Source organism: Chaetomium fimeti, assembly GCF_033439085.1.
Source record: "Chaetomium fimeti strain CBS 168.71 chromosome Unknown B0H64scaffold_3, whole genome shotgun sequence".
In the NCBI taxonomy this organism is placed as follows: domain Eukaryota; kingdom Fungi; phylum Ascomycota; class Sordariomycetes; order Sordariales; family Chaetomiaceae; genus Chaetomium; species Chaetomium fimeti.
In genome coordinates, this window is record NW_026944331.1 from 3,887 (window position 1) to 223,328 (window position 219,442).

Genomic DNA, 219,442 nt, shown 5'->3' on the forward strand with positions numbered 1-219,442 from the left:
CCTCTTCGTTCCAAAGAAGGATGGGAAACTCAGGATGTGTGTGGACTACCGACAGTTGAACGGCGAAACGGTGAAGAACCGCTACCCACTGCCACTGATCTCAAGGCTTCGAGACCAGCTGTCAGGGGCACAATACTTCACGCGTCTCGACCTTCCGACAGCGTACGCCCACATCCGCATCAAGGAAGGAGACGAATGGAAGACGGCTTTTCGGACACCCTACGGGCACTACGAGTACCTCGTCATGCCGTTTGGGTTGACCAACGCACCAGCGACATTTCAAGCCGCTATCGACCACGCAATACGACATTGCCTCGATAAATTTGCAGTCTGTTACCTGGATGACATTCTCATCTACTCCAAGACACTCGAAGAGCACAAAAAACACGTGCGGCAGGTGCTGGATGCACTGCACGAGCACAAGTTGTCAGTCAACAAAGACAAGAGCGAGTTTCATGTCAAAAAGACAGTATTTCTGGGTTACGAGATCTCCCCAGGATGGGTCAAGATCGAACCCGAGAAACTGGAAGCTGTCAGGACGTGGCCAACACCGACGAACGCCACAGAGGTCAGAGGATTCATCGGATTCGCCAACTTTGTCAGGATGTTCATCAAGAACTTTGGCAACATCGCGAGACCCCTACACGAACTCACGAAGAAGGATGCCACATTCCAGTGGAAGCAGGAGCACGAGCAAGCTTTCCAGCGGATCCGCGATGCGATCATCGCCGACCCGGTGCTCATGCTGCCTGATCCAAGCACACCTTTCGAAGTCGAGGCTGATGCTTCGGACTTCGCGATCGGAGGACAACTTGGTCAGAGGGACAAGGACGGCAAGCTTCACCCAGTTGCGTTCTGCTCCAAGAAACTCGAAGGACCAAGGCTTAACTACCCGATCCACGACAAGGAGCTTCTCGCAATCATCGAAGCATTTCAGGAATGGAGACCATACCTCAGCGGCACGACACACGAAGTCCAGGTGTACACGGACCACAAGAACTTACGATACTTCACCACCACCAAGGTGCTGAACGGACGACAGACTCGATGGGCAGAATTTCTGTCCGAATTCAACTTCACGATCCACTACAAGAAAGGCTCAGAGAACGCACGAGCGGACGCCTTGAGTAGGAGAGCGGATCACCACGACAACACATCCGAAGTCTCACCACCATTGCTACATCAACAGACAGACGGATCGCTACGGCACGCTTCCCAACCGACTGAAGACTACGAGATCGCAGCACTTCAGCAACAGTCGGAAGATCCCGAAGCCAGGCCTCTGCAACCGTTTGTAGAATGCTGTGCGACCTTCAGAGAACAGAGACTGGAACGAGACTTCCAGGGAATCATCGCGGACGACAAGCGCGATGCATGGCAGGAAGAGCCAGAATCCAAGATCGCAGGGTTGCGACTTGAAGGGACGAGGCTCTGGTACCACGACAAGGCCTACGTCAGGCTTGGTGACCAAAAGGAGCTCATTCAGAAGATCCACGAGTCAAGACTCGGGGGACACATGGGAATCGGCAAGACAATCGCGAAAGTCAAGCAGAACTACGACTTCCCAGGAATCAAACAGGCGACAGAAGCAGTCCTAGCAGAGTGCGACCGCTGCGGACGAAGCAAACCAGGACGACACAAACCATATGGGCTGTTGCAACCATTGCCAGTCGCAGAACGACCATGGAGTTCGGTGACGATGGACTTCGTCACCAAACTACCAGTCTCCCAGGACTCAGTAACGGGAGTGGAATACGACAGCATCCTCACAATGGTGGACAGACTCACCAAATGGAGCTACTTCCTCCCTTACAAGGAAACATGGTCGGCAGAACAACTCGCAGATGTGATCTACCGCAACATCACCTCGGTCCACGGATGGCCGGAGGAATGGATCACAGACAGGGACACCAAGTTCGCATCAAAATTTTGGCAGGCTCTGATGACAAGATTGGGTACGAAGAGTAAGCTTTCAACCGCTTACCACCCACAGACGGATGGACAGACGGAACGACTCAACCAGGTCGTCGAGCAATACCTACGGTTGTACGTCAATTTCCAGCAGGATGACTGGGTCGAGCTGTTGCCAACGGCACAACTCGCCTACAACACCACCGTCACGGAGACCACGAAGGTCACGCCATTCTTCGCGAATTACGGCTACGAAGCAGATTTGCGACAAGGGCCCGAGGTTTCGGTGCCCAGAGCGGCAGTCAAAGCCGACAAGATGAGCTCGCTGCACGCGATGCTCAAGGAGGAACTCGAGTTCGTACGAACCAGGATGAAGAAGTTCTACGACAGAAACAGGCTCGAGGGACCTCGCCTAGAAGAGGGGGGCAAAGTTTACCTCATTTCTCGAAATCTTCGCACAAAACGACCAAGCAGGAAGCTCGACTTCCGCAAAATCGGGCCGTTCAAAATCGACAAAAAGATTTCGGAGAACAATTACGCACTCGCGTTACCCTCGACAATGCGACTACGGACCAACGTTTTCCACATCTCGCTTCTGGAACCAGCGCCCAAGGGCGCACGACTCGACAAGGACGCCGAGGCAGAAGATGAAGAGGAGGAATGGGACGTTGAGGAAGTCCTAGACTCACGCATCATGAAAGGACAGTTGGAGTATTTGGTCAAGTGGCTGGACTTTGGTCCAGAAGACAATTCATGGCAACCAGCTACGAATCTCAACTGCCCCGAGAAACTCCAGGAGTTCCACCAGAGGAACCCGGATCGACCAAAGGAGGCGTCAAGGACCAGTCGAAGTCGGCAGGGAAGTCGGCGAAGGAAGCACTAAGCAACGGTTAGGAACCAACGCCACGCAACACGGCAAACACGAACCTCGGAACCCAGGAAGGGTCGGACAAAGCCTCCTCAGGAACAGGCTCCACTGTTGACTGAGCAGCAGCATTCTCAGCCTCTCGTCGCTTCGACTCTTCTGTTTCCTGCCGCTCCAGTTCTTCCAAATCCTCGATGGTAGTGACACCACGGGATAAGGCACGAGACATCTTCTCAGACCACCTTTTCTTCGAGAGACGAAGACGATTTATCTTCGCGTCCAGTTCAGCCCGTTGGCGCTCGGCTTCTTCCATTTCAGCGTCCAACTTGTCGTACTGGCTAGTGATACGACGCAGTTGCTGCAGAGTAACGCCTTGAGCGTCACAGTGAGGCTCATGGTGAGAGACGCACTCATAACAACTCGCGGAGTCGGAGGGAGACGCCTTGCACGTGTAACCCCGAGATTCACAGAAGGAACAGGAACGCTTCATGGTGATGGCGTTTCGGAGGATGGCTTCAAGAAGGGCGTCGCGTTGTTCAGCTTTCTTTTCAGCGGTCAACGACCTGGTGGGTTTCTCCACGCGATTCCCCATGATGATCAGCAGGGTAAGGGGGTAAAGGAAGAAGAGTACCCACCTGGGATTCGGGCTGTTGGCGCTACTTAAGGGATGGGGAGGTTGGCAAGTCTTTCGGGACGCAAGACCTGGAGGAGGGGCATCGTGTCACGGTCATGGTCGCATGCAGGGCTATGTGGGGGCTGCGCGGGAAGCGCCCCAAGCCAATCATTAAGAATGGGCCTCCGGCCAATCAGCAGAGGAACGGAGGGAACGACTACCGTTCCTCAGGTGCCATAAGGAACGAAGGGAACGGCTACCGTTCCCTATGTTCCCAGGAAAAGTACGAAGGTACCTATGGACTTAGATAGTATATAGTCACTCGTTCTGGAGAGCTCTGGGAGTTCTCCAGTTAGCAATCACAACTACAGTTCGCTACAAGCTCGAGAGCCTACTGTTGAGACAAATCTTTGTTGTGCACCCTTTGGCTGCACCGAACCTAAGCACCCTTGAGAGAATACCTTCGACCGATACTGAACCCTAACAGGACGGGTCCAGAGACAGGTTCGTCACATATAGATACGAGTATCCTTAGCTTAGTATTTAATATATAGTAGAGTATATTGTAGATGCTTGTATCCTCGAGCCGTTGATTTTAAGTATAGGGGAGTACGCTGTAGATACGAGTATCCTCGGCTTCGGGTTAAGGTTATATAGTGTAGGGGATTAATTATAGAGTAGGGGGTAGGGTAGGGCAATAATTATAGAGTAGGGGGTGGGGTAGAGTATTAATTATAGAGCAGGGGGTGGGGTAGGGCATTAATTATAGAGTAGGGGGTGGAGAATCCCCTGCGTTGCCCTTTTTATATTTGTAACTTAAGAAACAATCTCCTGCGTTGCGGTTATAGGCGACAGGATAGTTCCCTAGGTTTTGTGACGAACCTGTCTCTGGACCCGTCCTGTTAGGGTTCAGTATCGGTCGAAGGTATTCTCTCAAGGGTGCTTAGGTTCGGTGCAGCCAAAGGGTGCACAACAAAGACTTGTCTCAACAGTAGGCTCTCGAGCTTGTAGCGAACTGTAGTTGTGATTGCTAACTGGAGAACTCCCAGAGCTCTCCAGAACGAGTGACTATATACTATCTAATCCTGTTGCTCATTATGCTCACGAGTCTTGGCTCTGAGCACATTGAGCACCTGGTGCTCATGGTGCTCACGAGTCTTGGCTCTGAGCACATTGAGCACCATGGCTCTCGCTTCTTACTGGCTGAGTGCCTCGTCGGGTGATTGGTCCGGGGTTACTGCCATCATACCCCGCCGGCCGGCTGCATGCGGCCATATCCGTGACACGATGCCCCTCCCCTGAGGTCGACGCCCCGACGACTTGTTCCCTTTGCCAACTTCCTTGAAGTAGAGCCAACAGCCCTAAAATTTCTTGGTAAGTGCATCGCTTCTTCCTTCCGTCATCGACAATCATGCCCCCTAACCGTGTGCGCAAGAATCGTTTTCAGAAGTCCAGCACCGATCGCCGTCGTACTCGGGCCGACATTCTCAGTGCTGTGGCCCTTAAGATGGTGCGCTGCACCCGTTGCAAAGAAAAGCAAATTCCTGATTGTCGTGTCCCTCCCGGGGACGATACCTGCGTCTCTTGTTCTCGTGTTGGGAATGCGTCGTGCGATTCCTTTGGTTACGACGATTCTGCGGTCCGTATTTTGGTTGAGCGGAAACGCCGTCTGGACGCCGAAGAGGCGGAGGCCAACGAAGCGATTCGTTCTGCGAATCAGGCGCTCGTGGCTGCCTTAGCGACGGCGGAGCGCCTCCGCGCCCAGCGCCTTGCCCTGGACAAAAAGGCCCTGGCGATGTTTGAGCAGGAGGGGGAAGTTCTGGCAGAGCAGGAACGTCAAGAGGCCGCTGTCGCGCAACCGACCTCGTCGGGTTCTGCTGGTGCCTTTCCTTTCGATCCCTCCTGGGCCCAGGGGTGCGTCCCTGTCCCGCCTCCCCTTATTCCTGGGTCCCTGCTGATCGTGCTAGTTTTTCTTCGGACGACCCCTTCCTCGCCGGGGTCGATCTGTCCGTGGGGTTTCCTTTGGTCGGTCCGGGTTCCTCTGGTGGAACTCCTGAAGTTTCTCGGGGCAGTTGAGATTCGTAGCTGGTTGCCATGAATTGTCTTCTGGGCCAAAGTCTAGCCATTTGACCAAGTATTCCAACTGTCCTTTCGTGATGCGTGAGTCTAGGACTTCCTCAACGTCCCATTCCTCCTCTTCATCTTCTGCCTCGACGTCCCTGCCGAGTCGTACGTTCTTGGGCGCTGGTTCCAGAAGTGAGATGTGGAAAACGTTGGTCCGTAGTCGCATTGTCGAGGGTAACGCGAGTGCGTAATTGTTCTCCGAAATCTTTTTGTCGATCTTGAACGGTCCGATCTTGCGGAAGTCGAGCTTCCTGCTTGGTCGTTTTGTGCGAAGGTTTCGAGAGACGAGGTAAACTTTATCCCCCTCCTCCAGGCGAGGTCCCTCGAGCCTGGTTCTGTCGTAGAACTTCTTCATCCTTGTTCGTACGAATTCGAGTTCTTCCTTGAGCATCGCGTGCAGCGAGCTCATTTTGTCGGCTTTGACTGCTGCTCTGGGCACCAAGACTTCGGGCCCTTGTCGCAAATCTGCTTCGTAGCCGTAATTCGCGAAGAATGGCGTAACCTTTGTGGTTTCCGTGACGGTGGTGTTGTAGGCGAGTTGTGCCGTTGGCAGCAGCTCGACCCAATCGTCCTGCTGGAAGTTGACATACAACCGTAGGTATTGTTCGACAACCTGGTTGAGTCGTTCCGTCTGTCCGTCCGTTTGTGGGTGGTAAGCGGTCGAAAGCTTACTCTTCGTACCCAGCTTCGTCATCAAAGCTTGCCAAAACTTTGATGCGAACTTTGTGTCTCTGTCCGTGATCCATTCCTCCGGCCATCCGTGGACTGAGGTGATGTTGCGGTAGATCACATCTGCGAGTTGTTCTGCTGACCATGTCTCCTTGTAAGGGAGGAAGTAACTCCACTTGGTGAGTCTGTCCACCATCGTGAGGATGCTGTCGTATTCTACTCCCGTTACTGAGTCCTTGGAGGCTGGTAGTTTGGTGATGAAGTCCATCGTCACCGAACTCCATGGTCGTTCTGCAACTGGCAATGGCTGTAGTAGCCCGTACGGCTTGTGTCGTCCTGGCTTGCTCCGCTTGCAGAGGTCGCATTCCGCCCGGACCTCTTCTGCCGTCTGCTTGATTCCTGGGAAGTCGTAGTTCTGCTTGACTTTCGCAATTGTCTTGCTGATTCCCATGTGTCCTCCGAGTCTCGACTCGTGGATCTTTCGAATGAGCTCCTTTTGGTCACCCAGCCTGACATAGGCCTTGTCGTGGTACCAGAGTCTCGTTCCTTCAAGTCGCAATCCCGCGATCTTGGATTCTGGCTCTTCTTGCCATGCATCGCGTTCGTCGTCCGCGATGATTCCTTGGAAGTCTTGTTCCAATCTTTGTTCTCTGAAGGCCGCACAGCATTCTACAAACGGTTGCAGAGGCCTGGCTTCGGGATCTTCCGACTGCTGCTGAAGTGCTGCGATCTCGCAGTCTTCAGTCGGTTGGGAAGCGTGCCGTAGCGATCCGTCTGTCTGTTGATGTAGCAATGGTGGTGAGGCTTCAGACGTGTTGTCGTGGTGATCCGCTCTCCTACTCAAGGCATCCGCTCGTGCGTTTTCTGAGCCTTTCTTGTAGTGGATCGTGAAGTTGAATTCGGACAGAAATTCTGCCCACCGAGTTTGTCGTCCGTTCAGCACCTTGGTGGTGGTGAAGTACCGTAAGTTCTTGTGGTCCGTGTACACCTGGACTTCGTGTGTCGTGCCGCTGAGGTATGGTCTCCATTCCTGAAATGCTTCGATGATTGCGAGAAGCTCCTTGTCGTGGATCGGGTAGTTAAGCCTTGGTCCTTCGAGTTTCTTGGAGAAGAACGCAACTGGGTGAAGCTTGCCGTCCTTGTCCCTCTGACCAAGTTGTCCTCCGATCGCGAAGTCCGAAGCATCAGCCTCGACTTCGAAAGGTGTGCTTGGATCAGGCAGCATGAGCACCGGGTCGGCGATGATCGCATCGCGGATCCGCTGGAAAGCCTGCTCGTGCTCCTGCTTCCACTGGAATGTGGCATCCTTTTTGGTAAGTTCGTGCAGAGGTCTCGCGAAGTCGCCAAAATTCTTGATGAACATTCTGACGAAGTTGGCGAATCCGATAAATCCTCTGACCTCCGTGGCGTTCGTCGGTGTCGGCCACGTCTTAACAGCTTCCAGTTTCTCGGGTTCGATCTTGACCCATCCCGGGGAGATTTCGTAACCCAGAAACACTGTTTTCTTGACATGAAACTCGCTCTTGTCCTTGTTGACTGACAATTTGTGCTCGTGCAGTGCGTCCAGCACCTGCCGCACGTGTCTCTTGTGTTCTTCGAGTGTTTTGGAGTAGATGAGAATGTCATCCAAGTAACAGACTGCAAATTTATCGAGGCAATGTCGAATTGCGTGGTCGATAGCGGCTTGAAATGTCGCTGGTGCGTTGGTCAACCCGAACGGCATGACGCGGTACTCGTAGTGCCCGTAGGGTGTCCGAAAAGCCGTCTTCCATTCGTCTCCTTCCTTGATGCGGATGTGGGCGTACGCTGTCGGAAGGTCGAGACGCGTGAAGTATTGTGCCCCTGACAGCTGGTCTCGAAGCCTTGAGATCAGTGGCAGTGGGTAGCGGTTCTTCACCGTTTCGCCGTTCAACTGTCGGTAGTCCACACACATCCTGAGTTTCCCATCCTTCTTTGGAACGAAGAGGACTGGGTAGCCCGCTGGAGATGTCGATGGTCTGATGTGTCCTATCTCGAGGTTCTTTTCGAGATAGCTCCTCAACTCTGCATCTTGCTTCTCGTTGGTGTGGTACACCTTGAAAAACTTCAACTGGGCTCCTTCCTTGAGTTTGATCTCGTGATCCCAAGGTCCGTGGTCTGGTAGCCCTGCAAGATGTTTTGCCGTGAACGCCGGGTGCCCCTTGTAGTCGTCTGGGATCTGCCCCGTCTTTGCGCTCTTCGCCGTACCTTCGTAGTACGCGAACTTGTTGTTCCCAGGCTCGATGCTTGCTGCTTCGAGTTCCCTGACTTCCTCTGCTGCCAGCTCGATGCTTGCCGCTTCGAGCTGATTGACCCATTGTTCGTGTTTGAGCATTCCGTGCTCGTCGACTGAGACGACGGCGATGGTTCGTTCCTCCCGTGTCTGCTTCTTTCGTCGTGTGCCGCTTCTTCCGGACTCCAGAGTGCGTGGTTCTGCACTGGCTGCTTCCTGCGGTGGGCCCGTAGAGGGGGTTCGTTCTGACCCGCTGCTCTCCCGTGGCTCCTGTTCTGCGCGTTCTCCCATCGAGTTGGTCGGATGCTCCCGCTGTTCCCGCGGTCGCAGATGGCCATCTCCCTTCCAACTGATGTCTGGGTCGTAATCCTCATGCCATGGGCGTCCGAGAATCATGTCTTTCTCTGGTCCCATGTTCACGATGTCAAATACCACTTGGGTGGTTTTTCCCTCCACCTCGATGTCGAGTGGTTCTGTTTCTCGTCGTACCCATTGCGTGTCGAATGGTCCTTTGACGACGTGTGGTTGCTTCTTGATCCTCCATGGGATTCTGAGTTGATTCACAAATGCGGGCGAGATGAGATCCATCTGCGCTCCTCCATCCACTAACGCGAGGGCTTCGATCTTCCCCCATCGCGCTGTGATCCAGAGCCTGTTGTCTGGCTTGGTGCTTCGTACAGCAGCTACTTCGTGTTCGTCTGCTGGGAGGTCGTTGTAAGGCTTCTGCTTGCGCCAGTTCTTCCTGTACTGCGCAGCCTGTCTTCGTTGTTGTGGAGTTAAAGATTTCCGGGCCCCTCGGAGGGCCCTGAGCCGTTTCCCAAGCTCTCGTGGTGTTTCAAGGCGTCCCTGTCCGCACCTTGGCTTGCGGCGTCAATCGTCTGGTGTTCTTGGAGCCATTGGGCCGCCCATGCCTCAACTGGGCGCCTCTCGTTCCTTCGGGACGCTCTCGTCCTCTGGTGTGGCTTCCTCTGGGATTGCTGTTCCATGTATCCCCAGATTTTCTCGTCGGCGTGTGGTAGGCAGTCTGCGCTTCGGCATTCGTTGACTCCTACGCCCGCCATACAGCGTCGGGGCCAGGCTGCCTTGGGTTTAACCCTCAGCCTGCCCTCGTGAGTGCGTTGGGTGTCCCACAACATGCCTGCGGGAGCGTCGCCGCTGTCGTATACCCATCTGATGGGTAGGGGTTGCATTCCTTTTTCTTCCCTCGTGGGCCAGAAACTGTTGCGAAATTTGTCCTGGAAGTGGTACCGACATTCGTGCGCGATGCACTGGAACCAGGGCAGGTAGATGTGACTTTCTTTTCGTGGGTTCACCCGCTCGTGGTCTTCTGGCAACAACTGGAATCCCTCCGTGTTGTTCTCGCCCCGGAAACCCCACCATTCAAGGTCGGAGGTTTGTCGCCCGGTGCGCACGATGTGCTGATGTCGAGCCCAGTATTCTTCCCAGTTCTGTTGTTTCCTTCCTTTCGCCGCATTCTGCTCCTGTGCGTAGTCAAAAAGTTGCTCGGGATATCGCACTCCGTTTTCGTATTCCTCCGCCTCTTCGGTGGGTCCATCCCACGGTGTGTGATGCGGAAGTGCCTGGCGGATGTCGTCCTGCAAGGCCTGTGCCTCTCTTAATGTCTTTTCGACGTGATCCCCGGCCCTGTTGTTGGCCTCGGTGATCTCTTGGACTCGTTCTCTGGCGAAATCGAGTTCCGCGCAAAGTTGTCCATACTGGTCGTTCCTTGCTTGGAGAAGCTGCTCGAGTTCTTCTTTCTCTCTCGACAACTCCTCGATCCTTTGCCGTTGGCTTAGGACCCTCTGCTGTAGGAAGGTGAGGTTCGGGCTGACTCCTCCTTCACCCTCGTGGGTTCGCCATTGCCCGTCCTCTTGCTGAACCAGGGTGATGCCCCAGTCCTCAGCGACTTGTCGGATGTACCGCGGGGGAGCCAGTTCTCCCTCGTCATCCGTTTCGATGAAAGCGTGATGGGCGGTGTCATTTCCCTCCTGGTGGTTGCTGCTCCTCAAGTCTTCTTGATCCGAGTCGGTGAGTTCATCGTCCTGCTCGATGACTCGGTCAATGTCGATTTCGAGGTCGTCCTGCGTGTAGCTGGCGGCTGCGACCTCCAGAAACCGGGTTCTTCTTCCGACCGTGTCTTGGTCGATGGTGGCAGCTTCCTTCCCTGGAACCGGTCTCCACTCTTTCTTGCTGCGGCAGTCACGTTTGAAGTGACCCTTCCTCCCGCAGTTGTAACAGGTGATGCCTGATTTGTCCTTGGCACCATCTCTCTTTCCTGCCCACTGTGCCTGGGCAGCGCTGACGTCCATGGGTCCCGAGTGCGTGCCGTATGACGTGCTCTGGTGCTGGCGTTTCTTTTTGTCGTTGGGCTTGTGGTAGCCTGCGGATCGCTGTACCTCGCTGCCCTTCTTCTGTTGTTTGCGGGCGAACTGTCGGTCGTCAATCTTGACAGCCATGGCGATGTACTCGTCGAGTGTGTCGGGTCGGCTCTCCTTGTAGAGCTCGTCCTTGACCTCCTCCTTCAGCCCTCCGTAGAACAGGTGCATCAGCCCCTCGTCGTCTATCTCTGCCTTCATGGAGTCTTGTCGGAAAATCGTGGCGTAGGCGGTGGCTGACCTAGTCTGCTTCAGCCGTCCTAGCCGTTCCTGGGCGTGCAGCTTCTCGTCCTTGTCACCGAACACCTTCTGAATCTCACTCTCGAACTCGGAGTAGTTCTCGAAGACTTTTTTGGTGAAGGGTTTGTGGATTGCTCCGCCGAGGAAATCACTCAGTGTTCCCGTGAACCACTTGAGGGCCTTGTCCTTGAGTCGGGTGGCGGCGTATCTGGTCTTGGATTCCTCAGTGGCGAACTGGTGCGAGTTGTGGTCGAGATAGTTCCGCATCTCCGTGATCCAACCTGGCAAGGCTTCCTGGTCGCCCCCGTACTTCTCGGGTTGCTCCAATTTGACCTTTGTCTTGGCCGGGTCCTTGGTGTGGACCTCGGTCGCCGCAAGTCGGGCTGCCAATGCCGCGTTGCTGGCCTTGGTCTTCGCAAGCTCTTCTTCAGTTTCATCGAGTCGTTCGGTGACTCTCTGAAGCGCGGCCGTGATCTGGCCCGGCGTCGGTTGAGTTGCCATGTCGTTTTACCTTCGAGCCTGAACTGTAACAGATCAAAGGGAGTTAGCAACGTGTGACGAACCTGTCTCTGGACCCGTCCTGTTAGGGTTCAGTATCGGTCGAAGGTATTCTCTCAAGGGTGCTTAGGTTCGGTGCAGCCAAAGGGTGCACAACAAAGACTTGTCTCAACAGTAGGCTCTCGAGCTTGTAGCGAACTGTAGTTGTGATTGCTAACTGGAGAACTCCCAGAGCTCTCCAGAACGAGTGACTATATACTATCTAATCCTGTTGCTCATTATGCTCACGAGTCTTGGCTCTGAGCACATTGAGCACCATGGCTCTCGCTTCTTACTGGCTGAGTGCCTCGTCGGGTGATTGGTCCGGGGTTACTGCCATCATACCCCGCCGGCCGGCTGCATGCGGCCATATCCGTGACAGGTTTCAACCTCGAAGCCTTCCCTGTGCCGCAAGTTAAGAAGACATTTCTGTTCTACCAGCACTAGGGGATCTGGTCGGTTATGTGTGTTAAACGGCAGCCGGACTAGGTTATCGTATTTAACGGCACCTCGAAGAAATCTAGTAACTGCTTTTACAAGAACCGGCATAGAGGCATTCAACTACAGCGTTTACATTATGCCGTTAATGACCAGCTTGCTTGGCTGGGTATACCTGATGCGGTCTATATATACCAGCACCGAGTTATTAGGGCGCTCTTTACAATAGCGTTGTTTTACTATTTCGAACGAAGCTTCTACAATAATTATAACTAACGCGCACCTAAAAAATGGGTCTGTGATAACCATCGGCATGTCCCTTCATCCGAATGCAGTAGAGGCCGGCACTGGGTGGTCGATCGGCTGTACCTGTAGTGGTTGATCGCGGGAACCGCGGTAGGATTCGCGGTAGGACTCGAGGTGGGATCACCCGCGGGCCTTTCCGCCAGCCGCATCCATCCCGCGCAAGTCGACCGGAGTAGAACCCAGTAGTACATTGAAATTAACATACGGAAACGGAAGGGATATAATTGGCCTCCACACCGACGGACTTTACACCGGCCGGCTACGGATAAGTACTATGCTTTAGCATCTCTGTAATGAAGCCGAGGTTAGGAATTGACATGCTTCTTGTGTGCTGATTAATCTCAGGCACCTACCTATCTGATACGCAATTAGGTCTAGACTGCCGTATCTAACCTAGCGCCCTGCCCCTTTACAGCTGAGCTACTACCCAATGAAGGTGTTGTAGAATGAGGGATAATGGAACCTATAGGAATGGAGCTAATCGATCCGTCTCCGCAGGATGTGGGCCTGCAGCCCGCATCCAAGGGCAATGTTACGACGAAAACCAAGCTGGGAGTTAATGTGTGCTTGAGCGGAAGTTACCTGTCGGGCTTCCTGAATTGACGATCCGACTAATACCTACCAAGGCAGCTATCGTGGTTGGTCCTCCTATATAACCCCTTAGGTTGAGCATCGGGTTGGAAAATAAAAATGGGCATTTGCTGTGCCACTCCTGTATCGAGGTGGAGAGCCTGAGCTCTAGGAGATGCTAAGTTACGGCGATCGACCTAAGAGCTTCTTTTCCACTTGGTTAAGCGAGTTGTTGTGTGTGATTGGGCATCAAGTATTGTCACTCGCATATGTAATTCGCTTGGTATGTATGTATAATAGTTTCTTTGAAGTAATAGGTAGGCTGGCTAGCTTAGTAACGAACGAATTAAGAAAACAAATAACTCGAAACCTAATGTCGATTACTTCCCCTATACGGACGCTTAGAACGAGATGATTTTGTAGTCCCTATCGAAGTGGCTGTCAAACTTGATCTTGAGATCGAGATGAACCTAAAGCTCGTTCCCGTTCTTCAGGTAGAACTTGATCGCCCCTGAGGCAACAAAGAGGTCGACGTTGATACCGACACCTTCCTTCAGATTTCCATACACGGTACCGAGGTTGATTCCTACGACGCTGACGCTAACACCAAGGCCGAAGTTAGATGTATCGATGTAGCTTGAAACCTGTTTAGTAACTGTAAGCGATGCTCCGATCCCTTGTTAGAAAGAAGGACCAGGTTAGGTAGTTACCTTGACGGGGCCAAACCCCTATTCGAACGGAATATGGCCCGGAGTGTTACTGGGCGGTAGGTTGCGGGCGACCTCGATTTGGCTGGCGGTCCAGGTTCCATCATCTCCCGGAGAGAGCCTGATAACAGTGCCTAAATGTCGTTCTGTAAGTACAAGTACAATCCCGGAGTAACTGGACCCGGAGACCTACCGAGGTTGGTCTCAGCTATTTTCTTCCGAAGACGGGTTCTAAGCTGGAAAGAGGCATAAGGTAAGTGTGTAGGATGGGAATAGGAAAAGAGAGCTTGATGGGAGAGCTTGATGGGAGAGCTTGATGGGATTGAATTCTGCTGCTTAAGAAACGGGAATGCTGTACCCTTTATAAATGTGTCTGGAGGCATCCTGTGCCGCGCTTCCCGATATTGAAGCCGAGCAAAGTCCTGGTTCCGGTTATCGGCCTGTAGAGTGAGATACCTAATTACGAATGTGTCCTGAAGTACGAGTGAGGGTACGAGTTACTGGCGACCATTACTCCTTGAGCGGGTAGACATATATACGCACTAGAATCTTCATTGGGAATGATCCTGCTGCTCAGCTAGACAACTCATGGCCGATCCTTCCTCATACGTCAGCCGCTCCTCTTTTTCATCGAGCGGCATGTATCTTAGATTGGCGTTGATGGCGGTTGGGGCGTGGATGGCGGCTACCGCGCTGTCAAATTCCTCGCAACTGCTGTTTCCATTTCTCCAGCCAGAGGGAGTGGAATACAAGAGAAGGAGGGGACATGTGTCACATCTCCCTCCACATACAGCAAGACCGGGAAGGTAGGAGAGCTGCATGTTTCCCCCTCAGAGCTATTAATGGCGGCTGGTGCGTTGCCAAATTCTCTGCGGCCGCTGTTTCCATTTCTCCAGCCGGAGGAAGTGGAACAGAAGAAACGGGGAACACATATCAAATCTCTATCTACATGTAGCAGGCTAGAAGAGGTAGGAGCTCTGTGTGTTGTCTCGCCTAGCCTAAGCTCGGAGCTATACCTGATCTTAAGTGGTGGCGAGTGTTTAATATGGAGTAAAATTGGGTAATAATTAAGGGTCTCCGATTTTCGGTATATTAGCGAGTGACTTTTATGGGAATCTGGTCTCCCTTTGATTAAAACAGTAGGTAAAATACTGTGCCCCTTCTTTTTGAAATTCCGATACACTCATATCCTACCATAACTAACTTGTGCACTTCCCCTTCTTCGTATCCATTAACAATGACCGATAAAATTCCATACTACTGTACTGCCGACTTCGTAGGCCTCCTACAGAGCCGGGATGCTGTCCTGAGCAACTTAACTAGAGGAGAAGGGGCCCCTCTGGACCTCGCTCTCAATCCCAAGTTGTTCTGGGGAGACGGCGAAAGACTTAGGGTCCGGTTTCTCAACGGCTCCGCCGCCCTCCAGGACACGGTCCGCCAGTATGCCAAAGAGTGGGAAAGACACGCCAACATTGACTTCGTCTTCGTCAACGATGGTGACGCCCCAATCCGTGTGGCCTTTAACTGGAAGAATATGGACAACTCTAACTGGTCCCACGTCGGAACTTCGGCAACCAAGTTTGTCCTGGACCCGAACAAACCCACAATGAACCTCGGTTCCCTTAACGACAACAGTCGGGACGACGAAATCTGCCGCGTAGTCCTGCACGAGTTTGGCCACGCACTTGGGTGCGTCCACGAGCACCAGAGCCTAGCCGCCGACATCCATTGGGATGAGGAGAAGGTGATCGCCGATGCGAAGAGACTATACCATTGGGACGAGGACAAGACGCGCACCCAAATCTTTGGCAAGGAGCTCGATGCCACAATGCACTCCGCCTTCGATCCCTCCTCGATCATGTGCTACATGATCCCGCCCGAGTGGACCAAGGATGGGCGCGGCATCAACGAAAACCTGGCGCTGTCCGAGACCGACATCAGCTTCATTCGCAAAGCCTACCCGTTCCGAACGCGTAACACCGGCCGTCTGAGCGTGAGCCCCGACATCCGCCAGCCTTACCCACCCCTAGCGCTCAACTCAAAGATCATTGAGTTCGACCCGCCCTATCCCCTGCCGCCGCGGATTATACTCGGCCTCACCTTGCTCGACGCAGCTAAGACGGCCAACATCCGCGTTCGCGTACACACGCTATCCCAGAGCCAGCGGAGCAACAAGAGTTTTACGCTCAACCTGGACGCCTGGGCAGATACGGAGCTGTATAACGCTGCGGCCACGTGGCTCGAGTTTGCTAGGAGCGAGGTCAACTTCGAAGGTACGAGGTTTTGCAAACTGTCCAGACCTTTCTTCGTTTGTTTTTATTTCGTGCTTTTACTTACCAGAGTGGCAGTGGGCCAGTTCGACACGACCGACAACCGCTCCTTTGAGGACCGGCAGCCCAGCGCCGAAGGCAATTTCCGGCGTGACATGCAACATGTTGACTTCCCGCCTGGCAAGTATGCCGAGGCGCCCAATGTGACGGTTTGGTTGAACGCTCTGGACTTGAGCAAGGACTTCAATTGTACGTAACCATGGTGTCGAAATGTCTCTAAGCTGTACCCTCAAACCCTCTATATACAGGAAACTATCCGGCTGACATTGTGATGTAGGGCGGATCCGCGCTGCAGCGCGCAACGTAACGACCTCTGGGTTTGACGTTGTTATCGAGTCGTGGGACAATACAGTTGTCTACAGCGCGTCGGCGGCCTGGGTAGCCTGCCCTAGAAACCATCCAGGCGTTGCCAGCGGCACCGTTAGCTCGAGCGCCCACCGCAAGTGGTTCCCCCCGCGCCTTGCAAATGGTGGTCGTGTGAAGTTTGACATCCCGTTCGACCGCACTGAGCCCAAGGTGTTTATCGCACTCAATGAGCTTGACATGGACAACTCGCGTAATTTCCGTGTCAAGGTCTCTGCCGATAAGATCGATGATAAAGGATTTAATTGGCATGGTGATGCATGGGCAGATAGTATTCTCTACACTGTTGGCGCAGATTGGATTGCCTTTGGCTAGTAGACCAAGGCTAGGCACCCTTAACTTGTCAAATCAGTTAATAGTGTCAATACCAGCAACCAGCAAATGAGAGTTGGCCGCAATCAAGTGCCCCCGGCGGTGACATCCTTTTCGCAGGCCTAGAGGCACAACCAACAGAACTCAATTCTTCAAACGGGGATAGAGGAGGCGCGCAGTCGAACACCAAGCCGGCGGAGAATGCCAAGTTCGAGAAAACCATTGAACTGGGGCGTCAGCCTCTCGGTGACCAGGGGGCGTGGGTTTTCGACTTTTGTTTCTTCGTTGTGTTCTTCCGCCTTGCGCGTCCTTGCATTTAGTGAAAGGCTCCAGGCCTCTCAGGGGTCAAGAGGGCAAGCAATTTCATTTCCTTTCCCCACACTTGCAGAAGTGACCCTTATGTCTGCCGCGGGAACTGCGACCGCGGTCCTCTGACCAGAGGGCCACTCGCGAAGGCGCATCGCCACTACGATCGTAGGATCTGTAGGATCGAAAATTAGGTATTCCTTGAGCCATCTCCTCCTTTATGCTACATTGGCATCACAACGGGTGTAGCAGGTGCCGAGTGTGGGTGGTGTGTGTGTTTGTGAGGTATCACCACTTCACTATAATGTGGTTCCTGTCATTCTCTTCCCAAACGTCACAGACTGTACCAGACAAAGCAAGTAGACGAAGAGCCGTTCCAGCGGAAAGCGTAAAAAGACTTCTTTGAGCCATGTTCCCGACACCGAAGCTCTAGTTATTCGGCTTTCCGAGGCCTTGTCTCTGTTGCCGAGACGTTCAAGCAAAGCGGTAACCTACAGAGAATCGCCGAGATCAAACAATATATACATGTAAAGACCGTAGCATAGGTAGGTAAGTGCTATATGCTATGCTCTCTGCGGCTTCCCATTCCGGGCCATTCACTGAGTTGACAAATATACCAGGCAGTCCTCCTTTTCGCGGATGCTTATAAGTAGGTCATCTCCTCTATCTTGGCCGTATCAAACAACCTCCCCATGGCGCCCGCACATGCAGCACATGTCACGAAGCCTCAAACGCAGCCGAGGCCGGTGGGCGGAGACGCATCGTCGCCCGAGCCAAGTCCGGGGCTAACCAAGCAGGTTCCTCCTCTCCTTCCCTCTTAATCACGTGCCTAGACTGACAACCTTGGGTAAGGCGGCACGGAAAGTGCGAATATAAGGTCTGAGATGCCACGTGCAGCGACACCCAGACGGCCTTGAAAAGAACCAGACGCTTGGCCACAAGAATTTGCCTCCCATCCAGGAACGCTACGAGAGAAAAGGAGGTGGTTTCAGGCACCGCGGGCGGTGTTGTTAAAGTTAGGTCAACTTGGGAGAGCAATGATATATCATAGTACGGCAATGAATAGAAAGACACTGTGTAGCGAGGTCAGTTGCCTCAAAATACATAGTCAGCACCCTTAACACCCCCCTCCGGCCTGCTCCAGTTCAGCGGCACCTGCTGTCTTCCATGCTATGCGAGAAGCCTTCAACAGTATGGCCCCCCCAACGAACCCTTCAGATGCATCATGCTCTTACAAACAGCGACTAAGAATCCCTTTCCCAATGGTGGTGTAGCAACTAACCGCGCTGCCTAACTCGGTAGGTACCTACCTACCCTAACTTCAGTCAGGGGCAAAGTAATACACCCTGGAGCAATTGTGCGTCGCCGGCCCGGCCCCCTGCAATTCATCGCCTCGAAAGGCAGCAAATCCCTGAGAGTCGACATCCTCACCTATTCTAGACATGCGTCATTAGTTTCGCATGCCTAATTTGTCCGTACTTCTAAACGTGAAAAAGAGGAAAGGGAGGAAGGGATGGGAACGAAAAAGTAACACCATCCAGGGTCCCAGCGACAAAGAAAAAGACGACAGAAGAGGAAGGGGAAAAAACACTCACCCAACCTCTGTAGCAGGCGGAAACAGCCGCGCAAACCTGCTAATCGCCCAACTGAATACCCCCCTTTCGGCAAAGTAACAGTGCTGCCAGTCGCTGTTCTCCCATTTGTGGTAATCAAGCGCTATGTCGCTCGTCTTCATGGCACAGATGTCTTGCGCTTCGGGGAAGTGGTCAATGTTGTTGCAGTCGGTGCCGTCAGGGCAGTACTGCACGGGATAGGCGTATAAGATTAACGTTCAGTTCGGTGAATTTCTTATTTGGGATGTATGTGTGTGCTTTAGCGGAGGAAGGCCGACTGAGAACTTGCGTACAATTACGAGTGACATCCAGCTCTGTGTCGAGTTCGTTGGTGCCTCTTCTAATGGGTGGCAGTCGACAAGGTGGATGAAGCCTGCTTCGTCGAACGATCGGTCGTCGATCCGACTCACTGTTTGCGTTGTCTCAAGAGGGACAAGCGGTGAGGCATAAATGCTGTGAGAAGAGGCCAGGGCCACGAGACCAAAGCGTGTTAGGGACGGCATTTTGTAGTGGTGGCAATGTTGGACGGGGTGCCCGGCCGTGGAGGTTGAGAGGGGAAGAGGGAGAAGTGAGGTCAGGATGATACCCTGGCTAAATAGGTACGGAACCTGACTAACCATGTGCCAATGCCGATCGCAAAGCGGAATCGAACACTGCCGCTCCGGGTTTGGGTTTAGACTCATCCAATTTACAGACCTAGGTATCGATGGTCGCATTTCAACAACTTACCCGTCGTCAGGTTTGCGCCCTCCCAAGGCCTCATGCCACTCGCTGACCCGGTAAGGAGGTAGGGGGTAAGAGGAAGGAAGGCGAGGGGGGGTTGACTGGTAAATGTATCCAGTCGAGCAGGTACATAAATTTGGTATCCTCTTACCAAGCTTCAACCGGGCACGGCTAATCACATGAAGTCGGAACGCGAAAGGCCTATTCTTGACAGTGATTATAGACGTTGCTGTGTATATTCAAGTTCCAAGGTCGCCAGCCAAGTAACTGTCTACCTAGGTTTGCTCTCGTACGTCACCCGTCTATCGCCAGCGGCCCTCAAACTCCAAATGCCTCGCAGCGCCGGACATCTCCAAGCATGCCGCATCCCAAATGAGAAACGACAAGCATAGTTAGCCCAAGTAACGAAACAAGTTGTACTTTCAGTCCTTTGGGATGAAACTATAGCCTTTGAGTTTAAGTCCTCGCGTTTATTAGCATGAGTTAAAAGCTGCGAACGTGTGGTGGGGAGCGTTAGATAATAGGGGCAGATCAAGCTTTTCTCGAGGCACTTGAGTACGACGCACTCGAGCCAAACCGCGTCTCGTGGGTGTGTAGAATACCAAGACAAAAACATTAATATAATGTAAGTACATATAACTACCTACCTAACTACCAGCGGCTACTATGTATTTCCGGCGAGATAACAAGCGGATGAACATCAAGTTTATTTCATCCCAAACTTTCAACACTGCTCAGCCAGACTAACACCTATAATGTGACGTTGCCTACACACGGTCTCTGTAGTAGGCATCGAGCAGCCTCCGATAAAACGGCCTTGACCTCGCTTCGACCCTCGCCCGATCCTCAGCAGGCCGTTCCGGTACATCGACCCTCTCGCCGTCGAGACCCAAGTTGGTGACAGCGTTCTGCTGAGTGCCCAGGTAGAAGTCAGGCATGAAGAAGGTGGCGAATAGCGGTACAGCAGCCATGATGAGGGCGGTAATGGCGATGTGGCCGTTGACAAAAGCATACGCGCGGATTGCACCCTGCCTGATGGGATCGGTGAAGTCGTAAGTTGTACGGAGCGTCCTGATATTTCCGTAGAGCTTCAAGATGGTCGCCTCGTCAACCCCGGGCATCTCCTGGCGCATTTGATTGAGCATTTCATTCGTCCAGATGGCCGACGAGACGGCACTGCCGATGGATGAGCCCAAGGTGGACCACAGCGTGAGCAGAGCGATGATCGAGGCCATGTCCTCATGTGGCACCGAGGCCTGACTGCCTACGCGGGCGCCGACAACATTGAAGGAACCCAGACAGTAGATCAGCTGCGCAACAATCAAACGGGCCGTGTCTTGTATCATGTTGCCGTTGCTTTGTACCAGTAGGCCGTAGCTGATCAGTCTCGCCGCAGCGCCAAAGACCATCATGGACTTGTAGCGGTGTGTTTTTCTCTGGATGAGACCGACGATGGGCCCCATCAGGCTGAGTCCCATGGTTGTAATACCCAAGAAGATGGTCCACTCGTAAGTCGTCCACTCTTTGATAATGTAAACGTACGAGGACATGTAGGTGTTTCGGGTTGCCGAGGCCATCTGGTTGAAGGCGTAGATGGTGACCGAAGCGAGGAAGGTGCGGTTCTTGATGATGCGTTTCGTCATGAGCGGCTTCGAGGCAAGGTACACTTCGAAAAGCACAAAGACAGCGAGCAGGACGAAGCCGACGACGAGCATGGCAATCACGCTCCCGTTAGCCCAACCGCCATCAGCGTCCTCTGCGAGGGTGAAGGGCAGCAGGATGAGTGAAAAGGATATACCGAGGATGACGAGGCCGATGATGTCAATGTCTACCAGGCCCTGGTAAAGGGATTTGATCCAGGAGGCGGAACCCTTCGAGTTCGTCGGCTCCTCAGAGGCCTCCACACCCTCCCCGGTCCTCAGGCGCTTTGAAGCGGCCATCGTGACCATGCCCATTTTCTCTCCTCGCCGCTGCATCGAATACAACGTGAAGATGGCCGGCAGGAGCAGGACAGGCACGAGGATAGCAAACATGCCCAAACCCCAGCGCCAGTTGTCAACAAAGGCCTCAGCAATAAACCCGTTGACGGGCACGGTGATGACGAAGGGAATAGACAGGGCGGCACCGAAAAAGCCTCGCCACTGGAGCGGTGTCAAATCACCAACGATGATGTCGCTCAACAGGTCGAGTCCGGATTTGCCGACAGAGGTGAAGCAGATTCCCACGGTGTAGGCCGCAAAGGTGCTCGCGCTGGCCGCGACGGCGAAGCCGACGACGTAGAAGACGAGGATGACGACGTAGGTAGTGGGACGCGAGGTGATGTCAGCCAGCTTGCCGATGAAAGGCTTGCTGATAGCTCGGATGATCTGGCTGGCCGTACTGACGGCGGCGAGCGAGCTGTGCTGCCCGAACGTGGAACTGGCCATGGTGGTGAAGATGCTGTAGGTGATGCCCTGGTCGAGGGCATAAGCAAACATGGTCAGGCCGATGGAGACGCCCAGCAGCCACAGCAAGATCTTGCCAGATTTGCCCGACTGGTACAGGACTTTGTTGAAGGCCTCGACCCTGCTGACGCCGATCTCAGTGTGGCCCCCATCTGCGGTGATGGCATCGACACCAGAGCCTATGGGGACCGAGTCTCGCCGCGAAAGAACAGTCTTGGAGTGGTCATCCGCCTCTCCGATGCCATCAACCGTTTCGTGGCTCCTCCGGGACGAGGATGGTACAAGATCGTCATTGTTGGTTTCCCGGTTCGGCTGGCCAGCGTGAGAGGCTGCAGTCGGCGTCGACATGTCGCCTTGGGTCGGGCGGTTTCGGAGTACGCGCCTGATAATAATAAAGACCGAATGGAGGAATGGAGGAACGGAGGGCCGAATGGAAGCGTGGCAATTAAAGTTGCATGGACTCAGATGCCGGAGTTGTGTGAAACCAGACTCGGGACACGAAGGATGGTGCAAGGTCAAAGTGCAAAACGACCGACACGTGGGAGCAGTGGTGGGGTTGCAGTGGCCCTTGTATATTCATTTGCTTATCTTTCCTTCTTTCCTTTTTAGTAACCAATATCCGCCCGAGCCCGGCCAGGGCTCCTATTTTTACGACGGTGTGAACGTTAGGTAAATTGTTGTTGGTGCTGAACGAGCACCCCAAACCAAGGTGGCTGGCGGCCATTACGAAGGACGCTCTGCAACCCACACACCCCCCCCCCCCCCCCCTCTCGTCCTCCCGCCCCCCCACACTTGGCAACACGCCATGCGATGTTACACTGCATGTTGCGCAGAATCTGATAAAAAGTCTTGTCCAGGGTTGCCCGCCGACATCGGCTTTTGACGACCCAATTCTCGGTGTGCCAAAAACCGCCGCGGGAGCAAGCCACCATTGGTTCACGAACCGGAAGCCACCGACGGATTGCAGCTTGCACCTTTGCGCGAAATCATTGCAAAGCACTGAAAGTTGAAAAGCCCGGACATACGCTAGGCCGCTAGACGCAGACCAGCGGGCTGACAGCCAAGCAACCTGTGACTGCTGCAACCTGCACCATTCCTTTTGGCGTCAAGTTGGAACGAGAAAAAAAGCAAGGTGCTGTCGTGGCTGAACTAGTTATTAATATTAGGTACTGAGATAATCTGCCGCCCGGGCTGATCCGTTTAATTACATCAGCTCAGTTAAGGGGGTTCTGGATCAGTAGGTTCATACTGGTCATCGCTGCTGTGCTAACATTTTGCCCCCCCAACAGTGGTTTTGGAAGCCTCGCAGAGCGCCCGGAATAGACTGTCCGGCCTGGAGTAGAGGTCTGATATGGAACCGAATTCGGCGACCCGGCCATTGTCCATCACAACAACTTTTTCACATGTGGCAACGATAGTATCCAGTCGATGAGCGACGGTCAGAACTGTAGCGTCCCCGACCACCTCGTTCAACATCACCTGAATCTCCGCGTCAGCCCTTCCATCGATGGACGCCGTGGCCTCATCTAGGATGAGGATCCTGGACCGCCTCACAAGGGCACGGGCGATGGATATCAAAGAGCGTTGGCCATTGGAGAGATTGGCGCCGCCCTCCTTGACTTCCGAGTCTAACGTCAGGCCCCTGCTGCCGCTGTTGGGCTCGAAGTCCTGGCTCTTCTCTAATTCGCATGAACCAGCCCCGATTTCGTTGTCTTGCCCACTTGAACTTGTTGCATCAGTGTCTGGTTGGCTACCGGCAAGTCCAACTCTTCGCAAACACTGGTGCAGCCAGCCGTCATCATACTGCTGAAACGGGTCCAAGTTGTACCGGATGGTTCCGGCGAGGAGGACGGCGTCTTGGCTGATGACAGACAAGCTTGACCGCAGCAAATGCAAACCAATCGTGTGAATATCGACTCCGTCAATAAAGATTTTGCCGTTTGTGGGTTCTATCACCCTCAGCAGGGCGGATATCACTGATACATGGTGAGCTAATGCATGACGAAAATGGAGTCTGGGGGGTTCGGAAGAAGTGACTGGATTGGGTGCTTACACGTAGTCTTCCCAGCGCCAGTACGCCCGACAACACCGACCTTTTCACCAGGCTTTATGTCTAGCGTTACGTCACTGAGTGCCGGTTTCAGGCCGGGACGATGGCTGAGCGTCAGTGATTCAAACTGCACACGACCAGCCCGCGGCCATCCACTGGCCCTGAGCGTTTTGTCCACGCTGTCGACCTCGTGTGCAGGTTCCTGTTCGATGTTGTAGGCATAGTGAAGCATCCTTTCGACCGAGTTCATGTTGTTCTCGATCTCGGCGCTCTGGCGAATCATGTTTCCAAACACGGCCTGCGCCGTGACGACGTACGACAGGACCACACCCCCGGACGATGGGTTGATGGTGTCTCGGAGTCCCACGACGAGCAGTGCCGTGGCGAAGACGAGCATCGACCCGCAGAGGTCCAAACGGAGATTGAGCCAGCGCTGACACCCCACGGATAGCCAATAAGCGGCAGTCTCGGCGTTGATATTGCGGGCGTTGTCATCGACGAAGCGCGACACGGCGCCGAAGGCTTTGAGGGTGGGCAGGCCGGACATGGATTCGCCAAAGTGTTCGTAGATGCGGCTGCGGAGCAGATTGTTCAGGCGGCGCAGCTCGCGTGAGGAGGGCCTGTAGTAGATCCCAGTCCAGATGTAAACGAGGAGAAGAGCAGCAGCGATGGCTACAAACGCCGGTACCACGATGGTTACCACAATGATGGTTCCCATGACCTGCACGGCTGTCGAGATGAAAAGCCGCAGTGTCTCGCCCACCACGTTGTCCACGGCGTCGACGTCCTTGCTGAACCGGTGCGTGATGCGACCTTGCGGCGTGGTGTCAAAGAATGCCACGGGCGCGTGCAGCACCTTCGATATGGCTGCGTGGTGAAGCCTGTTCGAGCACCAGAAGCAGAACAAGGCAAAGGTTGCGCTCATGCAGAACAGGCCGACTGACTGCCCGATACCAAACGCCGCGTAGCCTCCCATGTATGCGTCCTCCGAGATGGATGTGTATTTGTTGTCTTGCCACCAGCTCAGCCATAGTGGCGAGACAATGCTCGTTCCCTGGTATGTGATGATGGCCGTGATGAAGAGCGGCACGGTAAGCCGGGCGTTGCCCATCTGCACGTAGCGGGCGTAAGTCTTGCCACTGACAGAACCAACAAGTCTCTCTTCTTTCTGCATGATCTCTTTGCCTCGGTCCTCTCGCTTCCCCTCTGACTTTTGGGCGACGATCCCTTGATCCTGGTCCTGCTTTTGCACCTCCTTTGCGTTATCCTCTGGATGTTGGGGTTGCGGAACGTCGCTACTATGACGAGTTGATTCCGAGTCCAAGTCTGCTCCTGATGAGGACCCCACAAAGAGGGAAAAGGGACCCCCACCGCCAGCCAGACTGTCGTAGGAGCCCTGTTCCACAATGCGGCCGTTCTCCATATAGACAAGGTGATCCGCCTGCCTAGCGAAAACCATCGAATGTGTCACCAGCACAACCGTGGCCTCCTTGTTACTCCGCGCTCGGTTGACGACCATGTCAAAGACGTGAGCACCGACATGAGCGTCCAGGGCGGAGAAGCAGTCGTCGAGAAAGAGCAGTGGGCTCTTGCCGTAGATGGCCCGGGCGAGACTGATGCGCTGCTTCTGGCCACCTGACAAGGACACTCCCAGCTCGCCAACGACCGTCATATCACCCTCAGGCAGCCGCTCCAAGTCCGGGTGCAAACAGCACCGGGTGAGCACCTCGTCGTACCATGCCAGATCCAGCGCCCTGCCGAAAACGATATTCTCCCGCACGGTCTCGCTGAGCAGCCAGGCTGTCTGCGGGGCAAATGCGAGCCGGGATGAGGACAACGAGTTCCCGTGGTCCAGACGGCATGAGCGTGCTTGAACAAGTTGCATGTCTCCCAACAGCGCCCTAAACACCGACGATTTACCCGATGCCACGGGTCCCACGATGCAGACGAGTTTGTTCCTCTTCACCACGAGAGAATCGAGGTACAGTCTCTGGCTCTGGCTCGCAGACACCTTGCTTTGAGATACGGTTGGGTGCGGCATCTTCAATTCCTGGGCTTCAGCGTTGACGTCGTCAGTCATCAGCTCAACGTCATCGTGATAGGCAAAGGTAGCATCCTCGATCCGAACTACCACGTCATCTGAAGACTCATCGCCTGTATTCATGCCAGGCTCTGGGTGTAGTTCAGCATTACCGGCAGGCCCCGCGTCCGATGCAAGCATAAAGACTGCTAAGCGCTCGAGTGCTGCGCGAGCATCAGCGATGGCGGAAAGCGCAGTAGGCAGGGCCTGCAACGGCGTCCTAAGCAGCAGGAAAAAGGCTAGGGCGGAGAAGACGACACCGGCGTCCATGCCGTTCTCGTTCGTCGCTCCATAGCAGACGATGCTGGCCACGGCGGCCAGAGTGGGAGCAGTGTACGAAACGGCGGTGTTGAGAGCCCTGAGAAGCATCCTCTTGCGGATGTAGACGACCTCGTCCGACCTCAGATTTCGGATCTTTTCGAGCACGCTCTTCTCGTACGCGTTGGCCTTGACGAGCCGGATAGTCGACACGGCCTCCACCACGGCCTTAACCCGGGCGTCGGTAAAGGGCATGCTGGCCCGGCGCAGACGCAGTAACCGTCGTACCATGAAGGTCTGCAGGGGATACAGCAGCGCCAGCAAGCCGAACCCAGGCAGGGCGCTGTAGCCCAGCGACCATGCCGTCAGGGCAAAGCAAAGGAGTATCTGGAGGATACTAGTCCATGCGGCGTGGAAGAAGCCGCAGCAGAAGTCGACGCGCGTCACGTCCGCACTCATCAAACTCATCAGCTTGCCAGTACCGAGGCCGTGTTTCAGCTTGGCCTTCTCGGTGAGCTGCACAGTCACCCTGCGATAAATGGCATGCATGAGGGCGCCTCTCAAGAGGATACCAGTCGTATACGACCGGTAGAAGCCGTGGACGTTGGACGTGACGGAGAAGACGAGCAGCAAGAACAGGCCCGCAGCGTAGCCGAAGCCTGCGCGCAGGGCTTGCTGGGACGGGTCGGACAGTGTGTTGATGAGGAACCTAATGAGCAGTGGCGAGAGTATTTGTGACAAGTCCCCGCTCAGCTTGAACAGACCCCCTATCCAGAACCACTGGAAGCAGACACGGTTGAGAGCAAGGGTCAAGACTGTAGCGTCGGTTGTGCGCCTCGCCCAGAAAGGCCTCCATGCCATGAGCCCGGACGAAGCCACTCGATTCCTATTTTTCTCCAGGCTCTCCGACCAGAACCTTTCGAGTCGATCCGCATGGCCCTCCACCAGCCTGGTGCTCGGCATGCTGTACAGATCGTCGACTTGAAGAGGTCTGGTGTAGCCCGTCCCTATCACCGGACTCAGCCAGGCGAACGTCAAGATGGACAGCCAGTTCGCTGTGGACTCTGGCAACGTAAGTTTCTCCCCAGTCGCAGTGACACCACCACTCTCATTCCCCACGTCGACCGGGCCCGAAGTCGAATTCACGTTCCGTACCGCCAGTCGCTTCTTGATCGGTTTCGTGGATACGAACGGCACTCTTCTGTACCATTTCCGGGGAGGGAAGGATTCCCCGCCAGGACTCGCCATGTTGGTGGCTTACACTGGCTGTCGTCACGGGCGAATTGGGAGTCGGGTCCTGTTGCTGTTCGAGGAATGTCAAGTTGGTATGGAACCAGAGGCACGTGTTTTGGGATTCTTCCCGTGGGTATCTCGGCCAGAGGATTGCCTCGCACATCCGTCCATCCCACTGGACGAAAGAAACACCAATCCTTGGGCTTTTGGCGAGGCTGAAAATCCTTCCGATGACGGACCTCCCGCGTTCGGTGCGGCAATTGTCTCCGGGCCAAGATCGTGATCTGCGCTTCCTTTTCCGTTGTGGGACTTCACCCATGTTCTGACCAAGCTTCTCCTGGATCTTGGCCCTCGGCTCTTAGCTGCCAAGGTGGTGGATCAGCAATCAGATGATCTGATTATCTGTCTGCTCGAGTCATCGCCGTTCCACTGAAGGCATTTCCGCTTTCCCCGACCACTCAATACCAACCACGATCCTTGACGCCCCACACATCCGAATGCAACGCGAAAAGATTCTCAAATTGCCTTGGCTGTAAATTTTTATTTTTTATTTTTTCCCGCTTGATGATGCGCAGCTCGTCTTCCTCAATGAAGACTAACGACGCGAGCGCGATCTCCTGACAATCTTCCCTGTTAGGTAACCAGTACGACGTCTGGGTGCCTTGAGTGAGGCCTGTTTGGACAACATACTTAGGTACTGTGTAAGAGATGGGTGGTTTTTGTTACATGCATTTAACAAAACGGGATCCTCGTCACCCTACCCACCATTCCGTTCTTTGAGTTGAGCGTTATATTTAGGATCCCTGACGACGAGACAGCTGGCAGAACGTGATAGCAAGTCTACCAAGTTACACCGTTTTTGTTACATACTTTGTCGCCCCAATTATTCTCACTACGTTGACATCAAATCTTTGACTTTTTCCGAAGCCACCTTCATCTGTGATCTGACAACAAGCGCGGGATCGACACACCTATGTAAGCGCATTCCTCATCTAACCATAAGCTTTTCGTTGGATTATTTCTACGTAGAACTTGGGTATCGTTGACTGGAAACTGATCCAAGTAGAGGTAATCCATCCTCATCAAAAATGGGTCGTTTTCTCGGTATTGATACGCCGCCCGACGACGAAATTCCGCTGAGCATGGAAAGCATGACACGCTTCAAACTACCGGACGGCGAGACGGAAGTGTGGATCGCTTGCACAAATGATGGCCCCGGCAAGGACTATGTCGTCGGATCTGGTAGCGCAGCGCTGGCTCGGTGGACGAATCTTGGAACGCAGGCCAGGCTCTCCCTACCCATGGTCAACGACGACATTGCGCAGTTCGGCGACGTCATCCGACTCCAGCTTCTGGGCTTGGATGTGGTTAGCTCTAGCTCGCCTTTTGGTTCTGACAAGCAGCATCATGACCTCGCGCTGGCATGGGCCTCGGTGTATGCCTTGTGGCTGCATCCTGACCACCGAGAAGAGGACGTGATTGCTGTCTCGGTGGACAGCGAACGGGTGGGCGAGTACTTGCGATGCACCGGCCTGGGAGTGTTATCGCCATTCTCGACTAGCGCAAAGACATCAGAAGCGGAAGATAGCATTTACTGGGTCTCCCGTGAAGCGTTCTGGCAGGGCGCCGGGGCCCCAGACTCACAGCATTGGCTCCGTGCCCGGCCTGAAGTGACCAGCTTCCCGGGCTTTAACGGGACGCTGGGTGTTTTCCCTAGCCAGCTGGGGTTTACGCGCAAGGGCAACGTCTGCACTGTCCACCCAGTGCGGCCGCCCAAGCCCAAGCCCGGCACGGCCATCTACTCTCGATTTATCGTCGAGCTCGGGCAGCAGCTCCGGATCCTACACATGGACGCCGAGAATCCGGCACACTTCGAGGCGTACAAACGGTGGCAGAATTCGGACCGCGTCAACGCCGCGTGGAAGGAGCGCGGGCCGGACGAGCACCACCGAGAGTACCTGGCGGGGCAGCTGGCAGACCCGCACAGCATGTCGTGTTTGTTTGAGTGGGACGGCGAGCTGGCCGGGTACACGGAGCTGGGGTGGGTCAAAGAAGATAACGCGGCGTGCTTCTTCGGCTCCAACTGCGGCATTGTGGTGGGCGAGCACGACCAAAACTCACACATCCTGGTGGGCGAGGAGCATTTCCGGGGCGGCAAGAGGTACCAAGCCGTGGCAACGTCCATCAAGCACTGCTGCTTTCTCCGAGAGCCTCGAACCAAGCAAGTGATTGCAGAGCCGCAGTTCGACCTGGCTCACGTTCATATTCAGAACAAGTACCTTCCGCAGGAGAAGAAGAAGCGCTTCCACTTGCCGCACAAGACGGCGACTCTCTTCGCCCTTCAACGGGATCGCTTCTTTCAGGAGGCACATTTCGTATAGACAGGAAGATAGAACACACTTTGATGGATACCTCAAATTCTGGAAGCGGTGATACTCCTCTTGTATTAGGTCAATGCAACACTGTAAGATAGTTACAATATGGTTTAGCAGCAATTTGCCATTTTGCACAGCGGCGGCACCACCCGCTCTTCACTGAGTCCACTTCAGGTACCCGGGTGGGCTGAAAGGGGACATCAAACACGAATAATCTTATCCGATCATCTGATTGTAGACCACTCTTGGCAGACTCGGAGCGAACGCAGGGCGGGGCATGGACCGACCCAGCCCGCCCAAGCTTTGCTGGATGATCAAGATGATCAGATAATGCAGGGGCAGGCCTTACCGACTCCGCTTTTGTTCTGCTTTTGTACGTAATGGGCGGGGGGACGCGGGAGGGGGCACGTAACGGAGCCGGGGGGAAAACAAGAACCCCGGTGGGCGAAGCGAGACTCGAGGGGGGAGGGATGGTTGCATCTTTGACAGCGGGTTTGTGGTAATTTGGGCGTGGCTCTGCTGTCTGAGGTTGCGGCTATTCTCGGTCGGTTCTGTAATGGTCACCTCACATACTTGACATATGCACATAAGGGGGGTAAGCCGCGGATGAGCGGGTGGGTTGTGAACGAGAAAATCCCTCACATTTCTCCGAGGTTTCGCTGAGAGCGTGTGAGATGGGGACTAAATGGAGTCTAATTATACGCACACACCTCTGGGGCCGGTGGAGTGTTTTGTCTGTCCCACTGCCGGAGCGATAGCGGGAGGCATGTGGCTGTAGGGGCCGAATAGGGTACATACGTCCCAGCAACCTGGAATATAACCCATTTTAGCTGACAGTCACGCCTCCCTCTCAAGATTCATACAAGGTACCTTGGGTATACCGAAAGAACTGTGGTGACCCGGAGCCAAGACAATACCCAGCTGTCCAGTGAGTTCACGACAACATGGAGGACACAGCGCCGAAGCTACGGCCACCCATCACGCAACTCCGCCCGCTGCATTCCCTTCAACAGCCTTTGAATCAGGAGCTGGCAGTACCACGGCTGGGAGTACAAGGCTATCTTCAAGACGGCGTTCAATTGCTACACTGGTCGAGCCCCCTTGAACTCAAACCTGATAGGGATACAGTCATCAAAGCATTTGTCAAGCTTGTCGCCCGGCTGGTGATCCTGGAACCTGGCGAGGCGTACTGTATCCAAGACGCCGAACGCGGTGGTTTTATATTGGCTCGTTCCGCCGGTCCAGTCCCCGAAGACGGGGACAAGGACGAGGAGGGAGTCGTTGGCTTCATTGAACATCTGGATCGTCATGACATCCCAACGGACTTTTCGATTGGCGAGGGAAAGGTGCGTCAATATGAGGAAGCCAGCGGGCCACCGTGCAAAGCCACAAGGTGTCGCGGTTCATGTGGCTAACACCCAATCCAGGCATTGCAACTTCATGTGGATGCGGCAACGAGACAGGTACGGCTGACCGCGCAGGCCAATGCCGTGCCTACCGCTGCTCTCGAGGCTCTGGGTCAGATGCTAGACGACCTTATTCTCGGTCTACAGCAAGGCCGAAGTGAAGCCACTCGATGGACGCAGCCTTCTGTGCTCAACTTTCCACCTAAGCAAAGGCCCCTCGCTTTGTTTCCCAGGGAGCCAATCTGCTCAGACAGCCAGCGCGATGAGGAGTCTGGGAGTGATGGAGATGGGCCGGCGCTGCTTCACCGGTGGTTCGAGCAACGTGTGGCGGAAACCCCCGACAGAACAGCCGTGGACTTCCTTTCCGACCTCGAAAGCGGCAAGCGGATCCAGTATACATACCAGAACGTCGAAAATGCCGCCAACGCGCTGGCGGCTGAACTAGTTCGCACCTGCGCGCAACCACAATCACGGTCACAGCAGTCTGTCAAGGCTGTCGGTGTGCTGATGGGGCCTTGCCCCGAGCTCTATACCAGCTACCTAGCTGTTCTGAAGGCCGGCATGGCCTTTTGTCCCATTCCGGTGGACGCCCCCAGGGAGAGACAGGAGGCGCTGATAGCAGATCTGAGGCCAGCTGCTCTCCTCGTGGCCACATCATCGCAGCGGGACTCCCAGTTGTCGTCGCCACAGTCTACCCTTACTGCCACGATCAACGTGGCTCCGTATCTGGCAGCATGCGACACAAGAGCGGAGAGGCAGCCAGTGCGATCATCATTAACCATCGCCGAGACTGATACGGCCTACATTCTATACACGTCAGGAACCACTGGCATGCCGAAAGGCGTAGCTATCAGTCACATTTCCGCGGCATGTACCATCTCCGCCTTGAGCGCCCACTACCGACTTGTCCCGCCAACATCATCATCCAGCAAGCCCATCAGATGGTATCAAGGCGCGGCGCCGACCTTCGACATTTCCCTCTTTGAAATCTTCTGGACGCTCAGCACCGGTTCAACGCTGTGCTGTGCTCCGCGCGAGTGCACCTTACAAGACATTGACAAGGTCGTCAGGGTCATGGAGGCCGACATGACCAATATTACCCCGAGCTTTGCCAGCCTGCTGGACCCGTCATCGATACGCGCTCTGATGGTCGGTGGCGAGACGCTGAATACGCGCCTGCTGCAGGACTTCGCTCGTTACAACCCCACCGCAAATCACGGCGATCTTGGGCATAAACCCAGCGGTATCTACAATGGATACGGCCCGACAGAAACGGCCATTTATTGCATCGCCCAGGCCCATGTCCCGGCAGCGCAGCGAGGTTCCGTTTTAGGAACGCCTCTTGCAACATGCGGCTGCCTCATCGTCGACGAGAGGGTTCAGAGTCAAGCCCAGACGGCAAACTTGGAGCCCGTTCCAATGGGGGCCGTAGGAGAGCTCGTCATTATCGGCCCGCAGGTGAGCAGAGCGGGCTATCTGAATCGTTCCGATGAGACAGCGGCCGCCTTTCTCGACGATGCGGAATGGGGCAGAGCGTACAAGACCGGCGACCGAGCCAGGGTTGTATGGGGCCCCCGCGGCGAACCTATGGTCGAGTTCCTGGGCAGAATGTCCGACGATCAGGTCAAGCTGAGCGGGAGACGCGTGGAGCTGGGCGAGATCGAGAGTGTGCTGGCGAGCCGAGTGGACGGCGTACGAGAGACAATGTCTTGTGTTTGGAAAAGCCAGACGTCTGAGACCGGCTCGGAGAGGGTTGTGAGTCTTGTTGTACCTGAGACACATGCCGGCTTGGAGTTTGAGCTTGCCCACAAAAGGTGTCTGGAAATTGCGCAACGGTACCTGCCAGACTACATGAGGCCCTTTAAGATTCTTCAGGTCGACGCTCTCCCGAGGACTGTCTCTGGGAAGCTCGATCGCAAAGCAGCTTCGGCGTATGTGCAGGAGGCTCTGAAAGACAACAGTCTGGGGGGGAGACTAGAAGCTGTGCCACACAAAACCTTTGAGCATGTCGAACGCCTATTTGACCCCGAAGATGCTAAGCTGGAAGAAGAGCTCACCGACATCGTGTCCGGAATCCTAAGTGATGGTAACTCCTCCATTACCACGGCCACGGTCACGGCCACCACGCCACTCGCCCAGGCTGGTATGGACAGTCTCCGCGCAATGAGACTTTTGCGGGACATACGGAAGCGATGGCCCAATTCCGGATCAACAGACTATCAACCTCGCCATGCGCGTCTGCAGCCGTCGCTGGCTCTTCTGCTTGACTCAGAAGCCACCATCCGCTCTGTCTTCTTCCCTTCAGCTCGATACGTTGATGTCTCGGCCAAATTAGGAGCCAAAAAAGCCGACACCCAACGCCAACTCGCCAACTTTTCCTCCAGATACGTGCCAGAGGTACTCGACAAACTCAATCTCGTCGACGCGGCGGACATCGAGATGGTTCTGCCTACAACATGCACGCAAAGCCAATTGGCCGTGAGTTTCGCTATTGATAGACGCAACTACATCAGCCATTCTGTCTTGAAACTGCGGCCGGACGTCTCTGCTGAGAGGCTAAAAGAAGCCGTCGAGAGGGTCGTCTCCGAACAGGCCATCTATCGCTGCGCCATCCTTCCATGTGACGATTCTCTGTCACCTTTTGCCCAGGTCATCCTGGCGCCCGAGGCATGGCGTCGATTCACCAACAACTCGAGCCGGGTGGTGCATAGGAGATCAAATGCAAGTCAACTCGCTGGTGATGTGAAGCCATGGCTCGAATTGGCCGAGAAGAGCATATCTCTTGATCTACAGACGCTGTACCATATACAGATTATTGAGCCGGACTCGGATTCTGGGCCAGCCTCTGTTAAAACTGGGCTTTTGGCCATCAGCATGGCTCACTGCATTTGCGATGGTGCGTCACTCGAGGTGCTCATGAGCGACGTGGCTAGGCAGTATGCTGGCCTGGAGCCCGTCCAGCGGCAGGGCATTTACGACGTTGTGTTCGAATGGGCATCGAATGTGGAACCCGAAACGGACCAGCTCTGGCGAGAGTCGCTAAAAGCCTGGGAGACTGAGAGTTTTGGTTCATTAAGCGGTGATAATACCAACCCCTCTGCCGCCGACACAAACCTCCGCCATGGGATGGTCGAATACGCGAGTGACTTGCCGTGGCAAGTCCTAGAAGGCAAGAGTAGGGTTCTGGGCGCGTCCCCGTTGTCAATCTTGCAAGCGTCTTGGTCCCTTCTCCTGAGTTTGTTCTCCGAGTCAGACACGGGAGACATTGTGTTTGGCAGCATTATCTCAGGCTATCATCTCCCCGCCCACGCGCCCACTTTCTCCGTGGTGCCCTGCCGGGTAGTCCTACCCGAGGCCCAAACGATCAGTGAGCTTGTCGGCAGTCTCGCAACTCAGTCAAGATTTGCGCAGAGCCACCAGCACACATCCTTTGGCATCTTCAAGACACGACCATACAACACTGCGTTGGCCCTGCAAGCTTACCCTCCGGTGGATTCCACGCCCGAAGAGACTGTTCCTATGCTGTGGACTGAAATCCAGAATCCGGCCATATGTTACGACTTCTCGGTGTTTGTCGAGGCTTTCCCGACAAATCCTCATTCCCCCAACCGCAACGGGCAGGTCGAGAATATGGCCTTCAAGCTCACGTACAGAGAAGATGCCCTCTCAGAGCTTTCAGCAACCTTCATCGTCAAGCAACTTGCAGCACTGATAGAAATCATGGTTGATTCATCTCGGGACGACCTAGCGCAGTGGCTGCCAGCACGTCTACCCAGGCACTTGCTGTCTACAGAAGGGACGATTCCCGCTCCAGCTGAAATCACACAACAAAACGATCGGCAGAGCCAGGGCCGGTTTGAGCTCCTCCATTCCCAGTTTGAGGACCAAGCCGCCTTAACCCCTGAGCTTCTCGCCTTGAGCTTTTACTCTTCGCTAGACTCACCTCCCATTGAGTTGAGCTATGCAGAACTTGATGCTAGGGCCAACGGTCTGGCAAACACCCTGCGCAAAGAGGACGTTGAGGTCATCCCCATTTGTCTCCAGCGGAGCGTCGAGCTTTACGTTGCTATCCTGGCCATCTTGAAAGCGGGTTCTGCCTGGTGTCCTATCGACGAGACATCACCCGTGCAAAGACGGACCTCACTGATCGCCAGAACACAGAGCAAGGTATTGCTGACAACCACGGAGTCGCTCCATCTGGTCGAGCCCTGCCTTGCACATCAGAGCCTGGAAGGCGTACGCGTCATTCTTCTCGACAAGTACGCAGATCAGAAGTCATCCGTAAGAGCTTCTCCCCGCGATGGCGTCTTATCCTCCCACCATCTCAGTGGGCAGGATTTGGCCTACCTGCTGTGGACCTCGGGCACCACAGGTGAGCCAAAAGGCGTCATGATCCAACACAACGCCGCGGCACAGGCCATGCGAGACCTGCAGATCCAAGTTGAACACGACGAAAAGGCCGGACAGGTGCGAACACTGCAGCTGTCAGCCTACAGCTTTGACGTCTTTGTCCAGGACCTCTTTTACACCTGGGGCATTGCAGGGAGCGTCGTCAGCGGCACAAGAGAACTGGTGTTGGGCACGTTTGTCGAGTTCATCTGGAAGTCCAGCCCCACACATGCCCACCTCACGCCGTCGTTTGGCGCGAGCATCCATGTCGAGGAGCTCAGAGGGTCAACGTTGCAGTATGTGACCTTCATAGGGGAGAAGCTTACAGAAAACGTCGCTGAAGCCTGGGCGGCGCCTGAAATCACCACCCGCGCGTACAACACATACGGGCCGGCCGAGAATGCGGTCGTGTCCACGATGAGGCGATTCTACGGCAGGAGCAGAGATCGGGCCAAGGCTGCCAACGTGGGCTTCCCCCTGGCCCACTGCACAGCTTACGTTGTCCGCGAAGTTGAGGTACCGCAAACCAAGCAGAAGCGCTGGGAGCTCGTCCCGCGGTACGGTATCGGCGAGCTGGCCCTGGGTGGCGCGCAGGTAGCCAAGGGTTATCTCAGCAACAAGACTAAAACGGCCAAGGCTTTCATCCAGGGAGTCGCCGGCATCGATGAGCGCATCTACCTAACGGGAGATGTGGCGCGTCTCAACGACCACGGCTTCGAGTTTCTCGGCCGCAACGACGACTTGGTCAAAATCACCGGCATTCGCATCGAGCTGAGTGAAATTAGCGCCGCGTGTGCGAGTGTCAAGGACGATCATGCGGCCGTCGAGCATGTTGAGACACTACATCTCCCCCGCCCAGGGGCAGTCACGGACAGCAGCAACAAAGTTGTCGTCACGTTTGTCTCTGTCAAAAAAGCCGGTGTTGACGCCGGGATGATAAGGGGACAGGTATTCCAGAAGGCCAGGGACCTGCTACCTATGTATATGGTCCCCGGACACGTGGTTGTGCTGGACACGACGATGCCGAGGACCGCGTCCAACAAGGTCGATCGCAAAGCCCTGCAGGCAATCTACCAGAGCTCGGATCTGAACGTTTTGGCTGGAAGAGAGGGCAGCTGCGAGCAATCCGCAGGCGATGGTCATCAAACGAAACTACAATGGACCGAGGACCAGTTTTCTGTGCTCCGCATCGTCGCCGACGACTTCAAGATGGCAACCGAGCCCTTATCCCCGGGGGATAGCCTGGCCGGCCTTGGCTTCAGCTCTCTACAGGTCACCAAGCTGGCGTGGTCGCTGAAGCGGCGACTGCGGTGCGCGGTCGGGGTTATCGACCTCATCCGGTGCCAATCTCTCGGCGAGCTGGTCGAGGTCGTTCTCCGTAAGCTGCCGCGTCAAAAGACTGAACTCTCACTACTTAACGGCACGGCATCGTCGGAACCGGCTGCAGGGACAACATGGCTGGTTTCCATCAAAAACGCTCTGACGAAGACAGTCCGCGGCGACATGAGGCCACATGATACATTGTACGTGGTGCCGGCGACTCCAATTCAAGAATCACTCGTTGCAGAGACGATGCTCGAGCCCCGGGCGTACTGGGCACATCGTGTCTTTGACTTGAGCCACCTGGGCACGATTGATGGTCACCGTTTAAAGTACGTTTGGACAGAGGCTGCTAGGAAGTTCGATATACTTCGGACCATCTTCGTTCCCCTGACACAGCTCGACGTGGAACACACAGAGGAGCATGGCGGCAGTGTCGCATGGGCCCGACAGCAAGGAATCCGGTCCACCATTCTTCAGCTGGTTCGCGGCGAGCCAACGGTTCGTTGGGCTTGGCTATCTGGTGACGAAGACCAAGATCTGGCCAGGTGGGCTGAGAAGCTGCAAATGGAACTGGCACCAACGACAACAATTCAGCCCCCTTGGTCCGTGACGTTCAACGAGAGAAATAGCAAGGTGATGCTGAGCATGCATCACGCGCTATATGACAGTGTGTCGTCGGAAATGCTCCTCAACACCGTTGCAAAGCTCTACCAGAGGCAAGGCTGGGATGACGATGACGATGATGGGGCGGTACCACTCGCCAGGGGCATGGAGTTGGGTCTGCTGCCCACCACTCTGGAGAGGGACGAGGCCGCCTCCTTGTGGGATAGCCGTCTATCTGGCGCTAGGGAAACAGTGGGCGCCTTGAACGCCCCATTCCCCGACCTGACACAATCCCGGCAGAAGCAACCGCAGAGGATTCTCCTAGCGAGGAAGCCGATCCCTCCTATCTTCTTCCCCTCTGCATCTGCGCACAAATCACCCGACTTCCCGACCTTGTTCCAGTCCGCGTTCGGGTGCGTTCTCGCGTCATACCTGGAGCTCAAGGCCGTCGTACTGGGTCAGACCGTCTCGCAGAGGATTCTACACCCGGACCTCGCTCGGGTCATGGGTCCTGCAATGGCCACTCTTCCCGTAATTGTTCGCGCCGATGCCCTTTCGGCTGAGGAGCTCTGGAGTAACATGACTCGTGACTCCTCAAGCCTCTCCCGGACCATGCATAACCTGCACCCCGTGGATATCAAAAAAATCCTCAACCACGGCAGCGAAAGCAGCAACGCTCCTTTTCCAGGTTTCTTCGTTTACCATCCAGCTCCAGAGAGTGTCAACGATGCCGAAAGCAATACCGCCCAACAAATGTTCCGGGGGACAGAGCAGGCACTGTCGCTTAATGTGGAACATCCACTCGCCTTGAATGTCTTTGAGCTCGAGGGTGCCATGGAGCTTACCGGCGATGGGAGCCGCATCTCTCAGGCGCAGCTCGAATTAATGCTGGACCAAATTATCGACCAGGCCAGGGCCATGCTGGAGTCACCCCAGCTGCCTCTCCATCTGCTTCCGAATAGAATGGACCGGAATTTGATATCTATCAGCGGGGCGGCTAGTACCGGTGAAAATATTGGCGTAGTCGACCCAACAGAAATGGTCTCCCTGCATGCGTCAGAGCACCCAGACTGGATCGCCGTCGAAGAACTCGCTCTCGAACAGTCTGATGAAGACGACTGCGACGAAATAACCACCAAGACAATCACGTACGCCCAGCTGAACAAGCTCGCCAATGCCATCGCCTCGAGCCTAGCATCACACCAGGTCCATCTACAGCCGGATGATGTTGTTGCTTTGTATATGAGCAGGGACATCAAGTCCTTCGCAGCGACCTTGGCCATCTTCCGCGCTGGCTACGTGTACCTTCCCGTGGACGAGGACCTGCCCCCAGCTCGGAAACAGCTCCTGATCCGGGACGCCAAGGCAAAGCTCATCATCACCACGGAGGAGCTGGCTAGAGACCTGGACATGAACCTCGACAGCGATCCGCCGGCTTTGCTGATCCCGAATGGGGACGATGATATCGATGTGATGTTGTCTTGGCCCGTGTGCCTCCAGAGGCGGCCCGAAAGTGGCGACGGTGGCTATCTTCTCTATACATCGGGTTCAACGGGTCGTCCCAAGGGCGTCCGCGTGTCCAGCAGTAATCTTTGCCACTTCGTTACCTCCTTCAGCACCCGCATCATCGAGTCCTCGCCCGGCACAGCTGTATTAGGGGGTACCGGAAAGTATCTCAACCTCACATCCCGGGCCTTCGATCCTCACCTCACGCAGCTCTTTGTACCCTGGCATTTAGGCTACCGCGTCGTCATCGGTAGGGATCGTACAGCCATGCTCGGCAGCCTGCAGCGGGTCATCAATCAGCTGGGCATCACACATTTCGGCTCCGTCCCCTCCGTGCTCACGCAACTGGGACTGCGGCCCGAAGAGATGCCCTCGGTCAGGGTGGTGACGACCGGTGGAGAAAAGGCGTCGAGCGAGCTTCTGAATACATGGACGAAGACACGCGACCCCGTTGGCCAAGAGAATCAACAACAAGGACGGCACGATGCAGGAGCTGTTCTTTTTAACTTCTACGGGCCGACAGAAGTGACCATTGGTTGCCTAGGGCATGCCGTGAACGCCCACTCCAACGCTCGCAATCTTGGTTTGCCATTCCGGGGTCTCGAGGCTCTACTACTGTGCCCTGGCACTGGAGATGAACAAGTCGTTGCCAGAAGAGGACAGCCCGGCGAGCTCTGCATCGCCGGCCCGCAAGTTTCCATGGGCTATCTAGACAGACCTATCGAGAACGCCAAGAGCTTCCAGACGACCTTACTGCTGGGAGGCGGCCACATGAGAATGTACAGAACGGGCGACATGATGAGAATGATGCACGATGGAACATTGGAGTTCTTGGGAAGAGCGGACCAGCAGACCAAAATTCGGGGTCAGAGGCTCGAGCTCGATGAGGTTGTGCATTTCCTGAAAGAAGCTGCGGCCGGCGAGGGCGACCTGGACTTTGCCGCCGTCGTCGTCTCCAATGACGATGGCAAGTCGAATCAGCAGCAGCAGCTCTTCGGCTTTGTGGCCCCTAGAGCAGGGAATTCCCCCAAGGCGGCAATCAACGACGAGGTTGAGCTGCTCCAGGATCAAGACGAGGCTTGGGTGACGTTGCTGGAGAGGATCGATCAGAAATGCGAGACTGGGCTCCCAGCATTCATGGTGCCCACAATGCTGTCGGTCTCAAACATCCCCTACCTGGCCGCGTCGGGAAAAGTCGATACTAAGCTCCTGGCCAAGATCGCAAATGACTTCTTCGCCGCCCAAAAAGGTCAAGAAGTTGGAGTCGATCCTGCGTCTACTACTGGTCAAGGACATGTTTTGGATGCCGAAGAGTCGGCCGTCGTCATGGCTGTACAGGAGGCCATGGGCAGCCAAATACACCTCGCTGCAGCGACAAGTAGTATTCACCGCTTGGGTATCGACAGTCTCTCGGCTGTTCCTCTGGTGTCGCTCTTGAGAAGACGAGGGTTTTCCAGGGTCAGCATGGCCGACATACTATCCTCATCGTGCACAGTACGGTCCATAGCTCGATTGGCCGACCGTTACATGGACAACAGTGCCTCGACGAACAGCGCGTCCGCATCCACATGGCCCCATCAACAGATGACAGACATGGCACGAGAGGTCGAGGCGTTCAGTGCGTCAGATCTCGGCTCACTTCCCGTCCATCTCAGCGAGTCGGAGATCGAAGCCGTCCTACCATGCCTTCCGCTACAGTCCGCCCTTGTGGCTCGGTCCCTATCGTGGTGGCTGAGGACCAAGAGCGCTGGTGATGGTAACGAAGCACTAGTCGACGTTCCATATGTGGCGCAATTCCACTACCATCTTGCTCGCGGTACGGATGTCGGCAGATGGAAGATGGCGGCCGAGGCAGTTATCGCATCCGAGGCCACACTGAGAACATGTTTCGTTCAACGAGAGCACGATGGCCAAATCTTCCAAGTCGTCCTCCGGTCGCCTCCCTCGCCATTCAACAGCGAAGAAAACACGGCAGGCATAGTGGCTCAGATGAGCATACGATCGCCGATCCGACTGCAGATTCAAGAGACGGACGAATCTGGCAGGACTCTCATCTCATTGAAGATACATCATGCCTTGTTCGATGGTGCGGCTATCGATATGCTCAGAAAAAGGTTCGAGCAGGCCTACGACGGACAAGACCCACTCGATGCTTCTTACAACAAGAGTCTCGGTGTGTTGACAAACATTTCCGGTCACTGTTACCTCTCGGGTGCACCATTGGAATCTACGAGACGCCTGTGGCAAGCGAGGTTAAATGGTGTGCGGCGGTGCCGTGTTGGGGCGGAGAACGACAACAGCAACAACGATGGCACCATGGTTCGCTCGACTCGCCGTCTTGCCTACACGGCCACCCAGCTCAAGGACAGGCTGCGGGCACCGTTGCAGCAATCTGATGTGCCGATTTCAGTCTCTACTGCTTTCCAACTAGCGACCGCACTCTGTCTGGCTCAACTTACTCGACAAAGATCAGTCGTCTACGGCTTCGTCATGTCACTCCGGCCTCTACTAGCCCATGTCGTCGACGGCACAGAAGGTTTTATTGGGCCATGCCTCAACACCCTCGTCCAGACGCTCAGCTTCCGAGGAGTGGACGAGGGATTACCCGAGCTTGCCCAGCGAGTTCATGGAGACCACGCCGATACCTGTCGGGGAACATCGCCGTTCGCCACTGTGGAGCAGGTACAACGCTGGGCTGGATCCGAAGAGAGGCTATTTGACAGTCTGCTCAGCATCAACATTATCCCTGCTGATGAGATGAAGAATGGCGGCGAGCCAGAACCTGGGCGCATGACTGCTCTACGTACCCAGAGCAAGAGCGACATGGCGTTGGCTATCGACGTCGACTTGCACGCAGATGGCAGGATCGACCTGGCACTTTCGTCAGCTGGGTCCCTGACCGAGTCTCAGCTAGATGATGTTGGCCGCTTGTTTGAGGAGGTCGTGTATAATTCTGCGGACAAGAACGCACGAGTTGCGCGTTTCTTGCCAGTCCAGCACTGGGATGCCTCAAAAGATTCCGTCGTTCTCAATGGCCATCAAGCCACAGTCGACCCCGAGCCAGAACTAGGATTGAAAGATGAGGGATTTCAAGAGGCTCTGGCATGCGTGCAGACAGCCGCTTCCCGCCTACTCCGTCTGAAACCCTCTGACATACCGGACAATGGGAAGACGACTTCACTGTACCAGCTGGGCCTCGATTCAATCACGATCATTCCATTCGTCAAGCTCATCAACAAGTTGGAGAACATCTGGCTCGCCCCTGACGCAGTCATCAAAGCTCGAACGATCCAAGGCACTGCAAAGCTTGTCCAGGAGATAAAGACCAGGAACAGTACCAATGCCAAAGGCAACGCAAGAAAGCATTCCAGGGCCAGAGACGACAAAGCCGATAATGACATGAACGATGAGGACGTGTACGACAAGACCCTGCAGAGACTAGCCAAGGACCTCATGTTCGCTGCGACACCACTTCAGGAAAGCATGCTCAGTGCGTCGCTAGCCATTGCAGACAAGGCTTACACATACGTCCACACCACCCGGCTCTCTCAAGACGCCCTCGCAGCGGACACTCCCAACCTCGACAAGTTTTTTGCCGCTGTCAGGGATACAGTCCAGGCATGTGAGATATTGAGGACGCGCTTTATTTTCACCCAGGATGACGAGGCACCATGGGTTGGTGTTGTGTCCCCTACTGAACAAAGCGATCTTGTCAATTGGGAAGTGGTGAAGTCGGATTCTCCTGGCAGGGTACGGCTGAGGATTCACCATGCTTTGTACGACGCGACGTCGATTCAGGAGGTGTGGCGCATCCTGGGCGAGAACTACTCCAAGCGTCTCCGAGACCATGACAACATCGGGAGCCGAGAGGTTGTCCAACATCATCTGTTCAGGCCCTTTGCAAGAACAGTAGCCTTGGCACAGAGGGCTTCGGTGGCATTCTGGACCGCCTTGGTCCAGGAGTACAGCTATACGCCACTCGAACTCCCGGGTAACTCTCTTCAGGCATCACCTGCCTTCCATTTCGTCTTGAGCGAACAAGAGTTGTCGCTTCTCCAAGCAAGATGCAGGTCACTCAGCGTGACGACCAAGGCGGCACTTCAGCTAGCCTGGGTGAAAGTACTCTGCGAGTCTGTCTACGGGCAAGGGGATGTCGTCTACGGCGAGGTCATCTCGACTAATAGCGGGTCTAGCGCTGGCGCTGGTGTTACCGGTGACGCTGTCGTTGGTCCTACAATCAACACAGTGCCCATGCGGGTCAAATTGGCGGACCAAGGGATCGCCATCAGCGCTGCAGAGGCCCTAGGCCGGGTGCAGGAACTCAGCGACGAGGCGAGGGGCGCGGTCGCAATGGGGTCCCTGAGAAAGATCCAGGCGTTGTGGAGATCGTCAAGTCGGGACGGAGAAAACATGCCTCCCACTCTGTTCCAAAGTTTGTTCGTGTTTGATGGTGTTATTGCCTCCGCAAGCGCCGAAGATGACGGCTCGACACCATCGTTATTCAGGACTACTCGGACTGACACCCAGAGCCGGGAGGAAGAGTCCGACGGTGGGCCAGCGTATGACGATACCCCCGTGATCGTCAGCTTCCAGATCAAGAACAACGCCCTTCACGGAAAACTGAGAGCTAAGATGTCCGAAAAGGAGGTGGAAACTCTGGGGAGTCGACTGGAAGCAGCCCTGAGATGGGTCCTCGCATGCGAAGTATCAGATCCGGCACTCAGCATCAGCCAGATGAACATGGTAGGAAAGAGGCACCTGGCTGTGAAGAGAGCCGCAGGGGAGAGGGTTCACCATTCTGAGAGAGACGGCCCAAATCCAATAGCCGATGCTGTTTTGGAACTGGCCAAGACAGTGCTTGGCACAAGGCAGAGAGGCAGGGACATCGGCTACAACACGAGGCTGGTCAACGTGGGCCTCGACTCAATCCTAGCCATTCGTTTGTCAATGCTCTTGCGGAAGCAGATGGGCATCGCTGTGAGCGTCTTTGAGATCACCAGAGGCGCCAGCATTCATGACATCGTCAAGAATGCCACCTCGACTCGGGGAATCGCGGTACAGGAACCGAGACACAAGTTGTTAGCCGAGGGTGAAGAGGTGAAGGACTTGGTGGCCAATAAGCTCGGGCTACCAAAGAGCGAAGTCAAGTCTATCGTGCCGGTCTTACCGGGCCAGCGGGCGCACTTGGAGCAATGGCTGCACAGCGGGAAGAGGTTTTTCGAACCTCCATGGGTGTACCGAGTGGTTGACGGCTCCCTCGACACGCAAAAGGTGGCGAACGCCTGGGCTGAGCTCTGCCGAGTTCATGGAGCTCTCCGGACCACGTTCGTATGGGCAGGCAAAGCAACAGGAGTGGTCCAAGTTACCTTGGGCGAGCAATGGGCAGGAAAAGGCCGATTCTCGGCTCTCCAAGACCAGTCGAAGCCCATCCAAACATTGATTGACGAGCACGTTGAAGAGGGAAATACAAGGTCATCTGACTTGAGGATCCCGCCGGCTAGCTTTTCGTTCCTGGATGCTTTGGACGGGCAGGCAGTTGTGCTCCGAGTCCATCACGCGCTGTACGACGCATGGAGTATCAAGATGGTTGTGAAGGATCTCAATGAGCTTCTGGCCTTTGGCAAGGTCCAGGAACCTCGTGCGCTCCTGGAAGACGTGGTCCAACAGATCAGAGATTTCAGGCAGCCCGATGCCGAGGACCTGTATTGGAAACATCATCTGTCACACGCCCAAGATACAGTCTTGCGTGAGAGTGATGGATCGGCATCCACACATGACAAGTCTCCGCTAGGCTCGCGCTTCAAAGCCAGCTATTCTACCGCCGTCCCAGAGAGCACCCTCGGCGCGCTTTGGCAGACCAAGAGCAGTGCACGTATCTCTGCCGCCATCGTGCTTGCCTACGCAAAAACGCTGGGACATTTCACGGGGCGCTCTCGACCCACATTCGGCCTAAACCATGCTTCGCGGTCGCTTTCCTCGGTCGACGGGGCGCAGACACTCGACTTGACTGCGGCGAGCGTGCCGACTCTGACCGTGACACCGTTTTGCATAGATTTGGATAGCAGTACCCAACGCTCCGGGTCTTCGTCCACTTCAGCGGAGGAGCGTCTACTGGACTTTGTGCAAGACCATTTAGCACAGCTCGGCAAATTCGCGCAGTCAGACGGTCTGCAAAGGTTTTGCCCCAGGTTTAATTCCTACCTCAACATCCTCAACTCCGAAGACGATACCCCAGCGGTCAATGATGAGGGTGTCAAAACCTCAACGAAAGTGGTACTCGGCAGGTATATGCTCGGGGAGCCTCTTTCTTCGGATTACTTCACCGTCACCAGGCCGTCGTCATCCACGGTCTCTACCATTGAAGAGCTCGAGACGGGCCACTTGTGCCCACATCAGCTATTCTTCAATGTCATCGTTCGTCAGGGTCGAGATGTTAGCGTGGCGGTGAGCGGTGATGATGCGCTTTGCGGCGGGGGGCTTGCGATGGCTACAAAGCTGGTGTCATTCTTCGGATTTGAACTGGCCAAAATCATTGACAGCCCATGTGCAGGCTAGGGAATCCCATCGCTTGGGTTACTTGGGGTGCATAGACGCCATGGGTGACAAACAGGGGGTCGTTTTCTTTTCTTTGGCATTTTTTTTTTTTTTTTTTTTTTTTTCATTATCCTTCTTTGGTTTTCGTAGATTGCTACAAGAAACAGATAGCTTACCTCTGCTTCGACCTTTTAAGACATGAGTACTATTTAGGGTTAAGTTTACTGTGTAATCGTTGTGATGACTGCGACTCTCCGCTGATTGACCGCTTCACCGAAAGTTCCAGCTAACAGGTCGGCGAAATGTGACAAGGGAATTGGATGCAACGGCAAAGAACTTGGAACGGCCGCACATCGTTCAGGATTCCCTCCGTGCCGACCTATCCGTCTTCGGTCTCTTGGCGAGATAATATCTGTCGCTTCTGCCTGAAATAATGGCTCGCCGCATTGCTGTGGATTGTCTTCTTGGACTAATAAGGTAAATTGAGGATGTATGTCTCCCTCTGCACCTCGGGAGGCAATAGGTGCCTCCTTCGCTTTCAATAATAATACCGGAAAGTCGGCGAGCGATCATGATGGAGCCCCGAGAAGTCTCCACGTCTCGCAAGCAGTGGGGTCAGGTTGAGTTCCTCATCGGGAGTCTCCGCCCAGTGGAAGAAACATTGGATGTGGTTGGTGCTCAGCCGCGCACCTCGACGGCTACAACTCCAACGTGACCGCGACTTCACACGCCAAACTGCCCATAAACAAAGAAAACCCAACTGAATCATTACTGCGAGCATCTTTTTGCCAAACGTTTCTCGAAGAAACAACAAGCACACAAAAAATTGCCAGACCTTCAACCACGACTCTTAGCGCCGCACAATAGCACCCGAAGAGACTTGGACCTGCCTCCCATTCCCGTCTCGTATACCATCGGGCACTCGCGGCTGACCATCGCGACCAAAACATCTTCCGATATCTCCGCTACTTCGCCCGACATGGCGACTTACCCACCGACATGCCCAAACGCCGCGATCCCCGACATAGCCGGCTTACCGGTCCCCCATGATATCAACCTCATGATCGTCCCTGAATGGGACAAACGGGACCCGGCTATGGTCGCTTGCTGCGATCCCAACCCTGTTCAGGTCGTCAAGGATTGCTGGTTGTGGTGCGAAGTGCCGGCGTCGTACTTCGACAACGGGACGGCCAACGACGCGGTCAAGGAGGCGACTTCGAGCTGCTTGCGCATTAACGGACGGAACATCACCGAGTCCAGGATTACCGGTTGGCAGTTCAACACGGCGGGTCGCGTTGGGGCGGACTCGGTGAAGACGGTTGGTGTTTGGGCGTTGGTTCTCTCTGGCTTGGTGCATTTTTTGTAGCGTCGTGAGCATCAGATGATGGGGACATGGGCTCAAGCCCGAGAGAGACCCGGGTCAGGCCCTGGCATGTTTGGTTGATGTTTTTAAGCCTATTCTTGTCTTCGCACACAATTGAGACATTGAAACGCAGTGGACACAGTTGTACATACTCAACACGGTGAAACGCAGCGTGCTTCACACTTCATCACGGCAAGGCAAGGCGAGGTGAGGCAACTGGATGCAATGAGCCATTTTACCACGTGTCTTCGAGTACCTAACCTAAACCCCAACCACCTCTAATGCAATGCGTCTCCGGCTCTATCGTCATTTGTTGATGCCAACCAAGTTGAGAAACTCATTCCTCGTCTTCTCATTTGCCTCAAAACAGCCCAGCATGCAGCTAGTGAGGGTCGTCGCCGTCGACTTCCCCACGCCCCGCATCACCATACATAGATGAGACGATTCCATAACCACAGCCACGCCCTGTGGTTGAAGCACTTCCATGACGGTGTTTGCGACCTCCTTGGTCAGCCTCTCTTGGATCTGTAACCGCCGGCTAAACAACTCGGCGATCCGAGCCAGCTTTGAGATCCCAATGACAGAGTGGTAGGGGATGTAGCCAATGTGCATCTTCCCGATGAACGGCAACATGTGGTGCTCGCAAATGCTAAAGATCTCAATGTCCTTGACAACCACCATCTCGTGGTGGTTCTCGTGGAAGATGGCGTTGTTGACAATGTCCTGGACGTTCTGCCCATATCCTTTGGTCAAGAACATCATTGCCTTGGCGTATCGTTCGGGAGTGTTGAGGACTCCTAGTCGGTCGGGATCCTCGCCTACGCATTCGAGCATGGTCCTCACTGCATCTCGCAGCTTATCGAGACGCTTCGCAGCTTCCTCAGAAGACTCTTCAAGTCTTGCTCGGGTCCCGATGCCTGAGAGAGGGTTACTCCACGGTTTAGGAGAATGAGCAAGGCGCAATGAGACAGACGTACCTGGTCGACTCAACCCATCTGAATCCATCATTGGAATAGGCGATCCGGTCCTAATTCCGTTCGGCCCCGGCGCCTTGCTTAGGCACTGGGATTCCAGCTCACCCTCGGGTTCTTTGGCAGTCTTGCCATCGACGTCCCCCTTTTGAGCCTTGGACTTCCTCTTCGCCATTTCTTCCCGCAATTTCGCTAGATCACTGTGCTGTAGGGTTTAGGTTGAGACCCTGGGTCTTGTCGAGTTTTCGGCTGTAGTTTTGGAACCTGACCCGGACAGCATCAGGGTAACCGGGCGTTTTGGGTCCGGGCCTCTTCGCTGGAGGGCGTAAATGCCGCAACATCTGAGGTGTGCCACCGCGGGCGGCCGCGATGTTTGCTCGGGAGCCAGCATCGCGTCGGACATTAAAGAGCAATGACCCTCGTGGGCCTCAATATAGGCACCAATCCATATCATGCCATCCCATGACTCATCTCGGGCGCAATGAGGCCAACTACCGACAAATATTGTGTCACCAAGTTCGCCGGCCCGACCGGCAACACTTTTAGCATCGTGCCGTACGTAGTCCTGTGACCCTTAGGCGTTCCGGCCGCGGGGTCGTAAGGACGAGTTGGGAACACTGCCAACTCTCCCCCAACCCCCGACCATTTCCCTTTCTTGTTCTCAATTTGTCTTAGCCACTTAAGGACACATTCTGGGAACTCTCCGTGACTATCCACACCATCGCAGCATTTCATACACCCAAGACAACTCAAATGGCCACTATCGACTCGCTGAAGCGCGCCCTGACGCAAGGCGCCACGGCAATGGCCACTTCAAAGCAGCCGTTGTCCGAAGCTCAGTATAGCGCCAGCTTTGATCTCTTCATACAGGGCCCGGGGTGGAAAACCTACCAGGACTTCATTGTCCCGCATCTCTCTCATCTGCTGTCTCCCCTCTTCGAAGCTCGTCTCCATGTTTCGGTCCTGGAAATCGGTCCAGGCCCGAAAACGGTCCTTGGCTACCTACCTGATCAGCTCAGGCGCAAGATCAAGAAATACACGGCCCTGGAGCCCAACGGCTTGTTTGCGACGAGGTTGGAAGAAGAGCTCCAATCTGGCTCTGACGCAGAGTCCTTACTCCCCTGTTTGGAAAGCCCGCCTGGCATTCACCAAGCTCCGTTCGTTTTGGGGGACAAGATCCAGGACGGCGGCGAAAGGTTCGATGTCATTCTTTTCTGCCACAGCATGTACGGCATGAATCCCAAACGCAGCTTCATCGAGCAGGCGCTGGAGATGCTTGTTGAGCAACCACACGACGCATTGGTGGTCGTTTTCCATCGCGAAAGCCTGGATCTGGATGGCCTAGTGCCCCATAAAACGGCGTGTTTCCCCGATGGCGTTGTTGGCGCGCCACTTGACGATAAGACACTGGATTCGTTCACCCCTTTCGTCGCGGGTTTTGGCACGCAGGACGAGGCTGTCCGAGCCAAATGGCGCGAAGTGTGCCGCACGTTGGGTCGCCGTGAGGCAGCGTATCCAGACCATCTCCTGTTCGCCGCGCCCGAGGTTGTGGCGACTTTCACCCGACACGCAACTGCATTGCCAAAGTTGACGGCGGAGGTACCGTTGGCAACCGGCGGCAACACGATCAAGAATAGGGAGGCGCGCCTGCGCCGCCCTGCCGCGGTCCTAAAGCCCACAGAGATCGGACACGTGCAGGAGTGCGTCCGATGGGCGTTGAAACGCAACGTCGGCTTAACCGTCATTGGTGGGGGTCACAGCGGTCACTGCCTTTGGTCCAATGTCGTCGCAGTCGACATGGGTGCCTTCGACCAAGTACACATCGTCAAGGACGGAGATCATCCCGACTTTGGGCCCCTAATACACGCCGAGGCTGGCTGCAAGACGGGTGACGTCGTCCGTAGCGCTATGGCGGCTGGCCTCACCGTGCCCTTGGGAGCACGCCCAAGTGTGGGCGCGGGGCTGTGGCTACAAGGCGGTATTGGGCATCTGGCGAGACAATACGGGCTGGCGTGCGATGCCATCGTTGGTGCCGTCGTGGTCAGCGTCGAGTCTGGGGAGATCATCAGCGTTGGCTACGTCGCAAGCGAGCATCGGCCCGCTGGTGCCGTGTGTCTGGATGAGACGAACTTATTATGGGCCATCAAGGGCGCCGGGACAAACTTCGGCATCGTGGTCAGCGTGACTTTCAAGGCTTATCCGGCTCCGACATACTCAGTCCGGAACTGGGTCACGCCGTTACGCGATGGTCTTGAGGCGCGGCACAAACTGACCATCTTTGACAAATCGGTCGCCAGAGAAGTCCCTCGGAACTGTTCTGCGGATGCATATCTGTATTGGAACGGCGGCGAGTTATGTCTCGGCGTGACCATGTTCGAAACATTGGCGCCAACGTCCGATCTCGAAACAGCCACCCCTACCACCATCTCTGAAGCTTTCGGGCCACCATCAAGCTCCAAGACCGTCGACTGCGTCGGTGTGTTCGACACCGAGATGTACATGTCGGGAATGCATGGCGGGCATGGCGGCGGCAAGACGTCCTCCTTCAAGCGAAGTTTGTTGCTCAAAGACATCGGACGAGCCAACGTCGCCGACCTCTTGGTCGCGGCTGTCGAGACCCGCCCCACGCCACTTTGCTATCTCCATTTGCTACAAGGCGGCGGAGCAGTTAACGACGTGGCACCGAACTCTACCGCCTTTGGGTGCCGAGACTGGCACTTCGCCTGTGTGGTAACCGGCGTCTGGCCCCGGGATGAAGACGGAACAGACACAGCTCTCGCTGCCATCCGCTGGGTTTATGAGGTCGTCAGCAAGCTGCTGCCCGTAAGCACCGGGGCGTACAGCGCCGACCTCGGACCGGACCCAAGGGACACCGCTCTGGCGGCGAAAGCGTTTGGTCCAAATCTCCCACGCCTAGCCCGCCTGAAACACGAGTTGGACCCTCGCAGCGTCCTAACGTATGCTTGCCCGCTCCCAAGAGCGCCGATGGAAGCGAAACTCATTGTCCTCGTCACCGGCGAGAGCGGCGCCGGCAAGGACTATTGCGCCGACGTTTGGGTTTCTGCCTTCACCAATGGCAAGTTTCGGGCACGTACGGTCAGCATTAGCGAAGCCACCAAGCGTGAATACGCCGCCGCTACTGGTGCCGACGTGGACCGCTTGTTCCGGGACCGCGCCTACAAAGAGCAACACCGCCCGGCTCTCACGTCTTACTTCCAGGACCAGGTGCGGCAACGTCCCCGACTACCGCAGGAGCACTTCCTGGACGTAGTCTACAACTCCACAGATGTGGATGCACTGTTCATCACGGGGATGAGAGATGAGGCCCCAGTCGCGGCCTTGTCGCATTTGGTACCCGATACCAGGCTGCTCGAAGTTTGCGTGAAAGCTAAAGAAGAGGCACGACGGGCTCGTCAAGTGTACGTCGACGGTGACGGTGTTTGTGGCAACAAGAAAAACGGGGATCGCAAAAACAACGACAACGGCGAGTCAGGTTCGGAGACCTTGGAGAGCCGTCCCAATCTTAGCTTCGACAATGACACGTCCGGAGATGAGGCGGCAAAACTGTTCGCCGAACACCAGCTACTTCCCTTCCTACATGGGGACCTGCAACGCCTGGCTACCATGGTCCGCCCGGTACCCGAGTTCCCACGCACAGGCATTTCATTCCGCCATGTCCTCGACATCTGTCAACGGCCAGGTGGCCTGGCACTATGCACGTCGCTACTGATAAGGCACTTCGCTGGTAATTGGGCCGAAATCGATGCGGTGGTGTGTTGCGAGGCTGGTGGCTTCGTCTACGCATCGGCGTTGGCCTCACAAACCAACGTACCCCTAGCGCTGATTCGCGAAGGTGGCAAGCTCCCGCCACCTACCGTCACTGTCGCCAAGTCTCCCTCACATATATCGTCCGCAGGATCCAATGGGTCAAAAGACAGGATCGAGATGGACCGAGATGTGGTCCGTAGAGGCGCGACAGTCATGGTGGTGGATGATGTCCTTGCTACCGGGCGGACGTTGTGTGCTGTCCTCCGGCTGTTAGGTGAAGTTGGCATTGTTCCCCAGGACGTCAGCATCATGGTGGTGGCAGAATTCCCTGTTCATCGTGGCCGGGAACTATTACGCCGGCATGGTTTTGGCGGAGCCGATATCCAAAGCCTGCTGGTCTTTGGAGGGATTTAGGACAATGGGAGCATCCAATCCTAGGTTTGGATAGAGTATCTTGTTCAAAATGGGCGTTGGCTCCCGGAAAGCCAGGTAGTCATATCAATAACCATGGGTACAATGAAAACACAAGTTTTGTTTGGCTTGTTCGTAGCTCGGTAGTTCGAGTGTGGTAGCGGAGCGTTGCTGCGGGCGGAGAGGTTACCTACATGTAGCTACGGTATGTACATGTAGGTACCTCTATTACGTCAGAAACGGGACTAAGACAAAAGGCTCCTCCGTCTTCAAAGACCAACGACTACGGTACGAGTAATACAACCCCCTGAGCCAGGCTGTGTTAACTATTTGGTTTCAGGACTTCGAACCGCAATTTTGCCTATCCGAGTCCCGTCCCGAGATCGGGAAGGCCCGTACAGGAACCAAGGCAAACTCCAACACCGAGTAGTTTGAAGTGTTGGTCATAATCTTCTCTTCCCCGTGCTACGGATTGTGCCGAGGGGTGGGGGCCTCCTAATTCTCTTCTTTTTATTGCTTGGCATCATGTTCGTCAACCTCCATTACCTACATGACCCCAGCATGAAGGTTCCGGATGTGATACAGCGTGGCAGGACTCGGACTCCGAGCAACTGCGCCTGGTCCTACAGGCACCATGAATCAAAATCTAGATTGAAACCCAACTTCCCGTGGTTTCTAACACTACCTAGGAAGCCTAACCAGCATCTCAAAACTCTTGGTCGCCTGCCATGAGCTGTCACGGAATACAGAAAAGATTTGCCTGTGATCGCTGCCGCGACCAGAAGCTGCGGTGTCCCCGGGTCGACAACAACAGCCAGGAGCCTTGCGCCCGATGCCAACGCGCAAGTGCCCTCTGTGTCACAAGCGGTGCCCGGCCTCTTGGCCGGCCACGTACAAACCCGGCATCTACTGCAGTCCCAGGTCTCACGACCAGTCGTGGCCGCCCACCGCGATCCCAGTGTAATTCGGATACGTCTTTGCTGCCGTCAGCACTCGAACAACAACGCCCATATGGATCAAAATCGACGATAGTTCAAACCCCAGAGGCTCTAGAGTGGCCGCCACACGCTACAATCGACACGACGAACGAGTATGGTCATCCCGACCCCATGCTAGATACAAGACATGCGCATGTCAGCCCCCCACAAATAACCGAAGCAACATTTGATGGGTTGGATCATCTCTTCGGTGTGCTTGTCGCGAACGACGACCTCACAGCCTCGTTGCCTGCCAGCCGCAGTGCGCAGGATGGAGCCCCAAGTTTCAACTTAGGGCTCGACGAGGACCGACATGGCAGCTCAATTCACAGGGCCAACAGATCAGCTCTAGCTAATGACATGGTTCTTTGTGGCTTGCAACACGACGGGGCGGCTGGCGACGCTGTTCCGCCTGTGGATGCCGTACAGATGAGCGCCCCTCATACATTAATCTCGCTCTCCCGCCTGAACGAGGACCTCGGTCAGCAACTCGCAAAGATGGACTCGTGCCCCTCGAAACCATCGCCACTGATGCCTCATCTATGCTTTGCCGAGCTAAGCTCCTCCGCGGACAACCCTGTCGCCAAAGCTGTCCAGACCACAACCTCGTTTGTCGCGATTCTCAAGTCTCTCTCGCCTCACGGCGAACCCTCCGACACATGGTCGATCTCGGATTCGGGCATCTCTGTGGCTACCCCCGGCACCTGCCCCGCCATATGTCCGCTCAGTATGGCCACGTATTTACTCGTCATCTCCACCTATCTCCAGCTGGTCCAACTGTTCAACGCGATGTTCTATCGCATGGCCGAGTTCCTTGGTAAGGTAACCGGCGATACCATGGGTGAATGCCAGCCTCGGCCCGAATTTCGAATAGCTGGTCTGCCTTCCATGCCTAGTGGCCTTTACATCAAGATCCTAATCGAGATCATCGAACATCAGTTCGAGAGTGTCGAGTCGCTGATGGGACTTCCAGCCGAGTGCCGTATCTCTGCGCGAAGCACGTCGTTTGCAGGAATCTTCAGCGACCGAAACGTATCAGAGCTTCTGCACTTGGTCATGGGCGAGGTCGATCACGAGACCCGGGGCAGACCAGGGGCCGTGATGACGGGGAAATCAGTTTTGTTGTTGCTCCGGGAAAACATAAAAAGTGTGCAGAAGCTTTTGCGCGGATGAACCCAGGTAGGGGAAGCTTGTTCAGGGAATCTCATAAAAGACCGGATTTGTCGGAGTATAAACTACCTACCTAATCTCCGACCTGATCTCGTCCCTCCTTTTACTCTCCCTAGTCCGGCGGGAACACCTTGCAGCCCACTTGTGCTGTTCAACGCAATGGAACTTACGCAGCTTGACTCCGCCCTTCCAAACGTAGGTAGGTACCTTTCCAACTTCTTGAACCACGCACATCACGCTATCAACTCGAGACTGTACGGATATTCATAGGCCCCATCAAAGCGATCTTAGTCCAAAACATCGTGTCGGAGTGATCTCAATAATCCCTGGTATTGGCGATTGGATGCAAACTTTTCGGACGAAGGCGAGTTCAACAGTCATGGTGCGACGGGGGTTTGCAAGTAATGCGACAAAACAACTCAAAATTTAAAACCTGATCCTTACAGTTCAGCCCAGTAACAAGCAATAGGAAAAGTTGAGAGTATTTCTGGCTTACGTTTTTTTTCGTACACTATTTGCAGCTTTGTACAAAACCAATATATACGAACGGCCCGCATCACTTATGTTCAGGGTGATAATTACGTCCCGACACGACACGTTAGTGGATTCAGAACCGGCTGCGTCGGCTCGGGGCCGCGTGTAACAATAACTTTGATAATTGGCCGGCCGGTCTCCGGCCGGTCTCCGGCCGCTATGGGTCTCCGACAGACAAGTTTCCGAAAGGCCCGATCGGCTCCTTGACATACGTTGGAACTCACCGAATTATACTCCCATGAAGCGAGCTAGCCAAAATCTCAGGGGACGGAGGCTTCTTCTACCTTGGAACCACCGTATGTTGATTTGAGGCCACTTGACCAAAGCAAACACCCTGTACCCATCTCGACTTTGAACGTTATCCGGTTTTCAGGATGCACGTCTCGTGGACGTTTTTGTCGGTGTTCAAGTTTCTGCCACTGGCCGTGGGCACCTCTGACTTGAGCCAACAACTCTTGACTAATAACTTATTTTCCGGGCAATGGCAACACCAATTCAGCGACCCGGACCGAGAAGACTCATCATGCGTTATCAGCCACCTGAGTGCATTCGATCAGGTTGAGGGACCAATTACACCGTCCCTTTCCGCGACTGAACACCCAGAAATTCCTAAATTGGCGGCAATTAACTCTACAACATGGGATCAGTGGGAATTTGACGGTGTGGCCGCGTCCGGAAAGGGCAGCTTTATGATGGGCTTCTGCCGGGATCCTTCGTTCCCCTTCTTCGGGCAAGGGAACTTGCGCATCGAGCTCTACGTGACACTGGAGGATGGCACACGCATCGAGGAAATGCAGTACACTCAGCAGTCAACTATCATCAGCTGTGCAGACTCCGTCAGGGGTCTATGGAACAGCTCTGACCACCTGTACGGTTTCAAAGTGTCAAAAGACTTGCGCTCGGCCAAGCTGTGGTGGGAGAGCAGGCGTGGAAAGGGGGTCATTACACTAGACTCGCTCACCCCGCCGGTTCTAGCAAATGGGGCGCTCTGGCCTCCGAAAGAAGGGACTCAAGATCAGCAACACGCGGCCGTTAGGCTAGGACCAGGGTTCTACTTCAACCAGCCCATCTCCGGCGGGAGGATGGTTGCTCAAGTCCAAATGGGGGGCAAAAGCATGAGAATTGCGGGCCACGGTGCCCACACGCGTATATGGGCCGAGGACGGCTGGCTCAATATCTGCCACGGTTGGCACGTTGTCCGCGGGTACCTCGGCCCTTACACGGTGTCATATTTCCAGTTGTACTCGAAACTGGACAATTGGGTTTCGTACCTGTCAGCTCAGCTCTTCAAGGACGGCCAACTCCTCGTGGCGACACAGGTTGGCGATATATCTCGAACGGCTGACCATGTCCTGTTCAGGCCCGACTTCACTGGAAATGTGAGCGGCCGCCTGGCCGACAGCTCAACAGGGCGGGTCCTCGAGTTCGTGTCTGCCACCACCGGGAAGACCTGGCGTTTCCACCATGGCCACGAAACCAAGATGTTTGAAATGGGCTTCTCAGGCGGAAAAGGCGGGACTGGCTTTGTCACTAACGTGCAGGGTGGGGAGTTGGGTACGGATGAGCGCTACCAAGGGAAGGGTTTCTCTGAACAGGTTCTACTACCGGAGAGGGTAGAGAAGTGGCAAATTTGGCTCATTTACAGTTTTAGCACTCTTGGAAGATGGAAAAACGTCGTGACAAACTTTGTATCATTCATATTTTGATACCGGCCGGAATAGTACTACTCCCACCACCCATGATACTATTGACTACCCCAACCAGTACCACAAGTTTACGACTGCGAAATAATACCAATCTGAAAGTTAAAGTATCACTCAGTTTGGGGTGTCGGCAGGGATTCTGCTAGAGGCGTCCGATGATTTAATTATCTAAAGTATTAAACTAATGCCATGATCATTCTCTACGAGTGGACAATTGGATGTTAATACAAATACCTACCTAGGTACTCAGGTAGACAAGCTTTGCAATCCATCCACTTTGCCTGCGCACGCCATCAACTCAACGTTCGTCCCTGCATTCGTCTTCTTTCGTTTAGTTATCCGCTGCCCTTCTTTCGGCTTCCAGAGCCTCGTATGTCTCGCTGAATAAAGCCACAGGTCGCCGTTGACCACCCCGAGCACCGAGGCCCGAACCGAACCCTCCGGCTCGGTGGTGCAACGAGACCTTTTTTGTGTAACCACCGTGCGGTTTCAGAATCCACGGGGCTGGGCGAATATCGTGAATGGGGCGAGACATACAGATTTACTACCGAGGTAGTTATAGGCACCAAAACACAGGCAAGTGCCAACTATACAGCAGGTGCCCACTGACCCCAGTCATGCGGTTTTGAACGCTCGCCAAAGCTAGATTCTCTCAACGGAATCTGCTACCTCGCATCAGTCGACGAGCTTCTTTTGAGCCTTTCCTAGAAGGAAGTCTACCGCAATGGTTCAAGTAAAGCGGTCTAGCAATGAGCTCATCGCCATCGTCGGGAGTGCCTGTCGATTCCCTGGCTCCCTCGACAACCCATCCAAGCTCTGGGATTTCCTCCGCGAGCCCAAGGACCTCCTCTCCAAGGTTCCAACTAGTCGCTTCAACGCAGACGCATTTTTCCACCCAGACGGTACACATCATGGCACGGGCAATGTTACTCAAAGTTACTTTCTACAAGAAGATCCACGGCTGTTCGATGCGGGTTTCTTCAACATCAAACCGGTCGAAGCTCACTCGGTTGACCCCCAGCATCGGATCCTCCTCGAAGTTGTGTACGAGTCATTGGAAGCTGCTGGCCAATCAATCGAAGCCCTCGCTAAATCCCAAACCGGTGTCTATGTCGGCGTTATGTGCGATGACTTTATGGAGCATGTCCGCCGAGATATAGACACTATGCCCGTATATATGGCGACGGGGACGGCCAGGAGCCTCATTTCCAATCGCATCTCATACTTCTTCGACTGGCATGGACCCTCGATGACGATCGATACGGCATGCTCGTCTAGTCTGGTTGCTGTTCACCAAGCTGTGCAGCTGCTCCGGAGCGGGGACTCGGACCTCGCTGTCGCGGCGGGGTCAAACATCATCCTCGGTCCGGAGCTGTACATCGGCGAGTCTAAGCTCAAGATGCTCTCTCCCACTGGTCGATCCAGGATGTGGGATGCTGCGGCAGACGGTTATGCGAGAGGTGAAGGGGTTGCATGTGTTGTTCTGAAGCGTCTTTCCGATGCCATTCGAGATGGTGACCACATCGAATCCGTCATCCGCGAGTCTGGCATCAATTCCGATGGGCGCACCAAAGGGCTCACTATGCCCAACGAGTTGGCCCAGGCTGATCTGATCACCAGAACATACAGAAAGGCCGGGCTGGACCCGACGAAAGAAGAGGAACGCTGCCAGTTCTTCGAAGCCCATGGCACCGGTACCGAGGCAGGGGATTGCCGCGTAGGTCCCATCCGCTTTCTATCATCCCTGAGTTCCCCTTCGACTGACTGATAGGCAGGAAGCCGAAGGCATCAGCCATGCGTTCTTCGGATTCAGCAACAACGAAGCCAGGCCACCCGCCCAAGCTCAAGCTAGCAGCCTCTATGTCGGCTCAATCAAGACCGCCATTGGCCACACCGAGGGCACAGCTGGCCTCGCCGGGCTACTGAAAGCTTCGTTAGCCGTTCAGCACAGCACGATCCCGCCCAACATGCTGTTTGAACGGCTAAGTCCCGCAGTGGCCCCCTTCTACAACGGACTGGAGATCGCCACTCGAGCAAAACCGTGGCCGGGAGTGAACCAAGTCCGCCGGGCGAGCGTCAACAGCTTTGGTTTCGGGGGTGCCAACGCCCATATCATCCTTGAAAGTTACGAGCCCGCGGTTGGCATAGTCAAGGATCCTATCAAAAATACCAAGCATCTCGCCACGTTTGCCCCATTTGTTTTTTCCGCAGCGTCCGAAACGGCACTCGAGGAGATGCTGCAAGCATACGCCGTGCTGTTGGGCGAGCGACCGGACTTATCGCCAGCTGACCTTTCCCACACCCTACACGCAAGACGATCCGCATTAGGGGTGAGAGTGGCGTTCCCCGCCTCCTCCTCACCACAACACCTTGCCTCCTCTATCACGGACCATCTGGAGCTCGTCCATTCTCGTCGGCAAGATAGGGGCGAGCCCGGCATTAGCATCGGCGCCAGACCGGTGACGGCGCGTCCCCGAATCTTAGGCGTGTTTACGGGCCAAGGTGCTCAGTGGGCATCCATGGGAAAGAGTCTCATACAAGGATCGACCTTTGTCCGTGATCGCATCCATGCTTTGGAGAGCTCTCTGTACGACCTTCCCGTAGCAGATCAGCCCTCCTGGTCTCTGACCCACGAACTCCTCGCAGATGCACAATCCTCACGACTTGATGAAGCACTCATCGCCCAACCATTGTGCACTGCCATTCAAATTGTGCTGGTAGACCTGCTTCGTGCCGCCGGGGTCGAGTTTGCAGCCGTTGTCGGCCACTCCTCGGGAGAGATAGCCGCAGCATACGCTGCAGGTATGATTAACGCCGCGGAAGCGATTAAGATCGCCTACTATCGCGGCTGGTGTGTTCAGCGATATGTTAAAACAGAAGGGCGCATGATGGCCGTCGGGACTTCGCTCGAAGACGCCAGAGAGCTATGCAGCTTGGACGAATTTGTTGGCCGGTTATCTGTGGCTGCTTGTAACTCCCCGTCTAGCGCTACGCTTTCTGGCGACGCTGACGCCATCGAGGAGGCGAAGGCGGTCCTTGGAGATGAAAAGAAGTTCGCTCGAGTCCTCAAAGTCGACAAAGCATATCACTCCCACCACATGGCAGCCTGTTCGATACCATACCAACAAGCACTCGACAATTGCAAGATCGAGCCCCGACCGCCATCCAACAACTGCGCTTGGTATTCAAGCGTGCACGCTGGCGCGTCGATGGGGGTTACAGCACAGCTACAGTCCCTCAAAGGAGAGTACTGGAAAGACAACATGCTGCGGCCAGTCCTTTTTGCCCAGGCTCTTGAGGCAGCTGTCAAGATGGGCCAGGAAGCGCCTTTCAACATGGCCATTGAGGTGGGCGCTCACCCAGCTCTGAAAGGGCCTGCAACCGAAACACTCGCAGTCTTGTATGAAGGAGAACAACTTATCCCGCCACTTTACACCGGCACCCTACACCGTGGCACAGAAGATATTGGAGCATTGTCTGTCACGCTCGGGTCCGTCTGGAGCCGGTTCACGACGCCCGTTGTTGATTTCCTCAAGTACGAGACTCTTGCAACAGGGCAATCCGCGTCACTGAGGCGCGTCGTTCCCAACCTTCCGACGTACAAATGGGACCACGATAGGGTGTTCTGGCACGATTCTCGAATTTCTCGTGCCACCCGCAACCGTAAGGATCTCTTCAATCCCCTCCTCGGCAAGAGGGTGCCAGATGGCGTGGGCGATGAGATGCGTTGGCGGAACATTATCCGCCCAAGCGAGCTTCGATGGATCAGTGGCCATCAGCTCCAGGGCCAGATGGTGTACCCGGCTGCCGCATATCTTTCTACTGCCATCGAATCATGCCCCTTTCTTGCAGAAGGTCGGGTTATAAACACGATTGAAATTGAAAACTTCAAGCTGGGCAAGGCACTAGCTTTTGATGGCATCAACGAGCAAACCGGGGTCGAGACGGTCTTCGTCCTCTCTGACATCGATAAGCGAGGGCTCCATCACATCACAGCAAATTTCACGTTCCACGCTGCCATCGGCGTTGAGGCCGATCTGCTTTCGCGCCTAGCAACTGGTCGGCTATTGGTCACGTTGTGCACGAGTGATGTTGGCGAGGACACATGTACGCCCCGTCATCCGTTTCCGCAGCGACTTCCTGGGCCGTCAGACACCGCCGAAGTGCCGGAGGATTCTTTTTATTCGGCCCTTGAGGAACTCGGCTACGAGTATTATGACGATTTCCGGGCGCTCTCAGGTCTGAAACGGAAGATCAATTACGGTTCTGCGTACGTTCGCGTTCCCGGCCATGAATCGGCCTCCGACGCCGTGTTGCTGCACCCGGCCCTGCTAGACGCGGCCTTGCAAGCAATCTTCCTCGCCTACTGCTATCCTGGTGACAAGAGCCTCGATCAGCTGCACCTACCCACGGGTCTGGACAGTCTATCAATCAACACATCGCTCTGCAGACAAGATCTAGTCCAAGGGGTCCAACTTCCTCTCGAATCCTTCTTGACAAAAAACCCCTTGACCACGAACATTATCGGTGGAGATGTTGATGTCTACGGTCGCGACGGACAAACACCGCTCATCCAACTGCAAGGTCTCCAAGTGATGCCCCTAGCTGAGCGGACCAGTGAGGCGGACAGAACACTATTCATGGAGCAGGTCTGGGGAGTGAGCATGCCGGACGGTGCCCTCGCAGCCAACAGCCGGGCTACCCCGACCGACTATGAGCTTGCTACAAACCTGGAGAGACTGTCCTTGTACTATATGAAGAAGGTTGTCCACGACGTGCCGCCAAGTCAGCGCCGCGGCTTGAAGTGGCATCACGAGGCTATGTTTAGCTGGTTCGAACATGTGCTCCGCCAGACCGCAGATGGGCGACAGCGCTATGCTAGCGATCGGTGGCTTGACGATACTTGGGATCAGATCTCATACATCGTGGACAAATACCCCGCCAGCATCGATGTCAAGCTCATGTGTACAGTCGGCGAGAACCTCGCGGCCGTGGTCCGGGAAGAGACTCAAATTCAGGAGCACATGTTTCAGGATAACCTGGCGAACCGGTACTACGTCGAAGCATTGGGGCTTTGCGAAACTACCGGGTTCTTGTCCCGTGCTGTGGCACAGATCGTTCACCGCTACCCGCACATGGATATCCTCGAGATTGGGGCCGGGACCGGCGGTGCGACAAAATCCATCATGGCGGAGATTGGACGCGCTTTTTCGTCGTATACATTTACCGACATCTCTGCCGCATTCATGGAGAAAGCGCAGGAAATCTTTTCCCACGTAGCCGACAAGATGGTGTTCAAAACTCTCGATATCGAGAAGGACGTGGCCGACCAAGGTTACCAGGAACACTCGTACGATGTTGTTATCGGCTCCCTGGTCTTGCACGCAACCAAAAACCTTGACAAGACGCTGCAAGAGACTCGTCGGTTACTCAAGCCCGGCGGGTACCTCCTTCTCATCGAGCTCATCAGCAACGACGTTGTCCGTACCGGTTTTACCATGAGTGGCTTGCCGGGTTGGTGGCTTGGCCGGGATGATGGTCGGGAGTACTCGCCTTGTGTGACCTCGGCCAAATGGCACCAGCTCCTCCTGGGAGCCGGGTTCTCGGGAATCGACACTATAACACCCGAGGTCGACATTCTTCCCCGACCCGCATCCGTCATCGTATCTCAGGCCGTCGACGAACGCGTGAGTGTGATTCGACAACCACTTATGCACGCCCGCGAGTCCAACGCTGCCTCGACCGATAAGGGGGACCTGGTAATTATTGGCGGGCAAAGCCTAACGACGGTGTTACTGATCGACACAATCATGGGTCTAACCCAGCAATTTGAGTTCCAGACCACTCGCTTCCTGACACTAGAGGAAGTCGCCATTGCGACTAGTATCTCCCCCACGGCCTTGGTCCTGAATCTGGCTGAACTAGACCGGCCCATCTTCTCCGACCTCACGGATGAATCCATGCGAGCCATACAGAATATGGCGGACTATCAACGGACGATTCTCTGGGTGACACAAGGTGCGCGTGCCGATGAACCGTATATGAACATGAGCTTAGGACTTGGCCGGTCGGTAGTCATGGAAAGCCCTGGTATCTGCATCCAATTTCTCGACCTCGACTATTCACAGAAACCCGACGCGAGGTTGGTGGCAGAAACGCTGCTCCGTCTCCGATTCACACGGAACGAAACTTCTGTTCGCGGCGTGCTCTACACAACAGAGCAAGAAATGTTCGAGGAGGGAGGTTGTATCAAAATCCCGAGAATGCTACCGATGCAACCTGCAAACGACCGATACAATGCGTCGAAACGATCCATCGTACAGGCCAAAAGTGCCTCCGAGTGCCCCCTGATTCTTGCCAGGCCCAATCAGGCTCGAGGCTACACTTTCCACCAGGCACCGCCTGAACACCATCTCCATCTTGACGCCGGCCAGGTCCGGATTTCCGTCACGGCATCCACTTTGCTGCCCGTTGTACAAGGCATGCATGGTATTGTTGGACTGGACCCGCACGCCGACGCTTGGGTTTTGGGATTCTCGCGTACGAATGGCTCTTGTGTCACTGTTCAACAAGAACACCTGGTTCGCTGGGGCGGTGCACAAAACGGAACAGGCTCGGACGCTCAAGAGCGACTCCTCGCCCTGTTGACCATTGAGGCAAGATGCAGCCAAATCGCCCTTTTCATGCCAACGGCGGGGAGCTTGGTTGTAAACGAGCCACCCGCGGACCTAGCATTGCGGCTGTTTGATCAGGCAGCGGAAAGAAACACGAACGTGGTCTTTACTGTCCCAGCTGCAGGCGATCTTCCGGACCTTCCCAGCGAGAGTGTGGTAGCATTGTCTTTAACTACTTCAAGGCGAGCCGTTCGTGCATCTCTTCCCCCTGATATCTCCCTATTCCTTGACTACTCCAATAATTCCGAAGGGGCCGGAATTGGCTCGCTCGTGGCATCATGCATGCCTCCAACGTGTCGGCACATCACCCTCGCAACGCTGGGACCGCCCCTGGCAATGCCGTCAGTCTTGTCACCCGTCTTGTCCGAGATCCTTCAGCAAGCGGTTTCCCGTCATGCGCAGCAACTGAAACATCTACGCGTCCACTCGTTGTCGCCAGGCGCGCTGGTCAAGACACCGTCAGCTGATATACCGGATCCGTCCACCCCCACGGTCTTGAACTGGAAGTCAGAGGATGAGGTTCCCGTCAAACTACAGTCAGTCGATAGCATGATCCAACTCGATGAAAGCAAATGTTATGTTTTGTTTGGCTTGACGGGCGACCTGGGACGCTCCGTGGTTGACTGGATGGGATCCCATGGTGCAAAAAACGTAGTTTTGACGAGTCGTCATCCTAATATCGACACCAAGTGGCTGGATGAGTGCCACAAAAGGGGTATGCGTGTTGAGGTGTTTGCTAAGTAGGTCCCCTTTGTGTTGTCAGGGTCAAACTGCGTGCTAATACGGTGGTTAGCGACATTACCGACGAAACCGCGGTTGAAGAGCTCGTCGGTAACATACGCCGCTCATTCCCACCCATTGCAGGAGTCATGCATGGCGCAATGGTGCTCGAGGATGGCCCGTTCTCGGAGATGTCATTCGAGGCCATGACCAAGGTCCTACGCCCTAAAGTTCTTGGGACCATCCACCTCGACCGCCTGTTCCGAGAGAACACCCTTGACTTCTTTGTCTTCTTCTCTTCGCTCGCCTCTGCCGTCGGAAATCGAGGACAGGCCAACTACAGCGCCTCCAACATGTATATGACGGCCAAGACCTTTGAGCGCCAGCGGAGCGGTCTAGCCGCCTCGGTTCTACACCTAGGAGCCGTCATGGGTGTAGGGTATGTGTCTCGCGAGTCGAGCCGGAGCATGTCCGGTGAAGCTTTATTTTCAATCGTTCGCCGCGCAGGGTTTGACCAAATGGACGAACGTGCTTTCCATCAGTGCGTCGCCGAGGCCATCCTGGCTAGCCGCCCGGATTCCAGCCGCAACCCCGAGATCGTCACGAGCGTGCGCGTGGTTAATGTCGACGAGGAAGTGTCGGTCCCATGGACGGATAACCCGCGGTTTTCCCACTGCATTACGCGTGGTAGCACAAACGCCGAAGCAAAGAGGACACTGGGCGGGTCCATGGCTGCTGTTAAACCGAGGTTACTCGAAGTAAGAAGCGTCGAGGAAGCTATTACAGTCATCACCGACACCTTCGTGCAAAAGCTGCAGGTCATGCTCCAGATACAGCTACAAAGCGACGACGACCGTTCCAACTTCCTCACAGCCAACGCTGAGGAGACGGGTATTGACTCCCTTGTCGCTGTCGAAATTCGCTCATGGTTCCAAAAGGAGATGGAAGTTGACGTGCCCGTCCTCATGATCCTGGGAGGAGCTACAGTTGCAGAACTCATCACCTGTGCTGCTGAGAAGCTACCGGCCACCCTAACTCCAAACATCGGACAAGATTCGAGCATTGACGTTAAGGAGAAGATACACGATATTGACCTCAAATTGCCGGTCACCGCCCCCTTCACCCGAAGTTCCGACATCTCGACGACATCCGGTCCATCGCAGAGCGAAGATGTTGACGACCGTACGTCAACATCTCGCAAGAGCACTCCTCCTCCTGAGCAGGAACCAAGCCCAGCGCCCATGGTAAATGACACTGACAAGCCTGGAAGGAACACAAACCCCGGACTAGACAGGTCCGGCCCCTTGAGTCTAATGACACAACCAACCCGTGCCCAGGATTTGGACCTTGAAAAAACGGCACCCATGACACTCGGACAGTCTCGATTCTGGTTTCTGAGACAGTATATCGAGGACCAGACAACCTTCAACGTCACGCTTTCGGTTCGGCTTCACGGCCCTTTGCAAGTGACAAGGTTGGAAGCGGCAGTTCATGTCCTAGGTCAGCGCCACGAAGCTCTCAGAACAGCCTTTGTTGTCCAGGAGGGACAACAGATCCCGGTGCAAGGCATCCTCAAGAAATCGCTTCTCCGCATTGAGAGGAAGCAAATAAGGGACACTCACGACGTTTCGCAGGCCGTGGAAGCAATGAAGAACTACGTCTTTACGATCGAACGAGGCGAGTCCATGCGAATAGTTCTCTTGGCCCTAGGTCCGCGAGATCACTTCCTCATCTTTGGGTATCATCACGTCAACATGGACGGTGCAAGCATGGAAGTCTTGCTGGCCGATATGGGAAAGTTGTACACTGGCACACCTCTCCGTTCTGAACCTTACCAATACCCTGCCTACGCCTTGCAACAACAACTTGATGTACAGCTGGGAAATATGGATAGCGACATCACATACTGGAAGCGGGAGCTAAGTGATATGCCACCCACGCTTCCCCTTCTTCCGTACGCGTCAGTCAAAGCGCGGCTGGCGATGCACAAATACGACCACAATCGCGTGGATCGCAGGATCGACACCGAGTTATCCGGCAGAATTCACGACCTATGCCGGCGACAAAAGGTCTCACAATTCCACTTTTACCTGGCTGTGTTCCAAGCCACCTTGTTCCGCCTGCTCAACGTGAGCGACTTCTGCATTGGGACTGCAGACGCCAACCGCTTCGAGGGCGACCTAGCCACGAGCATCGGTATGTACTTGAACCTCTTAGCGTTGAGGTTTCGCCTTTCCAAGGGGCAGAGCTTCCAAGAGACTCTGAAGGACACCCGCCGCACTGCGTACGCGGCCATGGCACATTCGCGTGCGCCGTTCGACCTCGTATTGGACAGCCTCAAGATTGCAAGGTCGACACTGCACAGCCCCATATTCCAAGCCTTCATCAACTACCGGGCCGGGGTGGCTGCACAGCGGACCATGGGAGACGTGGAGGGCCAGACCGAGGAATACAGCATGGGCCGAACGGCCTACGACATCACGCTGGATATTATGGACGACCCGCACAGCGGGCCCCGTCTCACGCTCCTGACCCAAAGCTCTCTGTACTCCGAGCAAGACGCTAGCTTGTTTGCGGATATATATGTCCACTTACTCGACTACTTCGCCTTGGAACCTGCGTCAAGACTGGACGCAGCACCCGTCTTCACACCAGAGAGCGTGGAGAAGGCTATAAAGCTCGGTCAAGGTACGAAGGATGCCGCTTCGAGTATGATTTATCCCCACCACCCTCGGCTGACTTGCATCGTTCTACAGGTCCTCCCATCGCTTCTGAGTGGCCGGAAACCATTGTTCACCGGGTTGACGACGTTATCCGACGGCATCCCGACACCATCGCCGTCAGAGAGCCGCTCACAGGGCGAGTATGGAGCTTCCAGCAGTTTGGAAACCGAACAATGGCCATCGCAACAACGTTGCTCGCCGCCAACGTGACCAAAGGAGCGCGGGTAGCTGCATTTCTGGAACCGGGTCTCGACTGGATTTGCTCCGCCTTGGCTGTCATGCGCATCGGTGGCACATTTGTTCCCCTTGACGTCGGGATACCCCCGGCGCGGTTGGCGGCCATGGTTGAGGCCGCGAAACCGGCCATGGTCCTCTTCCATGACGCGACACTATCCCAGCCGGCCGGATTAGCAGCGGTCCAAGACGGGCCTCCTCAGACCATGAATGTCTCTCGAACGATCGCTTCCCTTTCCTTTGAGCATCAGCGACACGACGTTCCCATCATGGCCCAAGCGAAAGACCCTGCCATAGCCTTCTTTACCAGTGGTTCAACAGGGGTCCCCAAGGGCGTGATACTTTCCCACGACGGATTCCCAAACCTGATGGAACACACGTGCAATATTCGTGGGCCTGAAGTGGTACTCCAGCATAGCGCACTGGGGTTCGATTTCGCAACCTGGCAGTGCTTCGCGGCCCTCGCATATGGTGGCACGCTGGTCGTCGTGCCGCGGGCCATGCGCGGGGATCCCATCGCTATCACCACGCTAATGGCTGAGGAGGGTGTTACCTGCACGGGTGCTACGCCATCCGAGTATCTGAGCTGGATTCAATATGGTTTTCCCAAGCTCACGCAATGCAAGTCGTGGCGAATTGCCGCGACGGGCGGCGAGCACTGCTCGTCAAAACTAGTTGACGACTTTAGAAAACTGCAGCTGCCCGACCTCCACCTGTGGAACATGTATGCCCCTTCAGAGGTCACTGTGTCGAGCAACCAAGTCGAGATAGACCTCGCAAACCCACTCAATGGGGTGGTTACTGTCGGTCAAACGATGCCCAACCGCTCCGTCTATATCCTGGACGACTTCGTCCAACCCGTCGGCCCCGGGGTCCCGGGCGAAGTCGTGATTGGTGGACTTGGTGTCGCCCTTGGATATCTGAACGATGACGACCTTGCAAACGAGAAGTTCCTTCCCGACCATATCTCGCCGAATACTAACGCCAAAGAAAACGGGCTGGCAAGAATGTACCGAACCGGAGACAGAGGCCGAATGCTAGCAAATGGGGAGCTGGAGATCTTGGGTCGTATCGACGGGGATTCCCAAATCAAGCTCCGCGGAATCCGCGTGGAGATGCAGGATATCGAACAGCTGATCCTTCTCAACTCTCACGGCGGGTTGGGGAGCGTATGTGTTACGGCACGGGGCGCACAGCCAACCTTGGTTGCTCACGCGGTGTTCCGAGCAGACTGCACGGTGCCAGATCAAGACCGCAAGGATTTTCTGCATCGATTAGCAACATCTCTCCCTCTACCGCAGTACATGCATCCCGCGGTCATCATACCCATTCCTTCGATGCCCCTAACCCCTCATGGCAAACTAGACAGACAGGCGGTACAGAGGATGTCGATCCAGGCAGAAACCATCGGCATACGGCAACCGCTGATCGTGACCCCCGAGCTTGGAGAGAGGGAACTCCAGCTCCATAGGGTCTGGGGAAAAGTCATCCCGAAAGATGTCCACTCTCTCTACAAAGTGGGCAGAGACACTGACTTCTTCCATGTCGGGGGCAACTCGATGCTGCTCGTCAAACTACAACATCTCATCCACCACGAGTTCGGTGTAAAACTGACCATAATGTCTCTTTTCGAAGCCAGTACTCTGGGCGCTATGGCTGCCGCTGTCCACGACGCGTCTGTCACCAGCGCCGATGCGCCGATCGACTGGGAAGAAGAGACCGCCTTAACCAAGGACTTGATCGACGCAGTTCCAGCCCAAGAAGCCACCGTCAAAGCCAGAGACAGTGGGATGGTCGTCATTCTAACAGGTGCAACTGGCCTCATCGGCCGCGAGCTGCTTGTTCAACTCATTGGATCCCCTGATATCTCTCATGTGCACTGCATCGCAGTCCGCGAGCCTTCAAGGCTTGCCGACTTGGAGTCATGTCCGAAAGTTTCCGTTTACAAGGGTGATCTCTCCTCACTAGACGATCTGGACGACCGACCTTTTTTGTCTGCGCACGCCCTGATCCACTGTGGTGCAGACGTATCCTTTCTCAAGTCATATGCTACGCTCCGCAGAGCGAACGTCGGCTCGACAAAAGTCTTCGCGAGTCTCGCTTTGAAGCACGGCCTCGACTTTCACTACATCTCCACGGTTGGGACCGGGCGCTTGCTTTCCAAACCGGTTGCGGATGGTTCAAGCAAACAAGGAGAACTACCAGCTGTCCCCCAGGACATATTTGGGGAACAAACGGTCGCTGCGCATCCTCCTCCGGCGAACTGGCAGGATCACTACGTCGCGAGCAAGTGGGCCAGCGAAGCATTCCTAGAGCGCGCGGCGGCCCGGCTTGGACTTAGGGTGTGGGTACATCGGCCGAGCAGCGTCACGGGCGCCGGGGTGGGCGAGACGGACGTCATGTCATCCATGCTCCGATTTTCCAACAGGCTGAGAGCGGTCCCGGTTTCGGCACACTGGAAAGGCGCGGTGGACTTTGTGCGAGTCGAGACAGTGGCTAGTGGAGTTGTGGACACTGTGGTTCGCCGCGGGGAGGAAGATGTGGTGCCTAGTGGTGGTGTAAAGTTCTTACATCACAGTGGGGATGTTGTAGTTCCCATCGAGGGACTGAAGGAGCATCTGGAGGCGGAGGGAGGGGCCGAGTACCAAACGGTTCCGCTGGGAAAATGGGTTGCCATGGCCGTATCCGAGGGGATGAATGTACTGGTGGCGGCATATTTGGCTGCGGTTGACGCGTCGGATTCTGACATTGTTTTTCAGTCCTATATCAAGGACTCGAAGGGGGTTTAACTTTCCCACTCAGTAAGGAACGTATTTCTTTCACTCTGAACGCGATATATTAGAACATCACGCTTGGCTGGCCGATTCTTCACTTGAATGGGAAGCCGTCAGGAATAGGCATTGGTCTAACAATTATTGATACCTAAGGTACCTACCTTACCTACCTTAGGTAATTAGGCAATAACCTGACACGCTTAATATTCTCCATTGCATCTCGGGTGTCGCTGAATCTATCGAGGCTCAAAGACATGCTGGCTAAATCAATGTCTGTGTACCTAGGTAGTTGATGAGAATACCTCGGCTCGATGACTTGGACCGAGCCTGCTACAGGACCCAGTATGTCTCGCCACATGTAGTCGTAGGGGCAACCAAATCCATGAACCCATCCACCCACCCCATAAGTATGACTGAACCATGGAAGTTTATATGTAGTACCTAGGCACGGATTGGACAACCTGAAGTATACTTAATGCCTTCTCACATATCTAAATCATTGATTACCCGCCCAGTCAAATACAATCCTCAGGGCGACGCGTTCCTCACCCTTCCTGAGGACCATCCTGTTGACATGGTAGCGCTTTCCAGCAATAAGCTCAAAGCCCCAGACCTGCTCCCCTCTCATCCCAGACCTCTCGTTTGTCACGGCGGCCCATATATGCCCCGGCGAGTCCCCGGCTTCCTGGTCCAACAAATCTTGACTCAGATACGGGTCGAGATCCTCCCTCCTAACGACACCAGAAATGGGATCCTTACTCCTGAGGTCAAGCCAGCGCGTCTCCACGCGCCGATTACCAAACAAAATGGATTCGTACACATGCTCAACGCCGTCAAGCGTATGTACTTGTGTCTCTCCCGGGATGCCCCCCGTTGCGCTTTTCGCAACGGTAAGGACGGTGCATCCGTTACCATCCTTTATGTGTGTATTTTTATACGTGATTGTCGCCCAAGACGCAACCTTGCGCATGAGCCTCCACGTAACTCGTCATGTTAGATCTGCGTTACTAGTATTCACGCGCCTAGGGAGCATGCACGCACCAGGGAACCCCTTCCATGACCAGGGCTTGGTCCATGTCATCTGACAGTTCTTTGTTCTATCGAAAAGCAATTAGTTCTATACCCCTAACATCGATACTTTTGTGGACTACAAAGTTTCTACCTACTATGACCCACGATCCATTAAGATCGTGTATGGTTGTGCCCGCCGGTGCACTCATTATGGGCTCGTGTGTGCCTACCCAGATTCCAATAATACGAAGTATGTGAAAATAAAGTCCTGTGAATCGTGTTAAGTTACCGGGTGTCACCTCAAACCCCTAGGCACATGCTTTGACGGAGCCCAATAAGTACAATACGCTTCGGGCCAGAAGTCAGCTAAGACTCGAGTTTCTTGCGACTGGACTATGCTTTAGATCCATCCGAACTAGTCGGGGACTATCGGCAGCGCCGAATGTCCGAGACAAATGAACACAAAGGATCCCCCGAGACTTGAAGTCTCCGAGACGGACTCGACATTTGTATTACGGAATGGGGGGGGGAGGGGAATCGCAATGTATGGTTCCCCCGGGCTATCCGGACTCGAGACCTGCATTCCGGTTTCGTACGACCTTATTGTGCGACAGAGCAGATGTGTTTCGCCGAACCCACGTCCCCGAAACTCGGCCTTTGTCAACCCGGAAGAGATTCCAATTTCCGAACCCTACTAGTTGTTCCACGTATGACTGCGGTCTCATATCAGGCTCCAGTTAGGAGTGGGCGTCGTCAAGCTTGTAGTATTCTCCTAACGCAGTTTGAGACCGAACATCTCCTCACCACTTGAAAACTTCCCGTTTGCACTTCACAACACCATCCCAGCTCAGCAACGCGAACTGGTCATCATGTTTCGGCTTTTCAAAAGCAACTTCTATAACTTTGAAGCGACCCGTATACTTAGCAGCACGAGTGCAGAGGGATGCGAGATCGCCGAGTTTCTCGAGGCCATGGGCAAGGTTGGACAACACGACCCGGAGACCTGGTACACAGCCTGGCACGAGCAGTCTCAGCGAGCCGAAACGATCGCCCGGGAAGCAGTCTACAGCGGCTACGTCGACGCCGCTAGAGGCGCGTTTTTGAGGGCATCGAATTATGCCAGGGCATCGAGCTACATGTTTCCGTGGTCGGGACCGGATGAACGCTTTCTTCGGACTGCAGAAAGATCCATCACGTTGTTCCGGGAGGCCATCCCATACATGGACAGCCGAGTCATGGTCCTCGAAATCCCGTACCAGGACGACGTCACGATGCCAGCCTATCTGTACCTACCTGCTGCTTCTAGGAGGATGCGTGGCAATGGACTGAAGCGCACCCCCATCATCGTTAGCTGCGGAGGGGCGGACTCGACGCAAGAAGAACTTTACTTCGTTACAGCCTCTGCCGGCGTTAGCCTCGGGTATGCTGTCCTGACGTTCGAGGGTCCTGGACAGGGATTGATGCTGAAGAAAGGCAAAACCGCCATGCGCCCCGATTTCGAGGCGGTCTCAAGCAGGGTACTGGATTACCTCCAGCACCTGATAGCTGGCAATCCGGAGTTGGGTCTTGACGCGGGCCGCATTGCCGTCGTGGGCGTATCGTTAGGTGGATATTTTGCCCTCCGCTCGTCCATCGATGCCCGCATCAAAGCGTGTGTCGCTGTTGATCCATTCTATGGATTATGGCGCCTTGCTTTGAAACGCATGCCAGCGTGGCTTGCAACAATGTGGACCTCGGGATGGCTGCCAGACCAAGCCTTCAATGCCTTGATATACCTGCAAGCGGTGGCTCACTTTCCAACACAATGGGAAATGGGCATGAGCATGGCCATTATGGGGGCCTCAACACCTGGTGACATGCTACGCCGCTGCCAGTCCTTTGACCTCGACGTTGCACCTGACGGCCAAGGCAAGATCACGGACCGGATTCGTTGCCCTGTCTTGCTTACCGGAGCATCAAGTTCGGTCTATGCTTCTCCGGACGAGAGCACAGTGGTCATTTATAACGCCCTGTCCCAGGTACCAGAGGAACGGAAAGAGATGTGGATTCCGAAAGAAGTCGGGCAAGGCGGGCTGACGGCCAAAGTTGGCGCGTGGAAATTGTTAGCCCAAAAGAGCTTCCAATTCCTTGATAAACACCTGCATGTGGAACGTACAAGCAAAGATAACGGCGATGTCCCGCAGTCGTAGGCCCAAGGAAAGCCTCAAATGCCAGACTATCTACCTGATCCAGGTTGGGATTGAGCGTATTCTTGTCAGTCCAGCTCCACCGACACCACTTGTGCTCCCCCCAAACATGTGGGAGCAGCAGCTCTACGCCTTAGTATGATAGCAAGGAATCAGCCAATTCGTGGCCAGAGGAGTCTTGACAAAGTCTTTCGGGACTTGCGACTTGCCCCTGACTTTTGGTACCTAGCCGACATGTTACGTGACAATCAGTGGGCTCGCAGGCGCGGCCTGCATATGCCATGGCAGAAGACGTGTTGGGTGGTGTCAACGGCGTCTCATTGCCCGTTCATCAAGGATTTGCCGAGCCGCTCTGGGGCTGAGCAACCCACAAGAGCCTGACATCCCTTCTTCCCGGTTCTGACGTAGGTAGTGGGCGTAGGATCGTCTAACCTTCCACCCTTGATTCAGCCCCAGCCACTCCGAGCAGGTGCGCCCAGCGAGGCCTCCTTATCAGAGAGGGGTTAGGTAACCGGTGACCCCAACAACGTCTCCTTTTCTCATTCTAGCCAGAATGCAAGCTTCTGGGTTCTTTGCCCAATGTTTACCCTTCACGTAGCTCGTTTTGACTTTATTCCAGATTCCATCACTTTTATTGTAGTCAAGAGCATCACACGATTCGCATCGTCCCCTAAAGAACCCCTTTCCGGGAACCATTCTAATTGCGACGGACATACACCACGCCAGCTTCATCATGCCAAAGGAGAATGCTAGCCCCGCCGAGCCCTTGGTGCACCCAGAAACCACCACACCGACGCCCGAAACACCCCCTGAAGTGCAACCGAAAGCGAAAAAGAAGTCACTCTACCAGCGGTATGTCGACGCCAAGCGCGGGCGCAATGTTCAGATCCCCGACGCGGACTTGTTGAAGTACACGGGGAAGACCAAGGATGAACTTCAAACTTGGGCCAAGGACCGCCCGGGCGTTGCAGGAAACCAGGCCGCCGGCAAGCTCGCGATGGGACCAGCGGCGGGTCTGGGTGGCATGGCGGCTGCTGAAGGATACGGCGGATGGGGACCAAGTGCGGAAGCAAAGCTGAAGTTTCCACCAAAGGATGATCAAGAAGTGAAAAAGGGAAAATGACGGGATATATATACACCGTGGTTGGTTTGGGTGGATTGACCCATTGCGTGAGCTTTACGAACTGATGACACATATCACATATTACCTACGTCTCGTTGAGATTTTATACTATTAGCCGATAGTTGTATTCGCCAGGTATTGATGAGTCTGAGATAGCCACTGAGCTAATTTATTACACGTCTAACGCTATGTTGTCATTGAAAGGTGCTTAAAACAACTTGTAAACCGATCGATCCGCGTTCTTGACGAGCATCTGGGCATACTCGTCAAACCATTCTCCCGCCCTTGTGGCACCGGCCATGCCACACTCGCCATCACTCTCGCCTCCGGGCTTGACCCAGACAAGGGCATCGACGACGGTGTTGTTGGTGTTGGTGGTCGGTGCTGGGCCAAAGCCGGCGGGCTCGACATTGCACCACTCGCCCCTGGCATATATTGTTAGCATTATAATGATTTCGGGATATGATGGGTATCTAGGTACTCACCACTCCTCCCGGGCCCCGGGTAGGGCGACGCGGCCCTGGTCAACGATGAAGTGGGCGGGCAGGCCCTCGGCTTCAAGATGCGGGGCGAGCGACGTGGCGTAATGGGACTCATCCCATGAGTTGCTCCACTCGGTGTAGTTCTCCCGCACGACGGCGTTGAAAGGGTTGTAGTTGGACACATTGGTGACGAAGCCACGGATCTTCTTGCCCTCGCCGGCCAGTTTGACCACCTCGGAAAAGACCTTGGCGGCCAGGGGCAGGTTGTCGTCCCAGCCAAGCCAGCCACCGTGGGCAGCATCGATGTAGAGGTGGACATTGGGGTGCTGGAGTTCAGCAATGGCATGGGCAATACCTTCGCGGTAGACGGGGGCGGCGTTGGCACAGAGCTCAACGCCCATGTTGGTGACCAAGTTGGCCAAGGAGTCGGGCTCGAGGACGATGGCGAAGTCAAGGTCCTTGGCGGCCGCGACCTTCTCGGCATAAGGCTTGATGAACTCATTCTTGTACAGCTCGAGGCCATTCTCGTCGCTATGGAGCTCGCCAGCACTTTCGCCGGCACTGCAGTCGCGGTCCGGAAGGTTGTATAGCACCAAGCCAACAATCTGCTTTTTGCCTGTCCTCTTGTGCGCCTTGCGGGCAGCGGCAATGGCGTCGTCGATGTTGGAAAGGTCGGCACGCTTAGAAACCCAGACGAACGAACCGGTGTTCTGGACCTTGTACGTCTTGAATGAGTTGATGACATCGCCCTTCCACAGGAACGACCGCAAGGTCTGGTCCAACTTGGCAGCCCATGCCGGGTTGACGAACGGCGTCTTGCCCTTGAACGGGTTCACGTCGCCATCTGCCGGCGCGGTAGCCGGCTTGGGGCTGGGTGCGGCGGACACAAGACCACCGGTGGCCAGGGCCGCGAGTAAACACGAGGGGCGCATGGTGTATGAGAAGATGACACGGCGCGGCGTGCAAGAGTAGAGAAGGTAGCTCGACTCAGTGAAGGTGGAAATGCGGCGATCCCTTCAAGTTGCAACTACTCTGCCAGCTGCACTCTTATACTACGAGCCATACTACCTAGTAGCGCTCCCAGGCCGGTGGCTTACCTTCCGTTCGCGGGGTGGGATGGGCCGCGTCGAGTTGCTGACTCCGTAGGCCAAGGTTCCCATACCTAGCCGACACGACACGGCATGAGCCGTCAGTCTGGAAGGAGATCGCGCCTCGGCGGCCTGGAGGTCGACAGGTGAGGACCCGCCCGGGACGACACGGTCTGTTGGTAGGCTAAGCCCTTGGTCGAAGGTGCGGCTCCGGATTGTGAGCCGAAGATCCGCATTTCCACTGTCCCAAAGGGGCAATACGCAAATACTCCCGCGTGAAGTTTGCCCCCTGCCCTGTCTCAATTAGGGCCAGAGAGGGTGAGTGAACCACTGTGAACCTCCAAGGGAGTCAACACCATTGCATCCCAAGATCTGGGCATCGGGCCAATTGTGAAGCCACCCATCCACCCCGTCCCCTGGGGCTTCTCGCAATCAATCGGCACCAAACTTGCGGAAGCACGCAACCGGGTAGCGGCATGTCCTACAGTCAATTAAATTTGTTCTTAATTTGTCAGCGTCCCTCCTACCCGGTTCAACATTGACCAGGGGATGACAGTCTGCATCGCAGTACGGAGTAACTCGGGCCGTCGTCGTCGTCGTCGTTGTTGTCCTTTTCCGTGCAACACTCAATTCTGGTTGTGGTGGATTGAACCTGGGAAGAAGAATTCAAGAACCAAGTTCTTCCTCGGCGTCCGGGAGGAGGCAAGACAGAATGCGGGGCAGGTGGGGTTCGGGTTCCCCAGAAACAACCCTCGCGGGGCGGCGGGATCACATCAGAAACCGAGGATCTGACTAACGCATGCCAAATGCTGAGACCCTCATGCCCGCCTTTCCGCCTCAGAGAATCGTGCCAACTTTCGATCCAGCCGCCGAAGAAATGCAATAGGTTTCCAAACTTCTCTCTTTGAACTCAATGCGACCATAATACGATTATTCGCGCTCCCCCGAGACGACCCTTGTGCGCAGACCTCCGAACCTGACCCGCGGCCCGAACCCCAGATTACGCCGAGTCGAAGGTCGACATCCACATTGCAACGCTTCCATAATGCCAGGCTCCGCGTCGGGACAGCAACGGTCGGACGGAACCCGGCTGCCGCCATTTTACTCGCCGCGGCCGGACGCACACCTTTCGTCGCACAACGACGGAGACATCGAACAGGCGGACTTTTCGCTCTCCGCGGACGACCCAGTTTCTGCGCCGGTCGAGGATGGCGACGATAAGACGCCCGCGCAAGCATCGTTGCCATTAACACAACCGCCACCCGACTCGCTCCTCTCGCCGGCATTTACACCACCTTCAACGCCAGGAACAGCCACACCGAGCCATGCTGCCGCTGCAGCCGCGCGCGAACCACGCAGCATCCCGGTCGACAGCTCAATTCCCACAGGCGGATGCGGAACCAAGCAACCGCGACTGCTCGAGACGCTACCAGAGGTCGAGTGCATAGTGCGCGCGCGGATACCGACAACCACCGGGGCTGAGATGTTTCTGCATCTCTACACGAACAATGTAGACAGCAAAGAGCACCTGGCCATTGTGTTTGGTGGCAACATTCGCAGCAAGTCTTTGGATGCCGTAAGGGACGGGGAAACCGAGATGGATCGCCTTGTACGAGGGGCTTACACCGGTCGTCTATTCCCGGGCAGGACCACAAGCGGACTCGAGGCATCCACGCCCGAGAGTCAACGCGCCGCGTCGGAGTTAACACAGGGACCACCGTTGGTCAGGATACACAGCGAGTGCTACACCGGAGAGACGGTGTGGTCAGCACGCTGCGATTGCGGGGAGCAACTCGACGAGGCGGCAAGGTTGATGTCTCTGCCCACCAACCAGGCGGGGGGCATCATCATCTACTTGAGGCAAGAGGGCCGCGGGATTGGATTGGGAGAGAAGCTCAAAGCATACAACCTCCAGGATTTGGGGTCCGACACGGTCGAAGCGAACCTCCTCCTGCGCCATCCGGCCGACGCCCGCAGTTACGGCCTGGCGACGTCCATGTTGCGCGACCTCGGGCAGAGCGAAGTCCGACTTTTAACCAACAACCCGGACAAGGTCCGCGCCGTCGAAGGCCCTCATCGCGAGATCGTTGTCAAGGAAAGAGTCGCCATGGTGCCGCTCTCCTGGAAAGGGAGGGGTGGCTTTAGGGCGCCCGAGGTCGAGGGCTATCTGAAGACCAAGGTATGGTGCCCGCTCCCCGACAGCCTTGTTTCCCGAAACTGACTTCGTAACCTTGTCTCAGATCGAGAAGATGGGCCACATGCTAGATATGGCAAATTTGCCGCGCTAAGGATCTACCGACACGACAATGCCCTTGTAATACATTTGTAATTCCATAGTAGATACTTCTTGCATAGAACCGGCGTGTTATTGTGGCCGTTTATCTAGTCGGAGACCCAAGTCTCATTTTAAATGCCACAAACCCCAGGGTTAGGGGGGGTTGCTCATGCATCTGCTCCGATAAGCAGCCCGATAAGGATCCAGGTGCTCTCAAGCCGCCGACCACTGCCCAGAAAGTTCCATCGCGACAAGGCGCTTTTCATTAATATCTTCCAGGACGAAGCGCGACTTGGCTCATTTCCCGCATTTATGGTGCAGAACTTAGAGCGTCGCCCGGCATAGCCCCCAGAACTCAAGCCCGGTCGCCCCCACAAAGTCCGCGCGGTTCCCTAGACATTTCAAACATGCGCGACGACAACACCCTTCGCCTACGGCTGGTCGTCCGGCGACACGCCCTGCCCGAGGTTCGGATAGTTTTCGCAGTGCAGTTAGACGCCGACCCGACTATCGCCCATCTACTAGAGCAAATTAACGAAATCATCCCCCTCGAGAGCAATGACTGGGGCCTCGAAGATTACGCTGTTGAGCTCCGCGATTCCAGCGGCCACAGTTTCGACTGCCTCCACTTTCAGCGGGTTTCCGTCATTCTAAAAAACGACGAGGAAGTCTTGTGAGTCTCCCGCCCACGCAGCGGGTCGCGCCTGTCTCTGACACCAACGCTAACCTTTTCCGCGCGGCAGCATTCGATCACTAGACACCGGAGACAGGCGGAAACGTCGGTTGGCTGGTCGAGACCAGATCTCGGCGGACGGCAAACATCTCATTGACGGCATAGCCTTTGGCCGCCCGCGCCTCAAGACTCCGAGAGACCGGCCCACCGTCGACATTCCACCTCTTAAACGCCGAAGAATCACCTACGAAGATGAAGAAGGCGAAACTGCAGAACCCAGGTTGCTCCTTACCGAGCATGGCGAAAATGGAACAGCTAGCCGGCGAGGTCATCTCCATGTCAGGTTCAACGAATTACAAGGCGACGGGTCAAACGGGGACGAAGAAGACGAGGACGAGGACGATGATTTCCTAGACGACGAGACCGATGAGGAGGGAGATTTGGGCGCAGAGGATAATATTGGCGACTCTGATTTGGAGAATGAGCTTCGGGATCTACAAGCGGATAACGAGCAACCACATGGCGAGAATCCCGAAACGGGTAAATTTCCGAATAAGACGAGACACTCCCACCCTTTCGCCCCAGAACCGGCAGCAGGACTCGATCTACAGACACTTGACAAGATATCAGCACTTCGAGCTGACTTCCCAACCGCTCGATTCGAGTCTTGCGAGAGGGCTTTATCTCAACATGGGGGTGACCTGGAATCAGCAGCCAACAGGCTAGAAACTCGGCATCAATCGCATAGGTTGGGGGGTGCCATGCCCACCACCGCTTCCACCCAGATTCCCTCTACGTCCAAAGGCATTACCGCAGACGATTCACCCGATGACAGCGAGGCAGAATCGGTGGCTTCGATGGTCAAGCACTACGACCAACACGGGTTCCCCGGTGGTTCCATCCTTGCAGGTACCGCCTCGGCCCAAATGGTCGAGGCTATGCGAAAATCTGGTCACGCCGTGAAGGTCCCAGTGCACACGAAGTTTGACGACGAAGCTCGCCCCAGTCAAACATCATCCCGCGCCTCCCGCGAAGGGGGAGGAATCGCGGACGACAACCAGGATGAGAGCGAGGGCGACAGCGAGAGCGACAGTGAGGACGACAGCGAGAGTGGCAGCGAGAGCGGTAGTGAGAGTGAGAGCGACAGTGGTCCCGAAGTTGCATCCTCGAGGGCACCCAAAGGGTTAATGGGCGCAAACGACCCGGCTCACCGGAAGTCGCCTGTGCCAGGTGACGACAACGATAGCGAGAGCGAGAGTGAGGCGCAGGGGAGTGATAGTGATGACAGCAGCGCCGACAGTGATGACAGCGACGATAGCGGCAGTGATAACAGCGCCGACAGCGATGATAGTGGTAGTGATCGCAGCGCCAGTAGCGACGACAGCGGCAGTGACAGCGACGGCGCCAACTACAATCCTGCCAACAACCCCGACCCTGATCCTGCGAGCAGCAGCGAGAGCGATTACTCGGGCTCGGACTCTTCCAGCGATGATGACTCCTTTGACAGCGCCGCGGATGGCAAGACAAGATCTCGCACGGCACCGCATCAGGCCATCGCCAACATGCAATCATCTACCTTGGAAGACGCCTTTATCGAGACACCGCAGTCCAGCAAAGCACGCTCAGGAGAGAAAGCAGTCTCTTCGGCAACCCAAAAGCCAGTGCCGCCGGGGCAAGGGACAAACGCAACTCAGAAACGGAATGCGCGGAGGAGAGCTGCTCGTGCTGCGCAGAACGCCGCCGCCGAGGGTGCGTTGCCATCGTGTCCCACGGAGTTCGAAGCCGTGCCCGCACCAGGCTCGCAAAATCTCGATGGGCCAGTCGCCGCGAAGAAGGCAGCACTGCTTCGGAGACTCGGTATGGTGCAAGAAAAGTCAACCAAGAACTCCCCACAGCCGCTCGCCGCCGAAACCTCGACTGTGGAGCAACCGGCTAGTGATAATCCAAAGCGAACGTTCCAAAATCAACACGCAGTTCGACAGTCGGAAGACGAACTCCCAGTGCAAGATCGACCGGACGCATGGCGAGACCGGATCATTTACCGCGCGGTGGAGTGTTGCCAGGACGGAGTCGAGTTGAGCGAACCACCATTTCCGTTCATCCAACGATGGGACCCCCAACAGCAGTATTTCCACGGGGATAAGAACAAGCGGGGCGGTCGGTCGAAAAGGAAACAACGGGACCAGGAAGACTTCCGTGATGAGGATAGCCAGTCCAACATAAAAAGAAGGCGTGGAAGGGACTCATCGGCATATGATACTGGCCACGGCGATGGCGAGTCATACGCTACTTACGGTGATACGACTAGCTTTGACGACGTGGTCCTCAACTATGACGATGAACAACTCGAACAGCCCCAAGAACCGGTGGGAGAACAAGCACCGTCCCCAGAGGCCGACGACGAGGACATGCCGCCCCTTCCTGAGGATCTTTCAACGCTACCAATCCTCAACGCCGGCGAGGCTCTCGCAGGGATGGTTGTGACATGGAAACAATGGCTCCTCTCCAAAGCCACCAACTGGCAGCCTCAAGTATCCTCCCTCACCGGCATCGTGGTGAATGTTCTGGACAGCAACACGCTGGAAGTCCGACTTGCGAAGCGCGACCGAAATCTTGATCACAACGAAAAGGTCTATGATGACGACGGGAACCGAGTGTATGACAAGTTCGAACTGCCTGACATGGATGATGAGGGTGACGCCGCCGCTGAACAAGGATACCGGACCTTGGATATTGCGGATATGATTGAGCCACGCATTCTCCCGTCCACGCCCGAAGCAGTCGTCACCACGTCCCCCCTCAACCAGCTACCTAATTCCGAGCGAACTTTTGAAGCTCGTGATGCGGTCCAAGTCACCAACCTCGAGGCCCCCGAAGTATCCGCGACTTCCGAAGAAGCGGAAGCGGAGAGGAACGGGATCCATGCTGGACAGGCGGGCATCACCGCCCAATGTGATGCCGGTCAGAGTATGGTATCCGAGACTCCAGTTCTTCAGGAACCTATCGTCACTTCTATTCCAGAGGACCGTCGGCACGAAATCAGCCTCATGATTAACGATGCTGGTTTTCGGAAGGATGTGGATCCCACTGTCACCGACATCACGAATAACGCGGGTTTGGATTTAAGTAGCCCATCACACCAGCTGGAAGAAATGGTTCATGACGCAGCTCTCATCGCGTCCGAGGTCTCGGAGGTACATGGCCGTGCCAGTCCTCAACTCCCCTCCCAGTTGACATCAAATAACTCCGATTCCCAGCCAGTCCGACTTCAGCCGTTCTATGGCTTCTCAGATCCCACCCCGGAGCCCCCCGACGGAAGACAGGTTGCATATCCTACACTAAACATCCCCCCTTCGGAAACAGGCAGCCTTCACAGCGGGAGGCAGTTAGATCCCGACTTCAGTATCGACTTGGGCCACGACTCGCTCCAAGATCTTGACGGTCCCGCTACATTGTCCCGTTCAACAATAGGCCGCACGGATGACGAACAGAACATGACGAGGGAGGAGGCAGAGCATGACGACGGAAATACTTCGGACGCGGACTTATCTGACTCCTCCGTCCCGTCTCTAAGCGACATGTGGACATCCGCCTCGACCATCGGGTCCAATGCGCCCACCAAACACGCCGTCATGTCCACCCCAATGGCCCGGAAGCCCAGTGTTGCGCGAGAGTTTGAGTATGAGGATAATTCCGAGCCCTCCGAAAACAACACTGCGGACGCTCCGTCTAAACTTGCCAAGAGGCTGGTCGAGAAACCCATCGAAAAGCCGACACCGAAAAAGGGGAACCAGAAGCAGAAACCATCGAAGGCGTCCCCCGGCCCGCGCATCAAGCACGAATATGCGCCACTCAGCCCCGACCACTTCGCTCGTGCCAACTCCAGTATGACCGGAGGTGCGAGCAGCTTGCCGTTCGCTGTCCCCCAGGGATCTCAGGTTGTGTCGCTCCTCACTAGCAGCCCGGAGCCCGAGATTGAAGAGCATTACGCCGAGGACAGCATCGATGAGACGTACAAGGAGACCAGCATGCCCAGGGGCTCGGGTTGGGTTAAGAAGCCGCGCGCTCGCCGTGGTGTGAGCGTGCCGCCAGCATCCGCGCCAGCGCAAGACACGGCGCCCAAGAGGTTTACGTCTTCGCAGTCGAAACAAAATACGGATAAGCGGACAACTGCAGCGTTGAGTTCTCTGTTGCGGGCGAAGAAGAAGGTCTTATCGGGTATGGTTTAGGGTTGAGAAATTGTACTTTATCCCGTTGTAATTATAATGAGGCCGCCTTTTTGGACCGTAGGCGACGGGCCCTGCCGACCGTACCACGTGACTACCACCATATATAACCCCAACCCTGCGATGCGCCCATTCCATTATCAATTCAATCCGCGCATGTCGGCGCATCTGCATGTACGTATTTGAGCTTTCTCGATTTCTTCAAAAATATAGTTGGATTCAGCTTTCTCGGCTTATTCGGCCTGTTTAGCCTATTGGTATAGCCATCGTTAAATCGCTCCGGGAGCAACGGTTATCGCTCCGTACTTATAAGTCCTCGTGTTCGAGGGTAACCCTAACCCTGGTCTATTTACACTGTATCGGTATCGACGAGGGCGAGAGTAAAAGAACTGGAAAAAACAGGCCTTAATAGATCCATTCAATTACGTTCTTGAGATTCTAGTCTCTCCTAGATTAATATCTTTTCAATATGTTGTGGATTGGGTTTAATTGAATTGATCAATCTTACTGCGAAAAGGGGAGGTGTACGGCAGGGTTGGGGTTATGTAAAGGGGGAATCACGTGGTACGGTCGGCAGGGACCGTCGCCTACGGTCCAAAAAGGCGGCCTCATTATAATTATCGGTTGATTCTAGTTGTTCCAACCAAAGCCTAAAGCTTGGTTTACTGAACCGTTCTTGTTCAAGAGAACATCAATGCACTGTAACATCCGCCCGCGTCCTCGGGCAGCAAAATTAGGCCCGATCATCTCACGGGATTACGCTTTAAGTCTGGGTTGGACTGTCATATGGGTAACAAAGGAAATGGTCTGCCCTCTCTAGCACACTCACATGTTGCCACAGGCCACCAGGCTGCGAAGGGAAAAATGCATAATTAACGAGGGAAGCAAAAGCCTAGGACCGCCTCCCTGCCACAGGGTCTCTCGAGATCACGCAGCATTAACGACGGCCGCATGCATCAAGCCGTCGAAGGGGGCCACAGTGGCCGAAGGGAGAGAAGCCGGATGAGAGGCGCCCTGCCCTTCTGAAATCCGAAAGTATCGGTCGAGCTGGCGAGTGCCAGTGTTTTGGAATAATTCGCGTGGCCCGAAGGAGCAGCTGTGTCACTCGCATTGTGGCCTGGTCCGTCGTTGGTGTGGTGGGAATTGACGGGGTGTTGGGGGGGAGCCCGGGAGCCGGCGGTGGCAAACGGCCAGCAGAGTTGTTACCATTTCGACGCGGTCGGTTGAACTTGCTAGAGCCCGAGGTTTCTGTGTCCGAATATTGTGCGTGGTTTGAGGAACCCCCATCACTACCGCGCCAGAACGCGACCCGTCCTCTTCCATCACGGCTGAACGGGACTTTGGCTTGGTAACCGACGACGCCCTGTATTGAATGCTATTGGTCTTGCCAGAATCATTGAGCCCCTCACGCCTCCATTATGGATTCTAGTTGCATGCTCACGGCATCATATTGGCCGAATGCAACAAGCAGTCCAGGGTAATGCACAAAGCCATAGCCATTGTCCCACCCGCCAAGGTACCCGGTATAACAGAGGACGCCAAAAGGAAATGCCAGTCGCTCATTTCTCCTTCTTCGCCTTGGGGCCCTTGACCTTGGCCGTACCCCGCAGAGTCTTCTGCCGGTTCTTGCGCTGCTTGCCTGTAGGGGGGAGGAATTGTCAGCCATCGCCAGGTCCAACCAGCCGAATGTTCCTCGGCCATCGATTTTTGAAGCGCCGAGGATGCGGGGAGGTGAAACGTACGCTGTTGCCTGCTCGCCTTCTCGATCTTGGTGGCCATGCCGACGCGAACCAGCCTGAAGTGAGGCTCGAACTTCTTCATCGCCTCCGGGGAGTCGTAAACGAGGGCGAAGCCGGTGGTCTTGCCGCCACCGAACTGGGTGCGGAGGCCGAAAACGTTGACCTGGTCCTTCTGGGCCTTGTACATGCCGGCAAGCTTGTCGCGCAGCTCCTCCTTCGAGATGTTGGCGCGGTTGGGGTGGAGGATGTCACTGTGAAGAAGAGCCAACCGTCAGCGCACCGTTTCCATCAACCAACAATTTCGTGAACCATAAAATCCCCATTGATTCGGTCGATGGCGTTCAATTTTCGCAAGTCGGTCCATCGCAGCAACGGCCTGTCGCGCGTCGTGCTAAGGATGGGAGGGGTTTTCGGGAGCGCGGGCAGGGCGGGAAACGGGGGGAAACTCACACGACCATCTGCTTGCGGCCGAGGAGAGGGTTGCGGATGAACTTGCGCGTGCGCAGCGTGACCGGGGAGTCGGAGTCGGCCATCTTGGCGGTTTGATGGCTGTCGATGTTGGCGATGCTTCCACGATCTCGAGATCCGAGAGGTTCCAAGTGGGATTTTCGCTTTGGTGGTGATTTTTGCAGGGTCGGTCGGGGTGCAGGCGCTGCGCCAGGGTGGAGCTCAAAAAAATCCGGTCCGGTTGGGTGAATTGTGCGCGAGCCCTAATTCGAATTGTAGCCTAAATCCCCAGGCTGCAACTTAGAGAAGTCAAAATGCCCCACCCTCCTTCCTGCGTTCCGTCGGTCCTCTTTGGGTCCACTTTTCCTTGACAGCATCCATCACGATGATCACAAGCTCGTATCCTATTAACCAGACGCTGGTATCATTTTTTCAGTTTGCATATGTGTATGGGAGTCGTATCGCTGTAAAATGGACCATTTTGCTCGCTTCTTGGCGGGACTGGGAACGACTCGTGTGTGACGGTAAAACCGCGTTTCCCGCAGACATCCAAGAAACCCTCAAAGGTCGCTCTGTTCCGTTCCGTCGCGGCGATCAGGACAGACAGTGCCGGGAAAAGCCTTGTCAAATCCTCCAGAGTTGCAACAAGAGCCGGAATCACGCTCACATCGTAGGTGATGTCGGCGCCTAGGACCGTATCCAGTTCTCCGCCATCCACTTCAGTGCCCACCAGGGCGTGTCCCCAGCTCAACTGCATTGCTGTGATCTCAGATGACCCTTGCAGTCCGTTGAGAAAGAAGCTATCAGTCAAGTGGTCGACAACCTCGTCCGATCCGTCGGATGCGATAACATGGTCAGACCCCAGGTACTTGGCGCACAACACCGCGAGGTAACCCGTTCCAGTCCCCAGCTCGAGAACTCGTCTGCTCTTGACGGCAGAGGGGTCGGCACAGAGATATTGGCCGAGATGCAGGGCCGCTTCCCAAGTGCGCAAACCGGTGGTGCCGGAGGCCGAGATGAGTGAGCGGGACTCGAGGAGAGTAATGTGCGGAGGGTCGAGCGCGACTGGCGAGACTTGAAGAGGCGAGAGGTGATAAGTCACATAATCTCTTTGCTGGGCGGCGTCGGTCTCGGACGGTAAGGGTTGTGAAAGCAGATGCGACAGAGCAGAGGTGAGGTTGTCCGAGATTCCCTGATATCACTGTCAACGGAGGGACTCGATTCCCGAAGGACGGACCCGGGACGACCGCAGCAGCAGGTCAGCACTCACATGCCGTTCCCAATCTTGAATCGAAGACTCGACCCTCGTCATCAACTCTTTCAATATTTTGACCCGGTACCGCGGCGGCGGACGCAGGGGAACCTCATGGCTAAAAACCCGCTTGTAGATGGTTTCCTGCACTTCCTCCTCACGAAGCAACTCGGGGTGCGGGAAGACAGGGGCCGGATCCACCTGCAGGTTCTGCCAGCAAAAGCGGGAGACCTGCGAGTGAATTTGGGTGCTTGTCAAAGACATCGCCAAACCCACCCTGCCTTGAGCTGAGTGGTTGTCTATCAAGGGCGGAGAAGGGTCGCGAGTTGGAGCCTGAGATCTATCGCATTTTGAGTGTCGTGCGCAGATGGAGTGCCAAGCCATTTATTCCTTTGTGGGGGTTCGTTCCCAGACGCAGCCTGTCAAGATTCGAATCTCAGTTCTGTTCGTGAACCTTCATCTTGATGTCCAATAATGCACCCATGACGTGGTGGACCTTTGCTCGTTCCGCAGCTCACAGGCCAGTTGCGATGGACCATCTTACACAGGGCTGAATGATGTAGAACGACACGGGGGTCAGGCTCGGTGAGCCGATGGGATGAGGGACTGCTGATGTGGTATTATCACAAATGACATCTTTCTTTTCTTTCTACTTGGCACACTTCATAACCCGAGCAACAGTTTTAAAGCATGCAACCGACCCCTAACTTTTCTAACTCCGTCTGTTCGTGGCAAACCACCCTTGGTCAAGGTGACCAGCTCGCGAACCAACAACAACCAACCATGAAAACACCACATGACAAGGGAAAGATCAACGCATGGCGTGGGAGCTGGCCGTGCCAGTCAAAGAGCCGTTCCCACATATCACCCCACCCTCTCGAACTTTCACCAGGGTGAATTTCCGTCAACTCTCGGGGCCCGGGAGTGCTGGAGGACGGCGTTTGAGGGGCTAGATTAAGTAAAAGGAGAAGAAAAGAAAAAAAAAAAGGTAAACCCAGAGCACCCGGAACCGGAAACGCCGCAATAGTTCGATCCCGTAAACATGCATGCACACTAGTAAAACCCTGCCGACCCGGGCCACACGAGAAGGGAACGTCTATGGTTAGCAAAGATTGAAAACAAGGAAAGCGGTTGGCCAAATCCGTTGGTCAAGCAATATCTTGACAGCAGCGTCCCCCACGCCACGCAGTCCGGGAACTCTTGCCGCCGGCGGGGGTAGGCCAACATCCATTGCGCCTGGAAAACTCGTGTTGGGTGTTGCCAGGTGCTTCTTCTCCCGCTGTGTCACGTCAACTGTGCATGGGATCAGCGGTGGCTTAACGCTAGCTGAGGCCCCAACGCAGCGAGGGACATGTCGCCAAACCACGACCGATGGCATGCAGCAGCAGCCTGTTGACTCGAGCATGCGGGCGGAGGGTGGCCAGGGTTGGGATCGTGTAACGTCCGTTCAATTCAGGGGTCGGCCAACTCGGAGCTTCTGGCGACAGGACCGCCGACCTTCGGGCCCGGCACGCTGCATAGCACCAGCCAATGTCAATGGCGGGTGGCCACAGCAACCTGCCGGTCATCTGTGTGGGTGGCGTGACCAGTGCTGCCGCTCCCTGACGCCAGAGCTTGGCCATGGCGGTGCGCAATCGGACTCGAGGAAGAATCGCTCACGTAGGTCGAGGACAGGTGGTGCTGAGAGGCCTGATGATGGGCCGCGGCCCCATGGGCGCTCTCGCTGGGGACGTAGGCCTGCGCCTGGTTGTTCCCCGAGCCACCGACCCCAGAGCTACGCCGAGGGGACGCCGTGTAACCACCCATGTCGAACGCTGAACCCTGGCTCTGAAGACTGCGATCCTGCTCGTTGAAGATGCTCTCCTGCCCGGAGTAACTATCCGAGTTGGAGCGGGACGAGGACGATGGGTGACTCGAGAGGCTGCTGCTGGTGGCAGAAGAGAACGAGAGGCCGTTCGTCTCGAAACCGCCCGCGTAGCTGGCAGCCGTAGCTACGTCGGCGAGTGTGCTCGCAGCGAGAGTGGAAGTGGGTATCGACGGCTTGAGGGGGCCCGGATAAGGTAAGGTAGAGGAACGTCCGGTGGGGTTGGGGAGCAACCGGTCCGGGCCTGGTGTGCTAGACAGCGGCAGTGATGCTGCAACACCTGAAAAGGAAAAGTTGGGAGAGTCCGAGGCAACCGAGTGTGATGGCCGATGTAGCAAGCTCGAGCCGCCGTAACCACCATAAGCCCCCTCCGAGTCCATGTACATGCTGCCGAACGTAGGTGCTTTGGCCCGCGGGCCGCCCGAGCTCCATTGGCCAGGCATCATGCCGACAGACTCCGCGTTCACGACCGACGGAGATGGCACACCGAGTCCAAACTCAAAGTCATCGGGGTAAGGAGCGCCGTATGCGTGCATGGCAGGATAATAGGCTTTGCTCGCCGGCGTGTAGGGGTACGCCGACCCGGGACCGCGGTACGAGCCCATGGTATCGCCCGAGTTTAGGGTTGGCAAATCGTGCGGGTATGGGAGCCCATGGCTCACGGGGGTTCGGCTGGCGTAAGCCCGAGCATCCCCAACACTATACACGAATTCCCCGTTCTCGTGTCGCAGGGGTGCTTCTCGAGATGACACCTGCCGCGGGCGAGTTAGAAGTTAGCAACCAGGACATGACCCAACATGTTGCTGGGAGGAAAGGCACACTGGAAATCCACAATGAGAGACCATACCCGTAAAAACTGACAAGATTCCACCCCTGCGTTCTTGCAGTTGGAGCATGGATGACCTTGGCCGGGATCACCACTGCATCGGATCTTTCGTTTTCGGCAGCGGCCGCACTGGAGAGAAAGCAACTGGGTCAGCTGAAGTGATCCGGGCCGGGGCGTTGACCAGTCCCGATGGGTCATAGGACCGAGCATGAGAAAGCAAATGAGGAAGACAGTCGACATGTAGAATAACATGAAGAGGGAACGCAAGAGGGTGAGGAGAGGGGTGGGGCTTACTGCCACTGCAATGCGTTTCCTCTGAGGCGCCGACTCAGAATCCAAGTGATCCACCATACTGATTTCCCGCGTGTCGTGCGAGGACAATGGGAAGCGCCGCTCCGTGGGCGAGGAGAAATACAGCGGGTACTGGCGGCTATATCGTCCCCCGCCGTGGGTGCTGTAACAAGCCTGGGACACCATTGCGCAACTGTTGACGGGCGTGTCCCAGTTCTTCCTTGCCTCTTTTCTCTCTCCGTTCCTGGAGCGTTATGCGTGTACCGTTTTCGGCTGCTACTATCCCCGGGCTCGGTTTGATCTGAGCCTTGCTCTTGGCTCTGGATCGGCCGCGACGAGAATCGGAGACTCGGAGTTGAGGGTGTCGGAGGGGTGGCGACCCGGCGCCTGCTGCAGACTAGAGGACTGGTAAAATCACCGGGGCGGCAGAGCCGGCGGAGGAACAAAAGTCGGATGATATTGGTGGTCCCAACTCGTGAAAGCCCAAGGTTGGAGGCAAACGACTTCGATTGGGTCGTGAGAGGGCCTGGTCGAGGGTGTTTGCAAGGTGTACCGGCGTTCGGAGCTGACACCAGCAGACCTGATCGAGCACATGAGCGACATATACAACATAGCAGGCAGGATCTGGCACCTCCAACACCTCCCCCGGCGCCTTGTACCCCCGCACACTCGCCCCTCTCCCGGTCTTGCACTACCCGGCCGAGAAGATGCCGTACCATGGCCGTCGGGGCGAGATGGCGCACTCGTTGACGCCATCAAAACGAAAACGTATGAGACATACCTGAGCCGTAGAAACAGAGGTGAACAAACAAAGGTAAGACTTGGTCAGTGGCGTCCTCCCGTTGTCGATGTGCCGGTGGGGGGTCTTTCGGGATGTCTCGTCTGTAATTATTGATTGATTCAGTGGGTGTCAGGCTGTTGACAGTGTCCCCGGATGTGGATAGCGTAAAAACGAAACACAAAATGCAAGGTGAACCAAGGAATCAGCCTCAACACAAGAATCGAAACTAGTAACTAGCGACTAGCGACGGCCCCGCTGGATCGTGTGAGTTCAGGTGGTGTCTTGATGAATTCCCCAAGGCCAGGGCTAGCGAAACCCGGAATCTGACAATCGGAGGAGTAGAGACGAGAAAGAGACACGCTGGGATGCAAGTGTTCTGGTGATATAAGGGGCCGTGTTACTATCACTGCGTTCTTGTTGGCATTGACCAGTGGGGCCAGGCCAAATGTGGTCTGTTTGCCTCAGCATTTTGAACTTAACTTTCTTTTCCTGGTGTCCAAACTGATAGCAGCAGGTGCATGCCTGTACGACCTCTGTTGGCCCACGATCGGCCTTCGTTTTCACCCCATCCAAAGTACGGGGGTAGTTACACGCCAGTGCAGCGGAGAGTCGTAGTGGGGACTCTATCTCATGCGCGTCTAACCCCATGGTCTAGGCTTATGACGGTTGCAGAAGGGGCTTGTCGGGTATCTGCATATAGACATACCCCCTTCACCCCCCTCACGCCCCTCACGCCCCTCCGGCGTGTTGCTGCAAGTGTTGGTACTGGCAAAATAACAACACTGTGGCTGGCTATCATTGACCCCACAAGCTTTGCTGGTATAAACAGAAAACGTGTGTGCTTGGACGGTGAATATTTTGTCTTATGAGTGCCGAGTTTGAACGAAAAAGGTCGAAGCCAACTTCGCGGTTCTAGCTTCTCCTGTAGGAAGGGAAAATAACTTCAGTACCAGTGTCAGGCTTTCTAGTACTATTGTTTGCCTTACGTTACCATTCCCTGGACTTGTTACAGTCCCACTGACCGGGTTCACTGGGTCCTCCTCAAGTCATCACCCGGCGGTTAGAGGAACAACGTGGGCTAGAAGGGTGATATAGCAGTTTGGAGTTGAGAGGCATGGTCGCGGCAGAAGCCACCACATGAAGTTGGGGTACCAAACCGGCCTCGAGCAAACATCATTGCTAGTGGTTGGTAAATGTAAAGTTGCGAGACAACTGGCTGATCCGTCTTCATCACTTTCTTGACTTGGTAAGATTAGCACATCATGCATCCATCACAAAAGAACCAAAGTAACGCAGTCATGCACAGTCTACCTTAGTAGCAAGTAGGACCTTCATTTTAGCCAACGGACAGCGCATCTGGGCACATCGGTTCAGCCGGACCATGGCCTGTGCCACGAGATATTGCGCGCGAACGTGTGACAGCGGCAACAAGGAACGTCCCACGGACGGACCCTCATGCGCCCACAAAGCTGTTGGTGAGCGAGACCCGCAGGATGAAACGGAACTAGCTCGCCCAAGACAAAAGAGAGTGAGTAGATTTCAAGCAGGAATGCGGCGATAGCCATTAGAGTGCTCCCGCGCCCGGCCTGACTGTTTTCGAGGTCGCGCGGCCGAAGACGAAACCCGGGCGAGCCTGGTCAACCAGAGCTTATCCTAAAGTACCGCTAAAGACGGGATGATTCGGTGATCCGTTTCATTCGGAGTACCTTTGTACTCGGGGAGGCTGGGAGACACTACAGGACAGGGACAGGCCATGGTCCATGGGGGCACTGATACTGTATATGTAGGGATGGTACAGTACGGAACGCAGTTCCTCGCTCGCCTGGCTTGCTGACTGATGCAGCCGATATATCAAACGCAACGACGGTCATCCATAGGTGGTGGTTGGTCACATATCATGTTGGCACCTTCAGTTTGCTTGCGCTGGTACTTTATGCAAAGCTTTTATGACCAACAGGAGTTCTCATGTTTATGACCGGAGTGTGCCCCTGAAAAAAGCACACGAGCCGGGAGCAGACAAGCGCGCAGGCGCCACTGGGTCCCAAGGGGAAGGAATCGATCGGACACAGCGCCGGCCTGTGGTGTATCCGTGGATGTGCATGGTAGACTCGACAACAGATTCCGGGCCCGGGCGAATCGGGGCCTTGCGTTTCAGCCACTTGCCCCAGCAGCAGGGAGCTCGCAAGCACGGCAACTTCGTCAAGCCATGCGAGAAGCCCAGCACGTTGTGGTCTCCACAGGAGCGAAGGGGGCTGGCGAGAACCCTGCCCGCTTATGCGAGAAATCTGCTCCCGTCGTTCCATAATCGAAATCCGAGCGATCTTTTGCTGCATCCCCTGGTTCCCGCTTCCCCGTGGGGGATGTCATCCGATTTGGCAAAGATTGGGACCGCGGAGAACGTTCCGGTTTGCAAACGGGGAGTTTTTATTGCATGATAGGTGCATTCGACATACTCTTGCAGGCTGCAGGTCATCCTCATGGTCAAGTCGTGCACAAAGTCAAGATTTTCGTACGCTGCGGATATATTGTGTTTGGTGAGTGACACAAGTTTTTATTGCCGTGCTACGGTGACCTTCCGATCCTGATATCGGACCGGTGCCAGGCTCTGCCCGAAAAATTGCTGGTGCCCTCTCGGTCCCGTGAAGAACAAGGGCAAAGCGCGCCGAGGGCGTCGGCCATGGGGTCTTCATAAGTCACACTAACCTGCGTGATTTTACCCCCCTCGTGCGGTCGAGGAGGAAACATGTCTTGTCCTTGGCAGGGCAAGAGCTAAACTTAAAAGAGACGCAATTTTCAAGATTGCCGCCCGTTGATTCGTGCCAATCATGGCGGCAGTGGTGGCCGGCAGGGCAAGACTGCAGTTTCTTCGGGGCCGCCATATTTCGGCGTCAACCGGCGACAATCTTTGAGCCTGGGTGCGTCGGAGCCGATGTGGCACAGGCCTCTCTGCCGGCCTGCTCGTCTGGACGTTGTGTGGCGAACTACCGACTGGCTGGCCTCTTGGGCGCAGATCAAAACCGGGGCCCTCCGCCAGAGCCTCCTTGATGACGGACAGGCGGTGACGGCAACAAGCGCACATGGCAGCGGAAGCGAAAGGCTCAGGGCGAGCCGAGACACCGTACCAAGAAAGTACACTGCTGTGAAGACGCGGAAGATTTGGAGACAACCCCGTGATCGGATAGTCGCAGAACTAATCCATGACGAGCATGCTGTCAAGTCTCGGTTGCCACTGAGGCTGCAGCCCCCCGACGGGACGCCGAAATGTCTCTATTGCGGAAAGAGGGGAGACAAGAATTGGTTCTAGCCCAATCAAACTGCTGCCGTGCTCACGTTGTGCTCAGGGGAGGCGGACAATGGTTTATCGTTGCCCACATGTTAGTCGTTGTGCCCCTAGCTATCGCGTCCTCTAACAGCAACAACCCCAATGTTTACCCGACGGATTTCGAAGAACGAGCCGGGTCTGGGTTTGCAGATCTGTCCGATATAGCGAGCGCCGGTCCTGGAACATACGGCGTGTTTCCTCAAACTGCTGCAAACCCCGAAATTTCCGCACAATGAACAGCGAGAGCCAGGATGGGGCCCAAAGACCGCGGGCCAGATCCATCAGCTGGGTAACGTGGTGACACAAGCCTCCGCGAGAGGCAGGTGAGCGGGCTCTTTACGCACGGCTTCTCTCTTAGCGAAACTGGGTGGGAAAGGACGTGTTTGAGGAGCCAGCCTCGTGGTACATGCGCAAGGGCCGGGATCGGGATTGGGCCACATCTTGCAGAGCCCCCCGCGGCGCCGGGCCGAGACCGTAGACAGGCAGGCTACAGTGCGTGGCAGACCTATCAATAGGAGATGGCCGGTTACCAATGGCCAACAATCGAATTGGACAAAAAACAGGCCACTTGGGTGCTTGACTCGTTTACGTCGGGTTTCCGGTTTCCGGATCAGCTAACTCAGGCTAACCCCATGATGGTGAACGCATACGTCGCGGCGTTTGAGACACAGATGGGGCCTTGGCGGGGGTTAGACAAAGAGTGTGATATGCGAAGTGAGAGGGTACCTGAGAGTACAGGTAGGTACAGACACCGCACGGTGGCGGCGGCAACCGACGGTAGCGTACTGCGGCACATCTTGTGGTCCGGGGACCGCCACTACCACTTTCGTGTGGGCGCAAGCAGACGGCCCGCCGTGGATCTCGCCAGCATCCCGTCAGCCAGCCACCCCGACACGCCCTTGGAGCAGAACCCGTCGCTAGATGGAAGACAACCGGAGACAACGGGGGGTGGCGGGGATGCTGATGCTGAGGCCGTTGGCTTTGGCCATGGGGTGAAGTCAAACGCCGAAACCCCTGTCTAGGCTAGATTGCCAAGCATGTATGAATCCGGGCGTTTGAAAGCTCATGCTCGCGAGATTGAGGGAGCACGGCTGTAGACGACGCGACAAGTTGCTTGACGAGGAGGCACCGGAGGTGAACCTCCGGCCCCTGGGCCTACGGATGGACGCCGATCGGGTGCTGGCACAAAGATTCCGGTCGGGTCAAGTTGACAGCCACCATGACAGGACGATGCGGCCCGAACCCGAGTGCCATAGGCTATGGCCGTGTAAGAATCCGTTTGAAACACGTGTCCCATGTGGTATGAGAAATATGAGGTATCGGAATCTCGCTTGCTCGGTGATACAACGTGGGGGTCGTTGTCTGGTTGTGGTCTTGGGGGTCGCTGTCTGGCTGCGATGGCCCGGCTCGGGGGCCAAAAAGCGAAATGCCTTGCCCACTCACGGCTCCAGCCCGCCACGTAGATAAATTAGCCTCGTATACCGTGTTGATACGCATAGCCAAACATGGCAAGGTATTGCGTTTGTCAGAGGCGACTGCATTCGGGCGTAGGTGTCCCGGAAGATGCCGTCCACGGGAAGAGCTCTGTTTCCGCCGCCATGAGCTCCGCCGTCGTGGCCTTGCTGGCCGTCCTGCGGACATGACTGGCGCCTCGTGGGGAAGGGGTCGCAAACGGGGCTCGCCATTGAGACAGCTGCGAATGACACGGGCCTCGCGTCAAAGGAGTCATCCTCACCCACATACAAGCCACGCAACGAAGCTGTAACAAAAAGTTGACACGTCTTCCTTGGTCAGATCAAATGGGGACCCGGGATGACGAGGGAAACTAACCAAGAAGGTACGGGTCACATCAGGTCATACTGATGGCCAACAGGGGTTGTTTGCACGACCCAGACCCTGATGAGAAGACGCACGATATTCCGCTGCATAATGCGGGCAGGGGACAGCAGCCAGTCGCTCATCTGCCCCCGTAATCATCACGCCCTCGGTACCTGTCCCTGTCCTTCCCGCTGCCTCGATCACGATCGGGGTCTCGTCGATCTCGGCGGGACCATTCCCTATCGTCCCTGCGTCGCCCAGCAGGCGCCGGTCGGTCATGGCCGTGATCCCTGTAGCGATCTCTCCTGGGGCTGCGGCTGCGCCGTTCCGTATCACGTTTCCTGTCAACAGGTCCAGGCCTATACTCATCGCCGTACCGTTCTGGGGAACGCTCCGCCCGCCGGTTGGCTCCCTCACCTCGATCAGTAGCCTCCTTGCTCGGCCCGCCTCTAGGGATATCTTCATCCCTCCCATGACGGCCGCGAATGTCCTCCATCCCGTGGACCATTCGGTAGCCCCTGTCGTCTTCGGGCTCGACGTCCTGGTTCCGGTATTGCCGGCGTTTTTCCAATTCCTTGACGCCACCCCAGCCGCCACCGCCTCTTCGCGCGGCGCTCTTCCGCTTTGTGTTTGTGTCGTTGCGCCAGACCTCGCTCAGGCGACTCACGCTCTGGCTGAAGTCGACGTGGATTCGGCGGTCGTCAATCAGGACGGAGTCCATCTTGGAATACGCATCCTCGCAGCTCTTCTGATCCTCAAACTCAATAAATGCATACTGTAAGCTATCTCCCGTTTTCTGGTCCCGAATCACTTCGCAGCTTAGGATCTTGCCGAAGCGACTAAAAATCAGCTCCAGGTCGTCGTCCGTCGTGACCGGGTTCAGTTTGCAAACGAAGAGGACGTTTTCCGGGGGTTTGACCTCAGCGAAAGGCAGGTCGCCCATCATTTCGAGTGTCAGTGCCTGGGCGGCGGCTTCGCGTTCTTTCCTCCTCTTCTCGGCTTCGGCAGCTGCTTCCTCATTGGCCTCCTCGTCCAGTAGTTCCTCGTCCTCGGCGATGCGCACCGTCGCAAGTTGTGCTTTCGTTGGAGCCGGCGAGCTGGAGGGTTCCCGTAACCCGGGAGGGTCAGGGTAGGGGTCATCGAGAACTACGGTGTGCTTGATGCGTATGTCGACCAGGGGATGCCCGCGTTCGTCGATGATGGCGTCGTTTATCTTCTCCAAGACGTCGAAACCCTCCACCACTTTCCCAAATATGGCGGCCTTGCCGTTCAGATAATCTGTGTTGTCCCCCAGTGTCACGATGAATTGGGAACCGGCCAGGCGTTGATCTGGGTCGGATGGGTGGGGCGCTGTCGCCATGCTGACGGTGCCTCGCTCGAGATGTTTCAGCTTCGGGTGGAAAAGGGCAGTGAAGGTCCGGTCGACCGCATTGTCGGAGAGCAGGCCCCATATCGATGTGCCACCGTCGGACTGGGCAGCCATTGGACCGAGAGGGTCTCCAGTCTGGAAGGAGAAAGACTTCTGAACGGAGTGGATCGGAGAGAAGTTGTAGTATTTGACTTTGCAAAGCTTAAGGAAGCTGTTCCGAGGAATTCGTCAGCGGAATAGCTCCAGGGCGCGGTTCGTACATTGGAATGAAGCTGGATCGGTCTTACTTTTCACACATCTTGGGCGCGTAGTCGACTAGCAGGTCGATCACGACGTCGCCCGCGCTGGTTTCAAGGAGGACCGACATGTTGAGGACCGCGCTGGATATCAAATCTGTTGCATAATATGGCTTCGCGGAGGAACTGCCGAAGATAGCAGGATCGCGGCGTCGGGGTGAGTGGGAGAGACCACGCGCATCACATCGCATGCAAAGAGACCCACAACAGCTCACGGAAGTTCTCTTGCCTGCCGCGAAAACCCAGCCCTGCACGGGAACTCGAGAACAGAATTGCGGGCTGCCGGGTTAGGGTTACGCTCCGAGGTGCCGAGCCGGGCCAACTGTGAACAGCTGCCCAGTCTGCCGCCTCGAGTTCCATTGATGAATTGCACACATGCGCGTTTTGGGCTCTCAAAACTCAACTCGGACCCATTGGATTTTGGATTCTTCGTTGATCGAAATCATAGCCCGACCCACACCTTAATTTTCATGTTCTGGCTGTGCTTGCCAGCCCAAACACCCCTTGAATGTTAAACCCAAAGTCTGTCGCGAGACCGCGAGCTTCTTCCCTGAAAAAGCGAAATGCAGACATGACAGAAACCTCCAAAACTCCAAACCAAATGCCACAAGTTCCAAGGGCTAATTACAAAGACCCGTAATATGATATCCAGGAGAAGCGAAAACAGAAAAAGAGAATGTGAAGACGGACCAGTCTTCTTCCCTTCTTCCATGGGTCCGAACCGACCCGAAGGAGGCCCACCGACAAAAAAAACGAAACAAAAGCGTAGGTAAGGTAACCTTGGAAGGAGGGTGCCCACCGGCGAAGCGCAAGCCGGGTTGACCTCGCCCTCCACTTCGGCCGATGAGCCATTTTGGTTCGGCCCGACACCGGCGAGGAAGGATCCGGGTCTAGATCACGGGCACGAGGGGGCGCTCCGGCGCCGCCTGCCGCTCCGCAGCTCCCGCTCCGTGTCCATGAGCCGGCACTGGACCCACGTGCGGAAGGCCATGTCGCCGCGCACCGGCTCGCAGTTGAGCAGCTCGGTCAGCGCCCGCTTCATGCCCTCGGTCACGCCGCACAGCTTGGCCTCCTCCACCGCCACCTCGGCCAGCGGCGACGAACCGTCCTCGAGGTTATGGTGGCGGTGGTCGTGGTGTTGGCTGCCGCTACTGCTGCTGCTGCTGGGGTAGGAGCCCTTGCGCGTGGGCAGCGAGAAGCTGTGTTGGGGCGGCTGGCGCCGCGCCGTGTCGGGCGAGAGGGAGCGGCGCGTCGGGGAGCTCGCCGGGCTCGGCGACACGGGCGTGTAGAGCGAGTTCTGGCGGGTCGGCGGCCGCAGCTCGTCGAGGTGCTGGCGCAGTGATTCGTGCTGCTCGTGCAGGAGGAGGTACTTCTGCAGCGCGAGGTCGGTGCAGTGGTGCGGGTGCGGGTGCGGGTAGGGACGCACCGACCCCGTGGGTGGTTCGAGGAGTGTGTCCATTGAGAGTTGGTTGGCCACGTTCATGGTGCGCAGGTTCATGTTCCTGGTCGTAGACTGTGGTAGAGGCTTCCAAGTGTGTGTTGTTTCGGGCTCAACAGGGCGGACAGTCGAATCATTGGAAAGCGGGGGTTCGGGGTGGTGATGATGATAGCTATCGTTGCTCGCAAACGGTAACCTTCGCCGGGACTGGATGCACTGGGCAGGTGAGAAGGCGAGATGGACGGGACCTGATGCGGCTGTCCGGGTCTGGGTTCGGGAGATTGCGTGAGAATGGGCCAAAAAGAGGTGGAAAGTTGAAGTTGGCAACACAGGGGTGCGTTCTTGGGCGTCGAGCAGTGTTTGCTCATGTATTGCCCCAAATCCGTGCCCGTCAGCGTCGAGGGGCGGAAGTGTCGAAAGATAAGGATATCAGACGAGGGATACTTCGGACAGAGAGTCGAAGGCCGAGTCGAAGGGCGGTGGGGAAGTTTGTTTCTGAATAATTGGGCCAGCGTCTCGACTAAACGTTGCGGCTCTTTATTCTGCGGTCAATGGCGCTCCGAAAGGTTCGTGATCGTCAGATTGTCGTCACTTGAACTCCCTTTGGCAGTTCTCGTAGGCAAAGAAGCCGGAATGGTGGGGACGGCAGCCGGGAACTGACCCCGAGCCGCTGTTTGGTTGTTGATCGCTGTAGGTACACTACTTCGGAGACCGAGTCGACATTGGAATCCCGTCCTTTGTTTTCCGTCCTGCCGAGGATAGTTCACGAGGGAGTCAACTGAGTTTGAGGGCGGCTTGGGCACGAAGCTGTCCATATCAAGCAAGCAGTAGTTCACCCCCAGCTTTGACACAATATTGGCCTTGGGTATCCTCATTTCAGCTGGAAGGGGGCTGATGAGACGGAGGTACCTCTGAAGCGACAAAGACAGGCCATTGCCGCCGGTAATTCGTGGTGGGTCCTTGCCCCTCCCGTTATTTCGATAGGGACCGGGATTGTTCCCTGGAATTCTCATGGCAAGCTTCCCTTGCAACCGCATTGGTACTAACTTATTGGGGAGTGCAGACGATGGTGAGATGCAGACGGCGCCTCCAATCGACGCCCGGTCGAGACGCACAAGAGCGAAGAATACAACGGTGCGGGCCACTCGCCAAGGCAAAGGCTGGGCCAGACCATTAAAGCCGGTGGAGCTCAGCAATTCAAGCCTGACACGTACGACATGGTGCGCCCCTCCTCCTGAAATGGGTGTTGGTGGAAGTGGTGGACTGATCTGATGACCATGTCTGGCCAATTCCGATTGCATCCGCTAAATTCCCTTTTCCCACGAGAACTTTTCGGTGGACGCTGAGCGTTTCGGAACAACATTGTTCTCTTCGGAAGAGGGCCGAGTGGAATGTCTCGGCCAATGCAACCAACCCGTGCTTGCCATGAATTCAGGGGTTGGACGTGCCCATGACGCTGAACGGCAGAGGTACGTATCAGAGATCGGGGATCGAGATTTCTCCCCGCCAGCACACTGCTTGGCATCGGGCGGATCATGACGCTCAAACGGTCAAACAGTCAAACATCAAGGTTGTCATCGAGAATCCAGAGAAACAAACGAGTCCATCCACTCCCAGAACGGAGCCACATTGCCATCCAGCGCCGCGAGTACCCGGCTCCCCGGTAGCCCGGAGCTAATCCTCCCCGGAATGGTAACACAACATGCTGTACAAAGCTCAAGAGGCAAATGATCACGTCAAGGATTTACTTGGTGACTTCGATCTGTTGCTCCGTTTACTGTCATTGACCATCATTCCTGCGCTTATCGTACACCCATCCATCCCTCACTGTCCTCCCAACGCCAATATCCGATCGTCACCTCATCACTCAGCAGGCCCTCCGCCCAAGCATGCGGGACAATCTGGTTGCCTGTGGCGGCTCTGCTGTTTACCTTGACTCCCGAACTCCACCCTAACTCCCAAATGTACCATGGAACGAGCTGAAGAAGAAAGTTGTTGTTGAGGGCCTTGACCCCTGGTTCATTCCTCAAACTCCACCATCTCCATCCTGTTCAGAAACGTGTAGACCGAGTCAGTCGGGATGTACGCGTCATACTCTCTCATCCACCAAGCGGCAAACGAGTTCGACCGAGGCTTGGACGAGTAGACAATCTTGTCCGACGTGAGCATGGCGACCTCCCCGGTCCCGTTGGGCTCCTCCTTCCCGCGCACCTCGCCGAACCCGAGCAGCTCGAGCACCCACGCGCCCTGGAGCTCGGCGAGCACGCCGACCGAGACGATGGCGATGAAGCCGTCGAGCGACTGCGGGTGGCGCCGGGGGAAGGCGAACTCGTCGTCGGCGACGTCGGTGGCCCGGTCGAGCGCCGCGCACATGGCGTCGCCCATCTCGAACCGGCCCTGCTCGACGTACTCGATGACGTCGTCCAGGCACGCCTCCACCATCTTGCGGTTCCAGCGCCGGTCCCCGACCACGTCCGAGATGTCGCTCTGGAGCGCGTCGTCGTTCCACCCGGCCCGCCACAGCAGCGCCGCCACCTCGCGCGCCACGTCCTCGACCCGGCGCGTGTCGCGGTCGGTGTCCCGGTACGCGTCCCGGTAGCCGGCCTTCTCGTCGTACTCGTAGTCTGTGATGGGGTCCGGGCTGGTGTCACCGTTGTAGTAGCTCATGGCGTCGTGCTGCTGGTACGGCTCGTTGTCCGAGTACAGCTCCGCCGTCTTGTCGTCGTAGATGAGCTCCGTGTACCCTTCCTGTCTCCCCCGTCGGCGGGCCATGCACTCCAGCATTGCGCGGACAGCCTCCATGTCTTTGTGTAGTGTTTGAAGTTTGAAGACGAGTTTGTGGAGAGGTTGTTGATGCTGGTGTGGGGAGGAAGACAGAGCAGTTCGTGTGTGTAAATTGTCTAGCGAAAGCCGAGTAACAGGCTGTTGCTGCAGGGTGAAGAGAGAAAGGGGAGGTAAACCGTTGGAGGACAGTCGTATTTATCTGCATGACCTGCCATGTCACGCCGAAGTCATACTCAACCGCTCGGAACCAAGCGTCACTAACTGCTTGGTCGTATCACGGTCTGGGCTGGTGGTCGGCCGGTGGCGGGCCCGGGGATGACGGGGTTGAGCCGGCCGACAGACCAGGCGCCGGCCCCATTCTCGACCAGGCGGCGAAAGCATGAACTCAAGGCAACGCGGGTTAGGTTGGAGTGAAGGCAACATTCACGCCACCGCAGAAGTTTAGCAGAGCATTTGCATAACCTACTCGCATTACGGACCCGTGATCGTTATGGTGATGGCTCAGATGACCAAGCAATCAGCTCGCGATGTTCGTAGTTGACCCGGGCCGGGTGGTCGGCCTTTTGGCCACGACCACTCTACACTAGCAGCAGTTGTGTGATTGCCAGCACTTTCGAGACTTTGAGGCCCGTTTGTATTTGTCGGACCTGGAGGTGATGCTGGTACTCGGCCGCGGGAAAAACACATGCGGAAAATGGAAGACCGAGGTTTGCAGGTCGGCACCCCGGGAACCAGCGTGTGATAGCCAGGCTGCATACGATGGGATGGCGTGATTGAAGTTGGGCGAGGGAGGCCGCGATGATGGGCCGCGTTCAAGCAGGCAGTGCCGCCGCGAGAAATCATCGGAGGGTTTACTCTGGGGGAGACGGGTTCGTGGACAGCGCTGCATGGCTGTTTGCAACCGCCCTACAGCGCCTGTCATTCAGTTCCTGTTGATTGGCAAATTATCGTCTCCCACAACACAATTGGAAGCATGAACGACAGTGAAAACAGCCACATTATTTTCAACTCGAGCAGGAGGTCGCCCAGTTATCCAGCCCTTTCCCTAGGACAACCGTCTTGGTTCCGTATCGACGTGTGAGTCGCGGGATCTCCTACACCTGTCGTCCTACTGGCTCCTGACCATGCGCCGCCCAAACTCCAACCCATTTAGACGCCTCAAGCAAATCAACAAAACCCGGGGCTCCGCGCCAAGCTGCGTGCGGAAGAAGGCGGGGAGGAAAATTGGCGTGTCAGGCCAGACCACACCTAGTCATCGGGCGTGCCAGGCCGGCTACCCTTGTACAGGACAGCCCGTTGCCCGTCGTCCTCTTCCTGGTCCTCCCGCCCAAACTTGGTCATGCTGAACTCGGGGACCCGCCTCGACAAGGGCCGCAGGAGGCCGCCGGGGTTCTGCTTCGCGCGCCGCGCCTTCTCCATGTTGCGTTCCTGACCCGCGAGAGCCCGCTCGTCGTCGTCGTCGAGGCAAGTGCCCTCAATGCTGAGGTAACCGTAGTCGCCCGCCAGGCCGACGTCAAAGTTTTTGATGCGGAACCGCAGTTTGCCGCTCACTTTTTTGCCTTCCCCGTTGACCCAGTAGCCCGTGGTGTGGATCTGCTCCACGACTTGCAGCTCCTCGCCGTCGAGAACATCTTCGGCTTCTTGAACCCCCTGCTCGCCCTCATTCTCGTCGGATAGCGGGAAAGCGTTCGGCCGTGCGCCGCCCTTGGCCAAATCCACCCATTTCCAGCTCTTCGGCAAACGTTTCGCCTCGATGCTAGCGTTGAATTTACTCCAACAGACCACGCCAATGTGCCCTTCGCTCTGGAGTTGTACCACGCCCTCCATCCATTTGCCCCGAGAAGGGACGAACAGTTGGGCGTCAAATGTTAACCAGCCGAAACCGACGGCGTACTCGTCGATCGAGTGCAGAAGTGCAGGCGTTTCGTCTGTTGGTGGGTGTGTGACGCTGGCCTTGGCCGGCCTATCTGAGAGGTTGAGGTTCGAGTAGCTAAGGAGGACGCCGCGGAGGAGGGGAGAGTAGTGGTTCAAGAGCGGGTCGAGATGTTGCGCGGCGACGTTGGTGAGAGGCTTGTCGAAACCGACGGGGAAGAACGGGACGTAGAGCGAGATGGTCTGGGTGAAAAAGGGGAAATCAGAGTCCGACGACACTCCGGCGGTCGAGTCTTGCGTGGCCTGCATGTCTTCCGAGATGGCTTTGCTCTTCCGCTTCTTTTTTTCTTGGCTCCCGGCACCGGCTTCGGGCGACTCGTCCATCGTCTCGTCCGCTCCGTTGAGCGCTTGTTTCTTGGACTTCTTCTCCTTGCGTTTCCTGTCTCCGCCGGCAGGCGCCTCCCCCGGGGCCGCGTCGGGAAGGTCGACATCCATCGGCTCCGGCTCAGGCTGGTCAACATCCTTTGCGCGCTTCTTTGACTTCTTGCGCTCCTTTCTCGGCTCGTCCGCCCCTATTACCCCATCTCGCCCCTCCGCGCCCTCCTCATGGTTGCTCTGCTTCTTCTTCTTCTTCTTCTTGGATAGCTCATCGACAGAAGCTTCGGCGCGTTCGGGTTGCGCTGATCGGTCCTCGGCATCTGCACTCCTGCTCTTTTTCGACTCCCTCGGGGTTTCTTCGACTACCGCAGCATCGTCTTCGTCTCGCGCCCGCTTCTTCTTGTGGTCAGACTTTGTTCGTTTGTGCTTCTTGTCGAGCTTATGACCGCTGGTGACTATTGCATCTTGCGAACTTCCACCAGCAGTTTCAGACATGATGGGCGGCGGATTGTTGCCTGGAATGGGGGAATCGTGGGGTGGTCAATTTGCAGTTCTCGAATTTCTTCCAGTGTTGGTCGCAAAAAAATTGTCTGGGATGCCTGCCGCGACGAGCTTTAAATTGGCCAATGAGAAGTGCGTAGCTGGAGAAGAGCAGTGGGGTTGTTCTCCACTCTTCACCAGGACCGTCAGGTACAGACGGGAGGTACCACATACAAGCCTGCCTCGCAAACTTGACACTCGAGATGACGACCTTCGTGTTGTCGCAGAACATTATCATGAGTTAACTCATTATCTCCGGTTTCGCCGGTTAAGCGTCCTTTTGGGAATGGCCTGTTGTGCTGCTGAAGGAATCCCCACGCTGACTGGGGAAGGCGGTCGTCGTAACGACACTCCTTGCTCGTGACCTTGTTTACAGTTCCCTGGGGAAAGTGTTCTTCGAGGAAATCCAGAGCAGGTACCGTAACAACGTAAGCACGCGGGGGGTATGAAGCCATACCCATGGGGAATACAATTTGGAGTGCACGAAGAAAATAATCAGCCGAGTGGATCGCGCCCTTGCCCGGGATGGATGGAAGCCGGTGATATGCGCGCCCTTGAGCTGCAAACAAGGCGGGGTCTTGATGAGTGAGGGGCAGCATTGCGCGATGAGTTGCGGAAGTTGGAAATCGAGGCAGCTTTGTGGTATTTGACCATCGCAGCTCCCTCAAACATTTTTAACGCCTGGAAACAAAACCTGGGTAGATCTACTAAGGCACCATCCATTGTCGTCTCCTAATAGTAGTGATCGAAACCGTGTCAACTTCCAGGTTGGTAAAGTGCCTGCCGGAAATCAACACCACAATTCGTACCCGAAAGGTTGACACAATCTGGAGTTGAGCAACAATGTCCTCTTTCACAGCATCCAAGATCCTCATTTTTGGTGGCACGGGAACCATCGGGCGCTACATTACGACAGCCCTCCTCCGCAACAAATCCGCCTTCCAACAGCTGTCCCTCTTCACATCGCCCAACAGCGCCAAAGAGAAGGCCCAGCAGCTGGACAAGTGGAAGTCGGAGGGTCTCCAGATCATTGTTGGCGACCTCACGTCCGAGGATGATGTCAAAGCCGCGTACAATGGCATTGACACTGTCATCTCGGCGGTAGGCAGAGGCGGCCTCCAGCACCAGATCAACCTCCTCAGGCTGGCCGAGGCCTCGGAGACTGTCCAGTGGTTCCTCCCATCCGAGTTTGGCACCGACATCGAGCACAACGAGAAGAGCCCAAACGAGCCCACTCATCAGCTCAAGCTGCAAGTGCGCAAGTATATCCGCGAGAACCTGAAGCGGGTCAAGGTCACGTACGTGGTGACTGGTCCTTACTTCGATATGTGGGTGGACGCCGCCCCTGGTCTTGAATTCGCCGGCGGGTTTGTCCCTGGGAAGAAGCATGCGCACTTGATCGAGGATGGCAACGGAAAGGTCGGGTTTTGCACAATGCCGGAGTAAGTCGTCCTGGACGCATGGTGACAACATGCAAGCTCACTGAACTGGTAGTGTTGGCAAGTTCGTGGCCGCCACCCTGAAATCGCCCGATGCGTCTATCGGCAAGGCACTCAAAGTGCAGAGTTTCGTCGTCACACCCACCGATGTCCTGGCCGAGTATGAACAACAAACCGGCGGCAAATGGGGGGCCACCCTGACACCACTCGACGAGATCAGAAAGGCCGAAGCCAAGTTATGGGAGGAGGGAAATCCCCGAGCGACGCTTGTCACGCTGCGGCGGATCTGGGCTGAGGGAGGCACCTTGTATGCCCAGAATGATAACGACGTCGTTGCGTCTCACCTCGAGGAACTCGACTCCCTTGCAGCGGCGGTCAAAAAGGCACTTGCCGGGGGTTACAAGCAAGATACTTTCTAGGGTGATGTGGATGTTAAGCGACCGCGAGAAGGCGAACGCTTAGATGCATCATGATAAAATAGATAGGTAATGGACTTCCTCTCTCGTGGCGCCAAAGCCAAGCCCACCCACACCCAGCTTGGAAACCAACCAACAACGTTCCAGGCCCGCGATTGCCGCCTGGAGCTCAGCTCCCCGCCAATCCGGTCTGGGCACCTTCCGACCGCCGCAACAAGCTGCTTTCCTTTACATCTCGATTAATGCGAAGCTCCCGCCATCAACCCAAATTCCACCATGCGTGTCAATTAGCGACTTATTTAGCAGAATAATTAAAGCTTTGTTTGCAATGGCTTCGGCGCTTGGGGATGTCACGCCGTACATGGTGCTGCTCGTGGCGGTCGCCACCCTCGGCCCGCTCCAGTTTGGCTACCACTTGGTGAGAGACAGACACCAACCCGGAACCTCCATTCTCTAGCTGGAATTTGGCCGGTTTCGCTAACGTTGTGCCTTCCTATGTCGGCAGGCCGAACTAAACGCACCCCAAGATGTCATCACTTGCCAAACGAAGTCCGTCACGGTGTCGCTCAGAGAGAATCTGATGTCACTCGTTTCCAGCTCTAGCACGAGCTCAACCGCACCTGCCGACTGTATCCCCATGACCGCGGCGTCCTTCGCCGCCATCTCGGCCGTATTCACAGTCGGTGGCCTTGTCGGGGCGCTGGCTGCTGGCCCATTTACATCGCGCCGTGGCCGCTGGCTCTCGATGCAGGCGACGGCCGTGTTCTACCTCCTCGGATCGACCATCGAGACATTCGCCGCGTCGGTTCCCGTCATGATAATCGCCCGTTTCCTCACAGGAATCGGTGCCGGCGCTAGCACGGTTATCGTGCCGCTGTACATCAGTGAGGTGGCTCCGCCTACGAAGCGTGGCTTTTTCGGCGCCTTCACCCAGATCAGCATCAACGTCGGTATCCTGTTTACCCAGACCTTGGGCTACTTCATGAGTCACGACAGTGCCTGGCGGTGGATCTTCGGCACCGGTGTTATCGTTGCGGTTGCGCAAGCCCTCGGCCTGTTGATTGTTCCCGAAAGCCCGTCCTGGACGGCGAATGTGAAGGGTGACGTTGGCCGTGCCCGCCGCACGCTGCAGCGAATTCGGGGCAAGAACAACAATATCGACGAGGAAGTGGAGGCCTGGGGGGCGGGTGACGGAAAACCGCCTGATGAACGAGAGCGGTTGCTGGCCGCGGAGGAGGCGGAGTCGGTCGAGGCTGGCGCCGGGCTACTGTCGCCGTCATCCCCCGGTTCACGGTCACCGAAGGCGCACCTGGGCTTTGTGCAAGTCGTACGTGACCCGTTGTATCGGCCGGCGATTATTGCCGTGGTGGGTATCATGTTCGCCCAACAGCTGTGCGGCATCAACTCCATCATCATGTACTCTGTTTCGCTTCTTAACGACCTCCTCCCGGTGAGCTCGGCGCTCCTGACCATCATGATCTCGGTTATCAACCTGGGTACGACCATGGCCGCGTCTCCGCTCCCGGACCGGCTCGGCCGCAAGACTTGTCTTTTGATCTCCGTCATCGGCCAAGGCTCGAGCTCCTTAGCCCTCGCCCTCTCTATCAGGTTTGGATTGAAGATTATGTCGGCAGTTGCAGTTCTCCTATTTGTTGCTTTCTTCGCGATTGGTCTTGGGCCCGTGCCGTTCATCATGGCCTCGGAGCTGGTCGGTCCTGAAGCTGTTGGCGCTACGCAGTCTTGGGCACTGGGAGCGAACTACATTGCGACCTTCATCGTTGCATACCTGTTCCCCATCGTCAATCAAGCTTTGAACGATGCCCTGGGTGGTGCCGGATGGGCTTACTTCATCTTTGCAGGTTTCGCCCTTCTGTGTGCGGCCTTTATTGGGAAAAGCGTGCCTGAGACGAAGGGGAAGAGGGATGCCGATGAGGTTTGGGGCCGGACAAGACGCACCGACTGAAAATGATGGCAGCGGGATGGGCTCGTTATACCTGTACATGCGTTTCCTGCTTCTTAATACTCATTATGTTTTCCGAAACGCGCGCTTGCTGCGGACCATTTGCTCTAACAACCCAATGCCGCCCCTCACGCCGTCAACAACCAGGAGTTCGTTGGCTTTCTCCGGGCCATACTCGTCAGCGGCCACAAATCGGATAATTTCTTCCAACCCGGCCATGCCCGCACAGCCCATGACAACGCACTCCACATCGCCGCTTTTCAGGAGCCTCGTGGTGGCCGCCATCAACTTCTTTCGCACAACTTCGGGATCAACACCGCCGTGGAAATCGCCGGCGTTCAAGCCTGTCGTCTCAACCCCGGCAAACTTGGTATTGGGGACATCGGACTGGGTTCCCCAGAAGCTGTTTAGCCCTTGTCTCAAATGCTCCTCCCAGAATTTACCTGTCGTCACGATACCCCATTTCTTCCCCGGCCGCAGTAATGACAGGCACGTCAAGATGCTGGCCTCAAAGATACCCGTCACCGCGAGCTTGCCGAATTCGCCGTCCCTGTCGGCCAACATACCAACTAGTGGATGGACGCTGAAACAAGCCACCAGCACTGCGTCGTAATGTTTGAGTAGCCCTGTGGATTCCAAGTCCTGGGATACGACTCGGGCGCTATCTTGCACATCGTCGCCGTCATTGATGCTTGCTGGGCTCTCCTTAGGTGCGGTGTAAGTGTGTACTTCGGTGGACTGACCAGGTTAGCCATCTAGGTAGGTAGGTACCTTGTTCCTCTCTTCCTCCCTGAAGATAATTACAAATTGCATACTTGGGATAGCTCCATCTCTCTGATACCCTGCTCCAGGCCATGCGTCATGGCCTTGGATGAGTTGGGGTTTAGGACTAAGATTCTGGTCGTTCGTCTCACGAGGTTGGTAGTCATTGTGCCGGTCTGATGGTTGGGTTCAATAATAAAATGGTCTAGTTTTTGTAACTTTGAGCAATGTTGACTCTCAGAGCCTCACTGATGCTGGAGTTGCTTCATGGAAACCCCACTTGTGCCATGGTTGCTCTGCGGGGTATCACGTGGGTCCTACAGTCCCCTGCCATCCCCAGCCACAACGTTGCTGACGCACTGTGACAGGCGGCTGCCAGGGTTCCAGGAGGTGCTGCCCGCCGCAACCCCACCATCACCTCAACCCGGGACATCACCACGCCTTAGCTTGCTGTCGACAACTAGCGGCTCGCCGGTCGCAACCCTTTCGCTGTCCGACTGTCCATTTTACCTCCAGTAGCTGCTGTGCGGGTTGACAATGGCGAACCCACCCCCCATAGGTAAGAGCGATCTGCCAATTCCACGTACCTAGCTAGCGCAGTGACCGCATCGTGGCGCCCAGCAGGGCAAGCATCATATCAGACCCGACTAGAGCTAACGTCGCCGTCTCTTTTCTAGTTCTCGATGGCGGCACCGGCTTTCTTAAGGTCGGCTATGCTGCCCAAAACTTCCCCGAGTTTCAATACCCGTCTATCGTCGGCCGCCCGATCCTCCGTACCGAAGAGAAGGGGGGGAGCGACATGGTGATCAAGGACATCATGTGCGGAGACGAGGCCGCCGCCGCACGCACCATGCTCCAAGTCAGCTATCCGATGGAAAACGGCATCGTCAAGAAGTGGGACGACATGCAGCACCTGTGGGACTACACCTTCTACGAGAAAATGAAGGTCGACCCACGCGGCCGCAAGATCCTCCTGACCGAGCCGCCCCTCAACCCTCTAAAGAACCGCGAGCAGATGTGCGAGGTCATGTTTGAGCGGTACCAGTTTGGCGGGGTTTACGTTGCTATCCAGGCTGTCCTGGCTCTGTATGCCCAAGGTGCGAACCCCGGACTCCGAGCGCTGGAGCCTGCTGTGTTGTGGAAATCTTGCCACTGGAGAGCCGAACTAACCCTATTGCCTTTCACTCAGGTCTTAGTTCCGGTGTGGTTGTTGACTCCGGTGACGGCGTGACGCATATCGTTCCCGTTTACGAATCCGTCGTCCTAAACCACCTCACGCGCCGCCTCGACGTGGCCGGTCGCGATGTCACGCGCAACCTCATCGCACTCCTGCTGCGCAGGGGATACGCGCTGAACCGAACGGCCGATTTCGAGACGGTGCGCCAGATCAAGGAGAAGCTTTGCTATGTTTCCTACGACTTGGAGCTGGACAAGCGGTTAAGCGAGGACACGACGGTCCTGGTGGAGAGCTACACGTTGCCCGACGGGCGGGTCATTCGCGTGGGGTCGGAACGGTTCGAGGCCCCCGAGTGCCTGTTCCAGCCGCACCTTGTCGACTGCGACCAACCCGGCATCGCCGAGTTCCTCTTCAACACCATTCAGTCCGCCGATGTCGATGTTCGTTCTTCCCTCTTCAAGGCCATCGTCCTCTCGGGCGGTAGCAGCATGTACCCGGGCCTACCGTCACGTTTGGAGAAGGAGATCAAGCAGCTGTGGCTCACTAGGGTGCTGGGAGGAAACCCGGAACGGCTGAACAAGTTCAAGGTCAGGATAGAAGATCCGCCGCGGAGACGGCACATGGTGTTCCTCGGCGGTGCGGTGCTGGCCAACATCATGGCAGACAAGGAGAGCATGTGGATTTCGAAGCAAGAATGGGAGGAGCAGGGTCCCAGAGTTCTCGAGAAGCTGGGTCCCAGATAGGCTGGTTCGGGGGAGCAAAGCGTTGCACTTTTAGACGACGAAAAGACGGGCGTGTTGATGATGCCGCGCCGAGCTCGTGCATTCTCGCCGTGATTGATTGACGGTGCCACTCGGTCTTTCGTTCATTGCTTTTCACTCCCAAGTGCCGAGCTTAGAGCGAGGGCTGTTTCTCGATTTGCTCTCCGAATCTCAAGGGGGGCAACATTGGGAAGCCAATTTGGGGAACTCCCTCGTCTAACATATGTTCAAGTCAAACCAGCCCCAAGCTGTTAAGATGAATTGTCCTTCGACCGCCAAGCACCGAAGGACCCATGAAAGCCCCACCCCTGCGCAAAACATCCGAACCCTCCTTCCATGGATGTCTCATTCGCATCAACAACCCCGATGTGAGCCAGTATCCATCCACTATCACACACTCCCCCCAATCCAACCTAGGTCTGCGCGGTTCCTTTCTCGGTTTGGGCAGCAATGAGGGCAGCACACGGCAACGCCGGCAATTTCGCTACGTGATCCATCTCATGTCCCCCGACTTCTCCGCACTTGCCCGCACTTGCCCGCACTTGGGCATATCCATTTCCGCCTTCTGCTGACTCGCCTCATTCGGTAATCTTGCCCCTTCCTGGGTCCAGTCGCGTTTGGCCTCCGGGCCTGTCCCCTGGTGTCCAACCCACTCCTCGCGCCCCCAGCATCAAATGAGCCTCACAAATCCTCCCTCCACAGCTACCGGCCCGGGGTCGGTCTCCGCTGCCCGAACACAAACGTTGAAGAGGAGCGTGCAGGCTGCGTTTGAAGGTAATGTGGATGTTCATCATGGGATCCCATGGGTTCCATCTTCATCTGTTTTCCCGTCCCTTGTGTCTCGTTCAACCCCCCCCCATCCAAACCAACCCCATTCCCCCCCCGTTTGTAACGGGGCTGTGGCTACCCGAAGAGCCCGAGCTTTGTCAAGTTTCTGACTTACTCGGTGTTCTCGCCTTTTTGGGGGACCCAACTCCGAAGTCCTTTCGGGCTTTTATTCCACATCCCTCGATGCCGCAACATGCGGTGCTCTTGATCGGGTCTCCTCCTTCTTGGACCCTTCATCATGGACAACCACTACCATCCAACCGGACACCGAGATGCCAAGACATATGGCGTCGATCACTCCTGGCCAGGGGTCTCGTCTAGCTTGTCCAGCTCATCGGGCCTGATGCACAACCATTACTACGCACCTGCCGGCCCATTTCCCATCTTCCCCTTCCTCGGCGGGCTCGGACCAGGCCCTGACGCCGCCGCCGCCATGAACCAGGCCAAACGCCAGAGGGCTGAAGTCAGCTACCAGCAGCCGAGGCCTTGTCAGTCATCACACGCTTGTTCCGTCTTTGATACGTCTTTGATCAGGAGCCGACCCCAACATGTCAACCCGCGGCGTGAGAGCTAACTCGTCGCCACAGACCCGACGGGCCGTGGGACCGGATCCATGGGCTACCAGAGCAAGGTCCGGGTGACAGACAGGTACAAGGTCATCGGCTTCATTAGCAGCGGCACCTATGGCCGCGTCTACAAGGCCCTCGGCCGCCACGGCCAGCCGGGCGAGTTCGCCATCAAGAAGTTCAAGCCCGATAAGGAAGGGGAGCAAGCGTCGTACACGGGCATCTCGCAGTCGGCCGTCCGGGAGATGGCGCTGTGCTCCGAGCTCAACCACGGCAACGTGATCCGGCTGGTCGAAATCATCCTCGAGGACAAGTGCATCTTCATGGTCTTTGAGTATGCGGAGCACGACCTGCTACAGATCATCCACCACCACACCCAACAGCCCCGCCATCCGATACCCCCGAGCACCATCAAGAGCATCATGTTCCAGCTGCTCAACGGCTGCCAATACCTCCACACCAACTGGGTGCTGCACCGCGACCTCAAACCGGCCAACATCATGGTCACCTCGGGCGGCGAGGTTAAGATCGGCGATCTCGGGCTCGCCCGGCTCTCCTACAAACCTCTCCACAGTCTCTACGGCGGCGATAAGGTGGTCGTCACAATATGGTACCGCGCCCCCGAGCTGCTCCTCGGCAGCCGGCACTACACACCGGCTATCGACATGTGGGCTGTGGGATGCATCTTTGCCGAGCTGCTCTCGCTGCGGCCCATCTTCAAGGGCGAGGAAGCCAAGATGGACAGCAAGAAGACGGTGCCGTTCCAGCGAAACCAGATGCAGAAGATTGTCGACATCATGGGCCTGCCAACCAAGGAGCGCTGGCCGCTGCTGACCAGCACCACCGAGTACAGCCAGCTCTCGACTCTCCAGCCGCCCATCCACCACGGCGGGCACCACCACGGCCACCACTACCAATCGCAGCGCCAGGCGGCGGCGGCCAACGCCGCGGTGAGCCACCTCGAGAAGTGGTACTACAACACCATCAACCAGCAGACGGGCGGGTCCGGGCCGGGGTCGGGCACGAGCCCGCTGGCGAGCCTCGGGGCGGAGGGGTACAAGCTGCTCGCGGGCTTGCTCGAGTACGACCCGGAGCGGCGGCTGACGGCGGCGGCGGCGCTGCAGCACCCCTTCTTCAGCACGGGCGACCCCGTCAGCGCCAACTGCTTCGAGGGCCTCAAGACCGAGTACCCGCACCGCCGCGTCAGCCAGGACGACAACGACATCCGCACCAGCTCCCTGCCGGGCACCAAGCGCAGCGGCCTGCCGGACGACTCGCTCCGTCCGGGGAAGCGCGTGAAGGAGGGGTAGCAGCGGCGGCATTGGGTTGGACTCTTATGGTGTGCCGGGAGTGTTTGCGCGGCGTTTTAAATTTGGCATTTGGGCGGCGTGAGACAAGCAAAGGGTGCATGCTGTTTGGCGTTAGAAATACAACAACTTGGATTCTTAAGGTTACGGTCTGGTTCCAACGCTACAGCATTGAGCGTGTTACGTTGGGAGGGGATACGATAGGTAGCCATCAGGAAGGAGTAGGGGGAGTCAAATGTTCACATTAATGTACCGTAATCACACACAAAACAATCACGGGCGCGCGCGCCTACTCTTTCAGACTGTGTTCATTTCCCGACGTTCTCAAACTCCGACGCTGCCAATCCTCCCTCCCTCCTCCTCGCTCCTGGGTATAGACAGTGTTCCTCCGGCTATGGTGAACAGATGAAGACAAAAACGGGGCGCCGGGTGCAGCGCCCGCGCCCCGTGCATTAAGATATAAAGAGGTCGTTAAAGTGGACGTGACAGAACATAGGGAAAACCGCGCGGCTGAGGTGTGGTGTGCAGAGACGTGGCGGGCCAGTAGGGACGTGGCAGGACATAAAATTATGGCTGGGGGGTGCAGCCCGTTGGGAAAATTCGGGGCCAAATTAACGAGAGTTGCTCCGTCGGGCGAGCCGGCGTCGTCGAGATGCCGCTGCCATTCGCCATCTGCGCTTGTATTCGTCGGGGAGGAGTGCCGTTTCTAAGCTCTTGGGTCGTCGTTGTGTTGCTTTGTTTGGGAGAGGTCGGAGGAGATGGGTCGTTCGCAGCCCCCATCGTGCCGGTGCTCTGTAGTGTCGCGGCAGGGGAGGCGAGCGGAATGGGCCGTTCAACCACGTGCGGTTGGAGAGCAGACCGCTCATTTCCCACCGCCGCCGTACTTGGGCGTCTTCTTGATGTTGTCCGACAGCCAACCGAAGCCCTCCGTCAGGCCCTCGCCCTCGGTGGCGATGGCTGGCTGGACGAACCACGGCCGCTCCTTGAGCTTGGAGAGTTCGAGTTTTGTAGTGATTGTTTGCGGGTCCATAGCTATTATCCAAGAATGTTAGTGGTCGGAGTTTGGGGCAGTTCCCTAGGGTGAGACATACCGCCTTTGATATCCTGCTTGTTCGCAAACACCAGCAAGAGGCAGTCGGACATTTCCAGGTCGTTCAGGATGCGGTGCAATTCGGTCTTGGCCTCATCGATCCGGTTGTGGTCTGACGAGTCCACCACGAATACGAGACCCTGTGTGCCTGCCATGCTTGTCAGCGTCCGGCCAGCCCTCGCTTCCCACTCGAGCGTGCTCACCGCTGTAGTAATGCCTCCACAGTGGGCGAATCTTGTCCTGTCCACCGACGTCCCACATGTTGAACTTGATGTTCCTGTACGTAAAAGTCTCGACGTTGAATCCGACGGTCGGAATGGTGGTCATCGTCTGGTTGAGCTTGAGCTTGTAGAGGATGGTGGTCTTGCCAGCGGCGTCGAGACCGAGCATCAGAATGCGCACTTCCTTGGACCCGAAGAGTTTGCCGAAGAGGCTCGAAATGGACAGTGAGGCGCCCATCTTGGTCCGAGGAAGTAATCTAGCGGACTCTAGCGGTGTTCGTGTTTATGGGTTGGTGTGAAACCGGTTCTACGAAGAGAAGACGGTTGATGCGAATGGGGTCGGGAGGAAGTCGTGGGGTGATTCGTGACACGCAGGCGTGTGGGTGCGTCGCTGAACGATGCAAAGTTGTGAAAGTCGAGAGAGATGGGGCTGCCTGAAGCGAAAGCGTATCAGCATGGGCAGCGTGGCTGACAATCAAGGTAGAGCAGAGCGGTAAAGATGGATAGCCCCGACCCCGGAAATGAAACGGTAAACTGGAGATTAGTGCAACATACCTTGCAGTCAGAAAAGTTTGTGGGTCGATTGCACGGAGTTGGGCGGGAACAAACAAACCAGCAACCGAGAATCAAGATGGGAAAATTTTGAGTTTGGCTGATGTCTCGGGAACACCGTGATGCAGATCCAAATGGTGGTGTTGTGGACGCGGGAGCCGCGTTTTCTCTCCCCTAACAGGGAACGATGGCTTCTGCATGGTCCGAAACCCTGCACCCCAAGCTTGGTGGAGCTGTAATAGATTACCCCTGACTTCCAGGCCAATCAAAACACGAGCTTCTGCCGATGGTGGCCTGTGCCCACGGTATCATGGAGTCCCTTCCTTCCGTGGAGTCACGGCCCGCTTGACGAAGGACTCTGATCTTGGAGAAATGGAACGTTTTTGGAGTTCGATATCGCTGTCCTTGAATCTATTCACACGCTCCCGCCAGCCAAAACACCCCCCAAAACGGCCCCTAATTCCTGTACTCGACCACAAACCGCCTATCGACCAGCTGCAGTGTGACATTATTCTCCTCGCCCTCGAAGCGCAGGCTGACCTTGTGCGTGGCAGCATCTGTGCCCATCACCTCGGCCTTGTAGAATGTGGTACTGTCAGGATAGAGTGCGAGCACTGTTTTGCCTTTGTCGAGATCCGCGAGTTCCGCGCCCGAAGCCGGGATTGGAATCATGCTGCTGGCGCTTGTACGATACTCGACGCGTTGGTCCGGGGGCAAGTCGGGGTCGGCGTCCTGGACTTTATACCGTCGTGACTTGCCCTCGCCGAGAACCTGTTGCACCTTACCCAACATCCATTCCGTGGTGTCGGTTGTCGTCGTTGGTTTGGGCTTGAACACCACGTCCTGACCCTTGAAGAAGGAGATCTTGGCCCGTTGCGCCGCTGTGGCGGCAAGGCCACCAGACTCGGGGGGGACACTATCCGACTTCCCTGGTGTATCACGGTCCCCGCCGCGTGGGGGAACGCTATCCCGATTTGCCGAGCGGTCGCTTCCCGCGCCGGCGCTTCCTCCCAGTTTCCTTCCCACCGGTGACGGCATGGGTGAGTCCCCGGAGCCATCAAAATCGTACAATGAACCATGGTCACGGTCGCGACCAGGGTCGCGATCACGGTCTCTGTCGCGGTCCCGATCCCGTTCCCGCTCTTTGTCACGCGCACTAACCCCTCGTGCTGACGCGGACCTGGCCGAGGCGGATAACAAGCCTCCTGACCTCTCCCGGCCGGACGAGCCCGATGGCCCGGCTGCCTGTGCCTCTGCGTCTTCCCTAGCCTTGACCAGTGCTCTCAAGACCGTGACACGCTCGATCAGCGCATCGATCTGCTGCTTGGACAAATCGGACCCCTTAACGCCGCTCCGCAGCAGGCTGTCGAGCTTCTGTTCCTCGACGGTGATGTCAACGCCGTCCTTGTTTTTGACCATGTAGTTATCCTGTGCTGCCACGGCACGGATCGAGTCGTTGCTTGCGTTGAGGTCGTCAACCATGGCCCGAATGTCCTCCTTAACCTGGCTCCACAGATGGGCCTCTTCCCCCTGGGCGTTGCCACTGTTGCGGTTTGGCCCCCGTGAGTTGCGGTTGCGTGAAGACATGATGGACGCGAGGAGTGTGAATCCAGTGGGTTCCGTCGCGTGTCGTCACGGTAAGGTACTTGGCAGCTGGGTTTCCCTCAACGTATTCTGTACGCCGGTATTCGTGAGGTAGGTATTTACCCCCGTGCCAGCGGGGCACACAAAGAGATCCCTGGGAGCCTGGTTTGGATAACTACACTACGCAGTAAGGTAGGTATGGATAATACGAAGTATTCGTCGCCTTACTGTGTCGGTTGCCGCCGCTGCGGTTCCCCGGGATGTCACAGCGCAAGTGCTGATCTCAGGTTGTCGCGCCAATGCGAGTTCCTTCAACGGGTCAGTTAGGATGAAAAAAGGTGATTAAAATAACCGCTCGCAACGGAACTGGATGTGGGGATTGAGATGATTGATAAAAGGCGGCACCCTCAGCTCTGGTTGATGAGAGTAAGGTATTTATGTTTCTGGGCTTTCGCCAACCACCGTCGGGAGCCTACCGGCCTGCCTGCGCGCCTGTCTGCGGCGCGTTTCGCCGTGTTGGACGGCCCCAGGGGGCCTGAGATTCAAAAGCTCCTGTATTTCCAGCACCTGTTCGGGGAAGCTACCAGGGGTTGCATCTTGGCATTTTGACACTGTGCCAATGCGAGATTTACCGTGTAATATTGGACCAAACACAGTATCATTTCGAAATCGCATTCCATCCAAACCCCGCGCTGCCTGTGACGTAAACTTGAAGGCGAGGGGTTGAATGGAGCTCCCAGAAAACACAACCCCCCTAGATCACAAAGTCTCCATTCCCGGCTTCTCATTAAGTACCTGACCACAAAAGTCAAGACAGCCAAACTAGTGAAGCTCCAGTTCAACTCCCGACGATGCAAGTTCCCCTCATCCGCCTGCAATGCGGGGCCAACTCGTACGAGTGGGGGAAGAAGGGCAATTCGTCTGCAGTCGCCCGTTTCGCTGCGGCGACGCCCTCGACCGACTTCGCGATTCAGGATGACAAGCCATATGCCGAGGCACGTTCGTCTGCTTTACCTACGTTCTTAGGAACCCCCAGCTGACGACAGCGGCTTTCAGTTATGGATGGGCACCCATCCCTCCAACCCGTCTAAAGATGTAACCACCGGCCGCACCCTCCTCGACCTCGTCCAAGACAACAAGGCGCTCCTCGCCTCGTCCGTCGCCGCCCGCTACGACAACAAGGTTCCTTTCCTTTTCAAGGTACTCTCCGTCAACAAGGCCCTGTCAATCCAGGCGCACCCCAACAAGAAACTGGCGGAGAAGCTTCACGCGAAAGACCCCAAAAACTACCCCGATGACAACCACAAGCCTGAGATGGCCATCGCCATCACCCCCTTCGAAGGGTTCTGCGGCTTCCGCCCATTGGACGAGATAACCCATTTCCTAGGGTCGGTCCCCGCGCTGCGACAGCTTGTGGGCGAGGACACGGCCAAGGAATTCGCCGAGGTAGTCAAGAGCACAAAGGGCGATGAATCGAAAGAGGCCGTGGAACGGAACAAGAAGGCTTTACAGAAGGCCTTTGGCGCGCTCATGTCTTCGTCAGAAACCGACATGGCTGCTGCTGCGAAAATCCTCGTCGAGTCCGCAGCGGGTGCCGGCACTGACTTCGCTGGCGGCGGTGTTGCTGCCACTTCCGGGTCAACTCTTGCCGAGCTGGTGAACCGACTCCATGGCCAGTTCGGGGCCGACTATGGCCTTTTCGTTCTCTTCTTCCTCAATTTTGTCACGTTACAGCCAGGAGAGGCCCTATTCCTCCAAGCCGACGACATTCACGCCTATGTCAGCGGCGACATCATCGAATGCATGGCGAGCAGCGACAACGTAGTCCGGGCGGGCTTGACCCCCAAATTCAAGGATGTCGACACCCTCGTGAGCATGCTAACCTACAGCTACGCACCCATCGACGAGCAAAAGATGGAGCCATGCGACTACCCGTATGCCACCCTAAACCGGACTGCTTACAGTTCCGGATCCGAAGTCACCCTCTATGACCCCCCAATCGAGGAGTTCAGCGTGGTGCGCTCAACCCTTAGGGGAAACGGGTCCAAGGCCACGTTTGATCCACTGGATGGCCCGAGCATCATTATCTGCACTGCCGGCAAGGGCAAGATCTCGGTTGGCCCGACTGTGCAGGAGGTCAAGGAAGGATATGTCTTCTTTGTGGGCGCGAGCGCTGAGTGCGTACTTGAATCGGAGTCTTCAACCGATGAGGATGAGTTCATCACCTTCAAGGCGTTCTGTGAGGTCGAGGAACATCGCGGAGCTTCACTGTAAAGCGTGGCGTATGCTTTTGGGCATTGGATACATTCGACCAGGGTAGAATACTGAAGCATAAGCGTAGCTTGTGTGTCTGCACCTCTTATTACCTTCACTTTAATTCACTATACACTCCATCCCATTCGCCCCCATGGCCAATCATCCTCTTTTCATCGGCAAGGCATCGCGGGAATCTCACGGTCCACTGCACTCGCCCTTTATCCGCTGTTCCGGCCGCGGTTCGTCTGCACTCTATCATCCGGAACTACCCCATCGCCTTACCCCCCGAGCCAGCTGCCCAAAATAGCAGCGGCTTGATATGGTTTGGAGTCGGACTGCACCATAGTTTATACTCTTCCCATGCATCTAGCAGCCAGCTTCACGCAGGTTCTGTGTAATCGAAGGCTTGGCTGAGGGCATTTATCCCATGTCCGTGGCCGGCCATCCCCTCGAAGAAAGACTACGGCTATCAGTGACAGGCCCTAGACAGAGACATACTAGGTTGTTTTTGATAGATGCGCGCGCTTTGAACAAATCTTCAAACTCAAATGTCAATGGGCGGACCCGCTGTCCTCTCTTTCAGGGAACCTTAAAAGCGTTTCGTCTTCTGTATCGAGTCCCTGAGATAATGTCTGGCGGGCCAGAGCACTCCTCGTCCAATGTTGCGGTAGCGAGCCATATGAACCACATCCCACGTTTCCCTCCTTGGTGGGAACTTAATATACTCCAACACGGGAACCCGGATCTTGGGTATCTGCTTGTCCGGGTCTGGGCTTCGGTGTTGGCCTGGGTTCCGGGGATGGGCAGGGGCTCGTTGTCTATAAAACCGTCCATCCCAGTGTTCTCCGTCTCTATTCTCAATCACTCCTCTACGACACCATCCATCCACTCCCGCCATGCTCAAGTCACTCTTGCTCTCGTGTCTCCTGGTGGAGGCGACAGTCGCCCAAAGATTCACACGGCGTCCAACCCCCACACCTGTTGCCCCGCCGTCAGCAGTCCAGTCACTCTACGGTCAATGTAAGAGAGAATATGGTACAGTTTCGAGGTCAAAGAGAGTATGTTCTAACCAAGATTGATAGGCGGCGGGCAGACGTACACAGGGCCGACGCAATGTCCGCCCGGGGCATACTGCAAGTTTGACGGAAAGTAAGTCCCCCTTTTTTCTTTTCTTTCTTCTAGGACCTTCTGCCCTCTGGCTGTTGCGCTTTATTTCTATTTCCTTAATCAGGGAACGAGAACACGAATGGTTAACGTCACGGCCTTTCCTTGCTCGCAGCATCTGGTACTCGCAGTGTGTTTCCATCGAAGAGGACGACGGGGGCCAGCCGACAGCCACCATCCGGACCTTGACCACCGTCACCGCCGGCCCAACCGTCGTGACCACCTTCATTACGTATCTAACCCCCAAGACGACTACGACAAAGTCGCCGCAGGTTATTACCATCACCGTAGTGCCAGACGATCCGTGTGAGCATGAGTATCTGTGTTAGGGCGTTGTGGGTATATCGGATCGGATCAAGGGGGATCAGTCTAATGCTAGTAATGTCACTATCTGCTTTTGAATTGAAACTGTCTTGACAACCGTTTTGGTGATGTCAACATGGTCTCAGACAGCATGCACCCCACGCCCCTTGAATAACATCAGCAGTGTTAACAGAGACTAGATGTGTTCTTTAGAACCTTGGGGCCTGTTTATCGTTGTTGAGATGTTTTAGTATCGCCAAACCCACCGAGTTTCTTCCCGAGTCAACGGAGAGAATACCGTAGTGGGAAAATGTGGGGGGCCACAGCGGTTATTAGCGTTGGGACAACATCAATAAGCATTATCAGATGAAATAAGTATTGGGATAAAAACAAGCATTATCGCCCGTACAACGATTGAACGATGCCCTATATAATTGGCTATTTTAATTGGTCTAAAATTCGGTAGTCTCAACTTCAGTGGTTACGCCGCTGTAAATCGCAACATCACTGCGGTATAGGCACTACATCTTACCGCCCTGTATTGTAACCACCGAGCGTTACTCAACTATAGTAAAGGTAAAAAAGGTATATAGAATTGGGATTAATTGAGGTGCTGATCTATCTATAAATATATACTATTATAATAATTGTATTGTTCCTCTATAACTAGTTTTTACTTATCTAGATACCTAACCCTATATTATAGAATGTCTAAGATCCCCTATAGATTATCTACTGTTAGCTTATAAGTTATAGCTACTATTAGTAGTAGCCGGTATAATACCAGCTTATATACTCTGTATAGAGCTTAAGTAGACTGATAGAGCTATTATTATAGCTATTATTAGTGTTATACTTATTGCTACTACCGGGGGGGGGGTATTATATAATAGATAGAGTTATTAAGATCGATAGAAGACTATATATAAAAGAGCTAGGTTATAGTATAGCTACTCTATATAGTATATATATTATTATTATCGGTACTATCGCTTTAGCTAGCTAGACTATAACTATAGCTACTACTATAAGTATAGATATAAGTAGAATAATTACTACTATATATTATACTATACAATATAGGTTAGCTATAGCTAGTATAAGCAGTATTAGACCCTGAAATATCTTAGTAGGTTTATAACCGAGTTAATATATAAGATAATACTCTAGTAGATATAGTAGATATACCAACTATTACCTTAGTACTAGTAGCCTCGCTGTTAGTATTCTAAATAGCAGCTATAGTACCGGTAGTATCGGTACCGGCAGCATCGGTAGTAGTAATAGTAGTAGCTGCGAGAGTAGTACTATAGGGCCTACTAAATATACTGGGTAGGAGAATAGGCGCTAGAATATTTGTAATGTAGGTAGGGATAAGAGAGTAACTAAGCGGCCTGTTAATAGGTTGTATAGGGGGTTGTACCGAAGAAGCGCTATACTAAGTAGGTATCAGAGCTAGGCTAGTAATACCGGTCTATATAGTAGTAGCTATACCAGGTATAGTAAATGCTAAGGTTTAGGCCGGTATAATATCAATATAAGGGCCAGTCATATTATATATAGGAGTTATAGGGTATGTTGGGCTAACCGACGGGTTTGGATAATAAGTAAGTATAAGTTTAGATGGAGGGCTAGTACTATAGAGATTATCTATCTCTATCTTAGCAACCTAGTATTTGGCGGTTTCTAGCTCGGGAGTTCTATAATAATACTTTATAGCTACTACCTGTAATAATGGCTGTTCGATGGATGCTAGGCTTAAATATAGCTATAGGATCTAGGTAGTCTGTAGGGACCGAAATAGGAGGGAGCTTTTATAGCTACTGAACTCGATAATATTAGCAGTAAGCTATAGATTAATAGGAATATTGATCGAGGTGGATGCTATACTACTACTAGTGATAGTAGGTAATATACCTTAACTAGAAACGCTCTAGCTATCCTATCCTATTGGTATACTATAACCGGTAAAAGGAGCGGCTAATATACTAAATATACCTATACTAGAGATGCTAAATATACGGGCAACCTCGCCGGTTATAGAGGTTAGTATAGTATATAGATAATGCTACTAAAAGAACTGGCTTACCGCCTGTTAAACTGTTAGTGTGTGACGAACCTGTCTCTGGACCCGTCCTGTTAGGGTTCAGTATCGGTCGAAGGTATTCTCTCAAGGGTGCTTAGGTTCGGTGCAGCCAAAGGGTGCACAACAAAGACTTGTCTCAACAGTAGGCTCTCGAGCTTGTAGCGAACTGTAGTTGTGATTGCTAACTGGAGAACTCCCAGAGCTCTCCAGAACGAGTGACTATATACTATCTAATCCTGTTGCTCATTATGCTCACGAGTCTTGGCTCTGAGCACATTGAGCACCTGGTGCTCATGGTGCTCACGAGTCTTGGCTCTGAGCACATTGAGCACCATGGCTCTCGCTTCTTACTGGCTGAGTGCCTCGTCGGGTGATTGGTCCGGGGTTACTGCCATCATACCCCGCCGGCCGGCTGCATGCGGCCATATCCGTGACATAGTGGCTATGGGCCTTTTTCTGCCAAGCAGAACCACTGAAATCGGGAAGGCGGTAGGCTAATTCTTTTGGTAGGGTCTTCTATATTAAACATTATATTGAGGGGGTAGCTATATTATCTTCCGAACTAGCTCGTTATTATCTTTATTAGGCTTAGAGTTAGATAGAGAGAGGGAGCCGGTAATAATATACTCCTAAAGCAATTACTATATTATAATACTTATAGTATACTCCTATTCCTCGATATTGTTAATACTGGGCTTAAGCTATATTAAATGCTTTAACTTAATATACTTAAAGCGGTTAAATGTAGATAGGCCTTCGAATACCCTATCTATAATATACTGTTAGGTCTTGTCTTTAAGCTATTCATCGTTCCTCTTCAGCTTCTACTCTTTACCTTTATTTATAATCAATTTAGAGATAACTACTATACTAATCTCCTTAAATATAGTTGTAAATATAACCTTTAAGAAGTAGAATAGCTTCTTCTATCGGTTATTAAAGGTCTGGTTCCAATCGATAATCTATAAAAACGGCTTAAATACCTAGCGGAATATATGCTTGTCGATCCAAGTATAGATCTATGTCCGAGTATGTTCGATATGCTAAGGTAAGATGATTTAGTACCTTTAGCTAGGAATATAGTCCGGGATCTAGATCTGAGGGTTGAAACGGAAGTTCGTTTTACCGAAGTCTTATAGCTAACTATATATAAAGGTATATATATTGATATATAAGAGGGTATACTTTTAGATAGTAAAGGTCTGCTATATATATATGTGACGAACCTGTCTCTGGACCCGTCCTGTTAGGGTTCAGTATCGGTCGAAGGTATTCTCTCAAGGGTGCTTAGGTTCGGTGCAGCCAAAGGGTGCACAACAAAGACTTGTCTCAACAGTAGGCTCTCGAGCTTGTAGCGAACTGTAGTTGTGATTGCTAACTGGAGAACTCCCAGAGCTCTCCAGAACGAGTGACTATATACTGCTATCTAACGTGTTGATCCCTCTGCTCCCTATGCTCCCGAGGAGCGATGGGAGCGTCGTGAGCAGTGAGTGCGGCGAGTGCTCCCCGTGCTCCCTTCCTCGAGAGGGAGCGTCGGGAGCGCTTTCACGTGTCGCAACGATTGGCCGTTGGACCCTTAAATGATTGGCCGGGACGTCCCGCATCCCGCAGGCCAAGACCGCGTTGGGCCTAATCCGTGACACGATGCCCCTCCTCCGCGGTCGACGTCCCGACGACCTTATTCCCTTCCGTGGTTCTTGTCATAAGGAGCCGGCTAGTCCTCCTCCCTTCGTCCTGGGGTGGGTGTCTCCCTTCTTTCTGCGCCTCTACCCATCATGCCTCCTAACCGTGTGCGAAAGAAACGATCGCAGAAATCCAGTACTGATCGCCGCCGCGATCGCGCATCCGCCCGAGACGAGTTTGCCGTTGAAATGGCCCGTTGTTCTCGTTGCAAAGAAAAGAACATTCCTGATTGCCGCGTGCCTCCTGAGGACGACGTCTGCACCGCATGCGCCAAGGTGCACAATAACAATTGTGACTCCTTCGGTTACGATAGTTCCGCCTTCCAACGCTTGGTCCTGCAGAAACGTCAACTGGACAAGGAGCGTCAAGAGGCCGATCAGGCCCTAGGCGCCGCCCTCGCGCGGGTTGACCGCTTGCGCCGTCAACACCAGTCCTTGGAGGATCAGGCACGCCGGATGTTTGACCAGGAGGGGAGGGTGCTGGAGGAGCAAGAGCGCCGCGAGGCTGCCGTCGCGCAGCCGTCTTCGAGTGCCGTTGTCGCTTCTCCCCTGGGTCCTTCCTGGGGTCAAAGGTGTGCCCCCTCTCTCTCCTGCTTCTTCTCGTCCTCGTGCTGACTATGCTAGTTTCTTTTCGGACGACCCCTTCCTCGCTGGGGTCGACTTGTCTGCGGGGTTTCCCTTGGTCGATCCGGGTTCCTCTGGTGGAACTCCTGAAGTTTCTCGGGGCAGTTGAGATTTGTAGCTGGTTGCCATGAATTGTCTTCTGGGCCAAAGTCCAGCCATTTGACCAAATACTCCAACTGTCCTTTCGTGATGCGTGAATCTAGGACTTCCTCAACGTCCCATTCCTCCTCTTCGTCTTCTGCCTCGGCGTCCTTGTCGAGTCGTGCGCCCTTGGGCGCTGGTTCCAGAAGTGAGATGTGGAAAACGTTGGTCCGTAGTCGCATTGTCGAGGGTAACGCGAGAGCGTAATTGTTCTCCGAAATCTTTTTGTCGATCTTGAACGGTCCGACTTTGCGAAAGTCGAGCTTCCTGCTTGGTCGCTTCGTGCGAAGATTTCGAGAAATGAGGTAGACTTTGCCCCCCTCCTCTAGGCGAGGTCCCTCGAGCCTGTTTCTGTCGTAGAACTTCTTCATCCGTGTTCGTACGAATTCGAGTTCTTCCTTGAGCATCGCGTGCAGCGAGCTCATTTTGTCGGCTTTGACTGCCGCTCTGGGCACCGAAACTTCGGGCCCTTGTCGCAAATCTGCTTCGTAGCCGAAATTCGCGAAGAATGGTGTGACCCTGGTGGTCTCCGTGACGGTGGTGTTGTAGGCGAGTTGCGCTGTCGGCAGCAGCTCGACCCAGTCATCCTGCTGGAAATTGACGTACAACCGTAGGTATTGTTCGACGACCTGGTTGAGTCGTTCCGTCTGTCCGTCCGTCTGTGGGTGGTAAGCGGTTGAGAGCTTACTTTTCGTACCCAGTCTCGTCATCAGAGCCTGCCAAAACTTTGATGCGAACTTGGTGTCTCTGTCCGTGATCCATTCCTCCGGCCAGCCGTGGACCGAGGTGATGTTGCGGTAGATCACATCTGCGAGTTGTTCTGCTGACCATGTCTCCTTGTAAGGGAGGAAGTAACTCCACTTGGTGAGTCTGTCCACCATCGTGAGGATGCTGTCGTATTCTACTCCCGTTACTGAGTCCTTGGAGGCTGGTAGTTTGGTGATGAAGTCCATCGTCACCGAACTCCATGGTCGTTCTGCAACTGGCAATGGCTGTAGTAGCCCGTACGGCTTGTGTCGTCCTGGCTTGCTCCGCTTGCAGAGGTCGCATTCCGCCCGGACCTCTTCTGCCGTCTGCTTGATTCCTGGGAAGTCGTAGTTCTGCTTGACTTTCGCAATTGTCTTGCTGATTCCCATGTGTCCTCCGAGTCTCGACTCGTGGATCTTTCGAATGAGCTCCTTTTGGTCACCCAGCCTGACATAGGCCTTGTCGTGGTACCAGAGTCTCGTTCCTTCAAGTCGCAATCCCGCGATCTTGGATTCTGGCTCTTCTTGCCATGCATCGCGTTCGTCGTCCGCGATGATTCCTTGGAAGTCTTGTTCCAATCTTTGTTCTCTGAAGGCCGCACAGCATTCTACAAACGGTTGCAGAGGCCTGGCTTCGGGATCTTCCGACTGCTGCTGAAGTGCTGCGATCTCGCAGTCTTCAGTCGGTTGGGAAGCGTGCCGTAGCGATCCGTCTGTCTGTTGATGTAGCAATGGTGGTGAGGCTTCAGACGTGTTGTCGTGGTGATCCGCTCTCCTACTCAAGGCATCCGCTCGTGCGTTTTCTGAGCCTTTCTTGTAGTGGATCGTGAAGTTGAATTCGGACAGAAATTCTGCCCACCGAGTTTGTCGTCCGTTCAGCACCTTGGTGGTGGTGAAGTACCGTAAGTTCTTGTGGTCCGTGTACACCTGGACTTCGTGTGTCGTGCCGCTGAGGTATGGTCTCCATTCCTGAAATGCTTCGATGATTGCGAGAAGCTCCTTGTCGTGGATCGGGTAGTTAAGCCTTGGTCCTTCGAGTTTCTTGGAGAAGAACGCAACTGGGTGAAGCTTGCCGTCCTTGTCCCTCTGACCAAGTTGTCCTCCGATCGCGAAGTCCGAAGCATCAGCCTCGACTTCGAAAGGTGTGCTTGGATCAGGCAGCATGAGCACCGGGTCGGCGATGATCGCATCGCGGATCCGCTGGAAAGCCTGCTCGTGCTCCTGCTTCCACTGGAATGTGGCATCCTTTTTGGTAAGTTCGTGCAGAGGTCTCGCGAAGTCGCCAAAATTCTTGATGAACATTCTGACGAAGTTGGCGAATCCGATAAATCCTCTGACCTCCGTGGCGTTCGTCGGTGTCGGCCACGTCTTGACAGCTTCCAGTTTCTCGGGTTCGATCTTGACCCATCCCGGGGAGATTTCGTAACCCAGAAACACTGTTTTCTTGACATGAAACTCGCTCTTGTCCTTGTTGACTGACAATTTGTGCTCGTGCAGTGCGTCCAGCACCTGCCGCACGTGTCTCTTGTGTTCTTCGAGTGTTTTGGAGTAGATGAGAATGTCATCCAAGTAACAGACTGCAAATTTATCGAGGCAATGTCGAATTGCGTGGTCGATAGCGGCTTGAAATGTCGCTGGTGCGTCGGTCAACCCGAACGGCATGACGAGGTACTCGTAGTGCCCGTAGGGTGTCCGAAAAGCCGTCTTCCATTCGTCTCCTTCCTTGATGCGGATGTGGGCGTACGCTGTTGGAAGGTCGAGTCGTGTGAAGTGTTGTGCTCCTGACAGCTGATCTCGAAGCCTCGAAATCAGTGGCAGCGGGTATCGGTTCTTCACCGTCTCGTTGTTCAACTGTCGGTAGTCCACACACATCCTGAGCTTCCCATCTTTCTTTGGAACGAAGAGGACTGGGTAGCCTGCTGGAGATGTCGATGGTCTGATGTGTCCTATCTCGAGATTCTTTTCGAGATAACTCCTCAACTCTGCATCTTGCTTCTCGTTGGTGTGGTACACCTTGAAAAACTTCAACTGGGCTCCTTCCTTGAGTTTGATCTCGTGATCCCAAGGTCCGTGGTCTGGTAGCCCTGCAAGATGTTTTGCCGTGAACGCCGGGTGCCCCTTGTAGTCGTCTGGGATCTGCCCCGTCTTTGCGTTCTTCGCTGTACCCTCGTAGTACGCGAACTTGTTGTTCCCAGGCTCGATGCTCGCTGCTTCGAGTTCCCTGACTTCTTCTGCTGCCAGCTCGATGCTTGCCGCTTCGAGCTGATTGACCCATTGTTCGTGTTTGAGCATTCCGTGCTCGTCGACTGAGACGACGGCGATGGTTCGTTCCTCCCGTGCCTGCTTCTTTCGTCGTGTGCCGCTTCTTCCGGACTCCAGAGTGCGTGGTTCTGCACTGGCTGCTTCCTGCGGTGGGCCCGTAGAGGGGGTTCGTTCTGACCCGCTGCTCTCCCGTGGCTCCTGTTCTGCGCGTTCTCCCATCGAGTTGGTCGGATGCTCCCGCTGTTCCCGCGGTCGCAGATGGCCATCTCCCTTCCAACTGATGTCTGGGTCGTAATCCTCATGCCATGGGCGTCCGAGAATCATGTCTTTCTTCGGTCCCATGTTCACGATGTCGAACACCACTTGGGTGGTTTTTCCTTCCACCTCAATGTCGAGTGGTTCTGTCTCTCGTCGTACCCATTGTGTGTCGAATGGTCCCTTGACGACGTGTGGTTGCTTCTTGATCCTCCATGGGATTCTGAGTTGATTCACAAATGCGGGCGAGATGAGATCCATCTGCGCTCCTCCATCCACTAACGCGAGGGCTTCGATCTTCCCCCATCGCGCTGTGATCCAGAGCCTGTTGTCTGGCTTGGTGCTTCGTACAGCAGCTACTTCGTGTTCGTCTGCTGGGAGGTCGTTGTAAGGCTTCTGCTTGCGCCAGTTCTTCCTGTACTGCGCAGCCTGTCTTCGTTGTTGTGGAGTTAGCGGTTTCCGGGCCCCTCGGAGGGCCCTGAGCCGTTTCCCAAGCTCTCGTGGTGTTTCAAGGCGTCCCTGTCCGCACCTTGGCTTGCGGCGTCAATCGTCTGGTGTTCTTGGAGCCATTGGGCCGCCCATGCCTCAACTGGGCGCCTCTCGTTCCTTCGGGACGCTCTCGTCCTCTGGTGTGGCTTCCTCTGGGATTGCTGTTCCATGTATCCCCAGATTTTCTCGTCGGCGTGTGGTAGGCAGTCTGCGCTTCGGCATTCGTTGACTCCTACGCCCGCCATACAGCGTCGGGGCCAGGCTGCCTTGGGTTTAACCCTCAGCCTGCCCTCGTGAGTGCGTTGGGTGTCCCACAACATGCCTGCGGGAGCGTCGCCGCTGTCGTATACCCATCTGATGGGCAGGGGTTGCATTCCCTTTTCTTCTCTTGTGGGCCAGAAACTGTTGCGAAATTTGTCCTGGAAGTGGTACCGACATTCGTGCGTGATGCACTGGAACCAGGGCAGGTAGATGTGACTTTCTTTTCGTGGGTCCACCCGCTCGTGGTCTTCTGATAACAACTGGAATCCCTCCGTGTTGTTCTCGCCCCGAAAACCCCACCATTCAAGGTCGGAGGTTTGTCGTCCGGCGCGCACGATGTGCTGATGTCGCGTCCAGTATTCTTCCCAGCTCTGCTGTTTTCTTCCTTTCGCCGCATTCTGTTCCTGTGCGTAGTCGAAAAGTTGCTCGGGGTATCGTACTCCGTTTTCGTATCCTTCCGCCTCTTCGGTGGGTCCATCCCACGGTGTGTGGTGCGGAAGTGCCTGGCGGATGTCGTCCTGCAAGGCCTGTGCCTCTCTTAATGTCTTTTCGACGTGATCCCCGGCCCTGTTGTTGGCCTCGGTGATCTCTTGGACTCGTTCCCTGGCGAAATCGAGTTCCGCGCAAAGTCGTCCGTACTGGTCGTTCCTTCTCTGGAGAAGTTGCTCGAGTTCTTCTTTCTCTCTTGACAACTCCTCGATCCTTTGCCGTTGGCTTAGGACCTTCTGTTGCAGAAAAATGAGGTTCGGGCTGACTCCTCCTTCACCCTCGTGGGTTCGCCATTGCCCGTCCTCTTGCTGAACCAGGGTGATGCCCCAGTCCTCAGCGACTTGTCGGATGTGCCGCGGGGGAGCCAGTTCTCCCTCGTCATCCGTTTCGATGAAAGCATGGTGGGCGGTGTCGTTTCCCTCCTGGTGGTTGCTGCTCATCAAGTCTTCTTGATCCGAGTCGGTGAGTTCATCGTCCTGCTCGATGACTCGGTCAATGTCGATTTCGAGGTCGTCCTGCGTGTAGCTGGCGGCTGCGACCTCCAGAAACCGGGTTCTTCTTCCGACCGTGTCTTGGTCGATGGTGGCAGCTTCCTTCCCTGGAACCGGTCTCCACTCTTTCTTGCTGCGGCAGTCACGTTTGAAGTGACCCTTCCTCCCGCAGTTGTAACAGGTGATGCCTGATTTGTCCTTGGCACCATCTCTCTTTCCTGCCCACTGTGCCTGGGCAGCGCTGACGTCCATGGGTCCCGAGTGCGTGCCGTATGACGTGCTCTGGTGCTGGCGTTTCTTTTTGTCGTTGGGCTTGTGGTAGCCTGCGGATCGCTGAACCTCGCTGCCCTTCTTCTGTTGTTTGCGGGCGAACTGTCGGTCGTCAATCTTGACAGCCATGGCGATGTACTCGTCGAGTGTGTCGGGTCGGCTCTCCTTGTAGAGCTCGTCCTTGACCTCCTCCTTCAGCCCTCCGTAGAACAGGTGCATCAGCCCCTCGTCGTCTATTTCTGCCTTCATGGAGTCTTGTCGGAAAATCGTGGCGTAGGCGGTGGCTGACCTAGTCTGCTTCAGCCGTCCTAGCCGTTCCTGGGCGTGTAACTTCTCGTCCTTGTCACCGAACACCTTCTGAATCTCACTCTCGAACTCGGAGTAGTTCTCGAAGACTTTTTTGGTGAAGGGTTTGTGGATTGCTCCGCCGAGGAAATCACTCAGTGTTCCCGTGAACCACTTGAGGGCCTTGTCCTTGAGTCGGGTGGCGGCGTATCTGGTCTTGGATTCCTCAGTGGCGAACTGGTGCGAGTTGTGGTCGAGATAGTTCCGCATCTCCGTGATCCAACCTGGCAAGGCTTCCTGGTCGCCCCCGTACTTCTCGGGTTGCTCCAATTTGACCTTTGTCTTGGCCGGGTCCTTGGTGTGGACCTCGGTCGCCGCAAGTCGGGCTGCCAATGCCGCGTTGCTGGCCTTGGTCTTCGCAAGCTCTTCTTCAGTTTCATCGAGTCGTTCGGTGACTCTCTGAAGCGCGGCCGTGATCTGGCCCGGCGTCGGTTGAGTTGCCATGTCGTTTTACCTTCGAGCCTGAACTGTAACAGATCAAAGGGAGTTAGCAACGTGTGACGAACCTGTCTCTGGACCCGTCCTGTTAGGGTTCAGTATCGGTCGAAGGTATTCTCTCAAGGGTGCTTAGGTTCGGTGCAGCCAAAGGGTGCACAACAAAGACTTGTCTCAACAGTAGGCTCTCGAGCTTGTAGCGAACTGTAGTTGTGATTGCTAACTGGAGAACTCCCAGAGCTCTCCAGAACGAGTGACTATATACTGCTATCTAACGTGTTGATCCCTCTGCTCCCTATGCTCCCGAGGAGCGATGGGAGCGTCGTGAGCAGTGAGTGCGGCGAGTGCTCCCCGTGCTCCCTTCCTCGAGAGGGAGCGTCGGGAGCGCTTTCACGTGTCGCAACGATTGGCCGTTGGACCCTTAAATGATTGGCCGGGACGTCCCGCATCCCGCAGGCCAAGACCGCGTTGGGCCTAATCCGTGACAATATATTAAGAGTATAGAGAATATATTGGTAGTATTATCAATATCTAGGTAGTATTAGGTAACAATTATACCGTTAAGTTTGTTATAGCTGAAGATAAAGAGAGTCTATTATACTATATATTTAATCTAGTTCTTTATCTTTATCTATACTTTATAGAACGGTAGGTTCTAGTTAACTTAGAAGCTATAGATAATATAGGTATCTATATCGATAATATTCTTATAGCTCTCCTATATAATCGGGAGAAAGATATCGGGGTAGATATTATTGAGCGGTATACTAACCTTCTTCGAAGAACCCTTAATTGTTAAACTACCTTTAGTTTTCTTAGAGGAGCTTGTAGCAAGTATATTACCTAGGGTCTGGGGATTAATAGCAGGAGTCTACTAGCCTTAGACCTGGCCCAATATAGGTATAAAGCTAATCGGTATAATATTGCGGATCGCTAAGGCTAAAGGAGTACTAATATTAGATACCTAGTAGAAGTTAGCTGCTATTTATAGTAATATAGAATAGGGAATATCGCGATATCGTTAGCTGACCGATTGTAAAGATATACCTATACTTGAGCCGGCTATCTACTATACAGTACCTAGGAGCTTCTAGCTATACCGGTTGCTATATATAAGGGCTACGGCAGGCCAGACTATACCTATTAGCCTAGATTATCGGCCTCTTCTATAATGGTATTACAGTTATAGGTATATAATGTACTGTAATATGCTACGATAATTATAGTTGGTTGTAGTTATAGGTGTTTAGTGGGAAAGTTAAGTTAGGAAGAAGAGGTAACTATAATAAAATAAATTCAGTAAATTCTTATTTATATAGGGCTGAAAACTCTTATAACGTATATATTACTGGCTTCGAAATTGGATAGAAATATACGTCAGTATAGAGTTGCGATTTTACTAGAGTTTAAGGAAAGAGCGGTCCTTTACTACCTATACGTTTAACCTACTAATATATAGCCTAAATTTCGAAGTACTCTCCTTACTCCAGTTCCCCTTCTTCCTTATAATTATTTTCTTTAAGATTAAGTTATATTAAATATATGCTATACTTATAGTTTTCCTCGATATAATTAATAACGAAGATAGAGCCAGACTAATAGGGGCTGCCGAAAGGGCTTCGATTGAGGAAGCTTTAGCCGATTGGTTAAAAGGAACATTTATTACAATAATCACTTACTATCTGGCTGAAGAACGATAACGAACCGACCGTACGCGATATTGCTCCTATAGCCGCTAAATTTAACGATGTATTGATAGGCGATAACGATAGCTATACTTCTTCTAAAGTGGATAATAATATTGAAATACCCCTAGTAGCCGACCCTAATACTATAATGTAAGGGATTGAGTACGATGAACCTAGCGACGATAATCCTATAGATAATGTAGATGATGTGGATAATCTATTACTAATATCTAAGAGTAAACTGGATAAAGATAAGTATAAGTTTCTAATATCTATAATCCTAATTGATTTAGGTTATCTTTCTCCTCTTATATATTATATTAATTCTCGTTATTATAGTTTAAAGTAGGGTAAATAACAAATGCTAATATAATATATATAGCTATCGTTAATACTAATATCCTCCGTTATAGTGGTACTAATAATATAACTGCTTATACTATATATAATTCTATACTTAATCTAGACAATATATTCGGTACTGGTAATTATAAAGAATATATTTAGGTTAGTAGTTAACCCGAAACATTGCTTCTATTCGATAACTCCAATACCTTCGAGTTTATAATATTAGATAGGGTTACTATACTAGATATAATTACCCTAAGGGGGCCTAATAGTAAGGGCCCTAACAGTAATAATATATCTATCCTTATCCTAACCTACTAGAATAAGTCTATTAATATATTAAGCTTTGAGAAAGCCTTAGCTATATTCACCGACCTTATAGGTTTAAGCCGCTAAGATTAGGCTACTCTTTACGAAATACTATTCCTAATTTAGGATAAGGATAGCTATCTCCTACCGATAATCCAGAACCTACTATAATAATTATTTATACTTTGTAATTAAATATAGAACCGGATGCCGATAATGAATATATATGAGGCTAATATCCTACTTAATATCCTAAAACTCCTAACCCTACCTATAATGCTTAAGCCGGACAAGTATCGATATATAGAGGCTTTTCGTATATAAAACGAGGCTAGGACTGAAGCAGCTTCTACAGTTAGAACAGCTAATAGGGTTGCCTGTAATAAGGGTAAGGATAGTATCGAAGCTTAAGAGGTAGTATAGGTAGCCGATAGAGCGAAAGCCTAGCTGGAGAAGTTGAAAGGTAAGGCTGTTAAAGCCGGTAATAACCCGAACCCCGATAACCCTGATTTGCCTACCGTTACTATAAGACTTACCTTCTTCGACCCTCCTACCCTTTTTAAGAACCTAGTTATATTAGATATCGGCTAGAAGGTATATTCTAGTCTAGGGCTCTTTATTAACGAACTTTATAAACTATTTAAATTTATTGAACCCTAGAGTTCAGATTACTAGTGCTGTGGCCATCTGGGGGGCTCTACAGTACTGTAATTGAATTTGTATAGCCTGTAGCTATATACTGGTATTTTGGTTGTAGCGGTACGATTACTGGGTGGCTAGTTATCTTAGTTTGAAGAAGGTTGGTTCTTCTTTTCACAAAGTGCTGGTTTCTCCCGAATCGAGCTACCCTGCACCCGGTTATTCCCAACCGGCCTACCCTACACCTCTTAGCATCCTAAGCGACCTACCCTATACCGGTAGTTGGCTCCCAAGTAGCCTACCCTATACCGCTTAGCCCTAACCGGCTTACCCTATACCGGTTTTTAAAGTAGTAGTATAAGTAGGTCCGGGCACTTCTGGGTACGGCTACGAGCAGGTAAGCCCATTTTTAGTCAAACCTATATAAATAAGTTTTACAGGATTCAGCTTTTTACCACTAAGACTGCTAGGCCGAATTCGGCACTACACCCCGGTCGGTAGGTATATAAGAAGGAAGTAGTAAATCCAACTCTAGTAGTTAAGATAGCAAATACAGAGGCATTCCCAAAACAATAGTAGTCTACCTACTAAATTAACTACTGTTATAGGGCCTAGACCCTGTAATTACTGCTAGTAGCTAAGCAATAGTACTATACATTACTTCCTTAAAGTGCATTGTAAGCCCTGTCAGTACGTATACTATAGGGCCTCACCCACCTAAATCTCAATAAAATTGTATGCCTAGCTTTCCTCTATCTGTACTACTTCCGGTTATTTTATATATATTATTATTGATAGGGTGAAAGGGCTAGCTATCTTCCCTTCTAACTAGGTATATTATCGGTATTTTCAACCTAACTACTACTTAAGCTATAATAATATTCTTAATAATAGCGATAACATCGTTAATATCTATATTAGCTGGGTTTATTATATCGGACTTGACCGCTGGTAGTAGCTATATATGAGCAATAACTATAACGAGCTTTGCTTGTAGATCTAGGAAGTATATCGACTATATATGCCGGCCTTACTCTCGGTAGATCTAATACTACTATAAACTTCTACCGAGCTGATTCTATTAGTTGAACCCGTTTATATTACCGAGAGTAGAGTATATTCGCACCTTCAAGTTTATATCGACCGGTACTTTAAGGAAGAATACTATAACCCTAGTTAGAAGCTACTATAGTAATGAGGTAATAAAACTGTACTAGGCCCCTTTCCTAAATATAACTTACCGGCCTTCTAATATAATCGACTAGCCGATAAATACTATTTTATATATCGAATGATTATAGGGGAGGCGGTTATTCTAATCTACTATATATACTCTATTTATACCGAACTGGAACTCGAGTAGTAGGGGTATAAACACTTCGAGTATAATTGGGATTAGTAATGTAAAGGAAATCTTTATATAATTTCTTTTCTATACCTTAACTTTATCGACAGCTTCGGTATATTCAGTAATTTATACTATATATTGCTAGGTTTCTACTTTATACCGGCCGGTCTATTAGAGAAGGAGAGGATATAGCTAGGAAGTATTTTCCCTATTATTTTCGGGTTAGCCTTATATTCTAATATATATCCCCTAGCTATACTAATACTATTAAAGGCTATATATATCCAACTTCAACGATATTATTAAAGTGCTAAAGACTATAAACATCCTTGATACTGGAATAATAATAGAAATTAATAGGGAATAGGTCTAACTTTGTACGTTTCTAATATATTATATTAGCGATATACTGTAATAGGCTGAGAATTCCGGCTTTAAGGGCCTCTAGGTATATAAGTTCTATCGGTACTACTTTGTATTATTAGGCTAGAAAGCTGGTAACCCGGATATTATAATTAAATTCGATATTACTATTAACAGCCGACTTTATATCTAAATGTTAGAGATATAGAAGATGTTTGAAGCTAACTTAAGAAACGCTTCGGAATATAAGTAGTACTATTTGCAATAGAGTATAGCCGAACAGTTACCAGCCCTATATAAAATTTCCCTAACATTTAACCTAATTCTTTCAAGGCCGGTTAATACTATATACTCGGAATATAATGGTTTCAGTAACCTTATATACTTCCTACTCTAGGACAGTATTCTTACTAAGTTAGTATAAATAGAGTATACTATCTAGCTTTGCTTATACCTATTCCCCCTAGGCTAGTTACAATTAATATTACCGATCTATTATCTAGCTAGCTATAAGATGTCCAATTACACCTAATAGGTTGTGATTATCCCTATATTGTTGCTTAGCTAGCTTAAGCTAAGTTATATTAAACCCCGCTTCTTTAAAGAAGCTGAAAAAGTTACTAATAGAAACCTAGTTAATATAGTCATTGAAACAACAGCTATAATTGTAAAGTCAACCACCGTCCTTATAGGAAGTTATATATTGCTAGAGGACCGAAGGAATATAGACTAGATTATCTACTCTATATGGTTTCTCTTTAACCAATTATATATCTTTATAGTAGTTACTTCCTTTAGCTTAGGTACTGGTATATCTGCTGCTAGAATACCTAGCCTACTACCTATTGAAACTATTATAGATAATACCGATAATATAGAGTCCGGTTGATCTTTATAGTATATAAATAATACTCTATAGCCGAATATTTATAGAGGCATTCATTTTCCGGCCTTTATAGAAGAGTATATACTGCCCGTTAATTGTAATACTCTAATAGATAAGAACCTATACTAGTAAGTTAATAGGAAGTAATAATCGGTACTAGGATAGTTATTTAGTAAACTAATAATAGACAGTTATTTTAAGATATAGGTATATAAAACCAATTACTTAAATATTAAAAAGGTCCTCCTAATAAAAGTTAACTTCTAAGAAACGATCTATCTACTATTATATAATATATTTAAGTACGATAATCCAGAGCTTACTAAGGAGATAATTAACCTTTACTAGTAGTGTCCTAGCCTCTTTAACTGTATTTTATCTTATATTAACTAGAATGAACTTAAAGCTTTAAATATAGACTATAAGATTGATATCGACCAGTCAGCAGATAAAACCCACCTTTAACCATTTATAATTAATTAGGTTCTATTAAATGAGCTTACTATTCTATATCTAGCTAATAATAGTAGTTAGCTTCCTTATTATTTAGAAGATATAATAATAACTTCGATATAGTATATATATATAAAGCTCGTATATAAATATAATTATAGTAGGCTGGTATAATATCTAATATTCTTTGAGAATAAGGTAATTTAATAGTATAGGAAGTTCGGATTTACTAATAGATATATATAATACCTATATCTTATATATTATCGCTCCTTTTCTATTCTATTATAGCAACTCCTATATACTCGCTCTAAGTAGGCCGGCTAGGGATCTATTTATCCCGATTAACAGCTATAATAACGAGCTGGAGATCTAAGACTCTATCCCGGTAAGTATTGGACTAGAGCCATTCCAGCTCTTAGCAGTTGAATTACAGTATGTCCGCCGATAAGCCTGTTTAAGTAAGTAGGGGAGGAAGTTCGAAGCTAGAAAGCTATAATTGTACCAGCCGAAATACCGGCGATCCAGTCTCTCGGATATTCGATTATCAATTTCTCGACCAGTTTATTCATTTATATTACGATTTTCGAGATATATTTTCGCTTATTAATTAGCGATTAAAGCAACCGCTTTTCACCTATATATACTGATATACTGTTGAAATTTTATATATTAAACTCGAGCAATATATATTGCTATATTTACTACTAAAATCGATACCCAAATACTTAATTATAGATATCTTAATAATATATTAGATATATAGCTTAATTCTAATATAAGTAGCAACTACAGCTATTTATATAACTCCTTACTAACTTTACTTATAATATACCCCTTTTATAATTTCCTTTACCCTTTCTAAGAAGGTATCTGTTCGGCCTATTAGTATAGTAGTAGGTACTGAATAGTATATTAATAAAATCCTTTAGTATTAAGCTTTCCGCTCGTTTCTTAGTACTCCCTATAGTATAGCGATATCCTTTACTTAGTAGCGAAGTTCCTTAATCTCGGTTAATATACTATCGCTATCCCGGTCTAGTTATAAAGTTACCTATATTCTACCCTATAACTTTAGTACCTAGTAACCTAACTAATATACTAATACTTATAGAGATTCGAACAACTACTTTATATTCAGAACTAGCAACTATATTTAATTTAAGCGAGAGGGTATTAAGTTCGGCCGAATAGACTATACCTTTATACTTAATAATATAAACGGCCGGTATATTTTCATTATCTTAATACTAGTGAAACGGACTTTAATATAGTATAAGCTCCTAGATTTAAAGGTTATAGAAGAGCTTTATAATAAGGTTATTATTATTGATATAATAGCGATTAGCCCGGTATATCTATATATAGTCCGGGTTAAGGGTATTGGTATATTATAGGTAGATTAGGATATATATACCCTTTAACTAATATCTAGAGGCTAGTATATTCCTTATTCTATATTCTATATAGCCGATTTACTAACAAGTACTAAGGGTTAATCCACTATATAGATCCTACTATTAGATAATAGATTATATCGCTAAACATTATAATATATATAGAATAGATATATAATTAATAGATATATAATTAATAAATATATAATTACTTAATAGATATATAATTATTTAATAGGTATATAATTAATAGGTATATAATTATAAAATAGGTATATAACTATATAGCAGAAGCGATTATATAGTAGAATTATATAGCAGAATTATATAGCAGAATATTTAGTAGATAGCGGATATACAGTACTATAGCAATAAATTGATTTCCTTCTATACAGGTCGATATATATTTACCGAGGTTGGCCACTAGACCGGGCATTAAAACGAAGCAGTTATAGCAGGTTGCCCAGAACTTACGGGCGATAATACTTGTTTCGCTGATAACGCTTGTTGATGTGGCTAATGCTTGTTTGCAGCGCAATTATAGTGGTGGGTTTAGTCAAAGTTTTTGGCTCAGAGCTTATAGCGTCCAACAAGCGCTGTGACCCCCTACAGGACCCCGCTGCAGTAGGTAGCCCCCCCCCCCAAGACCGGCCAATCTCGAACTCAGTCGGTCTCATCCATAAAATGCACAGCAACAAAGCTGGGACATTGTGGGCCTCGATAATGTCACTCACAACAAACTTCCCCGGCCAGACGTTTTACGAGGACCTGCATCTGCAAATTCCGGGGTACAGTAGCGTGTCCACCGTTTAAGCATTGTGTTGGTTGTCAGGACGAAGGAGGAGGACAAGGGTTGGGTAACCTGCACAAATTACCCCTGCTTCGGTCGTTTCTTGTGCCTCGGTATCTTTCCCTTCCCCTCATTCCCCAACTCGCCGAGACAACGGCAACATCCAATTGTTTCCTAATGCGGAATTTACCCTTGCAGGGCTGAGACAACATCACGGCTCTTCCACCATTCACGGGACGATGTGAGAGAGCTTGAATAAGTCTTCATGACAATCCATCCTTAGACCAGCCAGTCCCTGAACATTTATTTCACTTGGACTTTCGAAGAGCCCCCAAAGGTAACCTTAACTACCTAGCAGGAGGCTGGCTAACACGCATCATGGTCCCCGTCCCCGCCGCAGCCGCCGCCGCCGGCGCCCTCGCCGGGGCCGCCTACCTCAACGCGCGCTTCTCGCTGGCGCACGACCTGCTCTTCTTCCGCATCTTCGGCTCCGCCCTGTTTGGCCTCTTCCGCGCGGGGCGCGCCGGCAGGCTCAACGTCTTCTACGTGCTCGAGGCGCAGGCGCGCGGCGACAAGGCGACGGCCGCCAAACCGTTCGTCCTCTTCGAGGGCCGCGCCGTCACCTACGCCGAGGCGTACGACACGGTCCTGCGCTATGGTGCCTGGCTGCGCGAGCGCCGCGGCGTGCGAGCCGGCGATGTCGTCGCTCTTGACTACCAGAATTCTGAGACGTTTGTTTTTCTGTGGTTTGCCCTGTGGGCTATCGGTGCGAAGCCCGCGTTTATCAACCACCACCTGCAGGGCACCGCGCTGGCGCACTGTCTCCGGGAGTCGACGGCCAGGTTGGCGCTTGTCGATCCGCGCGTCGCTGAGAGTGTGTCGGACGAGGTCCGCCGGGAGCTCTCCGGTATGGAGTTTGCCGTGTTCACGCCCGAGCTCGAAGCGGAAGCGCAGAGGCAGGAGCCGGTGCGGTATCCGGATGCCGAGAGGACGGAAAAGGAGCCGACCGATATGGCCATGTTGATTTACACGTCTGGGACGACGGGTATGCCGAAGCCCGCCGTGATTTCGTGGGCGAAGGTCTATATGGCCGCCAATATGTCGGCAAAGGGAACGGGCTCAACGCCGAGCGATGTGTTTTATACGGTATGGTTGTCTGGGACTGGCACGAGACGGGATGGTATCTGACCCCGACGCACAGTGTATGCCTCTTTACCACAGCGCCGGCTCTTGTCTCGCGGTGTGTAGCGCGCTGTTTCTTAGGGCCACCGCCGCCATCGGTCGTCGCTTTTCCACCAAGACCTTCTGGAAGGAGGTGCGTGAGACGAAGTCGACCGTCATCCAGTACGTGGGTGAAACGTGTCGTTATCTGACGGTTGCGCCCCCTGAAATCGACCCGGTCACGGGCGAGAATCTCGACAAGAAGCACTGCGTACGCGCGGCCATGGGCAACGGTCTCCGCCCAGACGTGTGGGATCGATTCAAGGAGCGGTTCGGCATTGATGTAAGTCGTCACTTGCTCTGTGTGGAGAACTTGGATGGCAGGCTAACGTTCTGCTGCAGACCATCTATGAAATTTATGCTGCTACCGAAGGCGCCGCCGGCCTTTGGAACCCCTCCCGTAACTCCTTTGCAAAGGGAGCCATTGGCCGGTTCGGTCTCGTTTCAGGGGCTTTATCCAGCCTGCGGACGACGCTCGTTGAGGTGGACAATGAGACTGAGCTTCCATGGCGAGATCCCAAGACGGGTTTCTGCAAACGCGCCAAAACTGGCGAAGCTGGTGAGTTCATTGTCGGGTTGCCTGCGGACGACATCAAAAAAAGGTTCCAGGGGTATTATGGAAATACAGAGGCGACGAATGCCAAGATCATGCGTGATGTGTTCAAGAAAGGGGATGCTTGGTGAGAACCCTTCTCAGCGTCTTTAGGGTATGGTGTGGCTAATAGAATATCCAGGTTCCGCTCAGGCGATGTACTCCGATGGGACAGCGATGGGCGAGTCTACTTCCACGACCGTATCGGCGACACGTTCCGTTGGAAAAGCGAGAACGTCTCCACCGCCGAAGTTGCCCAGGTTCTGGGCTTGCATCCCGCTGTCCAAGAAGCCAACGTCTATGGCGTGCAGCTGCCGCATCACGACGGCCGAGCGGGGTGTGTGGCAATTGTGTTGGACACCCCACAGGCTAACGCACGGGTGCTGGCTAGTTTGGCTTCGCATGCAAGGGAGAAGTTGCCGCGGTATGCGGTACCATTGTTTGTACGCCTGGTCAAGGAGGTGGGCGCGCAGACGACGGGAACGAACAAACAGCAGAAGCATGTCTTGCGCCAGCAAGGTGTTGACCCCTCCAAGGCCGAAGACGATGCCTTGTTTTGGTTGAAGGGGGGGACATATGTCCCGTTCCGTCTAACGGACTGGAAGGCACTTGAACAAGGCGCCGTTAAATTGTAATCGGGCTGCTTTGAAGTAGGATAAGCATTGACTTTTGTAGTATATTTGGTTCATCTCCGGCCTTAGACGCTTGAAATAATGATAGTCCAGTGCCAATTGCTGTTTTCTGAACAGACACCATTAGCTGTGCCCGGTCTGTATGATCGACCTACCATACCTGATGCATGTCGGTGATCCTGACCGGCTCTGGCATTCCGCCGCCATGTGATCGTTAAAGGGTCAGTGTCAGTGCACACTCGAACGCTCGATCTCGCTCAGAACCTTCTTTTAGGGTCATGGGAATCCGGGCGCGGGTTTGGCCCTGTTCCACCTGAGGTCTCAGGGCCTTCGTTGGCCAATTCCAATACTCAACAGCCCGTTTCACAATCACAGACGCTGTCAAGCTGACTCTCACTGCGTGTAAAGCCCTTGTTGTGTACCCTTCGGCATTGCTTTCTATTCCTGGCGTTCGTTCATGGCACTTGCTCCCGGGTTGGATCAAGTACCCGAACGGGTAGAGGCGTTTCAGGTACTCCCGGATCGACGCGTATCTTTTTGACGCCCTCCCAATTGCCGGGCTCTTTATCGGGGTATTTCATGCCCATTTAAGGCCTCGTGTTGTCGCAGTTGGGATTGACTTGTGTTCGGCCTTGCAGCACGCCAGAGACGACTCTGCCATTACTCCCTCGTCGCCCGTTACGCAAGTCTATGCTGGGAAGAACCCCTTAACCAGGCAATTTCTTAAATATTCAATTGGCATATTACACCAAGCTTGACATACTGATGTTCGGATATACGATCTTAGGAGGAAACCACCATGAACTCCTCCTTTCCTACGGGATCATTATCCAATGACCTGAATAACGGCCAAGGAGCAGCAAATGCTACGTTTCCTGGCTTCTTCCATGGAGAAGCACGGCTTGATGACCTCGGACCAACAACGAGAATTTCAGTATGGTTGCTTCTAGGGGCGGGGTTTGTGTTCCTGCTCTTGCGCCTGTACTGCAAGATCGTTAGACATCGGACGCTGCATGCTGACGACTGCTTCCTCATAGCAGCTTGGGTGGGCGCCCCTGAGTCTTTGGTATTGAGAAGCGAAAAGGCTGACTGTTTGATGCTGGGCTTAGCTGGCTTTACTCGGTAGCGCAATTTGCAACAACATAGCCATTAACCTAGGATATGGCAAGCATGTGTGGCAGATACACTTTCAGAATCTGAACGACATGTACCTGGTTGGGCAAGTCACTATTACTTTAACAATTTGTGCCGCAGCGTGGAGCAAGACTTCTTTCGGCATCACGCTATTGATGATCTCGGACGGGATTCACGGCAAAACGCGAGTCTTTATCTGGTTCGCCTTGGTGTCCATGAACCTGCTCCTGGGCACCACTGCCATGTTATTTTGGGTGGGATGCACGCCATTGGAGAAGGCATGGCATCCGTTCATCAGGGGGACCTGCTGGAGCCCCAATGTCCTGATAACGTACAATGTCTTCACCAGCGGTGAGTACCTAGACTTTTGGCCCCTATTTTGCATGGCGGAAGAGGACACTAATGAATCGATATCATATTGCAGCATACTCTGGGGTTATGGACCTGGTCCTTGCCATCATCCCGTGGGGGATTATCATGAGTCTTCACATGCACACCAAGGAGAAGATTGGTGTTGCGTTGGCAATGAGCATGGGCGTGTTGTAAGCAACTTCGGTCCCGAAGACAAACCCGCATTTTCCTAACTTCGTCAACAACAGTGCCGCCGCGTCGGCGTTCATCAAATGCTCCTCTCTCCCCGAGCTCGGAGGGCGGGATTTCCCCCGTGAGTGCAACTTTCGTATCCTTCCCACTGAAGCGTATGCTCGGGCAGGCTAACCGGGTACCAGACGATGGGGTGACGTTGGTTATTTGGGGCAGCGCCGAAGCTGCTGTCACCATCATGGCGGCATCGGTACCAATGCTGCGCATGTTGGTCCATGGTACCAAAGCGTCAGGGAGGGAGAGTCGCACTCGGACTAGCGAAAATAGATCACGAAGGACATACAACACAACAGGGTCGTCCAGAAGGGTCTATTACTACAACAAGCCCAGACGGGATCTTGTGACAATGACTGGTTCGACGTGGACTGGGAGAAGCCGCTGACTGGCAAGAGTGGACATGGACAATCAGAAGGAGGGGGGTGGCGTTCGGCAGATACAACGGCGATGGGGGCTCAGGGGGTAGACCGGAGTTCGGTGGTTGTTTTCATCCCCATGACGGTACATAATCGGCTGGTGAACCTTTTCGGGAGGCTGCGGTGAAGTCAGGAATGTGTCAGCGACACAATTATTGATCTGAGAATGCAAACTGCTGGTCCAAGCCCGTTGAAGATGCCGAAGAGCACGCACGCCCTGACCGAGTTTCCCGGTCGTCCTTCTTCTTCTGCGCCAAGCTCATAACACGGGAAGAGTTTGTCGGGCCCTTCCGTGGCTGAACCGTGGATGGGTTAGCGTTGGCATGTCCGACGATATTTATAGCCTGTTGTTGATTAATTAAAGAGTAAGTTCCGGGGAACTGGACGAGTTCAATTCACCCGCCAAATTGAATGGTACGCCATTCAAGGGGTCGCTGCGACCTAAATAACCCTGCATCATGTAGAAGACTGAAGATAGCAACATGCCATTGGTTTCCCTTGAAATCGAATTGCGATCTGGACCGGAAAGGCATGCCCAAACTCTGCATGGTCCCAGGAACCAGGACAAGCGGAAGCCCCTCAATAATCCTGGACTATCGATCCTGAAGAGCGGTTTCGGTTCAGCTGGGGGTCGCACGCCCAAATGCAGATGCTCCGTGATAGATAACTCAATATACAGAGTGGCACTTGGACACGAATGCCAAGGTCGCCGCCGAAAGGCTGACTGGAGTTGGTAAATCCGGGGTAGTCGGGGATAGGGGACTCTGGGTCTGGGGGAGGATAAAAGACCTCGGAGTTCCGCGATATCCTCGCCCCGATGAGAGCCGAATCAACCTCCCGCTGAAGATCAAGCATCATTGCCTACTGCCAGCCGTCTTTGACTCTGTGCCTATTACCCGCCACCGTCAGAAACACAATCCGAACTCTTCAAGATGCTGTCGCAAGTTGTCATCGCCCTCACCCTGGCCAGGTATGACTTCATTTCCCCTCGCGGCCTGGCCCATTCACAGGCAAGACATGCGCATACATAAGCAGGGGCTAACAGGGCCTTTGGTGACAGCTCCGTGCTTGGCCAAGTCACTCTCCAGCCGTCCACCATCCGGACGGGCCGGCCGGGACTCCCCACCATCACGGTGACGGCCACGGAAACGGAAACAGAGACGGAGACGGAGACCCTGACCAAGACGGAGAGCTACATCAGCGAGACGACCATCACGTCAACGGTCGTGAGCACCAGCGTCAAGACCACGACCGACACGGTCAGCGTGACGAGCACCGTCACCAAGCCGTGCGTGACCTGCCCGACCTTGACCCGTACCGCGACCGCCTGCCGATCCTGCTTCGTGCCGCAGTGCACCACCACTGAGGTGGTGACACGGCCGTGCGGATGCGACGGGGCGCTGCCCACCGCCACGGTATCCTTCCCGTGCAGCGACCCCGACTCGTGCAACAAGATTGGCTGCACAACGGTGTACGATGTTAAGACGGCCGGTTGCTAAAGGAGGGGGAGCTGTCAGCAGAGATGGGACCAGATGGTGGAGCCTAAAAGCATGGCACGAGTGCAGCGATTGGGAAAGGACCGCTTGGATGGGTGGGGGGGGAGGGAGTTTGACAGCGTTCGGACGGTTCAGGGGCCAGGCTCTCAGGGCTTCTCAGGGAGAGACACGTCGGTCACAATGCCGAGCTGCCGGGTTTATCTAGAACAGAGCTGTATCCGCATGTTCATGGAAACGAAGAACAGTCAGAAGAGCCCTCGTCCAATATCGATTGGGTGCATAGTGTGGACTTGGTATGCAGGTGCGTGTCTAACGTGAGATTGATGGGATGAAAATCCTCTCTTTTTATCCGTACGCAGTCAAATCGTAGTGGCCTCCGCCGCCGTCCCACATCGCCTTATTTTGTCAGGGTTGTATTTGTGGTTCTTCCAGTAATAGTCCATGCAACTCTGTTATTGCCGAGTGAGATCGGTCTTCTTGGCCCTCGTCGAGCTCCTGGACACTCGTTCCTTTGAGCGTGTAAGGCGTCGGTTCGTGGATGGGAACTAGCGAACCTCGGATTGGAAGGCGGGTGGATGATCCTCGATCCTCAACCTCAACCAAGCCTTGCTGGTCCTGCCTGACATAATCTGGAATTCGTGAGTTGTGAGGACTGGTGAGCACAGAATACGGGTTTGGTCTGTTCTTTATTTGCCAAGGTCAGTCAAGCCTCCTCGTGCCAAGTGACTCGAGGGCACTGCCCAGGGGATAGCCACAACAAGTCACAAGATATTGCCCAAATACGGAACTTGATCCCGGCTGCCTGTCTACGGCACCGCCACAATTTTACTGGTCAGTCATACATACTGTGCATCCAGTAGTGCCATGTGGAAGCCGTGGAGAAGGGCAGGGCTGCAGGTGAGATATGCACGTCCTGGGAACGGAGGATGCACGAATCACGGGCACTGCAGCCATCTCTCGTGTGTCCAAACCAAGCCCAAAATAGCCGCTATTTCAGGGGTCTTGGGACAGGCCGCATGTGTTTCTATCAACGGCTCATCCCAGAGCCGCTCCGGCGGGACTCCCGCCAACCAACGGTTCCCCGGCTTTTGGCCGCTGTGAAACCACAAGCCGAACCCCTTACCCTCCCGGTTTCACGACCGGGGCAGAAGAACAGAAAAGCTGCATGGACCATGTTATCGATGTCAAGAACTCCCGTCCCACCATTCTAGAACCCAAGCCACCTTTCCCACTTCCTTACATACATTTGACTCGAGATCTCCCACCGCAGGCTCCAGCCGCACGCCAATCACACTGCCTTCACCACTCACACGATCATCTTGGCTCCAAACGCCGACGGCTCACAGGAGTCACAGCCCACGTTAGGCAGCGGTAACACGTGTTTAAGTGTTTATTGATTATTGATAAAAAGTGAGTCGCCTTGCTGGGTTCGTCCTCGTGTTCTTTATTTTGGGACACCTCATCCCGTCCCCTGTTTCCTGTTTCATGTTCCTACTCTTCGAGCTTTGGGCCTTCTAGACCCAGTTTGACTAGAAACGACCAACATTTTTTCCATCTGTTCTTTTGTTGTTTCCTTACCCTCCTCAACATGCCCAGCAGGCTGTCTCCCAAGTCACTGACTGGGTCACCAGACCCCCAGAAAACAGGATCTCCTCCATCAGGCTCCCCTCCTGAGCCGCGGGGCGTGCCGTTCTTCGCACCTCTGAAGAAACAAAAGTCACCCAAAACCACCATAATGCCGAGCAGCGAGAAGCGCTCCGTATCCGGGGCCTTCCGCGGGTTTCGCCGGCACAGCGACAAGGGACCCCCGGCGACATCACCCCCCATGCCGACGGTGGCAGCCACCCCGGCAACCCCCGACCTCAGCAACTCCCTAGATACCATCTGCTTTCCCAAAGTATACGAGGAAGCATGGGGCGGGCTAGAGGTCAACCGAACCGAGTTGGAGCGGGCGCGCATCTTCCTTCTGCGCATGGCCGTCATGGTCATCGACGGGCAGGCCAAGGCGGCCGAGTTGCGCGCCATCGTGGGCGACGAGACCAACCGCACCGTCCCCGGGATCGCGTGGGCCATCCAGATGCGCATCTACGGCAACCGCCACGCCGACTTCGCCGCCACCCCGCTGCTGCAGGCAGTCCGCTTCATGCTGATCAAGGCCCGCGTCCCCCAGAGCGGCTTCACCGACCGGTCCCGGGCCGTGCTCGACTTCTTCTTCGACCCAACCCTACACCGCGACGTCGAGCCCGCCCCACCGGGCGAGATGGTCCGCTACCCGTACCCGTCCGGCCGCCTCCGCGTGTGCATCGTCGGCGGCGGGCCCACCGGCCTGGCCTCGGCCATCTCGCTCGCCGAAAAGGGCCAGGGCAAGGTCGAAGTCCACGTCTGGGAGCGCCGCTGGGTCGTCACCGAGACGGGCACCGTCGACTACCCGCCCACCGCGCGCCGCCGCGACCAGGTCGTCACCCTGCAGGACTCCGTCACCACCCTGCTCAGCGCCCGCTCCTTCGAGGCCCTGTTCGAGGGCCACCCGGAGCGCGTGTGGCCCGGCTCGGCCAACATCCAGATCCGCAAGGTCGAGGACCGCCTGCTGAGCCGCTGCCAGACCGACGAGTTCCACGGCCTCATTCACCTGCACGCCGAGGGCGTCACCAGGGAGGAGCTGGCCGCCGGCAAGTGCGGCGACTTCCATGTGCTGCTCGGCACCGATGGCGCCGCGTCGTGGGTGCGCAGGAACTACTTCCGCGGCTATGAAAAGGAGCGCGGGAAGAGCTACGCGCTCGGCCTAGCGTTTGACCGTGGTTCCAAGGGCGGCCTGCCCTGGACACAGCCGCTCAACATGTTCTTGACTCTCGGTCAGACGCGCTACCTGCTGAATGCCAGCGACTTTGACGGGAAGGGCTACCTCAACATGCAGCTGACCGAGGAGGAGTGGGATAAGATGGTCGGAGTCGATGGGAAGCCTATCCACTTTGGCAGCCCGGCTTGTTTCCGTCGCCCCGATGGTAGTATCCCGCCAGGGTTCGAACCCGGTCGCGTCTTTGCGCCATCCGAGGATCGGAATTCGCCCCTCTGGAAGTCCATCGAGGACGGGCTGAAGCTGTTTGGTTTCAAGGAAGAGGAGGTTATCAACTTGGTACGCATCCCCATCGTGGTCCAGGCAGTGCGGGAGGGTGTGCAGCCCCTGCCCCTCGAGGACTCTCGCTTTGTTGCTCGCCCGCACGCTCTTGTGGCTGTGGCCGGTGACGCCGCCATGACTGTGCACTTTTGGCCCGGCCGTGGCCTGAACAGCGGTATCAAGGCCGGTCTTGCCCTGGGTGACGAGATCTGCCACGCCCTCAAGAGTGGCAAGTTTGCGGGTCTCCAGATCAGCGCTATGAAGGAGTACAACGACTTCATCATGAAGTTGCAGGGCCGTGAGCACGACAAGCGCAGCATCCCAATCTTGAACCAGTCCGGGTCACCCGAGATGCTGGGTTGGCTGTTGAAGAAGGCACAAGCTGTGCCAGACGAAGTTGCTATCGAATGGTGAGTCCCCCTATCGAGCTACGAACGGAATAAAACATCAACTAACATGTTCACAGGTTGGTGGGTGCAATGACACAGATTTGCGACCGTCTAGAGCTCCGTGACGATTGGTATTTCCCGCACGAATCCAACATCGAGGCCCAGATCCGTATCATCCTGCGCCAACTCAATAGCCTAACTCTGCGAGAAATGGCCGTTAGCTTCCCGTGGCCTACCCGCGAGATGGCCGGCGCCGAGGTCTTGCCCATCCGCTCCATGCGCCCCGAAGAGAAGCGCAAGTGGCTCCAGAACCTTTGGAGCCTGGTGAGAGATGAGAAGAGCAAAGACTCAGCCCGTGGCCGGGGGCGATCGACATCCGCCTCCAACGCGAGATTCGAGGCACCCCGGTTCCGGTCCAAGTCGCCTCTCGCCCCCCGCAGCGAGAGCCCCAGGCCAGAGACGCCACCACCGGCTTTTGCTGGCCCCGTCCCCCAGGTGCCCCCCATCGCACCCGTCACTCAAATGGAGACCCTCAGCCTCAACGGGGTTGCAAGGAACCGATCTCTGTCCCCGTCTCCGGGCTCGCTCCGGCGGAGCAACGCGACCAACGCGACCAGGCGCTCGTCTCAGTCCGGACTGACTCCGGGCGCGGCCGCCATTCCTCCCCATGTTGTTGGACCCGAGCGCCCCCGACGGTTTAGCCACTCGCGCACGCTAACTGTGCCGACGGCTGGGGCGGACGGGAGCCTAAACTACTCGTATTTGAGTGATGGCGAGGATTACATGAGCAGCGGCGATGAGAGGAACCCACGGTCCATTCCGTCGACGCCGGGCTCCTCACCGCCGAGCAGGGGGGATGGTGGCTTGACGAGGTTGCTGAGTGTTAGGAAGCCGAATGACTCGTTCTTGGCTGATGCTATGTCGTTGGCGCTGTTCCGTGTCAACGAGGATTGATTAATGAGGACAAATGGCGTTTGGGGTTTTGTTTTCAAGGGAGTAATAGGGGTAATGTGCGGGCAGCATGACATGGGCCATTTGGCGGTTATGACATTTATACAGACCGAGTTTGTAGAGCGAGTTAGAAGGCACGTTCATAGAATAGAACTCCGATCTACGTCTAGCTTGTATTCTTTGAGGAGATGGAAAACTCGAACTTCCTATGTCTCGGCCTCAGAATAACCTCATTCTCTTCCTCTGCCTTAATTGCACCCCGTTCATCATCGTTGTGTACTTCTTCGGTGGAGTCTGGAGTATGCCGTACGCCCGTCTCACATGATGTGTTTGGATTGGGCCTCTTGATGTTGATTCGCCGCCAGCACCCCCCTCTGGCTGACAGACTTCGTCATTCCTCAGTGTAAACGGTCCCTCGTTCAACTTCCTCTTCAACCCCACCCTTCCGACCGCGCTCGCGGACTCGATGGTTTTCTCTTGCCGTTGGACTTCCAATGCCCGCTCCGTGAGCGTCTGCACCCACTCGCTGGTCAAGAACCCCAGGATTTCCAGCACATCATCCTTGGCCCTGTGGTCCGCAATGACCCCCAGACCACACCATTCCCGGAACGTCTTCTTCTTCCGGTAGGTGAAGGACGCTGACCTGCAATCCGACCAGGCGCTGTACTCTTCCGCTGTCATGGCCCGTGTGCGTTCGTCGTTCTTCATGAGGCGGGCGAGAAGCCAGCGATTGGTGGTGCTGCCAGGAAGAGGGCTTGAGTTCTCTCCCCCGGTCCCCTCGTCGTTATCGAGAGCCGCTAGAGACGGGATGCCCTCCGTGTGGGGGAACATGGACAGTATCGACCAGGGAAGAGGCGGGATGGAGATTTCGGGACCACTATCCATGACTCCTTTGCCGTCCTTCTTTGGCTGGGGCTTGGAAGGATCGGCATTGGCGTGGGCTTCTTCGGCTGTCTCGGCATCGCCGTCCCCATTTTCGTCGTCTATTATGTCATCTACGTCGTCGAGGTCGAGGTCATCCACGGCCTCGTCGTCCTTGACTTTCGCCCGCTTTCGAATTTGCTTCCACTGCATGTGGTTGCGGAGCCTGGCAAGACGTCCAGCATCGTTCCGCACCTGGAAAATGATGTCGTTCGTCGTGAACCTTGTTTGCCCACGGCTGGCCGCGAGTTCTCCTGCTACAACCAGCTTCATGACGAGGTTAGTTACTGCGGCATTACTTCATCACCCCGGGTCATATTTTCTCTTACCATGTGCATTGTTTGGTCCCGGACAATGTTCTCGACTATGGTGGTTGTCTCCGCCGCGGGTTGCTTGGTCTCCCCAGCCACGAACATCATCTATTTGGCATACTGTCAGCGTTAGGCGTTCGATATGGATACTGGGAGACTACCTACCTTCAGAATCTCATCGCGGTATCTTGGGCCGCCCTTCACCATCTTTCCCACCGTGAAATGGCCAGTTTAAACGGTATGAGTGACTGAGTAAGAGATGAGAGAGTGTGTAGATCCTCTGTTGGGGACATATTACTTGCGTCCAACGAACTGAAACCGAAACTGAACCTTCACAATTGAGGAGCAATAAACACCCTAAATACCACTTTAAGGTTATGACGTTTCGTGATACAGAGAGGTCAAGGTGTTGAACAAAGACACCATACTCAGAACAAGACATGAAGAACCTCACCAGGTACGAGCGGCTTTGTTTGCTGGCAGGGCTTTTGAAGCCCTTCTGATGATCCACAGATTGTAGCACAGACATCACAAGCATGGGCGTCTGAAGGCAAACGAGTCACGAGTCCAACACTTTGGATGATTTCGATCAAAGACCTTATATTACTGAACTCGCGTTCAATATCTAGGTAGGTACAGGAAAGTCAACTATATATTGTGAATGCCATTGCGATTACCGCCCCACACCCCCGTGATGAACAATAGGAGATTCCGGAGAGTGGAACGAGGGCGTGGCGGATAGCTCGGCTCGGTTTCCGTCCCCATCGACGAAATAATGTTGGCCTTGCAACTCTTGAGTTGCCTGATCTTCCTGTAACTCGTGTTTTTGAAGCGGGTCCTGGTAATAGGCGCTGGATGGTGCCGTGGGCGGGTATGCGGCCACCGCTTGCCACTGATTCCCTGCCGCTAATGTCTTCTTCGTCTTGTTCAACTTCCAGGCGAGATATGCCACGGAAAAACACATGGATGGCAAAGTGACGGCACCACCTTCACTGTAAGAAAGCCGACAGCAAGGGAGTTATGAAACAGGATTGCGCAATACTATGACATTACCCTTGAATTGTGAGGCTTGAATTGGGAGCCACTGCCTGGGACATTCCTTTGCTTGCTGGGGAACGGCACGCGTTTAACTTCAAGGCCGGGACAACGAACAGTACCATGACACTTTTGATAGCTGACCGCTTCAAAGGACACTTAAAAACAACCCTACCGGCATCCATCCGCGGAGAACTCAGCACCGGTAAGCACAAGGGACGCGGCCTCCCTGTTGTACCTTAGTGGTTAACCCACTTCGCCCCCAACTGATAGCAACTATCCGCACCCGACCCCTGCCAACTCAGTCCCAAGTCATACCCATGCGCTGCAAAAACGACCAAAACGATCCCTTCGGCACGTATCCTCCATACAACCGCTGCCACCACGCCGCGAACGAACCTAACCCATCACACACTCGGTCAGCAAAACGAACAAAATCATACGTAGGCCACCAGGGAAGTACTCACCCTCAACCGGCCCGAGCCGCGCAAACCCCAACACGCGCACCAGCCCAGGCACCAGCCGCGCCAGCACCCCCAGCGCCATGACCGTCAGTAGCACCTCGGCGGCGACCTCGACGGGGTGCTCCCGAACGTACTCCCACAGCTGGGCCAGCTCGGCCCGCGCCAGCTCCCGCGCGTGTGCGTACGCTTCGCGGATCGCTTCGCCCCACGTCGCGTGGTCCCCCTTCAGCGCTGCTTCGATGCCGTGCAGCACCCGCTCGGCCAGGTAGGAGGTCCAGTCGGCGGCCGAGACTTCGGCGGTGATGAGCGGGGTGAGGGTGGCGTCGGGGCCGGGGGAGGGGGCGTGCAGGAGGATGGTGAGGATTTGGGTGGCGTGTTTGGTGGGGTGGGAGGGAGTGGGAGGGGGTTCGATGGTGGGTTGTTTCTCGGTGATTATTGGGCTGTAGTTGTTGTGGGTGTGGTGGTGGTTGTGGTGGTGGTTGGGTTGGAGGTTGCGTTCGCAGCCGCAGAGGCAGTTGAGGAGTGAAGTTGCGAGGTCCATCGTTGTTGTTGTTGCTCACTGGGGATAGTTGGAGGCGATGTTGAGGTGAGGACCGATCAGGGATGGGGATTTGTTTTAGAATAAAAAGAGCGAGGAGTTGCACAGAATGGTGGAGGGGGACTGGCGAGGTCGGTGGTCGGTGTCACAAACCTGTAGGCCTCCGTGCAGAAAGCGAACGAATCACGGACATGGACGCAGCGTGGCAGATAACCGCCATCGGACGGAACCAACAACTGGCAACAGAAACCACCAACAAGCATTGTTAACCCCGAAACCGCACGTGCAGTAAACGGCCTATACGTGGCGAGAAATGCGGTTTGAAGCTGCAACCACCGTTGTATAAACTGCGAGTGAACTCCATGATGATTCATTACCGCGATCCATCCACGCCCATCCATGACCATGTACTGACCTGACGATCGAGGAAGCAGGGTATCGGAATAGAAACCTTGAGTTGTATCCAGAAAGTTTGGTAATACAATATAGAGTTACGATATGTGACCAATGTGAGATATGTTGGTGTTTAGTTAGGTAGGTACGTAGCGGAGAAACAAGGCCGAAAAAGGTAAAAGCACGGTTGTAGGGTACATAACAATGGGGCGTTTAGGAGGTAATACGTATCCATTAATAGTCTCATCTACACCGGCAAGGGCGGAGATAGGTGGGCCTGGTACACACTCCCTTAGGTAGTTTGATATGTTTCTCTTCTACACTGGATCTAGCTTTGCGCCTATTTCCAATTCTCCAGACTACCTAGGTACCCACCTATGCTTCCTATGTTAATGCACTCCAGGTGTCTACGCATCACTATTGGCTGATTGGTGGTTTGCAGACGAAATGGATGTCATTCCCTTCATCTACAAAATAAGACAATGGCTGGCCAACCGAATTATCTCGTAAATACAGTCATAAAACTTTAAACAAGAAAGCCTTTCCTCCCAGGCGCGCCCTTTTCCCTCCGTCTCCACAGTCATACGGTACCCTTCCCAAAGGTCCGTCTCTCCAAGGCCATCACATCATCCTGCAGCCCCTCCCTGACTGCCCCCAATCCCGGTTTGGTATTAGGTAGGTACCTAGGCACCTAGGTAGGTAGTGTCTCTCATCCCAGTATCGGGATTTAGGCCGACGGGTTGCCGTTGAAGGCGAGGCGGTCGGTGGTGCCGCTGGGGAAGCCGCTGATGGCGCCCGAGATGGCAGAGGTCTTGATGTAGTTGCAGAGCTCAGCGGGGGACTTGGAGCCCTCGAGGGCCAGGAGGTAGGCGCCGAGGCCGGCAATGTGGGGGGAGGCCATCGAGGTGCCGGAGATGGTGTTCTGAGCTCGTGTGTTAGCATGGTTTCTTTGTCTCTCTGGGCTTTGGTTTACCCCCAAGGGGCGTGGGGGGGACTCACGGTGCGGCCGCCGATCCAGGTGCTCAGGATGTCGCTGCCGGGGGCGAGGATGTCGACGACGCTGCCGTAGTTGGAGTAGCTGGCCTTGCGGTCGCGGCTGTCGGTGGCACCAACGGTGCAGACAGATGACTCAGAGGCGGGCGAGTAGTTGGCAGCGTTGGCGTTGTCGTTGCCGGCGGCGACGGCGAGGAAGACACCAGCGTCGACGAGAGCGGCCGCGGCGCGGTTGATAGAGGCCGAGTAGCCACCGCCAAGGGACATGTTGGCGACAACGCCGTTGGGGCAGCTGCGCTTGGCGGCGTCAGAGGCAACGAATTCGATGCCGGCAACGACACCGGACGTGCTGCCGGAGCCCTCGGAATCGAGAACCTTGACGGCGAAGAGGCTGGTCTTCTTAGCAACACCATAGGTGGAGGAGCCGATGGTACCGGCAACGTGGGTGCCGTGGCCGTTTCCGTCCGTGTCGTCGCTGTCGACAAAGTTGCCGGCGAAGGTAGCACGGCCCTCAAAGTCCTAGTCGGGGGTTAGTATGATGCGTGCACGGTTTAAGAGCTCGGGAACCATACCGAGTGGTCGGTGTCGATACCGGTGTCGACCACGTAAGAGCAAGTGCCCTCACCAGCGCTGCTGTCGTAGACGTAGGTGGAGGAGCCCGGGCCCTGCTGCGAGATGCGGGCGATACCCCAAGGGGCGCGGCTCTGAGAGACGTACTCGTTGATGGTGAAGATAGCGTCCTCCTCGACGTACTCGACCTATAGGAGTGGGGGTCAGAAAAGGGGGTGGTCGCCGTCGTCCCTGGGGAGTACAACTCACCTCGGGGAGAAGGCGGATCTCGTCCAGAATGGCAGCCTCGAGCTCGCCAGCGAAGCCCCTGAACTTCTTGCCGCGGTAGACGTGGTCCGCCTTGGCCTTGCCAAGCTTGCCAATGGCGGCCTCGAGGGCGTCGTCGCTGACACCATCCCTCAGCTTGATGAGGTACTTGTTAGGGACGATCCGGCCGGCCCTGGCCGCGACGATGGGGGCGCGCTTTTGGATGGGCTCGGCGGCGGGGGCCGCGAGAGCAGCGGGCAGAAGCGCCAGGAGAGCGACGGAGAAATGCATCTTGATGAGATCTGAACCGGAGATGGGGTTTTGGATGAAGTGTTGACCTTGGTGATGAGACCGGACTCCATGGTTGAGGGGGAGCCGTGTTATTTATCTTGTTTCCATCTCGCATGAATCTCGTGTGCCTGCGCCCCCAAACACCGTCGTTCTGCATGCTGATGGGATGACCTGCCCCTTTCGATCCAGGGGAGGGGCCGCCACGGTTTGGCCAAGGTCGGACTTGGGCCGGGTTACGGCAGGCGGCGGCCCGGCCTCGTGGATGTGATAGTCCTCGACATCTGGGGGCCGTCGGCACCCCTATTGGCAATGCCGGGCAAAACGGCAGGCCAAAAAGGAGACACCTTCCCGGTTCGGCTTCTAATCCGGCCTCGACTGGGTCCCACGCACACGGGCGGGTGCTCCCGTTTTTTATCAAGTGCCTGTGATCAAGGGTTCAGGGGCAGACCTGTCTTTCGAGGACTAGCAACGCCGCACGTCGGATGCGCCAAGTATTTGCAAACAGCCGCAAACACCCAGCAAGGATGGCTACCTAACGTAACGGGTTTAAGGCGGCCGTGGCGATCTCTGGAACGAGATGTCGGGGGTGTCCGATCTGGCATGTGCCTGGGGGGGTATGGGGCGGCCGACTCCGTACTGTGAGAATGCAGGCACAGCCACTTGGGCCAACTGAGGCAGGAGAAGCACGTCCATTGGAGAACCAGATCTGATTAAAGGAGCATACCGAGGTATGCGCCGCGCAGCAAGGCGTTTGGGCGCTTGTGATGGTTGCCACGGGACGCTGGTCTGGGAAAAGGGGCTTGGCAATTCTTTCCAAGGACGCGGGTAGAGCCTCGGCTGCATGGAACAAGACCTATGGACGAAGGACATACCTGGAATTCAGTGTTCCAGGGAGAGAAATACAGGGCAGTCCTCATCCTCGCTGCGCCGTTGTGGACGGCGGATACTGCTTTTCCAGAACCGCCCCCCAACCCTCTTCTAGAACGGGCTCTGAGACATCGCGCCCCAATTCGAGCAAGCCGATCTCTATTAGGGACTTTGACTCGGCGATATTGGGCTTTTGGGGCAACGCAGGATGCCTTGTCAAACAGCCACGACCGAGACCGGCATTGCAGGATCTGGGGCAAAAGCCTTGCTAACTATGCACGCCATATCTCAAATGTAACATCGCCAGCCGAGACGGGGAATGGCGCCATCGCATTGGCCCACAATCGATCGGCAACCGGACGTCGCTGGCAACCAAGTGGGGGACCAGTGGAGCATTGGACATGGCGGGAAGAGGAAGTGCCGATCACTCACGCGGGGACTCGGGGGAAGTTGGTGGTTGGTCGAGGCGGTTTCTTGGGGAAGCATGGGCGAGATCCAGGTCGGCAGGTGGTATCCTAGGCGAGGACATATGGACATAGGAGGTTAGGAGGAAAGCTTCGAAGCTACCCTCGGAGCCTCGATGAAGCAGATGGCGCTTTCTTCACTTGAGCCTCTTTCGAATTGGGTAGTCATACCAAGAAATGTGATCCAACCTTAATCGTCCAATCCGTCCCCGGAACCAGGTTAGCCAACCGGCAATGCAGAGAACCATGAGAAATCGGTGTGGCACGTCAACGGTCAATCCTCTCTGGCCGAGGTACTGTGTAAACGCGGCGTCGACCGGGCGCGAACCCCCTTGGAGCATCGTTCCTGGATCGAGGCGGTGTTCAAGGGGACCTTTCGGGCCTGTGTTCCCCAGACCCCCACTGCCAGCTTCGCTTGGCCGCCTGTCCCGTCCCGCATGGGTCATTTGCCGGCTCTTATCTGGTGGCCTTCCGGATCAAGTAACGGTCGAGTTACATCTTGAGTTGGCCCCTCCCCCTTAGCTCCGACCGATCATGTCACTCGTCAAATCTCCGACACCACCACAGAGAGGGGGGATGGTTCGCTGCGTTCCTGTCTCGTACCAGGATCTGCTGGCGCGTGTCTTTGCAGCTGTGCCTTCTCATGCTCTGGTTGGCTGGCCTGAAGGAATCCTACCAGCTGCCAAATTCAGCATGACTGGCCGGCTTGTGCTGCCTGAACGGCCCCCCAAGAGGCGGCCCGGTGAGCTTTCTTGTGTCTTGGGCAGTGATGCGTCGCATGATACAATGTGCTTAGAGAAGGTGGCATCCCAGTTCCTGTTCGCGAAGTGAGAAGCGAGCGTTGCCTAATTGAAAAGACCGAAGCAGCAGTGATATGCAATGGATTTGCACCGGGAGATCTTCAGCTTCCCTGTTGATGATAGTGGGTTCTTTATGGTATGTTCGTATTGCTCGATGTACCAGCGCGAGTAATCACATGGAAAGAGCATGAGAGCACATTAAAGTCCCCGGAAGCTTAATGTGACGTCCGGAGCTAGGGGGGTTGCGCCAGGCCGAGCAAGGTGTAATAAGCTCGGTGATCGGTCCGAAATAGAGACACCGAGCAAGGTCGCACTCAGCTCAAAAGCCCTCATCAGTGTTCAACCCCCATGCAGACATACCAGGCAGCAACAACATTGCATGACGGTGACGTCAAAATACCTCCGAGATGCTGCCATGAACGCCGGATTTGCAATCAATCTACTCATTATCCTCTTAACACTTTATACAAAACCAACTGCCGGAATCAAATGAAACGCGGGGTAGTGAAATGAACTCCGGGTCAAACGGGCGAACTCCCCTCCGTCAACTGTGCGCCGTTGGAAGGAGACTTTTATCCTCTCAACGACGCCATGGTTTCCCGTTTCAAGATTGTCGTCTTGTGAGTGTCTGATTCCAGAGTCCACAGCAAGGTAACTGCTCCGTATAACGTGGGTGATGCGTGGTCTCCTCGTGAGGTCGGTATTTCAGCCAGCAAGCGGTAGCGGGAGAGGTGGCGATTGTTTCAAAGGTCGCGGCGTATTTTCGAAGGCTATGCTCGGCAGGATCAGATTCGACGACTCCCCAGCAACGCTCGACGAGCCGGAGGGAGATGCTGGAGGAATAGGGGGTTCGACCGTGACAAAAACGGCGTCCGGGGATGCGGGCGGCTGTACACCTGCAGGGGGCGGCTCTTGCGCAGGAACTTTCGGCGTTGCCACCAGAACAGTAGCTTTGGCCCACACCCTTGAGTTGGACTTTGCGTCTTTGGCTGGTTCTTTGGCGTCGGTGATCGTGCTGACGCCAATGCTCGGCTGGAGAACCATGATCACCGGGTGACCATCGTGGTAGGCGGGTGGCTCAGTCCCGAGAGCCCCTTGGATAACTCGTTTGGCGTGAGCAGTCGGTTGGGTTTGATACAGGTGTATGTCGTTGCTATTGGAATTGAAAACCCCGTCCGAAAGATCATGGAGGCCGCGAACGAGAGGAGTATCTTGGCGGCACCACAGCTGGCATGAGAAGCGCAGAGCCGCATCGATTTCCTGCGCCAGACTGTGTTCCAGCTTTTCTATCCCAGTTGCTTCCTGGTCTTGAAGTAGGAATCGAGCGGGGCCTCTGAGGAACCTGTCTTTGAGTTGTCCAGCGTACTTGATCCTGGCCTGGGCCGGAGCGTGGGAACTCTCGGTTAACAGGAAGCCATCGACTTCGGTGCTCATTCCACCGTCACAGAAACTTTTCATAACAGAAGCGCGCCATGAATTTGCGTTGCGGCCTCCTCTAGGGACTAAGAGCGTTTGGATTCCATGTTAGCAAAAGGTCCGCCCCGCCGGGGAAAAGTGAGGTTTAGACAAAACGTACGGTCCGACAATAGCTGATATAGACCTTCCATTGCTTGCCGTGACGGCAGATTTCGGCCAGAAAGCCCTAGTACTGGACCCGTGAAGGCACTCGGGGGTTGCGTTGACGTGACTAGCCGGGGCGGTTTCCGCGCATCCTGGGGCCCCGCGAGGCGGTCAACGACTGGGACCGGTCGGGGAGACCTAGCCTGACGCGGCGGAGCAATGTTGAAATTCCACATGGCAAGATCCATCCGAAACCCGATTGGCGACATGGAGTTGAGGCGCGGAACAATGGGACTTTCTAGTTCCAAGGTGTCAGTAGAGATGACGTCGAACACCCAAAATGGCGATTCGAGCGTTTCCGAGACGATGAAGTCTGTTAGCATCCCATGGAGAAGAGCTCGAGCGGGTCGGACACCGTCGTCGGGGGTAGCTAGGAGCTCTTCCGGGAGTTCCCCATTATCTGTGAGCTGGACGAAAGTCTTGACACCCTCACAAAGCTCACGCAAGTGCAGAGGATGGAGACCGGGCCGGACCCTGTTGGGATCCGGATGGGCAAAATCGTGCGCCCACTGGCGCCAGGTGTCCTCCTTTGTTGCAAACCAGGAGGTAATATCAGTGTCGCTCAAGGTCGTTTCCGCGGCCCGACCAAATTCGATTTGTGAGAGCTCCTCCTCCTTTTGGGAAAGTTGATGCTCAAGATTCTTGATGCGGGCTTCGAATTCATTCCCTTTTGTAACCAGCTCCTCCTTCCATCCTCGCTGCTGACTATCATGCCGCTTTTGGATCAAGGACAGCCTGTGAGCGAGCTTCTGGTTTTCGTCGAGTAAATCGGTCTCGGTCCGTTGTAGAGCAGCAATGCGCTGGTGTAGGCTGCGATTCTCCTTGGCTAGTTCTTCCATGGGACGAGGCGGAGCCATGGAGTAGAGATACCTGTGGACTTTATCGAGTGCGTGAGTGGTTGGGCTGAGGTCTCTGCGTTGGAGTAATTCTAGCCTGCTTTCTGAGGGCGATCCCCGGGGTGTTGGAGTATTGCTTCGCGCCGTGCTACTGATCCCAGCGCTACTCTTGTTTCTGGTGCTCGACCGGGACTGAGCCCGGTTGCGTGGTTTGTCGACATCACCCCCAAGAACGATGGAAGACAAAGCTCCGGGGAACGGGGCTGGAACACTGGTCGTTGATTGCGTTGCGGCCGTGGATGAACTTTCGACACCGGGAGAAGCAACATAGTTTCTTAGAGGCAAATCGTAAGCCTGCCGAGTCATCGTTGCCGATGTTGTCGAGGCTGCCATTGAGGAGACAATTAAAACCTGGGGCGGGGATCGAGCTGTGGCGGTGACGGAGCAGCTGTTTAAAGGTAGAAATAGGCGCAGTAACTACCCGAGCTTGCGGCTGAGAAGAGCGATCAACAGCTGCTGTGCTAGGTCCCATAAGTTGGGCCATGGTAGCCGGGCTTAGGACTGGCGGGAAGTGACCGTATATCACACCGTGGGACCCTATGGCCAAACACACCCTGTTTTGTTTCTCTCCTTGGGCTGGAACCCCGAATCACCGGGAATCCATTCTCCGGTCCCAAGGGATGGGATCGGCACTACCAAACCCACCGCCCCTTTGTTCCGGATTCTCAACATGGGAAATGTGAGACTTTGCCATGACTTGGACAGGGCGTGTTGTGGCGTCAAGCGCCGGGAACGGCCCGGATTGTTTTGTGATCGATCCATGCAGCATGCTAGCGTGGCATATCAGCCTAGGCCAGCCAAGCAGACAAAGTGGTTTCCCGTCACGATGCGTCTGGTCTCACTACCTGGCGGCTGCTGTGGCGCGGTGGGCGCTTATCGTGAGGAGGTGAGTTTTCGGGCCAATGGTGTTGTCAACAAATGCCGACAGCGTTGTTTCAGGCCACAATTGTCGGCCTCTGAACTTGGAATAGCTACCATTTTGCTTCTTGGCACAATGCGTCGTCTATGCCATCGGCTATTATTAGCTGTTGCGGGTTTGATAAAACGGAATCGATGAACGAAGATTCTTGAAACATTTCTTCTCAACTTTGTGCTTGTGGGTTGTTGAAAATGTTGAACGGAAGCCTCGGATACCCGCGCACGCATCGAAAGCCGCTCCTAGCCGTCAGTTCGCTCCGTCCCCCCACACATAGGGAAGCCCTAACCCTGAGCTTCGATATGGTCAAGACAGCACTCTTGACAAGAGGCGTTCTAACGAGGACAAATTAGAGCCAATAAAACATTTCGTGATGTAATATTTTAACCGTAGATGTGTATATGTCGGGGGTTAATGGTCAAGTTAATACTCAACCATAAACAAAGACAGCATTTGCAGGGACAAGCTCCATCGCGAGAGTGGGGCGCTGCAGAGCTCTGGAATCGGGGATCCACGGCAGTTTTGAGGTCTGGACATGCACCTTCCTGTGAGGGAGACCTAAGCTGAGGTGCCCCTCCACGCGCCGCCTTCCATCGCAATGCCCCGCACTTCCCTCTTCTCCCCACCAAACTTGATTACTTCAAGTAAACCCCTTGGTTACTTGTTGAGACGGTCTTCTCCCTGTTGTGTCCCCTACCGCAACATCAGCACCGCCTATTTCCCATCACCACGAGGTCGTTTCCAACGGACCCGCCCACAGCCCCCCCTAGCCTCGAGGTCAACAAGAAACTCGCGTTCGTACATCACCGAGGCAACCCGCGCCCACCAAGCCCGCAAAATGGCACCCCAACTCGACGGATATTTCCAGAAGGTGGACGCCCTGTCCGGCGCCTTCATCGAGCGTCTGCGCGAGGCCGTCGCCATCCCCTCCATCTCGTCCGAAGCTGCTCGCCGCCCCGATGTCGTCCGCATGGGCCACTGGCTGGCCGACCAATTGACCAAGCTCGGCGCGTCTGCTGAGCTTCGCGAGTTAGGAAAGCAAGAGGGCACCGACCTCGACCTGCCCCCTGTCGTGCTCGCCCGGTACGGCAACGACAAGAACAAGCGGACTATTCTCGTTTATGGCCACTATGATGTTCAGCCGGCCGAGAAGAGCGACGGGTGGGACACGGAGCCGTTTGACCTGGTAGTCCAGGAGGATGGGCGCATGTGCGGCCGTGGTTCGACCGACGACAAGGGCCCCGTGCTGGGCTGGCTTAACGCCATCGACGCCCACAAGGCTGCTGGCATCGAGTTCCCTGTGAACCTGCTCATGTGCTTCGAGGGTATGGAGGAGTACGGGTCGGACGGCTTGGACGACCTCATCAACGCCGAGGGCAAGAAGTACTTTGCCGATGCCGATGCCGTTTGCATCAGCGACAACTACTGGCTCGGCACCGAGAAGCCGTGCCTGACCTACGGGCTGCGTGGGTGCAACTACTACAGCATCGAGGTTTCGGGCCCCGGTGCCGACCTCCACAGCGGTGTCTTTGGTGGCACCGCTCAGGAACCTATGACGGATTTGGTGCGCGTCATGGGTTCGCTAGTTGATACTGACGGCAAGATCCTGATCCCAGGCATTGTCGAGCAGGTCGCCCCCGTGACGGCGGAGGAGGAGGGTCTTTATGACAACATCGCTTTCACTATGGAGACTCTCCATGCCTCGCTCGGCAGCACGACGACCATCTTTGAAGACAAGAAGCGTACGCTCATGGCTCGGTGGCGGAACCCCTCGCTTTCGCTCCACGGCATCGAGGGTGCCTTCTCGGCCCCTGGCGCTAAGACGGTCATCCCCGCCAAGGTCACCGGCAAGTTTTCGATTCGGACGGTACCCAACATGGAGGTCGACAAGACCAACGATTTGGTGTGCCGTTACGTCGAGGGCGTTTTCAAGAAGCTCGGCTCCAAGAACACCTTGAAGGTATGGCCTCAGCACACCGGTAACTGGTGGGTTGCCAGCCCCAACCACTGGAACTTCGCGGCCGCGGCCAAGGCGACCGAGCGTGTCTGGGGTGTCAAGCCCGACTTCACCCGCGAAGGTGGCAGCATCCCAGTGACCTTGACCTTTGAGCAAGCGACGGGCAAGAACGTGCTCCTCCTGCCCATGGGCAGCTCCACGGATGGCGCCCACTCGATCAACGAGAAGCTAGACAAGCGGAACTACATCGAGGGCATCAAGCTTCTGGGTGCCTACCTGCACTATGTGGCCGAGGAGCCTATTAACTAAGCTGTCTGGCGCGGAGCGAGGGGGCAGTTTCTGAGGGGTTCTGCTGTGGATAAAGGCTTTCTCATTTCCCAGCATGTAATATGAGGTTTTAGTTCCATAGCTGCTACGGGCAACATTTTGAGAAAGCAAAAAGCTCAAGCCATCATCCCTTTAGTGCACTGTGAGTAAGAGTATTAAGACGTTATTGACATGTCATGATTCCTATCCTTGGCCCATTGCCATGGACTGACCCCGTTTACCTGCCATCCCGGGGGTATCGATGTCATCTCTCCGTTCCGCGACCCAATCTGATGCTGTCGGTTCGTGTCCCAAACGCCAGTCCTAAACCATGAAAAAAAGGGAAGAATGTAGGAAAACCAATGCGGATCCAAGATCAAAAGAAAGGCCCAAACCTATCCCACCCCTCAAACCCTACCAGCCTTACTCCTCCGCCGCCACGCCACAATACTAGCATCCCACACTCCAGCAAACATATCCTCGCACTCATCCTCATCCTCCGAGTCAAACACGACCGCCTCCAGCTCCTCGTCCCGCTTGCCCCTCCAATCCGCACCCCAACCCTCCGTACCCACCGCCTCACCCCCTGCCCCCAGCAGCCGCCCATCCAGCGCCAACCCAGCCCCCACCCCGGCGGATTGCCCATCCACCGCACCATCACCATCACCACCATCCCCATCCACATCCGCATCCTCCCACCCGCGACACCCCACCACCCGCCTCGTCTCCAGGATGAAACAGTCCACCTTGTACGCCTGCGCCGCCTGCTCCGCGGCCACGTACTTCCACCCCACCGTCGCCCCGCACACCGCGCACAGCGCGTCGGCGACCACGTGGTACCCCGTCATCAGCCGGCGGCCCTCGGGCGCGCCGAAGCGGATGTTGATCAGGTTGGGGCCGGGGCCGACTTTGTCGTTGGCGTTGTTGTGGTGGTCGTCGGCGTAGGGTGGGAGGGGGGAGGTGGGGGGTTGTGGGGAGTTGGTGGTGGTGGTGGTGGTGGGTGCTGGGGAGCTGGTCTGGCCGGTCTGTTCGGGGGACGTCCGTGGTGCTGGTGCCACCAGGTAGGCGCGCCCGTGCCGGCCGTGGAAGCATTTGCTGACAATCTGTGTCTGGAAGGCCAAGTCGGTCGCGCAGTTCTTGCATCGGAGTGTGTCTGGGCGGGCGCGGGAGAGGCGGTGAGTGCTGGGGGTAGTGGGTGAGGTTGGGGAGGTGGAGAGAGACGGGACCGCGGAGCTGCTGCTGGTGCTGCTTGTCGGGGATGGGGGATCTGAGCTGGGTTGGACTGCTGGTTCGGAGATGCGGCGCCGAGAGAAGGGAATGCGCAAGGAAGGAAGGAGATAACGTGGGAAGGCAAGGGATTTGGTGGTTGGTGGTGCGGGCGCTGGCCCGCTGGTCCGTCGGGAAGACATGGCTTTGGTTGACTTATGCTGCTGTTGTTGATGGGTGGTTTTGTCAGGACTCGGCTTGGCTCAAAAGCTGTGGCGTTGATAGAGCTGTGGCGTTGATATGGAACAGCGAGGGGCGAAAAGATACTGTTCTAGTATTAACCAGCTAGGTAGTCAAGCGATGGTTTAAAGGTAAGTGTTATTGCCTCCTCGCGGGATGTCCGGAATGTTGATGTCTCTCATTCACACGACCAATAAACTTGGGCTCACTTCGGCATTTCGGAATCAGTCGCCTGACAACAGAGCTGGCACACAGGACCGGATTTGGTTGGAAGACGGCCCAGACGGCCTCGAAACCCCTCGGAGTTCATTGGACCAAAGAGCGCCGTGCGAGCTTTATTTACCGTCAGTCCTAGGAAAGTGTTGACGCAATAGCATGGTTTGGTAACGGGGCTCGACCACCTGACACTCCCCGCATTGTCCGTTCTCCCTGCAGAGTGGGGCCAATCGATCCCTGTTCCAACTGCCGGCCGGTGTCCGACTCCGAGCCCAATGCCGAACGCCGTCTCAATCACAATCGAAATGGTGAACCGTTAACCGCAGAAGAGTCGACCACTTTGAACCCTGTGTTCGCTGATATTCGCGGAGATGCAAGACGTCGCCAACAGTGGGGCAACACGCTGAGCGTTGGGCGCCTCGACCCACTGCGGCCCGAAACATGGATACCGCCGCACAAGAGCATTGACGTCTTGGCTTCCTCCTCGACGGTAGCAAGCGAGTCGGTGTAACATGGAACTGAGAGGAAAGTCCTCCTCTCAGCCAGAATATGTGAGCCCAAACTGACTGACAGAGGCGAGGTTCGGGTTGAGCTGCTGGATCTCATTCTTGATTGGACGTCTAGCCCCGTCCCCTTCTCCCTTTTCTCACACTGTTTGGTCGGCTTCTAGGTGGTTCAACATGAAAAATAAAATAAAAAATCCGGTTGTTGCCGCGCAAATCCGACAATGTTGGTTTCAAGCAATGGTTTGCTGAGCCGTTGAATTTCGTGCCGTTGATCCGCCAAGTCTCCGAAAACGTGTGCGGCAAAGTGCGTTGGTTGGTTGCAGGTTAGCCACCGCCCCGCTTTTCACACCACGTGATGCGCACTCCAACGCCAAGACTTCCACTTTTGCTGTGGCTGCTGGATTTCCCTCAGAAAAGTTAACTGAACTCTGTTTTGTCTGCCCAACCCATAAAAGCCCAGAATCCTTGCCACCGACTTCTCCAAGCTTGCACACCAACAACCAACTTATCATCAACCTGCTATTTCCACCACCTCGAAATACTCAATCGATAACGCTTGCCATCGACGATCGGTCGAATTGACCCGAACCCGATTCCAATACCCGATTTCCCAATCAGCACCCTGGCATCCAGCAACAATGGCGCCCATGAAATCACCGAAATCGAACCATAGTAGTAATTATGGCGAGGACATTGCCCGCCAGGCCAATATCCTCGCCAGCTGCTACGTTGTGGACTCGTCCACGGCCTCGTTGAAGGGCCTCCACTACTGCACTACGGGGCTCACAGGGGCCGAGTGGTATTCCTGAGGTCCCTTCGACGGGACTTCCATCGCCGCCATCAAGCCCCCCTCTCGCGGCCCTCACGTCGACCAACCAGCTCGCGCTGACCCCCAAGGCGAGGTCATCATCAACGCGCGGGCACAGCGTCGGTCGTCACGGCTCGGGCACTACTACCGACACCACGAGTAGTGCCTGGCATCGCCGCCGAGGGGGGGCAACACTGCGCATCAGGGAAGAATGTGAGAGGTTCTTTTGCGAGACACTGCGCGCCATGCTTCTGGGTGAGAGGAACGTGGCGCTGCAGGGCTCGGGCCTGGCCAGTGTTCATAATAACGACAACTACTATTACAACGACAACAACGGCAGTTACAGCAGCCGCATCAGCAACAACGCCACCCGGAACGACGGCCGTGCTCAGGCCGTCGGGCACTACGGCCAGCTGACGCCCCCCGCCGATTTCCCTATCGCGGATGAAACCATGATGGGCGGTCGGGGCTTCGGTGCCCCTGGCGGGGTCCTCGGCTGGCTGGAGATTTGGGACTACGCCGGCGGCTCCAGCTTCCGCGGCTTCGTCGCCGAAGATGCCGGCCGGGAAACCAAGTCGCTCTTCGTTTTCTTCGATGCACACGCCATCACTCGCGATTTGAAGCAGGCGTACGTTCTCTCCCTCCTCTCCCTTTTTGTAGTTCCCGTGGATATGCTAACATATTTGACAGACTCGTCGCTCTCATTGAGCTCGCCGAGGGGCCGCTTGCTTGCTCGCACATGGTCATCTGCATCGAGCGGTCGATACCCGCGGAGGAAACGAAGGGATTGACTAAGGGCCTGCAGTGGGCCGGTTTCTCGCTCACCACGCTTGACTTCTGGTCGCCCGGGTTCGACGTTGTGAGCAACCGATGGCTGTTCATGGGTATGGAGGTTTAGGCAACGGAAGGGTATGGCGAAAGTTTTTTCCGGAGATTGCATCAGCGGCTTTGGTAGCGGTCATTATCTTTTTGCGTTTGTTCCCGGGACGTTTTTCTCTTTCTTAGTTTGATGCTGGGCCAGTCACTTCCTTGGAAGCATCATGAAATCGGTGCACGTTCCGTTCACGTCAGCGAGTCAAGTATGTATGTACAAAATTCGAACCGACTATAGCTGTCTATACCCAAAAAATTGCATGTTTTGCGCTTGGCTGTTGGTGGCCTCACAACTCGCCCTCAAATTTCCTCACCGCCAATCCCTTCTCACCGAGGTGGTCTTTTACCTGCTGCACCGTGTACTCGCCCCTGTGGAACATGCCAGCCCCCAAAGCAGCGTCAGTGGGTGTCTCCTGGAAGACTTCAAAGAAGTGGCCTGGGTTGCCCGCCCCGCTGCTGGCAATGACCGGTATCCTGATGGCCTGCTTAACTTGTGAGATCAGCTCCAGGTCGAACCCGCTGTTCGTGCCATCCTTGTCGATGCAGTTGAGCAGGATCTCCCCTGCGCCCATAGCCTCGACGGCCTGGGTAAGCTCCACGACATCAAGATCCCTGGTCTCTCGTCCACCCTTTATCGTGCACGCGTACCAGCAGTATCCCTCTCCCTTCGGACCTGGGGACTTGGTCTTGACGGTGGCGTGGCGTGTGGCATCCTCTTTGGGAACATACACCCGCTTTGGGTCCACGCTCACGACGACGGCTTGGTTGCCGTAGGCCTTGCTGATTTGCTCGATGGCAGTGTTGCCGTATAAAGCCTTTCCACCCCGATAATACTCCTCGGCAGCGATCACGGCGTCACTCCCAATTGACACCTTGTCCGCTCCGCTCTTGAAGTACATTGTCGCGATCTCTAGAGCTGACACCTTTGTCCCATCTACATCCACCGTGTCCCGGATGCCACCGCCGATCGTCAGGGGCACGAACACCGTTTCTGATGTCCTCCTCAGAATCTCCAACATTGGCAGATCGGCAACTGGGCAGTCCCGGAAGGAGGTGATGTTCAAGAAAGTGACCTCATCTGCCCCCTGCTCGTAATACTTCTTCGCCATCTCCACCGGCTTGCCCAGGTTCCGTACCGATCGGTCGTCAGACTTCTCCCGTACGTCGTATTGGTCCCCCTTGGTCACCACCAGATCACCCTGGTCGTTTGTCCGCACATCCAAGCAGGCAATCACACGCCGAGTCAAGCCCTCGTTCGCAATCATCTCGTCCACGCCGGCATCGACTCCTGTGAGCGGGTTGTCCGCGAGAGCCTTCGCGCCTGACCCATCCAAAAAGGCACGAAGAACCCTCAGCCCCGCGACACCACTCTTCTCGGGGTGGAACTGCGTCGCAAACACATTCCCCTTGGCCACGGCCCCAACGAACGTTTCATTCCCATATGTACCAGTGGCAACCGCCCAGCCGAGCGCTTCCAGCTCCCCTTTATTGTACGGGTATTTGTATGAGTGAACGTAGTAGTACTTGGAGTCGGGGCGCAGGCCATAGAGTGTAGGGTTTGTGGGGCATGAGGCGTTGTTCCACCCGATGTGCGGGACCGCCTTCACAGAGTCGTCAAACCGGTCCAGTGCCCCCGGGATGACGCGGAGACCTGGGCAGTCGGGATCTTCGGCGGATGTGGAGAAGAGGGCTTGCAGTCCGACGCAGATTCCCATGAACGGTTTCCCGGCGTCGGCGTGGGCGCGGAGGGCGGGGAGGTAGCCGGCCGAGGAAAGTTGGGACAGGCAGTGGCCAAAGTGACCGACACCGGGGAGAATGAGTTTCTAGGAAACAAGAAGTCAGCTTCTCGGCGCATTCTGTCGCAGTAATTGCTCGTCCGTACCTCAGCATTCTTGACGTCCTCCGGTGATCGGATCCATTCTACCTCGTAACCAACCTTCTCGATGGCATTGACGAGGCTGCGCACGTTTCCGGCGACATAATCGAGGAGGTGGACTTTGGGCATCTTCGGGGTGCTTGTCCACGGCCGTCTGGTGGTTAGTGACTGACTGTGGGATTGAACTTGGGAGTGAGTCAATGGGACGGATGGCTGTTAGCCCAGAAATAATATTCCGTCAGGGCAGTTCAATGGCGGGGCAGGGTCCGTCAATCGCAATTACCCCGCCATGTGGAACTCCTACGCAGGGGTCCCGGTTCTGCCTTGAGCGACCGCTAAGATTTCCCATTGATCGCCCAGGGACCGTCAGCTCTTTGGCGTTGATTCGCTCTGTCGCTGTTTATTCCGGTCAACTCAATCCAGCACCGAGAAGTCGCATTCCCGCTCCAGACCGTTACCCACTACTCAATACATCGCGAATAATAACGGCGAATACATTAACGACAAAATCTGAAATCTATTCGCAATGGGGTCCCACGGCCGAGGTCAGCCGAATGTCTTGCCCGACGACGACGACGGGTGGGAGTACGAATACTCAACGACGGAAACAGAGGTATGCGTCGCAATACTGTGGGGTTTCTCGTAAACGCTCACTCACAGAGCAGACTTACTACCTTACCCTTGATCTTTCGGTCCGCGACTTCCTCGAGCGCAGAACCGACGACGTCGCCCACACTACGCGAACCGGATACAGGGTGTGGTACAACCCTCTCTTCAACGCGCCGGAACCCCAAACCTCGAACCCAGATCTCCTCGACGACAAAGATGCCGACGACGAAGAGCCCCCGGAGCGCGAAGAAGTAGATATCGACACGGTTGGCGTCCCACAGCCGCAAACTCAGACAGACCCTCCGATCGACCCTTTACTTGCGCAATCAACCGAGAAAAAGGGGCAAACGGAGAGCCAAAAAAGCCACAGGCCAGCGGAGCAAATCCAAGTCCTCGAGCTGCACTCAAAAGAGCCGATCGTTTCATACCGCAATCATGTGTTCCGCGGCTCATGGTGCGAAAACATCGGCACCGAGATGATTTTCACCCCTCACGATGACCCGACGCCACTCCCAGCCCTCCGTCACCTCCCCCAGAACATGGATCTGCTCGCGGCGAGTGCGACGAGGATCAACTTCCAGGAGGCAACATTGGCGCCAAAAGAGCGGGGCATGATGTCGGAAGGTGTATTTTTGGGCTTTGGTTATTCCGAGGAGGATATCCCCGAGCGATACAAGCGAAACGGGGGCATTTATGTCCACATCGGCGGCGACAAGAGCGGCCAACGACAACCGCAAGCCCATTTCCTCGAGGACTTGATTGCCATAAAACGGAAACGCGGCGAGACGGACGAGGTCACAGTCCAGCCGCTGGAGACGAGGCAGAACAAGCTCATGGTGGAAGATGAGGAAGAGGAGCGCCGCCGGAAAAAGCTACGACAGGACTATGCAAGGAATGTGAGATGGCGCGACAAGAGACGGGAGGAAAGGATACTCGGACTGAGATCACCGGAGCGGAACTACGTCCCGAGGATAGGAGGGAGACGGGGTTGGCCAAAGAGGGCGAGGCGCGCTGCGCTTATTCGACGAGACAGCGGGGCGATATCGCGGTTTGGACACAGGATGGACCGAACGAGTGCTTCGACTCCAACACCAATGCACTGGGACGACATTTCTGATGACCAGAATCGAGAGGGTGCTTAAAGTCACACAGGCCGCGAGGCCATCCCCGAGGCTATACTTAACCCGTACAAACATGCAGAACCGTCCGGTGTCTGGCACACCGGCAACTCCGGGTTTCGGAGCCACGGGGGCGTTGTGGAACCTGTCATTTGTTCCAAAAGCCGGTGAGAGTGGTGGGGCAAATGTTGCGCTGAGACAAGACTTGAGTACTGATACCTTTGCTCAGCGCACTCCTTCGGCAATAAATAAGTACTGCTACTGCTAGTTAAGCTGACGCATGCACATGCACAATCGCCCCTCCCCTGCGTTCCTGACAGCACCACCCACTGCCAACACTGCAACGCCGAGCCCAGTTCCAGCGATTCCCTGCATCCCACTTGACGATCTCGACTTTCAATTATCCTGCGCTTCGTTTTTCCTCGAGCCTTCGAAACCGCTTTCCTTCCTTCCTCTCGACAACGGATGCTACTCTCCCGCCCAACCATCCCGACCAGCAGCGGGTGACCGCTCCACTCTCAAATCTCGACTTGCTTTGTTCCCTCACCGCCGATCACATTCCATCCGACCTTCCCGGTCCCCGAGGCCAAAAACCGTTGAAGAAACACCACCTCGCAACGCCATTCTTCGAACCCCACACCGATAATCGCGCGCCTACGTGGCCCACGCGCCGCCACGAAATGTCCCTCATAGCGTACAGCGCTCGCAGGGTAACGATCGCCACCGTCTTCCTCGCCGCCCTAGTTTTCGTGCTCTGGCTCCTACCACGGGTCCTGAACCCGACACCGCCCGATGCGGAAGAGCGCGAACGAGATAAAAACTGGGTTGATACGTCGCCGAGCTGGGTCGATCGCCAGGCATGCCGCTGGCTGGGACTCTGTGGCATACAACACATACGATGGGATGCGCCTTCGCTCACGGACGACGGGCCTTCGACATTGGACGAGCTTAAGTCGCTGGCCCTCGGATTGAGCACATATTGGGTGTTTGGGACGAAGGTTGGGCTCAGTGACTGGGAGACGGCTCCGGCGGAGAAAGACTCGAGGCGCGGGCCCCGCGCGCACAGCACCGGCGGTGCACGTATCCTCGAAGCGGTGCCTGACTATGTGATCGACCATGCACCACTGGTGCATCTCTACTCGGAAGAACACTTCTGGCCGTCCGACATCGCCGAACATGTCCGCCACATGAAACCGTACCTGAGGGGTTCGTTGGTCAACACAACCGAACCTTTGGATCCTGGGAACATGGAGCATCTCAACGCGCTGAACGGAACAGTCTTCGCCACGAGCGAGGATGATGTGGAGTCGAGGCCGGAGTGGCTCCATAGCCGATTTTCCATTCCGGCACCTTTCGAAGACGATGGTTCAGACGGCAATGACGGGGATGACGGCGCACAAGACCCCCCGCGGCGGCCCGACGACGATTCTTCCTGGAAAGACGTCGACAGAGACCACCCCCCGCATCGCATAGTCCCGCCCAGGATGTCATCCCACAGACACAAGGGCCTTCGCCGGAGGCAGTCCGTATCCGAAGCTCAACGCCCGATTGTGTGGACTGGTCCAAAGGATACCGAGGCCAACAAGCCCGGCCTTAGCGGCTACTCGAAGGCACCGGCCGTCCTTGTGCTCGTTGACAAGGGAGCCGGTATCGTCGATGCGTTCTGGTTTTTCTTTTACAGCTACAATCTCGGTCAGACGGTGCTCAATATCCGCTTCGGGAACCACGTCGGCGACTGGGAGCACTGCATGGTGCGCTTCCAGCATGGCACCCCACGGGCCATGTTCCTCAGCGAGCATGCGGGCGGCAAGGCGTATCTTTGGAAGGCTCTCGAGAAGCGATCGCAGAAGGATGGCAAGCCGGCACGGCCCGTCATTTACTCGGCTGTCGGTAGCCACGCCATGTATGCGTCGCCAGGGATGCACCCGTATGTCCTGCCGTTCAAGATGCTCAAGGACATCACCGACAAGGGCCCGCTCTGGGATCCTTCGCTGAATAACTATGCCTACTGGTACGACTATGAAGTCAACAGGGACGAGGAGCGGAACTCGACAATCCAGGACCAGACCAGTCTCGCACCTGCAGCCTCGAACCCAGATCTGCAGACTTCGTGGTTCCATTTTAAAGGACCATGGGGGGATGACATCTACCCCCTGAGTGACCCGCGACAATGGCGTTTGTTTGGCGAGTATCACTACGTTGCGGGGCCGCTCGGGCCCAAGGCGAAGCGACTAGACAGGAGGAAGGTGTGCCAGACGGAAAAGTGCACCATCGTGGACAGCATCGAGGCGGGGAAGAAGTCGGCGTGGTACTGAACCGTGCTTCGACTGTTCGGGGTTGGCGTCACCCCATAGACGGACAAGAATGGCGTTTGCTGTGATACCCTTTTCCTCTTTCCTTTTCCGTCATGACCTTTGGACCTGGACGCATTACTTCTAGCAGGATGATACAGGACAGCATAGACAGACAGCACGTAGAGCGGCTTCCGGCCACCCAATGGACTTTCAGGTTTGCACTATTACAGTGCAGGCACGCCTTCCCACCAAGGCCTCATCTGTAGTTCTTGATTTATTTCTAATTAACAGTCTCAGTGTATCAAAATCAACACCCCACCAATGGAACCGCTCCATTCCCCTTTGCCCTACATCGTGAGGCAGCCTAAAAAACAATGCTTTAGTTGGAAATGGCGCGGAGCCACAAAAATGGCCGGCTTTACGTGGTTCGTGAGGGAACACAGGGGCATCTAGGGGTTGAGCGTGTTGGTAAAGTGATGAATACGCTTACCTGGTGCCATTATTTCATAATAGATGTAGTGGATATGTCAGGAATACTTCGATTTATTTTATTTACAACCCAGAATCAACCCAAACAACCACCGCCGAACTCCGCCCAGTAGGAGCTTCTTGCTACAATATGTAGTACCAGGGTTTCTGACGCCGGGCCATCTCCGCTTCGTGGATCGCGAATCCGTAGCTACCCAGGAACAAAACAGCATGCAGCCCTGGTGAAATAATGCCAGCGAAGGAACCCAAAATCGCCCCTTGCACAAGCTGGACGAAAGCCGGGAGAGACTCGACGATGTGGGAAACAAAAACGTACAGGATCGTCAGCATCGACGCCCAGCACAGCGGTACAACAAATCCGAATATAAAGTACACGCATTCAGAAGGGCGTAAAAGGCCGAAGAGCGTCAAGAACAGGCACAAGATCCCGCATATCCCGAAGTAGATGACGATGGAATTTGGTGAAATGGTCGTCCGTATAACGGTGACGGCGGTGGGCAGGAAGCGGGTGAGGTGTCCGATGACGGCGTACGAGATTTGGCCGGCGGCTATTAGAACGCCTAACCAGAGCACCAAGGCGGTATAAGTGGATAGGCCAGTAAGGAGGAGGCCTTTGTGGGACATTGTTTCTTCGCGGTGTCGCTTTACGGTCTTGCCTCGTGTCATGTACGTGACGCGGTGCATGATTCCCGTCGATTGGTGATAAGGGAGGCCGTGGGAGAGGGCGTGATCCGTTCTGGGCTGGGTTCGCAGTCGTACGGGCTTTGGAAGCGTACAGCGTTTATTTGAGCGTCTGAGGGCTTTAAAGCTGGCCGTTGGTTGGTAGCTAGTCCGTGGCTATCCGGTCAGCAAGGTAGAGAATAATTATGACCAAGGCGCTTACTGGTTATGTGGCCTGTGTAGCACGTTTTCAACTATTCCGGCGGCATGCTAGAGTTCCAAAACGCCGAGCTATAGCAATTTAAACAAGAGACTGTGCTCTCTGTAGATGAAAGGGTACCACGGCCATCCTAAATATAGAATAGAAACGAGGTGCTAGGGGCGAGTCAAAACGGTCCAGACAACATCGCCTCGAAGTACCGAGGGGAATAAAGAGTGTTATTATTATTGTCCACGAAGGTCGGAGTAAAACTATAGCGTTCAAATACAAGGTCTTTTGAGGCTGGGCCATCATCGCCGTAAATGACATTTTCTTTTATTCATCTCTGGCTATCCCTTGGAAGTTGACTTGACGGTACTGGTAGCCCTGGATACACCCCCAAGCGTTTCGTTTCGGAGATAGTGGGCGCCACGTTATTGCAGGCTTCCAGACCGTGTCTAGTATAATGACGATATCTGACATAGTTGTAGTTGACAAGCAAAGCCGCCCTCCCAAACACGGAACACAGTGTTCCGCTCGTCCCTCCTAATGTATATACAAAGGGGCAGATTCGCCACAAAGAAACAACGGGGAAGACGAGGAAGAAGAAAGTAGAGTAAGGGGAACCGTTTTCATCAGGCCCTTTCTTTACTAGGCATTTCTTTATTTGCAACTTTTCAACCTCCCGTCCACATCGGCTTCAGTCTAACACCCCCCCCCACACATATGACGGATGATCGCCCGACAAGGGAGTGTTCGAATCAGTTACATGATCTTCACTGCTGGTCTCAGAACCACGATAACGGTAGCCAAGTACATGACTCTATGGAAGCCGGTAACCTGCGCGCTAGGCACAGGGAGGGTACTATCGTATGTGGTGTTTTTCTATTATTTACAATCCATTGCCTTCAATCCCAAGCACCTTCAATCCCAAGCAACCATTGCCCATACTAGGTTCCGCCTAGTGGAAGCTAATTACCGAGGTCGTCCAATCCCCCCTTTTATATCCACACCAATAGAAATACAACAATGTTCTAGTAGGAAAGGTAGTACCAAAAGGACTGACGCCGGGCCGCTTCCTCCACCTCGAACCCGTAGCAAAACAACAAAACTAGAACATGCAACCACACTGATATCCCAGTGAAGGAACCCCAAAAAGCCGCCTTTACAACCTCGACGAAAGCCGGGAGGCGGATGATGACATGCCTAGCGACCGCGTACGAGATGCGAATGGCCGCCAGCCACAACGGCAGGAAGATGATGCACGTAATGTACACAAGAAACAACGGGGGGTCGACCAGGACGCAGACAATGAAAACGACGACGTGTACGCGCGGCGGGATGCTGGGGAAGGACGTCCAGACCTTGGTCTGCACGACGCTGACGAAGTCGGGCAGCACGAGCGTGACGTGCCTGAGGACCGTGTACGAGATCTTGATGGCCGCTAATGCTAAGACGCAGAAGAACACCGAGGTGATATAACGGCACACGGCGAGAAAGTGGATGTTGTCGGGAGCCATGGTCGCTTGCGGTGTTGTCTTGTGTGATGTATATGATTCCGTGGACCTTTGTCGCTTGACGACGGGAGAGACCGAGAGGGTGTATCTCGTTGTAAGCCCACTTCGGGGTCGAGGGTCTCGGATGCCTGCCGCGTGTATCGAGGGAGTTGAGGTTTTGGCAATTGAGTGTTGGTCGCTGACTGGCTGGTGTATTCCTCGTCAGCAAACTGAGAAATGATAGTGGCCGGAGTATTGGCGATTTACTGAGGCCGCTGTCTCTGGGGGCTCGGAATTCTTCCAACTACCTATTTTGTGTGTACCGTGCCTGGGATTCGAAGCTTCAAGTTGTGTCGTTTTCGACCCGAGACTGTGCGCTTTGTGGTTGCAACGGTGACAGGAGCACTCTTAAATGTGGAAGTTAATATGTTCTCGAGCAAAGCTGAAACGGTCCAGACAAAGTTCTCATGTGAAAATACCTAACGAGTGGACCCCGAATAAAGAACACGGCATTGTTCACAAGGTTGGTAAAGCGTCAAGGGACAAGAGCCTTCAGGCTGAGCCATAGTTAACTTCAGTGATTTGCCATTGTTGATGTGTGAGTCCGCCATGGAAGTTAACTATACCGTGCTGTCTACCCACGGCGGATATATGGGGCTTTAGTTTAGAAGGTGCTAAGCGTCGCGTGACTGGAGGCTTTTAGATCAACCTCTATTCCCATTGCGATACTACTACGTAGGTAGTATAGGTGCTTGTGATTCGCGAGTCCAGGGTCCTCACAATTCACAAAGCACCAATATTTCCTCAAAGGAATAGGACAAGAAAAGGGACAAAAAAAGAAGGCAATACAAAGCTTTGCTCAGGCATTTCCGTCTAACTCGTCACTCCTTTGTTTTCCCGTTGCTAAACTCTCTCTATCCATATTGTCTTGAATTGGGGATACTGAAGCCTCCGATGATACAGACATTACCATACTTCTAACACGGCATGGGATGTTAGACTCTATTCCATGATCTTGATTGTCGTATATCGCAACAACCACTATAGCGATGGTTAAGCCAACATGGGTGTTTAGGGAAGCCGGCAAGGTCCGCGGGGGCGGTAGGCACAGGCAGAAAGGCGGGTTGAACGTTTAGTAGAGGGTGAAGTAACAACTCGGCTATGTGTTACATACATGTAGTGGATAGAGTATAAGCAATACCAAGGCGGCAGGCTCATCTTCTGGTATTATGTGGAGGAACGTTGCACGTTGAGAACGCACAAGCGCCCCAATGACCCTGTTATTCGACTAGCCACAGCCGACAGCCTGCTGCTCTGTAACATTATTAGAGAAGAAACTGTCGGTAGAGTACCTTACCTGCCTCGGAGCCTCTGGTGCATGCATCTCGATTGTGCGGCTCGGCGGCCCATTGATGAGTCTTTTGATGGAAGTGAGACGGTGTCAGGGGCCTTGGATCAAGTTTCCGGGGAAGCGACACCGGCTAGAACCGGCCGCTCCCCGGAATAGACTTGATCGGGGCACCATGTTGAATGGAGGTTGGTGATATCAGCCTGTTTCTTTGTAAGGTAACCTGATGAGTTGGCGATGCGACTCCGAGTCCCGATTGCTGCACGAATGAATTCTGGCTAAAGTTTGGCGAAGTCACTTGAGTGGCATTGAGAAGGAAGGGAGACTGGCGGTGGCGGTTAAGCAATAACAGGAGCCGAATGTGACAGTGCTTGGACGCATGGTCTCAAAGTCCCCGAACATGTAAACTTTAAACATCTGAACATGCTGTGGGAGTTGGATCTTCCCCGGATCAGAGCTCGGATGGCGTACCCACCGTGGGCTGTATTCAGAACGGCCTCCTGGTATGATGGTATGTAATCCATTCCGTGAGGATACATCAGTCGTGGAGAGGGTTTGTTCGTCAGTGCCTGTCTCTGGACCCTGAGAGTACAACATCCTATCGTCTTCCCTCGGTCCAGTCCGTCGCCACAACGAGGCAACGGCAAGGCCTGGGGTGGCGGACGTGGTGGCGTTGTGACCTTCCGTTCCCCCCGTTGCCTTTCTTTCGGAAGTAATTCTCGGGGTCGAAGAGCCGTACTTCCCTGATTCAGCAAGTGTGAAGTCCTCGCGGAACCAACCAGGCGTCGCAAAGCCCAAGAACCCAGCCAGAAGGACCCTGGACTGTGAGCCGCCCAACGGTCCCGGCCCTTGGGGGTCGTACCAGGCGTCGTTTAGCCGGCGGTTGAATCGGCAGTCAATGCCTGCAATTCCTCGGCCATTTTTGCCGGTATCTTTCTAGAAGGTCCCACCCACCCACCTCCCGGGCTGGCGTCACGTTTCCATGAGGCTTGTTGCCCCTTTCTCATTTGCTGAGCCCCCTTCATCAATGCCTGACCGGGTTTCTGGGTCACGAAGAGTGTTGTTTGCGGGACGTGCGGCTCATGTGGACTGGGTGCAGCATGCTTTTGGTCGGATGCTCCTCTCAAGAAGGTGAAGTTTGCGGCCCCTGACCATTTCCATCTTTCTATTGTTGCATCGGAGGACAGCAAGATACCTTGGCTCGGAGGCTTATCCCTGGACAAGCCGTTACCCCATGATCGCGCCCTGAGCTGAGTAGTGGGGTTTGGTTCGCTTTGGCAAGAGGCTTTGGGCTGCCATAGTTCATTGCTGCTGGAAGCAGGCCCATGCCTTGGACGACCTGGACGAGGGATACTGTGTAAACCCAAAATGGCCCTCGTTAGATCTACAGTACCTAGGGTAGCAGCATAGGTTTCTTTCGGGGCATGATTGTCTCAACAACTCCATCATCTTAACTTTAAGGCTTCGGACACACCCGGATCAGCAAGACGCCGCGAGGGCATCCCAGGTGATGCCAAGGGCGGGGTGCGTTGCATGACACGCAGGGGGCGGGAACCGGGCATTGTGATGGAGCAGACAGGGGATAATCGATCACTTCAGGGCTAGCGTACCCCAGCCCGGATCGGGGGGCGGCATCAACAAGTCCAGAAGTTAGCTAAGAATAGCGACTGGGGAAAGTGTCGAGGGCATATGCTCCGAGCCAGATGCAGCTGAGTATGGTGCAAGTGTGTATATAACTTCCTCGATCGTCCCCTCCCAACACCGGGACCAGCTCACCACCCCGTTCACCACTCGCCAACCTAGAGCTTACTCGAGCACCGAGTCGCCACAATGGTTACCTTTTCTTCTCTCTTCCTCGCGGCCACAGCGGCTGTCGTGGCAGTCGCCGCCCCCGGCGAGCTGCCCGGCCTGCACAAGCGCCAGACGTTAACCAGCAGCAAGACTGGTACCCACGACGGTTACTACTACTCTTTCTGGACCGATGGTGCCGGCAGCGTTCAGTACACCAACGAGGCTGGCGGTCAGTACAGCGCGAGGTGGTCTGGCAACGGCAACTGGGTCGGCGGCAAGGGCTGGAACCCGGGTACTGCTCGGTATGTTGAAGCTACTTGTAGTTCAGACATGACTCGACCTTGGACATGACTAACAACACCTCCAGGACCATCAACTACACGGGCATATACAACCCTAACGGCAACTCGTACCTTGCCGTCTACGGGTGGACCCGCAACCCGCTCATCGAGTACTACGTCGTCGAGAACTTCGGCACCTACGACCCCTCGACCGGGGCCCAGCGCCTGGGCAGCGTCACCACCGACGGCTCGACCTACAACGTCTACAAGACGCAACGCGTCAACAAGCCGTCGATCGAGGGCACCAGCACCTTCGACCAGTTCTGGTCGGTCCGCACCAACAAGCGCAGCAGCGGCAGCGTCAACATGCAAGCCCACTTCAACGCCTGGGCCCAGTCCGGGCTCCGCCTCGGCTCCCACGACTACCAGATCGTCGCCACCGAGGGTTACTTCTCTAGCGGCTCGGCTACCATCAACGTCGGCGGTTCGTCCAGCGGTGGCGGCGGCGGCGACAACGGCGGCGGTGACAACGGTGGTGGTGACAATGGCGGTGGTGACAACGGCGGCGGCGGCGGCGGCGGCGGCGGCGGCAGCGTACGTTGATGAGCCCCTTCCCTTCTCTCTCCTCTCCCAATATTCCATAACTCTCTTGCTAACTGACTTCCTTCCAGTGCGCTGCCAAATGGGGACAGTGTGGTGGCCAGGGCTGGCAAGGCCCGAGCTGCTGCCAGAGCGGCTCGACCTGCCAGGCCTCCAACCAGTGGTACTCTCAGTGCCTGTAAACTGTGGGAGCGTAGAGGCTCGTTGAAGAGGACAAGGTCCCAGATTCCGGCACGGTTGATGAGGATCGGGTTCAGGGGTTCAGGGGCTTGGGGGTATTAGGGGGTCTTCGTGTACATAGTTGCCCTTTGCATCTAGCTTGTTAGTTGCAGTACAAATATTCCTTGGGAAACTCGTTCTCCGTTCGTAGATTTCTGTGAATGGGAATTAGCCCTACGGCCCGGTTGCTCGTCACTGGGATGTTGCTGGTCACTTGGTTGAAGTTGGCGGTGAGGCCAGGGGTTTGTGGACGATCTGATCGCTCCGCTGTTGGTTCCTCGTGCTTGGAGCAACCGTTGATCACGGGATGGGACACCCCCAGGATGAGGATGGGAGACAACACTCTTCCATGTCCACGTACCCCGGACAAGGCGGGGGTCGGCAGTTCAGCCTAAGCGGCGATTGGTGGGAGATGGTCTGAACCAACAACCCAGGACGACGGTACGACCTGCCGAGCGTCAGCCATGCTCGATCGAGCACCGTGAGAGGTCAATTGCCGTCGGGGTTAAAACAAGCACCGTGCCGAGGTGGCCAGTTCGTGAGGAAGCCAGGATCGCAACCCTTCTTCATCCGTGATCATCCACATTCCACTCTTCGGCCTCCCCAATCTTGCACAAGGCCCGCCCCTTCAATCGCCCAAGTTGAGGAAAAGGGAAACGTTTAGAAAATGGCGAATACATTTCCGCGCCTTCCGCCGTCCGGCATCAAGGTGATCATCGTCGGCGCGGGCTTCGCTGGGCTGTCGGCAGCCATCGAGTGCGACCGCAAGGGGCACTCGGTGACGCTATTCGAGAAGGTTGACGATATTGACGAAATCACGCGCATCGGCGACATCATCAGCTTCGACCCCAATGGTTCGCGGGCATTTGAGCGCTGGCCGGGGGTGGTTGACGCTATGGAGGCCATCGCCCGCCAGACCACCTGGCTCGACTTGTACCACCACGAGGGCAAGTTCGTGACCCGCCAGTCATTTGCCCACGAGAAGGCTTGGGGGCGACGGATCAACGGCCACCGGGGTCAGCTGCATAGCATCATCTATCGGCATGCCGTTGCGAGAGGGATCGATATCCGGCTCGGGTCGCGGGTGGAGGATTACTTTGAGACCGACTACCCTCCGCAAGCGGGCGTGGTGGTGAACGGGGAGCGTTTCTCGGCCGACGTGGTCATCGCTGCCGAAGGGGTGCGGTCGCGCGGGAGAAAGATTGTGCTGGGCTTCGACGAGAACCCCAAGTCGTCGGGTTATGCTGTTTACAGAGCCTGGTTCCCCGCCGACCGCATCCGGGACAACCCGGTGATCCGGCACTTGGTGACCGACGGGGATTCGCACATGGGGTTTATCGGACCGGATATCCACTTCCTGGCGTCGAGCATCAAGAACGGGACCGAGGTGAACTGGGTGTTTACACATATTGACGATGGGAACATCGAGGAGAGCTGGCAGTTTCCGGGTAAGCCGGAAGAGGCGCTCAAGTACCTGGAAGGGTGGTGCCCTGTGGTGCACGAACTTGTCAAGTCAACCCCCGACGGACGGCTCATCGACCACAAACTCGTCTACCGCGATCCCCTCCCGACGTTCATTTCACCAAAGGCTCGGATTTGCTTGATAGGCGATGCAGCACACCCCTTCCTACCGACCTCTATCCAGGGTGCAAGCCAGTCGATCGAGGATGGAGTGGCACTGGCGACGTGCTTGGAGCTGAGCGGGGACAAGGACATTCCCAGGGCGCTGCGGGCATACGAGAAGTTGAGGTATGAGAGGGTACACCGCGCGCAGGCCATGGGTCCGCAGACGAGGGAGCGGTGGCACAAAGCGGATTGGAATAAGGTGTGGAAGAACCCCGAGATGATCCACTTGGTGCGGGAGCAGTGGCTGCTCAATTTCGACACGGAGAAGGATGCGTATGACCGGTATGGGGAGGTTGTGGCCGAGCTGGAGCGGGCAAAGGCACGGCTTTAGGGGAGGGGGAAGGAACAGGGGAGTAAACACTGCTAGCAACAAACACAAGTACAAATCCCAGTCCATTTTCTGGTCAAGATGGTGTCATGATGCTGGTCGCCCGCAGGTAGTCCACCACCTTCTGGTCAAAGATGCCCTCTCTCACCAACTGCTCCGCGGACTCGACCACCCACGTCTGGCAGTTTCGCTGCGTGATCTTTGTCCGTTTCTCGTTCTGCACAAGTCAGCCATATGCATGATGAAGGGCAACCCCTCCGAAACGTACCTGTCCCCCATCTCTATCCACCGTCCTCAACGTCTTTTCCGGCGCCGGGACCTTGAACAACATCCTCTCAAACTCACACCTCGCCACACCCTCCACCACCACCTCCCCATCCCTCCCACCCTCAAACACCCCCTTTACCCCAACCCGATCCCCATTCCCATCCCCATTCCCATCCCCATCTCCATCTCTGACCCCGTCTCCCACCACACCCTCCTCAACAACCCCCTCCCCAAAATACTCCAACCCAACCCACGCCAACCCCACCCTCTTACAGGGTCCCCTCCCCCCAGCAGCCAGCCCCATCTCCCCCTCCAAATCCCACCCCCGCTTCACCTCCAGCCAGAACCCATTCCTCACATCCCCCGCCGCCTGGATTATTGTGCCCTGTGTGGCGCGTGACGGGGAGGCGACAAAGTATTCCCAGTGGTCGGCGAAGGGGTGGCCGTTGTAGATGAGCAGGGAGACGAGGGTTGTGTTGGGTGGGGCTGGGGGGAGGGTTGGTGGTGGGGGAGGGGTTGTTTGTGTGGCGGTGGTGGTGTTGGTGTTGTGGTGGGGGTTCGCTGGGGGGTTTAGAGGTGGAGGTGGAGGAGGAGGGGGTGGAGGTGGAGGTGCTGGAGGCATGGTTTCGGGGTGGGCGTTTGGAGGGTTTTTGGGTGACTGCGTTGGAGTTTTGGAGTGTGCTGTGCTTTCAGTTCTGGGAGCAAGAGGAAGATCGGATGTGAACTGGTGGCCTTGAAAAGTGGTACCCCGATGGTTGTTGACGGGGGTCGTGGACGGATGCGTGCCACGGTCCACTCCCCGAGTCCGACGCCACGGTCAAGGGTTGCAGCAGGTCTCTTGGTAATTTTTGCGGTACATACTCCGCACTGAACAACGAGCTGCTTACTTTCCGAACACCAGCCGGATTTTCTGGCTTGACGTGGGGATTCTGTCTCAACTCGCGACCTCCGATGCCCCCGTAGGCCCGTACTATGCAAGGATTTGTGGAAGATGGGCATCACGAGGCCCAGTTTCACAGTAAATCTCTCAGCCAACTTGTTCAACATACCACACTCGTGTGCTTCGCTCAGCCGTCTCATGCCGTTGGGACTCATGGACTGTCTTACCATGTGTCTGCCTGCAGCTCGCCAACCTCTTCAGCCTATCGAGAGCCCTGTTGATGCCGGCGAGTGGATCTAAACAGGGTTGAGCACCCCGAACGCTGCCATCTTTTGCAACTTGTGTGCCAAGCGGTTGCACCAGGCTCGGGTTGGGCAAATACAAGGCTCTGCTGCAGCGCGTCAGGAGCGTGAGAGGGTGATTTGATGCCCCGCTGGGCTGTGTGCATGAGTTTTACACGTCGCCGAACAATTTAAAACTTTTATTTCCGCCTTTTGTGTCGTCCTTAACACAACCCGTGGCCTTCCCCGTTGTTGAGGGGGAACGGCGTCAACGACGTCTCAGCGATCAACTTCATCCAACACCAACTCGGCATCTTTGGGCTTTCAGGGCCAGGATTTGAGGGGCACGCACTTGGCAAAGACTGCTTGGTCCCAGAGTAGGGTAACTCGGCCCGCAAAACTACACAGTAAACAAACATGGCCCGCTACGCCCCTGAGTGGATGGACAGCGTCCGCCGTCCACGCCCACTAGCGCACATCCGCAGCCCCGAAAGCATCAACCGTTCACGCCAGCGCCGTGACCGCGAAGCCAGCCGAGAACGAGACCGGGACATATCCCGTGAGGTCCGCCGGGTCGACCGCCAACGAGACCGTGACCGCGACCGCGGCGGCGGCCTTGTCGCCACCACCGACGTGCGCATGGTCAACGACATCATCGACGACTACCCCGAGCGCCCGGTGCACATCAACTTCAACTACGGCCCGGTGTCGATCCACCCGGACTGCACCTGCCCCAACCCCTTCGCCCACACCTGCGCCGTCCCCATCTCCAGCCTCAGCAGCAACAGCAACAGCTCCACCGCCCCGGGACCCCCCAGCAACATCGGCGCCACCCGCCGCAACACCATCACCTACCCCGCCAACCCCTACACCCCCGCACCCCCCACGCCCGCCTCCCGCCGCGGCGGGCCCCCTTCCTCCTCTTCCGGCCCCGCACCACACCCGCCGGGCGGCCAACCCCCCTTCCCGCGCTCCATCCTCCGCGCGCCCCGCCCGCCACGCTCCCCCTCCCCCGGCCCGCCTCCTCCCGGCAGGGTCGGCAGGGCACCCGTCATCATCCCGTCGCCGGAGTCGTCCGACCTCGACGAGCGGCGCGCCGCCCGGCCACGCCCGCCGCGCCGGCCGAGGACTGCTAGTATGAGTCGTCCGCCGCCGCCGCCGATGATGCCGCCGGCGGGGATGGGGATGCCTGTTGTTGCGATCTGCGAGGGCTGTCTGCGTCGGCGGGAGTTGGTTGTGGCGGGGTATTGTGTGGATTGTGAGTATTTGGTTGGGACGTGGCCGGGGATGAGTACCGGTGGGGGTGGGGGTGGGTATGACCCGACGGGGAGGGATAATGTGCTGGGGTCGTCGGTGAGGCGGTATATGAGGCAGGACTTGGAGAGGGATTTGGGGAGGGAGAGGGAGGAGATACGGAGGGAGAGGGAGAGGGAGCTGGAGATGGAGTGGGAGTTGAGAGAGAGGGAGAGGGAGAGGGAGGCTATGAGGGAGAGAGACTTGAGGGAGGCGGGGAGGAGGGGGGTCAGGTGGGAGAGGGTGTTGACGGTGAGGGATGGGGAAAGGGATAGGAGGTTGTATCCTGGCGAATCGGGCGGTTATTATGGTAGTGATACGGACGATGAGAGCGGGTGGTAGAGAGAGGTTTCACGGGCTTTTATCTGACGTTGTATAGAGCTGGTGGCTTGGTGGGCTCCCATTCGGGGTGGGTTATGAAGGTCATGAAATGAGTGACGACTTTACGACGGCAACGATTTAATTTTTATACGAGGAGCATCCGGGGTTCTTTCTAGCATAGCCGTTCTAAAAAGGGTGAATGAGAAACAGCGGGGCTCAACCAACGTTGAGGATTGAGGACAAATAAAGTTTCCCGATGCGGGCTGCATGTCGCCACCGCAGCTGATACATAATGAAGTCCTATCGTATGACATTTGGATGACGTATGTCCCGCAACTTAGATTGAACATCAACCCACGAATGGAACTGAGCTTAAACATCCTCGATATACTCGTCGACCCTTAATCCTCCCAACGATCCGATTCTCAACATAACAGCTAAGCAATACATCACAACATCAGTCAACATGGCAACAACATCAGAACCTCCCCCATCATACGAGCAAGCCGTCCACGGCGGCCCAGAATCCCTCCCCCAAGAAACGCGCAACGGCATCCCCCTCCCTGCCCGCCGTAGCATGGAAGACGAGCTACGCCCACTCCCCGCAGGCTGGGTGCGCGAGTTCGACCCTGACACCCAGCACCAATTCTTCGTCGACACCATGGCCTCCCCCCCACGCTCCATCTGGCACCACCCCTACGACGACGACACCTACCTGGACTCCCTCCCCCCAGCGAGCGCGAGCAAGTCCGCGCTACCCACTCGGGCCCACCCCGCCGCCCCAGCGCAGCCGACATCGCCGCCGAGGAAACCGACGGCGACTCCGACGCCTCCAGCACCAGCACCAAGCGCAGCCTAGGCCGCAAGCTCAAAGACCGGATCACGGGCACCACCCACGAGCAGCGCGCGGCAGAGCGCAGCCGCCGCGCGGCGGCCGAGCACGAGCTGTACCGGCAGCACCGGCTGCTGCGGCGGGCGATGCACGAGGCGATGCGCACGGGCCGGCCGCAGCTGCTGGGGCGCGACGAGAACCGCGCGCACCTGTATCTGGAGCCGCCGGGGCATACCTTCCCCGGGGTGACGGGCGTGCGGAGGTTGAGTCCGTATCTGAGTGAGGTTGTGTATGACGGGGCGGATGGGCGAAGGCCGGGGCCGGCGGGGAGGTATTTGAGGCCTGAGGGGGACATGTATGGCATGGGGTATGGTGGGTATGGGTGTGGAAGGTTTGCCGGGGGCAGGTGGGATCGGCCTGGGGTGGAGTATAGGAGGGTGCCGGGGAGGGGGTTTGGGGGTGGGTTTGGCACACCGTTGATGATGCCGCTGATGGGGGGGATGATGATGGGCGGGTTGATGGGGGCTGCTTTTTGAGGTGAGAGGGGGGTCGGGGTTGGTGTATCACCGTCGTTGTGGCCAGAACCGAACAAAAGTCCGGGTACTCATGGAGACTGGAAGATCCATCGCTGGCCCTTCCAGATTCCTTTATTATGTGGTCTTCTGGCTGTCTATCGCGGAACAGAACTAGCAAATGTCTCAAATCTATCTCGCGAACCGGCTGGTTTCTGTCCGTTTAAGTTCCCTAGGCTCCGTTTGGCATCCAGTCAGGCTCAGCCAACTCAAACCCGCTAGGATCAAAGCCCGGCGCGACTGCAAGTGGTCAACGTTAGCGTCCAGGAACACGATGATATTCCAAACGAAACAAAAACTCCGAACTCAAAACTTACCAGTAGTCCCAACAAGCGTCCAGTCCCCCCAACTCCTCGCCCGTTGCCACTCCCACTTCCCGATGGCCAGCTGCGGTTGCTGCCCGGCAAACACATCCGGCCCCAGCTTCACCTCCCGCACCGGCGACCCGTCATCGTGAGAAAGCGAGAGCGTCAGGGGCGCCCCGGCGTAGTAGTGCCACACCTCGACCGCGTCGACCCGGTGCCAGTGGGAGTGGCCCTCGTGCCCCTCGAGGAGGTAGTAGATCGCGGTGCTGATGGAGCGGCTTTCCGTGACGTTGTCCGTGTCTCGGAAGGTCTCCACGTAGTACCCCTTCTCGACGTTGGGGATGAGGTTGAGCTGTGCAATCACTTCTTGGGCCGTCCGCTTGTGGATTGGGGTTGCGTGGTGGGAGGACTGGTTATGCTCGGGCGAAGTCCGGACTTCCTGCTGATGAGGTGCCTGGGCAACCGCGGCGTGAGATCCGATGGGTATGGATAAGCCGACCACGGTGGCGAGAAGGGAGGAGAGGCGTATCATGCTGGCTAGGAGTTAGGAGCTACACTGCCAATTCAAGTTGATGTTCACTAGAGTGTCAGACAAAAAGTCGTGGACCGAAAATTTGTGGGCGGGTATTTACTGTTTATTTATGGTCCAGCTCTTCAGCGGTGAGACCGGAGCCCCATCCGGACCGTCCTCCGGCTGACATGCATGTCGATCCATGGAAAATTGCGCCACATGGCGACAGGGCGCCTTTTCTTACATTACGTTGGGCGGTGATTGCTAATACGAGCGGAATCCAAGCGGTCGGGATTCGCGGGCTGACAAAACTGGGTGTCATCGCCCACAAAGGTCAAAAGACCCGACGGTATGGTTTGGGGTCTCAAATAACTTGGAAAGGTACGGTATGGAGCTCAGCGGGTTTGGTCCTGCTCCTACTTAGCTCTCGCCTCCACGTAATAACGAAAACGGGTCAAGGTGCGGGTCACAACTAAGATAGCGAGAAGGATGGGCTAGTGGACTGATGATGAGCTTTCTGTCGTCCAGGACGGGCTGTTGCTGTATCCGGGCTGGCGATCCGGAATATCGCTAGGGCCGCGTGGGAACTTCGTCCTCCAACATGTCTTGTTTACATTACGGTACATCGGCCTGTCGGCTCCTATATTTTGCTGTTGCATCTTCAAACTTTCGCTTGATAGAGGACTGAAGACGGAGCTCCTTCTCGTGGATACCATCAGGTGGGGATAACATGGGAACTGCGTGGTTATGTAGGCCTTTGTGAACTCTAGTGAGTTATTAACTGGTAATATTTAATGTTATCCTCATTAATACCATGAAATAGGATAAGAGAAAGTCGACCTATCGAGGTATCAACACAATGCTGATGTGACGCCGGGCAGAAGCCCGGGGCGCGTCACAAGGCCTGTTTACTAATAAACATGTCCAAAATAGAACATCAAAACAAAACTTGAGATGACTTGGCGTGCATCGACAATCTGGTGTCGATGCCTGTCATGCTTCTGGTACCTCCCTTCCCACTCGAGTTGCCATCAAAAGGGCCGCCGTCTCACAATTCCTACACACTCAAGCGGTCGAAAAACACGGAGTTGACGGCTACTATCCTGTTACGGGTGAGGGATGAAAATGTGATGGGGGCCGACTCTAAGTTACATTCGTGTGACTGCAGGTGATCTCGCCCGGCGCAGGCGCGGGAAAGATCATGTGGATCAAGAAACAACCGGGTCACGCAGACTTATTGTGCGACCAGGCACGGGGCAACCCACGAGTGGCTGGGGTGGAATGGTATCGTCTGGAGATTCAGATAGGACGGCTATGAAACAGAGAATGATTACAGCTAACTGGAAGAACCCCGTTATCTCAACGGCCAGCTACCGTGCTTGGCTCTCCCCTGATGACGTTCAAATGTGTCAACCCTCCGCTCTTGGCCACTCGTTCAGTTTGAGAAACGCTCCTTTAACGCCGTTTCCTGGACGGCCTCATATTGGTGCAACCCCTTTTTGGAGGTTTGACAGCGTGCCGATAGTTGGAAAAGTGGAAGTTCGCGGGCCTTAACCCTCAGGGCGGACAGCGGATACCAACAAACAGGGCGCGGCTGGCTTGGATACGTCTCCGTGAAGTCTCGTTGGGACGATCGGGCTCGTGAGCGAGAGGAAGGGAGGGGGTTGGCGTGGTAATTGAATCATTGGATGAGGTGCGTCCATAGGTATTCTTACAGAGCGGCGGACATCGGGGTGCGTCCCGTCCAACCATGTACTAGGGGGTTAACTCGGCTATTAATCATTGCTAACTTTCATTCTGCAAAACGGCATGGTTTCCTACCCTCCAACCGGTCGATTATATTTGGGTGGTTGGTGCATCAACAGCTTCATGTTGCTCGGAGGTGGGCGGATTAGGGGACGTACCGGTCGGTAACACGGTTGTTAGCACCACATATATGCTCGACGCCAAAAAGTGTGCGTTAGTGGAACCATGAAATCGGCGGCCAGGGAATCCTATCGCTGCTGGCGCTGCCAAGAGCAAGAGTAAACTCTGCTGCTTGAATCTCACACAGAGCGAGACGAGGAACGGGGCCGCATATCGCAACCGGGGGGGGGGAAGCATCCGGGCGGGTGTGCAAATAATCCATGCTCCTGGTGGATTGTTCTCTCCGGGCCCCGAGCGGCAAGGGATTGGGTGGGACTCCGAAGTACGCCGGCTCAGAAGGATGACTGCCTTTCGCCCCTGCCGAGGTGCTCCCCAAACTCGCTCTGAGGCTTGGCAGTATTCTCAGTTGGACGCCAGAACAAAGACAAGTACGCCCTACTCATGCCGAGAAAGTACCAACTTTGTGCGGCCTTATGACCCGAAGAAAACCAGTGGGTGTTGGGAGGAACATTTAAGTTTAATAAAGCTGTCACCTGGTCTTCACTACCAGTTTACTATCACACAAATGTCCTGTCCACTCCACAACACTCCATCATGAGTCTCTGTCGGGCATCCTCAGTGTAGCTCGGCTTGCTCAGGCGGGCTCCCAAACGTGACCGTGCCGACTCCGTTGACATGAACGTCATCGGCCGCTTAAAGCCAGTGCCAGTTGTTACCCCAACCATATCCGAGTCTGCAGTACGCCCGAGCCGGGGACCCAGCAGGGCAATACACCGGAAGCCCCTCCGTGCTTGTTTCGGGGTTGAGCATTGCCCGGGCTAATAGGGGTCAATATGATCATGTCGGCAAGGTGTGGGCGACAGACACTTACAAGATATAAGGGCGATGGGGATGATCACGGGCCCGACTGTAATGCCGGGAGCTGTCTCGACCCATACACCTAGTGCTGCTTCGGCCCATGATCCCATTCCTCGCATGAGGCCTTCGGCACTGGCGGCTTCGAATTCACCGGCTGAGGATATCCACCGAAGTTTATTAGCCTGACGAAACTGGTCCAGCTCAAGAGGATACTAACAGCACTAGCACCAACATAGGGACAACTCACACATGTTTAACAAGTGATGATGATGATAGAGAAGTTGCCGCGGCGTCTGATGTGGCAGCTTATGGCAGGAGAAGAGATGCGGAGGACGAGGGAAAGAAGAGGAGCGACTTGACCCTCTTTATAGACGAGGCTAGGCAAGCCGTCGACCGTTTGAGAATGACCCACCCGACACCGCTCTGATCAGCCAACGGGATGTTCGGGGCGTTGATAAAAAGCATCGATGATCCAGCATGCATACTCCTCCCACATGGGATTGCCGGGGACCCATCACGGTGGTGGGTGGGGGACTCAGACCTTTTTCCCACCCCCTGGGGCGAAGACGATTCGTTGGTGGTGATCAAGGCCCGTTAGGCAAGCATCCATTGGGTAAGAATCTCAGTCTCTTAAGCCCATCGCAGCCCCATGAAAGTTCGAGATGGACGATGGGTGGGAGGCGGCGAGGAGCTGCAGGTCACGATGTGTTGTACAAAGGAGGCCAGGTCGGCCAGGACTTGGGAGTGGCAGGGGTTTAACACGTCAAGCCGGACCGCTGCGACGAAACGAGGAGTACCGGTGGCCTTGGGATAAGCGGGGACGCGGCGTCGCTCTATCATACGAGGATAGTAGACGAGGGAGGTGAAAGCAGGGGAGAGGGATGTTGGGAAGGTGAGGGCCTTCAAAACCGGGGGTCGAATCGGAAGCATTGACTGCCGCCGGGGGGGGGGGGGTGTTGCAAAAGTGCAACGCACTCCACCTCGAAAAAGGTGCTTGAGTGAGGGCCCTTTTATTTCTGAAAGGAAAGGCAGTCGTGGGCTCCTGGGAGTTTTCTGCAAAAACAGGCGCAGCAAGGAACGCCACCTCGAACAACCCAATCATCCACTAGCACAAGCCACTCAGTGGAAGTGGGGCAAACTCAGACCCTGAACAAACTGTCAGAGCACTTTCGTCCGAGTGTGTCACTGTCTGGTGTTGAGAGGTCGCAGTGATACCTCGCCCTGCTTGTTCCAGTCAGATATTCTTTTTTTGACCATGACGGCTTCCTGATATATCGCTAAGTTCTAACATCCAGCATGCGGCGCGCCTGTGTTACCGTAAGCCAAGGTGAGTTGCTGGCACCTTCTCGCGCGTCCTTGTGTGTCGGTCGGTGCACGTCTCCATGATTGGCCCAGTGGCTTGAAGAAGGCCCTGAGGCAGGGGTCGAAGGAGCCGCGCAGAAAAGGAAACGAAAGCCAAAAAACACACGGTGTGCGTCATGGGCGAGGAAAGGTTGTGCACTCAGCTCAGGTGAGCCGAGGAAACGTGGATTGCGGTTTATTATCTCCAAATAATCCCATGTCTCACACGGTTCAGCACTACTTGTATGTAAGACAACTGCCCAAAGGAGGCGCCGATGCAGTTGGCAACCCAACTGCGCACGGTTTTGTTCCTTTTTTTGAACGGGCCTCTCGTCATTCGTTTGTGTTGAGCAAGAATGACAGAGGGAAAATAGAACGCCCCACTGCCGAGACTCACATTTTTACACTGAAGAAACTGTAACATGGTAAAACAAGGAACTAGTAATTATATTCTGAATCAGAGTTCTCTCTGACCAACATCGACCGCATGATAAGGTTAATAATTAGGCACCTGACCCAAGCTTGGAAAGAAAGCTCTGGTTCTCGCTTCCTCTTTCGTTGTTTTCTGTCCGGATCCATCATCCCCCTCAACACCGCCCTCAAGGGTGTCACCGTCGGCGGTGTCACCAGCGGTCAGGCCTAGTGTTTCTCCTATTGCGATTGCCAGGTATAACACCACACCCTCCACTGACTGACCTTAGCAGTCATATCCCCGACTCTGGGACGCGAGTCAGCCACCAACCATCACTAACTAGATGCTGCCACCCGTCCCAGCCGGGCCAGCGCCGCGTCCCGCTCCGCCGTCACCGCAGCGAGCTGCTGCTGGAGCTCGCGGACCCAAGCCAGCAGCTTCCGCTCGAACTGGTAGTCCGGCCGCACCGACTTGTCGCAATGCTCGGGCGGCGGGTCAAAGTCTTCCGCCCATTCATCTTGCCATGACTTGACCGCCAGCTTCGTGCTGGCGGGGTCTGTTGTCGGGCGGTGGAAGGTCGCCGGTTTGCTAATAGCCGGCTCCGTGGCAGTGACGGCACAGGATTCGGTGGGAGGATCGGGAGAGGAGACGCAAAGGGAGCAGTGTGGGCTGGAGGCCGCACTCGCCACGGCTGTCATTGTGGTGGGCGACTTGGGGCGCCGCGGCTGCGCGTTGGTGGACTTTTTTTTGTAAGCCTTTTCGACGCGGGCAGGGTTGGTAAAGGCCGGAGTTTTCGGCCTGCTGCGGGTGCCGGATGGCGCTCGTTTCGGCGCCATTGTGTTGGATGCTTCAAGTTGCTTATATACCTCTGATTTACTTTGTCTTGCTTGGTTGCGGCACTATGTGGGTTACAGGGACGCTTGTTGCCAAGCGAGGGGGGGATTACACTCAGCGGAAGAGAGAAGGCGGGAGGGGCGTCGCGGTTTCAAGTAGGAATTCGAGTCGAATGAACAAAGGGCGAGCTGGCATGGGTTTTCTGTTCTGTTCCGAAAACAGGGGGATTATGGAAGTACAAGGGGCATCTGCCGATTCGCGCGTCGGGGTTCGTTGGAAGAGAACATTGGCGGGGCTGAACAAAGCTGTGCTGAATTGGAGGGATTGAATCTGAAGAGATCAATTCTGTTGATCCTTATGCGGCAAAGGCAGGTACCTAGGTGGGTGACACGCTCCTACGCCGTCCAATTAAGTAAGGTAGGTATGTAGCCAAAAGCAACTTGGGACAATGCAGAAGGTCAGGTAGCTAGGTAGGTAGGTAGTAATTATAGCTCCCGGCTCAATGGCAGTCATGTCATGGTGCTTGCGACTGTTAAAACATTGGGCCAGCCAAGTTTATGTATTTTCCCTCTACGGTCTACCTGCCAACATAGGTTAAGGTACCTACCTGACCTAGGTAGGTACCTATCGTAGAACGTCCACACAGAACCCCCCAACAACCCCCTCTCATCTTCCCCAGTCTCTGACCAGCAGAGTTCGCTATTCCCCCGCGCCCCTACACCAATCCCTCGTCCCTCTCACCGATCCGACCAGCAGATCCGGTTTCTTTGCCAAAGCCCAACCCAACGCCCGCTAACAAATCCCAACGCTAACGGCGAATCCAGCGCCATCTCCCAATGACAATCTTCCCTGCCCTTCAACCCCCACCCGTCCCGTCTCTCTCCAACACGTCATGCTGCGCAGGCGTGAGACACCAATCGAAAGGTCGAGATGTTTCGCCTTAAGAGCGTCGCGTATTCGAAGACTTGCGTGGGGCGCTGCTGCCGCTGCTACTATTTCTAGTGCTGCTGCCCGGTGCTGTAACTAGTGGCAGGCTTGGAGGAGCTGGTGGCCTCCCTGATGGCCAATCTGGTGGTGTTGCCAGTCGCTGGAAGGCCAGAGATATAAAGCCCACAGGGCCAGGCGATGCCAACAGGGTCATCAGAGCAAGGTCTCCCGCAACGCAAATCTCAACAACGCAATCAAACAAATTCAACGCAAATCAACGCAAATCGACCTCTAATTTAGCCAAATAACTTGTTCGATTTGCGTTGCTTGATTTGATAGATTTGCCAAGCTGTGTAGAGGAAAAATGCCCTACAAAATGCTCTGCAAAACGCCCCCAACCGCCACAACAGCCACATCCAACCCTACCCTGTGTAACCGCTGGGCGCCCAGAGGCGCCCACAACAGGTGGATTGAGCCTCCGTTTACAGACGACAGTCGCATCGCCACTTTTACCAGCCAACCAGCCAGCCAGTTTACAATTGCGTAGTCAGAAAAAAACACGATTTGAAAGATCTGAATTTTATTGCGTTTTTGAGCGATTCAGCAGATTGTAAGATCGTTTAATTTGACTGCGTTTTGACTCGGATGGATTGATAGATCTGATGGCTGTAAGTCAGGAAGATCGAGAGGGGGTTGTGGGGGTTAGGGTTATATATGGGATTTGATTTGACCCAAGGCAAATAAATTCAAACAAGTCAAATTTGGCCAACTCTGGGCCAAATGAAAGCCTTCATATTTGGTTTGTTTGCGTTGCGGGAGACCTTGCATCAAAGGGCCACCAGGGAGTTGGCTGCGAATTTGACCAATTAGAACGGTAGAATTTGCGGGGCGATGTCGCAACCGTAGTTGTGGGAGCAACCATTATTTAAAGAACAACCGTTGTTTTGCAATCTACGGTTGTTGCCCCCTGCATTTTCCCGCTACGGTAATCTGCCGGGCCACGTTCAGCGGGGCGGGCGGGTTCGTCGTTTTCGTGTCTGTTTTGCCCCGTTACACCATGTCTGAACACTCTCGCTCCAAATGCGGGCATTCTGCGGCCCGAAAGACGTGCAGAATTTATGCATGGAAATGATGTTGCAGTTTGGCAGAAATACCTCGTTACCCGGTGGTCAGGTGATCTTAGCTCAACTCCACCTCTCCTGCGGAGAGGTGGCGCCAATATTCCCGGACATCGCAAAATACCCGGACAAACCCCCATAGAAATCTTAGTATAATTGTATCTTCCTATACTAAATTGACTATCTTGATTAACCACTATATAACGAATCTTTACTCGATTTTATTGAAAATTGATAGAATTGTTTAGAAGGCTCTGAAACGTTTAAAAATGTAATAAAAATTGAGATCTGAGAGCTTGTTTTTATTCAAAAAGTAGGTTATCCTCCCCCTCAGATTCGACCTCCTAGCTCCCCTGAACAGATTTGCCGGTATCGCTAGTATCACCGCCTTTACTATCGCTAGTATTAGTTAGATTAACTATATCGCTAGTATTAGAAAGGATACTATCTCTATTGTTACTACCCTCCTAATTGTTCTTAGCTATAGTATTGAGGTACTGCTTCTTCTTTATATTAAACCTTTATAGTATATTAAGGATAACAGTTACTGGTACCTTTCTTTTGCCCTATATTTATAATAGCGACTATTGGACTTCGAGATTATTATTATTGCTATTACTATTGTCTTTGTTAGATAATAGCAATATAACTATACCGTTACTAAGCTATATTCTATATACTTCTAGCAGTAGTAGTATAAGCTCTAATAACAGCCTTACCATTAACTTTAGAATCTTAGGTACTTTACTATCTATATTAATAAACTATCTTAATACTTCTAGCTTAAGCTATAGAGGAGGATATGTCACGGATTAGGCCCAACGCGGTCTTGGCCTGCGGGATGCGGGACGTCCCGGCCAATCATTTAAGGGTCCAACGGCCAATCGTTGCGACAAGTGAAAGCGCTCCCGACGCTCCCTCTCGAGGAAGGGAGCACGGGGAGCACTCGCCGCACTCACTGCTCACGACGCTCCCATCGCTCCTCGGGAGCATAGGGAGCAGAGGGATCAACACGTTAGATAGCAGTATATAGTCACTCGTTCTGGAGAGCTCTGGGAGTTCTCCAGTTAGCAATCACAACTACAGTTCGCTACAAGCTCGAGAGCCTACTGTTGAGACAAGTCTTTGTTGTGCACCCTTTGGCTGCACCGAACCTAAGCACCCTTGAGAGAATACCTTCGACCGATACTGAACCCTAACAGGACGGGTCCAGAGACAGGTTCGTCACAGTAACTAATTATAAGTAATATATTTAAGGTATTAGCTTAAGTTAGAAGGGGAGGCTTTATAAGGGAATTTATAGTTCTTATAATAAGAGTAAGGATACTTTACTAGAATAGAAGAGTTAAATATTACCGTTAGAAGCTAATTATAATTAATAGTTTTAGAGTAAGAGGTAATAGATTTCAGTATTATTTTTATTATATAAAATAATATAATATTAGCCAATATATATAATAGAAAGAGAGAAGGAGCTATATATCTAGAAATAGATTATTAATACTATTTAAAAATAGGAAGGTTAGTAAATCTTCTAGAATAGAAGATATAGAGAAAGGGTATTATATTATAGATATAGTTATATATAAATAACCTAATAGGATATACTAGCAGTACCCTAAGCTAATTAGTAAGGAAGGGCCTCCTCTAATAGAAACTAGATTATAAGCTTTAAACGTAATCTAGGGGTAACCAATTAGGAGTAGATTATTAGATCGAGAAGTGATCTAATAATCTAGAATGGATTATAGGATTATAAGAATATTCTTCGATCTAGGTACGGAGATACCTAGGGATCTATACAGTATATAGTTACTCGTTCTAGAGAGCTCTAGGAGTTCTCTAGTTAGTAATTATAACTATAGTTTGCTATAAGCTCGAGAGTCTACTATTAAGATAAGTCTTTATTGTATACCCTTTAGCTATACCGAACCTAAGTACCCTTGAAAGATTACCTTTAACTGATACTAAACCCTAATAGGATGGGTCTAGAGATAGGTTTGTTATAGCTAGCTGCCTTACTACCCTCTCTTCTAAGAAGAACTGGGGGTATACTGTTAAGCTATCGGGAGATATAATGATAAGTATTAGTATTAAGAAGATTTGCTATATATAAGAGGTCTGAGATTAAGAGTATATAAATACCTTTAAGGGAGATAGTTTAAAGGCTATTAACGGTATTATTAAAGATATAATTAAAACCTTTAAAGCTAAATATAAAGTATAGAAATATCTTAACGAAAATAAGATATTTATATAGGGTAGTTAGTAGGTATAAATAAAGATCTTTAAAGAATTTATCTATAATATAAATAAAGTTAACTATCTTCTATTCGATTTACAGTATCCTGTGACGAACCTGTCTCTGGACCCGTCCTGTTAGGGTTCAGTATCGGTCGAAGGTATTCTCTCAAGGGTGCTTAGGTTCGGTGCAGCCAAAGGGTGCACAACAAAGACTTGTCTCAACAGTAGGCTCTCGAGCTTGTAGCGAACTGTAGTTGTGATTGCTAACTGGAGAACTCCCAGAGCTCTCCAGAACGAGTGACTATATACTGCTATCTAACGTGTTGATCCCTCTGCTCCCTATGCTCCCGAGGAGCGATGGGAGCGTCGTGAGCAGTGAGTGCGGCGAGTGCTCCCCGTGCTCCCTTCCTCGAGAGGGAGCGTCGGGAGCGCTTTCACTTGTCGCAACGATTGGCCGTTGGACCCTTAAATGATTGGCCGGGACGTCCCGCATCCCGCAGGCCAAGACCGCGTTGGGCCTAATCCGTGACACGATGCCCCTCCTCCGCGGTCGACGTCCCGACGACCTTATTCCCTTCCGTGGTTTTTGTCATAAGGAGCCGGCTAGTCCTCCTCCCTTCGTCCTGGGGTGGGTGTCTCCCTTCTTTCTGCGCCTCTACCCATCATGCCTCCTAACCGTGTGCGAAAGAAACGATCGCAGAAATCCAGTACTGATCGCCGCCGCGATCGCGCATCCGCCCGAGACGAGTTTGCCGTTGAAATGGCCCGTTGTTCTCGTTGCAAAGAAAAGAACATTCCTGATTGCCGCGTGCCTCCTGAGGACGACGTCTGCACCGCATGCGCCAAGGTGCACAATAACAATTGTGACTCCTTCGGTTACGATAGTTCCGCCTTCCAACGCTTGGTCCTGCAGAAACGTCAACTGGACAAGGAGCGTCAAGAGGCCGATCAGGCCCTAGGCGCCGCCCTCGCGCGGGTTGACCGCTTGCGCCGTCAACACCAGTCCTTGGAGGATCAGGCACGCCGGATGTTTGACCAGGAGGGGAGGGTGCTGGAGGAGCAAGAGCGCCGCGAGGCTGCCGTCGCGCAGCCGTCTTCGAGTGCCGTTGTCGCTTCTCCCCTGGGTCCTTCCTGGGGTCAAAGGTGTGCCCCCTCTCTCTCCTGCTTCTTCTCGTCCTCGTGCTGACTATGCTAGTTTCTTTTCGGACGACCCCTTCCTCGCTGGGGTCGACTTGTCTGCGGGGTTTCCCTTGGTCGATCCGGGTTCCTCTGGTGGAACTCCTGAAGTTTCTCGGGGCAGTTGAGATTTGTAGCTGGTTGCCATGAATTGTCTTCTGGGCCAAAGTCCAGCCATTTGACCAAATACTCCAACTGTCCTTTCGTGATGCGTGAATCTAGGACTTCCTCAACGTCCCATTCCTCCTCTTCGTCTTCTGCCTCGGCGTCCTTGTCGAGTCGTGCGCCCTTGGGCGCTGGTTCCAGAAGTGAGATGTGGAAAACGTTGGTCCGTAGTCGCATTGTCGAGGGTAACGCGAGAGCGTAATTGTTCTCCGAAATCTTTTTGTCGATCTTGAACGGTCCGACTTTGCGAAAGTCGAGCTTCCTGCTTGGTCGCTTCGTGCGAAGATTTCGAGAAATGAGGTAGACTTTGCCCCCCTCCTCTAGGCGAGGTCCCTCGAGCCTGTTTCTGTCGTAGAACTTCTTCATCCGTGTTCGTACGAATTCGAGTTCTTCCTTGAGCATCGCGTGCAGCGAGCTCATTTTGTCGGCTTTGACTGCCGCTCTGGGCACCGAAACTTCGGGCCCTTGTCGCAAATCTGCTTCGTAGCCGTAATTCGCGAAGAATGGCGTGACCTTGGTGGTCTCCGTGACGGTGGTGTTGTAGGCGAGTTGTGCCGTTGGCAACAGCTCGACCCAATCATCCTGCTGGAAGTTGACGTACAACCGTAGGTATTGTTCAACGATCTGGTTGAGTCGTTCCGTCTGTCCGTCCGTTTGTGGGTGATAAGCAGTCGAAAGCTTACTCTTCGTACCCAGCTTCGTCATCAGAGCTTGCCAAAACTTTGATGCGAACTTCGTGTCTCTGTCCGTGATCCATTCCTCCGGCCATCCGTGGACCGAGGTGATGTTGCGATAGATCACGTCTGCGAGTTGTTCTGCTGACCATGTCTCCTTGTAAGGGAGGAAGTAACTCCACTTGGTGAGTCTGTCCACCATTGTGAGGATGCTGTCGTATTCCACTCCCGTTACTGAGTCCTGGGAGACTGGTAGTTTGGTGATGAAGTCCATCGTCACCGAACTCCATGGTCGTTCTGCGACTGGCAATGGTTGCAACAGCCCATATGGCTTGTGTCGTCCTGGTTTGCTTCGTCCGCAGCGGTCGCACTCTGCTAGGACTGCTTCTGTCGCCTGTTTGATTCCTGGGAAGTCGTAGTTCTGCTTGACTTTCGCGATTGTCTTGCCGATTCCCATGTGTCCTCCGAGTCTCGACTCGTGGATCTTTCGAATGAGCTCCTTTTGGTCACCAAGCCTGACGTAGGCCTTGTCGTGGTACCAGAGTCTCGTTCCTTCAAGTCGCAATCCCGCGATTTTGGATTCTGGCTCTTCTTGCCATGCATCGCGCTCGTCGTCCGCGATGATTCCTTGGAAGTCTCGTTCCAATCTTTGTTCCCTGAAAGTCGCACAACATTCTACAAACGGTTGCAGAGGCCTGCCTTCAGGATCTTCCGACTGCTGCTGAAGCGCTGCGATCTCGTAGTCTTCAGTCGGTTGGGAAGCGTGCCGTAGGGATCCGTCTGTCTGCTGATATAGCAATGGTGGTGAGACTTCAGATGTGTTGTCGTGGTGATCCGCTCTCCTACTCAAGGCGTCCGCTCGTGCGTTCTCTGAGCCTTTCTTGTAGTGGATCGTGAAGTTGAATTCGGACAGAAATTCTGCCCATCGAGTCTGTCGTCCGTTCAGCACCTTGGTGGTGGTGAAGTATCGTAAGTTCTTGTGGTCCGTGTACACCTGGACTTCGTGTGTCGTGCCGCTGAGGTATGGTCTCCATTCCTGAAATGCTTCGATGATTGCGAGAAGCTCCTTGTCGTGGATCGGGTAGTTAAGCCTTGGTCCTTCGAGTTTCTTGGAGAAGAACGCAACTGGGTGAAGCTTGCCGTCCTTGTCCCTCTGACCAAGTTGTCCTCCGATCGCGAAGTCCGAAGCATCAGCCTCGACTTCGAAAGGTGTGCTTGGATCAGGCAGCATGAGCACCGGGTCGGCGATGATCGCATCGCGGATCCGCTGGAAAGCCTGCTCGTGCTCCTGCTTCCACTGGAATGTGGCATCCTTTTTGGTAAGTTCGTGCAGAGGTCTCGCGAAGTCGCCAAAATTCTTGATGAACATTCTGACGAAGTTGGCGAATCCGATAAATCCTCTGACCTCCGTGGCGTTCGTCGGTGTCGGCCACGTCTTGACAGCTTCCAGTTTCTCGGGTTCGATCTTGACCCATCCCGGGGAGATTTCGTAACCCAGAAACACTGTTTTCTTGACATGAAACTCGCTCTTGTCCTTGTTGACTGACAATTTGTGCTCGTGCAGTGCGTCCAGCACCTGCCGCACGTGTCTCTTGTGTTCTTCGAGTGTTTTGGAGTAGATGAGAATGTCATCCAAGTAACAGACTGCAAATTTATCGAGGCAATGTCGAATTGCGTGGTCGATAGCGGCTTGAAATGTCGCTGGTGCGTTGGTCAACCCGAACGGCATGACGAGGTACTCGTAGTGCCCGTAGGGTGTCCGAAAAGCCGTCTTCCATTCGTCTCCTTCCTTGATGCGGATGTGGGCGTACGCTGTTGGAAGGTCGAGTCGTGTGAAGTGTTGTGCTCCTGACAGCTGATCTCGAAGCCTCGAAATCAGTGGCAGCGGGTATCGGTTCTTCACCGTCTCGTTGTTCAACTGTCGGTAGTCCACACACATCCTGAGCTTCCCATCTTTCTTTGGAACGAAGAGGACTGGGTAGCCTGCTGGAGATGTCGATGGTCTGATGTGTCCTATCTCGAGATTCTTTTCGAGATAACTCCTCAACTCTGCATCTTGCTTCTCGTTGGTGTGGTACACCTTGAAAAACTTCAACTGGGCTCCTTCCTTGAGTTTGATCTCGTGATCCCAAGGTCCGTGGTCTGGTAGCCCTGCAAGATGTTTTGCCGTGAACGCCGGGTGCCCCTTGTAGTCGTCTGGGATCTGCCCCGTCTTTGCGTTCTTCGCTGTACCCTCGTAGTACGCGAACTTGTTGTTCCCAGGCTCGATGCTCGCTGCTTCGAGTTCCCTGACTTCTTCTGCTGCCAGCTCGATGCTTGCCGCTTCGAGCTGATTGACCCATTGTTCGTGTTTGAGCATTCCGTGCTCGTCGACTGAGACGACGGCGATGGTTCGTTCCTCCCGTGCCTGCTTCTTTCGTCGTGTGCCGCTTCTTCCGGACTCCAGAGTGCGTGGTTCTGCACTGGCTGCTTCCTGCGGTGGGCCCGTAGAGGGGGTTCGTTCTGACCCGCTGCTCTCCCGTGGCTCCTGTTCTGCGCGTTCTCCCATCGAGTTGGTCGGATGCTCCCGCTGTTCCCGCGGTCGCAGATGGCCATCTCCCTTCCAACTGATGTCTGGGTCGTAATCCTCATGCCATGGGCGCCCGAGAATCATGTCTTTCTTCGGCCCCATGTTCACGATGTCGAACACCACTTGGGTGGTTTTCCCTTCCACCTCAATGTCGAGTGGTTCTGTTTCTCGTCGTACCCATTGCGTGTCGAATGGTCCCTTGACGACGTGTGGTTGTTTCTTGATCCTCCATGGGATTCTGAGTTGATTCACAAATGCGGGCGAGATGAGATCCATCTGCGCTCCTCCATCCACTAACGCGAGGGCTTCGATCTTCCCCCATCGCGCTGTGATCCAGAGCCTGTTGTCTGGCTTGGTGCTTCGTACAGCAGCTACTTCGTGTTCGTCTGCTGGGAGGTCGTTGTAAGGCTTCTGCTTGCGCCAGTTCTTCCTGTACTGCGCAGCCTGTCTCCGTTGCTGTGGAGTTAGCGGTTTCCGGGCCCCTCGGAGGGCCCTGAGCCGTTTCCCAAGCTCTCGTGGTGTTTCAAGGCGTCCCTGTCCGCACCTTGGCTTGCGGCGTCAATCGTCTGGTGTTCTTGGAGCCATTGGGCCGCCCATGCCTCAACTGGGCGCCTCTCGTTCCTTCGGGACGCTCTCGTCCTCTGGTGTGGCTTCCTCTGGGATTGCTGTTCCATGTATCCCCAGATTTTCTCGTCGGCGTGTGGTAGGCAGTCTGCGCTTCGGCATTCGTTGACTCCTACGCCCGCCATACAGCGTCGGGGCCAGGCTGCCTTGGGTTTAACCCTCAGCCTGCCCTCGTGAGTGCGTTGGGTGTCCCACAACATGCCTGCGGGAGCGTCGCCGCTGTCGTATACCCATCTGATGGGCAGGGGTTGCATTCCCTTTTCTTCTCTTGTGGGCCAGAAACTGTTGCGAAATTTGTCCTGGAAGTGGTACCGACATTCGTGCGTGATGCACTGGAACCAGGGCAGGTAGATGTGACTTTCTTTTCGTGGGTCCACCCGCTCGTGGTCTTCTGATAACAACTGGAATCCCTCCGTGTTGTTCTCGCCCCGAAAACCCCACCATTCAAGGTCGGAGGTTTGTCGTCCGGCGCGCACGATGTGCTGATGTCGCGTCCAGTATTCTTCCCAGCTCTGCTGTTTTCTTCCTTTCGCCGCATTCTGTTCCTGTGCGTAGTCGAAAAGTTGCTCGGGGTATCGTACTCCGTTTTCGTATCCTTCCGCCTCTTCGGTGGGTCCATCCCACGGTGTGTGGTGCGGAAGTGCCTGGCGGATGTCGTCCTGCAAGGCCTGTGCCTCTCTTAATGTCTTTTCGACGTGATCCCCGGCCCTGTTGTTGGCCTCGGTGATCTCTTGGACTCGTTCCCTGGCGAAATCGAGTTCCGCGCAAAGTCGTCCGTACTGGTCGTTCCTTCTCTGGAGAAGTTGCTCGAGTTCTTCTTTCTCTCTTGACAACTCCTCGATCCTTTGCCGTTGGCTTAGGACCTTCTGTTGCAGAAAAATGAGGTTCGGGCTGACTCCTCCTTCACCCTCGTGGGTTCGCCATTGCCCGTCCTCTTGCTGAACCAGGGTGATGCCCCAGTCCTCAGCGACTTGTCGGATGTGCCGCGGGGGAGCCAGTTCTCCCTCGTCATCCGTTTCGATGAAAGCGTGATGGGCGGTGTCATTTCCCTCCTGGTGGTTGCTGCTCATCAAGTCTTCTTGATCCGAGTCGGTGAGTTCATCGTCCTGCTCGATGACTCGGTCAATGTCGATTTCGAGGTCGTCCTGCGTGTAGCTGGCGGCTGCGACCTCCAGAAATCGGGTTCTTCTTCCGACCGTGTCTTGGTCGATGGTGGCGGCTTCCTTCCCTGGAACCGGTCTCCACTCTTTCTTGCTGCGGCAGTCACGTTTGAAGTGACCCTTCCTGCCGCAATTGTAACAAGTGATGCCTGATTTGTCCTTGGCACCATCTCTCTTTCCTGCCCATTGTGCCTGGGCAGCGCTGACGTCCATGGGTCCCGAGTGCGTGCCGTATGACGTGCTCTGGTGCTGGCGTTTCTTTTTGTCGTTGGGCTTGTGGTAGCCTGCGGATCGCTGAATCTCGCTGCCCTTCTTCTGTTGTTTGCGGGCGAACTGTCGGTCGTCAATTTTGACAGCCATGGCGATGTACTCGTCGAGCGTGTCAGGTCGGCTCTCCTTGTAGAGCTCGTCCTTGACCTCCTCCTTCAGTCCTCCGTAGAACAGGTGCATCAGCCCCTCGTCGTCTATCTCTGCCTTCATGGAGTCTTGTCGGAAAATCGTGGCGTAGGCGGTGGCTGACCTAGTCTGCTTCAGCCGTCCTAGCCGTTCCTGGGCGTGTAACTTCTCGTCCTTGTCACCGAACACCTTCTGAATCTCACTCTCGAACTCGGAGTAGTTCTCGAAGACCTTTTTGGTGAAGGGTTTGTGGATTGCTCCGCCGAGGAAATCACTCAGTGTTCCCGTGAACCACTTGAGTGCCTTGTCCTTGAGTCGGGTGGCGGCGTATCTGGTCTTGGACTCCTCGGTGGCGAACTGGTGCGAGTTGTGGTCGAGGTAGTTCCGCATCGCCGTGATCCAACCTGGCAAGGCTTCCTGGTCGCCCCCGTACTTCTCGGGTTGCTCCAGTTTGACCTTCGTCTTGGCCGGGTCCTTGGTGTGGACCTCGGTCGCCGCAAGTCGGGCTGCCAATGCCGCGTTGCTGGCCTTGGTCTTCGCAAGCTCTTCTTCAGTTTCATCGAGTCGTTCGGTGACTCTCTGAAGTGCGGCCGTGATCTGGCCCGGCGTCGGTTGAGTTGCCATGTCGTTTTACCTTCGAGCCTGAACTGTAACAGATCAAAGGGAGTTAGCAACGTGTGACGAACCTGTCTCTGGACCCGTCCTGTTAGGGTTCAGTATCGGTCGAAGGTATTCTCTCAAGGGTGCTTAGGTTCGGTGCAGCCAAAGGGTGCACAACAAAGACTTGTCTCAACAGTAGGCTCTCGAGCTTGTAGCGAACTGTAGTTGTGATTGCTAACTGGAGAACTCCCAGAGCTCTCCAGAACGAGTGACTATATACTATCTAATTCCTGAGCTCTAGACAGCTCTCGAGAGCCCTCTAGAGCTCGCCGCTCTTGATAGCTCTCGAGAGCCCATGAGAGCAGCTCCTGACTGGCCGCCCCCTTTCCTGGCTCCCGGGTGTTCCATAGAGCACCCTGTGATTGGTTCGTTAAACGACTGGCTCGGGGCGTCCCGCGCCTCGGGGGTCCCACTTGTGGGCATATTCGTGACAGCTATTAAAGAGAGTTTAATTAGCTATCTAGAGATATTATCTAATAATTAATATTAGTATTATACAAAGTAGGGTATCTCCTATATTAAAAAGCAATATACCCCTCTCTTTAGTTTACCTATATATAAATACTTCTACAATATTACTCTTACTATCTACAAAGGCAAGATCATATACAATCATCTAGAGAAGTTTACTATTAATAAAGCTAGTATTACAGATATAGTTATATATAGACAACCCGGCGGGGTATGCTGGCAGTGCCCCGAGCCAATTAGTAAGGAAGGGCCTTCTCTAATAGGAACTAGATTGTAAGCTTTAGATGCGATCCGGGGGTGACCAATCAGGAGTAGATCATTAGATCGAGAAGCGATCTAATGATCTAGGACAGATTGTAGGATTATAAGAATATTCTTCGATCTAGGTACAGAGGTACCTAGGGATCTATACAGTATATAGTTACTCGTTCTAGAGAGTTCTAGAAGTTCTTTAATTAGTAATTATAACTATAGTTTACTATAAGTTTAAGAGCCTACTATTGAGATAAGTCTTTATTATATACTCTTTAGCTATACTGAACCTAAGTACCTTTAAAAGATTATCTTTAATCGATATTAAACTTTAATAGAATAGGTTTAGGGATAGGTTTATTATATATTACTAACTCTCTTTAATCTATTATAGTTTAGGTTTAAAGGTAAAATAATATAGTAATTTAGCCTATATAGGCTTAGATTATAGCTATATTTAGGAGAGTTACTAACTAGTTTAATAAGGTTGAAAAGAAGTTTATAGATATTAAAGAGTAGTTTATAAAGACTAAGATTAATAATATAATATTAGAAGCCCGATTTATAGTAACTAAGGTCTATATTAAGGATCTAGCTAAGATAAAGGTTAAATTGGAATAATCTAAAAAGTATAAAGGTAATTAAGAAGCTTTATTAGGTTAGATTATAGAAATATAGAACTATCTTAATTATAACTTATACTAGTTTACTACTAAGGAATCTAAAATTAGATATATCGCTATTTAACTTAAGGATAAGGCCTTTAAATAGTTTATAGGAATACTAAGTAACTTCTTTAATAGAGTAATCTATAAACCCTTTACTAAAAAGGTCTTTAAGAACTATTCTAAGTTTGAGAATAAGATTTAGAAGGTATTTAATAATAAGGACGAAAAGTTATATATCTAGGACTAGCTAGAATAGCTAAAGTAGATTAGATTAGCTACTACCTATACTATAATTTTCCAATAAAACTCTATAAAGGTAGAGATAGATAATAAGGGGCTAATATATCTATTCTATAGAGGATTAAAGGAGGAGGTTAAGGATAAGCTCTATAAGGAGAGCCGATCTAATATACTTAACAAATATATTACTATAGCTATTAAGATTAATAACTAATAGTTTACTTATAAATAATAGAAGAAGGGTAGTAAGACTTAGTAATCTATAGACTACTATAAGTCTAATAATAAAAAGAAATATTAGTATTAGAGTATATTATATAGTATTTACTTAGAACCTATAGATATTAGTATTACCTAGGTATAATAGATAGGAAAGAGAGATAATACTAAGGATAAATTAGGTATTACTTACTATAATTATAGTAAGAAAGGTTACTTTAAATGTAACTACTATAGTAAGAAAGAGTAGTGTCACGACCACTGAGCTGGAAGCACAGGAGTGGGGCGCGGGGCGCCCCGGACCAATCATTAACATAACCAATGAGCAGTGTGCTCAGTGCGCTCAGCGACTGAGCAGGGTGAGCAGTGTGCTCAGTGTGCTCAGCAACTGAGCAGGGTGAGCAGTGTGCTCAGTGTGCTCAGCAACTGAGCAGACTAAGCACCCAGAAATTAGACAGTATATAGTCACTCGTTCTGGAGAGCTCTGGGAGTTCTCCAGTTAGCAATCACAACTACAGTTCGCTACAAGCTCGAGAGCCTACTGTTGAGACAAGTCTTTGTTGTGCACCCTTTGGCTGCACCGAACCTAAGCACCCTTGAGAGAATACCTTCGACCGATACTGAACCCTAACAGGACGGGTCCAGAGACAGGTTCGTCACACGTTGCTAACTCCCTTTGATCTGTTACAGTTCAGGCTCGAAGGTAAAACGACATGGCAACTCAACCGACGCCGGGCCAGATCACGGCCGCGCTTCAGAGAGTCACCGAACGACTCGATGAAACTGAAGAAGAGCTTGCGAAGACCAAGGCCAGCAACGCGGCATTGGCAGCCCGACTTGCGGCGACCGAGGTCCACACCAAGGACCCGGCCAAGACAAAGGTCAAATTGGAGCAACCCGAGAAGTACGGGGGCGACCAGGAAGCCTTGCCAGGTTGGATCACGGAGATGCGGAACTATCTCGACCACAACTCGCACCAGTTCGCCACTGAGGAATCCAAGACCAGATACGCCGCCACCCGACTCAAGGACAAGGCCCTCAAGTGGTTCACGGGAACACTGAGTGATTTCCTCGGCGGAGCAATCCACAAACCCTTCACCAAAAAAGTCTTCGAGAACTACTCCGAGTTCGAGAGTGAGATTCAGAAGGTGTTCGGTGACAAGGACGAGAAGCTGCACGCCCAGGAACGGCTAGGACGGCTGAAGCAGACTAGGTCAGCCACCGCCTACGCCACGATTTTCCGACAAGACTCCATGAAGGCAGAGATAGACGACGAGGGGCTGATGCACCTGTTCTACGGAGGGCTGAAGGAGGAGGTCAAGGACGAGCTCTACAAGGAGAGCCGACCCGACACACTCGACGAGTACATCGCCATGGCTGTCAAGATTGACGACCGACAGTTCGCCCGCAAACAACAAAAGAAGGGCAGCGAGATTCAGCGATCCGCAGGCTACCACAAGCCCAACGACAAAAAGAAACGCCAGCACCAGAGCACGTCATACGGCACTCACTCGGGACCCATGGACGTCAGCGCTGCCCAAGCACAATGGGCAGGAAAGAGAGATGGTGCCAAGGACAAATCAGGCATCACTTGCTACAGTTGCGGCAAGAAGGGTCACTTCAAACGTGACTGCCGCAGCAAGAAAGAGTGGAGACCGGTTCCAGGGAAGGAAGCCGCCACCATCGACCAAGACACGGTCGGAAGAAGAACCCGATTTTTGGAGGTCGCAGCCGCCAGCTACACGCAGGACGACCTCGAAATCGACATTGACCGAGTCATCGAGCAGGACGATGAACTTACCGACTCGGATCAAGGAGACTTGATGAGCAGCAACCACCAGGAGGGAAACGACACCGCCCACCATGCTTTCATCGAAACGGATGACGAGGGAGAACTGGCTCCCCCGCGGTACATCCGACAAGTCGCTGAGGACTGGGGCATCACCCTGGTTCAGCAAGAGGACGGGCAATGGCGAACCCACGAGGGTGAAGGAGGAGTCAGCCCGAACCTCACCTTCCTACAGCAGAGGGTCCTAAGCCAACGGCAAAGGATCGAGGAGTTGTCGAGAGAGAAAGAAGAACTCGAGCAGCTTCTCCAAGCAAGGAACGACCAGTATGGACAACTTTGCGCGGAACTCGATTTCGCCAGAGAACGAGTCCAAGAGATCACCGAGGCCAACAACAGGGCCGGGGATCACGTCGAAAAGACATTAAGAGAGGCACAGGCCTTGCAGGACGACATCCGCCAGGCACTTCCGCATCACACACCGTGGGATGGACCCACCGAAGAGGCGGAGGAATACGAAAACGGAGTACGATACCCCGAGCAACTTTTCGACTACGCGCAGGAACAGAATGCGGCGAAAGGAAGAAAACAGCAGAACTGGGAAGAATACTGGACGCGACATCAGCACATCGTGCGCGCCGGACGACAGACCTCCGACCTTGAATGGTGGGGTTTTCGGGGCGAGAACAACACGGAGGGATTCCAGTTGTTATCAGAAGACCACGAGCGGGTGGACCCACGAAAAGAAAGTCACATCTACCTGCCCTGGTTCCAGTGCATCACGCACGAATGTCGGTACCACTTCCAGGACAAATTTCGCAACAGTTTCTGGCCCACAAGAGAAGAAAAGGGAATGCAACCCCTGCCCATCAGATGGGTATACGACAGCGGCGACGCTCCCGCAGGCATGTTGTGGGACACCCAACGCACTCACGAGGGCAGGCTGAGGGTTAAACCCAAGGCAGTCTGGCCCCGACGCTGTATGGCGGGCGTAGGAGTCAACGAATGCCGAAGCGCAGACTGCCTACCACACGCCGACGAGAAAATCTGGGGATACATGGAACAGCAATCCCAGAGGAAGCCACACCAGAGGACGAGAGCGTCCCGAAGGAACGAGAGGCGCCCAGTTGAGGCATGGGCGGCCCAATGGCTCCAAGAACACCAGACGATTGACGCCGCAAGCCAAGGTGCGGACAGGGACGCCTTGAAACACCACGAGAGCTTGGGAAACGGCTCAGGGCCCTCCGAGGGGCCCGGAAATCTTTAACTCCACAACAACGAAGACAGGCTGCGCAGTACAGGAAGAACTGGCGCAAGCAGAAGCCTTACAACGACCTCCCAGCAGACGAACACGAAGTAGCTGCTGTACGAAGCACCAAGCCAGACAACAGGCTCTGGATCACAGCGCGATGGGGGAAGATCGAAGCCCTCGCGTTAGTGGATGGAGGAGCGCAGATGGATCTCATCTCGCCCGCATTTGTGAATCAACTCAGAATCCCATGGAGGATCAAGAAGCAACCACACGTCGTCAAAGGACCATTCGACACGCAATGGGTACGACGAGAAACAGAACCACTCGACATCGAGGTGGAGGGAAAAACCACCCAAGTGGTATTTGACATCGTGAACATGGGACCAGAGAAAGACATGATTCTCGGACGCCCATGGCATGAGGATTACGACCCAGACATCAGTTGGAAGGGAGATGGCCATCTGCGACCGCGGGAACAGCGGGAGCATCCGACCAACTCGATGGGAGAACGCGCAGAACAGGAGCCACGGGAGAGCAGCGGGTCAGAACGAACCCCCTCTACGGGCCCACCGCAGGAAGCAGCCAGTGCAGAACCACGCACTCTGGAGTCCGGAAGAAGCGGCACACGACGAAAGAAGCAGGCACGGGAGGAACGAACCATCGCCGTCGTCTCAGTCGACGAGCACGGAATGCTCAAACACGAACAATGGGTCAATCAGCTCGAAGCGGCAAGCATCGAGCTGGCAGCAGAAGAAGTCAGGGAACTCGAAGCAGCGAGCATCGAGCCTGGGAACAACAAGTTCGCGTACTACGAGGGTACAGCGAAGAACGCAAAGACGGGGCAGATCCCAGACGACTACAAGGGGCACCCGGCGTTCACGGCAAAACATCTTGCAGGGCTACCAGACCACGGACCTTGGGATCACGAGATCAAACTCAAGGAAGGAGCCCAGTTGAAGTTTTTCAAGGTGTACCACACCAACGAGAAGCAAGATGCAGAGTTGAGGAGCTATCTCGAAAAGAACCTCGAGATAGGACACATCAGACCATCGACATCTCCAGCGGGCTACCCAGTCCTCTTCGTTCCAAAGAAGGATGGGAAACTCAGGATGTGTGTGGACTACCGACAGTTGAACGGCGAAACGGTGAAGAACCGCTACCCACTGCCACTGATCTCAAGGCTTCGAGACCAGCTGTCAGGGGCACAATACTTCACGCGTCTCGACCTTCCGACAGCGTACGCCCACATCCGCATCAAGGAAGGAGACGAATGGAAGACGGCTTTTCGGACACCCTACGGGCACTACGAGTACCGCGTCATGCCGTTCGGGTTGACCAACGCACCAGCGACATTTCAAGCCGCTATCGACCACGCAATTCGACATTGCCTCGATAAATTTGCAGTCTGTTACTTGGATGACATTCTCATCTACTCCAAAACACTCGAAGAACACAAGAGACACGTGCGGCAGGTGCTGGACGCACTGCACGAGCACAAATTGTCAGTCAACAAGGACAAGAGCGAGTTTCATGTCAAGAAAACAGTGTTTCTGGGTTACGAAATCTCCCCGGGATGGGTCAAGATCGAACCCGAGAAACTGGAAGCTGTTAAGACGTGGCCGACACCGACGAACGCCACGGAGGTCAGAGGATTTATCGGATTCGCCAACTTCGTCAGAATGTTCATCAAGAATTTCGGCGACTTCGCGAGACCTCTGCACGAACTTACCAAAAAGGATGCCACATTCCAGTGGAAGCGGGAGCACGAGCAGGCTTTCCAGCGGATCCGCGATGCGATCATCGCCGACCCGGTGCTCATGCTGCCCGATCCAAGCACGCCTTTCGAAGTCGAGGCTGATGCTTCGGACTTCGCGATCGGAGGACAACTTGGTCAGAGGGACAAGGACGGCAAGCTTCATCCAGTTGCGTTCTTCTCAAAGAAACTCGAAGGACCAAGGCTCAACTACCCGATCCACGACAAGGAGCTTCTCGCAATCATCGAAGCATTTCAGGAATGGAGACCATACCTCAGCGGCACGACACACGAAGTCCAGGTGTACACGGACCACAAGAACTTACGGTACTTCACCACCACCAAGGTGTTGAACGGACGACAAACTCGGTGGGCAGAATTTCTGTCCGAATTTAACTTCACGATCCACTACAAGAAAGGCTCAGAGAACGCACGAGCGGACGCCTTGAGTAGGAGAGCGGATCATCACGACAACACGTCTGAAGCCTCACCACCATTGCTACATCAACAGACAGACGGATCGCTACGGCACGCTTCCCAACCGACTGAAGACTACGAGATCGCAGCACTTCAGCAACAGTCGGAAGATCCCGAAGCCAGGCCTCTGCAACCGTTTGTAGAATGTTGCGCTGCCTTCAGAGAACAAAGATTGGAACGAGACTTCCAAGGAATCATCGCGGACGACGAACGCGATGCATGGCAAGAAGAGCCAGAATCCAAGATCGCGGGATTGCGACTTGATGAAACGAGACTCTGGTACCACGACAAGGCCTACGTCAGGCTTGGTGACCAAAAGGAGCTCATTCGAAAGATCCACGAGTCGAGACTCGGAGGACACATGGGAATCAGCAAAACAATTGCAAAAGTCAAGCAGAACTACGACTTCCCAGGAATCAAACAGGCGACAGAAGCAGTCCTAGCAGAATGCGACCGCTGCGGACGAAGCAAACCAGGACGACACAAGCCATATGGGCTGTTGCAACCATTGCCAGTCGCAGAACGACCATGGAGTTCGGTGACGATGGACTTCATCACCAAACTGCCAGTCTCCAAGGACTCAGTAACGGGAGTGGAATACGACAGCATCCTCACAATGGTGGACAGACTCACCAAGTGGAGTTACTTCCTCCCTTACAAGGAGACATGGTCAGCAGAACAACTCGCGGACGTGATCTATCGCAACATCACCTCGGTCCACGGATGGCCGGAGGAATGGATCACAGACAGAGACACGAAGTTCGCATCAAAGTTTTGGCAAGCTCTGATGACGAAGCTGGGTACGAAGAGTAAGCTTTCGACTGCTTATCACCCACAAACGGACGGACAGACGGAACGACTCAACCAGATCGTTGAACAATACCTACGGTTGTACGTCAACTTCCAGCAGGACGATTGGGTCGAGCTGTTGCCAACGGCACAACTCGCCTACAACACCACCGTCACGGAGACCACGAAGGTCACGCCATTCTTCGCGAATTACGGCTACGAAGCAGATTTGCGACAAGGGCCCGAAGTCTCGGTGCCCAGAGCGGCAGTCAAAGCCGACAAAATGAGCTCGCTACACGCGATGCTCAAGGAAGAACTCGAATTCGTGCGAGCACGCATGAAAAAGTTCTACGACAGAACCAGGCTCGAGGGACCTCGCCTGGAGGAGGGGGATAAAGTTTATCTCATTTCTCGAAATCTTCGCACAAAACGACCAAGCAGGAAGCTCGATTTCCGCAAAATTGGACCGTTCAAAATCGACAAAAGAATTTCGGAGAACAATTACGCACTCGCGTTACCCTCAACAATGCGACTACGGACCAACGTTTTCCACATCTCGCTTCTGGAACCAGCGCCCAAAAACGCACGACTCGGCAAGGACGTCGAGGCAGAAGACGAAGAGGAGGAATGGGACGTTGAGGAAGTCCTAGATTCACGCATCACGGAAGGACAGTTGGAGTATTTGGTCAAATGGTTGGATTTCGGCCCAGAAGACAATTCATGGCAACCAGCTACAAATCTCAACTGCCCCGAGAAGCTTCAGGAGTTCCACCAGAGGAACCCGGACCGACCAAGAAGGGCCCCGCCGAAAGGTCAACTCCGGCAAGGAAAAGGTCGTCGGAAGAACTAAGCAAGTCAGCGGCAGGGACGGAAGGAGGTCAGGGTAGGACAAACCCCTGAACCCAAGCAGGATCAAACAAAGAAGAATCGGCGCCCGAGGAGCTAACGGGTGGAACGTCGGCGGAGGACGGAGGGCCCGAACTGGAGGATGCCTCTTCCTGCGCCACCTCCGAAATGTCCCGCAGTTCGCGAGAGACGGCTTTCTGCACGCGCTCCTCCAAGGCACGCTTCTGCTTGCGCAGACGCAACAACTTGGCTAGCGTCTCCTCCTCTTCAAGGTCCAGTTTACTTTTCTCCGCCACAAACGCTCGAACTGGAAGATGGTCAGAAACCAGAAATCGGCGACAAGGAACACACGTACAAGCACCCGGATCAATTCCCCAGACGTCGCAGGACGGACGGTTGAAAAGGTTGCAGGGACCACAGCGCTTGGAAGTGCCGGAGACACTGCAGTCCAGCCCCTTCTCGAGACAATAAGAACACTTGGGCATTAGGAAGGAGGAAGTGGTGTTGGCGAGACGGACGCGGCGTTCAGTACTCGTTCCACTTCCGCGCTTTCGTTTCTTTACACTGTCAGTCATGATGAAAGGACGGAAGTGGGGAGGAGAGGAGGAATTACCAACCAGATTGGACTGGGGTTGTTGGCACTATTTCAGAAGAAGGCTGGGAACATGGACGACGGGACGTCGACCCTGGAGGGGGGGCATCGTGTCACGAATATGCCCACAAGTGGGACCCCCGAGGCGCGGGACGCCCCGAGCCAGTCGTTTAACGAACCAATCACAGGGTGCTCTATGGAACACCCGGGAGCCAGGAAAGGGGGCGGCCAGTCAGGAGCTGCTCTCATGGGCTCTCGAGAGCTATCAAGATGTCACGGTCATGGTCGCATGCAGGGCTATGTGGGGGCTGCGCGGGAAGCGCCCCAAGCCAATCATTAAGAATGGGCCTCCGGCCAATCAGCAGAGGAACGGAGGGAACGACTACCGTTCCTCAGGTGCCATAAGGAACGAAGGGAACGGCTACCGTTCCCTATGTTCCTAGGGAAAAGTACGAAGGTACCTATGGACTTAGATAGTATATAGTCACTCGTTCTGGAGAGCTCTGGGAGTTCTCCAGTTAGCAATCACAACTACAGTTCGCTACAAGATCGAGAGCCTACTGTTGAGACAAGTCTTTGTTGTGCACCTTTTGGCTGCACCGAACCTAAGCACCCTTGAGAGAATACCTTCGACCGATACTGAACCCTAACAGGACGGGTCCAGAGACAGGTTCGTCACACGTTGCTAACTCCCTTTGATCTGTTACAGTTCAGGCTCGAAGGTAAAACGACATGGCAACTCAACCGACGCCGGGCCAGATCACGGCCGCGCTTCAGAGAGTCACCGAACGACTCGACGAAACTGAAGAAGAGCTTGCGAAGACCAAGGCCAGCAACGCGGCATTGGCAGCCCGACTTGCGGCGACCGAGGTCCACACCAAGGACCCGGCCAAGACGAAGGTCAAATTGGAGCAACCCGAGAAGTACGGGGGCGACCAGGAAGCCTTGCCAGGTTGGATCACGGCGATGCGGAACTACCTCGACCACAACTCGCACCAATTCGCCACCGAGGAGTCCAAGACCAGATACGCCGCCACCCGACTCAAGGACAAGGCACTCAAGTGGTTCACGGGAACACTGAGTGATTTCCTCGGCGGAGCAATCCACAAACCCTTCACCAAAAAGGTCTTCGAGAACTACTCCGAGTTCGAGAACGAGATTCAGAAGGTGTTCGGCGACAAGGACGAGAAGTTGCACGCCCAGGAACGGCTAGGACGGCTGAAGCAGACTAGGTCAGCCACCGCCTACGCCACGATTTTCCGACAAGACTCCATGAAGGCAGAGATAGACGACGAGGGGCTGATGCACCTGTTCTACGGAGGGCTGAAGGAGGAGGTCAAGGACGAGCTCTACAAGGAGAGCCGACCCGACACGCTCGACGAGTACATCGCCATGGCTGTCAAGATTGACGACCGACAGTTCGCCCGCAAACAACAGAAGAAGGGCAGCGAGATTCAGCGATCCCCAGGCTACCACAAGCCCAACGACAAAAAGAAACGCCAGCACCAGAGCACGTCATACGGCACGCACTCGGGACCCATGGACGTCAGCGCTGCCCAGGCACAGTGGGCAGGAAAGAGAGATGGTGCCAAGGACAAATCAGGCATCACCTGTTACAACTGCGGAAGGAAGGGTCACTTCAAACGTGACTGCCGCAGCAAGAAAGAGTGGAGACCGGTTCCAGGGAAGGAAGCTGCCACCATCGACCAAGACACGGTCGGAAGAAGAACCCGGTTTCTGGAGGTCGCAGCCGCCAGCTACACGCAGGACGACCTCGAAATCGACATTGACCGAGTCATCGAGCAGGACGATGAACTCACCGACTCGGATCAAGAAGACTTGAGGAGCAGCAACCACCAGGAGGGAAATGACACCGCCCATCACGCTTTCATCGAAACGGATGACGAGGGAGAACTGGCTCCCCCGCGGTACATCCGACAAGTCGCTGAGGACTGGGGCATCACCCTGGTTCAGCAAGAGGACGGGCAATGGCGAACCCACGAGGGTGAAGGAGGAGTCAGCCCGAACCTCACCTTCCTACAGCAGAGGGTCCTAAGCCAACGGCAAAGGATCGAGGAGTTGTCGAGAGAGAAAGAAGAACTCGAGCAGCTTCTCCAAGCAAGGAACGACCAGTATGGACAACTTTGCGCGGAACTCGATTTCGCCAGAGAACGAGTCCAAGAGATCACCGAGGCCAACAACAGGGCCGGGGATCACGTCGAAAAGACATTAAGAGAGGCACAGGCCTTGCAGGACGACATCCGCCAGGCACTTCCGCATCACACACCGTGGGATGGACCCACCGAAGAGGCGGAGGAATACGAAAACGGAGTGCGATATCCCGAGCAACTTTTCGACTACGCACAGGAGCAGAATGCGGCGAAAGGAAGGAAACAACAGAACTGGGAAGAATACTGGACTCGACATCAGCACATCGTGCGCACCGGGCGACAAACCTCCGACCTTGAATGGTGGGGTTTCCGGGGCGAGAACAACACGGAGGGATTCCAGTTGTTGCCAGAAGACCACGAGCGGGTGAACCCACGAAAAGAAAGTCACATCTACCTGCCCTGGTTCCAGTGCATCGCGCACGAATGTCGGTACCACTTCCAGGACAAATTTCGCAACAGTTTCTGGCCCACGAGGGAAGAAAAAGGAATGCAACCCCTACCCATCAGATGGGTATACGACAGCGGCGACGCTCCCGCAGGCATGTTGTGGGACACCCAACGCACTCACGAGGGCAGGCTGAGGGTTAGACCCAAGGCAGCCTGGCCCCGACGCTGTATGGCGGGCGTAGGAGTCAACGAATGCCGAAGCGCAGACTGCCTACCACACGCCGACGAGAAAATCTGGGGATACATGGAACAGCAATCCCAGAGGAAGCCACACCAGAGGACGAGAGCGTCCCGAAGGAACGAGAGGCGCCCAGTTGAGGCATGGGCGGCCCAATGGCTCCAAGAACACCAGACGATTGACGCCGCAAGCCAAGGTGCGGACAGGGACGCCTTGAAACACCACGAGAGCTTGGGAAACGGCTCAGGGCCCTCCGAGGGGCCCGGAAATCTTTAACTCCACAACAACGAAGACAGGCTGCGCAGTACAGGAAGAACTGGCGCAAGCAGAAGCCTTACAACGACCTCCCAGCAGACGAACACGAAGTAGCTGCTGTACGAAGCACCAAGCCAGACAACAGGCTCTGGATCACAGCGCGATGGGGGAAGATCGAAGCCCTCGCGTTAGTGGATGGAGGAGCGCAGATGGATCTCATCTCGCCCGCATTTGTGAATCAACTCAGAATCCCATGGAGGATCAAGAAGCAACCACACGTCGTCAAGGGACCATTCGACACACAATGGGTACGACGAGAGACAGAACCACTCGACATTGAGGTGGAAGGAAAAACCACCCAAGTGGTGTTCGACATCGTGAACATGGGACCGAAGAAAGACATGATTCTCGGACGCCCATGGCATGAGGATTACGACCCAGACATCAGTTGGAAGGGAGATGGCCATCTGCGACCGCGGGAACAGCGGGAGCATCCGACCAACTCGATGGGAGAACGCGCAGAACAGGAGCCACGGGAGAGTAGCGGGTCAGAACAAACCCCCTCTACGGGCCCACCGCAGGAAGCAGCCAGTGCAGAACCACGCACTCTGGAGTCCGGAAGAAGCGGCACACGACGAAAGAAGCAGACACGGGAGGAACGAACCATCGCCGTCGTCTCAGTCGACGAGCACGGAATGCTCAAACACGAACAATGGGTCAATCAGCTCGAAGCGGCAAACATCGAGCTGGCAGCAGAAGAAGTCAGGGAACTCGAAGCAGCAAGCATCGAGCCTGGAAACAGCAAGTTCGCGTACTACGAAGGTACGGCGAAGAACGCGAAAACGGGACAGATTCCAGACGATTACAAGGGACACCCGGCGTTCACGGCAAAACATCTTGCAGGGCTACCAGACCACGGACCTTGGGATCACGAGATCAAACTCAAGGAAGGCGCCCAGTTGAAATTTTTCAAGGTGTACCACACCAACGAGAAGCAAGATGCAGAGTTGAGGAGCTATCTCGAAAAGAACCTCGAGATAGGACACATCAGACCATCGACATCTCCAGCGGGCTACCCAGTCCTCTTCGTTCCAAAGAAGGATGGGAAACTCAGGATGTGTGTGGACTACCGACAGTTGAACGGCGAAACGGTGAAGAACCGCTACCCACTGCCACTGATCTCGAGGCTTCGAGATCAACTGTCAGGGGCACAATACTTCACGCGTCTCGACCTTCCGACAGCGTACGCCCACATCCGCATCAAGGAAGGAGATGAATGGAAAACGGCCTTTCGGACACCCTATGGGCACTACGAGTACCTCGTCATGCCGTTCGGGTTGACCAACGCACCAGCGACGTTTCAAGCCGCTATCGACCACGCAATTCGACATTGCCTCGATAAATTTGCAGTCTGTTATTTGGATGACATTCTCATCTACTCCAAGACACTCGAAGAACACAAGAAACATGTGCAGCAGGTGCTGAATGCACTGCACGAGCACAAGTTGTCAGTCAACAAGGACAAGAGCGAGTTTCATGTCAAGAAGACAGTGTTTCTGGGTTACGAGATCTCTCCAGGATGGGTCAAGATCGAACCCGAGAAACTGGAAGCTGTCAGGACGTGGCCGACACCAACAAACGCCACAGAGGTTAGGGGGTTTATCGGATTCGCCAACTTTGTCAGGATGTTCATCAAGAACTTTGGCGATATCGCGAGACCTCTACACGAACTTACCAAGAAGGATGCCACATTCCAGTGGAAGCGGGAGCACGAGCAGGCTTTCCAGCGGATCCGCGATGCCATCATCGCCGACCCGGTGCTCATGCTGCCCGATCCAAGCACGCCTTTCGAAGTCGAGGCTGATGCTTCGGACTTCGCGATCGGAGGACAACTTGGTCAGAGGGACAAGGACGGCAAGCTTCATCCAGTTGCGTTCTTCTCCAAGAAACTCGAAGGACCAAGGCTCAATTACCCGATCCACGACAAGGAGCTTCTCGCAATCATTGAAGCATTCCAGGAATGGAGACCATACCTCAGCGGCACGACACACGAAGTTCAGGTGTACACGGACCACAAGAACTTACGATACTTCACCACCACGAAGGTGCTGAACGGACGACAAACTCGGTGGGCAGAATTTCTGTCCGAGTTCAACTTCACGATCCACTACAAGAAAGGCTCAGAAAACGCACGAGCGGATGCCTTGAGTAGGAGAGCGGATCACCACGACAACGCGTCTGAAGCCTCACCACCATTGCTACATCAACAGACAGACGGATCGCTACGGCACGCTTCCCAACCGACTGAAGACTACGAGATCGCAGCACTTCAGCAACAGTCGGAAGATCCCGAAGCCAGGCCTCTGCAACCGTTTGTAGAATGCTGTGCGGCCTTCAGAGAACAGAGACTGGAACGAGACTTCCAGGGAATCATCGCGGACGACAAGCGCGATGCATGGCAGGAAGAGCCAGAATCCAAGATCGCAGGGTTGCGACTTGAAGGGACGAGACTCTGGTACCACGACAAGGCCTACGTCAGGCTTGGTGACCAAAAGGAGCTCATTCGAAAGATCCACGAGTCAAGACTCGGAGGACACATGGGAATTGGCAAGACAATTGCGAAAGTCAAGCAGAACTACGACTTCCCAGGAATCAAACAGGCGACAGAAGCAGTCCTAGCAGAGTGCGACCGCTGCGGACGAAGCAAACCAGGACGACACAAACCATATGGGCTGTTGCAACCATTGCCAGTCGCAGAACGACCATGGAGTTCGGTGACGATGGACTTCGTCACCAAACTACCAGTCTCCCAGGACTCAGTAACGGGAGTGGAATACGACAGCATCCTCACAATGGTGGACAGACTCACCAAATGGAGCTACTTCCTCCCTTACAAGGAAACATGGTCGGCAGAACAACTCGCAGATGTGATCTACCGCAACATCACCTCGGTCCACGGATGGCCGGAGGAATGGATCACAGACAGGGACACCAAGTTCGCATCAAAATTTTGGCAGGCTCTGATGACAAGATTGGGTACGAAGAGTAAGCTTTCAACCGCTTACCACCCACAGACGGATGGACAGACGGAACGACTCAACCA

General features: G+C 54.5%; 57 protein-coding genes across 57 annotated transcripts; 30 read left to right on the forward strand and 27 right to left on the reverse strand.

Annotated features, from left to right (window-relative positions):
- Positions 1 to 15,140: 15,140 nt before the first annotated feature.
- Positions 15,141 to 16,614, forward strand: B0H64DRAFT_356005 (metalloprotease; the record flags this gene model as incomplete). Its single annotated transcript, XM_062801579.1, has 3 exons — positions 15,141 to 15,879; positions 15,955 to 16,125; positions 16,214 to 16,614. 3 exons carry the CDS (start codon positions 15,141 to 15,143, stop codon positions 16,612 to 16,614), a joined length of 1,311 nt encoding a protein of 436 aa, XP_062660092.1.
- A 1,281-nt stretch (positions 16,615 to 17,895) lies between these two features.
- Positions 17,896 to 19,084, reverse strand: B0H64DRAFT_389521 (uncharacterized protein; the record flags this gene model as incomplete). The annotated part of the gene is made up of 3 exons (XM_062803341.1): positions 18,824 to 19,084; positions 18,513 to 18,718; positions 17,896 to 18,353 (listed from the first exon to the last, which is right to left on the reverse strand). Coding segments are annotated over exons 1-3 (527 nt in total), but the record flags the coding sequence as incomplete, so codon positions are not given.
- Positions 19,085 to 19,846: 762 nt separating this feature from the next.
- On the reverse strand, positions 19,847 to 22,203 carry B0H64DRAFT_389522 (major facilitator superfamily domain-containing protein). The gene has a single exon (XM_062803342.1). The coding sequence runs from the start codon at positions 22,043 to 22,045 to the stop codon at positions 20,021 to 20,023; it is 2,025 nt and encodes a 674-aa protein (XP_062660094.1). The 5' UTR covers positions 22,046 to 22,203; the 3' UTR covers positions 19,847 to 20,020.
- Positions 22,204 to 22,963: 760 nt separating this feature from the next.
- B0H64DRAFT_356013 (P-loop containing nucleoside triphosphate hydrolase protein) lies at positions 22,964 to 27,627 on the reverse strand (the record flags this gene model as incomplete). The annotated part of the gene is made up of 3 exons (XM_062801580.1): positions 27,480 to 27,627; positions 23,751 to 27,341; positions 22,964 to 23,673 (listed from the first exon to the last, which is right to left on the reverse strand). The coding sequence occupies exons 1-3, from the start codon at positions 27,487 to 27,489 to the stop codon at positions 22,964 to 22,966; spliced, it is 4,311 nt and encodes a 1,436-aa protein (XP_062660095.1). The 5' UTR covers positions 27,490 to 27,627.
- An 833-nt stretch (positions 27,628 to 28,460) lies between these two features.
- On the forward strand, positions 28,461 to 29,699 carry B0H64DRAFT_415941 (acyl-CoA N-acyltransferase; the record flags this gene model as incomplete). The annotated part of the gene is made up of 1 exon (XM_062805128.1): positions 28,461 to 29,699. One exon carries the CDS (start codon positions 28,461 to 28,463, stop codon positions 29,697 to 29,699), a length of 1,239 nt encoding a protein of 412 aa, XP_062660096.1.
- Positions 29,700 to 30,637: 938 nt separating this feature from the next.
- On the forward strand, positions 30,638 to 45,555 carry B0H64DRAFT_455915 (uncharacterized protein; the record flags this gene model as incomplete). Its single annotated transcript, XM_062807324.1, has 23 exons — positions 30,638 to 31,039; positions 31,121 to 34,822; positions 34,853 to 34,865; positions 34,896 to 35,224; positions 35,261 to 35,286; positions 35,326 to 35,341; positions 35,372 to 35,485; positions 35,516 to 35,755; positions 35,786 to 35,898; positions 35,932 to 36,004; positions 36,035 to 36,082; positions 36,125 to 36,178; positions 36,209 to 36,532; positions 36,566 to 36,580; positions 36,611 to 36,667; positions 36,698 to 36,811; positions 36,848 to 37,077; positions 37,108 to 37,951; positions 37,982 to 38,340; positions 38,377 to 38,420; positions 38,451 to 38,644; positions 38,675 to 38,991; positions 39,031 to 45,555. The coding sequence occupies 23 exons, from the start codon at positions 30,638 to 30,640 to the stop codon at positions 45,473 to 45,475; spliced, it is 14,073 nt and encodes a 4,690-aa protein (XP_062660097.1). The 3' UTR covers positions 45,476 to 45,555.
- An 878-nt stretch (positions 45,556 to 46,433) lies between these two features.
- B0H64DRAFT_372037 (uncharacterized protein) lies at positions 46,434 to 46,898 on the forward strand (the record flags this gene model as incomplete). Its single annotated transcript, XM_062802204.1, has 2 exons — positions 46,434 to 46,772; positions 46,821 to 46,898. 2 exons carry the CDS (start codon positions 46,434 to 46,436, stop codon positions 46,896 to 46,898), a joined length of 417 nt encoding a protein of 138 aa, XP_062660098.1.
- A 156-nt stretch (positions 46,899 to 47,054) lies between these two features.
- Positions 47,055 to 48,171, reverse strand: B0H64DRAFT_423067 (uncharacterized protein). The gene is made up of 2 exons (XM_062805594.1): positions 47,795 to 48,171; positions 47,055 to 47,734 (listed from the first exon to the last, which is right to left on the reverse strand). Exons 1-2 carry the CDS (start codon positions 47,961 to 47,963, stop codon positions 47,124 to 47,126), a joined length of 780 nt encoding a protein of 259 aa, XP_062660099.1. The 5' UTR covers positions 47,964 to 48,171; the 3' UTR covers positions 47,055 to 47,123.
- A 98-nt stretch (positions 48,172 to 48,269) lies between these two features.
- On the forward strand, positions 48,270 to 52,211 carry B0H64DRAFT_430679 (uncharacterized protein; the record flags this gene model as incomplete). The annotated part of the gene is made up of 2 exons (XM_062805941.1): positions 48,270 to 48,347; positions 48,464 to 52,211. 2 exons carry the CDS (start codon positions 48,270 to 48,272, stop codon positions 51,968 to 51,970), a joined length of 3,585 nt encoding a protein of 1,194 aa, XP_062660100.1. The 3' UTR covers positions 51,971 to 52,211.
- Positions 52,212 to 52,695: 484 nt separating this feature from the next.
- B0H64DRAFT_356026 (uncharacterized protein) lies at positions 52,696 to 54,117 on the forward strand (the record flags this gene model as incomplete). The annotated part of the gene is made up of 1 exon (XM_062801581.1): positions 52,696 to 54,117. The coding sequence occupies one exon, from the start codon at positions 52,696 to 52,698 to the stop codon at positions 54,115 to 54,117; it is 1,422 nt and encodes a 473-aa protein (XP_062660101.1).
- Positions 54,118 to 55,022: 905 nt separating this feature from the next.
- On the forward strand, positions 55,023 to 56,354 carry B0H64DRAFT_320380 (uncharacterized protein; the record flags this gene model as incomplete). The annotated part of the gene is made up of 1 exon (XM_062800462.1): positions 55,023 to 56,354. The coding sequence occupies one exon, from the start codon at positions 55,023 to 55,025 to the stop codon at positions 56,352 to 56,354; it is 1,332 nt and encodes a 443-aa protein (XP_062660102.1).
- A 721-nt stretch (positions 56,355 to 57,075) lies between these two features.
- B0H64DRAFT_356027 (polyketide synthetase) lies at positions 57,076 to 69,670 on the forward strand (the record flags this gene model as incomplete). The annotated part of the gene is made up of 6 exons (XM_062801582.1): positions 57,076 to 58,068; positions 58,127 to 63,382; positions 63,479 to 63,765; positions 63,819 to 65,668; positions 65,852 to 66,433; positions 66,502 to 69,670. The coding sequence occupies 6 exons, from the start codon at positions 57,076 to 57,078 to the stop codon at positions 69,489 to 69,491; spliced, it is 11,958 nt and encodes a 3,985-aa protein (XP_062660103.1). The 3' UTR covers positions 69,492 to 69,670.
- A 302-nt stretch (positions 69,671 to 69,972) lies between these two features.
- B0H64DRAFT_455941 (uncharacterized protein) lies at positions 69,973 to 70,710 on the reverse strand (the record flags this gene model as incomplete). Its single annotated transcript, XM_062807325.1, has 3 exons — positions 70,643 to 70,710; positions 70,518 to 70,573; positions 69,973 to 70,450 (listed from the first exon to the last, which is right to left on the reverse strand). Exons 1-3 carry the CDS (start codon positions 70,694 to 70,696, stop codon positions 69,973 to 69,975), a joined length of 588 nt encoding a protein of 195 aa, XP_062660104.1. The 5' UTR covers positions 70,697 to 70,710.
- A 646-nt stretch (positions 70,711 to 71,356) lies between these two features.
- Positions 71,357 to 72,936, forward strand: B0H64DRAFT_455944 (Alpha/Beta hydrolase protein; the record flags this gene model as incomplete). Its single annotated transcript, XM_062807326.1, has 1 exon — positions 71,357 to 72,936. The coding sequence occupies one exon, from the start codon at positions 71,357 to 71,359 to the stop codon at positions 72,674 to 72,676; it is 1,320 nt and encodes a 439-aa protein (XP_062660105.1). The 3' UTR covers positions 72,677 to 72,936.
- A 121-nt stretch (positions 72,937 to 73,057) lies between these two features.
- On the forward strand, positions 73,058 to 73,977 carry B0H64DRAFT_472818 (uncharacterized protein). The gene has a single exon (XM_062807958.1). The coding sequence runs from the start codon at positions 73,407 to 73,409 to the stop codon at positions 73,794 to 73,796; it is 390 nt and encodes a 129-aa protein (XP_062660106.1). The 5' UTR covers positions 73,058 to 73,406; the 3' UTR covers positions 73,797 to 73,977.
- B0H64DRAFT_105163 (1, 4-beta cellobiohydrolase) lies at positions 73,901 to 75,504 on the reverse strand. Its single transcript, XM_062797713.1, has 2 exons — positions 74,282 to 75,504; positions 73,901 to 74,221 (listed from the first exon to the last, which is right to left on the reverse strand). The coding sequence occupies exons 1-2, from the start codon at positions 75,208 to 75,210 to the stop codon at positions 74,005 to 74,007; spliced, it is 1,146 nt and encodes a 381-aa protein (XP_062660107.1). The 5' UTR covers positions 75,211 to 75,504; the 3' UTR covers positions 73,901 to 74,004.
- A 648-nt stretch (positions 75,505 to 76,152) lies between these two features.
- Positions 76,153 to 77,813, forward strand: B0H64DRAFT_389551 (GTP cyclohydrolase II-domain-containing protein). The gene is made up of 2 exons (XM_062803343.1): positions 76,153 to 77,545; positions 77,607 to 77,813. The coding sequence occupies exons 1-2, from the start codon at positions 76,412 to 76,414 to the stop codon at positions 77,652 to 77,654; spliced, it is 1,182 nt and encodes a 393-aa protein (XP_062660108.1). The 5' UTR covers positions 76,153 to 76,411; the 3' UTR covers positions 77,655 to 77,813.
- Positions 77,814 to 77,904: 91 nt separating this feature from the next.
- B0H64DRAFT_472821 (uncharacterized protein) lies at positions 77,905 to 82,664 on the forward strand. The gene is made up of 2 exons (XM_062807959.1): positions 77,905 to 78,314; positions 78,385 to 82,664. Exons 1-2 carry the CDS (start codon positions 78,049 to 78,051, stop codon positions 82,541 to 82,543), a joined length of 4,425 nt encoding a protein of 1,474 aa, XP_062660109.1. The 5' UTR covers positions 77,905 to 78,048; the 3' UTR covers positions 82,544 to 82,664.
- Positions 82,665 to 84,099: 1,435 nt separating this feature from the next.
- B0H64DRAFT_415952 (S-adenosylmethionine-dependent methyltransferase-like protein) lies at positions 84,100 to 86,242 on the reverse strand (the record flags this gene model as incomplete). The annotated part of the gene is made up of 5 exons (XM_062805129.1): positions 84,100 to 84,179; positions 84,283 to 84,530; positions 84,730 to 84,931; positions 85,285 to 85,918; positions 85,997 to 86,242. The coding sequence occupies 5 exons, from the start codon at positions 86,240 to 86,242 to the stop codon at positions 84,100 to 84,102; spliced, it is 1,410 nt and encodes a 469-aa protein (XP_062660110.1).
- A 1,177-nt stretch (positions 86,243 to 87,419) lies between these two features.
- Positions 87,420 to 89,019, reverse strand: B0H64DRAFT_356047 (uncharacterized protein; the record flags this gene model as incomplete). The annotated part of the gene is made up of 3 exons (XM_062801583.1): positions 87,420 to 88,594; positions 88,690 to 88,797; positions 88,963 to 89,019. 3 exons carry the CDS (start codon positions 89,017 to 89,019, stop codon positions 87,512 to 87,514), a joined length of 1,248 nt encoding a protein of 415 aa, XP_062660111.1. The 3' UTR covers positions 87,420 to 87,511.
- A 6,000-nt stretch (positions 89,020 to 95,019) lies between these two features.
- On the reverse strand, positions 95,020 to 96,616 carry B0H64DRAFT_318781 (cyclophilin-like domain-containing protein; the record flags this gene model as incomplete). The annotated part of the gene is made up of 2 exons (XM_062800407.1): positions 95,020 to 96,460; positions 96,537 to 96,616. The coding sequence occupies 2 exons, from the start codon at positions 96,614 to 96,616 to the stop codon at positions 95,020 to 95,022; spliced, it is 1,521 nt and encodes a 506-aa protein (XP_062660112.1).
- Positions 96,617 to 97,114: 498 nt separating this feature from the next.
- On the reverse strand, positions 97,115 to 97,879 carry B0H64DRAFT_105337 (uncharacterized protein). The gene is made up of 2 exons (XM_062797714.1): positions 97,769 to 97,879; positions 97,115 to 97,445 (listed from the first exon to the last, which is right to left on the reverse strand). Exon 2 carries the CDS (start codon positions 97,395 to 97,397, stop codon positions 97,170 to 97,172), a length of 228 nt encoding a protein of 75 aa, XP_062660113.1. The 5' UTR covers positions 97,398 to 97,445; positions 97,769 to 97,879; the 3' UTR covers positions 97,115 to 97,169.
- Positions 97,441 to 98,028, reverse strand: B0H64DRAFT_319637 (uncharacterized protein; the record flags this gene model as incomplete). Its single annotated transcript, XM_062800439.1, has 1 exon — positions 97,441 to 98,028. The coding sequence occupies one exon, from the start codon at positions 98,026 to 98,028 to the stop codon at positions 97,441 to 97,443; it is 588 nt and encodes a 195-aa protein (XP_062660114.1).
- A 1,974-nt stretch (positions 98,029 to 100,002) lies between these two features.
- Positions 100,003 to 100,785, reverse strand: B0H64DRAFT_415956 (uncharacterized protein; the record flags this gene model as incomplete). The annotated part of the gene is made up of 2 exons (XM_062805130.1): positions 100,003 to 100,030; positions 100,079 to 100,785. The coding sequence occupies 2 exons, from the start codon at positions 100,783 to 100,785 to the stop codon at positions 100,003 to 100,005; spliced, it is 735 nt and encodes a 244-aa protein (XP_062660115.1).
- A 1,230-nt stretch (positions 100,786 to 102,015) lies between these two features.
- B0H64DRAFT_430689 (uncharacterized protein) lies at positions 102,016 to 103,614 on the reverse strand (the record flags this gene model as incomplete). The annotated part of the gene is made up of 1 exon (XM_062805942.1): positions 102,016 to 103,614. The coding sequence occupies exon 1, from the start codon at positions 103,510 to 103,512 to the stop codon at positions 102,016 to 102,018; it is 1,497 nt and encodes a 498-aa protein (XP_062660116.1). The 5' UTR covers positions 103,513 to 103,614.
- Positions 103,615 to 104,400: 786 nt separating this feature from the next.
- Positions 104,401 to 107,375, forward strand: B0H64DRAFT_415958 (uncharacterized protein; the record flags this gene model as incomplete). The annotated part of the gene is made up of 3 exons (XM_062805131.1): positions 104,401 to 104,999; positions 105,052 to 105,370; positions 105,918 to 107,375. The coding sequence occupies 3 exons, from the start codon at positions 104,401 to 104,403 to the stop codon at positions 107,373 to 107,375; spliced, it is 2,376 nt and encodes a 791-aa protein (XP_062660117.1).
- Positions 107,376 to 107,394: 19 nt separating this feature from the next.
- B0H64DRAFT_389577 (Asp/Glu/hydantoin racemase) lies at positions 107,395 to 108,414 on the reverse strand. The gene is made up of 2 exons (XM_062803344.1): positions 108,188 to 108,414; positions 107,395 to 108,110 (listed from the first exon to the last, which is right to left on the reverse strand). The coding sequence occupies exons 1-2, from the start codon at positions 108,299 to 108,301 to the stop codon at positions 107,439 to 107,441; spliced, it is 786 nt and encodes a 261-aa protein (XP_062660118.1). The 5' UTR covers positions 108,302 to 108,414; the 3' UTR covers positions 107,395 to 107,438.
- A 94-nt stretch (positions 108,415 to 108,508) lies between these two features.
- Positions 108,509 to 110,434, forward strand: B0H64DRAFT_389579 (actin family). Its single transcript, XM_062803345.1, has 3 exons — positions 108,509 to 108,693; positions 108,812 to 109,231; positions 109,324 to 110,434. Exons 1-3 carry the CDS (start codon positions 108,672 to 108,674, stop codon positions 110,052 to 110,054), a joined length of 1,173 nt encoding a protein of 390 aa, XP_062660119.1. The 5' UTR covers positions 108,509 to 108,671; the 3' UTR covers positions 110,055 to 110,434.
- On the forward strand, positions 110,435 to 113,064 carry B0H64DRAFT_389581 (kinase-like domain-containing protein). Its single transcript, XM_062803346.1, has 2 exons — positions 110,435 to 110,846; positions 111,488 to 113,064. Exons 1-2 carry the CDS (start codon positions 110,747 to 110,749, stop codon positions 112,774 to 112,776), a joined length of 1,389 nt encoding a protein of 462 aa, XP_062660120.1. The 5' UTR covers positions 110,435 to 110,746; the 3' UTR covers positions 112,777 to 113,064.
- Positions 113,065 to 113,635: 571 nt separating this feature from the next.
- On the reverse strand, positions 113,636 to 114,322 carry B0H64DRAFT_319447 (ADP-ribosylation factor family-domain-containing protein; the record flags this gene model as incomplete). Its single annotated transcript, XM_062800428.1, has 3 exons — positions 113,636 to 113,805; positions 113,865 to 114,011; positions 114,067 to 114,322. The coding sequence occupies 3 exons, from the start codon at positions 114,320 to 114,322 to the stop codon at positions 113,636 to 113,638; spliced, it is 573 nt and encodes a 190-aa protein (XP_062660121.1).
- A 519-nt stretch (positions 114,323 to 114,841) lies between these two features.
- B0H64DRAFT_105585 (SGF29 tudor-like domain-containing protein) lies at positions 114,842 to 116,450 on the reverse strand. The gene is made up of 2 exons (XM_062797716.1): positions 116,449 to 116,450; positions 114,842 to 116,374 (listed from the first exon to the last, which is right to left on the reverse strand). The coding sequence occupies exon 2, from the start codon at positions 116,221 to 116,223 to the stop codon at positions 115,093 to 115,095; it is 1,131 nt and encodes a 376-aa protein (XP_062660122.1). The 5' UTR covers positions 116,224 to 116,374; positions 116,449 to 116,450; the 3' UTR covers positions 114,842 to 115,092.
- A 449-nt stretch (positions 116,451 to 116,899) lies between these two features.
- B0H64DRAFT_389584 (mannose-6-phosphate isomerase) lies at positions 116,900 to 118,613 on the forward strand. The gene is made up of 2 exons (XM_062803347.1): positions 116,900 to 117,215; positions 117,277 to 118,613. The coding sequence occupies exons 1-2, from the start codon at positions 117,072 to 117,074 to the stop codon at positions 118,492 to 118,494; spliced, it is 1,362 nt and encodes a 453-aa protein (XP_062660123.1). The 5' UTR covers positions 116,900 to 117,071; the 3' UTR covers positions 118,495 to 118,613.
- A 759-nt stretch (positions 118,614 to 119,372) lies between these two features.
- Positions 119,373 to 120,304, forward strand: B0H64DRAFT_472835 (uncharacterized protein; the record flags this gene model as incomplete). The annotated part of the gene is made up of 3 exons (XM_062807960.1): positions 119,373 to 119,496; positions 119,559 to 119,625; positions 119,756 to 120,304. The coding sequence occupies 3 exons, from the start codon at positions 119,373 to 119,375 to the stop codon at positions 119,967 to 119,969; spliced, it is 405 nt and encodes a 134-aa protein (XP_062660124.1). The 3' UTR covers positions 119,970 to 120,304.
- An 18,637-nt stretch (positions 120,305 to 138,941) lies between these two features.
- Positions 138,942 to 141,287, forward strand: B0H64DRAFT_105649 (uncharacterized protein). Its single transcript, XM_062797717.1, has 4 exons — positions 138,942 to 139,886; positions 139,942 to 140,244; positions 140,304 to 140,641; positions 140,696 to 141,287. The coding sequence occupies exons 1-4, from the start codon at positions 139,119 to 139,121 to the stop codon at positions 141,186 to 141,188; spliced, it is 1,902 nt and encodes a 633-aa protein (XP_062660125.1). The 5' UTR covers positions 138,942 to 139,118; the 3' UTR covers positions 141,189 to 141,287.
- Positions 141,288 to 141,984: 697 nt separating this feature from the next.
- B0H64DRAFT_415966 (uncharacterized protein) lies at positions 141,985 to 143,304 on the forward strand (the record flags this gene model as incomplete). Its single annotated transcript, XM_062805132.1, has 4 exons — positions 141,985 to 142,166; positions 142,312 to 142,830; positions 142,919 to 142,983; positions 143,048 to 143,304. The coding sequence occupies 4 exons, from the start codon at positions 141,985 to 141,987 to the stop codon at positions 143,302 to 143,304; spliced, it is 1,023 nt and encodes a 340-aa protein (XP_062660126.1).
- Positions 143,305 to 144,088: 784 nt separating this feature from the next.
- On the forward strand, positions 144,089 to 144,933 carry B0H64DRAFT_389626 (uncharacterized protein). The gene is made up of 2 exons (XM_062803348.1): positions 144,089 to 144,305; positions 144,396 to 144,933. Exons 1-2 carry the CDS (start codon positions 144,268 to 144,270, stop codon positions 144,832 to 144,834), a joined length of 477 nt encoding a protein of 158 aa, XP_062660127.1. The 5' UTR covers positions 144,089 to 144,267; the 3' UTR covers positions 144,835 to 144,933.
- Positions 144,934 to 146,566: 1,633 nt separating this feature from the next.
- On the forward strand, positions 146,567 to 149,289 carry B0H64DRAFT_440115 (uncharacterized protein; the record flags this gene model as incomplete). Its single annotated transcript, XM_062806465.1, has 2 exons — positions 146,567 to 148,356; positions 148,413 to 149,289. 2 exons carry the CDS (start codon positions 146,567 to 146,569, stop codon positions 149,287 to 149,289), a joined length of 2,667 nt encoding a protein of 888 aa, XP_062660128.1.
- Positions 149,290 to 149,505: 216 nt separating this feature from the next.
- Positions 149,506 to 151,498, reverse strand: B0H64DRAFT_356085 (transcription initiation factor IID, 18kD subunit-domain-containing protein; the record flags this gene model as incomplete). Its single annotated transcript, XM_062801584.1, has 4 exons — positions 151,204 to 151,498; positions 150,684 to 150,716; positions 150,537 to 150,626; positions 149,506 to 150,474 (listed from the first exon to the last, which is right to left on the reverse strand). The coding sequence occupies exons 1-4, from the start codon at positions 151,480 to 151,482 to the stop codon at positions 149,506 to 149,508; spliced, it is 1,371 nt and encodes a 456-aa protein (XP_062660129.1). The 5' UTR covers positions 151,483 to 151,498.
- Positions 151,499 to 151,571: 73 nt separating this feature from the next.
- B0H64DRAFT_389630 (uncharacterized protein) lies at positions 151,572 to 152,849 on the reverse strand. The gene is made up of 2 exons (XM_062803349.1): positions 152,021 to 152,849; positions 151,572 to 151,952 (listed from the first exon to the last, which is right to left on the reverse strand). The coding sequence occupies exons 1-2, from the start codon at positions 152,556 to 152,558 to the stop codon at positions 151,855 to 151,857; spliced, it is 636 nt and encodes a 211-aa protein (XP_062660130.1). The 5' UTR covers positions 152,559 to 152,849; the 3' UTR covers positions 151,572 to 151,854.
- A 676-nt stretch (positions 152,850 to 153,525) lies between these two features.
- B0H64DRAFT_105691 (peptidase S8/S53 domain-containing protein) lies at positions 153,526 to 155,202 on the reverse strand. Its single transcript, XM_062797718.1, has 4 exons — positions 154,761 to 155,202; positions 154,514 to 154,699; positions 153,948 to 154,460; positions 153,526 to 153,870 (listed from the first exon to the last, which is right to left on the reverse strand). The coding sequence occupies exons 1-4, from the start codon at positions 155,046 to 155,048 to the stop codon at positions 153,676 to 153,678; spliced, it is 1,182 nt and encodes a 393-aa protein (XP_062660131.1). The 5' UTR covers positions 155,049 to 155,202; the 3' UTR covers positions 153,526 to 153,675.
- A 2,682-nt stretch (positions 155,203 to 157,884) lies between these two features.
- Positions 157,885 to 160,001, reverse strand: B0H64DRAFT_318754 (uncharacterized protein; the record flags this gene model as incomplete). Its single annotated transcript, XM_062800405.1, has 2 exons — positions 157,885 to 158,575; positions 158,752 to 160,001. The coding sequence occupies 2 exons, from the start codon at positions 159,999 to 160,001 to the stop codon at positions 157,885 to 157,887; spliced, it is 1,941 nt and encodes a 646-aa protein (XP_062660132.1).
- A 1,162-nt stretch (positions 160,002 to 161,163) lies between these two features.
- On the forward strand, positions 161,164 to 163,002 carry B0H64DRAFT_389636 (uncharacterized protein). The gene has a single exon (XM_062803350.1). It carries the CDS (start codon positions 161,210 to 161,212, stop codon positions 162,875 to 162,877), a length of 1,668 nt encoding a protein of 555 aa, XP_062660133.1. The 5' UTR covers positions 161,164 to 161,209; the 3' UTR covers positions 162,878 to 163,002.
- A 77-nt stretch (positions 163,003 to 163,079) lies between these two features.
- Positions 163,080 to 164,404, reverse strand: B0H64DRAFT_105783 (yippee zinc-binding/DNA-binding /Mis18, centromere assembly-domain-containing protein). Its single transcript, XM_062797720.1, has one exon. It carries the CDS (start codon positions 164,281 to 164,283, stop codon positions 163,282 to 163,284), a length of 1,002 nt encoding a protein of 333 aa, XP_062660134.1. The 5' UTR covers positions 164,284 to 164,404; the 3' UTR covers positions 163,080 to 163,281.
- Positions 164,405 to 165,435: 1,031 nt separating this feature from the next.
- Positions 165,436 to 166,981, forward strand: B0H64DRAFT_423093 (ornithine decarboxylase antizyme-domain-containing protein). The gene is made up of 3 exons (XM_062805595.1): positions 165,436 to 165,770; positions 165,832 to 166,478; positions 166,541 to 166,981. Exons 1-3 carry the CDS (start codon positions 165,681 to 165,683, stop codon positions 166,746 to 166,748), a joined length of 945 nt encoding a protein of 314 aa, XP_062660135.1. The 5' UTR covers positions 165,436 to 165,680; the 3' UTR covers positions 166,749 to 166,981.
- B0H64DRAFT_337970 (uncharacterized protein) lies at positions 166,982 to 168,833 on the reverse strand. Its single transcript, XM_062801174.1, has 2 exons — positions 168,606 to 168,833; positions 166,982 to 168,546 (listed from the first exon to the last, which is right to left on the reverse strand). The coding sequence occupies exons 1-2, from the start codon at positions 168,726 to 168,728 to the stop codon at positions 167,011 to 167,013; spliced, it is 1,659 nt and encodes a 552-aa protein (XP_062660136.1). The 5' UTR covers positions 168,729 to 168,833; the 3' UTR covers positions 166,982 to 167,010.
- A 292-nt stretch (positions 168,834 to 169,125) lies between these two features.
- B0H64DRAFT_415976 (uncharacterized protein) lies at positions 169,126 to 172,641 on the forward strand (the record flags this gene model as incomplete). The annotated part of the gene is made up of 3 exons (XM_062805133.1): positions 169,126 to 169,212; positions 169,265 to 170,282; positions 171,071 to 172,641. The coding sequence occupies 3 exons, from the start codon at positions 169,126 to 169,128 to the stop codon at positions 172,639 to 172,641; spliced, it is 2,676 nt and encodes an 891-aa protein (XP_062660137.1).
- A 2,092-nt stretch (positions 172,642 to 174,733) lies between these two features.
- Positions 174,734 to 175,783, reverse strand: B0H64DRAFT_455999 (uncharacterized protein; the record flags this gene model as incomplete). Its single annotated transcript, XM_062807328.1, has 3 exons — positions 175,138 to 175,783; positions 174,920 to 174,939; positions 174,734 to 174,833 (listed from the first exon to the last, which is right to left on the reverse strand). Exons 1-3 carry the CDS (start codon positions 175,486 to 175,488, stop codon positions 174,734 to 174,736), a joined length of 471 nt encoding a protein of 156 aa, XP_062660138.1. The 5' UTR covers positions 175,489 to 175,783.
- A 2,608-nt stretch (positions 175,784 to 178,391) lies between these two features.
- On the forward strand, positions 178,392 to 179,765 carry B0H64DRAFT_105859 (glycosyl hydrolases family 11-domain-containing protein). The gene is made up of 3 exons (XM_062797721.1): positions 178,392 to 178,905; positions 178,971 to 179,478; positions 179,556 to 179,765. Exons 1-3 carry the CDS (start codon positions 178,643 to 178,645, stop codon positions 179,664 to 179,666), a joined length of 882 nt encoding a protein of 293 aa, XP_062660139.1. The 5' UTR covers positions 178,392 to 178,642; the 3' UTR covers positions 179,667 to 179,765.
- On the forward strand, positions 179,445 to 180,191 carry B0H64DRAFT_389650 (uncharacterized protein). Its single transcript, XM_062803351.1, has one exon. The coding sequence runs from the start codon at positions 179,865 to 179,867 to the stop codon at positions 180,096 to 180,098; it is 234 nt and encodes a 77-aa protein (XP_062660140.1). The 5' UTR covers positions 179,445 to 179,864; the 3' UTR covers positions 180,099 to 180,191.
- An 82-nt stretch (positions 180,192 to 180,273) lies between these two features.
- On the forward strand, positions 180,274 to 181,726 carry B0H64DRAFT_389651 (uncharacterized protein). The gene has a single exon (XM_062803352.1). It carries the CDS (start codon positions 180,371 to 180,373, stop codon positions 181,658 to 181,660), a length of 1,290 nt encoding a protein of 429 aa, XP_062660141.1. The 5' UTR covers positions 180,274 to 180,370; the 3' UTR covers positions 181,661 to 181,726.
- A 7-nt stretch (positions 181,727 to 181,733) lies between these two features.
- On the reverse strand, positions 181,734 to 182,546 carry B0H64DRAFT_320718 (uncharacterized protein; the record flags this gene model as incomplete). Its single annotated transcript, XM_062800480.1, has 3 exons — positions 181,734 to 181,874; positions 181,911 to 182,045; positions 182,148 to 182,546. The coding sequence occupies 3 exons, from the start codon at positions 182,544 to 182,546 to the stop codon at positions 181,734 to 181,736; spliced, it is 675 nt and encodes a 224-aa protein (XP_062660142.1).
- A 956-nt stretch (positions 182,547 to 183,502) lies between these two features.
- On the forward strand, positions 183,503 to 184,442 carry B0H64DRAFT_372078 (uncharacterized protein; the record flags this gene model as incomplete). The annotated part of the gene is made up of 2 exons (XM_062802205.1): positions 183,503 to 184,343; positions 184,417 to 184,442. The coding sequence occupies 2 exons, from the start codon at positions 183,503 to 183,505 to the stop codon at positions 184,440 to 184,442; spliced, it is 867 nt and encodes a 288-aa protein (XP_062660143.1).
- A 329-nt stretch (positions 184,443 to 184,771) lies between these two features.
- On the forward strand, positions 184,772 to 186,067 carry B0H64DRAFT_456014 (uncharacterized protein; the record flags this gene model as incomplete). The annotated part of the gene is made up of 3 exons (XM_062807329.1): positions 184,772 to 184,996; positions 185,202 to 185,446; positions 185,485 to 186,067. Exons 1-3 carry the CDS (start codon positions 184,967 to 184,969, stop codon positions 186,065 to 186,067), a joined length of 858 nt encoding a protein of 285 aa, XP_062660144.1. The 5' UTR covers positions 184,772 to 184,966.
- Positions 186,068 to 186,275: 208 nt separating this feature from the next.
- Positions 186,276 to 186,940, reverse strand: B0H64DRAFT_318993 (RmlC-like cupin domain-containing protein; the record flags this gene model as incomplete). Its single annotated transcript, XM_062800413.1, has 2 exons — positions 186,276 to 186,343; positions 186,421 to 186,940. The coding sequence occupies 2 exons, from the start codon at positions 186,938 to 186,940 to the stop codon at positions 186,276 to 186,278; spliced, it is 588 nt and encodes a 195-aa protein (XP_062660145.1).
- Positions 186,941 to 189,430: 2,490 nt separating this feature from the next.
- B0H64DRAFT_105903 (uncharacterized protein) lies at positions 189,431 to 189,988 on the reverse strand. Its single transcript, XM_062797723.1, has 3 exons — positions 189,891 to 189,988; positions 189,657 to 189,797; positions 189,431 to 189,603 (listed from the first exon to the last, which is right to left on the reverse strand). Exons 1-3 carry the CDS (start codon positions 189,892 to 189,894, stop codon positions 189,479 to 189,481), a joined length of 270 nt encoding a protein of 89 aa, XP_062660146.1. The 5' UTR covers positions 189,895 to 189,988; the 3' UTR covers positions 189,431 to 189,478.
- Positions 189,989 to 190,266: 278 nt separating this feature from the next.
- On the reverse strand, positions 190,267 to 190,777 carry B0H64DRAFT_105897 (uncharacterized protein). The gene has a single exon (XM_062797722.1). The coding sequence runs from the start codon at positions 190,743 to 190,745 to the stop codon at positions 190,407 to 190,409; it is 339 nt and encodes a 112-aa protein (XP_062660147.1). The 5' UTR covers positions 190,746 to 190,777; the 3' UTR covers positions 190,267 to 190,406.
- A 1,461-nt stretch (positions 190,778 to 192,238) lies between these two features.
- B0H64DRAFT_389663 (uncharacterized protein) lies at positions 192,239 to 192,697 on the forward strand (the record flags this gene model as incomplete). The annotated part of the gene is made up of 1 exon (XM_062803353.1): positions 192,239 to 192,697. A coding segment is annotated over one exon (320 nt), but the record flags the coding sequence as incomplete, so codon positions are not given.
- Between the last annotated feature and the right edge of the window lie 26,745 nt (positions 192,698 to 219,442).

Excerpts from the sequence above, each read along its gene's own strand:
- B0H64DRAFT_105903 (XM_062797723.1), bottom strand. Across the intron at positions 189,604-189,656 it reads CCCCATCGCCCTTATATCTT|CCCGGGCAATGCTCAACCCC; the intron begins GTAAGTGTCTGT and ends GACCCCTATTAG.
- B0H64DRAFT_389636 (XM_062803350.1), top strand. The coding sequence starts at position 161,210 with ATGCCCCGCACTTCCCTCTTCTCCCCACCAAACTTGATTACTTCAAGT.
- B0H64DRAFT_105897 (XM_062797722.1), bottom strand. The coding sequence starts at position 190,745 with ATGATTGGGTTGTTCGAGGTGGCGTTCCTTGCTGCGCCTGTTTTTGCA.
- B0H64DRAFT_105337 (XM_062797714.1), bottom strand. The coding sequence starts at position 97,397 with ATGGCTCATCGGCCGAAGTGGAGGGCGAGGTCAACCCGGCTTGCGCTT.
- B0H64DRAFT_105163 (XM_062797713.1), bottom strand. The coding sequence starts at position 75,210 with ATGCGCCCCTCGTGTTTACTCGCGGCCCTGGCCACCGGTGGTCTTGTG. Across the intron at positions 74,222-74,281 it reads CCCGGGGCCCGGGAGGAGTG|GGGCGAGTGGTGCAATGTCG; the intron begins GTGAGTACCTAG and ends AATATATGCCAG.
- B0H64DRAFT_472821 (XM_062807959.1), top strand. The coding sequence starts at position 78,049 with ATGCGCGACGACAACACCCTTCGCCTACGGCTGGTCGTCCGGCGACAC. Across the intron at positions 78,315-78,384 it reads AAAAACGACGAGGAAGTCTT|CATTCGATCACTAGACACCG; the intron begins GTGAGTCTCCCG and ends TCCGCGCGGCAG.
- B0H64DRAFT_389579 (XM_062803345.1), top strand. The coding sequence starts at position 108,672 with ATGGCGAACCCACCCCCCATAG. Across the intron at positions 108,694-108,811 it reads GGCGAACCCACCCCCCATAG|TTCTCGATGGCGGCACCGGC; the intron begins GTAAGAGCGATC and ends TCTCTTTTCTAG. Across the intron at positions 109,232-109,323 it reads CCTGGCTCTGTATGCCCAAG|GTCTTAGTTCCGGTGTGGTT; the intron begins GTGCGAACCCCG and ends CCTTTCACTCAG.
- B0H64DRAFT_389577 (XM_062803344.1), bottom strand. The coding sequence starts at position 108,301 with ATGACTACCAACCTCGTGAGACGAACGACCAGAATCTTAGTCCTAAAC. Across the intron at positions 108,111-108,187 it reads GAGAGATGGAGCTATCCCAA|TCCACCGAAGTACACACTTA; the intron begins GTATGCAATTTG and ends TAACCTGGTCAG.
- B0H64DRAFT_389651 (XM_062803352.1), top strand. The coding sequence starts at position 180,371 with ATGGCGAATACATTTCCGCGCCTTCCGCCGTCCGGCATCAAGGTGATC.
- B0H64DRAFT_105783 (XM_062797720.1), bottom strand. The coding sequence starts at position 164,283 with ATGTCTTCCCGACGGACCAGCGGGCCAGCGCCCGCACCACCAACCACC.
- B0H64DRAFT_472818 (XM_062807958.1), top strand. The coding sequence starts at position 73,407 with ATGCCAAAGGAGAATGCTAGCCCCGCCGAGCCCTTGGTGCACCCAGAA.
- B0H64DRAFT_389584 (XM_062803347.1), top strand. The coding sequence starts at position 117,072 with ATGCAAGTTCCCCTCATCCGCCTGCAATGCGGGGCCAACTCGTACGAG. Across the intron at positions 117,216-117,276 it reads ATGACAAGCCATATGCCGAG|TTATGGATGGGCACCCATCC; the intron begins GCACGTTCGTCT and ends AGCGGCTTTCAG.
- B0H64DRAFT_105691 (XM_062797718.1), bottom strand. The coding sequence starts at position 155,048 with ATGCATTTCTCCGTCGCTCTCCTGGCGCTTCTGCCCGCTGCTCTCGCG. Across the intron at positions 154,700-154,760 it reads AGATCCGCCTTCTCCCCGAG|GTCGAGTACGTCGAGGAGGA; the intron begins GTGAGTTGTACT and ends CCACTCCTATAG. Across the intron at positions 153,871-153,947 it reads CCTGGATCGGCGGCCGCACC|AACACCATCTCCGGCACCTC; the intron begins GTGAGTCCCCCC and ends ACACGAGCTCAG.
- B0H64DRAFT_389581 (XM_062803346.1), top strand. The coding sequence starts at position 110,747 with ATGAGCCTCACAAATCCTCCCTCCACAGCTACCGGCCCGGGGTCGGTC. Across the intron at positions 110,847-111,487 it reads CGTGCAGGCTGCGTTTGAAG|ACCCGACGGGCCGTGGGACC; the intron begins GTAATGTGGATG and ends TCGTCGCCACAG.
- B0H64DRAFT_389626 (XM_062803348.1), top strand. The coding sequence starts at position 144,268 with ATGCTGTCGCAAGTTGTCATCGCCCTCACCCTGGCCAG. Across the intron at positions 144,306-144,395 it reads ATCGCCCTCACCCTGGCCAG|CTCCGTGCTTGGCCAAGTCA; the intron begins GTATGACTTCAT and ends CTTTGGTGACAG.
- B0H64DRAFT_389551 (XM_062803343.1), top strand. The coding sequence starts at position 76,412 with ATGCCAGGCTCCGCGTCGGGACAGCAACGGTCGGACGGAACCCGGCTG. Across the intron at positions 77,546-77,606 it reads AGGGCTATCTGAAGACCAAG|ATCGAGAAGATGGGCCACAT; the intron begins GTATGGTGCCCG and ends ACCTTGTCTCAG.
- B0H64DRAFT_423067 (XM_062805594.1), bottom strand. The coding sequence starts at position 47,963 with ATGGCGAAGAGGAAGTCCAAGGCTCAAAAGGGGGACGTCGATGGCAAG. Across the intron at positions 47,735-47,794 it reads AGATGGGTTGAGTCGACCAG|GCATCGGGACCCGAGCAAGA; the intron begins GTACGTCTGTCT and ends ACCCTCTCTCAG.
- B0H64DRAFT_423093 (XM_062805595.1), top strand. The coding sequence starts at position 165,681 with ATGGCGCCCATGAAATCACCGAAATCGAACCATAGTAGTAATTATGGC. Across the intron at positions 165,771-165,831 it reads ATATCCTCGCCAGCTGCTAC|GGGCCGAGTGGTATTCCTGA; the intron begins GTTGTGGACTCG and ends CGGGGCTCACAG. Across the intron at positions 166,479-166,540 it reads ACTCGCGATTTGAAGCAGGC|ACTCGTCGCTCTCATTGAGC; the intron begins GTACGTTCTCTC and ends CATATTTGACAG.
- B0H64DRAFT_337970 (XM_062801174.1), bottom strand. The coding sequence starts at position 168,728 with ATGCCCAAAGTCCACCTCCTCGATTATGTCGCCGGAAACGTGCGCAGC. Across the intron at positions 168,547-168,605 it reads AGGACGTCAAGAATGCTGAG|AAACTCATTCTCCCCGGTGT; the intron begins GTACGGACGAGC and ends CTTGTTTCCTAG.
- B0H64DRAFT_389522 (XM_062803342.1), bottom strand. The coding sequence starts at position 22,045 with ATGTCGACGCCGACTGCAGCCTCTCACGCTGGCCAGCCGAACCGGGAA.
- B0H64DRAFT_105649 (XM_062797717.1), top strand. The coding sequence starts at position 139,119 with ATGGTCCCCGTCCCCGCCGCAGCCGCCGCCGCCGGCGCCCTCGCCGGG. Across the intron at positions 140,245-140,303 it reads AGGAGCGGTTCGGCATTGAT|ACCATCTATGAAATTTATGC; the intron begins GTAAGTCGTCAC and ends GTTCTGCTGCAG. Across the intron at positions 140,642-140,695 it reads TTCAAGAAAGGGGATGCTTG|GTTCCGCTCAGGCGATGTAC; the intron begins GTGAGAACCCTT and ends TAGAATATCCAG.
- B0H64DRAFT_389650 (XM_062803351.1), top strand. The coding sequence starts at position 179,865 with ATGGGAATTAGCCCTACGGCCCGGTTGCTCGTCACTGGGATGTTGCTG.
- B0H64DRAFT_389630 (XM_062803349.1), bottom strand. The coding sequence starts at position 152,558 with ATGGACCTCGCAACTTCACTCCTCAACTGCCTCTGCGGCTGCGAACGC. Across the intron at positions 151,953-152,020 it reads GCGGCTCGGGCCGGTTGAGG|GTTCGTTCGCGGCGTGGTGG; the intron begins GTGAGTACTTCC and ends GTGATGGGTTAG.
- B0H64DRAFT_105585 (XM_062797716.1), bottom strand. The coding sequence starts at position 116,223 with ATGTCTTCACGCAACCGCAACTCACGGGGGCCAAACCGCAACAGTGGC.
- B0H64DRAFT_105859 (XM_062797721.1), top strand. The coding sequence starts at position 178,643 with ATGGTTACCTTTTCTTCTCTCTTCCTCGCGGCCACAGCGGCTGTCGTG. Across the intron at positions 178,906-178,970 it reads TGGAACCCGGGTACTGCTCG|GACCATCAACTACACGGGCA; the intron begins GTATGTTGAAGC and ends CAACACCTCCAG. Across the intron at positions 179,479-179,555 it reads GCGGCGGCGGCGGCGGCAGC|TGCGCTGCCAAATGGGGACA; the intron begins GTACGTTGATGA and ends ACTTCCTTCCAG.